Source organism: Geotrypetes seraphini, chromosome 3 (assembly GCF_902459505.1).
Source record: "Geotrypetes seraphini chromosome 3, aGeoSer1.1, whole genome shotgun sequence".
Lineage (NCBI taxonomy): Eukaryota > Metazoa > Chordata > Amphibia > Gymnophiona > Dermophiidae > Geotrypetes > Geotrypetes seraphini.
In genome coordinates, this window is record NC_047086.1 from 85,844,802 (window position 1) to 86,133,159 (window position 288,358).

The following is a 288,358-nucleotide window of genomic DNA, read 5'->3' on the forward strand; positions in this document are numbered from 1 at the left end:
GGACTTTTTAATGTGAAATTCACTGCAGTACCCCCTAGAGTGTCCCTCTGATCTGCTGAGGTGTGGCTTTGTGACCATCTGAAGCTGTAATATAATCTGGAATGTATTGTTTCTATCACATTTTGGGGTGGTGGGAGGGGGGGGAGCAATGCCTTAATCCCCCCCAGTGGTCATCTGATCAGTTTGGGCACCTTTTTGACCCTCATTTATTTTTAAAACAGGTCTGGTCCCAAACATCTAAATGGTGCCCTGGATGTTTTGTTAAAAGTGTGATTATCCTTGCAGAATGTCCAAGTCCTAAGCCCTCCATAAGCTCACCCAAAACATGCCCCTTAAAGGTTTAGACCAGAGGTGTCAAAGTCCCTCCTCAAGGGCCGCAATGCAGTCAGGTTTTCAGGATTTCCCCAATGAATATGCATGAGATCTATTTGCATGCACTGCTTTCATTGTATGCTAATAGATCTCATGCATATTCATTGGGGAAATCCTGAAAACCCAACTGGATTGCAGCCCTCGAGGAGGGACTTTGACACCCCTGGTTTAGACACACTGGAGACGAAAGGTGTCTAAAAAGCCAGTTTAGAAATTGGCCACTTAGGCATTTTGACTAGTAAGGTATCCAAGTGCTGGTTTATGCCGTCTTTTGGTCATCTATCTTTTTTGAAAATGATCCCATAGTTTCAGACAGTTATATGATATAGTCATTTTTTTCACATTTGCATATTATGTCTACAAAACATAGAACACTAGAAAAAGAGCTATACATCCACTTATAAACAACACAATGTGACTCTTATCAACATCTGCTTCTTTTCTTTTCCTTCATAGATGGCATGCATGAATAATCAGACCACACTGCTGCTGCTGTTAATTGTAAAAATCATTAGTAAACTTCCAGGTGCTGTTTGCTGCATAACCATTGTAATTTCGTATCCTAAAATCAGCATCTCACCAACATCATTCTCTCTGCCTTTGGGGCATGGGGATTGTACAGCTTTTCCTTGTCAAAGGCAGTTGCAGCCCCATTTACTGGTAATGAAAGAACTGGATCCACACCTGCAGTGTCTGAGGCAATAATTCCTAATATTAGCCAGACCTCATGAGGAGAAGGCTTTTTTGCCAACCTTTAATGCTTCACCACTTTACAATCCATTAGAAATCATTTAAATATGCTTTTATTTAGTCACTCCCACGCCATGTTTGTTTCTTCTTCCCTATTCCCCTACCCTCCCAACCTTAAAAGAGAAAGAAAATCACAAACATATAACAGGTGCTATGCTTGACCCAGCGAACTAAACTGTAGCTATTCAATGTGTCTGGTTTCTTAGGATGGGAAAAATATGATTTTAAACATGTACAGTATATTCTCTAGCGCTGCAGAAAAACAAGCAAAAGGGTGTGGATTAGTGGATTATAGTCCATTTTGCATTCTTCATTTAAAAATAATACAAGGAAGAAAAATATTTTTTATATATAAAAAAAAATATGCTGGCTTTTATCAAACCACGGTAGAGGATTTTACCTGGGGGGTTTTATTGGTGAAGTAAATGCTCTGACGCTCATTCAATTCCTATGAGCATTGGAGCTTTTACCTCGCCAGCTCCTGGTAAAACCCTCTACTGTGGTTTGGTAAAAGGAGCCCATAATGCATGCAAGCTATTGCCATTTTAGTTTCTACACATTTTCCATCGCAGAAGGTGAAGTCATGTCAACCAGTTTTTTACTCTTTAAAATAAATGTGCAACTTTGCACAGCTCTTAGATTTGTGAATTACAACTGAGAAAGAAATGATTCTTGGTAGAAGAGAAGTTTAATATACAGGTATTGCTTAAAGAGGTATTTCTTTTTTTAGACAATTTTCAAACTTTTCTTTCTTTGGAAGAGTAATATTTTAAAGCATTTGCAAGTTTGCCAGGGGTTCTCACAGCATGCTTATTTATACCCACTGCCAAGATTATGAGACATGAAACATAATAGTTTGGTGCAGTGCAAGTCGGAGGCCAGATCCGTTACACTCTAACAGGCACTTCCCCTGAAGAAGCCTGTTAGAGGGAAACGGATCTGGCCTCCGTCGGGTTTAAAAGATAAGTGCTTGTTAGTATTGAAATACATCAGATTCAGTGCTGCTAATGGTTATATCTTAAAGGTTGCCAGCTCTCTTTTCTCCATAAAGTATGACAGAATTTGAATCCTAAATTAATTAAAAATATAAATTATTACAAAATAAATTATTACAAAAAGAATTAAAAATATCAAATTCAATAAATAGGTTTTGACCTATGATAATACCCAAAACCCTAAATTGGTGTCTTCTATTGACTGGACTCCAAGGTTTTGTTTTTTTTAGGTCTTTTCTTCTCTGTTTGGATGTCACAGTGCACCATAGAGTGTTTTAGTGTTCTACATTATTTGTTGATCTGAGGATTATTTATTTTGAACACCAATTTGAGGTCTCATAAGAACATAAGAACATAAGAAGTTGCCTCCACTGGGTCAGACCAGAGGTCCATCGCGCCCAGTGATCCGCTCCCGCGGCGGCCCATCAGGTCCATGGCCTGTGAAGTGGTTTCTGTCTAATCCTATAACCTACCTCTACTTCTATCTGTACCCCTCAATCCCCTTTTCTTTTAGGAACCTATCTAGACCCTCCTTGAACCCCTGTAGCGTGCTCTGTTTATTTAAAAATACCCTAATTTCCCTCTCTGCTTAGACACCCCTTTATAAAATTACATTCTTAAGAGTAAAATCTGCAGTATTCTTTTCAATTAATTTTAAAACATGATCTCACTCTTCGATTCAGTTGTATTTTAATAGACATATATTTTTAGGTATGTAACTCACTCAAATACAATTTCCTCCTCTCAGCACCTTGGTCAGCACCTTGGAGAGCCAAGTTTCCTATAGTTTTATTTTTCTTCTAAATTACACTGTTTCTCCCCTAGCTAACATTTTCCCACAGCTGCTTCTTGCCCCAGTGTGCTCTATCTTTAGCTGACTTACTGCTTCTCCCAACAGGTTCCTCCTCAGAAGCCTTTTCTGCTCATCTCTTGGGCTGAGCAGTTGGAAGGCTTTTACTGAAGGACCAGGTACTCAGTTCCATTTCACTGTGGTAAACATTCCCCACTAAAGCAGTCGATCAGACATAGTAATCCTTTTTCTTCCAGGATTCTAATGCCACTTGTACTGTCCTCCACAACATTTTAAGAGCAGAAAGGTATTCCCCAGGGTTCTCATTGTAATATATTGCCTCTTTTTCACCTCCTTTGTTCCATAGTCCATTTCCATTTCTAGACCATAAATACCTTATAGTTCAATGCAGTATACAGAGAATAGCAAGAGAAACTACAGAAAAAGTGACCTACATAACTCACTGAAAACAATCCAAACTTTTAAAGAGATACATGTTACCAAGACCATCCATTTCCTAGAAATCTAACGAACAAAGATGATTTCAACAATGTTCTGAAATGCAAATACAAAGATGATAACGATAACAATTTCTGAAGTTTATCTTCCCAGCTAGCTGCCTGAAAAGTGAATGATCATTGTAAAAACTTATTATAAACACAACTTCGTACTTCCATTAAGGTGAGTTTTTGCTGCACATTCCTTTGCCATGAAAGCCAGCAACTTATGGCATAACAGTCCTGCAAATTACTGACTACTGTGGTAAATAAATATTGCTGCTTGTGAACCACCTCATAAGCAGCACTATTCCAGCAATTCAAGAACATCAGGCCCCAAAGAGGCCAGAGGCTAAACGAAATAAAACCTCTAGTGGTAGTAATGCAACATAAGAACATAAAAATTACCATACGGGGACAGACTGAAGGTCCATCAAGCCCAGTATCCTGTTTCCAACAGTGATCAACCCAAGTCCTATGTAGCTAGCTAAATCCCAAGTAGTAAAACAGATTCTATGCTGTTTATCCTAGGAATAAGCAGTGGGTTTCCCCAAACCATTTCAATAATGGCCTATGGACTTCTCTTTTTAAAATCAGTTGGACTTGTTTCCCGTTTATATACATTCACAGCAATTTGGAATGAAATTCCCTCTTGTATTAGAACTCTCTTCTCCCTCCAGACTTTCCATAAGTCCTTGAAAACACAACTATTTCAATGATTCTTAATGATTTCTATTAAGGAATACTGAAATGAATTATCCATATGGTAGGGAAACTTATTTTTAAAAGACGGTAGAAAGCTCTTTTTGAACAAACTAATCTTTATCTAATCTAGCTACATTCATCTTGTTTATAACTTGTTATGTAAACCGAGTTGAGCTCCCTTTTCGGGAGATGATACGGTATATAAATTTAAGTTTTAGATTAGATTTTAAGAAATTATCCAAGCCTTTTTTAAACCCCACTAAACTAACTGTGCCAGTGCTTTAAAAGTGAGTCTCATAATGAACCAAATCTTCATTGGTATTATTTAATTTTAAAATCATTAATCTAAACCTGCCACTACTGCAAGGTCTGATATGATTGCCTAGATACAATGAAATACGTTTCTAACGGGGGGCCTCAGCGCTAAATGCCCAACACAGAATAAAAGTTGCAATCTTATCTTTTAGAATCATCAGCAAACCCTCTATGATTTAACAGTGGCTATTTTACTATCATTTTAAGACTATAGCATGAAACGAAGTGTGCATTTGATACACATCACAAGACACATTCTGGATTTATATAGTAATGAGTTGCTTTACATGCATTTGCATTTCATTATTGTGGAACCTTATTGTAACTCTCTGTATGTAGGCCATTCTGAAATGTTTATGGGCTGTCTTCAATTGTTGCAGAATGCAGCAGCCAGAACTGTTCATGGTTTGAATCATTATGATAGAATAACATCTTCATTATGTAAACTTCATTGGGTCCTGGTTAGGGCTCGCTGTGAATTTAAGATGTGTGCACTATGGGGCTCATAATCGAAAGAGAAAAACGTCCAAAAACCGGCCTAAGTCGGCATTTGGATGAACATTTCTCAAAAACATCCAAGTGCCGATAATAAAAACGGGTTTTGGACGTATTTCTAAATGACTTAGGCCTTCATAGTGCCGCTCAACATCCAAAGCTAAACGGGGCATTTCGGGAGGCGTGTCGAGGTCGGGAGTTGGGCGGGACATGGGCTGGCTTAGACTTAGTCGTACAGTATGTAAAACCGAAAGTTTTACAACAGAGCTTAGACGGAACTTGGACGTTGTGACTTAGACCATGAAAAACATGGGCTAAGTCACAAAAACCCACCTAAACTCACCACTTCAAACACATAACACAGACCCCCACACACTACCCCAGTGATCACCAACCCTCCCCCCACCCCCATAAAAATTTTATTCAAAACTTTAAATTTCAGCCTCCAGGCCATCATCACCTGGCCGCCTGGCATAGGAAAGCCTAGTCATCCAGCCCAGGGGCAGCTTAAGTCATCTTGGGGGTGGGTTAGGGACCCATAGAGAAGAGGACCCATGCCCATAAGCCCCTGTAATCACTGCATTGATACTTAAACATGTGCACTACCCTATACACCCCCAAAACCCGTTTTTACTGGCATATAAGTGGCTCCTGAAGCCATAAGGGCTATTGGGGTGGTAGATAAGTGGGTCTAGGGGATTCTGAAGGTGGTTTGGGGGGCTCACCATGACCTATAAGGGAGCAGTAGGGAGGAGAAGCCATGGCACCCTTTTTGTGAAGTTCATAGCAGTGTCCTATAAGGTACCCCACTATTTAGGTGGCATGTCTGGGTGTTCAACCCATCACTTTGCAGACCCCTCCCATGTCCAACAGGGCTTGTTCTAGAGGTGTTGGACTTGGACGGAAAGTTGGACGGAAAAGTGATATAAAGATGGACGATTTAGTGGCTTGGACGATCAGATTGACAGGACGTATAATTAGATGATTTTCGAAAGTAAAAAAAAGTTGGACGTCTCTTTCGAAAATGTGTCTTAGGCTCTTTTTAACTTTGGACGACTTGCGAGATGCACATAAAAGGACTTAGACGTCCCTTTCGATTATGCCCCTCCACGACTTTTAGAGTACTTCATGATATGACTCCAAGTTGCCTTCCTGCAATTAAGCCATTGAATGGCCAATGCCTCCAAAACAATCTTTTACTTCTCTTTCCTACTGCAAATAAGGTATGCTATAGACATTTATTTTAACAGCCGCTTTTCCTTATATAGCTATAAAACTTTCGACTTCTCTGCCTGCTACTTTGAGAATTGAATCTTGTTTTATCATGTTTAGAAGATTATTAATAATTAATTTTTAGAAAGCATTTTATGAACTATGGATAAGAAGATATTATTATTTCATAGTTAGGGCTCCTTTTACTAAGCTGCGATAGTGGTTTTAGCGCACTAGGCACACGCAGAATTGCTGTGTGCCCTAGACACTAATGCCAGCATTGAACTGGCGATAGTTCTAGCCACATAGCGCGGGTTTAGCACGTGCTAAAATTCTGCGTGCAATAAAAACACTATCACAGCTTAGTAAAAGGAGCCCTTAGACTTACTAGCCTTTCTTTTTTTATACTGAGTCTAATTGTGAATCAGGAAAATTATGATCCCTTGTATCCTTTGTAAGCTGCAGTAAACCCATTGGATAAGTGGCCAAATAGAAGTTTTTATATTAATAGTGTGACCTAAATATGACTGCAGTAGGGCAAGACGAGCTGTGTTAGAGCCCTTTAAGTCATATCGGGGGCAATTAACACAACTTAAAGCCCTAACACAGCTTAATAATTTCTCCCCCTAAATATTCACTGAGGACATGACTTCAAATTCTTCCCTCTGAAAAATCCTTTCAGCTACTCAAGGTCTGTGTTACACTTGCTTCATGCTTATGCCAATGTCAACCACCTCCATACATACATAAATCTAACAGTTCAAAACTACAGAGAATTGAGGAGCTGCTTTGGCACCCAGGGGTTGATTCTATAAAGGGTGCCTAACTTACCCCCTGCTCCTCACCCCCCCTTTACAAAGACATGCTAGCATCTGCCGCATGGCAAAAGCTCTGAAGCTCTTTAAATCTATATGAGCTTTGGGGCACTTACTGCAACAGCCACTAGCATGGCCTTGTAAAAGGGTTGGGTGTGTGTGTGTGTGTGTGTGGGGGGGGGGGGGGGTAATTGGCAAAATAGCCTCAATAATTGCTTAAAAAATTAGTTGGGAGATAGGGGCCTATCCAATTCTATAAAACTTAGGTACCTATCACAATGTAATTAGCAACGCCTAACCCCTAAGTGGGTGTTTCTAAGGGCGAAGCGCGAGTTAGACGCTGCTAAGCGCGATTCTCCAAAAACTTAGGCACCTGAAATGTAGGCAAGGGTTTTAAAGGCGCCTTATTTTTATAGGGGCCGGCCAATTTAGCCACCGTTTATAGAATCAGCTCCTGAGAGATTACTTGGGGACTTTTGAATGTTTCTGACTTGGAGATGAACATTTAATAAAGGAGGTGTAGAGCTGAAGTCTGTTTCTCTGTTTATAGAAAATATCATGGAGATCACATATTATTTATAAGAAATTAGTATAACAATATCACATTCTGGATTTTATTGACTTGACAGGTGGGGACTCGCCATGATGGTCTAATTTGATTCTTTTTTTCTGCCAATCAAATTAATCAAATCCATGAGAATTGCTCTGTTACTGTGCACAAATGTAATTGTTTTAATTAAATACATTTACCCAAGAGACAAGCTGGAGCCTAAGAATTAAAAGCATTCTTATGAGGGGGGTGCTGAAAAGTTCTCAGCCCAACCGAGAACAGAATGATGTGGATATGGTTCAATCAATGATCTGAAACAATGTCAAAACAGAGAATTTTGTTTCTGCAAAATTGGCACGTAACAAAATAAAATAACACTTTTTTCAGCTACAGTGGCAAAACCATGCTCCGAATATAGAAGTCGATTGGTTGGGCTGAGAACTTTTCAGCACAACTTCGTACATTAGATTGAAGGGATTTCAAATAGCATTTCTCTCGCTCCCAATAGTCATATAATAACAGACACCTGTCATGGAATGACTCTGTCATCTTTTCCATTCCCCTTTAGGTCAGTTCCAAAATTTTGCATGATTCTGTCTCTTCTCTGGTTCTTTCTTTTAAATGTATTAAATTACGTTTGTCATTGATGCGACGTGTATGTCATATGCAATTTGATTTTTATATGTATGCATGTAGTTCGTTATAGTGTTTTCTTGATGTGACTTGTATGATAAATATTATGTTTTATTTTGTATGTTAACATGCAATTCGCCCTGGATAAGGAAGGGTGATAAATAAACATTTTTTTAAAAAATAAAAAAACTATTAGATTCTTGCTGTGGCTTCTTACTGGCATTTTCAATATCAAGGTCCTAGATTCTTGTCTTTCGGACAAGTCCCCTTTAAGCACAACATCTGCAGTTCTCCTATATCCATCTCCTACATCTCCAAAGCTCCATCTGAACTGTCCCTAACTCTTTTTCCTCCAATCTTTCCTAGGCCTGCAAATGTAGACCCTGCTGGGATATACAAAAGAACAGTTACCCTGATAAATTCCTGCTCTGCAAACGGACAGATGTTGGCGATTTTGAGCCAATCAAGCCCTTAGGCCCCACCCAATGCATCCCAAGATGCATTGGGAGGGGGAGGGCCCATCATTCACAGCATGCATCCCTGTAGGCAGGAAGGAGTGGGCTTCCCTCCTGCATATTTTGCAGGACAAGGTACAGGGGTGTCAGGTGATGTGGGGGGTGTTGCCTGAAGTCAGGTGGTGCCTGATAATGGTGGGGGCAGGAATGTTAAAGGATGTGGGGGTGATGTTGGGGGGAGGGGGTGTAGTGCTGCAGCTGATCCTGGCCGGGGGAGTCCTCTTCAGCTGAGCCGGCAGGAATCCCCAAACCAGCTCAGCTGATGAGGATTTCTCTACCACAATCAGTTGATGGCAAGCCCTCAAAGTGCTGTTATCCCCCCATCTCTGGGTGGTGGGAGGGAGTCATGACCACTGGGGGAGTAAGGGGGGGGGTCATGCCTTAAACCCTCCAGTGGTCATCTTGTCATTTTGTTCACCTTTGGGGCACTTAGACCTGTTTTACTTTGGTCTAAGTCCTGGCGTGTAAATTCCACTTAGAATGTCTTGGAAAAGCTTTGATTATTGCTTTGGGATTCCAGGTGGAAGCTCGCCTGATTCCCACCCATAGCACACCTCCCAACATGCCCTTTTGAGTTCTGGATGCACAGCAGCTTAGAAATGCTGCTGAATGTCCAGAAAGTTTATTTTGATTATCGGCACTTGGACATCCCTGCTATTAGGACATCCAAATGCCGACTTAGGCAGGTTTTTGGACACAAAATGGTTAATATGGCGTATAGTATACAGTAGTAGGAAAAAAATGGCGAACAGTATGACAGAGTGTGGAAGAACATTTTATGAGAAAATATGGAATGGTCAGTCATAGGACGAAGCACATAGCATTTGAGACTCGAGACAGTGGAGTGTCGGGGTACTTTGTCAGAAGGTTCAGGGAATTTGAATGTATATTGATTTAATATGTTTATTAGACTTAGTCCTTATTAGGGATGTTTGTATATATTGATTTAATGTGCTTATTTGACTAAGTCCATGTTAGTGATGTTTGTTTCCCCTAATTTTGCATTTTTATCTATTGTACATTGCCTAGAATTTGGAATAGGCGATTAATCAAATTTCATAATAAACTTGAAACTTGAAACTATATGTTTGTGCACCTAAATATGCCAAGTAAGATGTGTATTTTATAAACTGCATGACCTGGCTGTGTTTCATCTACAGGTATTGGCCCCTCCCCTTTGCTGTAAGGTGTTGTGGCAATTAGGCGCTACCTTGTAGTGTAGTGCCTAGTTTGATGCCTTTGACTCTTGAAAACATTGGCATAGTTCCTCTGCAGATGGCCCTTCATCCCACACTTATAACACCTCGGGCTGGGTTTTTTGGCAGGTGCCTCTCATGGGGTCCCTACTAAGGTTCCCTTCTGAATGGCACACCCTCTCACTGTATCTGGGTCCTCATCAATTATAGGATCATGGAGATGGTGGCGGATGTGTGGAATGCTCTCCCAAGCGAGGTGGTGGAGAAGGCACCGCCACTTAAGCATTGCTTGGCATCATAGGAGTTCAGTGACAAACTCTTAAATTGTTTAATTAATGTTTTGTTTTGATTTGCTGAAAACCAGTATGGTCAATTACCATACTGATTAAGCCAATTAAAAAAAAAAAAAGTTCTACATGGACTCCATAATTAGGCATCACTAGGTGGCTGTAATTAGGGTGGTGAGAGGCACCTAATGTAGGCATCCTAGCAGCGCTTGCACTGTAGTGCTGCATGGCGCAATTGTCAATCAAGTGCTAGACGCCATTTATAGAATCCCACCTAGTGATGCTTTCGCCTGCTTAGGTGTCGCTAGCCATGCGGGAGGTAGGCACCAGTATATTAGGCCAAATTTTACCCTGGATCGCTAGCATAGAATGTTGCTACTCTTTGGATTTTTGCCAGGTACTAGCATCCTGTATTGGCCACCATGAGGATGGGCTACTGGGCTAGATGGACCATTGGTCTGACCCAGTAAGGCTATTCTTATGTTCTTATATGTTCTATCTCAGACGCCTTGCAACGCCTAAGCCAATCGCACCTAATCTTCATCCCTAACATGTCTATTTTTCAGAGAAGCATTGGGCTAGATTGTGTACCGATCGGTTTGCGACCCCTTTGCAACCCAATTTCCCTCCGACCTGATTCACTAACATGTTTACATTACATTAGTGATTTCTATTCCGCCAATACCTTGCGGTTCAAGGCGGATTACATAAAAGTTTTCAGAGATTACATAAAAGTTTACAGGAATAATAATAATAACAATAATAATAATAATAACTTTATTTTTGTGTACCGCAGTACCAGAATAGTTCAGAGCGGTTTACATGACAAGAGACTGTACATCTACAGCAAAATTTACAAATAAGTCAATCAATCAATATAACTTATCGTTTCGGAAGCAGGCAAGAAGGAGATAGAGAGGTTATAAACAAGTCAATCGGCGTGGTTTAGGAAGTCGGGTGCAGGTAGGTGGGAGGTGCAGGTAGGAAGAAGGCAGGTAGGTGGGAGGTGCAGGAAGGTGGGAGGTACAAGGCATAGTTAAAAGTAGAGTTACAAGGAGCGCGGGAGTCAGAGATATTTGTCAAAGAGATAAGTTTTGATTGCATAAGCATAAGCATAAGTTTTGATTGAATAGCATAAGAGATGTCATAAGAATTACATAAGAATTACCAAAGAGTTGTTGAGATCTTTTTTTTTTTTTTTTTTTTTTTTTTTTTTAGTTCAATGATTTTATTGAATATTATAGGAATTATAAACAGAAAGCAGTTCAAACATATAGAATCATAATAAAAATCATGTATCAAATATTTGTATCTACAATCATTTGAATAAAACTAGATTAATGAAAAGGATCCAGAGTATCTGGAACTGCTTAGAAAAGGAACAGAAGAAGACAGAGAAGCAGGAGGGATAAGAGAAAGAGAGAGAAAGATAAAGGAAGAGAGAGAGAATGAGAAATAGAGAGAGATAGAGAGAGAGAAAGAGAGAGGCAGAAGTGTCTATAGAGCAGAACGAACATATGAGTCTAAGAATGGCCAAGGTGATTTGTTTCGTGTCAAGTTTGTGGAAGATCGAGAAAACAATTTCTTCTCATATGCATAAGATTCAAATTTGTGGTACATACTTAAAGAGTTCCACCAAAAAGTGTAATCTAGTAATGAGGATGATTTCCAGTTTTTCAGAATATGCATTAGAGCTGTCACGAACATGGTGTCAATGAGTTTAGGCGGGCAATTTGATTGTGCAAAACATGGGTGTTGGGAACGAAGAATTATAATATCCATGGAGATCACTTCTGAACATTTAGTGATAGATTTTATGGTATCCCAAATACGAAGCCAAAAGGAATGAACCATATTGCAGTGGAAAAGCATGTGATCGAGAGTTCCGGGTGCTTTCAGACAGTTCCAACAGGTAGAATCTTGTTGTAGATTCGCTTTCCACTTACGATATGGAGTCCATACTGCATTCCACATAACAAAGTACATTGATTGTGAAACTCTGGATGATAAAAGAGGACGATTTGTGGAAGACCAGAAGAGTTCCCAATCTATTTCAGAAAGCGTGGTTTTCAAAATAGAGTCCCAATGGTTCATAGATTGAGTTGAAAAAGTAAAGAAGTGATCTCTTAGTATACCATAAAAAAGAGATATTGTCTTACCCTTCATTAAAGCCAGAGTAGACCAATGACGAACAGTATGAATAGAGGTCATAAAATCAGGGCGGATATGTATATTATCTAATATTCCAGTAAGCATAAGCCATTGTGATCGTATAGAAGATGGGAGTGAGTATGTGGAACGGAAAATATCAAAGGGGACAAAAGAATTAGTGGAGATCAATTGATTAACAAACCACACACCCGCCCGCTGCCACCTTTTCCATGAGAGGGATCTTCCGTTGATCTGAATTTTAGAGTTATTCCAAAGGGACATGAGTGGGCCTTCATCAGCGTGAATTTCAGCTGCTGCATCTAATAGGCGTAAAGCATGCTGCGTTGCACATAATAAAGAATACCTTCTCAAGTGTCTAGGTATTGACACTGTAAGAAAGCACGAGACGTGTAGTGGTGTACATAAAAAGCGTTCCATTTCAAACCATGCTGGTTGATCTTGAGGGTTCGAATCAACTATCCACTGAGCTCCATATTTGGCTAATGATGCAATATAATAGTAATAAAAATCTGGTAGATTTAAGCCGCCATTAATCTTAGAGGCCTTCAGCTTGGCGAGAGCAATACGAGGTTTTTTCTTGTTCCAAATAAATTCAGAAATTTTCATATTAAGCCAGTGAAAGAATTTTTTCCGGCATAAAAGGGGAAGCATAGAAAGAATGTAATTAATTTGTGGAGCCAGAGTCATTTTAATGGAGGCTATTCTACCCCACCAGGACAGATAAAGCGGAGACCAACGTGTTGTAGTATTTAAAATTAAATTTTTGATTTTGGATATGTTAAGATCCTGAGCATGATCTGGATCTTTATGAATTAGGATTCCCAGATATTTCACAGCTCCTTGTGACCATGGAAAAGAGAAGTGAGCTAGATCTGAGAAGGAAATATGGTCATTAAGAGGAAAGATCTCCGACTTCTCCCAATTGACAGAGTATCCCGAGAGGCGAGAATATTGGGAAACTATGTAAATGAGATGGGGTAGAGAGAAAAGGGGATCTCTGAGAAAGAGGAGAACGTCATCGGCATAAGCTGCTAATTTAATGTCTCGATTGGATGAGGGAATACCTTTTATTAGGGAACACTGTCGGATAGCAGATAATAAAGGTTCCAATGCTAGATCAAATAATAATGGTGAAAGGGGACAGCCTTGACGGGTACCTCTGTAAAGGGAAAATCTATTAGAGAGAGAGTTATTAATCAGGATACGGGCCGTGGGTTGACGATATAATGTTTCTATCCAATTTGTGAAAAAGGAACCAAAGTTGTACCATTTCAGTACTCGGAATAAGAAAGGCCACTCCACTCGGTCAAAGGCCTTTTCAGCATCGATGGCCAGGCCAATCACAGGCTCAGACATTGTTTTAGCGTGAGCATTTATATGATGAAATAAACGTATATTATCTCCTATATATCTTTGTTTGATGAATCCTGTTTGATCTTTATGTATGAGGGTTGGGATCACTGTGTTAAGTCTTAGTGATAAAATTTTCGCCATGATTTTGTAATCCAAATTGAGGAGAGAGATAGGACGAAAATTTTTAACCATAGTAGCATCTCTATCTGGCTTGGGAATAACTACAATGGTGGCTTCAGTGAAGTTAAATTGTTTGTCCGGAGTGGAGTGGAGGAAATCATAATATGTTAGAAGTTGAGGTGCTAAGAGAGCTCGGAAACTTTTAAAAAACTCACCAGTAAAACCATCTGGTCCAGGGGCTTTCCCAGCGGGTAAGGAGGATATAGCAGTCTCAATCTCGTTTGTAGTTATAGGAGCATCTAGTTTTGTTTTAATAGATTCCGATATAGTCAGATGATTTAAAGAAGCAAGAAAAGAATCTATGTCCGAATCAGGGGCCGAAGACTCAGAATGATATAGGGCAGTATAAAATTTTTCAAATTGAGAGGAAATCAACGATCTGGTTCTTACTAATTGTCCTGATGGGTCTTGAATAGCTGAGATGTGTAGACGTTTTGATTTGGTTTTGAGATATCTAGCTAAAGGGCGACCTATGAGATTATCTCCCATATAGTGACCAGAAGTTGAAATAAAGATATCTCGTCGGGCCGTGCAAGAGATCAAAGTATTATATTCATATTTAAGGCTTTGAATACGTTGGAATAAGGATAGATCATGTAAATGAGTAGACATATGTTGTAATTCTAGGTTTTTAATAGAAATTTCCAATTCTTTTTCTTTTTGCATAGATTGTTTCTTTTTCCAAGAAGCAAGCTTAATCAATTCACCTCTAAGAGAAGCTTTGTAGGCTTCCCAGACGATAGAAGGACAAATTTCTGGATCTTTTGTATTAAGTTCGAAGAATTCTGTAGTAAAGGATTTGATTTTGTCCACTATTATCTCATCTAAGAGTAAGGTATTGTTAAGTCACCAAGAAGGAGATTCTTTGTGCGGAGCAGAAATAGATAGATGCAAAGAAATAGCTGCATGGTCTGTAAGAGATATTGGGTGTATGATAGCGTTTGTCACATCTTGAATGAGAGGAGAGGAAAGAAGAAAGAAATCAATCCTCGAGTAGGTGTTATGTGGCGGTGAAAAGTGGGAATATTCCCTACCTTTTGGATTTAATAAGCGCCATGGATCTACTAGGGAGAAGGCTTCTTTTAAAGCATGTAGAGCTGCAAAAGATCTGGATTTGGAGGGTCTGCAAGAGGATGATCTGTCTATGTAAGTATCTTGAATTTGATTGAAATCCCCGCCCAGTATCAGAGAACGAGAGTCGTGTTCAACTAACGCTAGTTGAAGGTCTTTAAAAAAATCTGGGTGGTCCAAGACAGGAGCGTAAATATTAAGGAACACAAAATCTACAGAGTGCAACGCAGCATGTACTAGACACCATCTACCGTCAGAATCTGTTTTAACAGAGTGAACAATAGGGGATAGTTTGTCACTGAGAAGTATTGATATCCCATTTTTTTTCCTCTGAGTTGCAGGAGAATATAAATGAGTGGAATATCCCTTCAATTTAAATTTCAAGGAGGCAGTGGGCGGTAGGTGGGTCTCTTGTAAGTATATCACATCAGGATGTTTATTAGACACATAGTTGGCTATCTTTTTTCTTTTAATAGGATGGTTCAAACCATTCACATTAAAAGAAAGGATATGTAGGTCAGCCATAATCTATTATATGTGGTGTTATAGCATAGGAGATATCACCTTTATAAGAAAAAAGTAAATGACATAAACAAAATATCAGACAGACACTTCTGCCAGAAGGTAGAAATAAAGAAAGCATAAGATAAAGAGCAAATAGACTAGCAGTGACAGCATAATATAAGGTCAGAAAAAAGAAAGACCAAAATATCATGTATGGAAGAAAACAGTTTAAGAGTGCTCTTATGAGCACGGAGAGATAACTCATATGGAACAATTAACATTATTTCACACTCACTCAATTTGAGAAACATGAAAGTGGTGTGCTTTTTCACACTAAGCAATAATTTGTACAGTCTTGTATTAACAAGTTATAACAGCAGAAAATCTTAATAGCAGAGAACATTAATAGCAGGAAACAGATGCAAGCATAGACATCAGTAGCTCAACATGTTAGCGCATTTTCAGAGAGTCCAGGAATGCAGTCAGCTCATCAGGATCAGTGTAAGAAGTGGTGTGGTTATTGTAAGTAACTTTCATCCTGGCAGGATACATAAGACCGTATTTGGCTCCAATGTCTTTGAGCTCTTGCCGGTGAGAGAGAAAAGCCTTTCTTTTCAAGGCTGTGGTTTTAGCCAGATCTGGAACAATAAAAAATTTCCTGCCTTGATGTATTAGCTGAGGTTTAGATTTTGCTGTTGTGAGGATCTGTAATGTGTGTTGAAATCTGAGGAGTTTAGCCACAATAGGCCTGGGAGAAGATGCATGTGTAGAGAGGTGAGACGGCACGCGGTGAGCACGCTCTATTTCCAATGGAGGTGAGAAGACAAGACCCAGGGTAGCAGGCAGGAAAGCAGTCAGAAAGGCAACCATATCAGAGCCCTCCGATGATTCAGGTATCCCAATAATTCTTAGGTTGGATCTTCTGCTGCGATTAGAAAGATCTTCATAGTCTCTTTGTAAAGTAGTGATCAGTTTATCATGTTTGGATACCGTTTCTTGTAGTGAAGATATGACAGATGTTTTCTCCTCTAGGACGTCTAAACGATGTCGGACATCTATAAATTGGGAATTAATTGCCTCAATCTCACTTCTTAAAAGTTGTGTGTTGTTGAGATCTTAAGGTGATAAATGTTGAGTAATAAGAATTACCAGAGAGTTATCGAGATCTTAAGGTGGTAAGTGTTGGGTAAATAGAGGCATTTTAGCATTAGTTGGGTAGTTAGAAGCATATTAGAGTATATTAAGGGTATAGAGTGGATAGGTGGGGTTTGGGTAGGAATTGGTTGTGTTAGATAGGTTTTATGTATTTTTTGAAGAGTAGGGTTTTAGTATCTTTCTTGAAGGTTTTGTAGTCTGTGGTCCATGACAACAGAATGGTGATTTGTCTGTCCAGTTTATCTGCTTTGGTGGCTATTAGGTTGTCATATAGATTTTTTCGTTTGACATTTTTGGATGGTGGCTGTGTGAAAAGTGAGTGGGTTCTCCTGTGCCTGGATTAGGAGCATTGAGTTAGTCGATTATTCCAGTAGGTTGGGCTTTCTCCGTTAATAGCTTTGAATAGTAGGCAGTAGAATTTGAAGTGTACTCTTGCTTGTATTGGGAGCTAGTGTGAGTCATGGTATGCTTCTGTGATGTGGTCATATTTTTTCAATGAGTAGATGAGTCTTAGAGCTGTATTTTGTATAGTTTGTAATTGTTTTATCATGGTAATTGTTTTATCATGATCCCATCCCAATCCGTGCATGCAAATGAGGGAAATGGCATGCAAATTTGCGAGGGCAGCGATTCACTAAACTTTTTCCCTTACACACCGACTGGCTGGCCGATCAAGAACAAACGATTGGTGAGGACCAGTAGCTGTTGTAAAAAACTGCTCTGCCCCGACTCTTCTCGCTCTGCCTGCCCTATCTGCTCTCTGCCTGCCCTGCCCTATCTGCCCTATCTGGCTCCCCCGACTCTCCTGCTCTCTGCCGCTCTTCCCCACTGTGCGAGCCCGTGGTTTTAAAGTGGGGCTGCACTGCAGGGAAGGGCAGAAGAGAGCAGGAGAGTCCAAAACTGCCCACCCACCAAAATGGCCCACTGGCCCGCCACCCCCCTGTACATAAAGTTGGGAGCAGGAGGAGTGCTCAGTCCCTCCTGCCACTGGCACAGTACTGCACGGCCCACCAACTCACCTCAGACCGACCCACCACACTCCGACGGGCCCACCCCTGATTGGGCCTGGCTGGACGGCCGGACCCAACCCTCCCCCCTCTCCCTCCCTGTACCTTAAAAAATCATTGGGAGCAAGAGGGGTGCCTGGTCCCTCCTGCTCCTTAGGCCTCTGTGATATCTTTGGGAGCAGGAGGAAGTGCATAGATCTCCTGCTCCTTCTTCTCTGCTGGGCCGCTTTGCAATACCGGCCTTAGGCCACGCCCCAGTGCATCATCTGATGCACGGGGAGAGGCCTAAGGCCCTGATTGGCTGAGGCACCTCAGGCTCCTCCCTTGGGAGGGGCCTGAGGTGCCTCAGCCAATCAGGGACTTCCTTAGGGAGGAGTCTAAGGAAGTCCCTGATTGGCTGAGGTGCCCCAGGCCCCTCCCAAGGGAGGAGCCCAAGATGGCTCAACCAATCAAGGCCTTAGGTCCCTCCTTGTGCATCAGATGATACACCGGAGAGTGGCCTAAGGCCGGTATTGCGAAGCAGCCCGGCAGAGAAGAAGAAGCAGGAGGACGTTGCGCTTCCTCCTGCTCCCAAAGATATCCCAGAGGCCTAAGGAGCTGGAAGGACTGGGCACCCCTCCTGCTCCCAATGATTTTTCAAGGTACGGGGAGGGGGAGGAGGGGGGTCTAGCAGGCCAGCCAGGCTCGGCCCAACCAGGGGTGTGCCTGTTGGGGTACAGTGGGCTGGTAGGGGAAATAGTAGAGATGGCAGGAGGGAATGGGAACCCTCCTGCCATAAATTTAAAAGCGGGGTTGATTTTTTTTATTTGGGGAGGGAGAGGGGAAGGGGCACTTGTCAGGAGAGGGAGGGGGGGTTAATTTTTTTTTTAATCTGACTGATATTTTGCATTAAAAAATTTAAAAAGCCAGCAGAAGCCCTGACAGCAGTGACAGGCAGCTGCTTCTCCTGCCACTACTGTCAGGGCTCTAGCGATCCGTGCAGTCGATTGGGGGCATTCCTCTGATCGCCACCATTTGCATGCAGATGGTTGATGAATCGGTCGGCCTGCCCGGATCGCACACGAATCGGAGGGTTAGTGAATCTAGACCATTGTTAGGCATTAAAAGGCATGTCCACTTAGGTGTTGCTAGGCGCTGCATGGAATTCCGCACCTAACTTTTCAGTTTATTTTTTAAATTCATTATTCAATTAACTTCAAAGCATGGCCAATCACCATATTATTTAAGCAATTGATTTAATTTAGATTATGTGCAAATTTTAGTTAGGTGTTGCTAAGTGGATTCAATTACTACACCTAGCAGTGCCTAACTGGGTTGCCATTTATGAAATCTGACCCTAACTACATATTGTGTAATGTGGTGTGGAAAAGTTGAACATGCACAGAGAATGGGTGTGGACCTTGCATTTAGCAGAGGACAACTTATTGTATGCTATCTCCACTGCAGATAGCGAGGGGGAAAGGGGGACTGCCTCGTATGTAGGTAGGTAATAAATGCATCCATGCTTTTATTTGAAAGGAAGCTCCGGAATAAAAGGGCATAGGATGAAGGTAAGAGGTGATAGACTCAGGAGCAATCTAAGGAAATACTTTTTTTTACAGAAAGGGAAGTAGATGCAAGGAATAGTCTCCTGATAGAGGTTGTGGAGACAAAGACTGTGTCTGAGTTCAAGAAAGCATGGGACAGGCATGTGGGATCTCTTAGGGAGAGGAGGAGATAGTGGATGCTGTAGATGTGCAGACTGGATGAACTATTTGGTCTTTATCTGCCATCATGTTTCTATGCTTTCTGTCATTGTTGTTAATGCATCATAAAGGTTTGTCATCTATGGTAACTACGAGCAGATGCTGAGAATGCATCCAGCGGTTACTACAGAAGCTTTGCAGTCACTGTATGGTAATTTAGGTACTTATTACATGGTAACTGCAACGTTTAACCATACTATATCATATGAGCTGATACTTACCTCAGTCTGAGATTGTAGTGGGTAAATGCTGGAGATGATTGATCCTGGAGTCTAGGGATGCAGGTACATTCTTAGAACATGTGTATGTTGGCACAAAGATTGTCAAATGCATGATGTGCTCTGTATTATTCTCGCAAACCGTTTCTTCATTTTTACTTCCCCATTGTGTGCTTCCTGAGAAGAATTATGCTGTTGATGTAGATTAAAAGGGAACAATTTGCTGTATAATGGGGTTTTATACAGGTTATTTAAGGAAAGGCTTCCGTTTGTGGTCCCAAGATAAATCATAATCACCTTTGTTTACCTCATATTCCTTTCTTAATTAACTGACAACCTATTAGCATACATTTTTTTGTTCCCATGAGTATTAATTATACATAATTTATATCATAAGCATTTATTCCTTATTAGTAAGATGAATAAAACATTTACCTGCCTGCAAGTACATGAGGTTAACACTTTTACATAAAAAACTCACCTGAGATTTCCAATCAAATTATCTGATTTTTAATTTTCTGTTACATAATGACTCATTGTTATATTTTATTCCACTCTAGGCCAAACAATCATTTAGTGGAGTACGCTGCTGGCAGCATTAATTAACCAATGATGCATGCTCTGCTGTACCATATGCTGGAAATCATAAAAATGCAGGGTTCTACTTTGGATAATTCTTCCATGGTAATAACATTCACCCAGAAAGGAAACGATGGATGAGGAGAGCAAGCAAACTTCAAATCTAACAATGTTGGCCTAGAAAAATCTGTACCTTTGCAAATTATCTTATTTATTTAAAGCAAACTATATATTTGCCATCCTTCTAGGTAGGACTTTGACATAGATTAGGATGATTTTAAAAGAGACTTCTGTTGGTAAATAGGTATTTATCTGTAGGGAAAAAAAGTGTTTGGACCTGATATCATCAGTGCTAGCTATAAGATAAAAGGCTCATTTTATAAATGTGTGATAGCGTTTTTAGAGCGCACACTGGATTAGTGTGCGCTAGCTGAAAAACTACCGCCTGCTGAAGAGGAGGCAATAGCGGCTAGCACGCGCTATTCCGCGCGTTCAGGCCCTAACGCACCTTTGTAAAAGGAGCCCAAAGTAAAAAAACATGTACAAGCTATTCATTCATACCTACCTTCAGCAGTGGCATCCAATTCAGAGGTGCCACTGAATACAAGTGCTAAACACTGCCACAGCTTATCCTTTTCTACACTGGGCTCCGGATGGTCTCTTCTCTTCACCATACTCACGGACAAGAGGATGGAATAGGGCGCAGGCTGAAGCTGGAGGGAATTTCTGTAGGCTAGGGAGTTCCCCCACCACTACTCAGCCTTCTTACTGTCTCCAAAAAAGTTCTTATGCAGCTGTCTTTAAAAAAAAAAAAAAAAGCTCTAACTTTACTGGAAGGAAAAAAATAATAGCACCAGTCTTGGCAACCTCAAAAGGTCACAACTCCTTTTAACAGCAGAAGAACAAAGTTCATAGAAGAGAGGTGGCTTTTACTCCCCATAAATGGTATTTCTCTTCCTTTCCGTTTGGCAGAACAACTGTGGCTGTACTCCTTGTCGCTGCCAAACTCACTCACAGACTGGACCTCCCATTGAGGTGCGATTCTCCTCACCAACTTTCCTCTGCCAGTCTTTCACAGCAGATTCATGGTCCCCTGTTTCTCTGCTCCAGAGGAACAGCTCTCAGATTGCCCCTGCTACTGGGCACAAATGCTACTGCTGCATTCCTTCAACTGCCACTTTTTTTTTTTTTTGCCAGTTTGGAATACCATCTTACCATGGATCCCACTTTTATTACTCTTCCAAATGAATAACTTTTGTCAATCATATATACTGTACTCAACTATAGTTCCACCCCTCTCCATCCACAGTGTTGTTCTCCAGTGGCCTATCACAGTATTTTCCAAGTCACTCCTGGAGTACCTTCTTGCAAATCAGGATATCCACAATGAAGGGAAAGGAACTGGGACTTATATACCGTATTTTTTGTATTTTTAGAAGCATATTCAAAGTAGTTTACATAGAGGTACTTTAAGCATTTTCCCTATCTGTCCCAGTGGGCTCACATTCTATCTAATGTACCGGGGTCAGTGGAAGACTAAGTGTCTTGCCCAGGGTCACAAGGAGCAGCATGAGATTTGAACCCACAACCTCAGAGTGCTGAGACTGTAGCTCTAACCACTACACCACATTCTCCTATGAACTTGATTTGCATACACTGCTTCCATTATATGCAAATTTATTTCATGTATATTCATTTTGGATATCCTGAAAACCTGACTGGCAAGGGAGTGAATTGGAAAATACTATGATAGGCCACTGGGGAAGGACCCAGTGGATGGAGAGGGGTGGAGCTTTAGTTCAAGTTTCAAGTTTATTAGGATTTTATATACCGCCTATCAAGGTTATCTAAGCGGTTTTTACAATCAGGTACTCAAGCATTTTCCCTATCTGTCCCGGTGGGCTCACAATCTATCTAACGTACCTGGGGCTATGGAGGATTAAGTGACTTGCCCAGGGTCACAAGGAGCAGCGTGGGGTTTGAACCCACAACCCCAGGGTGCTGAGGCTGTAGATCCAACCACTGCGCCACACACAGTGACATAGTTGAGTCCAGGACCGACTTAGGAAACACTGTCTTATCACCTCAATTAACCCATCAGGTTATTTGACAGACTTGTCCTTCAGTAACTCCCAGAAAACCCACTCAACCCCATCCAAAGCACAAGGTTTTCCAGAGGGAGTTAATATTTTTGACAAAACTTGACCAGGTAAATAGTTAAGTGTTGGTGATTGCCATAGTTTGACTGTTTCATCTGGGAGGCACAAAGGGTAGGCTGTGACACATTAACAAATACACATTTCTAAAATATTCATTATGGTTATCTAAAAAAATAGATGGGAACCCAATTTATTGGACAGTGAAGATTTGTTTCACTGAAATGAGCTAGCACCAAGGGAAGTATACCTAATATAAGCAACATGATACAATACAAGAAATATCAAACATCAAACAAAATATAATGGTGTCCCTACTTATATCCATATGAACTGGCAAAGGGAGTACATATTGTCACTCTCCCCTTCACTACAGCAGTCTCATCTCTCTTCCTCCCTCTCTTGTTTTTTAGCCAGCACACCCTCTTTCCCCAATACTCTAGCATTTTCCTCATTCATTATAATATGCTAGTGTGGACCTTAGAAATACACAGGCTCTTGATATATAAATGCTGCATTTGGGGGGCAAAATGTCTGACAGTTTCTTATCTTCTAGAATAATATTTTCAGATGGATTAGTTTTGTATATTCAATAACAGTTACAGGAATAATCTTCACTCTTAAACCAGGGTACACTGTTTGGAGATTATCTCAGACTCTCAGATGTACTGTTAATGCTCATAGCCCTTTCATTGTGCCAAAAAACAGCCTCCTTCAGAAATCTGTAGGGTGTAATGTCAACCAGCAACATATACTGCCCTGAAAAGCCAGAACACAGTAACATAAATTTTGTGAAAACTCACCAAAACACAGCATGAACCGAAGTTCTCATATTTCTACAAATTCACTTAAAGTGACAAATCGATTCCAGTACATAATTAATACCAGACTCATTTTTTAAAAAAATGATGGACTTATGTTTTTCCGCTACAACACTTTCATATTTTACTGTAAGGCATAGCGTATTCCACCATGTGTTGTAATTCACCTTAGACATGTCTTTCCAGCAATGAAATATGTTTTTAAGGGTTAGTAATATCAATATGTAGATAATATTTCATGAATCTTTGCATTGTTCTTGCCTTGTTAACATTTATTGGACTTTTTGTACTAAACTCAATAAAAAATTTTGAACTAAAAAAAAAAAAAAGATGTCCAAATGATGGCATAGACTAGCACTTGGATGTCTTATTACCGTATTTTCACGCATATAACGCGCACACGGGTATAGCGCGCGGGGAACACAAATTTATGTTTAAAAAATTTAATATAGCGCGCACACGCGTAAACCGCGCATGCTAAAACCTCCTCCCGCTTACTCCGAACCGGCATCCTCCCCTCCCCCGCTCGCTTACCCGCGTTTTACAACTTTTTTTTTCAATCCGATCCGGCATCCCCCCTGCGAACCGGCATCCTCCCCCCTCGCTCGCGTCACCCCCCCTCCCCCGCGATCCTACATCCCCCCAGCACCAAACATCTCTTACCCGATTGGGCACCGGCACCAGCACCAATGCACAGGACGTGCCAGTGCCCGAAGATTCTCCCTCATTGGTTTGGGCTGGGCTGGGCTGGGCGGTGCGATGCAGGAGAGATAATCCTTCTTCCTGCGCCGGGCTGGACTAGGCTTTGAGCATTTGCGCATGCTCAAAGCCTTCTGGTCTCGCTCTCTCCGAGATTCTCGATCTCGGAGAGAGCGAGACCAGAAGGCTTTGAGCATGCGCAAATGCTCAAAGTCCAGCCCGGCGCAGGAAGAAGGATTATCTGTCCTGCATCGCACCGCCCAGCCCAGCCCAGCCCAGCCCAAACCAACGAGGGAGGATCTTCGGGCACTGGCACGTCCTGTGCATTGGTGCTGGTGCCGGTGCCCAATCGGGTAAGAGATGTTTGGTGCTGGGGGGATGTAGGATCGCGGGGGAGGGGGGTTGATGCGAGCGGGGGGGGGGGAGGATGCCGGTTCGCAGGGGGGATGCCGATCGGATTGGAAAAAAAAAGTTGTAAAACGCGCTCACGCATATAACGCGCAAGGTTATGCACGGTTTGTAAAATCGTGTATAACGCGCGCGTTATATGCGTGAAAATACGGTAGTCAAAATGTCCAAGTGGGCATTTTCAAAACAGTTGTGGATTAGGAATTGGTTATCAGATAAAAACCAGAGGGTAGGGTTAAATGGTCATTTTTCTTAATGGAGGAGAGTAAACAGTGGAGTGCCGCAGGGATCTGTATTGAGAACGGTACTATTTATCTTATTTATAAATGATCTGGAAATTGAAATGACAAGTGAGGTGATTAAATTTGCAGATGACACTAAACTGTTCAAAGTTAAAATGCATGTAGATTGTGAAAAATTGCAAGCAGACCTTAGGAAACTGGAAGACTGGGCGTCCAAGGGGCAGATGAAATTTAATGTGGACAAATGGAAAGTGATGCACATTGGGAAGAATAACCCAAATCACACTTGCTGGATGCTAGGGTTTATCTTGAGGGTTAGTGCCCCAAAAAAAGATCCAGCTGTCATTGTAGACAATACGTTGAAACCTTCCGCCCAATGTGTGGTGGAGGCCAAAAAAGCAAACAATATGCTAGAAATTATTAAAAAAGGGATGGTGAACAAGACTAAGAATATTATAATGCCTCTGTATAGCTCCATGGTGCAACCTCACCTGGAGTATTGCATTCAGTTTTGATCTCCTTATCTCAAGAAAGATATAGCGGCACTAGAAAAGGTTCAAAGAAGAGCGACCAAGATGATAAAGGGGATGGAACTCTTCTCACATGAGGAAAGACTACAAAGGTTAGGGCTCTTCAGCTTGGAAAAGAGATGGTTGAGGGGAGATATGATTGAAGTCTACAAAATCCTGAGTGGAGTAGAACAGATACAAGCGGATCGATTTTTCAATCCATCAAAAATTACAAAGACTAGGGAACACTCAATGAAGTTACAGGGAAATACTTTTAAAACCAATAGGAGGAAATATTTTTCACTCAGAGAATAGTTAAGCTATGGAACGCATTGCCAGAGGTTGTGGTAAAAGCAGATAGCTTAGCTGGTTTTAAGAAAGGTTTGGACAAATTCCTGGAGAAGTCCACAGTCTGTTATTAAGACATAGGGGAAGCCTCTGCTTGCCCTGGATCAGTAGCATGAAATGTTGCTACTCTTTGGGTTCTGATCAGGTACTAGTGACCTGGATTGGCCACCATAAAAACGTGCTACTGGACTTGATGGACCATTGGTCTGACCCAGTAAGGCTATTCATATGTTCTAACCAGTCACTCATATCAAGTCTTCTGTGACGACAACCTGTTACCTGCCTGGACTACTCCCTGAAGAGTCCCACAAGGTTCCCCACTGTCCCCTATCCTGTTCAACATATACCTATGCTCACTTGGGAACTACCTAGCCTTACCGAGGTTAAGAGCTACAGTTACACTGATGACATCATGGTCCTCTTTCCTATATCTACTTGCCTTCAAGGAATCCAAGCGAATCGAAGAGATCATCCAAACAATGGAAGACTAGATGATGAATCAAAAAGTGAAACTAAATCCTGAAACAACCAAGTTCTTCTTTGTAAGCCCCTCGAACCTCCATGAGGAAAACATCACAATCAGGGGTATAACCCTACCATTACAGTCCACTATCAAAATACTAGGAATGATTCTAACCCGAAAAATGACCATGGAAAACCAAATCTCCGCAGTGGTCTGCAAAGGCTTTACAGCACTCTGGAAACTACGATCAATCCATTCCTACTTTGACACTCTTTCCTTCCAAATCCTATGCCAAGCTCTGATCCTCATGCGAGGCAGGCAGCTGATTCCTCTCAGTTGCGGCTGCGGCGATCTTCCATGCAGTTTGTATCTGCTATAAGGCTCTTTTTGGTTTATTACCCTCTTATTTGATAGTTTATCTGAAATTGTTCATATCCAAAAAATGTACCAGAAATTCAGGTATGTTCATCTTCCCTATCCCTAGGGCCTGTCGTTATAAGACTTTTTTTGACAGGACATTGGAATATCAGGTGGGGAAGACAAACTTATGGATGAGCCGGTTGATCGCTCAAGCTTCTTCTTACCTTACATTTAGGAAACTATTGAAAACTCATTTATTTGATAAATAATAATGCTGATTCTTATTTGCATTTCATAGTAGGATTTTTATCAGGCTATGCATTTTTATTGATTCTTATTCGATGCTGTTTTTTAACTGACGTTATATTTAATGCTCTGTGTGTTTTGGAAATTGTATTTTTTAACTGAAATGTTCCAGTTTTCTGTTGTGAACCACCCAGAACTTTTGATGGGGCGATATATAAGAAAATAAATTATTATTATTATTATTTGCTGGCCACCGGGAAGAGGGGGAGTGAGGAGTCAGTGGCACATCCAGATTGTGAGCAGCCCTGCCTTTGGTCCTGTCCCGGTCTCTCTAAACCAGCAGGGGCCTTACCTCTTGCTAAATTGCTATAGGCTCTGCCCTTCAAAATCTGAAATTTTTTAAAATTGTGTTTTAATGCCTCTGTTATGTTTCAACATTTCTATTAAAGACTCAAAGGAAACACAACAACACAATGAAAATATAACATAACTAATCAGAAGTCATACATTTCAAAGAATAATATAACACTCACAGTTCACTGTAGAAAAAATAACAAGCGTTAACAAAGAAGAGAAATAACCCTCAACCCGTCTCTATCCTCCCCATCCCCGATTGAAAATTAGTGAGGTTCAATTAGATGTAGGAAAGCATGACATTGGATTCAATATCTACAGATAAGCTTAGTTAAGTTTTAAGCTACAAACTCTGGTGGGAAGGGCCATAAGGTTCCAAAAATGGACCAAAACCTCTTCTTCCTTTTATAGGTTAAACAGGCATCTCTGGCCTCCCAGATCACTAGTTGATACATTAAACTCCTCCATTGCCAGAACGATGGAGAATGGTGTTTTCAATTATCAGTGCTAATTAGCCAATTAAAAAAAAAAGTTAGGTGCCTACATTGGTAGGTGTCCCAATCTAGGTACCTACCGGTAGGTACCTTTTATAGAATCAGGCCTAAGTGCTTCTCTGTCAGTATCCTGTAACCTGGGGCCTAGTATGTTATTCAAAAACCTATCACAGACCTCTATATTAGAGAAGCTTTCAGATGAGTACAATCTACTATAATAAAATGCTAAGCGCGCATGCGCATTCTTACCTGTGTGTTTCCTGATCTGTATGTCCCTGGCAGGTAAGAGTACGCATGCGCGCTTAGGGTTCTATTCTAGGAAATACGACCACCGGCAGGTAACATGCTGCGACTCCCCTCCCCCCCCGGCGCCGACCCTACCCGGCACATCTGAAACCCCCGTTGACCCTCCCAGCTGAAATTCCACCGTGAGACGAACACAAACCTCCTAGCTCCAGCAGCATCCGAGGCACAGTAAACACGCTGCTTTGCGTCCTTCTACTGGCCTGATTTCCTCTGCCACGTCCCTGATGACATCTATGTGCATGCACTGCTTTCAATGCATATTCATTGGGGAAATCCTGAAAGCCCGACTGGATTCGGCCCTCAAGGAGGGACTTTGGGGACCCCTGCTCTAGAGGAAAAGAGGGACAGGGGAGATATGATTCAGACGTTCAAATACTTGAAGGGTATTAACGTAGAACAAAATCTTTTCCAGAGAAAGGAAAATGGTAAAACCAGAGGACATAATTTGAGGTTGAGGGGTGGTAGATTCAAGAGCAATGTTAGGAAATTGTACTTTATAGAGAGGGTGGTGGACGCCTGGAATGCGCTCCCGAGAGAGGTGGTGGAGAGGAAAACGGTGACTGAGTTCAAAGAAGCGTGGGATGAACACATAGGATCTAGAATCAGAAAATAATATTAAATATTGAACTAAGGCCATTACTGGGCAGACTTGCACGGTCTGTATCTGTATATGGCCGTTTGGGGTTGGATGGCTGGAGAGGGCTTCAATGACTGGGAGGGTGTAGATGGGCTGGAGTAGATTTTGATGGAGATTATGGCAGTTGGAACCCAAGCACAGTTCCGGGTAGATCTTTGGATTCTTGCCCAGAAATAGCTAACAAGAAAAAATAAAAAAAAAATTAAATTAAATCAGGTTGGGCAGACTGGATGGACCATTCAGGTCTTTATCTGCTGTCATCTACTATGTTACTATGTTACTATGAGTCCTCAAGAATGTACATTTTCTTTTCTATTTTCCTATCTACTCTCTACTTTTTTTTTTAAATGAAGGTATGCTACATATCTCATTATTTTTTCTACACAGAGTGGCTTTTAAAGCATCCTAGTGAAACAGGGACTAACTCCTGGAAACAGAAATATTCATTAATAGTAACTGATATCCTAAATAAAAATGCCTAATCATATAATAGTGCATTGTTAAATCTCTATGTAGACCTCTTTTGTTCTGAGTAGGGCATGGTATAAGTTAAAGAAATACCTGCATGACCTGTAATATTAATGCCTTCTATTGCTGTATGAACTATAACGGTTACCAATGTTTTGGATATAAAAAATAGTCAGTCTTTGAGAAGGAATTGTGCACTTGAGAGCTTAATGTAAATTTCTGTCCCTGTGGCTTTTGTAATCTCCAGATGTCTTCTGTTCCACTAGTTTGCATTAGATCTTGCACATACTCCTATCTATAAGCTCCAGAAATTTGTATCCTTGGTTGTCTATCAAATATAGGGTCTTTCTCCTGATTAAAATCACCCACCTCAATTGTAGGTATAGAGCCATTCGCAAGAATGTGAGTTTGCAGTTTTTGAAAAAAATCTTTATCAATTGTTGTGGGATAGTAAGCCACATGTCAATTCCAAAGCCAGGCTTATATCCAAGCCAAGCTTATAGCCAAGCAGTCATTTCTCTAGGATAAATATAAAATATGTACCTTCAAAACTTGTCCAGTTCCTCTTTTGGCCTCTTTGCTCCTCAATCAAAGCATATAAATCTTCTAATTTTTGGTGGAAAGAGGACTCCTTGTAAAATCAGGTCTACTTTTGAGTGTGAGCTTGGTGCTAGGTAGGCACAAGTTAGGTAGACGTGACTTAGGTGTCACTTAGGCGTGCCGGAGGCATCCACCTATAGGTGAACGGGGCTTCTATTTTGGGGGGTATAGAGGACTACAGTTTGATATTAAGGTCAAAAGATGTTTAATAATGGATTACTTAAGCAAAGCACATGAAAAAAATATACAGTATATTGCATACTAAACCTTCTATTTCTGGGGGGAAAGAGGATTCCTCTTTAATAATAATAGAAAAAAGATATTTAATAATGTATTACTCAAGCAAAGCACATGAAATATATATAGCATGCTAAACCTTCTATTTTGGGGGGTAAAAAGGACTCCTCTTTGATAATATTATCTTTATATATTTTTTATTATCTAATTTATATAATAATTTATTAATTTATATCTGTGCTGATTTCCTGGACTCCTGAGCTGGGTCTTTTAAAGCCGAAACACAATTTTTGTTGAATCTTGTGTGCTGAAATTTTATAATAAAGACTTTTATGAATATCGCTGATTGACCTGCTTCTTCGTTGAAACCACTGTTTTCTTTGTGTTTTGGCTTCTCTGTGGCATCTTTTCCTCTGCTTTTTTTTGTCTGTCTACTCATGGCAAATACCATAATATAGTTGTTTTTCCCATGCATATCAGTAGCTATGGCAACAGTGGTACCCAAATAGCTATTCAGTTAATTTAAGATCGCAAAGAGGCTGTCCTAAGTTAATTGAGTAACTATGCGGGTACTGCAGCTGAATAATGGCAGTATCCAGGTAACTCCTGATAGCCGTCCCACACTTGGATATTCACTGAGGGTTTATACCCACATAGGGGCAGAATTTAATTCCTGGGTCTAATTCTACTGGCTAAAGCCAGAGCTTTAAAGAATGTTGATCACAGGCTGAATATTGACCTCTGAGTAGCCTAGAGGTGGATTACAAAGATAAAAACTAGTTTAGAAATAGAAGCCTGAAGCCTTTTTTCTAGTAGCCGATCAAAGCAACAAAGCAAGCTTTATTCAGGCACTGTGCATATTTCCCTGTTCCCAGAGTGTTTAAGATCTACAGTGTTCACTGAGAAGAAAACAGTAATTAGTGGAATGCCTTAGGGATCTGTCCTGAGGTTGATTTAATTTGACTCTGTTTAATATCTTTGTGAGAAATACGTAAACATTTGTCTTTTTGTGGATGATATGAAGATCTGCAGCACGGCAGACAGCTCCAAAGAAGTAGACAGAAAGGTAAATAGGTGGGTGCCCAGCTAGGCAATAATGATCATCATACTTTGTGGGTCCTTTTATTAAGGTGTGCTAACCAATTTAGCGCATGATGGCATTTAGTATGCACTAAATCAATTAATGCACCTTAGTAAAAGGACCCTTACATGATTTGATATAAGAGCAAAAGCAGAGGTCAGATACACAAAACTCAAAGTACTGGATTTCAGACTTGCTGATTTTGGTAAAATGGGAGAATACATGATTAAGGAGATGATGGTATGGGTAGGCATAGGAAAAGTGAAGGGGCAGTGGTCCAAGCTGAAAGCTGCTATATATATACGCAACCAGGGAATCACATAAAAGATTACCGGATTAAACTCAAAGAAGCAAAGAAGGAAATATGGCTAGTAAAAACGCAGGCAGAAGAAAAATGGCTAAAGATGTAAGCAGAGGTGACAAGGCATTTTTTTCAGTTATACTGAGGAAAGGAGAAAAGCTAGAAATGAAATTGTAAGACTGAAAGATGCTGAGAACGGCATATATGAAGAGTGATGAGAATAAAGTGAATGTGCTAAACAAATACTTCTCTTTAGTTGAGAAGGACCACAGCTGGCGTGGATATTCACCTTTAACAGAAGAAAGTATTTATAAAATCTGAAAGTGGACAAACCTATGGGGCTGGATGGGATACATCTCAGGGTACTTAGGGCATGCCCCTTCATCCACACCCTGTGGCCGTCTTCCTGCGTGCCCCAGGAGTGAGCTCATATTTCACTCCCAGGCTGGTCAAAGGGTGCCCTCCACAGTGCCTGATGGTTCTGCGGCACTTCGGTGTTAGTAGGAGCCCTCCAATCTCAAAACAGTGCAGCTAATATAAAACTTCAGAGTCTCTCCGTGCACTGGTTTATGGGTTATAACATCCAAAATAAGTGTTGTTTTCTCTCTTCATAATATGGCCTGATGGTCTGATTTCACACAATTTTTGATTTTGAGTTAGAGATATATTTTTTTGGATATTTTTTGTTATTATATTAGTTATTAAGCACATATCTGCAATAGGCATTTTTTAAGCCATTACACGAAACAGGTGAGGTAGACAGGGTGGGACAAGCGTAGATGATTACAACTTGGAATCAGGATGTGAACCTGAAATAATATATAGATTACTAGCTCTTTAAGCCCGTTACATTAACGGGTGCTAGAGACGCTTCCTCCCTTTCCCCTTCCCCTTGCATTTCCCTTTGCATGGTCTCCCTCGTGATCAGGACGGGGTGGAGGGGGCTGCCAGCCAGGGCCGGCGGAGAGGAGCTAGGCGGCTGGAGGAGTAGCAGCAGTCGCTGCCGATCGCAGCCTCCGTCCTACCTGGATTTGCTCTTTTTTCTGCATCGGGAAGGTGGAGAGCAGCCTGCGAGGTTCGCTACAGCGGCTGGCGAACCTCAACAGGCCGCTTTGAAGAGCAGCGGCAGCGGGAGAGAGGAGTCTCTGGAACACGCACCTCCAGCTAGCGCAGGTGCCGTGAGGTGTGACACAGAAGCACACCTCACGCCACCAGGAATTACGATCTTTGAAAAGCGCATGCGCTCTTAGCCTTTTATTATTATGGATAGGAGGTCCTATGATCTAATCACCTTTAGTTATGATACGCCTGCCCTTTACCTAAAATAAATTCAGTGTTTAGAAAAAATAAATAAATAAATAAAATAATTTATGTATTTTAACCCTTATGGGAATAGATAACACCTAGAACTGATACATTTAATTTAACCTAATTTAGGCAGCTTATATATTTCTAAAGTTTTTTCTTGTAACATCCATGATATACTCTCTTTTGCTTTACACAAAATTCAAGGGGTAGCAATATTCTATGCTACCAATTCAGGGAAAGCAGTGGTTGCCCCCATGTCTTGAGCAGAATGTCCACATCAGTGTTGGCTCGCCCGTTGACATCACTTCCTAGGTGTGGATCCTGGAAGTAACGTCAGATAGAACGTTGGTGTGGTTGCGGGCAGCAGCCTCACGCTAAGGAAGTAAAAAAAGTACGGGGTAAGGCAAGGGGCACATGGTGCGCGGCAAGGAGAGGAGCCGTGGGGGGGGGGGTATAGCGGAGGAGGGGTGCCACACCCTTAGGAAGACTGGGCCTGGGGCGAATCACACCCCACTTACTATGCCACTGGCAAGGACCTTTTTATAAAACACTTCTTAGGAACTGAAATAGTGCATCTGTATTTTGCTAATAGGTACATAAGAAACTACCATTTTTCAATAAAAAACAAAACGCATGCAACCAAAATGCAGTTTAACTCAGAGTGCTGCATAAATAAGCAGCAGTACACGCAGGCCCTCATTTGATGAGCCTTATTCGCATTTGAGATGTGACAAAACTGGAACTTAAATGTTTGCCTTGCTTAAAAGTGTCTCAGTTTTATAAAGCCAAGCTATGCATGTCTCAAACACAAGTGTGTGTCCTGTTTTTCTCAAAAGCACTAAGGAGTTTCCGAGGGATGTTTAACAGTGCCATGATGGCCCCCATATATGTATGTACTTTTATTAGTACTTTGTAGCACTTATCGGTTGGTGATTCAGCACTTTATTAACACTTGCTGTACTTTATACATACATTTTTAATTGTCTTTCATTAATTTGTGGGCAATTATTAACTTATGGAGTATTTCTAGCATGTCCTGTTTTTTCTGTCATAATTAAATTGTAAGCTCTTTTAAGCAAGGACTGTCTCTTATGTGTTTAATGTACATTGCTGTGTGCGTCTGGTAGCGTTATAGAAATGATAAGTAGTAGTAGTAGTAGTAGTAGTTAATTAGCAAATAGCAAGGTGACATGTCCTGAGCATGTTGTGGATAGGATGAAGGTGTGGCTGGTAAGCATATGTTTATTCCCCATTTTAAAAAAGGACTAAGCATCAATTTTCTAAAAGACTAATGTTGGGAATTATACCTCTTACCACACACATTTAGGATTTGGTAAGAGACTGGAAGCCCTGAATATGTATACCCTAGAGCAGTGGTTCCCAAACCTAGCATCCTTCTAGCTTTCACTGTCACCTTTTCAACCTGTTTGGCCACCTTAAGATCATCACATACAATCACACTCAAGTCCCGCTCTTCCGTTGTGCACATAAGTTCTTTACCCCATAAACTGTACCATTCCCTCTTGTTTTTGTAACCCAAATGCATGACCTTGCATTTCTTAGCATTAAATTTTAGCTGCCAAATTTCAGACCATTCTTCAAGCTTCGCCAGGTTTTTCTTCATATTGTTCACACCATCCAGTGTGTCAACTCTATTGCAGATTTTGGTATCATCCGCAAAGAAGCAAATCTTACCCAACCCTTCAGCAATATCATTTATAAAAATGTTAAAAAGAACAGGTCCAAGAACAGAACCTTGAGGCACACCACTGGTAACATCCCTTTCCTCAGAGCAATCTCCATTGATCACTACCCTCTGTCACCTTCCACTCAACTAGTTTCTGACCCAGCTCGTTACTTTGGGACTTATCATTATGGAACCCATCAGTTTATTTATTAGAAGTCTGTGTGGAACACTGTCAAAAGCTTTGCTAAAATCTAAATACACCGCATCTAGTGTACATCCTTTATCCAATTCTCTGGTTATCCAGCCAAAGAAATTGATTAGTTTTGTCTGACAATATCTACTTTTAGTTAATCCATGTTGCCTCCAGTCCTGTAATCCATTCCTCCAGTCCTATAGGTTCCAACTACTGGAGTTCCATTGAAGTTCACTCCAGTCTATCCAAACCATCTCCTTTGCGGAATTCAGACCATGAAAGTCTGCCCATTAATATTCTAATTAGAGATATTCTGTGTTCATCCCACACTTTTTTGAATTCCATCACATTTTTCTTCTCCACCATCTCCCTCGGGAGAGCATTCCAAGCATCCACCACCCTCTCTTTGAAAAATAATTTCCTAACATTACTCTTAAGTCTACCACCCCTCAACCTCAATGTATGTCCTCTAGTTAAAGAACATAAGAATTGCCACTGCTAGGTCAGACCAGTGGTCCATCATGTCCAGCATTCTGCTCACACGGCAGCTCCCAGGTCAAAGACCAGTAACCTAACTGAGATCAGCCCTACCTGCGTACGCTCCAGTTCAGCAAGAACTTGTCTAACTTTATCTTGAATCCCTGGAGGGTGTTTTCCCCTATAACAGCCTCCGGAAGAGCGTTCCAGTTTTCCAACACTCTTTGGGTGAAGAACTTCCTTGCGTTTGTATGGAATCTATCCCCTTGTAACTTTAGAGAGTGCCCTCTCGTTCTCCCTACCTTGGAGAGGGTGAACAACCTGTCATTATCTACTAAGTCTATTCCTTTCAGTATCTTAAATGTTTCTGTCATGTCCCCTCTCAGTGTCCTCTCTAATCTCTTGCTGTACGGCAACTCCTCTAGCCCCTTTACCATTTTAATCGCTCTTCTCTGGATCCTTTCGAGTAATACTATGTCCTTCTTCATGTACGGCAACCAGTGCTGGACGCAGTATTCCAGGTGAGGGCATACCATGGCCCGGTACAGCAGCATGATAACCTTCTTCAATCATTCTGTTCACCTTTTTCATCGCCGCCACACTGTGCGTGGATGGCTTCATTGACTTGTTGACAACTACTCCCAAGTCTCTTTCCTGGGGGGTCTCTCCAAGCACTGCGCCAGACATCCTGTATTCTTGGATATGATTTTTCTTACCGACATGCATCACCTTAAACTTATCCACTTTGAACCTCATTTGCCACATTGCAGCCCATTTCTTGAGCGTGTTTTTGTCATGTTGCAGATCTTCGCAGTCCTCCTGCGTCATCACTACCTGGATAACTTTGTATCATCCACAAATTTAATCACCACACTCATCCTACCAATTTCCAGATCGTTTATAAATATGTTGAAGATCACAGGTCCAAGCACCGAACCCTGCAGCATTGGTGGTGACACTTTTCCAGTCCAAGTATTGTCCTTTTACCCTCCCCTCTCTATTTCCTATCCACCAGCCAGTTTCTCATCCACATGAGTACTTCACCCTTGATTCCATGGTTCGCAATTTTTCGAAGTAGTCGTTCATGCGGAACCTTGTCAAATACCTTCTGAAAGTCCAGATATACAATGTCGACCAGCTCACCCTTGCCTTTCCGCCTGTTTACTCCCTCGAAGAAATGCAGCAAGTTCTTCAAGCAAGATCTTCCTTTGCTTAAGCCATGCTGGCTGGTCCTCATCAGATTGTGTCCTTCAAGATGCTCAGTGATGTGGTCCTTTATCAACACCTCTACCAGCTTTCCCGGAACCGAGGTCAGACTTACCGGTCTGTAGTTTCCCGGATCACTCCTCGAACCTTTCTTGAAGATCGGCATAACATTCACCACCTTCTAGTGTTCCGGAATCCTCCCTGATTTGATCGACAGATTGGCTATTAGTTGAAGCAGTTCAACTATAGCCCCTTTCAGTTCCTTGATTACCCTCGGATGGATGCCATCCGGTCCAGGGAATTTATCATTTTTAAGCTTATCAATCTGCCTGCATACCTCTTCTAGACTGTCAACCCTGTCAGTTTCCTGTCTTTGCTTCCCATGTATAGCCTGTCGGCTTTCAGTATGTTTTGAAAATGCTTGAGTACCTGATTGTAAAACCACTTAGATAACCTTGATAGGCGGTATATAAAAACCTAATAAACTTGAACTTGAAACTTTGTATATCCTCTTCGGTAAACCCAGATGCAAAAAATGTGTTCAGTTTGTCGACGATAGCTTTGTCCTCTTTTAGCACTCCCTTTATTCCATGGTCATTCAACGGCCCCACCACTTCCTTCGTGGGTCATTTCATCTTAATATATCGAAAGAACGGCTTGAAGTTTTTTGCCTCCTTGGTTATTTTTTACTCGTAATCTCTTTTGGCCCCTCTTACCACTTTATGGCACCTGCTTTGATGCTGTTTGTGCTTTTTCCAGTTTTCATCTGTTTTTGACCTTTTCCATTCTTTAAACGAAGGCTTCTTGTCTCTGATCGCTTCCTTCACTGCTACAGTGAGCCATACCAGTTCCTTGTTCTTTTTCCTCTTGGATCCTTTGTTGATATGTGGTATATACAGATTTTGCGCCTCAGTGACTGTGTCCTTAAAAAGGGACCATGCTTGCTCTAGCATCTTTACAGTGTTTAACCTCTTCTTAATCTTCTTCCCCACCATGAGTCTCATCCCTTCGTAATTCCCTTTTCGGAAGTTCAGCACCGTGGCCGTCGTTCTGGATCACTGTTTCACCCTTGTGTCCAGATCGAAGAGGATCATATTGTGATCACTGGTTCCCAGCATCCCCTTTACTTCTACACCTTGCGCCGGTCTTCGTAGTTCATTAAGAATCAAATCCAGAATTGTTTTTCCTCTCGTATTTTCCTTGACGAGTTGTTCCAGGATGCAATCACCTACAGCATCCAGGAACTTGGTCTCCCTACCGCAGCTGCAGGTGCCTAGGTTCCAGTCTATCCCCGGATAGTTGAAGTCACCCTTGATAACTGTGTTGCCTCCCTTGCAGTTGTGTTTAATCTCATCCATCATTTCTCCATCAATTTCTTCTGGCTGCCCTGGGGGTCGGTAGTAGATGGCGATCTTTGTTTCCGTTCCATTTGTTCCTGTAATTTTGACCCATTCTTTGTGTTCTCTCTGGTAGACTCGATTCCCTCTTTGACGTATAGGGCAATGCCCCCACCTTTTTGTCCCACTCTGTCTCTGCGGTATAGCTTGTATCCCAATAGCACAGTGTCCCAGACGTTTTCCTCATTCCACCATGTTTCCGCGATGCCGATGATGTCAAGGTTATCTTTTTGTTGCCTAGCTTCTAATTCACCCATCTTATTATTTAGGCTCCTTGTGTTTGTGTACATACACTTGAGTTTGCGGCCTGTTACTTTCTTGCCTTTCCTTCCCTCTTGTGTTCCTTTCGATCCATCAGGATTTCTGTCTTGCCTATAATCCGATGAGTCTTCCACGCTATCTTTCTGCACGATATCCTCTGGGTATACTGGTTCCCGAACCATATACTCACAGTCGACTGTCGGCTTTTCCCTTCTTCCTAGTTTAAAAACTTCTCAATTTCTCTCTTGATGTTGCTTGCAAGTAGCCTCGTTCCATCTCCGCTGAGTTGGAGTCCATCCTTCCTGAATAGCATTCTCTTCCCACAGAATGTCGTCCAGTTGCGCACGAAGTGGAATCCTTCTTCCTCACACCAGCACCACATCCACGCGTTGACTGCTTGCAGCTCCGTCTGTCTCTTCTCGTCGGCCCTGGGTACCGGCAGGATCTCCGAGAATGCTACCCTCTGCGTTCTGGTCATCGGCTTCCTTCCTAGCATCTGGAACTTGTCCTTCAGTACTTCCCTGTTGTAGTTCCTGTTGCTTACGTTGCTAGTCCGCACATGGATCACCACATCACCACTGCCGTATCTTCCTCTTCCACGCTGTCGATGATCCTGTTGATGCAGCTCACTATGTCTTCTACCTTGGCTCCCAGTAGGTAGGTTACCAGCCAATCCCGTCTTCCTCCGCTATGTGGCTGTTGACTTGTCTGATGATGGAGTCCCCCATGACGATCGCTGTCCTCTCTATCTTCTCTTGCTTCTCTAGCCGCAGATCCGTGTCTCTGGTGTATGTCCATCTCTCCAGCCATATGTCCATGTCCTCTGTGCACTTCCATCTTCCCTCATCCTGGCATTGGCTTGTCTTCTTGTGTGTTCTCTCTGCTGTTTCCAGATCTCACTGTGGTATCACCCATTTCTCCCTAGTGGTTGTCCTCCAGATAGTCCTCACTCTCTGCAGGTGTATCTCGGTAGTTCCACTGTAGCTGGTGATTTTCCACAGCCTCCCTGTATGCCTCCTCAATGAACTTCTCTAACTCCAGGACTTTGTCTTTGATGGTTTCCTCTGGCTTGACGTTCTCTACATCCCTGTCCTCCTCCTCCACTGCTCGAAGTGCTTCCAGTTCCAGTATTCTGCACTCCAGGAGTCTGACTTGTTTCTTCAGGGTTTCCAGTTCCCCGCATCGAGTGCACACATAAGATTGCCTCCCCGAGGGGAGATAGTCATACATATGGCTGTCTCCATTGCTGCCCACTTGCTGATCTGGTGCGGCTGTCCTCTGCTCTCCCTGCCTGTTTGTGTGTCTTCTGTGTCTGCTACCCTTCTTAAGGCCCTTTGCAAAGGCACTCTTGCTAAGGTGAGCACCTTTAACGCTAGCCTTCGACGTGCTCTGACACATTGGCCCCTCCTCTTTTAAGGAGGAGCTTTGGTTCTGATCTTTGGTGATGTCGGAGGGGTAGGCAGAGCTATCTCTCGCCACTGCCCCTCACTGTCTCCTGCTTTCTCTGCCTTTTCCCCTCCGCTTCTCTCCGCCTGTTTCCTCTGTGCAGCTGCCTCCCGACTCTCCTTCAGCTGCACCGCTTTCCTAGACAGTTTCCCTTCTCTGGAAAAGATTTGGTCCTATATTAATATCTTTCAAATATTTAAATATCATCCTTGTCCCTTCTCTCTTCCAGAGTATATATGTTGAGGTCTAGTCTCTTGTACTTCTTTTGGCGCAAAACTCCTACCATGTCCATTTCTTTCCTCTGAATCACTTCAAGTCTTATTATATCCTTGACCAGGTACAGCCTCCAAAACTGAACACAATGCTCCAAGTGGGGCCACATCAATGACCTGTACAGGGGCATCAATACATCCTTTCTTCTGCTGGTCACGCTTCTCTCTATACAGTCTAGCATCCTCTTGGCTATAGCCACCACCTTGTCACACTGCTTTTTTACCTTCAGATTTTCAGACACTATCACCCCAAGATCCCTCTCCTCATCCATGCATATCAGCCTCTTACCTCCCAGTACATGCATCTCCCTCAGATTTCTGCTTCCCAAATGCATCATTCTGCACATCTTTGCATTGAATTCCTCCAACTTTTGCAGATCTTTATTCATGCTTTCCACTAATTCGGGGTATCCACTCTGTTACCAATCTTGGTATCATTTGCAAAAAGGCAAAATTTCCCTTCTAACCCTTCAGCTAATATCGCTCACAAACATATTGAACAGAATCAGCCCTAGCATTAATCCTTGAGGCACTCCTTACCTGTTTGTGTGTCTTCTGTGTCTGCTGCGGTTGCCCTCTGCTCTCCTTGCCTTGCAATGTGACACAGACAAGAGGACATGGACTGAAACTAATGGGGGACAAGTCCAGGACAAATATCAGGAAGTTCTGCTTCACGCAATGAGTGGTGGACACCTGGAATGTTCTCCCAGAGGAGGTTATTGCGGAATCTACTGTTCTAGGATTTAAAAGCAATCTAGATGCACATCTCCTTACAAGAGGCATAGATGGATATGGGTGACTAAAATTATGCCAGGTGTACACCTGGATGGGCCTCCGCGTGTGCGGATCACTGGACTTGATGGACCGAAGGTCTGATCCGGAGATGGCAGTTCTTATGTTCACTACTCACCTTTCCTTCCTCCGAGCAAATTCCATTAACTACCACCGTCTGACACCTGTCCATCAACCAGGTTCTAATCCGGTTCACCACTTTGGGTCCTAACTTCAGCTGGTCAAGTTTGTTCAAGAGCCACTATGAGGAACCGTGTCAAAGGCTTTGCTGAAATCTAATTAAATTATATCTAACACACTTCCTTGTATAACTCCCCATGATCAAGTTTGCTTCTGTATATTCCTCTCTCTTATTGCTCTTCACCTGGGTAAAGACTTGAAGAAGTCATTGAAACTTACCTTTGATATTACTCTTTGGGAACTCCTATTATATCTCTCCCATTCGAGCATTTTGAATATAGATTAATCCCACACAATGTTGTTTGAAATGTGCTTCACCATATGCTTCATTGGGACATCAGTTTTGGTACTGTACATTAGTGTTTGCCTTTTGAAGATCCTTGGGTAGCTTTGTCTCCCACATCTGGGGCCGAACTTGGGTTCCTACTCTACAGATACTCTTTGGTTACCATCAGCGGGCACTGACTCCAACCTGTCATATGTCAGCATTTGTTGACTGAGCGATATTTTTGGACAAAAAGGCGATTCTGTTGGCCTGGATGACATCAGATGGACCTTTAGTAGCTCAATGGAAATCTCTACTGATTACAAAAGCATCATTGGAACGCCGTGGTCAACTGGATTTATCAGAAGTTATCAGGAAAGAGACAAACTACACTATATTCAGAAAAAACCTGAAGACACCTCTTTGACAACTAACTGTCTCAATTTCTGTATAGCACCCCCTTCTTCTAGTCCCCTCTCTTGTTTCTCCATGCCCCCTTCCTCTTTCATCTGTCGCCTTGAGCCTGTATAGGTATGTGTGACTCACAAATGGAAGATTAAATTAGATTAGATTTTGGAATCTGCTAAAGGATGCAGATTTTGTGCTATTTGGGAACTGTTTTGGTCTGATCTTACACCTCATGCTCACAGTAGAATTCTGAACTCTTGAGTCATGAGTTCTGGAGATATTTTTGTGTTTAACAGGATTGCTGATTATATATTGGGGAGCGTGACTGTATTGGTTGGTTGTCTGCTCTGTATTGAACTGTTGAAGTGACAGTGGTTCTTTTGTTACTGAAACCTTTAATAAAAAAAACCCAGTTAAACATAAAAATTACAAGGATAATCCCATGCCCACTCCCCTACAAGATCTATTGATTATCCCTTGGAGTATAGTGGAGGCATGAGCAATCACTAGAGGCTTCCTAGGAAATTAGGCTATACCATGTTGGTACATGGAGTCACTGGGAATTGTTCCTGCCCCTAATAGACACTAGGGAGAAACAATAGGTGCAGAGGAGTGTGGGTAATGGAAGGCCTCTAATTTTTTGAAGGAAAGGAGGCTGGGTAGGACAAGAATAAGGCATAGAAAGTCTGTCCATTCATATTCTAATTAGAGATCTTCTGTGTTCATCCCACGTTTTTATGAATTCCATCACAGTTTTCCTCTCCACCACCTCCCTCGGGAGAGCATTCCAAGCATCCACCACTCTCTCCATAAAAAATAATTTCCTAACATTATTCTTAAGTCTACCATCCCTCAACCTCAATGTATGTCCTCTAGTTTTACCAATTTCCCTTCTCTGGAAAAGATTTGGTCCTATATAGGATCCACATGCTTAGGGCAGGTCTATTCAGGATCCAAGGCAGGTTTTTGCCTGGCAGAAAGGAGTGTATGGGGAGTGAGGAGTCAGAGTTTTGGGTATTTGTCTCCTCCGCTGCATGTTATCTTCCAGTCAGCATAAGAGTTGGTGTGGCACATTCTTTAATTGCTGCTTTCTCCTTTTTCAAGCTTTCCTCTTTCATCAGAACCATAAATGACCCCACATTAGGAGTCACTGCCCAGGTCAAAGGAACTATGCATCATTGTTGAGGATACATTGAAACCATCAGCTCAATGTGCAGCGGTGGCTAATAAAGCAAATAGAATGTTAGGAATTATCAGAAAAGGAATGGAAAACAAAGATGAAAATGTTACAATGTCCTTGCATCGCTCTATAATATGACCATACCTTGAATACTGTGTGCAATTCTAGTCACCGTATCTAAAAAAATTATATATATATATATAAATGAATTAGAAAAAGTACAGAGAAAGGCAATACAAATGATAAAAGGGATGGGATGACTTCCCTATAAGGAAAGGCTAAAGCAGCTAGGGTTCTTCTATTTGGAGAAGAGACAGTTCAGGGGTGATATGGGAGAGGTCTATAAAAAACTGAGTGTAATTAAACTCTGGAATTGTTGCCAAAGAATGTGGTGAAATCAGTTAGCTTAGCGAGATTTAAAAAAGGTTTGGATAAATTCCTAAAAGGGACATCCATAGGCCATTATTGAGATTGCTTAGGGAAATCCACAGCTTATTCATAGGATAATAAGCAGCATAAAATCTGTTTTTACTAGGGATCTAGCTAGGTAGTTGGCACCTGAGTTGGCCACTGGCCTTGATAGATCTTTGGTCTGTCCTAGTCTGGCATTTCTTATGTTCTTAACGCAGTCTCCATTGAATGCTATATAATTAGTCCAGAGAGTTTCCAGTTTTTTTCATAAGCTATGTTTCCTACGATACGAAAAATACTGGAAACTTGCTGGACTATTTGTATGGCCCTCGATGGAACCTACATTGTTTAACTTGCTTTTTTACCAAACTTTTCAAACCACTTTCGTATGTGCAGCTAAGTAAGCTGCATTGTTTGTTTTCCATAATAATGAGCTGCTTTACATGCTTTTTATGTGAAGTAGCTCATTATTTTATAAAGTGCAAGGATTATTTTTATTAAGCTGCTCTGTTGGAATATAATGCACATTATTGCCAATAAACATGTGCTAATTGTCTAATCATATGCTATTGTTTTAGCATATCTTAGTAAATAGGGCCCTTATTTTGAAATACCAAAACATAGTATACCCCTGTTTACATCATATACCTTGAACCATATAGGAAAAATCATTCTCTCTATTGGAGGATCCACATCAATGTGTGCAAGTGGTAATTCTAGTATCAAGTGGTAGCTCCAGCCTTTGAGATGTAATTGGAGTGGGGTAGGAGGTAGGATGAGGGCTATACATATAACCAGGCAACTTGGGAAGGGTACTCACACGTTTAAAATAGGTAAACATTTCAAACAAAAAGGCACATTTCAAGGCAAAACTACGGAGATGTAATAGAACTCTAGAAAATAAAATCTTTAATTAAAGCTCAGCTTAAAAGATATTCATTATGCCCAATAACTACACTCATGTATATAATAAACATTAAATATGAAAGGCTGGCAGACTTGCTAACTAATTTTAGAGCATGCCTCATAGGACATGTTCTGACTTGCTTTAGATATAGATTGAGACAGATATATGCTGTTTTTCCTCCTACTGGCTACCTGACAATATAAAACACCTGCATTCCAAGTATGCCCAAATGAACAAGATGTGTGCAACTGTTCATCCATCTGCAACATATATCTCTCATAGTTGCCGCTCTTCACAGTAATGGATGGCAAAAGGAAAAACAGGGCATATTCAAACCATTAACATCTCCTATTTAAGTATTTTTTTTCCCAGACTATGACAGTTTGCATTGAATGCTGATGATAAACTCTGTGCTGAATGCTGTAGGGGTATTGCATGAATATGTTCATAACAGAATGTATCAAGTAAAAGATTTGGAATTAATTAAAAAAGAAACCATATCCACAATTGAATTTCTAGTCCATCTCCTTTACTTGCAAATAATAAACAACAAAGATGTGCAGGGAGTATGTTCGTTCTATTTGGGAATATTTTATGGCTATATATATATATCGATTGGATTTCTAGATTTGTTCCTTTTTTTAAAAAAAAATTGACAATGCCAGGAAAGAATGTAAAATGTATTGAAGGTAAGTGAACCAGAAACAATGACCGCACAGACATATCCAGGGGAAAACAACATGGTGCTTGAGATCCATTCTGTGTGGAAAATTGATCTTCAGTGGAATTGAATAACAAATGGACAGCGAGGTTAATGTTAATGTGCTATTACAGACGGTAGCCAAAAATTCTCTTTAATGTAGTCTCATTACAAAACCCTAGTGCAAGCATCTTTCCGGAACACTATGAGAATCTTTGCACCAGAGCTGGCAGGAGGGATTTTTGTACCAGCTGCCAAACATGACATTTCTGGCCAGGCTACTGATATCCCCAGCAGGTGATGTCTGTAGAGCAGCCTTTCATCTTCCTGTCTCTCAATGGTTGGATACCTGCATGGGGCATAGATTCCCAGAGAGGCACTATGAATGCAGCCTGTCTCTGTCTCCCAACAGGGTTTCCATATCCGCAGGCTGAGGATCCCAGGATTCTAGCTTCCATTTCAACATCATTTATCCATCCCTCTCGTTATGTGCTGACAGCTCCAGCTCCGACTAGCAAACGTAAACTATAATCAATGGAGCACAATCTAGTCATTGTTTACAACATTTAAGCAGTGCATAGTGCTTTCATTCTGATATATTTTTAGTATCTGCATACGTAGTTTGTTACTTAATACCCATGAGCTATAAACAGGTAAGGTGTGTTTTCCATCTGGGCATACTTTGGTTCTCAGAAGTATTGTCACTTTATATAGGACTCCTTTTACAAAGGTGCATTAGGGCCTTAACACGCGGGATAGCGCGCGCTAAAATGCCGCGCACGCTAGCCGCTACCGCCTCCTCTTGAGCAAATTTCTGTGGTGCATTGTAGGCTGTTTTGATGCTATTCTTCTTTAGCAGTTTTCCTATGTGATCTGTCACTCCTTGGACATAATGGAACACTACCGGCTTTAGTTCTGCCACAGTGTTGTCCTCTAATGGCTGTTGGCATTTGTTGATTTCATGGGTTAGGTAATCCAGAAGTTTAAGGGCTTGAGAAGTAACCCCTCTCCTGTAGCTATTAGCAAGAAATGTGTCCTAGAGGGTGATCTTTTTCTTCCTGAAAAGTGTCTGGGTTGTAAACTCTTAGTACTCTGTTCACAAGTGTACCTAGAACTCCTCTTTGTGTGGCTAGACGGTGATGGGGGTTCTGCTTGCAGATAACAGTTGGTGTGGGTGAGTTTTCTGTGTACTGTACTGACCCAAGCTCCATTCTGTCTGCTTTTTGATCATTATATTGAAATAGAAGGCATCTGTTGGTCTCAGTCTCCATGATGAATTTTATTTTGGGGTGGACAGACAGTTTAGAAATTCATAGAGGTTTTCCCATTTGTGGGACCAGATGATGGAAGTATCATCTACATAGTGGATCCACATTTTAGGTTTGAGCTTGATACCCTCCAGTAGGGTGGATTTGAAAAACTCTGTGAATATGTTGGCTACCACTGGGAGCAAAAGAACATAGCACAGATTGAACATGGGACAGATTGAAGTCCATCAAGCCCAGTATCCTGTTTCCAGCAGTAGCCATCCCAGGTCCCAAGTACCTAGCTATATCCCAAGTGTAAAACAGATTTCATGCTGCTTATCCTAGGAATAAGTAGTAGATTTCCCCAAGCCATCTCAATAATGGCCTATAAACTTCTCGTCTAGGAAATTATCCAGCCTGATTTCACCACATTCTCCAGAAACAAATTCCAGAGTTTAATTACATGTTGTGTGAAGAAATATTTTCTCTGGTTTGTTTTAAATCTACAATTCTACTTAGTAGCTTCAACGCATGCCCCCTAGTCCTAGTATTTTTGGAAAGAGTAAACAAGTGATTCACATCTACCTTTTCCACTCCACTCAGTATTTCATAGACCTCTATAATATCACTCCTGAGCCGTCTTTTCTCCAAGCTGAAGAACCTACCCCTAGCCACTAGCCTTTCTTCATAGGGAAGTCATCCCATCCTTTTTATAATTTTCATTGCACTTCTCTACACCTTCTCTAATTCCGCTATTTCTTTTTTGAGATACAGCAATCAGAATTGCACACAGTATTCGAGGTATGGCTGTACCACAGAGCAAAACAAGAACGTTATAACGTTTTCATCTTTGTTTTCCATTCCTTTCCAGTTAATTCCTAACATTCTATTTGCTTTCTTAGCCACTGCTGAGGGTTAACATATCCTCAATGATGACACCTAGATCCTTTTTCTGGGCAGTGACTCCTAACATGGAACGCTGCGTCATGTAGCTGTGTCTTCTGTCTGGGCATAATTCTGTTCCCGGCACTGAAAGAAAGTTGTCTTTAAACACTTTGACATCACTTGCACAGAAGGTAAGCTTAGAGCAGTTTGTTGAGCTGGTCTTGTCTGAGCACTTGTTGGTGTAGCAGATTACCATCATAAATTTATTTTGGCAAAAGCTCTTTTGAGCTTTGGGAGCCGATTAAGCAATCCTGGCATCTGTGTGATTTCCTGCAAAGAGAATGCAGCAGCAACTTACCAGGAAGTTAGTGATTTCCTAGAGGGCTGCTATGGGAGCCTCTGCAGACAGATCTTCTGTCTTTTATGATTCAGAGTGCTTTTAAAGCACTGGGCATGTGGTGTATGTTTGACTTGAGTAATATATGCCCTTATACTGAGTTTCTTCTGAACTTTAAATTGCATGGCTGTAACATTCATTCTGCATTGCATAAAGATCTGTGTAGAGGCAGTTTGAGGGCCAGATTTGAATGATTCTAGATCTCCACCTATAGTGCGGAAAGATTAAGGATAAGTCATTGACCAACCCTCCTATTCTTCTATTATGGCCTAATTTAAAAGAGAGAGTTTGCAGAGATGGTGCCTAGTGGATGATTGACAATTGCACTCAATGGCTACATGTTACTCATAGGTGCCTATTATAGAATCAGGATCTAAGCATTCCTGAGTTAATGTAGTCAGGTAGCATGTGTAAATCATAATGTGCTAGTTGGTTAATGCTTCCATACCCATATTCTGCCTTTCCCATGCTCCTCTTACAAAAATACTTTTGCAAATTTACTAACACACGGGTTAGTATGCAGAAACATGTTAAAGCACTTTGAAGCAGTTTGCTTATTTGCACATGCTAAACATGCATTAAGGGACAGATCCTACAAAATCTCCACCGATTGCGTGTCAATCTCACAGTGGTACCATTTGCAGAATTGCGACTTGCGTAAAAGGTAGGTGCCGGAAATATAGGCCAGTGTTTTGAAGGCCTACATTTCTGGCGCCTACCTTTCACGTGAATCGCATTTACAGAGGTGCCCAGAGCACTGCGGATGCTGCCAGAGCCGGGCGACTAGCAATGGGAGGGTCAGTGGGGTCGGCTGCATGGCGGCAGTAGTAGCGGGGGCAGGGAGAAAGATGGAAACATGCTTCTCAAGGGTTATACTGCAAAGGGGGATGGGAGGGAGGCAGGCAGGCTGGCTTCAGAGGATGGGGGTGAGACAAAGTTTGGAAGGCAGTGAGGGGGACATAGGAAGGAGGCACTGGGGGGCACTAAGGACATAGGAGGCACTGAGGGCACTAAGGACACAGGACAGAGGCACTGGGGGCACTAAGGACCCGGGAAGGAGACACTGGAGGCACTAAGGACATGGGAAGGAGACACGGGGAGCACAAAAGACACAGGACAAAGACAATGGGGCACTAAGGACACAGGACAGAGGCACTGGGGGCAATAAGGACATGGGAAGGAGGCACTGGGGGCACTATGGACACAGGACGGAGGCACTGGGGGCACTAAGGACATGGGAAGGAGGCACTGGGGGCAATAAGAACATGGGAAGGAGGCACTGGGGGCACTATGGACACAGGATGGAGAGGCACTGGGGGCACTAAGGACATGGGAAGGAGGCACTGGGGCCACTAAGGACATAAGAAGGGGTACTAAGGACATGGGAAGGAGGCACTGAGGGTACTAAGGACATAGGATGGGACACTATGGACATAGGAAGGGGGCCACGGAGAGACAGGCAGGCATGGCGCAACAGAGAAATACAGGCAGGCAGGGGGCCAGGGAGACAGAGACAGAAAGAAAGACAGATAGACAGGGGGCCAGAGAGAGACACAGACAGAAAGAATGACAGACAGACAGCGTCCAAGAAGAGAGAGAGACAAAGGAAAAAACCCCAGACAGACATCTACTCTAGCATCCGTTAATGTAACGGACTTAAACAGTAGTGTAATATATTATAGCAGAAACTTTCAATATCAATATATTTCATATTTTTAAATTAATTCTTACACAATGAAATGTGATTTTTTGTTTTTTTGCTGCTAAAGCACATTGACCCACTACCACTTCTAATAAAAAACTGATTAATCCAAAGTCTCTGATGACACCTTGCTGTGACTATGAGGGCAGTTACCAAATGGTAAACAGAAACAAGGCCTGAAAGATATAATTTTTGCAAGGCATTAAACAAAAATCCTTCATTAAAGTGCAATCAGATTAGCAATGGTAATTGGTAGCAATAGCTGTATCCATTGTATGAATAGAAGCAGAAATGTTGAACTAGGAGCAACTGCATTGTAAATAATAGAATTATGTATTCCACAGCAATCTCTCTAGTGGAATCAACATGACCATTTACAGTTGGTGACCTGAAATTATAGTGCACTGATTACTAAATTGCAATGTAACTTTTATGGAAGTATACATCACATTTATAGTACATTATTCCTCAATGAATTCATCATGATTAACAATGGCTGCCTAATGAATTATTAATAACTCTAGGCTGCTTATTAGAAAATGTTACGGTACCTGTGTTGATAAGTAGGGTTGTGAGAGTTTACAGTGAACGTAAAACCATACACAACAAATGAACAAATGGCTTAATATTTTAGCATTCTTGCAACTATATCTTCTATGGCAATAGTTCCCAACCAGCCAGTCAGGTTTTGGGGATAGCCCTAATGAATATGCATGAGAAATATTTGCATATAATGGAGGTGACAGGCATGCAAATCTTCCCTATGGATATTCATTAGGACTATCCTGAAAACCTGGCTGGTGGTCCTCCTGGACAGGTTTAAGAACCACTGTGCTATGGGAGAGCCAAAGTCTTTAAAAGTCACGGGAGCTTTCAGGTAGCCATACCTCTAACTCTTCACTGGCATGAGAAGCAACTCCAACCTGCTGCTCACACCAGCGTTGGTACTCCCTCACACGTCACTTCTGGATCCTGTATCTAGGAAGTGACATCAGAGGGAGAGCTGACGCGGACCCCGACGCCGACGCAGGTAGCAAGTTGGAGATGTTGCTTACTCCAGGGAAGTTAAAGAGGTATGAGGAAGGGAAGTGGTGCGTGCGTGCAGTGGAGGACAGGGAATGAGGGGGGCAGGGGAGGGGTGCCACCTTTCACCCAAGTTACACCACTGATTACTGCATAATAGCTTTTGCACATAACATGGAATAAGTACAAAAATGTTGTTCCCTTAATTCTCTGACTTGTATGGGTTTTGTAAACCCTCAGATCCAAAAGTCTCTATAAGATTTTCAGCTTCAGCAAAGACTTTGTTAGATAATTTTATTATGATGAGTGTGTCTCTAACAAATTTGTAAAAGTAACTCATGGATCTACCCTCTAGTAATGAATCAATGAGTAAAACATACTAATTTTGAGACTGGAACATATTATCAAGTCTTCTTTTGGTGGAAGGCCATGTGCATCCTCATCAACAATGCCGGTGGTTGTGACTTTAAGCTCTGCCCTCAGTGATATCACCAAACACTCTTCCCTCTCCAAGGTTCAACAGAACTGGAACAGATTCTTTCAACAACAGGTTGAAAAGGTAACGGCAAAAGCTAGAAGGATGCTATGGTGCATAGGGAGAGGTATGACCAGTAGGAAAAAGGAGGTATTGATGCCCCTGTATAAGACTCTGGCGAGACCTCATTTAGAATAGAAACATAGAAACATGATGGCAAATAAAGGCCAAATGGCTCATCTAGTTTGCCCATCTGGAGTAACCATTATTTCTTTCTCTGTCCGAGAGATCCCACATGCCTATCCCAGGCCTTCTTGAATTCAGACACAGTTTATGTCTCCACCACCTCTTCCAGGAGACTGTTCCATGCATCTACCACCCTTTCTGTAAAAAGTATTTCTGATTACTCTGGAGCCTATCACTTCTTAACTTCATCCTTTTCCCTCTCATTGCAGTTTCCCTTCAAATGACAGAGACTCGACTCATACACATATACATCATGTAGGTATTTAAACATCTCTATCATGTCTCCCCTCTCCCGCATTTACTCCAAAGTATACAGATTGAGATCTTGAAGTCTGTTCCCATATGCCTTATGATGAAGACCACACACCATTTTAATAGCCTTCCTCTGAACTAACTCCATCGCTTTTAATGGCTTTATGCTGTTGTTAGATGGAACTCCACTAACATTTGTGTCATGTCATAGTCCCTTGATATTTGCTTTCACCATTTTATAACGTTTGTTTCATGCGTTTTTATTTCACTTTCAGGATTTATTTTCAGGATACATTTCTCTAGCATTGTACCAGATTTTTCTGTGACAAGGTATTCCCTTCAAAATTCCTTTTTAGTGGCACATTTTTCTGGCTTGATAAAATGTTTGTTTCACAATTTGACACTATTATATAAATCCTTTAAAAATAATATTGGGGTTCTTTTACTACGGCACGGGCTAACCGAGTTAGCACATGCTAAAGATTAGTGCGTGCTAAATCTATTAGCATGTACTAAATTGGTTAGGACATCTTAGTAAAATGACTGCATTGACTAGTATATTTTTTTAATATTGACTGGTCTCTCATATATATTGCACATATATAAACATAGCATAGCAAACAGCATGGTGAACATAGATATTGTATATACAAATGTAGCAAAAACAGTGTGGCAAAGCAGTACACAGAAGGTGACCAACGTACAGTATGGCACTTAACATGTTGGAATCTAGCGTGCTAAACATGGGATAGTATGTATTGTATAATGGATATAGTACATGAATTTGTAGCATGGTAGACATATTGTATAATGGATATAGTACATGAATTTGTAGCATGGTAGACATGGTATGGCATGTACGGTATAGTAAGAAAGATGCAATGTTTAGGTTATAGTTGTATCCTTTACTGCTCATATGTATGTGTTTTTCCTGCATCAAGCTTTTGGTCAGTTTAATCAGAACCTTTTCAAGTTTCTTCAGTTCTCTTAGGGTCATGCTTTTCTGAATTTAGTGATTACACAGTTTCCAGTGGATAACCTATGCTATCTTATTGTGCATTTTTTTTTAATTCTTTATTAATTTTAAAATCAAGTAAAAAGTGGAAAGAATATACAATCAATTAATACATCAAACAGCACTTGTATCCCAACAGATAATAATACAAAGTCCATTCCCCCCCCCCCCCAAAGGGGTGTGGAAAAATTCAATTAGGAATTAAGGCTTATTGGATTACTCAGTTTTAACAAATTCCGCTAATGGACCCCATGTTTCCTTAAATTTTTTTATTATGTCCCATTTGTTCAGAATTAATTCTTTCAAATTTATAATATTGACATAAAGTTTCCCACCAAAAGTTAAAGTTCAGTCTGTCCCAGTTCTTCCAGTTTCTTGTTATTAAATGCATAGCTACCCCCGTCATAATTAAAAGAAGTCTGTTTTTGGCTTTTTTTTTAATCCATTGGACTGTTAGATTGCAATAGAGTCCCAAATAATACAATGTCATATGACATTGGGATTGAAGCTTCCAATATCTTATTAATTTTACCCCAAATAGGCTTCCAAAAATTGAGTATCAAGGACAATAAAACAACAAATGGTCCAGTATCCCTACTTCAAGATGACAGTGCCAGCATCTATTAGATTTTGAACTGTCCAACTTTTGCAAATGAACTGGGGGTCCAAAAAATTCTATATAACAGGAAAAACCAAGTTTGTCTCATAGATGCTGATGCTGGGCCTCTTCTCCCTCGAACAGAGGAGATTGAGAGGGGACATGATCAAAACATTCAAGGTACTGAAAGGGATAGACTTAGTAGATAAGAACAGGTTGTTCACCCTCTCCAAGGTAGGGAGAACGAGAGTTGAAAGGGAATATATTCCACACAAACTTAAGGAAGTTCTTCTTCACCCAGAGAGTGGTAGAAAACTGGAACACTCTTCCAGAGTCTGTCATAGGGGAAAACACCCTCCAGGGATTCAAGACAAAGTTAGACAAGTTCCTGCTGAACAAGAACGTGTGCTGGTATGCCTAGTCTCAGTTAGGGTGCTGGTCTTTCACCAGAGGGCCGCCGCATGTGTGGACTGCAGGGCATGATGGCCCTGGGTCTGACCCAGCAACGGCAATTCTTATGTTCTTATGTTCTGTACATCTCATTCTCCATGTCCAAATCTGCTGCTTTATCTCAATGCTCCAAATATCTTTTAAGCTTGTTTTTGGTTTTTTATTTAAATATTCAGATATTAATTTGTATCACTTGGCGGCCTGATGTCCTTGCAAATCTGTCTGGAAACATAGACCCGGCAAGCTATACATTTTTTTTTTTACATCTGTCTGTGTCTGCCTCAGTTAGTTAAGAGAACTTGGAGCCATGGCCAGTATTCTAACAGTTCAAACAGATTTTAACAATTTTCATTAGAAATATGTGGCATGTTTTTTTTTTTTCCACAGCTCAGTTCTAGTCTTGTGTTTCTAGATTTCCAGCTTGCACAAGATATCCCCATTTTCATCCTTCATGCCAAATGAAGTGAATTTCTGTACATTTTTTGTAGAATTATTTTGTCAATTGACAGACAGATGGTCAGACAAATGGGCATTGGTCCCTTTTATACAGTTCTTTCCATTTTGTAGGTTGGAAAGCATGAAAAAGCTCTGTAGATTACTCTCTATAGTACAAATGTGCCTGATATCCTTTTACATTAGATTATGCAAAACAGCATACAATTATAAAAATGGAAAAGAAAAACATTATAAAGATTTTTTTTTTAAAAAAAGAACAAACTCGTATGTTAGGATTACAGTTTATGGTTTTAGATTCAGAAAACATTCAAAAAGCTTGTTATGCCTGAGATAAGTATCCGCTACTTCTATTCTATACCAAGAACAAAAAAAGTACAGAACTGCCTGGCAGTTCACTAGGTCGTCACTGGTATCTAATGTGTTCAGTTAAAGTACTGCTGAGACTAATAGGACAGCTGAAGTAGAAGCTAATTAAAAACTACCAATGAAAAGGTCATAAATGAACATGAAGAAGCAGAAGGCTGACCTGACGTACCAGTGTGCCAATGTGTCGATCCAACTGTTCTCACAGATTGAGAATGTATAGCTCTACTTCCAGGGCTGGCAACTTGGCTAGGCTTTTCCATCAAAGAACAAATACTGCATTCCTGGCATTTGTTTGGATCCACCCAAGATAAAATATCAGGATATTCATGTTTATGCCCAGAAAAAAAAAAATTACTCAAACACCTGCAACAAATTTTTATGAGTAGAATAATACATTTCTATTTTATTTTAACTGTATAATCCTATTTACCCTTCTTGGGAACTTAAGGTGTTTAAACAACTGCTGCTTGAGACTGATATAAATCAGAAGATAAGTGAATGTCATTATTTTTTTAAACATCAACAATATCCTCAGCTGAAAGAATACATGGAAAATAATTTTATAACTGGTTGCTTAAGTTTCCAAGTTTTATTAAAAATTTGATAAAAAGCTTATAAAATTTCTAAGCGATTTACATTAAAAATGATATTTACAAAGAAGACATATAAACAATATTAATGTCAATACTGACTTACAAGAAACACCAGGAGAAAAGGGAGAGAATTACAATTTTTTTAAAAATCAAAGAAACATTCAAGGTAAACACATTACGAGAGAGAAGGGTTTTTAGCCTTATAAGGCTAGTTTCTGGTATTTTTAGAGTCTTTCTATGTATCCCTATTTTGGTCTTTTCCATGCCATTTTAAGTGGAGGGTAATTTTTAAAAAAGGACTTTTACACACTTAATAGGTATTTCAAGTTTATTATTTGAAATCCATCTAAGCAGCAATAGGTATCTTTCTAAACTAAACTAAAACTAAACTAAACCTTAGGTTTGTATACCGCGCCATCTCCGCAAGCGTAGAGCTCGGCACGGTTTACAGAATTAGGATAGAAAGGAACTTCAGAAAAAGAAGGGTAATAGGAAAGGAACTAAGAAGGTAGAGAGGGGTCAAGGTACCAGAGATCGGGAGGTGTTAGATTTTTGAAAAGAGCCAAGTTTTCAGGTGTTTTCTGTTTCTGGAGGTCTTACAATTTAAGGAAAAAAGAGCTAAAGTAGGATTTGAACTTTAGGGCTCCTTTTACAAAGGTGCGCTAGCATTTTTAGCGCACGCACCGGATTAGTGCATGCTATAGCGCGCGCTACCTGAAAAACTACCGCCTGCTCGAGAGGAGGCGGCAGCGGCTAGCCTGCGCAGCATTTTAGTGCATGCTAAGTGTGCGCTAAAACCGCAAGCGCACCTAGGTAAAAAGAGCCCTTAGTCCCTTGGATTATATTCCATTGCATCAGCCACTAGGCTACTCTTCTGAACCACGTCTCACTCTTTTTATCATTTCATTACTTCTTATTTACATGTATGCTTATTTAAAACTTGCTGTATTGTGTTTATGTACAGATTGTAAGCTCTTTCAAGCAGGGACTGTCTTCTTCTTTGTGACTCTTGTACAGCGCTGCCTACGTCTGGTGGCATTATATAAATAATAGTAGTAGTCGTATATTTAAAAACTTGATTTAATCATTTTTACCTGGTTTGGGGTCCTTTTCTGAAGGCGCACTAACCGATTTAGCGTGTGCTAACTGCTTAGGTATCCATTATATTCTATGGGCGCCTTAGCATTTAGCCCATGCTAATCTTTATCGCATACTAAATCGATTAATAAAAGGACCCCTTTATGATTTATTATGTCCTCCTTTTTATGTGCTATTTTATGAATGGTTGTTGTTGTTTTTTTTTAAATATCATACCCTGCCTTAAGCTTTTGTTAAGACAGTTTAAATACTGAAAAATAATATCCCATCTATTAGTAACACATGGATGCTTTGAGCCTTAAACCACAGCACAGCTCTCTGGAAACCAAGCAGTTCTGAGCCTATCACATTAACTGAGTCTTACTAATTCATTTCCTATAAATAATAAATAGAAGAATGAATAGTCAATGCCTGCTTTTCATTCTAATAATGGTATATATGATTATAAATGATATATGAAACTATATCAGACTCTATATTTCATCTTTTATGAATACTCTTCATTTTCGTAAATGCCATGCTACAGAAACATGAATTATTGTGTACATCTACTTCCTTGATAGCATTCAAAATGTAAAACAGAACATGTTTAATAGAATGATAAAGTTTCCACACTGTAAGCTTGTATAGATAATATAAAAGCAGGTATTCAAATAACTCCAACCATCCACTTGAAATGTAGCAAGAAAGGGATTTAGAGGGTCTGCTGGATAGAACACTTAAACCTTCCATGAAAAGTCTGGCATCACCTAGGAAGGCAAACATTGTCATGAACTGTATAAACAAATGCATAAAATACAAGCCAGAGAAAACCATTCGGGTACTATATAAGGAATTGGAGAGGCCACACATGGAGTTATGTGCTCAGTTCTTGGCACCATATCATTCGAAGACCAATGGAAATCTGAAAAACAATGTATTAAGCAGAGAAAATATTAAAAAGCTGAGAGCTTTATTCAATTAGCCTATGGGACCAGTTAAAATCACTGTTTTACCAGCAAAAAGAATCCAAATATTAGCTTCATCACCAAGCTAAACGAAGGGCTCTATCAATTTAAGGTTTCTCCCGTTTTCTGATTATAGGAAACATGCTTAGTACATAGGCCCTAAGACCCGGATTCTGCATAGGACACCCGGGAGGGGCGTCCTATACAGAATTGGGCCTACACTAACCCCGATTCTGTAACCGGCGTCCATTTTACAGACGCCAGTTACAGAATCGGGTTAGAGTAGACATGGTCGCTACACTGTCTGATCGCCGGCAGGAGGGTGCCCAACCCCTCCTGCCGGAAGGCCGCCCCCCCTACGGACCCCCTAATGCCAACATCTCCCCCTGCACTAACACCCCCCGATGACCTCCCCCTAACCTCCCCCCCAACTAACCACTAATTGTTGGCCAGCCGGCCGGGTCTTGCTGCCATCCAGCCGGCAGGCCAGCCTTATCGAAAGGTCACTGGCAGAGTCCAAGGCGGGGGGGGGGGGGGTCAGGTGGCTGCTCAGTGATGGTACCAGCTGGGCTGGTGGTGACCAGCGGAGAGACCAGTGATAGTACTAAGAACCATCAGTGAGGACCCCCGGGTGAAGCAGCCTGACCCTGTGAGCATTGACCAAGATCTAAGGAGCGTCCAATGGAGAGACCACCTGGGATGGTGGCAACTGGTGATGTGACCGGTGAATAGCACCAGAAGCTACAAAAGACTTGGATGGTCAATACAAGGTCAGAAGAAGGACTCAGGAGAGACTTGGAGGGACGGAGTCCAGGGAGGACTCAAGAGAACTAGAAGTCTAGGGAGGCCCTCGGGAATACCAGGTTATATGTGTGTGTAACCCTGATATGTTGTGTGTTACAGAGAACCAAAGTGCCTGGGGGTGGACATGTGATGTGTATAACCCAGATATGGGCAAACTACGGCTCGTGGGCCATATCCAGCCCGTTTAGTTGTTTAATCCGACCCGTGGCTGCAGGAAGGGACTGGCCAGTGTTAGGCCCACAGAGAGACTTTGGGAAAGAGAGTGAGGCCCCGCAGGAGCGAGACAGTGTGATCAAGCGAAGTGGGCCTTCCGTGGCTCTGCCTGTCGGACCCTCTGCCATCATGGGCTGCACACTGAGCGCCGAGGACAAGGCAGCCGAGGTAAGGAGCAAGATGATCGACCGGAGCCTGCATGAGGATGGCGAAAAGGCAGCCTGCGAGGTCAAGCTCCTGCTGCTGGGTAATAGACGGCTGCCTCGGCGCTCTTGAAGACTTCTCCTTCCCATTCTTTTGTGAGTGCGACGCTGCTCTCCTTGCGCCTCTGCCGCCAACAGTGAGACAGGAAAAGCGGCTGTTTGTGCAGCCAAGCCTTCTTCCACACGCCCTTTCGCTCGTTGTCCGCAGCTCTAGAAAGTTTGCCAGAGGCTCCGACTCGCCCCTTCCTTCTTCCAGCCCTGGCTAGCAAACGGGCCCTTGGCTGCTTCCTCTTTTACGCTTTCCTGCTCCATCTTGTTTGATCCTTATTGAGTTCAAGAAGATGAGTGTCCCAGTTCTCTAAATTAGTGAAACATTGCTGAATTACTGCAAAAGCATCTTTCATTGGACCAAAATTTTTTACTTTAACTGTAGATGGGTTTTAAAAAATTTGGACAAATGTCGAGGTAGACTGTAGTAACTGACTGCCTATTTATTGGAGAGTAAGTAGCATGGAATCTTGCTAGTTTTGGGAATCCTACCAACAAATAGAATGCTGCTAGATCAGACATGGGCAAACTATGGCCCACGGGCAAGGGTTCTGCTGTACAAGGAATGGGAGAGAGGGAGGAGGGTTTCTTTCTTTCTACCTTAGTCCTTTCTCTTACCATCATCATTCTGTGGCACATCAGATCCCCTCACCCCCCCCCCCCGGTTGCCACACACACCCCAGGTGCTCTCCCCCCCCCAAGGGTGTCCTCCCCTTCTCTGGTCGACCGGCCCCTCTGACAAATTTAAGAACCCATTGTGGCCCTTGAGTCAAAAAGTTTGCCCACTCAGTCCAGTCACATGATCACATAAACACTAAATTGAAAACCGGTTATTTTGGGGGTATTCTAGGGGTACAGTCAGCACTTAACCACACAAATAGGACCATTGAAAAGTATTTATGTTTATGCGGTGACCCATACCCAGTTAAGTGCTGAATATGCAGTTATCTAGCTATACGTCAGCTGGAGCCGCAAACCTGGAAATTCAGTGCCGGTATTCGGACGTGGCCTGGCACTGAATTTTCTGATTTAGCACCAACAGCAGTCAGCAAATCACTGATCATTACTAACATAAAGGGAAAAAGATTGCATTTTCTCTATCTGGCCTGATGAGTTCACAATCTATCTAATGTACCTGGAGCAGTAGAAAATTAAGTGATTTGCCCAAGGTCACAAAGAGCAGCACAGGGTTTGAACCCACAACCTCAGGGTGCTGAGACTACAGCACTGCACTGCACCACACTAGATTCCATAAGGACATCAAAATAGCCATACTGAGCGATCCAAAGGTCCATCTAGCCCAGAAAATCGCTGATGGTTTGGATTCCCAAAGAGGTTCCAATTCTCAAACTGTGGTTCCTATGGAGCAAGAGGTATCTTCCTCATTGTTTTTTCTCTGTAAAAATGGGCTTTTGTGTCAAAATGGGAGCTGTAATTAATAGTTTATTATGATATAAAGCAACATGCTCCTTCTCCTTATAGAAATTAGTAACTGTTGTGAGCAACTGATGGCAGTTAAATGTGCAAATGCAGGTATTCTATGACATGATGCTTAATTTTTTCTGGAAATGCCTCTACTTGCCCATAACCCTTCCATGGTCATGCCCCCTTTTGAGATGCATGCTATGAAATATAGGTGTGCATGTTATAGAATATTGTATACAGCAGCTCAGCATGCAAGTCCTAATTACTGCCACTTAAGTGCTTGTAAACACCAATTATTGTTAATGCTTAATTGGCAAATTAGTTTACGGGCAGTTTCAATTTCAGTTACAGCCCTCCCACCTAGACATTTTTTAAAGTCATATGTAAATGTCTTGCTTGCTATTTTACAATCTTTGACAGAAGCTTTATGGCACAGGTGTCAAAGTCGGTCCTCGAGGGCCAGAATCCAGTCGGGTTTTCAGGATTTCCCCAATGAATCTGCATGAGATCTATTTGCATGCACTGCTTTCAATGCATATTCATTGGGGAAATCCAGAAAACCCGACTGGATTCTGGCCCTCGAGGAGGGACTGGGTCACCCCTGCTTTATGGGAAGGTTTGCACTGGCAAGGGAAACCTCACCTCAGATGGTACAAGGGGCAGAATGATTAAAATGTGAGAGCCACAAAAGGGACCCAGTGTACCCCAGAGGAGGAAGAGTAGAAAGATACATGTCAGGGGCAAAATATATTTGGCATGGTATTGGAAGTTGGCAGAGGTAGCAGGTATGGAGACAGAGGGGGTTGAGTTGAGAGACCTGGATGGACAGAAATGGCAGTCAGGTTCATATACTCTCTCTTATCTCTCTCTCCAGAAAATATCAATGCAAGCAGTCACAGTGACATACTGTGGAATTTAAAAGTGGTCTAAATCTCAGCCTTGATCTGGCATTGGATATAGGTTGGCGTGCTGTCCAGAATTAGGGATAGACATTGCTGACACAGCGCTGCCCTTGACACTTCCCCATAGTGACCCAATATACCTCCATCATTCCTATATGTTTTAGTGGCTTAAACGTGTTGTCCAGCCTTTTTGTAAAATAGTGCCAAATATGTTTTAGCCACCAAATCTTATGCTGGAATTGAGACATTTAAAGCAAGAATAGTGCTTGTAAGATGACCATATCTTTAACTAACATAAAATTATTTTATTGTGTTTTCTTTATAATTTTCCTAAATGAGACCGTATCTGGCAAACGACATAAGAAGACTTGAAGCAGTACAGAGAAAGGTGACAAAAATGGTAGGAGTTATGAGGAAAGACTAGAAGCCCTGAATATGTATACCCTAAAGCAGGGGTAGGCAATTCCGGTCCTCGAGAGCTAGAGCCAGGTCAGGTTTTCAGGATATCCACAATAAATATGCATAAGATAGATTTGCATCTCAAGGAGGCAATGCATGCATATTCATTGTGGTTATCCTGAAAACCTGACCTGGCTCCGGCTCTCGAGGACCGGAATTGCCTACCCCTGCCCTAGAGGAAAGGAGGGACAGAAGAGATATGACTGAGACGTTCAAATTCTTAAAAGGTATTAACGTAGAACAAAATATTTTCCAGAGAAAGGAAAATGGAAAACCAGAAGGCATAATTTGAGGTTGAGGTACTTGAGAGAGTCCAAAGGAGAGCAACGAAATTGGTAAGAGGGCTGGAACACTGCTCATACGCCGAGAGGCTGGATAGGCTGGGGCTCTTCTCTCTGGAGAAAAGGAGGCTCAGGGGAGATATGATAGAGACCTTCAAGATCATGAGGGGCATAGAGAGGGTGGATAGGGACAGATTCTTCAGACTGAAGGGGACAGCAAATACGAGGGGACATTCTGAGAAACTGAAGGGAGACAGGTTTAAAACAAATGCAAGGAAGTTTTTTTTCACCCAAAGGGTCGTGGACACTTGGAATGCGCTACCGGAGGAAGTGATCAGGCAGAATACGGTACAAGGATTCAAACAGGGATTGGATGGATTCCTGAGGGATAAAGGGATCGTGGGATACTGAGGGAGGAGCTGGGATGTAACACAAGTATAGGAAGTAAATCAGGTAATGAGTATAAACTAACCTGGTCGTGCATGTGCAAGACCGGAGGGCTAGGACTTCGATAGGAAGGCAGGACTTAAATGGGAAACCAAGGTGGCAAGGGAGCCCCTTCTGATGATTCAGACAGGTCTTGACCTGTTTTGGGCCGCCGTGGGAGCGGACTGCTGGGCGGGATGGACCTGTGGTCTGACCCGGCGGAGGCACTGCTTATGTTCTTATGTTCTTGAGGGGCGGTAGACTCAAGAGTAATGTTAGGAAATTCTTCTTTACGGAGAGGGTGGTTAATGCCTAGAATGCGCTCCTGAAGGAGGTGGTGGAGAGTTCAAAAAAGCATGGGATGAACACAGAGGGGTATAATAATGGCCAGTACTGGGAAGTACTAAGGCCAGTACTGGGGCCAGGGAAGTACTAAGGCCAGTACTGGGAAGACTTGCATGGTCTGTGTCCCATATATGGCCATTCAGTTGAGGACAGGCTGGGGAACGCTTTGATGGCTGGGATGGTTTAGATCAGTGTTTCTCAACTTTTTCAAGCTAAGTACCTCCTAAGTCTAACAAATATCAACCGAGTACCCCCACCCAAGCTCTGCCCCAGACTCACCCAGGCTCCACCCAAGACCCATCCATGTTCAGTCCCTGACCCCACCCCATAATAATAATACTAATTGTAATGTTATAATAGTAATAAATGTAATTGTAATGCAATTTCTTCAATCCATTTTTCATATACACACAATATAATCTTATTAATACATAACGGTAACCACAAAATTAAAAAAAGCACAATGCACGCCATACACAGCGAAAATCTTAATTATCATTTATATTCATTTTTTTTCCAGTGGTTAAGGCAGATGACTTTAAAATATGCAATGTTACCTCAGTAAAAACTATAGAAAAATAGACAAATAAAGTGCAAAATATAGACAGCAGATATAAATTCTAAAAACTAACACATTTTAATCACTAAATTAAAAATAAAATCATTTTAATTTCATGAATCTCTGTTTGCACTTCCTTCTGACTGTGCATCCAATATTTATTTCTGCCTCCTGTGTGCTTCCTGTCCTCCAGACCTCATTCCCTTCCCCAAACAATATCTCTCTCTGTTACTCCATGAATCCAACTTTTCTTCCTCTCTCCTCTATACCCATTAGCAAAATGTCTCTCTCTCTCTCTCTCTCTCGCACTGTCCATCTGTTTTGAGAGATCCAGGCATCTCTCCCACCCCCTCTGACACATCCAACATTCACCACTGCCCACCAGCCCCTTGCCCAATTCTCCTTCTATCACCCCTCTAAAGCACAATGCCACATCTATCCCTCCATCACTATGTCCAACATTCCTCCCCCTTGCATCCCCTTCAATCTGTCCCTCTGTTCCCCCTCTATGCAACATTTCTCCCTCTCATCCTTTTCTCCCCCATACATCCCTACCTCTCTCTTCTCTTTCTCTAATTTTCCTCTTTCTTCCTTTCCCCATGTGCACATCTCTTTCTCTCTCACTCACATACTCATGCCAACAATTCTCCCTTTCTATTCTATCCCTCCTATGTCCCAAGTTAATGCCCAGCTCTGACATTAGTCAACTTTGACGTCAGAGAGAAGGTTTCCGCGTGTTGAGAACACTGGTTTAGATGGGCTAGAGTGAGCTGTGACAGAGACTTTAGTAGATAGAACCTAAGCACAGTATCGAGCAGAGCGCTGGGTTTCTGGCCCAGAAATATCTATGAAAAATGATAAATTAAATCATTAATTTATAAAGAGTGTATGGTAGAACATACTGGATGAACCATTCGGGTCTTTATCTGCCGTCATTTACTACACGTTACTACGTTATTATGAAATAACTCTTTTAATTTTAACACATTTTTCAGGTACATTTCAAATTTTTCAGTAAAATCCCCAAACTTTCCAAACAAGGATTTTTTTTTCTTAGAATTCTCTGTTAACACAAGTACGAGGGTGGTTTGAAAAAAAAAAAGCAAGTTAGTTCAGCAAGTTTCCAGATTTTTCATATGGTAGAAAGAATAGCTTATGAAAAAACTGGAAACTCGCATTTTGGAGACTACGTTGTTTAACATGCTTTTTTACCAAACTTTTCAAATCACCCTCGTATTTATTTTTCTTTTACAGTTTTCTAACAACAACATATACTCAGGTAAGTTTTCTATCTCGCTGCAGCATATCAGGTTTTAGGCAATTTCTATTGCTTGCTAATTTTCTTTTCCTTTTCAGGAAGGGAACCATTTCAAATTTCATTTGAGGCTGCCTCTGGCAAAACACTGTTTTATTACCCTGACTTAATAGGCAGTACAAAGCTGCTTTTTATTCATTAACAGGTCTTTTTTCCAAAGGTGTGCTGCCAATTCTAAATGCCAAGCCACCTATTCTGTACCTATAGGTGGCATGGCACTGCTTGACTGTACATCTTTATAAAAGCTTGCCTAAGGTATGGAAAATCTTAATCATTAACTGGGCAATGCTATAACTGGTCACCTACTTTTAAATGCTACTTACACGGGCTAATGAACAGAATTAATGTATTTTTGCATGAGAAATTTGGAGCAAAGCAGTTAAACACTATTCTGTAAGAGATTACAAAAGTGGCCAATCATGGAAATGCAAGGGGTATTCAGATGGGTAAAGCATGGGAGTAAGCAAACAAAAATGGGAAAAAAGAATTTTGCCTTAAACATAGCATAGAAGTACAATGGAAAGAGGCAAATCAGATATCAGATATTCAATCAATCAGTTACTTTATTGTACAAATAATAATTCTTTAAACATTTATATACCGCATAAAAACTATGCGGTTTACAAAATTACATGCATACAAATTAAAAATGCTAAACATGTTTATACAAGACAAACACAATAAAACATTAACTAACAATTTTATTATTAAAACCTTATTTTTTAAATTTCTTTATTTATTTTAAAGCCATAAGTAAGTGCAAAATATAATACAATAATATAACTCTATAAAAGCACTTAAATACAATTACAATTATAATATTTGACAAAAAGATATATCACTCTCCCCCCCTATAATTATATCCAAAAACTACACTCAAATTGAGAAATTGAAAAATACATTCCAACCCGTCCTTCCACCCACCCACTCTGGACGTGCATGACTAAAGGGCATAATCACCAATCACTCTTTGCAAAATTTTGTCAATGGCTCCCAAATCTTCAGAAACTTCTTATAATGTCCCTGATAATGTTCCCCTCCCTTGCCCTTTCTCCCCATTGTTCCCCACATTCCCTAAGTTAATTCAACTTGTACGTCAACTCAACTTGTACTCCAATAATCTTTTGTAAACCGCATAGAACTTAACGGTATTGCGGTATATAAACTGTTACTGTTATTATTATTATTATATATGGCCATATTACTTTCCATCTTAAAAACATGACAGAGAGACTCCCACCAAAAGGAATAGTTCAGTCTATCTCAGTTTTTCCAATTCCTTAGAATAAGCTGTATGGCAACCACTGTCATAATAAAGAGAAGTTTATTATTGTGAGATGATATTTGGCTTTTAGCTCTCATCATAGTGCCAAATAGCACAGTGTCATATGTTAGTGCCACTGGATTTCCATTACTTTATTTACCTGATCCCAAATGGATCTCCAAAATTGAAGTATCAAGGGACAATAAAATAATAAATGATCTAATGTCCCAGGTTTGAGATGACAGTGCCAACACCTATTAGACTTTATTAAAACCTTCTTTTAAATTCATCCTACAAGATGGAAAGACAAAACCTCACAAAAACATTTACAGGACGGGAAAGCATTAACAAAAAATAGCATTAGCACATGAAGGCACTGAAAAATAATTGCGTTTTCAACATTTTCTTAAAGTTCAGAAACACAGAATACCAGGCAGCGCATTCCAGAGCTTGGCACCGGCTACAGACAGCATTTTTTGCCCCAATCTTAACACGAGAGACTAACATCTTACCCTCCAGACTCAACTTCATCCTATTTTCAGATCTCAAACAGATATCCTAATATCCATCTTGGATATAAAGTCACATAAAGAGATCCAAAACCTGTGATGTCTTTATGTGACTTTATATCCAAGATGGACATTAGGATATAGACTTTGTTTTTAGTTTTTATTATTTGTACAATAAAGTAACTGATTGGTTAAATATCCGACATCTCATTTGCCTCTTTCCATTGTACATCTGAAGCATGGGAGTAGCATGGGTGATGCACAAATTACAGAATGTCCCCCCTCTTTTACTAAAGCCGACAGCGCTATGGGCATCAGAGCATTTGCCATGCAGGACTCAGCTGCACAGCTTTGTAAAAGGGGGCCATCGTAAGTTACGCACACCCTTGTCACATGTAGGAACTTGCAGTTATGTCAGATCTATGGCTGATGTAACTATGGGCTCCTAGATTTTAGGTGTGCTAGTATTCTATAATGAAATCTGGGGATCCCAGAAGCTATTATAGAATAGGCTCTCACTGTGTGGCATTGAGGTACCTATAAGGAGGTGTTCACTTATAGAACTGCCCTCTAAGTGTTACGATTTGGTTGCTGTATTTATCCCTCCCCCCCCCTTTTACAAAACCATGCAAGCGATTTTTAGCACCGGCTCTGCACTGTTCCAATGCTCATGGCATTCCTAGGAGTGTCAGAGCAGTGCAGAGCATCAGCCAGCGCTAAAAAAACGCTTGCATGGTTTTGCATAAGGACCCCCCCCCCCCTCCTTTTAGAAAACCATGCAAGCGTTTTTTAGTGCCGGCTGATGCGGGGAGGTTAGTGAAAAATGTGAACAAATACTAAATGAATGTTTAAGGTGTGTGCTGAATTACTTTTCTCTGTATTTTTATTTTTATAGGAACAGTCACGTCTTTCAAATGAATTAATACTCTCTGTCTTGCAAAGGGCACCTTTCATCCACAGGATCTTTACTTCTGGTTCTTGATAGAATATCTGACATTTTTACCTACTACTTATCTTTAATATTTTTTTAAATGTATACACATGTGCTTACTTGATGCACCTCATTCACAGGTTATTTAAGATTTTATGAGTGTTTCTGGCTATTTTTCAAAAATAAAATAAAAATAACTATTTTTGTCTAAGATCTGAATAATCCTGAATATGAACTAGCTGTTTATTTTTATTTTTTTACCCTGCACCTCTGTCTAGTTCCAACTCCCTGGGCAAGTCACTCAGGGCTAGATTCACTAAGGGCATGGATCCAATCCGTGAGGGATCCGATCTGATTCACGAATCGCCCTCATGCAAGCCCGTGGTTTAAATCCGTGGGTTAAAAACACAGGCTTGCACTGCGGGGGGAGATTTGGGGTTTGCAGAGAAGCAGAAGAGATTTCAGGGCTTGCAGAGAAGCAGGATCAGGGTAGAGAGCAGGGTGGCAGAGGGCAGGGCAGTCGGAAAGGACCTGAGCGACTGGTCCTCACCAGTCACTTATTTTTGATCAGTCATCCCAGTCGGTGTCCCTCTTTTTTTTTTTTTTTTAGTGAATCATGTCCTTGCCTACTTTGCCGTTTTCCCTCATTTGTATGCATGGGTCAGAATCGGATCAGAGGAGAAGTTAGTGAATCGGGTCGGATGGAAATCGGGTCGCAAAGAGGTTGCAAACCGATCGGTACATGATCAGTTTGCTTAGTGAATCTAGCCCATAATCCTCCATTGCCCCAGGTACAAAATAAGTACTTGTATATTTGTAAACCACAAAAAAGTGGTATACAAGTCCCATTCCCTTTTCATGAAACCTAAGCTCTGCTGAAGTACTTTCATAAAGAGCTTCGGTGACGCCTGATTTTAATTCCACCTCTTTCTCTCTCAATCTCTCTGGAGACTCACTCATTCAAACTTACAGCTACACTTTAACAACCACCTTCACTCATGTGGCACACTTATTCTGCAAATTAGTTTCTATTTAAACACACATGCTCACTGAAAGAGAAGTTTATGTCTGCCTTTGCCGATCTCCAGGCTTATAAATTCATTAAACAGAGCAGTGTTCAGTTACCAAGCAGTGTTTTATTTTTACTCTGACTAAATAGGCAGTACAAATCTAGTATGATAAATTAATTTAACTTCCAGAGTTTAATCTTGGACATTTAAAAATTCTAGCATGTTTCCCTTGGGGGGAAAAAAACGCAGGTGCTACAAATTCAGTTTTCAGTATTGTTTTTTTTTTAATTCATACTAGAGACTTTACTGCAAACTGTACCCCACAACAGACACAACCCTGGGGAGGGAGTAGGGGTAATCTTTTATGCATGCATCATGTTTATAGAACATTCCCTCTTCAGTTACCAGTTTCCAACCATTTCATAGGCAGCAAAAAAATCCTCATAGATCTCTCTCTCAACAGAAGTCTCTCCTACCTTGGCTTGTAGCCAATCAGAAAACCTCTTACTGGCTTGTGCTGTCCTGCACGAACTCCTGCTTGTACAACATTCATGTTCCCATTTCTGCAGTCATTCCAAGTATAGCCACACAGTACTGCTCAAGCAGGCCACACTTTTCCCTAGCATTTCACTGCAACCTCGTCACTGAGCTTAGTCAGCTTTCCCAATGATGCTAAGAAATTTGCAGAACACTGACTCCCTATTCAATATCGGATTCTTTTCAAGATTATTGTCATAACATTCCAAATTCTTCATACTGGCATTCCATCCTTCTTGTTTAAATTTCTCATTCCCTATTTTCCACTCTGTATTCTATATTTTTCTCAGCAACGGCTCCTTGTAGTGCCTTCATTCCTACAGGTTTGCTCATGTCTTGCAAGAACAACCCCTTTGTCTATAATTTCACCTTCCTTACGGAATGACATTCCTAAATATTAACATGTTGAGCTTTCTGTTCTCTTAGGCCTCCACAGCTGGCGTCATGATTGTTGCTACCCTGAAGAAAGCCAAAGCATGATAGCTGAAACATCAGTTCTTCCTACTCAGATGTGGTGAATAGATTATTTTGTTGCCATCTTTTGGCGGACATCTGCCTGCATGAGGAGTCACAAATTATTATATCATGTAAAAACTAAACCCCAGATTCTCTAACTGGCCTTAAAAGTGACCGCTAATTACGTATCAACCATGTGATGGTGCCTGTTAGAGAATCTTGCCAGGACCTGCCATCAGCTGATCAAACAGGGGAATTCCCAATCAGCTGAGCCAGCAGGATTCCCCAAAATTGCAGCTTTGGGGAGTACTGCCAGCTCAGCTGATCAGAAATTTTTCTGCTGTGGTCAGCTGAACCAGCAAGGAGATCCCCATCTCCTCTCTCAAACCCACTGACCCCCAGATCCACTCGAAAGAGAGCCCCTTCCTGCTGCACCCGACACTTCACAAACCCCCAATACCCTTCCATGCCCCCAACAACCTGACACCCTTCATACCCCCCCACATCTACCCATCCCCATCCTGACATTCCTCCACACCCCTCCTCCCTCCTGCCAATAGGGCCACCTCTTCAAACTGGTGGTCCTTCACCTCCCAGTGCATCTTGGGATGCACTGGGAGAGGTCTACATCCCTAAACCAATCAGGGTTGCCTTAAACCCTTCCCACTGCATCTCAAGATGGCTTAGGGCCTTAGCTCCCCCTCCCCCTCAGTGCATCCTAAGATGAACTGTGAGAAGGAAGGGTCACCATTTTGAAGACACAGCCCTATCAGCAGGAGAGAGAGGGCATCCCTCCCTCCAATGTTTTGTACAAAGATAAGGGGTGTAAGGGGATGTCATGGGGTATGGAGGGATATCAGAGTGTGTGAACGGGTATTGGGGGGTATGAAAGGGTGTTTGGTGCAGTGGGAAGAGGCACTCTTTTGAGGGGGACTGGGGGGATCGGTGGAAGGAAGAGGAATCCCTGATCAGCTGAGCCATCAGGATTCTACAAAGCCAAGGTTTTGGGAAGTCTTACTAGCTCATCTTATCAAGGATTCCACTACGCTATCAGCTGATGGCAAGCTGTGCACTATTTTCTGGATCCCCTGTCAAAGATAGATGCCAGATATGTAAACCAGGTTTTTCCGAGCCTACATTTCCAGCGCCTGTCTTTGTGTTTTGTTAAAAGGTATCTAATTCTATTTCTTCAGGGTCTCTGTTCCTTTAAGTCTATCAGCGTCAGGGACTCTGGTCTGTCTTTTCATCTTTGATAGTTAACCAATTTATATTCTAAAGGTTTTAATAAATGCATTAATGTGTGTAAATAATATATATCCACACAAATAATGGTTCTTTACAGTCTCAAAAGCTCATGTAATGGAACATCTATTTGTTGGTGCTTTGAAAAGTATCACAATCTATTAAAACCCTAGTTTTGTCTAAGAAATGATATGGAAGTCTGAACTACAGTCAAATCTACAGTCTGAACTACAGTCTGAACTACAGTAAAATCTGTAGTTCAAATCTACAGTCAAGATTTGAACTACAGTCAAATCTTGGTTTACGAGCATAATTTGTTCCAGAAGCATGCTTGTAATCCAAAGCGAATTTCCCCATAAGAATTTCCCTCAGACGATTCATTCCACAACCCAAAAACTTTAATACAAAATACTATACGTACTCGTATTGCAAGATCTTGCTCATTTAGAACAGTCACTGCACTCCCGCAGTGTCAGAGAGAAAAACCATCGGCTAAGTTGTGATGTGTGTATACTATATATGCTTGTATTGCAAGACATTGCTTATATTTCAAGTTAAAATTTAATAAAATGTTTTGCTTGTCTTGCAAAACACTTGCAAACCAAGTTACTTGCAATCCAAGATTTTACTGTACATTCAATATAGAAAAAAAAGATTGTGTAATCCATCTGACAGTTTGGAGCAGAGACTGTATTCTTACATGATGTCAAATTCTTGCCACATCATTGGCATTCTATATGCTTAAGAAGTTAAGAACATAAGAATAGCCTTACTGGGTTAGACCAATGGTCCATCAAGCCTAGTAGCCCGTTCTCACAGTGGCCAATCCAAGTCACTAGTACCTAGTCAAAACCGAAGGAGTAGCAATATTCCATGCTACTGATCCAGGGCAAGCAGATGCTTCTCCCATGTCTTGCTGTACTTAGAGTGAATCTAATATATTTTTAATATCAAATTTTGCCTCTAATTATATACATCATTGGTATAATATGCTTCATTTGTTGTTCCATATATATCTAATCTAATCTAATCTAATCCTTAGGTTTGTATACCGCATCTTCTCCACGTTCGTAGAGCTCGGCACGGTTTATACGAGATGAAATAGGAAGGAACTAGAATAACGGGTTAGGGGTCGAAGTATGAAGAATAATAAGAGGATTTGGAATGCCAGATAAGAAGAGTTTATGAGGACTTGGGATACCAAAGTTGGAGAGAGACTTACATTTTTGAGAAAAGCCAGGTTTTCATATGTTTGCGGAAAACTTGGAGAGAGCTCAAGTTACGAAGAGGGGAGGTAAGGTTGTTCCAGAGCTCAGTGATTTTGAAGGGGAGGGAGGTCCCTAGCTTTCCTATATGGGAAATGCCTTTTAGCGAGAGGAAGGATAGTTTTAATTTGTGGGAGGGTCTGGTGGTATTAGGGTTTGAAGAATTCCAAGAAAGAGGGATAAAGAGAGGGATGATACCGTGTAGGATCTTGAAAGCTAGACAGGCGCATTTAAAGTGGACCCTGGCGATTATCAAAAGCCAGTAAAGTTTGGACAGGAGCGGAGAGACATGATCAAATTTACTTTTAGAGAAGATGAGCTTGGCTGCAGCATTCTGAATCCGCTGAAGTCTATGAAGGTTTTTCTTAGTTAGGCTTAAGTAAATAGAGTTGCAGTAGTCTAATCTGGAAAGGATGATGGATTGGACAAGGAGGGTAAAATGGTTTTGATGGAAGCAGGATCTAACTTTCCTCAGCATATGAAGGCTGAAAAAGCATTTTTTTACCAAGGATTGGAGGTGGTCGTTGAAGGACAATGTGGAATCAATGATGACGCCCATTGCTCGAGAACTCAAGCTGCAGAGTGGAGCCAGAGGGTAGTGGGATGGAGGTGGGTAGTTGGTCTAGTTTTGGGCCGAGCCAAAGAAGTCTTGTTTTAGACTCGTTTAGTTTCATTTACACAATGTGGACCCAGGATTGTAGGTTCATTATACAAGAGGGTATGTTTTTAGACAGGTTGGTGAGGTTCGAATCGGTCTCGAGAAGGACGAGGATGTCATCAGCATAAGTGTAAATTGTTTCAAGGGGGGATAGATGGAGGAGTTTGAGGGAGGTTATGTAGATGTTGAAAAGGATAGGAGATAGGGGAGAGAATTGCGGGACTCCACAATTCGGTTTCCAGGGGGAGGATGAGGTGCAATTCATGTTGACAGTATAAGAACAAGAGCGGAGGAATTTTGAGAACCAGTCTAGGACTGTGGAGTTAATGCCTATCTCAGAGAGTTGGTAAACAAGAATATCATGGTGGACAACGTCGAAGATAGCGGAAAGGTCAAATTGTAGGAGGACGGCAAACTTGTTTCGAGAGTGAAGCTAATGAACCTTTGAGATCAGGGAGGACAGTAGGGATTCGGTGCTGAAGTTGAGATGAAAGCCATATTGATAGGGTTGGACAATAGAGAATCTCTCTAAGTATGAAGAGAGTTGGGTAGAAATGATGGACTCTAGCATCTTGGTTAGGATAGGGATATTTGCAATTGGGCGATAGCTGGATGGTATGAAGGGGTCAAGGTCAGATTTTTTCAGTAGTGGGGTCAAGGCAATATGACCCATTTCTGGGGAGAAAAGGCCCGAATGAAGGGCAGAATTTATGAGCTTGGTGATAGAAGAGATGGCCTTTGCGGGAATATTCTCGTATAGATAGGAGGGGAATGGGTCCAAGGAACAGTTACAGGATTTCAGTTTGACGTCGAGTTTGAGGACCAGGGATTCTGATACGTGCTCAAATGTAGTCCAGGATCTATCATGTGGGATGATGGGATGATGGTCCTGAAGGAAAAAATAAAGTTAAGAAGGAATCATATGTATTATTAAATTATGGTTAACAACACTGTACTTTTGAACAATGCCATATTTTTTTTTTTTAAACAAAAAACAATATTTACAAGGAGTGACATGGATAGATGAAGCACATATTCCACAACAGATAAAGAAGCAACTGCAAACACACTGAGCAAAATGTAAAAGTCTTAGACTTATAAATTTAACATTAATTAAGTAAATACCCTTGGAGCTAAAAGTATGGCACAGATTTTAGATTGGAAAAAAAATAATCGAAAATCTTCTGCAAAAGAAATAGTGCTACTTTTTCCCCCAGTGCTTACATGTAAAACTTTTAGAGAAACTTGTGGTTTTTGTGGGTTTTTTTTCTTACAATGAAAGAATCACTATTATAAAATTGTACAGGAGAGGGACTGTTTATAGAAAATACAAAAAGGAACTTGTGTCTGAGAATAGGCATGTGTTTGTAGTCAGATCTAGAGATGAAATGAAGTGTCTATGTTATAAAACATTCTGTATTCTCTGATCATCTTTATTCCTTCTTTATCATGCTGTATAGTTTATAGTGATTTACTTTCATTTCAGATCGCAAATGCAAGGAATGAGGGTTTGTTTGGGTTTTTTTCAATCTGTGCTCCTTTAAAAATACCAAATGGCCACAAGATCACAGTGAGCCATAAATAAGTTATGTCTATTTTATTATTTAAACAATTGGAACTTGTTTTTTTAATTGTTTTTGTTTTTTTCAGAATAGTGGTAAGAAGCTGAAATCACTTGACCATGAAGAAAATATTTGATAAGCAGCCAAATAAACCTATCCCATTGTAATCCCACAGCTTTGTGCACTGCAGCACTCAGGGAGCTGGTCCGAAGATGCTGTGTTGATCACACCATGGACCGGCCCAAAGATAACACTGGGGGACAGGCCAGAAGGCAAGGCCCATGGAGGGAGAGAGACAACTACGGTAGGGGAAATGCTTTTATTTTTTTTATTTAGTGATTGATTTGTCTGTTCAGGAAGAAATGCATTTGTTTCTATTCCTCTGGGGTTGTACTGCTTGCAGAGTCTTGCATCTTAGGGTTTGTGTGTAAATATTAGTACTTTTAGTTTTTGGTCCTGCAAGTGCATGGGGTTATTTGTTTTCTGGTAGGAATGAATGTTGAAAAGCATACAGTGTGCTTTGTGTATTTTAATTTTGTGGTTAATCATTATGTGTTGTTAATACAATTATATTGTGTGTATATATGAAAAATGAATGGAAAAAATGGTATTACAATTAATATTATTATGGGGCAGGGTCTGAGGTGGAGATTTAGTGGAGATAGGCATGACTTAACCCAGTGTTCTTCAAATGCAGGTCCACAAAATAATTATTTTATTTCCGCCGGTCCATAGGTGTTAAAAGGTTGAAGAACACTGATTTATACCATAAGAATGGTGCCGGCTTATAAAAAAAAAAGACACTGACGATCAGTCTGATTTGGACTTAGTGGCTCATGGAGAACCATGACTAGGATAAAGTTATATAAACTAAATAAACTGTAGTGCCCACAAGTTTTTAATATTTAAATAAAAATCCATAAAATGGGGGGTATCATAAATAAGTGAAATGTGTGTGTGCTCTGCTCCGGTTGACAAGTCAAGCATGAGATAGACCAGCTCAACTGAGGAACCATCATAGCATCACCAAGGGCTAGATTCATTAAGGACACTGATCGTGTACCAACCACTTTGCGACCCTATTTTCCTCCGTCCTGATCCACTAACCTCCTGACCGATCAACCTCCAACCAGATCCATTCCGTGTATGCAAATGAGGGGAAATGGCATGCAAAGTAGGAAGGACACAATTCACTAAACTCAAGAAGGAACACCGATTGGGCTGGCTGATCTGAAGTGAAGCGACTGCTGAGGACCAGTCGCTTCCTTCCTTACCTCTTCTGCCCTTTAAAACCATGGGCTGGCAATGCGCTTTTGCAGAATATATAACCTTTTTTATATATTCAGAATATATAACCTTTTTAATATATTCTTCCTTTTTTATATATTCTGCAAAAACCACATAGCTAGCATGTGGTTTTAACCCGTGTGCCGATGCCTCCCCTGCGTGCTGATGCCTGCTTCTGTTGCCGCCTATGGCAGGAGGGAGGCCAACTCTTTCCTGCCACCCAAGGGATGCCCCCCTCCCCATCCCCAGTCCCCTCTGCCCCTGTATCTTTAATGGAGCAGGAAGGGTGCTCAATCCTTCCTGTTCCAATGCCTCCCGACCAGTGGCATACCAAGGGGGGGTGGGGGGGCAGTCCACTCCGGGTGCACTCTGCAAGGTGCTGCACAGCCGGCCACCCTCCCTATTCTGCCACTGCTGCTTTCCTTAACCAGCAGCAGAGGGAGTAAACAGGGGTATCCGCTGGAACTAACTCTGGCGGCTCTTCAGCTGGCTGGCTCCCCTGCTCAAAGCCGCTGGTGTCGGCTCCTCGCGCGATCTGCGGTTGCATCGGAAGCGTTCCCTCTGATGTCACAATGTCAGAGAGAAGGCTTCCAACGCAGCCATGGATCGTGTGAGGTGTAGACGCCCACGGCTTTGAGCAGGGGAACTGGTCAGAAATACTGGGCAAGGAAATAGTGTTGCTGCACAGGGAAGGGGGAAGGTAGAAATGCTGCACAGACAAGGGGGGGAGACATGCTGCTGCTGCACAGGGAAGGAGGGTTGGAGAAATGCTGAACAGGCAAGGGGGGGCGGAGAAATGCTGTACAGGCAAGGGGGAGACATGCTGTTACTGCACAGGGAAGGGGGGTGGAGAAATGCTGCACAGGCAAGGGGAGGGAGACCTACTGCTGCACAGGGAAGGGGGGTGGAGAAATGCTGCACAGGCAAGGGATGTGAAGAAATGCTGCACAGGCAAGGGGGAGAGAAATGCTGCACAGGCAAGGGGGAGACATGCTGCTGCTGCACAGGCAAGGGGGGAGAAATGCTGCACAGGCAAGAGGGAGAGAAATGCTGCTGCACAGGGAAGGGGGGATAGAAATGCTGCTGCTGCAGCACCCAATTGGGAAGAGAGAGGGAAGGAGGAAGAAGGAAGATAAGGGAGAGGAATCAGACATGCCAAGTCCATGGGAGGGAGGGAAAGGAAAAAAGGAAAGGAGATACCAGACCATGGAGGGGGAGGAAGAGAAGTGAAGTGGGAAGGAAAGGAGAAGAGAAATAGAGAAATGCCAAAGCATGGGGGAGGGGGTGGAAACAGAAAAATGGAGAGGGGGTGAAGCTGAAATGAATCATGTGCAAAGGAGAGAAGGGACAAAGGATATTCAGTTTATTGAAGGGACATAGAAAGAAGGAAGATGCCATATGGAAGAGAGAGAGGGTGTACAGTAGATGGAAGGGGCAGAGAGAGTGTGGGCAGTAAATGGAAGGGGTAGAGAGAGAGGGCAGAAGCTGGGTGAAAGGGGCAAAGAGAGGGCAGATCTTGCAAGGAAGGGAGAGAGGACAAATGCTGTATAGAAAGAAGAGAGCAAAGAGAAGATGATTAAAGCAGAAACGACAAAAGGTAGAAAGATTTTTTGTTGCTTTACTTAGAATCAAGTAGTATTGTAACTGTATTGATAAAAGTTTATAAATAGGAAATGGAAATAAGGCAATTTTTTGGACTAAACCCCTTTCCTCAGGTCAGGACAGGATACCATAACAGCAATATACTGTACTGTTCTGAAGAAAGATTTGGCCTCTGAAAGCTAATTGAAAAATGGATTAGTCCAATAAAATGGTATTTTCTTATTTCTCATTATTTGTTTTATTTTTATTTGTTAATTTGTAAAGTGGTGATTGTTATGTATCAGTTTTTTTCAAATTTACATCTACTGTCTTTATATTTGCACAATATTAGGGGACATGTGTCACTGTTTTTGTAGTGTTGTGGTGTTGCATTGTATGCAGAGTCTGGTTTCTTGGAGGTTCAGTTGAACTTTTGTTTTCATATTTCTATTTTTAGTTTGTGATCATTCCATATTGGGCGAGAGTGTATCTCTATTCTGAGTGAATGTAAAGGACATAGTTTTCAGTTGGCATTGACTGCAGGATCAATTGACTGTGCGGGATCTGGCTTGTTTAGTTTTACAATGTATGTGTTGGTGTTCTAGTGCTCACTGCAGTGTTTAAGATGCTGCCTTTTCCTAGGTACAATCTTGTGGATTGTTACTAAAAATCATATTTTTCATATAGATGGGGGGTGTCAAAAAATGATGGGCCCCAGGTATCACATATGCTAGGTATGCCACTGCTCCCGACTCCCCCACCCAAAATCAAACAGCAGGAGGGATGCTGACTCCCTCCTTCACACCCACTGGACACCCCCTCCCTGTTCCTCTCTCCCCGGTACCTTTAATGGAGCAGGAAGGGTGCTCAATCCCTCCTCCAATTCCTCCCGCGATGATTCTGAGGCCTTAGCCTCAAAATCATCGCAAAAGGTATTGGATTAGGAGGGATTAAGCACCTCTCCTCCCCTGTTAAAAGTATAAAGAGTTGACCGGGAATGGGTAGGGGGCGTCTGGTGGGTGGCAGAAGGGAATCAGCATCCCTCCTGCCATTTGGTTTTTTTGGGGGGGATAAGTCAGGAGTGGGACTGATGGCAGGAGGGAGTGGGAACCCCCCTACCATAAATTTAATAATAATAATAACTTTATTTTTCTATACTGCCATAGTCAAGTGACTTCTAGGCGGTTCACATTGAAAGAAGGCTGGACAGTCAGTGAACAACAATAAGTCTAAATAGAAAGCTTACATACTAATTGAAGTTCCATGGGTAAAGAATACATGAAAGGAGCTTCTTGAGAGAAAGAAAAGGCATTTACAGAGGGGGATATCCTAGTGAGAGGGAGAGGACTGGGGTATATTTTTGGGGGGTTCGGGGAGGGAGAGGTGATGGGGTACTTGTCGGGAGAGTTAGGGGGGTTAATTTTTTAAAAATCGGGCTGATATTTTGCATGTGTAAAACACGTAAAATATCTGCCTGATTAAAATTAAAAAAAAAAAGCTGCTTCTCCTGTCACTACTGTCAGGTCTCTGCCCCGACTCAATCGGTTTTGAGTTGGAGTTTGCATGCAAATGATTTACACGGAGGTGCAAATCATTTGCATGCAAACAAGATAGTGAATCGCCTGCCCAGCCACGGATCGGATCCATGGGCTTAGTGAATCTAGCCCTAAGTTCCTCCAAAATCTGCCACCATGAGGCATATCTTATCACAATCAGTGAATGAATAATACAATGGATAGGAATGAATTATCACTTATCTTTTGTTACAGGGTAAGATGTGCTCTATAATCTGGATCATTTAGGCTGGTTAAATCAATCCATTATCCAAATTAGCTTGTTATATCCCCATGAAATGACTGCCATAATCCCCAGTGATAAAGTGAAAATTCCAGAACAAATACTAAAAAAAAATGTAATCAAACAATCCATATTAAATCTTCAATCTTCAAACAACCCCTGATCTCCCTAACTCTGGCTGAGTTTCATGGTCACTTCAGCAGCAGCATTATTAGTATTTCTGATGAGGTGATTGCTTTGACCCAGCTGCATCTTGTTCTATTAATAGAATAGAGGAAGTGCCTAAGTCCTAGAACAGAGAACAAGTCATAAGATGTGCAATGCACTGAAATAGGTTACAAGATGTGAAATACGCCCCCCATCTGCAGACAGGATCAAAACCAATAGCATGTGATAACTAAGTCATTATATTGTTCTTAGGGAAAATTACTAATGAAATAAGATTGACAAGAAATCATGTGATGGAAACCAACAAAGGTACATTGCTGGAGTATGCAATTTATCATTGGATCTTAATGAAGTAATTGTGTTGCAATTGAAAGATGTACTAACTACGTATGTTTAATAATGAATTAAATGATGTCATAAACCTAATAAAATGACCAGTCATTTGTAATTTGGGGAGATTCTTGGTTGGTATTCTGCCAGTTAGTAACATAGAAACATAGAAGCATGATGGCAGATAAAGGTCAAATGGCCCATTTACACTTCCCCCTCCCCATTCGCGGTTTTGGCACTCGCGATTTCACATAATCGTGATTTTTGGGGAGAGGAGGGGGGAAAAACCTATAATTTTGCCTTCCCCCCGGCATCCGGGCTTTACCTAGTGGTCTTGAGGGCTTTCGGGGCAGGAGCGATCTTCCTACACTCCTGCCCCATGTAGATTGCCAATAGGAAATGGCTTCTGTGAGCTCCCGTCATAGTCTCGAGAGACTATAGGAACTCACAGCAGTCATTTCCTATTGGCGATCTACACAAGGCAGGAGCGTAGGAAGTTCGTGCCTGCCCCAAAAGCCCGCTAAACCACTAGGTAAGGCTGGGATGCCGTGGGGAAGGTGGGAGGGAGGCGGGGGTGGATCAGAGCCGGACCAGAAGATATTCGCAGTTTTTCTCCATTCGCGGTCCAGCTCTGCCCCTATACCCCACAAATAACGAGGGAGAAGTGTAGTCTATCCATCCACAGTAACCATTATCTCTTTCTCTCTCTGAGAGATCTCACATGCCTATCCCAGGCTCTCTTGAATTCAGACAGTCTCTTTTTCCACCACTTCTTCTGGGAGAATGCCAAGAACTCCCAAGGTCTTGATGTGTCTGGTAGGTTTTTTCCCCCTTGGTCTCCTTCAGAGATGGAAGAAAAGGGCTGAGAGGTAGGAAACCTGTCCATGTAGATATTCAGAGCAAACATTGGTCCAAATGGTACTGGTGAAATGCACATTATTACTCTCTACATAGGCATCTGGGCAACACTTATTATACAATCTAAAGATCAGTTGTCTATAAAAGGTTATCCTGGAGGGTATTTGATAATTGGGGCCTAAGAGATGCAGAGATGCAGTAATCCCACTTCTCAACTAACTGCATAGGCTTGTTATTTAAGACAATTATTTATTTATTAGATTTTTTAGCCCATCCTCCCAAAGGAGCTCAGAACAGGTTACAAATCAGGTAATCAAGCATTTTCCCTATCTTTCCTGGTGGGCTCACAATCTATCTAATGTACCTGGGACAATGGAAGATTAAGTGACTTGCCCAGAGTCACAAGGAGAAGCATGGGTTTTAAACCCACAACCTGAGGAGGCTGTAGTTCTTACCACTTCACCACGCTCTCCTCCACAATGCATATTCCCTCTTTGTTTTTTCCACTTATTGTTGTCTTTCCTTTACAATATTGTAGTTCCTCCCCTCTCCTCTTGCTTCCAACCCTCCCTATGTCTAATATGTTAAGGTCTGCTGTCTTGTCTTGTTAGTAACCTGGAGTTTGTCTCCCTTTTAAAATGTTTTATTTAACTGTACAATGCTTCAAATTTTATGATTTGTGTTTAATCAAATTTTAATAATAATAATAATATATAGCACTGAATGTATATAGCACTGAATGATGATGTAGATACAATAGGCATCTCAGAAACCTGGTAGAAGGAGGACAATGAATGGAACACTGTGTTACCTGGGTACAAATTATATGACAAGGATAAAGTAGATCAAATTGAAGGGGAGAGGGGGGGAATTGAATCAGCCAAAATAAACATTCTGCATAGATAGCAGTGTGGAATCCATATGGAGAGACATTCCATGTGTGAAGGGAATGAATATACAAGTAGGGCTATATTACCATCCCGCAGGACAGAATGAGCAGACAGATGAAGAAATGTTTTCAGAGATTAGGAAAGATGCAAAATTGGGCAATAATATAATAATAGGTGATTTCAATTACCCTCAGAAAACCTATTCAGGGAAGAGCAAGCACAATATCAAAATATATAACACACACTACTCTCTTCCAGTGATGTTGGGAATCAAACAGCATAATTGATGAGGAAATGATATGAGGAGGGAGAGAGGAAGAGACTAGTAGAGAGGAACTAATGGTGAAGGATTAGAGAGAGAGGGGAAAGATACTAGAAGGGAGAGGCAGGAGGAGAGGAGGAGATTGGTGGGTTTCAAGTTGAAGGTCCTAATACATTTAGCTATTGAAAAGGAGTCTCTGCTTCCTAAAAGACTGGGACCCTGTGATCTAGTTCACTTAGAAAAAAAAAAAATGGACGTCTATCCACCTGCATGTGCCACACTTCTCAACAAATATAAGAAGGAACTCTGAAAGTTCCAAACTGAAAACTAAAACAGATTATAACATGTGATTACTAGCACCCATGAATGCCATAAGAGAACCCTGTAATAATTAATGGAAATCCTCCAAACTTTGAAATATGGGTTAGATCAATATCCCTCAAACTGTGTGCCATGGCACAATGGTGTTCCTCAAAGAGATTTTGGTTATGCCATGAGAGATTTCAGAATTTTACTTTATTTTTAAAAATTTCCTTCATAAGTATACACTAACATGACTTGTGTGTTTTGTACACATGAGTCTGTCAATGTTATGAGTGTCTGTGTGTGTAAGGATACAACTGCCCAGACAAGCAGCATTCTTTGACATGACTGGTCCATGAAAACTAACGGTAAGTAATTTTATTTTTATTTTTTATGCAGTAGTTATCTTAACTTGAGCAACACAATCAACAGAAATTATTATTTTTTTAAAAAAAGAGAACAACTGTAGATGGTTGATGATGAAATGTGTGTTTGCTTGTTGATTATCAAACCACGTTTTGAGTTAATTTGCACTCAAAAACAAGTACATCCATCACATTGATTAGCAATTCTATTATCTTTACTTTAGTTTCACTGTTGTTACAATTACTCATACATAGCTTAAAGAACTCTAAATTTTATTTTTTGTTAGTTTTGCAATTTTATAATTTCAATTATAATGTACCACAAAAAAAACATTTGCTCTATTTAGTGTGTTGGATCTAAAAAAGTTTGAACATAAGAACATAAGAACTGCCATCTCCGGATCAGACCCATAGTCCATCGAGTCCGGCGATCCGCACACGCGGAGGCCCAGTCAGGTATACACCTGATGTAGTTTTAGTCACCCATATCTCTCTATGCCTCTCGTAAGGAGATGTGCATCTAATTTGTCTTTGAATCCTAGCACAGTGGATTCCTTAATAACCTCCTTTGGGAGAGCATTCCAGGTGTCTACCACTCGCTGCGTGAAGCAGAACTTCCTGACATTTGTCCTGGACTTGTCCCCCCTTAGCTTCAAACCATGTCCTCTTGTCCGTGTCGCGTTGGACAATGTAAATAATTTATTTTCCTGCTCTATTTTATCGATGCCTTTCAGCATTTTGAACGTCTCGATCATGTCCCCTCGCAGCCTCCTCTTCTCAAGGGAGAACAGTCCCAGTTTCTTGAGTCGTTCCTCATATTCCAAGTTCTCCATACCTCTTATTAGCTTCGTTGCTCGTCTCTGCACCCTCTCCAGCAGTTTTATATCCTTCTTTAGGTTGGGAGACCAATGCTAGACACAGTATTCCAAGTGTGGTCTGACCATTGCTCTATAAAGCGGCATTATGACTTTCTCCGATCTACTCGTGATTCCTTTCTTTATCATGCCTAACATTCTGTTTGCTTTCTTTGCCGCTGCCGCGCATTGTGCCGACGGCTTCAGGGTCCTATCTATCAGTACACCCAGGTCCTTTTCTTGTTCGCTCTTACCCAGAGTTGCGCCTGACATTCTATACTCGTGTTCCTTATTCTTACTACCTAAATGCATTACTTTGCATTTCTCCACGTTGAACTTCATCTGCCATTGCTCTGCCCATGTCTCTAACTGATACAAGTCGCTCTGGAGTTCCTCGCTATCCTCCTGCGATCTGATTGCCCGGCATAGCTTTGTGTCGTCTGCAAATTTAATGATCTCACTGGATACTCCTTCTTCCAGGTCATTGATGTAAATATTAAATAGGATCGGCCCAAGAACCGAGCCCTGGGGCACACCACTAGTCACTTTCTCCCAGTCTGAGAACTTCCCATTTATGCCCACTCTCTGCTTTCTGTTTTCCAGCCATTTGCCTATCCACCTGTGTATATCTCCCTCTATTCCATGGCTTTGTAGTTTCCTGAGAAGTCTTTCATGTGGAACTTTGTCGAACGCCTTCTGGAAGTCCAAATATATTATGTCCACCGGCATTCCACTATCAATTTGCTTGTTCACGGTCTCAAAAAATTGAAGTAAATTCGTTAAACATGATTTCCCTTTCCTGAACCCATGTTGACTGGGTTTCATCAAGTCGTGTGTATCTAGGTGCCGGACTATGCTATCCTTGATCAGTGCTTCAACCATCTTTCCAGGGACAGACGTAAGGCTCACAGGTCTGTAGTTGCCCGGTTCCCCTCTCGATCCTTTTTTGAAAATTGGCGTGACGTTCGCTATCTTCCAGTCTTCTGGTATCTGTCCAGAGAGACAATAGGTTAGATAGTAAGTTACATATATAGGAAGTTTTAAAAATCATATCTCAAGTAATGACCATCTTGAGGGGAGAAGTGAGGAGGAAGCCTCTCTGTTAAAGAAAATTGAAAGAATACACATAATTGCTTTGAGTCTGTCACTCTCTCCACTCCCCTACCGAGTAGTAAATAGAAGCCTTGATACATAAAAGCAGTTATCAAACAGCAACAAATTAGTTCTTTGCCATCTGTGATCCACAATAGGGGGTGACATGTTTTGTCAAGATTTTTTTTTTAATATGAAATCAACTATTTATGTACCAGTTTCAGAGTTTCAGTGTTGGCTTTGTTTCTTACAATGTGGCCACAAGAAGGAATGGAGGATTTCGTAGCTAACAAAAACCATCAGCTGTGGTTCCATTCTTTTAAAGATGATAATTACTTGCTGACATTTGTAAACAAGATGTTTCTCTCCACACCACAACTTACCAGATTTCTGCATCATTCCCTGTTAACAACAACAAAAAGTCTAAAAATCTCAGTTTATTGCATTACCGGTATATAAACTATCTAACTGAAGACATGGCAGTTCGTAGTGTTAGAGTTACTGCAAAGTATAACTGCTAACTGGCTCTTTTTGTTCCAAATGTTCTTTCCTATAGCATCTGCTGAGATTTAGCCAAGCTCCGCACAGCCTCAAACGGTGCCTCTAACACACAGTCAGGAACAAAAAAAAAAGTGATGGGTCCTCTGGCTGGGTTTTAATTGCTGCGAGCAATTCTCTGGCCAGTTGCTAGCGACTGGCAGCAATTTCAAAGCGGCAGCCAAGGGAGAACTTGAACAGACAGCCTTCCCACTACATTAGTCCATAATTTCAGTTGACTAAATTCTCCAAAGATTATGGACTTTTTAGGATTTAGCAAGGGTTATGGAAATTAAACCAGCCGAGGTGTTGCTGACTTGAAGAAGTTATTCGCACCCTCGCAACTTGAATCGTGCAATCTCATGCCTGGTTCAATTAAATGCATGTTAGCACTCCACCCTTGCCCCAAAACTGTTCAGTTTTGAATCAAAGAGAAAATGAGTTGATTCTATTACAGTGTAAGATAATTCTTTAAAACATAATTTCTTTCTTTTTTTTTTTTTTGCAGTCCACTGACATTACAGAATAGAAAGATGTCATTAATGTCTACATTTTGCTTCCTTTCAAGTGATTTCTTTTCATGCTTTTGCTCTGTTGTAATTTCTACTTGCAGTGAGCATCTTTGGTGCCTTTTAAGGTAACTAAGCTAAGTAATGTAAACATTTTATTGTAAAACTTGAAATATCCATTAGTCCCACAATTCTGCACTGTAAGATGTTTCATTAGATTAAGGGTCCTTTTACTAAGCTGCGCTAGCGGGTTTTAGCACGTGCTTAGTACGCACTGCAATGCCACATGCGCTAGACGCTAATGCCTCCATTGAGCTGGTGTTAGTTTTTGGCGCGAAGCGCGGGGTAAGCGCACATGGCAATGTAGGGCGTGCTAAAAATGCTAGTGCACCTTAATAAAAGGAGCCCTAAGTAGATCAAGCTGCCGGCAATGAATTTTTTTTAGACAATATTAAAAGGATCTTCAGAAAGATTGAGTGATAAGCACATGTAGAACTGGCTTTTAGCAAGGACATTCAACAGCAGTGGCGTACCAAGGGGGGGGGGGTCAGTCCGTCCGCTTCAAGAGGTGCCCGCTTCAAGAGGGTACACAGCCGGCCGGCGCTGCTCATAATGGCACCTCAGCGTGGCTGCCGTACTTATTCCAGAGCAGAGTCGGCAGCCGCGTTGAAGTGCAAGAAGGTCCCGCGATGACTACTTCTGCTGCCTCTGCTCCGGAAGAGGTAAATGATGTTGGGGGGAAGGGTGAACCAGCAGCCACAGTCATCGCGGGACCTTGCCACAACTCCCTGCGTCTGCCGGCCAGCCCCCCTCCAACGTCACTTACCTCTTCCGGAGTAGAAGCAGCAGAAATAGTCATCGTGGAACCTTGCTGATTTGGATGGAGAGAGAAAGGAGCATAGCAGAGTGGTGAAGGGAGAGAAAGGTGATCAGGGTGGAAAGGAAGGGTGTGAAGGGTGAGAAAAGGGGTCAGGGTGGTATGGAAGGGTGTGGAGGTTGAGAAAGGGGGTCAGGGTGGTATGGAAGCGTGGTGAAGAGTGAGAAAGGGGGTCAGGTTGGTATGGAAGCGTGGTGGAAGGAGAGAAAGGGGAAAGATGCTGATAGAATTGCAGGGAAAGGGGAAAGAGAAATAGGGGGAAGGATACTGCATGGAATTGGGTTGGAGGGAAAGAAAGGGGGCAGATGCTGATGGAAGTGGGGGGAAGGGAGAGGAGAAAGTGAAATGCCAGACCATGGGGGTGTGGGAGATGGAAGGAGAGGAGAGAGATGCCAGACCATTGGAGGAGAGAAGGGAAGAAAATGGATGCCAGACCAATGGATGTGAAGGGAGAGATGGAAGGGGGATGTACAAAGTTTCTGGAATTCGCTTAGTAAACTATGGATAAGCGATTCATCAAATTAATAAATAAATTTGAAACTTGAAACTTGAGAGAAGATGCCATATAGAATGGGCAGAGGGTAGACAGTGGATGAAAGGAAGAGAGTGACAAGAAGATGAGGAAAGCAAAAACAAGAGAAGACAAGGTAGAAAAAAATTATATTTATTTATTTTGCTTTGGGGAGATGCATCGCTGTTTCTGTGGTGTTGCATGGTGCTTCTGTTTAACCTTTGTCTACGTATTTTATTCTATCTCCCCATTTACAAAACTGTAGTGCGTTTATTAGTGTTGGCATCTGAGCTGTTACCACCATGGTTAAACACCACACTACAGTTTTATAAAAGGGGGAAGAGTTAGTGTGTGATTACATACTAGGCGAAGGTGTTTTCTGTGTTCTGTGTGTTCAAAAAGACTTGGTTTTCTGTTAGGATTGACTGTGTAGGATTGATCTGTACTAGTCTGGCTTGTTTAATTTTACAATGGGTGTATTGATGTACTGCTCACTGCAGTATGTAAGATGCTGCCTTTTCCTAGGTACACTCTTGTGTGATGTGTGGATTGTTACTAAAAATCATGTTTTTCATACAGATGGGGGGGTCAAAAAATGATGGGCCCCGGGTGTCACATATGCTAGGTACACCACTGTTCAAAAGCCAAAATAAATGTAAAATAAGAAACTACAGCCTGGCAGGGACATTGCCAAAAATCTAGAGATAAGCATTCAAGGAAGTTTGAAATCTCCTCTGAAAAAAAGATGGCTAAACAAACATGGTGGATGCATGGCAGCACCCAGTGAAAATAAGCATGCCTAAATGTACAGTATATATGATGGACAGTCAGAAATGGTTAGCCAAAGATGTCCATCATTGTCCATCAACTGTGCATGATTCATGGGGCCTCAAGATTCCAGTTCTGGTTTGCATGATACAGTTCCCCCTGTAGCCAACATGACACAGTGCCTCCTATAACAACTCCACACACATTGCCTGTTCAGGAAAAGAAGGTTCAATAAATGTTAAAAAAGATATATGCTCAGAGACCCGAAGACCAATTGGGGATAAAACCCAAAGTATAGGTCTCACCATCTAATCATAGCATACTGCTTTCAAAATCTGATGTCTTTTCACAATAAATGTGTGCACTTAAATCTGTGGCATTAACTTAAGCTGGCACTTATCTTTCAACAGTTTCCTGGGTCCTCACAAGGACCATGCTTTGTGGGCTGCTTCAGGGAACCCAATTCTGAAACTTAAGATAACTTATAACTCCTCCGGTCTTACAAAATCTCTCTTCTCTTTAAATCTTCAAAAAGGTTTGAGGAGTCATTTCTCAAAATGGCCTGCATCGACATGATGCACTTCACAGCCACCAAGTTTCAAGTTTATTAGATTTTTATATACCTCCTATCAAAGTTATCTAAGCGGTTTTACAATCAGGTACTCAAGCATTTTCCCTATCTATCCCGGTGGGCTCACAATCTATCTAACCACATAGAATGCACCCCAGACCCCTTCCATATAGGTAATCTTTATTTATTTATTTGATTTCTATCCCGTTGTAGTAAGATTTATGGATGTACTAATTAGCGTAACATAAATAAGTTACGTGCCTGTCTTCGTTTTCTAGGGGAAAACTATAATCTCCTTACCCAAGGTTCGTTATTTTGCCAGTTTATACTAAGAATAGAGACAAGGCTATGGGAAGAATTTTATTAGAAATATAAAAATATACTTCATATGCCAGCAGCAAATAATTATTGTTCACAAAATATCTGAATACATATATGAAACTCAGTACATAATTATCACACAACACTTGTTAGATAAATGTGTAAAACTAATTCTTACACTCTAAATAATTCCTTATAATGATAATTCCTAATTAGCAGCAACTAAAATATAGCTTATCACCACAGGTACTTAACTTCCTTATCCTAAAGACAATAGAATTCTCTCTCTAACCCAGCTGAAAAGACAATAGAATTCCTTATTCTCACCATCCGATTAGGCCTTAGCACAGAATCAGGTGAAAGGGAAGACGTCTTCTACTCAGCACTGAAGATAAGAATTCTCTGACTAGGAACAGTCCTTCAGCCCCTGGAAAAGCTGTAAATTAGGTTGGCAGCAAAGGTTTCCTTTATGTGATGGAATCCAGATCTGTATAAAAAGTCCAGTTTCTCTCTCTCATTCAGAGAGTCACAAGAGGTAACTTTTCAGGTTTTAATTATTATAGAAGATGTGCAGAGAATCCAAAGTTAAGATGTAAGCTTCCTCACATCCCAACACAGAATAATTAATAATTAGGCACATTCTATTTGGTTCTCGTCAGATGACTTCCCCGGACCAATCCAGAAACATGACTTAGATGAATAGCCTTTCTGTATAGTCTCGCACAGGCTGTGTATCAGAGGCACCTTCATTAGATAAGAACAGCATAAGAGCCATGCCTCCCCCAAGATTCACACAGGCTGAGCATGTAGGTATAGCTGGATGTCCTTGACTAGAATACTGTTCTGGTACATACCCAGAATGCATAAACAACAAAGATGCTTTATTCTTTCTCTTCATGCATGGTTCAGGCTGGAATGATGTCAGAGAGGCCTAACCTTCAGGTGTGAATAAAGAAATACCCCTACACCATCCTCCCGGGAGTTCAGAACAGGTTACAAGCCAACATTCACAGAAGTTACATCGGACAATACATTTAGCAATACAATACAATACTATACAATAAAGTCATAAAAGGGCAAGGCTGGGCAGTACAGTAACTGTTAGAGTCCATCATTTCTACCCAACTCTCATCATACTTAGAGAGATTCTCTATTCTTCTACCCTATCAATATGGTTTTTGTCCTAACTTCAGCACCAAATCCCTACTGTCTTCCCTGATTTCAAGGGTTCAACAACTTCACTCTCGAAACAAGTTCGCCATCCTCCTACAATTTGACCTTTCCGCTGCTTTCGACGTTGTCCACCATGATATTCTTGTTTACCAACTCTCTGAGATCGGCATCAACTCCACAGTCCTAGCTTGGTTCTCTAAATTCCTCCGCTTTCGTTCTTACACTGTTAACATGAATGGCACCTCATCCTCCCCCTGGAAACCGGATTGTGGAGTCCCGCAAGGCTCTCCACTATCTCCTATCCTTTTCAACATCTATATATCCTCCCTAAAACTCCTCCACCTATCCCCCCTTGAAACAATTTACACTTATGCAGATGACGTCCTCGTCCTCCTCGAGACTGATTCGAACCTCATCAACCTGTCTAAGAACATATCCTCTTGTATAATGAACCTACAATCCTGGGCCCACATTGTGCAAATGAAATTGAATGAGTCCAAAACAAGAATTCTTTGGCTCGCCCAAAACTAGGCCACCTACCAACCTCCATCCCACTACCCTCTGGCTCCTCTCTGCAGCTTGAGTTCTCAAGCAAGGTCTTGGACGTCACCATCAATTCCACATTGTCCTTCAATGACCACCTCCAATCCTTGATAAAAAAATGCTTTTTCAGCCTTCATATGCTGAGGAAAGTTAGATCCTGCTTCCATCAAAAACATTTTACCCTCCTTGTCCAATCCAACATCCTTTCCAGATTGGACTATTGCAACTCTATCTACTTAAGCCTAACTAAGAAAAACCTCCACAGACTCCAACGGATTCAGAATGCCTCAGCCAAGCTCATATTCGCTAAAAGTAAATTTGACCATGTCTTCCCGCTCCTGGCCAAGCTCCACTGGCTTCCAATTATCGCCAGGGTACACTATAAATGCTCCTGTTTAGCTTTCAAAATCCTACACGGTATCCTCCCCCCCTTTATCCCTCTTTCTTGGAATTCCTCAAACCCTAATACCACCAGATCCTCCCACAAATTAAAACTATCCTTCCCCTCGCTAAAAGGCATTTCCCACACAGGAAAGCTAGGGACCTCCCTTTTCTTCAAAATCACTGAGCTTTGGAACAACCTTACCTCCCCTCTTCGGAACTTGAGCTCTCTCCAAGTTTTCCGCAAACATCTGAAAACCTGGCTTTTCTCAAATATGTAAGTCTCCCTCCAACTTAGGAATCAAGGATACTCTTATATCTTGGCATCCCAAGTCCTCTAAATTTTCTTCACACTTCTATCTCTAACCCTCTGTTGTAGTTCTTATTTCTTCTAATGTAAACCGCGCCGAGCTCTACGAACATGGAGATTAGATTAGATTAGATGAACTTGAGGACATTCTTAGGGAATTTATGGAGGGGCATTACAGAAGATTGTACCAGGAGGTTGCCAGCTAGTAGTTGGTGGAGAGAGATCAGAGGGATTGTTTCTGGTTGGACCTTTAATTGAAGAGAAAGGCCTTCACTGCTCTTCGGAAGGTCATCAATGAGTTCTGTGATATGATTTGAAGTGGGAGTTGGTTGTATAGGATGAAATGGCTGTAGGAGCATTGGTGGGCAGTTTACAACAGGAGAGATCTTCCTGGGGGATGCACAGTTGTCTCTCTGCTTTAGAACAGAGGGGGTGAAAAGGAGCATATAGATGTAGCTTGGAGCTTATATAGGCTGGGATGGTGGCATGAAACCATTTAAGTGCTAGTACAAGTGCCTTGAATGTGCAGCATTTGTTTATTTGTAGCCAATGTTTTGTGCAGAGTGCTGGGGAGATGGGATAGTTGAGGAGATAGTTGAGGATGTATGGGAGCTGAATCGCTGCATTTTGGACTCGCTGGAGGTGTTTGTGTTCCTTTTTGGTTACTCCATTAAGTATAGAGTTGCAGTAATCCATCCTGGAGAGAACATAAGCATAAAGGAGTTGAGTCAGGTCCATTTTGGAGATATAGGGTTTGGTCCTTCTCAGTTAGTGGAGGTAGTAGAAGGAAGTGAAAACCACCGAGGAGATGTGGGTGGATAAGGACAGGTGCTGTCCAATGTTACTCCAAGGCTACGTACCTGGTCTGCTGCTATTAAGGAGTTGGGTAGGTGTATTTGGTGTTTTTCATTCTGATTCATAAGAGTTCAGTCTTAGTGGCATTCGGCTGTAGATTGTTATTTGTCATCCAGTTTTTCATATCGGAAAGGCAACGTTGGAGGTTAGAAATTTGGGCTGATCGGTTTGCACCTAGTGGGATGAGTAGTTGAATGTCTTCGGCATAGGAGTGGATTTTAATGTTGTATTTTTGGGCTATATAAATGACTGTCCTGATGTAGAGATTAAATAGGAAGGGGGGGGACACCTTAGTCCCTGGTCATATTAACATAGAACAAGGGCATAATATGCTCTGCAACACCCAAAGGGAATGAAACCCATTTCATATCTATCCAGAATCAGAATGAAGGGTACTTGTTATAAGTAGAACATACCTCTGTCCCATGATACCGGACTGCTGGTTTGTCTCTTCACTTTCACATACACACAGGCCTTGAAGTATGACACACGACCACCACTGAAAGGAGGGGGTAATACTGTGCTCCATGTCAAATGTGTTCCATGCATTCACAAGCTGCTATCCAATGACCAAGTGCCAATGTGTAACCACTGTACAGAAAGCATCATCTGCCTTGCAGCTGTGACATGATAGTTGTGGACTAAGGTAAGCAACAATAACTGTGGGAGGTTTTGTAGTGAAACAAGCAACTTTCACACCAGAGAAAACTGTATCCTAGATAAGGCAGGTATAAACACAGGGAAGGGATTGTATAATGAGCATATAAACTGAAAGGAGGCATGTTCTTCTTATACAGATGTGAGAGGGAGATAAAACAAGAGGAATCAGAAACTATGGTATGTTTTTGGCTATATGAGTTACTGACCAGTTAGGTTGAGAAACAGTGGGTATCCAAGGAGTTGTGCTCAGTCTGTGTCCTGAAAAGTTGTTCAGGATATGCTGAGAGGAAGAAAAAAGTATTGCAGTTTCACAATACAGCAGTGTATCGCAAACTGTGTACCATGGCACACTAGTGTGCTGTGGTGAGATTTCAGGTGTACTACAAGATGCCAGCAAGGAGGTGAGGTGCCGGCACTGGTTGAATGCCTACAGGATGTGCCTCTCGTGGCGAGAGGCATGTCCTGTAGGCAGTCAGCCAGTTCTGACACCTCTCCTCACTGGCGCCTCTCCTCTCCACACTTTTCCTCCTCTCGCCCTCCCCCACTGTCACAGTAATAGCAAGCTCAGAGCTCTGTCTGGAGGGCCTCTGCACATGCACGGATATTGGCATGATGTCACGGCCCCAAGTTTAGTGTGCCGTGGCTTCAAAAAGTTTGCAAGACACTGCAATAGAGTGATCATCCTGAAAAATGCTTAGGATGATACTTGTGTAGTAGTGTCCACCCAGGGGTATTGGAATGTGGATGTTCCAGATGAATAAAGTATTTGTGCTATCTTCACTGTTCATTGTTCACTGTTCACTTTATTTTGACATAGTACAAACTCATTAAAACTTGTCTAATTGGTTTCAGGGATAGACAGTGCACCCCAAAATATTTGTATATGTGTTCATATTTTTATTATTTTTGGCATTGTCAAATGCATGTTATTATGAGTGTGTGCTTTGTTATGTAGGAGGTATTCTATATAGAGTATCTAAAATTTGATGCTAGGAATAGACTCGCTAAGCACAAATTTTATAATTAAGGTTCTGTGCAACTGCCATTTTAGAATACTAGCTTTAGTCCATATTTACACACCTAATTTTTGGGACAAACACATAAGTTAGCTAAATGGCTGGCAGAAATACTTTCTTCTAAGTACAGTGGTACATTGGAATCTGAACTTAATCTGTTCCAGAACCCCGTTCGAGTTCCAAAACGTTTGAGTTCCAAGACAATTTTTCCCATTGAAAAGAATAGAAACTGGATTAATCCGTTCCTTGGTCCCACAAACTCTGCAAGATCGGGCCTACCTGGCAAAAAACAGCAAGATCAGGACCCCCAACAGCAGAGGCAGCAAGATCGGGATCCCCAGCGGCAGCAAGATCGGCAGCTGCAAATGGTGTTCAGCTGCAAGTTATTTTCAATGTGCGGGCTGTAGAGATAATAAAATCTCTTTGAGTACTTTTCTCTTACGTTTCATTTGGAATAGATTGATCCACTTTGGATTGTAAAATGTTTTTTGAAAGATTTTGATCAGAGGAAGTTCGGCTCCTGAAGAAGACAGCGAAACAGAGCTCTGTCGGATACATTACGGACTTACCTTAGCCAGTGATGGATAATTCCAGCTTCTTTGAATTCAGTAAGTTGGATTTTTTCTGAACTTTCATGATATTTATGGTCTTATATTATTGGCACTCTTTCTTCATTACACTTTTTTTGAATTTTGAGGATTTTTTTGAAAGAGGGAAATGAACGTTATAAACTGTCACTTATTTCTTTATTTATCACATGTTTTAGTATTTAACTTTATTTGAAGCACATTTTGATCACTTAAGAGACAACATGATGTATTGGGTGAAACCATTTGAGCTTCAATAGCTATCACGAATTGCTCTGCCCGGGGGATACTGTCATAAAGCATTCTATCACAGTTCCCTGATACTGAAGTCTCTAAAGTTTTCTCCTTTATAGGCTTTATTTTCACAGTTTTTTCAGTGTTTTTTGTTTTTCATTTTCACACTTTTAATTTTTATTCTTCATTATTATTTTTTATTAACATTTCTTTCTCTTTCTATAATATATGAGCAGAGGTGTCCTCCTCCTCTCATATTTTTGCTGATTTTTTGAGTTTTATTTATATGCGGCAAGTTTTTTGGTTTTTCTTTATACTTTTGTCGTCAATGCTGCCAGAGGTGGTTATTTTGGATATTAGTAGGTGGTTATAATAATGTATCTGAATTCCACATCAGCCAGTCTGTAGTATTCTCATGTTTTTCCCCAAACCACACTCACGGATGTGGAAATCACTTTCTTTATTCCCTAGACTGTAGATGTTCCTTTCGATACATATGTTCCACAAAGGAATTTTACAAAACATTACAGCTCTTTGTATTCTTTAACCACACCAGACAAGGCACACCTGTATCTAAGCATGCACTCTCATGCTGGATTATGAATGCATTGAGTTCAGCTACACATAGGCCGACCTTCCCCTTCAGGGAAGGATGCTCTCCAATCACTGCCTAGAGGTCAAGTCTAACTCCTCCATTACCAACACCTGTAATGTTTCTGTATTAGAGGTCTGCACGGGAAAGGGATTTGCAGGAATCCTGCGGGTCCCACAGGACTCCTGCAGGGATCCCCCCTGGTCTATGGGACTCCCACAGGGATCCCCTCCAGGTCAATGGGACTCCCATAGGGATCCCCCCAGGTCTACAGGACCCCTGTGGGGATTCCCCCCCCAGGCTCATGAGACTCCCACGGGAATGGAACCGGGGTTCCCAAGGCCTGGAAAGAGAATAAGTGGAAGATAGACAAAAGCAGAAACTGGTTCCGAAATGATGGAAAAACAAAATGTCCCACCAGTTATAGCAAGGGAGATGTTAATTTTGTGGGGCTAAGCTCAAAGTGGGAAGCCCAGTGTATTTAGTACAAAATTAAGTACTTGCTGAGTTTGTTGTGGGGTTTCCAGTTCAGTTTTGGCACATTTTTCTTATGCAACCATTGTCCTGAAAAAAGCCTCTCTCAATTCTGCGTTAAATGATTTTGATGCTGTATTGTTTGATTCTTTACTCATTGCTGCATTAAAAAACATTTGAGGATCTTGGAAGGACCTCTCACAAGTTACCTATGCCATATGGTGGAACCATATTTGTTTCTCTACAGATATGAGCTTTATATTGCCAAAAAATCCAAATGGTCAACCCTACAGTCACATGACCTAATGTCTATTCTAATTCTTTCCAGGGATGTATGCATCTCTTATTTCTGTTCACTGTTATTTATTTATATTGTATTTTATTGGTTTAAATAAATTAAGACTTTTTAAAAAAAAATCAAAACTCTCAGAAGTAATTGCTGCTTTTTATGGGGACAGGTAACTTTTGTGAGGGGACAGGTGGGGATGGAGGAGATTCCTCGCGGGGATAGGCAGGGACGGAGGAGATTCTGGCAGGGACGGGTAGGGACAGATGGGATTTCTATCCTCACGCAATTCTCTATTCTGTATAGGACAGGTATAAGATGACAACCTGGTCTTCAGTTCATAGATTGTGAGTCCACTAGAGGCAAACAGCGTGCCTATGTGTAACATGTAAACCCCTTTGGTTGTATTACAGAAAGGCATTACTGTATATCTAGTAATAAGCATTACTACTTCAATGTTTCAATTTGACTTGACTGCTTTCATCCAAGCTGTCATAAGGAACTTTTCTTGCATAAGTCTTTCAGCTACACCTCATCTGCCACCCAGCAATCTCCTTCCAGCACACAACCATATAGAATTACCAAGTGGTTCTACGCTTTTTAATCACACATTTGTGGCTGCATTCCCCATGCTGTTGATGAAGAAAGCATAGTTGCTTGTAACAGGGATTTTCTGTAGATGTAGCAGATGAATGAAGATACACTTCTCCACCCACCTTCCCTATGAGTGGCAACTGTAACACAGACTGCGTTCAGAGTAGGAAGGGGTGTTCTCTGCCGACTATCAGGGGATATGAAGGCACAGTAGTTGATGATATTAGAACCAATGGCTGTATATGTTTGGTCTGTGTTCCAGGCATGCATTGGAGTTCCCATACCTTTATTCTGGCTTCCTTTGGATTCTCTTCAAAGCTTTACAGCTCCTTCCATACAGATGTGCATAGACTAATGCAATTTTAGTCTTGTGCTGCTACCAAAGAAGTCATCTCTCACCCTGACCACCAGCTCCTGAAAGACCTACAACTCGTCACTGGCAATTGCTGTTTTTGGAAGCTGCAACTTTTGACACCTGCAGATTCAAGTATAAGCCTCTGGGTCATATCTTCACACAGTTACCACATCAACCTTTGGTCACAGAAGCAGTCATTAAAGCTAAATATTTCAAGTCTCAACTCAATTACCCTTCAGGAAGGGACCATAGATTTTCTGTAGATGTAGCAGATGAATGAAGATACACTTCTCCACCCACCTTCCCTATGAGTGGCAACTGTAACACAGACTGCGTTCAGAGTAGGAAGGGGTGTTCTCTGCCGACTAGCAGGGGATATGAAGGCACAGTAGTTGATGATATTAGAACCAATGGCTGTATATGTTTGGTCTGTGTTCCAGGCATGCATTGGAGTTCCCATACCTTTATTCTGGCTTCCTTTGGATTCTCTTCAAAGCTTTACAGCTCCTTCCATACATATGTGCATAGACTAATGCAATTTTAGTCTTGTGCTGCTACCAAAGAAGTCATCTTTCACCCTGACCACCAGCTCCTGAAAGACCTACAACTCGTCACTGGCAATTGCTGTTTTTGGAAGCTGCAACTTTTGACACCTGCAGATTCAAGTATAAGCCTCTGGGTCATATCTTCACACAGTTACCACATCAACCTTTGGTCACAGAAGCAGTCATTAAAGCTAAATATTTCAAGTCTCAACTCAATTACCCTTCAGGAAGGGACCATAGGCTACCTGTCTTAGTGGGCAGGAGAGTCTACCAAGACTTACATTCAAAATCATTGCGCATCAGCTGCAGATCTTCACTATTGACGTTCTCTTCCCCAGCAGCTAGATCTCTATGAATCGCATTCAAGATAACTCAGTCAACCTTTTCTTGGAACACCAGTTCATTTACCAGGATTGTGGAAAATTGCAAGAGGAGCTTGGGAGACTGGGCATCAAAATGGCAGATGAAGTTTAATGGGTGCAAGTGCAAAGTAATGCATGTGGGAAAGAGGAACCCAAACTATAGCTGTGTGATGAAGGATTCCAGATTAGGAGTAACAACCCAGGAAAAAGATCTAGGTGTCATCGTAGAGGATACATTGAAACCCTCAGCTCAGTGTATGGTGGCAGATAGGAAAGCAAATAGAATGTTAGTAATTATCAGGAAAGGAACGTAAAACAAAGATGAAAATGTAATGTGCAATTCTGGTTACCATATCTCAAAAAAAGATATAGCAGAATTAGAAAAAGGTACAGAGAGAGGCAACAAAAATGATAAAAGGGATGGGGCAACTTCCCTATGAAGAAAGGCTAAAATAGCTAGGGCTCTTCAGCTTAAAGAAGAGACAGCTTGGGGAGATATGATGGAGGTCTATAAAATACTGAGTGGGGTGGAAAGGGTAGTTGTGAATCACTTGTTTACTCTTTCTAGAAATACTAGGACTAATGGGCAAATGATGACACTACTAAGTGGCAGATTTAACACAAAGTGGATAAAATAGTTCTTTACTCAACCTGTAATTAAACTCTGGAATTCGTTGATGGAAAATGTGGTGAAAGCAGTTAGCTTATAGGGTTTAAAAAAGATTTGGATAATCTCCTAAAGCAAAAGTCCATAAGCCATTATTTAAATAGCTTGGAGAAATCCACTGCTTATTTTTAGGGTAAACAGCCTAAAATCTGTTTTACTCTTTGGGATGTTGCCAGGTACTTCTGACCTGGATTGGCCTCTATTGGAAACAGGATACTGGGCTTAATGGACCTTCGGTCTGTCCCAGTATGGAAATTATGTTCTTCTATATTTGCATGAGCAACTTTCTAGAATTAGGGAGTAAAAAGGCAATTCTATAACAGGGTGCCCTCATTTACATGCCACATGAGTGCATAATAATAATACTAATAATAACTTTATTCTTCTATACCGTCACAATCTTGCGACTTCTAGGCGGTTTACAATCAAGAATGCTGGACATTCAGTGAAATACAATAAGTAGATATTCAGAGGAAATACAGAGATCAGAGACCTCAGGAGGCAATAGTATAGAAATACAATTTGCTGAACGAAAATGTAATATGTACATTTTAGTAGGTAATGTCCGACAGGACCTGTTGGGGATAAATAGCAAAGTTACGATAAGATGAAGATAACAGATTATATTTATAACAGTGCTGTAAGTTCAGGTGGAATAGGGAGGGGGGAGGGAGAGGGAGAGCGGGTCAATTGTTTAGGTATTTCTGGAACAGGTATGTTTTTAGGCGTTTCCTGAATTCCCCGTATGTAGTGGGTGAAAGCAGTTGGTCTAGGTCTTTGCTCCATAGGACTGCTTGGTGAGAGAGAAGGTGTTCATGGTGTTTTTTCATTTTGCAGCCTCTAACTGGAGGGGAAATGAGTTTTGGGTGTGTGTTTCTCTTGAGTTTGTTATTAGAAAATGCAAAAAGGTCCGTTATGTACTTGGGAGTCAGGCCGTATAGTACTTTGAAGCAGAGGCAGGCAAATTTAAACCTTACTCGGGCTTCCGTTGGTAGCCAGTGCAGCTGCTGATAGTAGGGTGTCACGTGGTCAAATTTCTTCAGCCCGAAGATAAGTCTGACCGCAAGATTTTGCATTATTTGGAGACGTCTCATATTCTTTTGTGAGATTGCTAGATAGAAACATAGAAACATAGAAAAATGACGGCAGAAAAGGGCCAAAGCCCATCAAGTCTGCCCACTCCAGTGACCCTTCCCCCATGAGTTTGCTCACCAACCTCCTGCCCTTACCTCATTAGAGATCCCACATGAATATCCCATTTATTTTTGAAATCTGCCACGCTGTTGGCCTCAATCACCTGCCGTGGGAGTTCATTCCAATGATCGACCACCCTCTCAGTGAAGAAATACTTTCTGGAGTCACCATGAAATTTCCCTCCCCTGATTTTCAGCGGATGCCCTCTGGTGGACGAAGGTCCCATAAGACGAAAGATATCCTCTTCCACCTCGATACGACCCGTGATATATTTAAATGTCTCAATCATGTCCCCTCTCTCTCTTCGTTCTTCAAGTGAGTACAGCTGCAATTTATTCAGCCTTACTTCATACGGAAGATCCTTGAGCCCCGAGACCATCCTGGTGGCCATCCGCTGAACTGACTCAACTCTCAGCACATCTTTCCGGTAATGTGGTCTCCAGAATTGAACACAATATTCCAAATGAGGTCTCACCATGGACCAGTACAGTGGCATTATGACCTCTGGCATCCTGCTGATAAAACCTCTACTTTTGCCTTGCCTTGGAGGAAGCCTTTTCCACTTGATTGGCAGTTTTCATGTCATCACTAATGATTACTCCTAAATCCCGTTCTTCCGTGGTCCTAACTAAGGTCTCACCATTTAACGTGTAAGTCCTGCACAGATTTCTTTTACCCAGGTGCATCACTTTGTATTTTTTAGCATTGAAGTTGAGCTGCCAAGTCGATGACCATTGTTCTAATAGTAGTAGGTCCTGCGTCATACTGTCAGGCATAGTGCTTTTACCTACTATGTTGCACAGTTTGGCGTCATCGGCGAACAATGATATTTTTCCTCTGAGCCCTTGGGTCATATCACTTATGAATATGTTGAATAGGATTGGACCTAAGACCGAGCCCTGTGGCACTCCACTGGTCACATCTGATGTTTTGGATGGGGTACCATTTACCATCACCCTCTGAATTCTACCGCTCAGCCAATCCTTAACCCATGCAGCTAGTGTTTCCCCTAATCCCAGCGATTTCAACTTGTTCAATAACCTGCGGTGTGGGACGCTATCAAAAGCTTTGCTGAAGTCCAAATACACTACGTCCAGGGACTCCCCGGCATCCAGTTGTCTTGTTACCCAGTCGAAGAAGCTAATCAGATTTGATTGGCAGGACCTGCCCTTGGTAAATCCATGTTGATGGGGATCACGTAGATTTTCTTCATCCAGGATTGTATCAAGTTTCTGTTTGATCAGTGTTTCCATGAGTCTATGGAAGTTTCTGTTTGATCAGTGTTTCCATGAGTCTATGGATGTGAGACTTACCGGTCTGTAATTTGCCGTCTCTGTCCTGCAGCCCTTTTTGTGGAGTGGAATAACGTTAGCTGTTTTCCAGTCCAAGGGGACTCTTCCCATGCTTAGGGAGAGATTGAAGAGCACAGACAATGGTTCCGCCAGGACTTCCTCAACTCTCTGAGCACCCTGTGGTGTAGGTTGTCTGGTCCCATGGCTTTGTTCACTTTGAGTCTTGAAAGTTCGCAGTAGACGCTACTGGGCGTAAACTTGAAGTCTTGAAACGGGTCTTTCTGTCTTTCCCTTGTCTGTAAAAGTGGACCGGATCCCGGCGCCTCACAGGTGAAAACCGAGCAGAAGTATTCATTTAGTAGCTCGACCTTAGTGGAATCCGATTCTGCATAATTCCCGTCCGATTTCCTGAGTCGTTCTATCCCATCTTTGTTTCTTTTCCTGTCACTAATATACCTAAAGAAGGATTTATCCCCTTTCTTAATGCTAGATTCTCCTCTATTCGGAGCTTGGCCTCTCTGACTGCCTTCTTGACAGCTTTAGTCTTCTTTTGCCTCCTGCTTTCCTAAATGTTTGTAGGCGATAAATGCTTTTTTCTTCTCCTTAACGAGGTCCGAAATTTCAGTACTGAACCACTGGGGTCTCTTGTTTCTCCGACTTTTGCTGACCGTTTTTACATAGCGATTTGTTGCTTCATGCAGGGTGGATTTCAGAGTCGACCACATATTCTCCACGTTGTAGGTTTGTGCTTGGTTTTGCAGCTCCCGGTGGACAAAATCTCCCATGCGTTCGAAGTCTGTGCCTTTAAAGTTCAGGACTCTCGTCACTATATTTGATCTAGAGAAACCCCATCTGAGGTTAAGCCATACCATGTTATGGTCGCTGGAGGCCAGCGTATCTCCTACCAATACTTCTGTGATGCTGTCTCCGTTGGTGAGTACCAGGTCCAGTATCGCCTGGTTTCTAGTGGGCTCCAGTACCATTTGTTTGAGTCGTGCTCCCTTTATGGAGGTTAATATTCTTCTGCTGCTAGAGGTAGTCGCAGAGAGTGTGTTCCAATCTGCATCGGGCATGTTGAAGTCTCCTAGCAGAACTGTGTCCCCGCACAAAGTGATGTTCTCTATATCCTCGATCAGTTCTATGTCCTTGTCTTCCTGTTGTCTAGGAGGTCTATATACCACACCAAGGTATAAGCATTTTTCATTCCCTCTGGCCAGGTTCACCCAGAGGGATTCCCCGGAGTATCTAACATCTGTGATTCTGGTAGTCTTGATGTTTTCTTTAATGTATAGTGCTACCCCTCCTCCTAACTTTCCCTCTCTGTCTCGACGAAACAAGTTGTAGCCCGGTATAACCATATCCCACCCGTGCGAGTCTGTGAACCAAGTCTCAGATATTGCCACCACATCTAGGTATGCGTTCATTATTTCAGTCTCCAATTCCAGAATTTTGTTGCCCAAACTGTGTGCATTAACATACATTGCCCTCCATACCTTATTGTTGTTAAGTCCCTGTGAAGTGATTCCCTTCTGATTTAGTGTGACTCCCATTTTATCTTGTATAGTATGGGTACTTACCTTGGACTCAGAAGTGTGGTTGTGGCTCGCCACCTCAGGATAGTTTCTTACTGCTCTGGAATGTGAGTGGATACCCTCCCCCAACTTACCTAGTTTAAAGCCTTACGAAGTAGGCGGGCTAGTCGATGTCCAAATACGTTTTTACCTCTCCTGGTCAGGTGGAGTCCGTCTGGTCCCTGCAGTCCCTGTAGCGCCTCTCCGTGGTCTAGGAATCCAAAGTTCATCTCTATGCAACATCTGCGAAGCCACTCATTAGTCCATTTGATATGCTCTTCTCTGGCTTTGCCTTTGTCTCTTACTTGGAGGATCGATGAGAAGACCACCTGTGCTCCTAACTGCTTTAACTTCTTACCCAGGGTTCCGAAGTCTTCGGGTATGTTCTCCGAGGTGCTCCTGGCAGTGTCGTTCGTACCTACACGGATGAGAAGCATAGGGAAATGATCATGAGGTTTTAGAAGTTTATCTAGACAGGTGGTGACATCTTTGATCCTGGCTCCAGGGAGACAGCAGACCTCCCTGGAATGCATATCCGGTCTGCAGATAGGCGATGTTGCAGCAGTCAAGCAGACTCAGTATGAGGGATTGCACTAGGATTCTGAATGTTGACGTATCGAAGTATGATTTAATGGTTCTGAGTTTCCAGAGAGTAAGGAAACCTTTTCTGAATAGGGAATCCACTTGTTCCTTCATAAGTCTGCACATAAGTCTATATAATACATATATACTGTATGCATAAGTGGCAGCAAAATAACTAATCACTATTCTGTAACAACATTGCAAGCAAATGCAAAGGGACATTCATATGGGTAGATATTAGAAGGAATGTAGTATACTTACATGGGGAGGCATTCTCTTAGTGGTTAGAGCTGCTGCCTCAGCACCCTGAGGACCATGATGCCAGGCAAGCCACCTAACCCTCCATTGCCCCAGGTATCACAGTTAAGAGTGTAAGCCTGCCAGGACTGAGCCAATCAGGGCCTTTGGCTCCTCTCTCTGTATCCCAGGATGCAGAGGGAGGAGCCCAAGGCCCTGATTGGCTCAGATATCTAAGGACCCTCCCCTGTGGCTTGGCCACTATGAAAACAGATATTGGATTAGAGGGGCCATTGATTTGACCCAGTATGGCTATTCTTATGTTCTTATGATTGTTATGAAAAAAACAGGCAGAAGACATGTTGGGATTAAAGTGAATGGAAAAATAAAATGTCCAGACCACAAAGGAATAAAAATTATTATTTTTTTCTGAATTTATTAAAATATGTCAGATGTGAAATATACACAATACTTATATATAAGTCTTTATAATTGTTGTTCATGCAGTTGAGGCAATTATTACCTATGAACAGCCCAAAGGCCCTCTTTCTGTTATCTCCTGCCTCTGACATTTTCATTTAATTTTTTGCCTTTATATTTTAATATTGCTATGTGCTATCTTGTTTCATATTTGTTGAGGGTCTGTCTGTAGCCAAGGTGCAATATTCTGTTAGCTGCTAGTAATTTCTACTAATTTGTAGGTATTACTTAGCAATAAATATAGCCAGCAGATCTTTTTTCAGATTTCAGATCTTCTACTACCATGCTAAATGTACAAATATACACCAAATACCATCTCTACCCTTTACGCAAGAATAAAACCTCACTGATTGTCCTTCAGTCTTACTCATTGAGGTGGTAATCTCACTTTTCAGGATGGGTCAGAGTTAGTGTATCTGGGATCTAGTGAAGGTAATGCATTAGGATTAGATATTGAATTTTATGGTTATGTTGACCTGCCTTGTGCTTTGTGTTTTTCCCCTTGTATATTGTTGCTGGCCTATAACTAATAATCTTGTCTGTTTTGTCTCCAATTTTACCATATTGGCTATCCTTTCTTCCATTTGTATCTTTGCTTTCCTGACAGCTTTTCCAAATTTTTTTTTAGCTTTTTTAATTTATTTTTTCCTCCTTTCCTCTTTTGTGCAATGTCTTGTAATTTATGAAGGTTAATCTTTTTTTCGCCTTACCTTTTCAGCTACTATATTTGAGAACCATAATGACCTTCTTTTCGTCTTGCTTTTATATACTTTGCTAACATAAAGGTATATTGCCTTTAAAAATAACTTCTTTCAGTTTTTCTTATTGCTGCCAAAGTTAGGCTTTTGAAGTCTAGAACCTTTGAGCTTAAATAAACCCTCTCCACCTATATCTTAATATTGAACCACACTAGACCACTGTACTATCAGAACACTTTTCCCATTTGTAAGCATTGGCTCCAGAATAGATCCATCCATTAAAAACTGCTGGAACAGTTCTTTCTGTAGTGAACCCAAGATCCCTTTACTTCTAGATGACCTTGCAGCAGGGATGCCCTAATCAATATATGGCATATTAAAATCACCTATCAGCTTGGAAAAGATGGCTGAGGAATAATATGACTGAAGTCTACAAAATCCTGAGTGGTATAGAACGGGTACAAGTGAATCAATTTTTTACTCCATCAAAAAATTACAAAGTCCAAGGGACACTTTATGAAGTTACAGGAAAATACTTTCAAAACCAATAGGAGGAAATTTTTTTTTCCACTCAGAGAAGAAGGGAGATATACTGAATGGGAGAGGAAAAGGGGACACATGGATGGAGGGGAAGGAAAGATAGGAGGGAAAGGAAATGGTGCACATGGATGGTGGGGAAGTGGAGGGAAGAAATGGTGCACATGGATGGAGGGGAGGGAAAGAAGAGAGAAGATATTGTGCACATGGACAGAAGGATGGGGAAGAGGAGGGAAGTGAGAAAAGAGATGGTGCACATTGATGGAAGGGTGGGGGAAGAGAAGAGAGAGAAGAGATTGTATGCATGAATGAAGAGGAATGAGGAGAGGGAGAAGGAAGAGATGGGGCACATGGATGGAGGGAAGGGGAAGAGATGGAAAGGTATATAGATTTGAGATAGAGGCAGAAAAATAGAAGAAAACTGAATATGAATTTCACTGCCAAAGATGGATGTAGTGCAAAAGGTGAAGAAGGAGAGGAAAGAAACTGCAAATGCATAAGGAGACCTTATAAACAAAGTTAAGAGTACAGAGGGAACAAGATCATCAATAAAATAAAATTACCAGATAAAGCTGGGGAAAATGTTTTTATTTTCAATTTAGTGATTGAAATATGTCAATTTTGAAAATTTGCAACTGTTATTTTTATATTTTGGACTGTTCAGGAAGAAATGCATTTCTTTTATTTTGTAATATGTAGAGTCTAACATATTAGCATTTTGTTTGTGTAGAATAGTACTTTTATCCCCTCCTTTACAAACTCATTGCATGGGTTTTAGTGTCCACAGTGGCGGTAACTGCTGCGGTCGGCGCTATAACCCATGATATGCGTTGGTAAATGAGGGGAGTTAGTTTGTTGTTTTGTATTTGAAAAGAGTTTTTTTTTTCCCCTCTCTTTCTGCATTTGTGACTGAGGCCAGGTGTTCTGGTGAGTGTGGAAGTCCAGAAACTTTGATTGGTGGCATGGCCTCAATCAAAGTTGATGTTCTTTCAGCTTTTTTTGCACTCAAAACAGCCCAACTTAAAAATTATTGAAGATCACTCTCCTACCGCCTGCTATATTTTTGTGGTGATTTGTATTGAAGAACTCACAACACTTTTCAGGTTATGCAATGTATGTTTATTCAAATTAAATAGTTAGAAAATAAAAATAAAAAAGGAAACAGGATACAGGATACACTGCTAGATGGAGCATTGGTCTGACCTAGTATTGCTATTCTTAAGCTCTTTGTAGGGTTTTGTATTACTTCTTGATGTACTTTGGCACTGAAGGGGAGTTTCTGTAGCAGTTACTGAGGTAACATTGCATATTTAAAAGTCATCCACCCTGACCACTTGAAAACAGCAGAATGCAAATGATAGTTAACTAAAATTTTCTCTGCATAATGTGCTTTGTGCAGTTTAATTATATGGTTACCATTATGCATTGTTAATAAGATTATATTGTGTGTATATAAAGAATGAATGGAAAAAAAATGGCATTAAATTAGTATTATTATTATGGGGGCAGGATCCAGGTTGGAGTTTGGGTGTCATCTGTGGTGGAGCATGGGTGGCGTTTTAGGGCTCCCCAAACAAAAAAGTGTTCCGCTCCTTATGTAAATAACAACAAAAAAAAACAAAAACCTTAAATGTCAGCAAAGTCTATCTGAAATTGTTGATATTACACCATTATGGTGAAGATTTATAAGCAAGATGAAAACTTCTATTTGCTTGAAATTTCTCTGGAAGATAAGTAAATATATATATATATGTATATATGTATATATATATATATATATATATAGCTTAATTTGTTGGATTAACAGTGGTGATGTTGGATGTTTCTTCTTTGATGCTAGAAGAAATACATCCTGATATAATTCAACATAAAATCAAAATTTATAAATTACTCTTTTGTAACTTATTGGGAAATTTAGAAAAAATATTTCAAAAATTTAATAAAATGGTTATACTTTTGAATGATTGTAATAGTTTTTTTTGGGGGGTGGGGTGTTAACTGTATTTTTTGGACAGTGATAGACATTAAGCTTCAACCTTTTCTTTTCAGTTTAGTATCATTTTCATAGAGGTATTTTTATCTACTGTATAATCATTATCTTCATTTAAACAATTGTTATGGAGTTGGAGGCATTACTTTTCATTTAACCCTCATACTATTGCTTTACCATCACTCATACTTCAGAGCTGGTATAAATGTCATCTAACTGAAGATTTCATGAAGCAGAGAGCTACTTTCATTGTGAAATAGGTAAATGCACACATGCATTACCCAAGCAAATCAAATGGGAAAAAAGAAAAAAAAGAAAAATTCATACTACTATACACCTCATTCCCAACTGTTAGGAAAAGAACAATGAGAAACAATACTCACGGTGGACTTTTCCTCCAGGAAATTGTGCAAACCTTTCTTAAAACCAGCTATATTAAGCACTCTTACCACAATCTCTGGCAATGCGTTTCAGAGGTTAACTATTCTCTGAGTTAAAATAAAACACCTTCCTCCTTTTGGTTTTAAAAGTATTTCCCTGTAACTTCATCAAGTGTTCCCTGGTCTTTGTTATTTTTGATGGAGTAAAAATTGATTCACTTGTATTCATTGTATACCACTAGGATTTTATAGACTTCAGTCATATCATCCCTCAGACATCTCTTTTCTAAACTAATCTAATCAGAATTTCTTAATCACACTTCTCCAGGTGATTTCCAAGATAAGAGATCCATGCAACGTCATGGGGAAAAGTTGCATCACATAGAAGGAGAAGGTACTGTAATAAAAGGGAGAGAGTTAAAAAAAACAACAAAAAACACCAAACCCATTGTGGATGAAGGTTAGTTACATTGTTGCCAGAGGGGGAGTAGTTGCAATACATTAAAGAGGAGGTTTAGGTAACAATATAGGGAAAAGTTACATCAAAAGGAAGTAGGAGAGGAAGAACTCCTTCAATAGGGAGAAGTCTCAGAGTACTGTTGAGGGAGGTTACATTGTTGCAAGTACTTGTTGCATTTTTAAACATCTATATATTTGCCTAAATTGTAGGCGTTGTAAAAGCAAGTCTACTTTTCTGCATCCCCAGATAGGCGTTTTTAAGGCGTCTTTAGATAGGTATGTTTTTAGGTGTAAAGGGTACAGGACTGTGAATCTGTTTATCAATGTATTACCCAAGTAGATCAAATGAAAATAATATTTCATACTACACCTCATTCCCAACTGTTAGGAAAAGAACAAGAGAAACAATACTCATTGTGGCTGTTGCTCAGAAGTGGACATTTTTGACACACAAGCTTTACATCATCATGACATCCTGACCATCTATGAGTTTCCTGTGGATTGCATCACTCCCCATGCCTTCAGGCCATCCCAAACCAGAGCCTTCTCCTCTGTCTGTATACTGTAAGCCAGTGGTCTCAAACTTGCGGCCTGGGGGCCACATGCGGCCAACCAGGTACTGTTTTGAGGCCCTCGGAATGTTTATCATAATCACAAAAGTAAAATAAAAGTTTCTTGATCATATGTCTCTTTAGCTATAAATGACAATATTATTATTAAGACTTAGCCAAAAGGAAAGATTTATAAACTATAATGAGTTTTACTTCATGCAAAATTGTCATTTCTTTAATAAGATATTAACTATTTTTTTTCTCCAAGTACCTACAAATCCAAAATGTGGCCCTGCAAAGGGTTTGAGTTTTAGACCACTGGATTAACTGTAACCATGACATCCTGTTTGTCTTTGGGAAGCAGAGCTGAGATTGTGATGTCATAATGCCTCATTCCACCAATAAGAGCCAACCTCATCAGTGAAGTCACAATGGCTTGATTGTCCTGTTCTCCCCTCTGCCCTCCAACCCAGCCAGCAGATTAACCATTCCCCTTAACTCAGTGGTCTCAAACTCGCAGCCCGCCAAGTACTATTTTGAGGCCCTCGGTATGTTTATCATAATCACAAAAGTAAAATAAAACAGTTTCTTGATCATATGTCTCTTTAGCTATAAATTATAATATTAGTATTAAGACTTAGCCAAAAGGAAAAATTTAAAAACTATAAAGAGTTTTACCTCATGCAAAATTGTCATTTCTTTAATAAGACATTAACTATTTTTTCTGAGGCCCTCTAAGTACCTACAAATCCAAAATGTGGCCCTGCAAAGGGTTTGAGTTTGAGACCACAGCTGTAAGCCACCTTTTCCAATCATCCTCCAATATACACAAATGGGTAGGTCCTCCTACTGAGTAGCTGATGTTATTTTTGGTAGCATCTTCCATCTTCCTCAGGTGGTGGGTTCAAATCCACAGGAAACCCAGAGATATATGCAATGTGGTTGTGTTTTCCCTGCTATAAACCTCCTGGTACTTCCACAACCTCTTTTTGGTTTCATAAGAGAGTATGGGTTGTCGACAGGTGTCTAACAGTTATCAAGAGGACTTTGACGTTTGTGTCTACGCTCTGCAGTTTCCTGTGTCCAGAGGAAAACATTTTTTTTCACATATGGCTATGGTCTCCTAAAGTATCATCTCACTTGTCAGGAACACTTGACTAAAAGGTTAGCTGATTTGGCTCTATTCTTAAGGCTTCATCTTCCATCTTCCCCAGGTGGTGGGTTCAAGTCCAAAGGAACCCCAGCTCGTATTCCTATATTTTCAGTAGCAATCTTCCATCCAGGTGCCTACTGATGATGTTATGAAGATGTCAAACTTGTGCATCAAAAATGTCCACTTCCTCTGAGCAACAGCCCCCATGAGTATTGTTTCTCTTGTTCTTTTCCTAACAGTTGAGAATGAGGTGTAGTATGAAATATATTATTTTCATCTGATTTTCTTGGGTAATGAATTGTTAAACAGATTCATATATCTGTACTCTCTACTTCCCTGCCTTTGTCTCTTTCTCAGTTTCCATATACCTCCTGTTACTGAGGACCACTTGCTATAATCCCTGTATGTGGGTGACCCCATGTTTGTGTGTGTGTGTGTGTGTGTGGGGGGGGGGGTGGAGTCTGTAGGGATGCAACAAAAGCCAGTACTGTAGGCTAGTTTTTCATTTAGGGTTACCATACAGCTCCAGAAAAAGGAGGACGGATTGCAACATCTGGGTTTTACTTCCATTGCTTTCAATGGAAGTAAGGAGGACAGATGAGACATCTGGGTTTTCATTCCATTGTTTTCAATGGAAGTAAAACCCAGATGTCTCAATCCATCCTTTTTTTTCTGGAGCCATATGGTAAGCTTAATCTTTCTGCTGCATGCCGCAGTCCACAGTAGTCACAAGAGAGGTACAGGCTGATTTGCAGTGTAGTAGATAAATTGCCTGACTATTTCGCTGTTTTTATGTTTGTTTGTTTTTTTCCTTTGCTTCTTGGTTTTGCTTTGTTTGATGAAACTTCAACAGCCTACCACTGTAGCTAACCTCTGACAACAAAAACGTGCTTATGTCACAGAACACCATAATAACGCCTATAGCGCATAGTTAAATCAGCAATTCTACAAATGGCACCTAAATAAGGGTGGTTAGATGCACAAAAAGTGACCAATTCTGTATTTGATGTGTAAAAATGGTTCATAGACAAAAGCGCGCGCCGACAACCCAGCACAGACAACTGAGCGCAAGGCGGAAGCGCGTCAAAGAAAAACAGTATTTTAAGGGGTTCCGACGGGGGGTGTTGGTGGGGAACCCCCCACTTTACTTAACAGAGATCGCGCCGGCGTTTTGGGGGGGTTTGGGGGGTTGCAATCCCCCTCATTTACTGGAAACTTAACTTTTTCCCTCTTTTTTAGGAAAAAGTGAAGTTTTCAGTATAATGTGGGGGGTTACAACCCCCAAACCCCCCACAATGCCGGCGCAATCTTTGTTAAGTAAAGTGGGGGGGGGGTTCCCCCCCACGCCCCCTGTCGGAGCCCTTTAAAATACTGTTTTTCTTCGGCATGCTTCCGCCTTGCGCTCAGTTTTCTGCGCTGGGTCGGCGCATGTTTGTCATCGCGCGCTTTTGACCTGTCACCGTAAAAATATACTGTAGACCCAGTTTAATTCTTAGGGCACCAGTCGGCAAAATTCTATAACATGCCTCCACATTTTACAGAGCTGGGCGCCGTTACTGTGGATGCCTAATCGATGCCTATATTTTAGGTGTCATTTATAGAATCAGGCTCTTAAAGTTTAGGAAGAGACTTAAGGTGAGAAAGGCAGATTTTGAACTCTTGGCCTGGTGTGTCTTTCTATCAAAATGCTTGAAAACCACTGCCTTGGACCACTTAGAAATATTTTCCCATGAACCATATATACTGTATATATTCATACATGTGTATTCCTGATTTTTGTCTGACATGAATAGTCTTCCCAAATGGATTCAACAGCCACATGTAACGAAGCTTTGATCTACTGATAAAAATATAGTTTATCGGTTTGCATTTTTCTTGTAATTATGTGTGTGAGTATGCCAGGAGTCCTGTGTTTCCATTCTGCCTCTCAGCAGTGGGATAAAGGCAGCCAGTGAGAAATTAAAAGGGGACGCTGCCTTGGTATTTCTCTAGCATGAAGGGATCAGGGCTGGCGGGGTAGGAGAGGGGGCTCAATGTGTCTGACAGCTGAAACAGATGATGCCGCACACCACCTATGTAAACAGAAATAGGCGCTGGGCTGATGTAGCACAGAGATATGACCCTGCCCATAGAGCCACTGAGTCTAGACTCCAGATGTGTTCTCTCTATTACCAGGCCAGTTCAGATCCAACTGGTAAATATTTTTACCAGATGACAGTGGGCTCTATGTCAGATGTGAGGACAAAGGACATAAATGGGAAGAACATGATCACTGAGTACTATTTTATATATATATATATATATACACACACACACACACACAGTGTTTTGAGAGGGATGCTATGTTATGGGTAATTATTTACATAGATTATAAGCATTTTTTAGCCCCTTACAATGTTTGGCTTAAAAGAATCCAAGTCAAATTGAAAGTTCTTCAAGTAGTGAACAGTAATGAGCAAAACCACAAATCTGGAGACAATATAATAAATTTATGTTGTGATTTTTTTTAAAGACCATATCCAGAAATATGAAGAACCAAAGATACAGAAAAAGACAGAAATAAATGAAACAATTCCAGATAGCACTGACAAGCAAGCATCAGTTCATTAGACAACCAGAATGATATAATTTATTTAGAGTCAAAGAAAAACAGAGCTGCAAAAGTAAAAGTCCTTATGTGCCAGCATTTTGCACCCAAAATGTATGACAATCTTTCCCGCTTCTTGTGGTGTCAAAAGAAAGTTATATGTCACAGGAGTTCAGAAGCTGAAAAGAATCAGTGATATCTCTAATTTCACAGAATGGCTTCTGACTTCAGTCTCTGCCAGTGATTTGCACAAAATAATTCAATTGAATTAATGGTAAACTGATCCCTTTCTGAAGGAAGAATGTTAATAAACATACTAATGCATTCTTCATCTTTAGTATAGGAAAAAGGCTTTTGGTAAAATATGCTTTAATGCCTCATGTTTGCAAATTTACCAAAATATGTATTCCATAAAGCAAAGGAATAATGCTTAGAGTATATATTATGAAATGCTTTTTTCTAGATAGGGAGTCCATGCTATGAATTTCTGATCAGGCAAGGATATTTGAATCAGAAGGAATGATTTCCCATCATGCTAAATCTTCAAAATAAGCCAAAATGGGGAAGGGGGGGGGGGAGAGAGGGAGATTTGTATGTCAGAAATGCCATTCTTCTGATAACAATAGCATCATTCAATATAAAAGTATATAGCACCATAGTAACATGATGATTGCTGACATCTACAGACAAATGTGCACGTTTTCTCACATAGTATATAGACTGGGAATCTCAATCCAGTTCTCAGGATACACAAAGAGGGGCATTTTCAATATGACGTCTAAATCCAAATTTGGATATTTTGTGGTAGACACACAAAAATCCAGTAGCGAAGATGATCATTTTCAAAACTACAAAACGCTTATGTTGTTGTTGTTGTTTTTTCAAAATGACCATTTCTCAGATGTGCTTGTCTTCAGTGCATCTATCTTATTGAAACATTAAACAAAAAGAAAAACCACTTTCAAAAGAAAAATGCACAAAACAAGCCATTGGGATATAAGAGGGGTCAGTAGTTCTAATAGACTGGCCACACAGGCATCCCAGCAGAACAGTGGACTTCACATAAAAAGTTCCAGGTACACATCTCACCATAACCCCATTAAATTGGTTCATAGACAGTAAAGCGGAAGACAAAGGCGCGCGCCGACAACTGAGCGCAAGACGGAGGCGCACGCCGAAGAAAAAGACTGTTTTTAGGGGCTGCGATGGGGGTTTTTGTTGGGGAGCTCCCCCCCCACTTTACTTAATACATATCTCGGCGGCGTTGTGGGGGGTTTGGGGGGTTGTAACCCCCCACATTTTAGTGAAAACGTAACTTTTTCCCTAAAAACAGGGAAAAAGTTAAGTTTTCAGTAAAATGTGGGGGGTTACAACCCCCCAAACCCCCCACAATGCCCCCACAATGCGGCGCGATTTGTATTAAGTAAAGTGGGGGGGTTCCCCCCCACACCCCCCATCATAGCCCCTAAAAACAGTCTTTTTCTTCGGCGCACGCCTCCACGCTGCGCTCAGTTGTCTGCTCGTGCCTTTGTCCCGGCGCGCTTTTGACCTGACACCCATTAAATTGTATGGTGAGTTCTCCAAAATTCACCAAAAACTTACTGTACCCAACTGTATATCACCTCAAGAGCTCTTATGCCTGCAGGTATTACCTAAATCATGGTACAGTAAATTTTTATAGGTTTTAGTGGGCTCACACTTTCTTTCACAAGTGTAGTGGGATAGGGGCCTGGGTCCCCTTCTCTGCAGTCCACTGCACTGACTACCAGGCTACTTCAGAGACCTTCTTGTTACTCTAAGAGGACTGCCCAGAACATTTGAAACTGTCATACAGGCAGGTTTGTATTGTTTCATTTACATCTTTGGGGGGGGTGGGGGGTAGCATGGGATCAGTGACCACTGGGGAAATGCATGTGGGGCAGTCATGCTTGGGTCAGCTTGGGCACCTCTTTACACATATTCTTTGTTAAATAGGTCTAGTCACAAATGTCCAAATTGTCCCTTGGCAGAAAAACATCCAAGTCATAAGCCAACACCATGCCTCTAACACGCCCCCTTGAGATTTAGACAAACTTCAGATAAACAGCACATAAACCCATCTAGAAAATAGGTTTTGAAGATAACACATTGGAAGGGTTTGGCGAGAAAAATGTCCAACTGTCCCTTTATACCACTTTTTGAATGTTTTTTTATTTTTAATAAATAAGCCCCATAGCCAGTTGGATTCTCTGGATAGTTACAATAATATGTAGGAAATCAACCTGTATGAACTGCCTATGTGGTGGGTAAATTTATCTCATATATATTCATTGTGCCTTCTAAAATGGTTTACAGTTTTCATCATAAAGCTTATTGAGACACAGTTAAAGATATAAACATGCAAGAAGGTGGAAGAGGGGTTATATACAAGATATTTAAGAACTTTCAATGTATGAACACCTAGGAACAGCTTCTATAATTGGCGTTCAGACAGATGGGTGTGTACCCAAATTTGATCACCGATATGTATGCACATAACCCAAGAAGGGCAAGGAATGGTATGAACCCTTTAGAGAATACATGCCTAGATATCAGCATCAAATATATGACATCTCCTCTATTTTTCACGCTCATACTTTTGCATCCACAATTCTGTGCTTGCTGATATTTGTGCGTTGTTCTTTATGATATCATGGGCATGAGGACAGAGAAGAAAATGTCATCTGGAAGTAGGCAGCTAAATTTCAGCTGTTTGCCTGGCTCATGCTGCTCAAACTAAAGAAACTATTTGAAATCCCAGCGTACAGGAGGACATACCTCTACTACAGGAGAGCTTGGCAGAGGCTACGCAGGCAGTATAATGAGCAAACATTCTTCTCTAGAGGGGGGAGGGGTACAATATAGAGGAAAGTTCCTGATTATCTACACTGTAGTTGTGTTCAGTTTTGGAGCTCATATCTGATAAAGGACATAAGAAGACTTGAAGCAGTCCAGAGGAAGGCGACAAAAATGGTAGGAGGTTTGCGCCAGAAGACATGTGAGGAGAGACTGGAAGCCCTGAATGTGTATACCATAGAGGAAAGGGGAGATATGATTCAGACGTTCAAATACTTGAAAGGTATTAATGTAGAACAAAATCTTTTACAGAGAAAGGAAAATGGTAAAACCAGAGGCCATAATTTGAGGTTGAGGGGTGGTAGACTCAAGAGTAATGTTAGGAAATTCTTCTTTATGGAGAAGGTGGTTGATGCAAGGAATGCGCTCCCAAGGGAGGTGGTGGAGAGGAAAACAGTGACAGAGTTTAAACAAGCTTGGAATAAACACGGAAGATCTCTAATCAGAAAATAATGGGTATATATTGAAGGAACTAAGGCCAGTCCTGGGCAGACTTCTATGGTCTGTGTCCTGTATATGGACATTCAGTTGAGGACGGGCTGGGGAGGGCTTTGATGGCTGGGATGGTTAAAATGGGCTGGAGTGAGATTTGACAGAGGCTCCAGTAGATAGAACCTAAGCACATTACCGGACAGGGCTCTGGGTTTCTGGCCCAGAAATATCTAAGAAAAAGGACCATTTAAATTAAATGATTAATTTATAGAGGATGTATGGTTGGGCAGACTGGATGGACCATTTGGGTCTTTATCTGCCATCATTTACTATGTTTTTACTATGTAGCAGCAAACAGATAGAAAGGGAGATATCTCAGGACCTCTGCAAAAGGCACATGTGGCCTCAGTACAAAATAGGACAGCTTACATAAAATAACATAACATCGTGCTTCTTAACCGCGTAACCATAAGTTCTACGCGGTTTACAAAATATTATAAACTAAGAACAATTTAAAGGTGACAAGAGAGAAATTATTTGACCAAATATTTTGAAAAGAGATGAGTTTTCAGTTGAGTTCTGAAATGTTTGTAAGAACAGGCTCCAAGCAATATCAATCGAAATTCTCTATCATGGAAAGCTGCTTGGAATGCTAAAGTACGGTCGTGAAATTTCTTGCTTTTACAGCCATGTACTGACTGAAAAGTAAACAGGGCGTGAGATTTTCTACTATAATTATATGATGCTAAAGAAAATCTGTTAACCATGTAAAATGGAGCAGTACCATACATAACCTTATAGCAGAAGCAACCCAGTTTAAACAAAACATGAGCCTCCATTGGCAGCCAATGCAATTCACAATACAATGGAGTTACATGATCATACTTTTAAGGCCATATATCATTCGAACCGCTGTATTTTGAATCAGTTTGAGTCTAACCATGTCTTTTTTGGGAATTGTTAAATATACAATATTGCAATAATCCAAAAGACTTAAGATTGTACAAAAAGTTTGAAAGTGGAAAACTCAAAAAAGGGTCTAATGGTACGCAATTTCCATAACGTGTAATAACTCTTACGTACCACAGCATCTATTTGTTTTTTCATCATCAGATGCTGATCCAAAATGACTCCCAATATTTTAATTATTGGTTGGATTATATATGAGGTAGAATTTATACTAATCGATGCCTCGTGAATGATCTTATGTGGCGACATGTCAGTCAGCTCACTTCTACATATTTTATTTATTTCTGTATCTGCATAAAATACAGATATTTATCAGTAGTAGCCCAAGGTGAGTTATAATCTGCCACACCAGGCATTTTGCAGTACATAGAGGTCTCACAAGCTATTTCTTTTTCCCTGTGACAATAGAATATGAAGTGAATTGTTCAAAATTACAGGATTTGGACTAGTCAACCCCTGAATGCCATGTCTTCTGTTCTAACCACTAGGCTACCATTTCACTGTACAGCAAGATATTAGGTATTATTTTTAATCAGCGTTTGTCATTTCAAACACACATCTCTCAAATGGGTAGATAATGTTTCCACAAACTCAGATAAATTCATGCAGTACATCTTCTTTGTAATAAGCTTAGATTACTGCAATTCTCTTCTCTATGGTATTCACAGTAAGGATGTAAATAGATTAAAACTTGCTCATTTACATACTGAACTTTATCCAGACTGCCTCTTTAAATTGTTACTCTAGAGAGAAGTGTGTTGTCTGTTTTAGGCACATTTTAGTTGATATTTAATTATTTTACCTCATATTTTGTCTGGTCTACTGTTTGTTCTGCCATCCTCTCAGGTTATACCGTTCTTATTTCACTTTACTGAATCCTTCTAGACCTGGAAAGTTTATTTATTTATTTAATTTTCTATACCGTTCTCCCAAGGGAGCTCAGAACGGTTTACATGAATTTATTCAGGTACTCAAGCATTTTCCCTGTCTGTCCCGGTGGGCTCACAATCTATCTAATGTGCCTGGGGCAGTGGAAGATTGCATGACTTGCCCAGGGTTACAAAGAGCAAGATTTAAACCCACAACCTCAGGATGTTGAGAATGTAGTTCTAACCACTATGCTACCTCCAAGGTTTCCCCAGACCTAGATATTCATTGTTGCTACTCTGATAGGTTCAAGTTCAGTGCACAGTGGCAAGCATTGTTTTAAATGCTGACTGCCACTGTCTGAATATTGCTCCCACAGTTGTTTTTTATTGGCTTTTGAGTGATTGTTCTAGTTTAGAGCTGTCATGTTTTAATTTTCATTTGTGTTTTGTGCATACTGGTGTCATACAAAATAAAAGTTATTATTATTATTATTTTATTAAGGTGTGCTAACTTATTTAGTGCATGCTAAAGATTAGTGTGCGCTAAATGCTAAGGCATCCATTATATTCTATGGGCATCTTAGCATGTAGCACGCGCTAAATCGGTTAGCATACTTTAATAAAAAGACCCCACTATGAGGAAGTTTAAAGAATGCATTTCTGAAGTTTAGCAGAAAGATGTACACAGAGGAAAAAGGGTTAATCTTAATGGATAAAAAATACAGCTTATTTAGTGTAGAGAAATATATTAATGTACCAATTAAATATAGTCATGTTTATTCCTGTTCTTTGTCCTTTCATTAAACAAGGCAAGTGCATTTCATGCAAAGTCAGTATGAAAAAAAAAAATGTTAACGTTATATATTGTGCGTACCCTACAAGAGAAACTCATTTTCCTGATTAAACTCTTCTCCATGATTAACTAAGTGCCACTTCTGTCCCTAGAATGTTTTTATCTTAACAAGGAAAAACAATAATCACACAACTCGCTTTCAAATGCAAGCAAAAGTGGAGAAATGTAAAAGAGCCTCTGCTAATGAGCCTCTTGTTTTGCTAAGCAGCAGAACACCTGCCTGAGATGGAAACGACCATGTCGCTATGATCCCAGATTAAACCTCTAAATATTTTTGTTTAACTATATCTTCATGACATCAATGAGGTTGGGGGCACTGTTCCCTCTAAATTGGGCAGGAATCCTCCACCTATAGTCCTGCCAGTGGGGGGTGCTGTTTCACTATCACATTTTCTTTTTTTAAGTGCAATATCTTTATTAAGTATATTAAATATACAAGGAAAGAACAAAGTGAATACAAGCTGGGTCCAGTATGAAGAAAAATCAGTAACAAGAACAGACTGCATCAAACAGGAGTAGTCCACATTAGTAGTACAGCAAGTAAAGAAAAAATATCCGTATACATAGTAAATCATCTAAGACAAACCGCAAAAGGAAGTTAAGGGTGCCCAACGTCTGTCATGAGTATGTAAGGACCCATGTTTTTCTGCAAAGCATCTCTCATAACGCATTATTAAACAAACATTATACCACCATAAATTGTAGGATAAGTTATCAGCATTTTTCCAGTTAGTTAAGATTAATTTTATAGCTATTAACAATAGGCAACGTAACAATTTAGCCTGTTCATCAGCAACGAAAGTCTTTAAGCCTTTATTCCCATAAATCAGCACCGCCAAGGTAATGGGTTCGTCAATGTCAAGGATCTTGGCAATAGTTATCCATATTGAATCCCAAAATGTTCGGATTGGAAAACAATAAAAAATCATATGATCTAATGTGCCTATCGTGGTGTTACACGACCAACACATATTGTTACCATTATTGGGTAGTTTTGAAAGTTTATAAGGAGTCCAGAATGCTCGATGGAAGAGGAAAAATATAGTTTGTGAAATAGAGGCTGAATGAAGTACAGAAAGTGACTCTTTCCAAATGAGATTCCAGGTGTCACGATCATGGGAAATACCCGTGTCTATGGACCATACAGCAGTGATACCTAAAGGTGGTTCAGAGAGAGGTTCCATCAGTAATTTGTACCACATAGCCGATTGACCCTTTTTCTTAGATTGAATAAATTTATTCATAGTCAATATTGAGGGAACCTCTGCAGTAAGAGAGGGGACGTCATATCCAGCAGAAATAGCGTGTCGGAGTTGCATCCAATGAAACTGATGTGATTGGGGAATGCTGTATCGAGAACATAAACCCTCAAAAGTAATCCAAACCCCCGATTCATAGAGATGACCAATATTATAAATCCCTGCGGTGATCCAGCTGTTCCAATGGACAGATTTATTTTGTATGAGTATTTTCGGATTGTTCCAAATATAGGCGTATAATGTGGTGTTCCAACCAATGGGAAGAATACTGTCCAGATCCTGTATAGCTTTTTTGGTCGTTGAAATGTGATCCTGAGTGTCCAAATTAGAGATTTTACCAGAGAAGGTAAATAGTTGTAAGTCAGATGTCTTCACACGCTGTTCTTCAATCAAAGCCCACAGAGGGTTAGAAGTAGATGATTGGAAAGAAAGCCAAAAAGACCCTTGTCGAAGAATGAAAGCGGTATGATATTCAAAAAAACTGGGAAAGCGGACTCCCCCCTCAGATCTTTCTCTTTTCAATTTCTGAAGACTAATATGTGGTGTAGACTTGTTCCATAAGAATTGCGTGAGCAAAGTTTCAAATTTTTTGTAAGAGGATCTCTTTAAGTATATCGGTATCATACTAAGCACATAATTAACAGTCGGGGTTATCATCATCTTTATGGTTTCCAATCTGCCCCACCAAGATAAACGTAATGGAGACCATTTGGAGACTAAAGCATTGATGGTATGCAAAAGATGATCCGTGTTGAATTCTATAATGTCATTCAGGGTGGAGCCAAAGTAAATACCCAAATATTTCATTTTTCCACTCATCCACTGTAAACCTAGATTCTTAATGGAATCATATACTTCCGGTGAATTCAAAGCTATGATTTCCGTTTTGGAAAGGTTAAGCTTATAACCTGATACTGCAGAGTAGCTGGAAATGGTGTTAAGTATGAATGGTATGGAGTCTGGAGATATATAGAGCAGCACATCATCTGCATAAGCAGTCACTTTAATCTCTTGAGAGCCAAATTGTACCCCATGGATGTCAACACGTTGTTTAAAAGCTAACAACAGTGGTTCTAAAGCAATGTTAAATAGCAAGGGGGATAGTGGACACCCTTGTCTAGTGCCTCGGGTGGGATTGAAGCAATCAGAAGTATTAATGTATACTTTAGTAGTTGGAGAGGAGTACAATACCTGAATCATGTTGATAAATGAGTCATGAAAACCAAACCACTGTAGCACTAGAAATAAGAAAGGCCATTCGATCCTATCGAAGGCTTTCTCTGCGTCGAGACTCATTGCAACGATGAGGGATTCTGATGAACCAGCCTGGGCTATGACATTAGTGAAGATGCGAGTATTATCGCTGGACAACCTACCCGACATGAAACCAGATTGTTCTGGCGAGATGATTGTATGTAAAATAGGTTGCAATCGGAGAGCCAACAGTTTTGCAAACAATTTGGCGTCTGTATTGATGAGGGATAGAGGGCGATAGTTCTGTATTAAAGAGGGATCTTTGTTAGGTTTGGGCAAAACAATAATATTAGCCTCGGTGAAAGAGCCGAAGACATCTCCAGAGGATAAGAGGTAATCAAAAAAGGAGAGTAGATGTGGAGACAATTGAGATTTGAAGCACTGGTAAAATTCAATAGACAGGCCATCAGGCCCTGGTGCTTTAGATTTGGCCATATGGTCCATAGCGGACTCAATCTCAGTTAGAGTGAGAGTGGCACTTAATACAGAGTTGGTATGGTCATCAACCGTAGTATGATGTAGAGGAGCAAGAAATTTTTCCATTTCAGGTTGAGAGGCTGCAGCAGAGGTGTAGAGTTGGTCATAATATGAACGAAAATGAGCCAGAATCTCTTTAGGATCTGTAAGCAGTGTTTGGTTATCAGCCGTGATAGAGGAGATGGTAGTGCGATCCACCTTTCCCTTCAGGTAACTGCAAAGCGCTTGTCCACACTTATTGGCATCAGTATAATAGTGAGCATGTTGAGAGAATAGTTGCTTAGCAGCAGTATTGCTGAGGGCCAAATTATAAGAGTATCTTTGCGTCCAAAGCTGGGTTAAGATATACATATTAGAAGGTGAAGCACAGTGTAAGGATTCCAGCGATTTAATATCAGCCTCCATCCGCTCCAGCTTCTCCAGGGATGATTTTTTCTTATAGGCTGTATACGAGATGATTGACCCCTGTATAAATGCCTTAAAGGCATCCCATACCACAGGCCATTTGGATGTAGCTGGTGAGTTAAAGGCAAAATATTTGTCTATATGTTTTGAAAGATATGTTTTAAACTCCTCATCTTGCGTCAGAGTGTTATTGAAACGCCATTGGGATTTCTTAGCGGTTTCAAGAAGAGAGGTAAAATCCAGAAGTACCAGAGCGTGGTCAGATACACTAATCTCCATTATATCAGAGGCATGAATGTATTGCACAAGGGTTGACTGATCAGAATGTAGTCTATGCGGGAGTATGAATTGTGTGGATTGGAATAAAAAGTAAATTCTGAATTATCTGTGTGAGTAATTCTCCAGGGATCCACCAATTGAAATTGAGCAATAACATCTTGTAGCATATACCAATTTTTTTATTTTTTTATATGAAGTTGTAGATTTTCTGTCAAGAACATGGTGTTGAATTACATTAAAATCACCACCCAGTATATGGTGATAGTCTCTGTATTTATTCAAAAGGTCGGCCAGATCCATGAAAAACTGCGGGTCATCTAAGTTAGGCCCATACACATTTAGTAGCATAAATTTGTGACCATTAACATCTAACAAAACCTGGGACCATCTCCCTTGTGTGTCAGAGGTGTGTGAAATGAGCTTGAGATCAGGACTTTTACGGAGAAATAATAAAACACCATTTTTCCTGAGTACAGCAGGGGAGAATATAGCAGGGTGAGCCCAAGATAAGGTTAATTGATTGTTTTCGTTGGTATCTAAATGCGTTTCTTGTAGAAAAAGTATGTCCGCATTGAATTTGGATATATAGTTGATAATTTTCTTTTTTTTTACCGGGTTATTTAAACCTTTGACATTCAATGTCAAACATCTAAGAGGCATATAAGGTTAGTATATGGAACAGTGTCAAATATGCAATTTGAAAACAGTAAGCAGTAAAACATCAGTATGATTCTGTAAAAGAAAGCGGTTAATATGAATATAGTATGCATTATAAGGAATAACAATAATACTTGCAAAGCAGAGATGGAGTTCAGCAGTACAAGGACTAAAAAACAGTAGATGCAGAATAGTAAGAACAAGGAATCAAAACAGGAACATAGAAGTTGACCAAGGGTCAGAGAGCCCATGGAGAGCACAGAATCAACAGCTCACAGCGCATGGCAGAGTATACATCAACAAACTGAATAGAACAATTAAACAATTGACTGGTAAGTTGGGTATATATGTCAACTAAAGTAGCACAGAAACACAGCTAAGGCATACTCAGGTTTTATCAATTTCACTGGGTGAAATAGTCTCGATGTAATCTGCAAGATCAAGAGGTGATGTGAAGTCCTTGGTGCTGTTATTATAGGTAACCTGGAGCTTCGCGGGGTACAGCATTCCAAACCGTGCACCCAACTGCTTAAGTTTAGGTCGGTATTCAAGTAGTTGCTTGCGGGCTTTAGCAGTTTGCTTGCAGAGATCCGGCACGAATAGCAGAGTATGGCTGTCTAGTTTGATCGGAGCTTTGAGAACGAGCCTGCTGCATAATGGACAGCACCTGCAGTTAGCGAAGTAGCTTCACGATGATCGGCCTTGGATATTTAGTAGGATTGGTAGGTTGCCGAGAGGGAATTCGATGCGCACGCTCTATTTCAAAAGCGTGGCTAAATTCAAGATCCAACAGCTTCGGGATCGTGGACTCAAGAAATTTTATGAGGTCGCGGCCCTCCCGCGATTCTGGTAGGCCGAGTATACGGAAATTATTCCGTCATGCGTGGTTATTACCATCAGCCAGTTCGGCCTCCAGCAGCGTAATGCGCTTGGTCTGTCGCTGCAGCGATTTAATATTTTCAAGATGCATGGCCGATTGAGATTCCACCGTTTCCATGCGGCGGTTTAGGTCAGTGAGCTCCGCTTTAAATGCATGGAACTCAGATTTTATTTCGTCCAAGTCATTTTTCATATCCCCCAGCAGCGTGCGAAGAGCGCGAAACTCCATTAGGAGCGAGGACGCTGTTTCCTCATCAAGTTTAGCTGCAGCTTTTGACGGGGAAGCCGGCTCGATACTTCTCTTTTTTCCGGCTTTTGAGGTAGCCATGCTACTTAGCAAGGAATTTCAGCCGATTGAGAAGGTAGAACACCTAAACATAAAAGGTTGATTTTGAGGCTTAGTTCGATTTTGCGCTGGAGCAGTGATTCAAGCGGCCATCTCCAGCGGAGCTCACTAGCGCCCCCCTCACTATCACATTTTCAATAGCGAGGGATAGGCAAGCTCTGCAGGACTCCAGGGAACCTGCTTGTCCCTAGAGATTGAAAACACAATATTAGAGCACCACCCTTCACTGGCAGAAATGCAGTTGGAGAACTCCTGTTCAGCTTAGACGGAACAGTGGTTGGGGGTTATAGAAAGTTTAATCCACCCAGTTTGGATGAAACAATGTCATAAACCATTGGGTTTATATGTGAATGAATTAAGCCACCCCCACCCCCATATAAGAAGAGGGGAAGAGTGTGGGTTTGTGATTGCCCTTTAAGATTTCCATTTCAGTCAGAATCAATAGTAGTATTGTGAGTTTTTATTCTCAGTTTTATTCTCAGGGATTTTTTTTCTTCTGTTTTATCTTCCCTCACAGCTTACGTCATTCCAACCACTATGGCAATCATCTTGGCAGGATATCATGCAGGAAGGATCATTTCTAAACCCTGCAACCAGGGACCCCAAAACAATTCACATAGATGCCAATGCAATAAAGGTGGTAGAAAATGGTACCTATTCTATAAAGGGGGGGGAGGGATTGGGGCTTCTAAACCATATTTTTGTAGTTTTACAACCACACTCAAAGTGATTTATATACAGGTACTTCAAGCATTTTCCCTATCTGGCCTGATGAGCTCAAAATCTATCTAATGTACCTGGGGCAGTGGAAGATTACATGACTTGCCCAGAGTTACAAAGTGCAGGATTTAAACTCACAACCTCAGGGTGTTGAGACTGTAGCTCTAACCACTATGCTACCCCCAGACCTAGATATTCATTGTTACTCAGATAGGTTCAAATTCAGGTAATAAAGCATTTTTCCCTGTCTGTCCTGGCAGGCTCATAATCTATCTAATGTACCTGGGGCAACAGGGGGATTAAGTGACTTGCCCAATGTCACAAGGAGCAGTGTGGGTTTGAACCCACAACCTCAGGGTGCTGAGGCTGTAGCTTTAACCACTGCACCACATACTATTATATATATGTTTTTTTATTCAAACATATTTTTAGTGGTTTGGATTTTATTTTGCTATTTTTATGTTTGAAATGTTTAATTTTATTGTTGAAGCATGTAAAGTGCATTTTATGAACCTAGTGTGAAAAATCTTTTCAATGGCTGAATAAATACACTTTAAAAGAAACCATCCACAACAAAGTATACCACACATTCGAGTATATTGAATTGAGACAAGTTTGTCTGTGGGGTGTCATTTTTAGAGACCCTTCTTGGGACACAGAGGTTTTTTTCTCCACTTTTTAGAGGTTTCAAATGAGGGTGATATAAACAGCCTTATCTGAGTGGGTTCCTGTGTGTGATATACTTTGTTGTGGATGATTTCTATTAAATGATAATTTTTTTTCCAACCCGGGTTGTATTTAGTGACTTTTTGAATAAATACACTTCCATTTATGGGATAATGCATATGTATATGTGACACCCCCCCCCCCCCCCATAAAAAGAATGCCTCTGCTGCAGAGCAGAAGACACTGGATTTTTCAGGGAGTCACTGAGTACGTGTGCTCGTGGATAGCAGAGATGAATGGGAGGAGTTGGAGACCTCTTAGCCCAAGTGGGAGGGGTACAGTATAAAAGGGGAGTTAGGAGTAAGTTCTAGGCTTTTGGTTATCCTGATCTCTCAACAGAGACCTAGTACTGAGGGGGACTCCTGAGGTACTGATTTCTTATGGGGAGAAAGTCTGAGAGGGTTTGCAGGAGAGTAAATGACAGAGAGGAGAAAAAGGGAACCCGGAGAGGTTCACATCTGACAAACAAAGACTTTTCCAAGGGATCACCAGGAGAGGACACAGGCAAAAAGTATGTGGAGCCCCATTAAAAAAAAAAAAAAAAAATTAAAAAGGTGAGTGAACAGACCTGTCCAGTGCAGGGCCTGTGTGGAGTGAATCAGTTTAGCAAGAAAGATACAGTGGTCCCAGGTTGAGGAAAGAGGGTTGGACCCAGGAGTGGCTTATCATGAATGTGAAGGAATTGAAAGAAGAGATTGGGGAACATGATAGAAGTGTTTCTGAAGTGACTTTGTTTAAACAGTTTGTGAAACCAGTTTTGAAATTCCACACTTGAACTGAGTTGTAAATAGTATATACATAACATGACCATACGTTTTTTTTGAAACGGGACCATCCCGTTTTTAGGTAGCCTATCCTGTTGTCCCCAAGTACAGCTTCAGGACGCTGAAATGTCCCATTTTCAAGAAAAGAGCAACCCACTGTAACAATTTCAAAAAAAGGTGCTGTGCTTCGGGACAACGGGATGTGACTTTACAAGTGGCGGGCTCAGGAATCGACTCCATGAACTTATGGGCTGGGAGGCCCGTTTGGCCTGTTCTTTTCGTCGCCGGAGCAGAGACTTTGTTAACACTTGGACTCCATACTTGAACATTTTGTCCCCTGAGAGTCGTAGCCGTATCCTGAACAGACTCCACCTTTGATTCAGTGCATCTGTTTGCCATTGATTTTCCATGTTTGAGAGTTGTATGTTTCTCTGGGTGGGTGGGGGAGGGCGAGGTGGGGGGGGGTGGGGGTTTCTCTCTGTGGGGTGGGGGTATTGCTTTGATCGTGGAGGACATCAGAGTCCAGTCCTCCACGGTTGTTGGTTGAAATTGTATACCATGTTTTCTACTACTGTTGTACTTGCTATTGTCCTTGCTTAATAAAATAGATTTGAATATACAAGTGGCGGGCCCACAAGCCTCCCCCAATCCCCCAAATGTCAATTCTGACATCGGAGAGGAAGTTCCGGGCCAGCCAATCGCTTGGAGAAATCTGCGGCGGTGCTGTGTGGGGCAGTGAGAGAGAAAGAAAGAAAGAGGGCAGGGATAGAGAGAGAGAGAAAAGGAGAAGGGGAGGGGCAGGGAGAGAGAAAGAAAGAAAGAAAGACAGAATCTACAATGTTATTACCTAAAAATTAGTAGATGTCCCGTTTTGAGGAAAAAAAATAAATGGTCACGTTATGTATCCATTGATAGTACAATCAAATTAATTAAAAGTTCCAGTTATCAGTTGCACCTCGGCTTCAGCTGTTTCTTTGGATTAGAAAAATAGTGTGATGACTGAGTGTGACTGAACCCTGGGACTGGGACCCTTCAACCTTCTAGAGCAAGTCTGGCCCTGGCCTACACCCACCTCAAGAGACTTTAGAGGACAGCTCCACAGAAATAAAATCTCTCTTTGTGAGCTCTGGTGGTGGGAGCTCGGCCCACAGAGATGGCCGGAACCTGTGGACTGAGCGCGAGTGGGATCAGAACTACATACAATGTATATATATATACTAGCTGATGCCCCGGCATTGCACGGGTATTTAATTATAGCAATAACACTGTAAATGGATTCAAATAAAGATACTTTATAGTGGTGAATGAAATTATTTTTTTACAGCTTAATAAAAAGTACAATATTCAAATTATAATGTGAAATATTTGACAAAATGAATACAATACAACTAACGCAAAACGTGATTATAAACAACATTTTTAGTTTCACCTCCTGGAGCAAGAACATATAAATTCTTGGGTGAACCCACCCTTGAGCAAGCAACATAGAGTTGTGGGCCGCGAGACCCCCAGAACATATCACCCCAGGTAGTGAGGGAGCTGTATACCAAGTTTCGTTCAAATTGGTCAAGCCGTTTTTGAATTACTGTGAGAATGGCAGCTTTTTACATTTTTTCCATTGACATGAATGGGTGAAATCTGATTTTATGTTTGTAGCTCCGCCCACATGTGCAGATGGGCCGCGAGACCCCCAGAACATATCATCCCAGGTAGTGAGGGATCTGCATACCAAGTTTCGTTCAAATCGGTCAAACTCTACCTCTGTACTGTTATCTTTTCTAAATCCAGATAGGAGTTGAGGTAGGTTATAGGAATAGTCAGGGAACACTGCACAGGTGTTAGACCTGAGGGGCCGCCGCGGGAGCGGACTGCTGGGCGGGATGGACCTCTGGTCTGACCCAGCGGAGGCAACTTCTTATGTTCTTATATTGACTTGGGTGCAATATATGAACAGAGCTAGCTATGATAATTACTGGAAAACCACTTTTTCTTCCAATTTGAAATAGTTGTGATTTAATTATTAAATCATCAGAAGCAATTAAAAAGCAAGCTGACCTTGGTCAATTATTTGAAACTTTCAGATCTTAAAATAACACCTGTTTTTTTACCTGCTACCTTGCAACATCTGTGATTCTAGACAACACAATTTCTCTGTCAATTTCTCCTTTACCTGCCACCATTTAATCACCAGTTTCTCCAGATAATATAATTTCTCTACTAATCTCTCCTTCTAGTCTTCCATCTCCCAACCAGCACCATCTGTATTGAGAAGCTTGTCTCCATCTTGTGATTCTCCTCATCTCTCTTGCTTCTATGGGCTGTTTGTTTTTTTTACTCTATACTTGCTTTCTCCCCTTTTACCCAGACCGTTATGGAGAAAGTCATTCTTAGTCAACTCGGACTCTTTCTAGTCAATTCTTTGACTTTGCATCTTTGCCAATAGCACAGAATCCATTTTCACAGCAATGATCAATGAAATCCAAACTGCATTAGACCAATGTAATTTAGCAAAACTAGATTATTTCACCTCTCAGCAGCCAAGGATCTTGTGAATCATAATCTTTTCCTTCTCCACCTGCATAAACTTGGTGTGTGATCCATAGAAACATAGAAACATAGAAATAGACGGCAGATAAGGGCCACGGCCCATCTAGTCTGCCCACCCCAATGACCCTCCCCTACCTTTCTCTGTGAATAGATCCCACGTGTCTATCCCATTTGGCCTTAAAATCAGGCACGCTGCTGGCCTCAATAACCTGAAGTGGAAGACTATTCCAGCGATCAACCACCCTTTCAGTGAAAAAGAATTTCCTGGTGTCCCCGTGCAGTTTCCCATGGTGTTCCAGTTTTGGCTTCATACTTAAGTGGGTGATCACTACAGATCTCTTCTCTTCCAGCATCCTTTGCACTGTGGGTGTTCCATAGGGCTCTATCCTAGCCCCTGCTTTTTTCAATATATTGCTTGCTCTTTTGCTTCTTCTCATATAATCCCTTGGTTTCAGTTCCACACCCATCTCTGCTGATTTACATTATTTTCTAAACCTGTCTTGTTGACTGCTGCATAGTTTAATGACAACCGCCTCTTCCTTAATGTCAAATATGAAGCAATTCACTTCCATTAGCCTTATGTTCATTAAAAACATTATATACCGCAAAACAGCCTAAAAAGGATCCAAGCGGTTTACACTATACAGTTCACATTAATTAAGAAAAGAACTCCATTTAAAAATTGGAAAGAAAGAATAAGAGCAAAAGTTTTTTGGGATTTTTTTCATAAAATACTATAACAATCAACATCTCAATAGTAACAATTCTAATAATAAAACTCTAAAACAATCAAATCTCAGTAAACCATAACTCAAGAAGCCGTGCTGTTTTGATGACTTCTCTCCATTCTTCATTTTCCTGATCCTCTTTATTTTTCCTCTCCTTTTTCCTGTTTCCTTTCCCCCAACCCTCTCACCTTCTGTTTCTTTTTATTTGCATGATTGGAAACCACTTTTCTATCTTTTGCCTTGAAATTACAGTATACCAAGTATTTATAAATGAAAAAAAAAAAAATACAAACCAAGTCAGTGGAACAAATTTCAGGCTTCAGTTTAAACAGGGCTAGTGCTAATTCAGAAAGGCCAACTCAGCCATCCCTACCTACTCTTGGATGGCAGAACCCCTACAGGAAATAAAAGCATTTTTCCTTTGTATGTTCATGACCAGTTTCATGAAAAGTATCTTGGAAACATCTGTTTTCATTATAATTATATTTCTATTTCAGCTGCACCAAGCTATTTACAGAGGAGTTTGTTCATAAAGAGCTTTATAATTAAGCAAACAGAAATATCTTTTTATAGGATGCAGATCTAGGGGTGATAATCACACACAAAACACACAGCAACAGTTGCAAATAGAGTGTTTAATGCTAGTTATATAGTTAGTGATGTGCTCTGTAAAGCCTGACATGTCTTTGTTCATTAACAGAAGAAAATATGGTCGTTCTTACAAAAGAGTATAAACTGTCTTTTCACTTAAAAATGATCATGTTTTCTTCTGTTGTTTTTTTTTATATAACTATATGATAAAAACAAACCCACTCTACTCAGAGGCTCATAATTGATGTGAAAGAGCTAAAAGTGACATTAAAGGAAATGTCTCATGACTTGCAGTATAATAAACCGACTGCTATCTGATCCCTACCAGGAAGATGAATCAGCTTGAATTTGCAGTGCTAATCCCAAACTCATGCTTCCCACTCAACTCTGCAATCCTACTTGGCTCCAGCTCCTTGCCTAGATACATACATTTTTTTTACATAAAGGGTGGTAGATGCATGGAACAGTCTTCCAGAAGAGGTGGTGGGAAACAGAGACTATCCCCTTCTTTTACGAAACTGCGATAGACAGTTTCTAGCGCGGAGAGCCGTGCTGAATTGGCCGCGCTGCTTCTGACGCTCATAGGAACTCAATGAGTGTGGGGAGCAGCGCGGGCCATTCAGTGCGGCTCCCCACGCTAGAAAATGTTATCGCAGTTTCATAAAAGGTGGCCTATGTCTGAATTCAAGAAGGCCTGGGATAGGCACGTGGGATCTCTCGGAGAGAGAAAGAGATAATGGTTACTGAGGATGGGCTGACTGGATGGGCCATTCGGCCTTTATCTGCCATCATGTTTCTATGTTTCTATAACCATAAAGTTCTATGACCTCACAATGCAGGTGTAAAGAGCCTTAGCCAATAGGGAAAGGAGGAGATAGTGGATGCTGTGGAAGGGCCATTTGGCCTTTATCTGCCATCACATTTCTAGTCCACTACTACCACTACCTATCATTTCTATAGAGCTACTAGACATACACAGTGCTATAAACTAAGGGCTCCTTTTACTAAACTGCGGCAGCATTTTTAGAGTGCACTGCCCCCCTCGCTACGCAGAAAAACTAACACCAGCTATGACTTTACTATGATCCTTTGCTAATTGTACTTCTATGTTACTTAGAGTATACTTGCATTCTCAACTTTTATGTATGATTTTTCAGTTAACTCCTGTTAACTGCATCAAACTTCATGGTATACAAATAAAATCTGATGTTATGTTATGTTATAAGAATAGCCTTTCTGGGTCAGACTCATGGTCCATCAAGCTCAGTAGCCCATTCTCATAGTAGCCAATCCAGGTCATTAGTACCTGGCAAAAACCCAAAGAGTAGCAACATTCCACGCTACCGATCCAGGGCAAGCAGTGGCTTCTATAACAGACTATGGACTTTTCCTCCAGGCAATTGTCCAAACCTTTCTTAAAACCAGCAACACTATCCGCTCTTACCACAACATCTGGCAATGCATTCCAGAGCTTAACTAGTCTCTGAGTGAAAAAAATATTTCCTCCTGTTTGTTTTAAAAGTATTTCCCTGTAACTTCATTGAGTGTCATAGAAACATAGAGTATGACGGCAGAAAAGGGCCGTCGGCCTAACAAGTCTGCCCACTCATAGAACCCTCCCTCAACAAGAACCCTCCTTCTAAGCATTTCCCTGGAGCAAACCCTCATGTTTATCCCATCGTTCCTTGAAGTCGAGCGTGTTACTGGCCTCAACTACCTGACATGGAAGGCCATTCCATCAATCAACCACCCTTTCGGTGAAGAAGTATTTTCTGATGTTACCATGAAATCTCTCACCCTTGAGTTTGAGCGGATGCCCTCTTGTTGTGGTGGGACCCGTAAGTAAAAAGATATCTTCCTCCACCTCAATATGGCCCGTGAGATATTTCAATGTTTCTATCTTGTCTCCCCTCTCTGCGTTCTTCAAGAGAATATATTGCAGCCTGCTTAGACGTTCTTCATATGGGAGATCCTTAAGTCCTGAGATCATCTTGGTGGCCATTCGCTGAACTGATTCCATTCTCTTCACATCCTTTTGATAATGTGGCCTCCAAAACTGAACACAGTACTCCAGATGAGGTCTCACCATGGACCTGTACAATGGCATTATAACTTCAGGCTTTCAGCTGATAAAACTTCTTCGGATGCAACTCAGCATTTGTCTAGTCTTGGCTGAAGCTTTCTCCACCTGATAGGCAGTTTTCATATCTTCACTAATAATTACACCCAGGTCCCATTCTGTGACGGTTCTTGTTAAGTTTTCACCATTCAGGGTGTATGTTCTGCAGGGGTTACCTCTACCAAGGTGCATAACCTTACACTTTTTGGCATTAAAACTCAGTTGCCAAGTATTAGACCATTGTTCCAGTAAACGTAGGCCCTGCCTCATAGTGTCGGGCATGGTTGCGCTGTCAGGCTCAGTTGCGCTGCCCACAACGTTCCATAGCTTAACGTCATCGGCAAATAGTGTAATTTTACCTTGAAGTCCCTGAGGCAGATCCCTTACAAAGATATTAAATAGTATCAGACCCAAGACCAAGCCCTGCGGCACTCCACTGGTCACTTCTGACGTTTCTGAGGGAATATCATTTACCACCACCCTTTGAAGTCTACCACTAAGCCAGTTTAACCCATGCAGTCAATGTTTCGCCTAGTCCCATCGTATTAATCTTGTTTAATAACCTACGGTGCGGGACACTATCAAAAGCCTTACTGATGTCTAAATACATGATATCCAGGGACTCCCTCCCATCCAGTTGTTTCGTTACCCAGTCAAAGAAGCTTATCAGATTGGATTGACAAGACCTTCCCTTCGTAAATCCATGCTGATGGGGATCCCTCAGTCTTTCTTCATCCAGAATCGTATCCAATCTGTTTTTAATCAACGTTTCCATAAGTTTACACACTATTGATATGAAACTCACCAGTCTGTAATTTTTAGCCTCTGACCTACATCCCTTTTTGTGGAGCGGAATGACATTAGCAGTTTTCCAGTCCAAGGGGACTTTTCCCTTGCTTAGGGAAAGATTGAAAAGTGCGGCTAACAGCTCTGCCAAGACATCTCTCAATTCCTGAAGCACTCTGGGGTGTAGATTATCCGGTTCCATGGCTTTGTTCACTTTTAGCTTCGATAGCTCGTGGCAGACATTGCTCGCGGTAAATTCAAAATCCTGGAACGGGTCCTCCGAGCAACCCCTTGTCTGTAGCTGCGGTCAAGATCCCGGTACCTCACAGGTAAAGACTGAGCAGAAATAGCTATTGAGTACTTCGGCTTTATCTGAGTCAGAGTCTACAAAGTTATTGTCGGGTTTCCTTAGGTGCACAATCCCATCTGTGTTCTTTCTTCTGTTGCTAACATACTTGAAAAAGGATTTATCCCCTTTTTTAACATGCCTAGCTATATTTTCTTCCATCCGGAGTTTGGCATCCCTAGTCTTTGTAATTTTGGATGGAGTGAAAAATCAATCCACTTGTACTTGTTCTACTCCACTCAGGATTTTGTAGACTTCTATCATATCTCCCCTCAGTCATTTTTTTTCCAAGCTGAAGAGCCTAACCTTTTTTAGTCTTTCCTCAGATGAGAGGAGTTCCATCCTTTATCATCTTGGTCATTCTTCTTTGAACCTTTTCTAGTGCCGCTATATCTTTCTTGAGTAAGGAGACCAGACTTAAACATAATACTCCAGGTGAGGCCGCACTATGGAGCGATACAGAGGCATTATAGCATTCTTAGTCTTGTTAACCATCCTTTTTTTAATAATTCTTAGCATTTTGTTTGCTTTTTTGGCCACTGCCACACATTGGGCGGAAGGTTTTATTGTATTGTTTAAATTGACAACCAGATCCTTTTCATGGGTTCTATCCCCCAAGGTGGAATCTAGCATCTGGTAACTGTGATTCTATGAGTGTCGGAGAATTTACCTCACTGGCCTGTGGTAGAAACCTCTACTGCCATTTAGTAAAACCCAGCATTAATTCTTTTCTGTGGAACATCTGCATTCTTACTTGTCACCCAAAGAATATTTGTTTTACTAGAATTGATTTTTAAGCCATTCGAAAGCATCCACTGAGAATTTTTTTTTTTATATTAAAAACATGCCTCATTACTTCAGCCGTCTTCTGAAAGGTATTAGTCATAGGGAACAATAGTGAAATATCATCCACATATGAAAAGTAAATAATGGCTAAAGATCTAAGGACAATTTGCAATTCACTCTGAAACATCTTAAACAATATAGGGGAAATCAGGAAACCCTGTGGTACACCACAAACCATTTTCCAAGTTTTGACAGTGACTTACTCCGCTTAACTTGAAGGTTTCTATGTTTTAATAATCCAGAGAACCACTATAATACCATATCAGAAATATCAATCTTTACTAATCGATCCAGTAATACTTCATGATTTGCCAGGTCAAATGCAAATGATAAATTCAACTGCATGTTTATGGTTAGAACACCCCTATTCAAATTCATTCTCAAAGACGTTATCAAGGCCAGCAGAACTCTTTCCATACTATGATTAGTTCAGAAACCTGACTGTCTTGCTGAGTAATTATAACCCCACCACAGCCTCTAGCATCTTGGCCAGAAGTAGACTGTTGGCCACCGGTCTATAATTAGAACAAAGGCCAGGGTCCACATCCGAACCCTTCAATAAAGGTGTTAGTAGAATGTGTCCCAATTGCTCTGGCATATTCCCTTCCCATAACAATTGATTGATCAAGTTGATAAATATAAGCTAAAAACTGGAGGGCATTGTTAGTTTAGCAGGACAAGGGTCTAGTTGCCATAACCCTTTTGCAAACTTCCTAAGTAATCTGCCCACCAGATCCACATCTAGCATTGAGAAGGATGTCCAAACATATTATGTTTTAATATTGGATTTTGTAGTTCACGCTTCTTGTATTTGCAATACTTCTCTTTCTCTTCTCTCTTCCATATTTACTATAATTTAGATTGTGAGCCCACTAGGACAAAGAGGATTACCTCTTTTTAATGTATTAGTTTTATAAACAACTTGATACTTATGTACAAATGGTATCTCAAATTTAATAAATCAAATCAAATCTACAAAAATTTACTTCTTGAGGTAGAATGCATCAAAAAGGATCCTCCAGTCAATAAGGGCCAGATTCTTCAAACAGCGCCATGACACCTTTAGTGTATCAATCACACAACAACTCTGTTTGCAGAATCATAGCTACATGATACATAAGCACCAGAAATGTAGGCCAGGGTTTTAAAGGCCTACATTTCTGACACCTACCTTTCAAGAGAATTATGTGTAAGGAGGCACCTAAGACCACTTCCAGTGTTAGCCGCAGCCATAGTGGCCTTAGGCAGTGGCATACCTAGGGTATGTGACACTCGGGGCCCATCATTTTTTGCACACACACCCTGGCCCATCATTTTTTTGACACCCTCCCCCGGCCCATCATTTTTTTGACACACCCCTCCACCAATTGGTACGCCATTGCTACGGTTCGAAAAAGGCTAAGAAGCCAGTGGGAGCGGTGAAAGCGTCCTTTAAGGAACACCCTCCCAATCTGGCTCTATCCCATCCCCTTCGTGATGCCACCGGACAGCGTTCTCAGCCATTGGTCAACTTTGCCGTCTTGTGCAAAATAGGGGAATACAGGCCAAACATTTTCATTTTGTTAGTTTCCTTTGTTGTTTATGGCAGTTTTCATGAAGAGCATATACTATTTCCAATACAATAGTATGCATATGTGTGTACTATTTTCCAATAGAGTACATTCTTTCCAAAAAATGTGCACTGTTTCCAACATAGGAAAAAAAAAAAACCCAAAACATAGGGCTCCTTTTATCAAACTGCAGTAGAGCTTTGTACTGCAGACCGGCGAAGTAAATGCTCTGATGATCATAGGAATTGAATGAGTTTCGGAGCATTTGCCTCATCAGCCTGCGGTAAAAAGCTCTACTGCAAAAAGACAATACAATGAAACCTCCCGCCCAATGTGTGGCAGTGGCCAAAAAAGAAAGGCACTTTTACACCAACTAGAAGAACGCGACAGGGATGTCCGCTTTCGCCACTACTGTTCAATCTGGCACTAGAGCCCCTGCTGACTGCTATTCGTGCAGATGACTTCATTAAAGGATTTGTTCATGACACTATGGAGGTCAAGTTATCTGCATATGTGGATGATGTCATTCTTTATGTGACTCTGGACTCATTTCCATCAGTATTGAAAGTAATAGACAGCTACGTCTCGGTTTCTGGATACAGACTTAATACAACTAAATCTGAGCTAATGCCACTGAATTGTATTGAAGACAAGCTTGAAATAGATGCCCATGGTTTTATTTGGAATCCGACAAAAATTAAATATCTTGGCGTATATGTGGGTCCCACGTTGGAGGATGTGGAGCAGTATAATATAGATTATATTCTAAATATTATTAAAGTCTCTACTCAGGAAATGGTCCCCTCTTAAGTTAACATGGTGGGGCTGGCTGGACACCATCAAAATGATGCTATTACCCAAAATAAATTATATTCTGAGCATGGTGCCATTTTTTTTCAAACAACGCACATATCATGATATTGAAAACTGCCTTAGTGCATTTTTATGGCAAAATAAACAACCCTGTATAGCGTTACATAAGTTGAAACAAGCCAAAGCTATGGAAGGGGTAAACTTCCCTGATTATTTTGCATTATCATCATGCTTTCATTATGAGACATGTCTCGATGTGGCCAGATGCTGAGTCCACTACTAACTCTCCAATCTGGAAAAAAGTCTATATGGGAGTACTCGCCTCGCCTACATGCTCTCCACACTTCTACATACCAAAGATAAAAAGCAACCAATTTTCTATTCTGCTCATGTAGTACTCAAGGCTTACGATAACTTGATGGAAATTAAATGGCATGAATCTCGTCTAATCCTGTTGTGGCATAATGATCATATCAGATATAGGATAGGTCCTTTAATTATATACAGTGGCAGAACTGTGGTATTTGGATTCTTCAAGATTTAATAAGGGACTCTCGATGGATGTCCTTTTCTGAATTGCAAACTTATTACAAACTGCCTCTGCATCAACAGTATCATTGGATACAACTAAGACACTGCCTGAAAGCTCTTTTTCCGGATATAGGGTACTTAAAACATACCCCTGATTTGCCTTCACAGACATCATTAATCAATAAGAATCAAAAAGGAGTTGCCTCAAGATGGTATGTCTTTATGAGAAAATCTTCAACTTCCTCATTAACAAGTATGATGAGTGCTTGACATGGTGATTTGTGAGTTTCAATTGGTGAAGAGATCTGGCAAGAAGTCTGGAAAAACATGTTTAGATCTGCCCGTTCTGCTGGTGTTCTCCAATCACTATTCTTCCTTCTACATAGAACACACTGGACCCCAATTAAGGTTGCAAAATTTTCGAATGGACTCTCTTCTATGTGTTGGTCTTGTAACTCACAGGAAGGCACACTAACGCATATGATCTTTGACTGTACAAATTTATCAGTTTATTGGACTAAAGTATGGGTTATCATGGTCTACTGAATGCACTGCCTGATCATAATGCAAGATTGCTTAATGTATTGTTGTTCATGGCTCTTAAAAACATTTTACATTGTTGGAAAGACTTATCTAAAGTGAACTACCGTATTTTCGCGGATATAACGCGCACCATTGTAAAACGCGCACAGGGGTATAGCGCGCAGAAATCACGATGATATGTACAAAAACTTTTCTATACCGCGCTCAGGCATATAACGCGCATGCTGCCCGACTCTCCTCTGGCCACCCCGACTCTCCTTTCGCTCTCCCCGACTCTCCTCTGGCCACCCCGACTCTCCTTTCGCCCTCCCCGACTCTCATCTGGTTGCCCCGACTCACCCTGACTTTCGGTGCACTGCCCCGACTCTCCTCTGGTTGCCCCGACTCACCCTGACTTTTGGTGCACTGCCCCGACTCTCCTCTGGTTGCCCCGACTCACCGTTCACCCGCCTGACTTTCGGTGCACTGCCCCGCCTCTCCGTGCCTGTCCCCCTTGAAGTCCTGTCCCCCCTTGAAGGTCTGCCTGTCCCCCCTTGAAGGTCTGCCTGTCCCCCCTTGAAGTCCTGTCCCCCTTGAAGGTCTGCCTGTCCCCCTTGAAGATCTGCCTGTCCCCCCTTGAAGTCCTGTCCCCATCCTGAAAGCCTGATGCCCCCCCTCGACGTCCGATTCTTCTCCCCCCTCGGCAGGACCACTCGCACCCCCACCCCGAAGGACCGCCGACTCCCCGACAATATTGGGCCAGGAGGGAGCCCAAATCCTCCTGGCCACGGCGACCCCCTAACCCCACCCCGCACTACATTACGGGCAGGAGGGATCCCAGGCCCTCCTGCCCTCGACGCAAACCCCCCTCCCCCCCAGCCGACCCGCGACCCCCCTGGCCGACCCCCACGACCCCCCCACCCCCCTTCCCCGTACCTTTGGAAGTTGGCCGGACAGACGGGAGCCAAACCCGCCTGTCCGGCAGGCAGCCAACGAAGGAATGAGGCCGGATTGGCCCATCCGTCCTAAAGCTCCGCCTACTGGTGGGGCCTAAGGCGCGTGGGCCAATCAGAATAGGCCCTGGAGCCTTAGGTCCCACCTGGGGGCGCGGCCTGAGACACATGGTCGGGTTTGGCCCATGTGCCTTATTTTGTGCAGCTTATTTGTATCAAGCCTTGTTAACATTTCCTGTTCTTGCTGTATATTAAAATCAATAAAATCTTTGAACTGAAAAAAAAGCTCTACTGCAGTTTGATAAAAGGGGGTCATAATTTTGCTTTTTCTCCCTTGTTCTTTTGGTATAAAAATGACATGAAAGAACATGGGAAATGTCTCCCATGTCATTGCAAATGAATGAAGAAAACAAAAATAATTTCTGTGTACTAAGAAGAAACTACCATAGCTGTATTATAAAATATTTGAAACTTGCTGAGGGAGATATAAAAGAATCAATCAAAAAAGAATAAATCAAATATTGTAAAATGTGAGCGAGAGCCCTCAGTTTGCAAAATAGTTCAACAACCTGCTCCTTCAACTGAGGGTTGCTTTATTGTCCTCAACCCAAACAGGTACAGTCGCTGAGGACATCCCTGGACCTCTCGCCATGTGTGAAAATAACAATAATCAAAGTCTCCCCTCTGTGCAAGTTAATTCAAATAAATAGAAGTCTCTGGACCATTAATTCATACAGTCCAATAATTTGCCTTCCAACACACTTTCATCCATATGTACAGTAAAATTCACAACAATTAGACAGTTCTCTTAGCACTTATCTGATATAATTCCAGCAGTGCGTAATAGTTGGATTCGATGTGCTCTCAGCAGTGTGTAGTAGCTGGGTTTGACAGAGCTCAGTTTCGGATGCTTCACTTACTTCTTCAGAAACCCATCACTGCAAACAGGAAGTTTCCTGGCATTCTTTTGTAGTGGGCTTTTCGCATATAAAAATGTCAAATGAATGGGCATCCCTAGAGAAAAATCTGTTTACTTAGGGGTCCTTTTACTATTTAACATGCACTCAATGCCATGTAGCCCTTAGGTAGAAAAGAGGACATGCAGCATTTAGCACATGCTAATGTACATTAGTATACATTAAGCTTTAGTAAAAAAAAAAAAAAAAGGCCTCTAAGTAAGCAATTATTTGTGAAATGTATGCCTGGCTATCATTGTTTAAGTTGTTTAATTCATAAATGAGTACTAACTTATCCCTGGATTCTATAAATTCTAGAATTTGTGTTACACAAGCAACAACAGCAGAAGTAATTCAGGAAAGGAGGAGCAGTTGGAATAGTTGCACACCCAAGTTTATTAAAAAAAGACATAATTTGGCCAAAATGAGGGTTTCTGGATTTCATTCCAATGCATTATTAAATATCTTCTTTTTTTTTTCTTAAATTAGAAAAGACATGCGCCATGTGTGAGCACTTTACCTTTTTTTTTTTTTGTTACAAAAGGTCAAGGAACTGCAGACCTCCACAACTGATGTGGATTGAATGGCGCTTCGCCTGTTGTGTTAAATTCCTAAGGGTTGCCTTGTCTTTGTATCAGGTTACGGTTTTATTAGGGTTACCTTGCTTCTTTGTAATTAATGATGCTAAATGGATTTTGGAGCTCAAAATCCTTTGCACAAACCTAATGAGTAAAATCTTCGGTAAACTGATCCTAATCTCTTGGCAAACTTTCCTCGAAAGGCAAATATTAGCTCCAGAATCCAGATTGTGTTTAGTACCGTTAATAAAATAATCAGTGCCATAGCATTTTCAAAGTAATTGTATAAAGGCATTCCAATGTGTATATGGCTACATCTTATAAAAAGACTGATATAAAAGTACATGCCATGACATAGTGTTGAGTGCGTTACTGGTAGGCATACACAGGGACAGAATTTGGGTGGAGCATAGGTGGATTTAGCATATCTGCACCTCGAGCCCATTTACAGAAAAGATCCACACTATTTCCCCTGTATGAATGTACAGAGTAATTCTACCATCCCTCTTGTGCACCCAAAGGAATGATGTGCCAGTGTATGACATGGAGCCACATTTTCTCCATCATATCATTGCAAAGGAAGTAATTCACAGAAAGGATCTAATATAAACAAACAAATCCCCTGTAGAGTTCAAAGCAGGTACAGAAGCAGTAACAAAGCCAGAAAGTAACTGGCAAATTCAACAACAAATCACACACACACAAAAAATCAGACAAAACACTCACTTATCAAATAAATGTTTCCAAACAGCAGCAAAATGAAAAATAAGAATCCCACATCCTACTGAATTGGTAAGGCCCGACTTTAGTGCAGGAAGAGGCGGTCGGAGCACACAGCGGGTGATTTCCTTCACTCGCCAGCGCTCCAGCTGCTCTCTCTTGCCTCTCCCGCTGCCCTCTCTAGTCTCCCCCACGAGAATGACCATGCTTAGCATTCCTTAATTCCCAAATCACCAAGAAAGGTATCCGTTTCTCCGTTTACACCCCTCTGCCTTGCTCTCAACAATTAGGGGCAGCCGTGATTTGATATAACCCGTGGACGTTCTTCCATTGGAGAACTCAGTATTGCTGGTTTTTGAACATGCTCTGGATTGCGTTGTAAAAGCAGTTAAACCGTATTCGTGTTTTTTCAGGATTCGCGGGGGTTCCTGGAACGGAACCCCCATGAAAATCAGGGGAGTACTGTATATTCTTTGGTGGTAGTTCTCTAATGAGCTGTCTAAGGTGGCAGGTATGTACTTAAATGTCAGTATTTTAGTCATTCAAAAACATAGAGCAGCACAACCAATTAGTGGCCATGGATATAAATAATTTTATTGAGGCAGCAACCTCAGAGAGCAGCGTGAATCTATCTTGCCTAAACACGTAAATGTCACAATAAACACCTACATCCAAGAGGAGGAAAGAATAATTTTACCTCAACAATATCGTAGAAAACCAGAAACAAAAGGCAAAATAGATGTCAGAATATCAACCAAGGGAATTCTTTGTTAAGTCAACAAAACAAAAGTCATAAAAATAGATGCAGTCTTTAGTATAATGTCCATCTTGATATGAGTACAACTGAGTCAGTTCTAGGTGTCATCGTAGACAATATGCTTAAACCTTCCGCCCAATATGTGGCAGTGGCCCAAAAAACAAGATGCTAAAAGTCATTAGAAAAACGATGGTAAGCAAGACTAAGAATATTATAATGCCTCTGTATTTCTCTGTGGTGCAACCTCATCTTGAATACTGCGTTCAATTCTGGTTGCTGTATCTCAAAAAATGTCATTTCACATGGCTTGCAAGGAAATCATTTAGGAGAAAGTTCTTAGACAAAAAATGTTAGATGTTACAAGGCAAATTATGGTACATCTTTTTCCCTTATTATAATCACAGTTCCTCATCTATAGCACAAACAATTATACTATGTGCTAATCAGTCACAATTCCTGGGGTTACCTTCCTACCCCTACGCGGTCCAGAGGAGGGCGATGAAAATGATAGGAGGCTTGCGCCAGAAGACGTATGAGGAGAGACTGGAAGCCCTGAATATGTATACCCTAGAGGAAAGGAGAGACAGGGGAGATATGATTCAGACGTTCATATTGAAGGGTATTAACGTATAACAAAATCTTTTCCAGAGAAAGGAAAATGGTAAAACCAGAGGACATAATTTGAGGTTGAGGGGTGGTAGATTCAGGGGCAATGTTAGGAAATTCTACTTTACGGCGAGGGTAGTGGATGCCTGGAATGCGCTCCCGAGAGAGGTGGTGGAGAGTAAAACTGTGACTGAGTTCAAAGAAGCATGGGATGAACACAGAAGATTTAGAATCAGAAAATAATATTAAAGATTGAACTAGGCCAGTTACTGGGCAGACTTGCACGGTCTGTGTCTGTATATGGCCGTTTGTTGGAGGATGGGCAGGGGAGGGCTTCAATGGCTGGGAGGGTATAGATGGGCTGGAGTAAGTCTTAATAGAGATTTTGGCAGTTGGAACCCAAGCACAGTACTGGGTAAAGTTTTGGATTCTTGCCCAGAAATAGCTAAGAAAAAATTAAAATTAAAAAAAAAAAAAAAAAAAATTTAAATTGAATCAGGTTGGGCAGACTGGATGGACCATTCGGGTCTTTATCTGCCGTCATCTACTATGTTACTATGTTACTACCATACCGCTTAGGACCAGGTCAGATATAGGGTGCAAAGGTATCCAAGGAAGTAAATGATAGATTGGAACTTCTTATTTGGCCCCTGTAGCAAATGAATGGTAATTCTATAACAGAGTAACCACATTCATGTGCCTTTTGACTATACAAATATACAGAATAATGTCACTGCCCCAGATAAGTGTACACTTATATATGTAAGTAGTAGCAAAAACACCTAAGAGTGTGCATTTGTGGTGTATATACTTGAATAATAGTTGTAATGATTGGCATTCTACATAGACAATTAGAAATTAAATGTTCACTGACTTCATTGTATTGATTTACGGTTTTTATAAAACCTTCTTTTTAATTTTAAATGCAACATCTTTTTTTTTTGTCTTTCATTTCCAACATATGAGTATACCATGCACTCATCAGGTGACAATCCATTTCAGTTCAATGACATCCAAGAGATTACGATGTGCGTGTTCCATTCTGTTCTTAACCACTTACAGCTTTCCTTTATTCATGATTCACACACACCATGTTCCAAGAAGTAAGATATCTTTGCAATTTCTAGGTCTTATTTCATGCACATCTATATCAGTAGTCAGACATCCTTAGGGCTTTGTTCCAACTTCTCTAATTCCAGTGCTAATTTGCTATTTGTTTCTCTGTAACTATCTTTTCAATTTTCATGGCAAGATACAGAATTAGATTGGCAGACCTGTCTTCCATGCAGGTAATGCCAGTGTTATTGCCACAAAAATGTTATTCTCTACCTCCATCACTGTCCCAAACTGCTGCTACCCAGATGGGTGCTTTGTCATAGTTTGGCATCTTGGCTGAGAATGTTCTACCTTGAGAGACCCTGTCAGAAGTCAACCTACCAATGGCATAGCTCTCAGCATCACAGTGCATATAAGCCCTTGTGAGCAGATGTAAATGCCTGTGCTTGCAAGGTAGGCAGGATCTCTGCCACTTATGCTAGTATTTTATAAAATAGTGCCTATGTAGGTTGTGAAGCTTGTTACCAATTGAAATTAAGCAGTCTTCTAATGTGATGCGATTTAGAAAAAAAGCATAAAAACTCTGTTGTTTGAGAGGGAATATAAGTAAATCTTTTACTCGTGGTAGGCAGATGCTTTTCTTCTTTTGGTTTTAAGATTTGTATAATGTGTAAATTTTAAGAAAAGCTAAGGGGCTCATAATAATATTAATAATAAAATATCTAAAAAGTGGCCTAAATGGGTACTTGGACGATCAAAAAGCCTGATCATCCAAGTACCCATAACCAAAGCTGGTTTTAGACATATCTAAAACCAGCTTAGGCCTTTCCCCTGCCTCTAAATGCATAGAGCAAAAAGAGGCATTTTTAGAGGAGGGGAAAGGGCAGGAGGTGGGGCAACCTAGACATAGGCATACAGCAGGTATAATCAAAAGTTTAGGCAGGTTGCCTAGTCAGCACTTATAAGTTTTGACTTAGACCAAGTCAAAACAGGTATAAGTGCCAAAAAAGGGCCCGATGGTGGCTGGTGTGATCAGCTCAGCAGCACTTGGGATCGCTAAAGTGGCGGGAGAGATGAGGCATCTCTCCTGCAGCGATCCACCCCTCCCCCCGACATGATCCATCTAATGGCGGGCCCTAGGGCCTGATTGGCCCAGGCGCCTCAAATCCCACCCACAGGTGGGGCCTGAGGTGCCTGGGTCAACCGGAATTGGAGTGTGTGTGTGTGTGTGTGGGTGGGAGTTGCTTGGGCAGGAGGGGTTGGGCTCCATCCTGCCCGGATCGTTTCGGCAGGGTGGGCAGTCACCGGGGTAGGAGGGCTTGGGCTCCCTCCTGGCCCGATTGTTGCTGGGGTGGGGGGGGATTCTGTAACTGGTGTTCTTTTTGACAGACACCGGTTACAGAATCCAGCTTTTAGGTGAAGAACTGGCCCCTCCTTCACCTAAAAGCCCTTGTTTTGGACATTTGGGACTTAGGCTTTTTATAGGTTGATTATATGGTATAAGTTTAGATGTAGTGGTGGTCTGGGCGTTTAAACAGCTGAACTTAGAGGCAGGCCATTATAAAAAAATACCTCCTTTTGGATGTTTTTTTTGATAATGGACATTTTCCCTGCTTCTACTTTCAACGTTTAGGGCCTTAAGCCAAAAGAGGACTTAGACAGTTTTTTTGATTATGCCCCTCCACATATATATTTTTATTATGTGCCAATTGTTTGTTATTATTTTGTTATCATTTTGTTATGAATGTTCTTATGTTAGTTGCACAGAACTGTGGATGCAGCGGGATAGAATTAAAAAAAAAAAAAAAAATACTTGCCTTCTTAAATTGGCACGCTGTTATAAAATTACCTTCCAAATTTCCAATGAATAAAGCCTTAATATTTGTGTCATTGGCATCTTCTTAACAAATGCAGTATGTCCCAAATATCAGGGTAATATGTCCACCCAGATGCGTTTTAGATGGAATAAAGCTTCATTTTGATTTTCATTTTGAAAATCATCTAACTATATGTCCTGCTGATATGATCGACCAAGACGCTAAATCGTCCATCTTAACATTAGCATTCGCATTCCCGTCACCTGCAACTGAAAGCTAATCACCATCAATCAATAATCACACAACTCAGTTTTATTGGAATAAATATTTGGCCGCAGCTTTATTATCTATCTGAATATTATCTTCACTTACAATACAATCTGTGTCCAAAAACCAACAAACCCCCAATGCATATTTCACACATCCCCAGGGAGCTATTCGGTGTCGAAGCTAGCTCCCGTTAAGTCTTTAAATTTATAACATTCCCCCAAATATGGCCCACGGTGACGCAAGGCCATGCTTCCCTTCCCCTCCCCCCAAACATGACCCACTGTGACGCCAGGTCATGCTTCCCCTCCCCCCAAACATGACCCACGGTGACGCAAGGTCATGCTTCCCCTCCCCCCAAACATGATCCACGGTGACGCAAGGCCATGCTTCCCCTCGCAGCGGTATCGCATACGAATGTTACATTTATTTATTTATTAACTGCTCATCTCCCAGATCCAACTGGGCCAAACCCCATTTTCTGCCACAAGCGGTGACAGCCTCGAGCTTGTCACCGCTCCCCCACCTCATAAGCTGCGGCCAACATCTTTAAAACAAGTCTCCAACAAATCCTAAAGAGTACCCCAATAAAATTGGCCAAACCTATGCCTGAAAAGTAGACAGCATCAGGACAATAATGTTTAGGGAAAACAGCTGCAACAAACTCATGAGAAACCACTCTAAACCCCCAAAAGCTATCCGTAATTCCAAAAGCTTAGTATTAAACCCATTTATGCAACCACTCAATAGCAACCATGTCCCAGTCCTCCTTACACACTCAATAGAGGACCAAACAAAACAAAAGGGGTGGGGGCATTAGGGAAAACACAGACAGCAGACAACAGATCCCACCTCAGGGGCAGTATGAAATCCTCTCCTTTTGCTGAACAAATGTCACAACCCATCAAAAGAATCAGAAGTGAAACAGAATAGGAGATTAGGAAATTGTATTTGCTGGAAAAGGATTAGCAAGAGTCATTCCCAACAAATGCTCCATACACCTAACCATAAAATCTATAGTCCATGCCCCACTGGACTCAGAAACAGCTAAGACAATCCTCCCCAGCCCACTAGAATGGTACACAAGGTACTGCACATTCCCGTTACTCCACACACACGTACAAAAGAATCCAAATTCCTGATCCTTCCAAGCAGGTGACTAGGGAATAGGCAATTGCATTTAACCTGCAGTCAACCCAACATCTTCAAACAGCTACCCCTTGAACACAATAGCAAGTTGAGAAGGTGCCAGCTCACCCACTCGATAAGCTGATAAGTGCCACAAAAAGGCTAATCGCCAGAGCACCACTACAAATCATGAAGTGCACACATCAGGCAATACTGCAAACAAATGTCACCAAACCCTCATACAAAAAACAAACAAACAAGTAAACCCTGCACATGGACACTGGATCACACACACTCACAACCAATTTCAGTACCAATTTCATAACTTCCATAAAATTCCCACACCAGCAAATGTCCAGTGAACCATCTTCCAAAATCATTCTACAGACAAACCATACAGAACTAATAGAACATTCGGCTGCTCCATATGAGAAAAGAGCAACGCACCTCTGGCACCCAAAAATTGCAGAAAATGAGTCAAACAAAGCAGTTTGGCTCCCAGCACCTAGCCAGCGCCTTGCAGTTCCTCGTAACCCAGTCTGAGGACATAAGCAAAGCCACCTAGAAAAAACATAAGGACAGATAAAGACCAAAATGTCCAGCCAGTATACCCCTCCACAGCAACAATTACTAACTTCTCCTCTCTCCCAGAGAGTCCATGTGCCTATCCAATGCCTTCCCCAATTCAGAAACTATTTCATGCATCTACCTCACCTTCTGTAACAACATAGTGCCATACAGTACTGCAGAGCCCAGCACTGCTGCACTGCATCCCTTGCCCTCTTACTCTGGATTTGCTGTCTAATAAAAGGGGAGTCATCTCATGTATAGTTAGGCCACATAGGTATTTAAACATCACTATTATCTCCCTTCTCATGCCCTTACTCAAAGTATACAGATGGAGATCATGAACTCAGTTCCCATATGCCTATAGGACATAGACCATCAACCCTTGTAGTAGCTTTCCTTTGAACTGAACTTAAATGTACACAAAATTCACAAGGAGGTCTTACCAAAATTTTTAGAGGGGCAGCAAACTTCCATTGTCCTGCTGGCCATACTGATCCCCATGCACCCAAACATCTGTCTAGCTTTTGCTAGCACTATTATAACCTGGTTGCATCCTGAAGCTCATCACATATAATCACACTAAACCCCACTTCTCATTCGTACACCAAGGTCTTCACCCCATAATCACACCATGCGAGCATGAAATCTGAGCTGCACAATAGGAATCCATTCTACAAACTTAAGCCCATCCTTGTTAGGCACACCATCAGGACTGTCTGGTCCATTACTGTTTTGGCCTCCTCCACAAAAAGGCAAATCTTACTTACAACCCTACAACAATCCCACTTACAAAATTGTGAAAAGAACAAGCCCAATAACAAATCTTCAAACACTACTGATAAGATCCCCTCTTGGCATAGCCATCTCCTGGGATCACAACCCAATGACACCTTACTGACCAACTAGTTCCTGCCCCAGACCATCAGTGGAGCCCCCATACCGAGAACACTGAGTACGATATGCCTATGAAAATGGTAAAATTACTAAAATCAAATACACCATATTCACCACACTCCCCTTATCCAAACCCATCTCTAGTGAATCCCCAAGCTCTGTTGTAAAAGTGTTTCTATTGAGTTACTTACCAAAAAGTCAAACTTACCTGCCTGTATATCCCTAGTGCTGCCTTTTTTCCATTTGTTGTGGAGAGAAACCACATCCTCCCTGCTCTATTCCTGCATTACCCACTCCCGACTCTAAAGAAGCAGTGAGAAGGTAGTCAGCAGAGTCACCAGAACTACCCCCAAATTCCTGCATTACCCTTGGATGTACCTTGCAGTATCCACCCATAGTTCTAACAAACCCTCACAAACCCAAGCCACTGAAAATCAATCAGGGTTTATTACACCTCCTGCCCCAGTCACATGAGGTGTTTGTACACCCTCCTCCCCAAACACTTCAGCTGTGAACCCAGAACAGAAAATATTAGTGAAGTCAGCTATCTTTTTATCAGCTGCTACTTATTGCCCCCTTGGGTTCCACAATATCACTTTTGCATGTCTTCCTATCCCTAATAAATCTAAAAATGTCTTGTACCCCATCATTACCGTGGCAGCTATTTATCCTTCCATCTCCATCTTCACTTTCCAGACTACTCGACTAACCCCCCCTTAACTCTATCCAATAGTGCCTCTGATGCCTTGCACCTCATAAGAACATAAGAATTGTGATACTGGGACATACCAAAAAGTCCAGCAAGAACAGTATCCTGTTTCCAACAGTAGCTAACCCAGGACCCAAGAACCTAGTGAGATCCTATAATCCAAATTCCATGCCCTAGTAATAAAAAAGAAATTATGCTGCCTATCATAGGAATAAGTAGAGGATTTCCCCAAGCCATCTCAATAATGGCCTATGGACTTCTCTTTTAGGAAAGAATCCAAACCTTTTTTAAACCCCGCTAAGCTAACTGATTTTACCTCATTCTCCAGCAATGAATTCCATAGATTAATCACATGTTGTGTGAAGACATATTTCTCTGGTTTGTTGTAAATCTAGTACTTAATATCTTCATTGCACACCCCCTAGTCCTACTATTTTTGGAAGGAGTGAACAAGCAATTCACATCCACCCTTTTCTCTGCACTCCACTCAGTAGTTCCTATACATGCACAATAACTTTGTTCAAGTTTGCTCACTACTTACCTAGATGATTCCCCACTAAAACCATAAAAACTTTTCCCTTTAATTTCTCCAACACAAATAAACCAAACCCTCATTTTTATTACAATGCCCCCTTTTCCACAGAGACAGACACCAAGAAATATATTTCCCCTTAACAAATCCAGAAAAAAAAAAAAAACAACCCACAAGTACATAATATGAATGTACCTGAAACACCAAGAACAGGTCATCTCCAGCTAAGCTAACAAATCAGGACAGCTGACACCAAGCTGAATCGACACAGAAAGAATGCCAGGCACAGGAAGATACAAGAGATCCAGAAAGGCCACAGCACAAAAGGAAAATTAGGAAAATGGCCCCTATTGACACTCCAAACAAAATTTTAAATCACAATGCTGCAAAAACAGTGATGCCGTACAGTCATGCAGCCGCTGAGCACATAATTATTGCAATGGCAGCTGCCAGTGCTCCGTAGTTCCCAGACACGGGACACCAAATCTGCGAAGGCCGCAAATCCACAACTCTGCCTAGCTGTAAAAAACAAACACCTGAATGCAGCATCAGCACCTCCCAACTCCCTCCTTACCTCTAACACCAGAATTTCACGTCAAATCATCAAACCTTTCCATAAGTGCCCAACCGTGTGGCACACAGAACAGCCAGTCACTACCCTCGTGAACTAAAGACCTGCCAGCTCCCCTAAACTAGCCTACTAAGAAACAACCTGGCAAAATTACACCTCAACAGAAAGACCTCTCTGTGTCACACAACATAACCCCAACAGGTAAGTCCCTCTCTGACACACTGTACATTAGCGAGCAAACACCTTATACATCCCATCTCCCTCACAGCCAACCCACTCTGCCCACGGTCGTGCAGACAACTCACCAAATGGCAGCCCAACGCTAACTGCAACTCCACACAGGGGACTGTTGTGCTGCCAGGCTGTGAAACCTCCACAGAAGAGCCCAAACTTCCCCTCTCCATTGCAGTCTCTGCTTAATCAGGCAACAAATCCAGCACCTGGCAGACAAAATAGCCTCCCTGACTAAAACACAGACACAGAGAAAGTTAACAAGGTAAAAAATTCCCTCACTCAAAACAAACCAAACTTCCTAACATTAAAATCACAATGAAGAAGAATATTTTTAGTAAGAATTACCGTATTTTCACGTAGATAACGCGCACCCGTGTAAAACGCGCACACGGGTATAGTGCGCGAAAAACACAAATCTATGTACAGAAATTTTTATATACCGTGCACACCCGTATACCGCGCATGCTGCCCGACTCTCCTTTCGCCCGCCCCGACTCTCCTCTCCCCCTTGAAGTCTTGTCCCCACCCTGAAAGCCTGATGCCCCCCCGACGTCCGATTCACCCCACCCCCGCAGGACCGCTCGCACCCCCACCACGAAGGACCGCTCGCACGCACCCGCACCCGGAAGGACCACTCGCACGCACTCCCACCCGCACCCCCACCCTGAAGGACCGCTCGCACCCCCACAGGCTCCCGACCCCCCCCCCCATCATGTAGAAGCTCCTACCGGTGTCCTGCTGCTTTCTCTTGGCGGTCCCGACTCCCCGACACGTTCGGGGCAAGAGGGAGCTCAAGCCCTCTTGCCCCAGCCAACCGCGGCACCCCCGACACGATCGGGGTAAGAGGGAGCTCAAGCCCTCTTGCCCCAGCCAACAGCGGCACCCCCGACACGATCGGGGCAAGAGGGAGCTCAAGCCCTCTTGCCCCAGCCAACCGCGGCACACCCGACACGATCGGGGCAAGAGGGAGCTCAAGCCCTCTTGCCCCAGCCAACCGCGGCACCCCCGACACGATCGGGGTAAGAGGGAGCTCAAGCCCTCTTGCCCCAGCCATCAGCGGCACCCCCGACACGATCGGGGCAAGAGGGAGCTCAAGCCCTCTTGCCCCAGCCAACCGCGGCACCCCCGACACGATCGGGGTAAGAGGGAGCTCAAGCCCTCTTGCCCCAGCCAACAGCGGCACCCCCGACACGATCGGGGCAAGAGGGAGCTCAAGCCCTCTTGCCCCAGCCAACCGCGGCACCCCCAACACGATCGGGGTAAGAGGGAGCTCAAGCCCTCTTGCCCCAGCCAACAGCGGCACCCCCGACACGATCGGGGCAAGAGGGAGCTCAAGCCCTCTTGCCCCAGCCAACCGCGGCACTCCCCGACATGATCGGGGCAAAAGGGAGCCCAAGCCCTCTTGCCCCGCCGATTCCCCATCTCCCCGACAATATTGGGCCAGGAGGGAGCCCAAGTCCCCCTGGCCCTGGCGACCCCCCCCCTTGCTAGTTGTTCGGGCCAGGAGAGAGCCCAAATCCTCCTGGCCACGCGACCCCCTACCCCCACCCCGCACTACATTACGGGCAGGAGGGATCCCAGGCCCTCCTGCCCTCGACGCAAACCCCCCTCCCAACGACCGCCCCCCCCAAGAACCTCCGACCGTCCCCCCAGCCGACCCGCGACCCCCCTGGCTGACCCCCACGACACCCCCACCCCCTCCCTGTACCTTTGTGTAGTTGGCCAGACAGACGGGAGCCAAACCTGCCTGTCCGGCAGGCAGCCAACGACGGAATAAGGCCGGATTGGCCCATCCGTCCCAAAGCTCCGCCTACTGGTGGGGCCTAAGGCGCCGGGGCCAATCAGAATAGGCCCGGGAGCCTTAGGTCCCTCCTGGGGGTGGGGCCTTGGGCACATGGTCGGATTAGGCCCTTGTGCCTCAGGCCCCGCCTCCAGGTGGGACCTAAGGCTCCCGGGCCTATTCTGATTGGCCCAGGCACCTTAGGCCCCACCAGTAGGTGGAGCTTTGGGACGGATGGGCCAATCCGGCCTCATTTCGTCGTTGGCTGCCTGCCGGACAGGCGAGTTTGACTCCCGTCTGTCCGGCCAACTACACAAAGGTACGGGGAAGGGGGGTGGGGGTGTCGTGGGGGTCGGCCAGGGGGGTCGCGGGTCGGCTGGAGGGGGGCGGTCGGAGGTTCTTGGGGGGGCGGTCGTTGGGGGGAGGGGGATTTGCGTCGAGGGCAGGAGGGCCTGGGCTCCCTCCTGCCCGTAATGTAGTGCGGGGTGGGGGTAGGGGGTCGCCATGGCCAGGAGGGTTTGAGCTCCCTCCTGGCCTGAACAACTAGGGGGGGGGGGTTCGCCAGGGCCAGGAGGACTTGGGCTCCCTCCTGGCCCGATATTGTCGGTGAGTTGGGGATTCGGCGGGGCGAGGGCTTGGGCTCCCTTTTGCCCCGATCGTGTCGGGGAGTCGGGGGGGCAAGAGGGCTTGAGTTCCCTCTTGCCCCGATCGTGTCGGGGGTGCCGCGGTTGGCTGGGGCAAGAGGGCTTGAGCTCCCTCTTGCCCCGATCGTGTCGGGTGTGCCGCGGTTGGCTGGGGCAAGAGGGCTTGAGCTCCCTCTTGCCCCGATCGTATCGGGTGTCGGGACCGCCAAGAGGAAGCAGCAGGACACCGGTAGGAGCTTGTACATGATGGGGGGGGGGTCGGGAGGCTGTGGGGGTGCGGGTGCGGGTGGGAGTGCGTGCGAGCGGTCCTTCGGGGTGGGGGTGCGTGCGAGCGGTCCTTCGGGGTTGGGGTGCAAGCGGTCCTGCGGGGGGTGAATCGGACGTCGGGGGGGGAACTATGTAAAAAAAATTTTGTACAACGCGCTCACGCGTATAACGTGCGAGAGTATGCGCGGTACGTAAAAACCACGTATAACGCGCGCGTTATATGCGAGAAAATACGGTAATATACTCTGGAGAGAATAATCTTTTCCTGAAGAGACTACTCTACTGTTCCCCTTTCCTCACAGAGTTCACTCCAGCCTTCCACAACATCCAACCAATCACGTGACTGCTCCACCCCATCACCTTAGAAACCTCCATAATCATTTTTCTTTCTTACAAGCTCTGTCTATTAACCCTTTCTTACTTCCTCTTATAAAATTGTCAATCCTTATTCTACAGACCCTTGATAACACCTCATATATTCCCCTTACCCTCTGTCCCCCCTCCCCCCATCATTCAATAAATATTACCAGCCGGTGACATCAGCTCAGCTAATGTTATATCACACCAGATGAATCTGGTGTTCTTCTTTATACCACATTTTCGTCCACATTTTCGTCCAAGTCAGAAACGCCTAGAACAAGCCCTGTTGGATGTGGGAGAGGTCTGCAAAGTGATGGACTGAAAACCCAGACATGGCACCTAAATAGTGGGGTACCTTACAGGGCACTGCTGTGAACTTCACAAAAAGGGTGCCATGTCTTTATCTCACTACAGCTCTCTCATAGGGCATGGTGAGCCCCCCAAACCACCTCCAGAATCCCCTAGACCCACTTATCTACCACCACAATAACCCTTATGGCTGCAGGAGTCACTTATATGCTAGTAAAAATGAGTTTTGGGGGTGTATAGAGGAGTGCACATGTTTCAATATCAATGCAGTGATTACAGGGGCTTATGGGCATAGGTCCACCTCTCTATGGGTCCCTAACCCACCCCCAAGACAGTTTAAGAAGCCTCTGTGCAGCACGACTAGGCTTTCCAATGCCAGGCTGCCAGGTGATGATGTTCTGGAGACACAATTTTCAAGTTGTGATTAGTATTTTTATGGGGATCGGGGGGTCGGTGATCACTGGGGTAGTGTGTGGGGGTCTGTATTATGTGGTTGCAGTGCTTATTTGGTCACTTAGGTGGGTTTTTGTGACTTAGACCATGTTTTAAATGGGTCCCTTGGTTGGCTATAAGGTTGTATATGTTACTGCATTTACTAATAAGCAACGCCTGCATCTTGTACATTATCTGCAGTCTGTTTGTTGTTTTCTAAGTCACAACGCCCAAGTCCCGTCGATCCTGTGCTGTATAAGTTTTGGTTATACATGCAGTACAACTAAGTCTAAGCCTGTCCATGTCCCGCCCAAATCCCACCCCCGACACTCCTCCTGAAACGCCCCATTTAGCCATGGTCATTCAGCGGCACTATGAAGGCCTAGGTCGTTTAGAAATACGTCCAAAACCCGGTTTGATTATCGGCACTTTGATGTCTTTCATTTAGGATCGTCCAAGTGCCAACTTAAGCAGGTTTTTGGACATTTTTCTCTTTCGATTATGAGCCCCATAATATATATGAGGGTTCTTCAAAAAGTTTCTGCACTTTCATACTTTCATGGGCTCAATCCAAAACATTCTTTTCTGATGGCATTGAAAAGTTAGTAGGATGCTGGGAAACATTTTATCATAAAATAGGGTGTTTATGTGGAAAACTGATGTAATTTGCTTTGAGATATTTAGGGCTCCTTTTACGAAGCCGCGTTAGCGGCTTTATCGCACGCACCTTTTTAGTGCGTGCTAACCGAAAACTACTGCCTGCTCAAGAGGAGATGGTAGTGGCTAGCAAGGCTGGCAAATTAGAGCGCGCTATTATGCGCGTTAAACCGCTAACGTGGTTTCGTAAAAGGAGCCCTTAATAAATTGGGTTTAAAAAATAAAAGTATAAAACTTTATGAAGATCCCTCGTTTCTATAGGTTTCATTTTCAAAACAAAACATCCTAGATAAAAAATGCACAAAAAACAAGTCATAGTGATAGCTCTGTGGCAGCATTCCTAGTAAACTGGCCATACAGACATCCCAGCAGAGCAGATGAGCACCCTAATGGTCAGTGCAGTGGACTTCAATTAGTTTAGTTTATTTGATATACTGCAGATATGAACAAAAGTAAAATCTAAGTGGTTTACAATAAAATAATAGAGGAAGGGAATAACAAAGAAACATAACAGGCCAACTGAAACAAATCACATGAGTACAAGAGGAAAGCGGATAAGAGAAGAATTGCAAATTATATAGAGTTTTAGGAAAGCTTAACAACAGTTGGTAAATGTGGGGGGAAAATTTTCTGCATCAGTGAAAGAAGAACTAGAATCAGTTGCAGATAATCTGACTAGGGAAGTCAGTGTCAAGTATTGTCAGAAAGTGAATCAAATGCCAAAGTGGAGTAGTAAGCTTTTAGATGGGACTTGAAAGTATTAAAGGACCGTTCTGACCTAAGGTAGAATGGAAAAGAGTTCTATAGAGTTGGAGCTATGACAGATAAGATGAGTTCTATGGATATCCAAGAATACCTGACTGAGGGAAAGAATGACCAGAAGGTTTTGTTGATATGATCAGAGTGTCCTCCTAGGGACATAAGACAGCAAAAGAGTAGTCAGAAATGAAGGAAGCCCTGAACATTAAATAAGAAGAGAAAACATATTAAGTTTAAATGGGATCCTGAGAGTAATTGGAAGGATGTGCTCAGACTTTAGGAGTGGAGTGACATGATTGTACTAAGAATGGTCATATAGTAAATGGATAGCAGTGTTCTGAACAAGTTGTAATCTATGCAGCTGGTAATGTGGAAGGCCCATTAGTATAGAATTGCATCAACTGAGTTTTGAGAAAACCAGAGTGTAGAAGAATGTGTAAACTCTTACAAGATAGAAAAGAACAAACTGATCACAACTGGCATAAAGTGATAAAGGAAGAGGATCCTACCCTAGAGATATGAGAATGAAATGAAAATGAATTATCAACAGTTACATCTAGAATTTGTGTTGATGTAGAGCAGGGGTGTCAAAGTCCCTCCTCAAGGGCCACAATCCAGTCGGGTTTTCAGGATTTCCCCAATGAATATGCATGAGATCTATTAGCATACAATGAAAGCAGTGCATGCAAATAGATCTCATGCATATTCATTGGGGAAATCCTGAAAACCTGACTGGATTGCGGCCCTCGAGGAGGGACTTTGTCACCCCTGATGTAGAGTATAAAAGAGTGAAACACGGTATGTATGACGGCGGATCTTTGGAAATTGAAGAGTAGTTAGAAAAATTCTGTGAACTAAAGGGATGGAGGAACTGAATACCATCGACAAAGATAAAGAAAGTAAAACCGAGAGACTGAAGTAGAAAAGTGAGAGTTTTACAATTAGTAGCATATCTCAGTTTGGACTTCTGTCCATCCACAGGATTATAAAACTCAGTGGTACATTCCATAATTTTGCACATTTGACAAGAACCACATAAAGTGTGACCATTCTCTTATAATGATGTTATAACATTTATATTAGGTAACATGGAAAGATACAATATCACTTGAAGGTTCTCATGTCTCTGATATGCAATCTTTAAACTCTTCTCTTTAAAGATACCACTCACCTACAAAATTCACCAATGTCTCTTAATTTGTGCAAAAGTAAAAACACAGATGACATGCTCATCATTTTCAGCCATCAAATATCTAGATTGCAAGAGCAATTTATGATTGTTATAAGTCCTTTTATAGCCTCTAAGAATCATTCTTTCCTGATAGCCTCTTTGGATAAATTTCTCACATAATTCTTTAGACTGTATTTTATAGGCCTCATTAGATGAACAAATCTTTCATAGGTGAATAAACTGTGAATAAGGCAGGCTTTGTTTAAATGGACATGGATGAAATCTGGAAAAATTAAATAAAGAGTTCTGATCCATTGATTTCCTAAACTGTAAATACTGGTAGAAAAAAAATCCCTTCTTTCAAATCAATAACCACATCTAAAAAAAAAAAAAAGATCTTTCAAGCATTATAAGACAAGGTAAAATCTGCATTCTCTTGACAAATGTTTAAATAAGTCACAAAATCATCAAGCTTTCCTCAGTATTCTTCCTGATAAAAAATAGATGACATCGATATATCATACCCACATAACAATATCTTCATTATATATTGATGGATAAACCCAGAATTGTTAAAAAATAGCCATAAACAAATTGGCTGTTGAGGGGGGTCACAGTTATACCCATGCCACTCCCGAAAGTTGACAACAGAATTTATCTTCAATTAGAAAAAACCCTCTTATGTCAATAGTAGCTATTTATGGTTCCCTTTTATCAAACTATGCTAGGGTTTATTTTTAGCGGTGGCCGCTGCGGGTAAAGCTCTGATGCTCATATGAATTCTATGAGCATCGGAGGTTTTACTGCAGTGGTAGGTGATTAATAAAAAAAAAAATAACCTAACCCGGCTTGATAAAAAGGGGACCTGTATTAGAATGGGTTCAAGTGGATTGGTTTTCTACTCCATCAAAAATTACAAAAACTAGAGATACTCAATGGAGTTAAGGGAGATACTTTTAAAACTAATAGGAGGAAATATTTGTGGGGTTATATGACAGTTATGGGTAGTTTTATGGAATGGGGCAGTATGGCAGTTGCAGTATGGTGTAATCTGGTGTGGAAACAATATGATGTCTGGAGGGGCATTTGCAAGTGGATAGCTTTTGGGCTGCGGAGGCTCTTGAGGGTGGGGCAGTTGTGAGGCAAATAGTTTGGGGGAATTGGAAGAGCAGGAAAATCTACCTTTTAAACTGCCTTACACTGATCTCTAACTGCTATATTTCACTGTGAAGTCCTTTTTTTTACAAAACCACAGTAGCGATGCTACCGCGGAAAATGCACCAAAGCCCATTCAATTCCTATGGGCTTCGGTGTTTTTACCACTTCAATATCACTACTGTGGTTTTGTAAAACGGGACCTATGTTTCTATGCTACAGAAGCTGGGTCTTCTTTTTCTTATGCATTGGGACATTTATTGAGGGACTTATTTCTCTGGAACCCCTGGTCCAATTTGTTCCGTTTTCAAATTCAAATGACCTTTAAAAAATCAGTTTTTTTCCATATACCAAATTTCACCCCATTCCAGTAATGTTTGTATACTACAGAAGTTGAAACTTGGCCCAGAAGTTGCATCAGAGATGACCTTTCCGGCAGCCATATGTAACTTCAACGCTCTGGCTGCTGTAAGAAAGCAGTTTAGAAATCGCTGGCCATGAAGGTAAAGGGCAGGGAGGTTTGTCGGCACAGTTGTTGGACCGGGCCTGTTGTCTGGGAAGGGGGGGGCTCAAGTGCATGGCGGAAGCGGTTAAGAGGTGTTCTCGTTTTCTCGCTGAAGGGGGGGTTGAAAGCGCCACGAAGCTAAGGGGCAGGGAGAGAGAAAGGGAGGAAAGGTAGGGTGGAGAGGAACAGACGCTGAAGGGAAATGGGGAAGACAGTGGGGTGAAGACGCTGAAGGGAAATGGGGAAAAGAGAGTGGGGGAAAAGACGCTGAAGGGAAATGGGGAAGAGAGATTAGGAGAAGACGCTGAAGGGAAATGGGGAAGAGAGAGTGGGGAGAAGATACTGGCAGGGAAGAAGACAGAGATGCCAGACTATGGGGAGAGCAGAGAGAAGAACATGGGTGCCAGACCAATTGAGAGGGGGGTAGAAAGGGAGAGGCACAGTAATAGAGCAAATGGAAGATACAGAGAGAAGAAAGACAGTGGATGGAGGGATTGAATGAGAAGTTGAAGAAAGCAGAAACCAGACAACAAAGGTAGAAATTTTTTTTTTTTTTTTTTTTTTGCTTTAGGATAAAGTAGTATATTAGTTGTGTTGATAAAAAATTATAAACAAAGCCCTGCCAGCTGAACATCTCTTTCTCCAGTTCAGCAGCCAGAACTTTGATTTATAAGGAAGGAATAAGCTAAATATTGCAGTACTGAGGCTTGTATGGATGCTGCGGGGATGGTGATGGGGCGGTGAAGGGGATGGCGTTGACGGTGATGGGGTTGTGAAGGGAATGGCGGTGACGGGGATGGTAAAGGGGATGGTGGGCCGGGGACAGGGCAGTGACGGGGACAGATTTTTTTCCCGTGTTATTCTCTAATTCAAACTGTCCTAGAACTTTTTAAACAGAATTTGTGTATACTATGGGGCTCATAATCGAAAGAGAAAAACGTCCAAAAACCGGCCTAAATCGGCACATGGATGAACATTTCTCAAAAACGTCCAAGCACCGATAATAAAACCGGGTTTTGGACGTATTTAAAAACGACCTAGGCCTTCATAGTGCCGCTCAACGTCCAAAGCTAAACGGGGCGTTTCAGGAGGCGTGTCGAGGGTGGGAGTTGGGCGGGACGTGGGCCAGCTTAGACTTAGTCATACAGCATGTATAACCGAAAGTTATATAGCCCACGATCGACGGAACTTGGACGTTGTGACTTAGACCATGTAAAACATGGTCTAAGTCACAAAAACCCACCTAAACTCACCAGATAAGCACTGAAAACACATAACACAGACCCCCACACACTACCCCAGTGATCACCAACCCCCTCCCACCCCCATAAAAATTTTATTCACAACTTTAAATTTCAACCTCCAGACCATCATCACCTAGCCATCTGGCATAGGAAAGCCTAGTCGTCCAGCCCAGAGGTAGCTTAAGTCATCTGGGGGGTGGGTTAGGGACCCATAGAGAGGAGGACCCATGCCTATAAGCCCCTGTAATCACTGCATTGATACTTAAACATGTGCACTGTCCTATATACCCCCAAAACCCTTTTTTACTGGCATATAAGTGGCTCCTGCAGCCATAAGGGCTATTAGGGTGGTAGATAGGTGGGTCTAGGGGATTCTGGAGGTGGTTTGGGGGGATCACCATGGTTTGGGGGGGCTCACCTATAAGGGAGCTGTAATGAGGAGAACCCATGGCACCCTTTTTGTGAAGTTCACAGCAGTGCCCTGTAAGGTACCCCACTATTTAAGTGGCATATCTGGGTGTGCAGTCCATCACTTTGCAGACCCCTCCCATGTCCAACAGGGTAGGCATTTTGGACTTCGACGGAAAGTTGGATGGAAATGTGGTATAAAAATAGACAATTTAATAGCTTGGACGATCAGATCGGCAGGACGTATAATTAGACGATTTTCGAAAGTAGAAAAAAATTGGACGTATCTTTCGAAAATGAGTCTTAGGCTCTTTTAACTTTGGACAACTTGCGAGATGGACATAAACAGACTTAGATGTCCCTTTCGATTATGCCCCTCCATATATATATAAACTGCTATGAATGTGTAACCACAAAAAGGCAGTATACATCTCATCCCCTTTCCTTTTTACAATTTTTTCCCCTTCATGCCAAATTTTTTTCCCCATTCTATTAAACTGTTGGAGAGTTACGATATTTTGCCCCCAGGCTTATAGACAGACATTCTCAACCCTTTTTGTATAATTCTTTGCAACTTCATTGAGGTTATAAAGAAAAAAAGGAAACCTGCTGCATTAAGAAAGGAAATATATTTTATGACGTGAACTATAATTTTAAAAAATCTATTCTCATGAATACATATTTTCTGCCTAAATTTTACAGAACCATCACCACAAGGCTTCTCTAAATCACTTGCTTTTTGCATAAATTCACTGATATACTAAGTACAGGAACTTTTATTTGGATAGCCATCTTGTGATCTGCAATAAATTAGTGCAATGATGATAAATCCTCATGCCCAAATAATTGCCAAAAGTATGCTTATGAAAGACCACTTTTCACTGGATAGTTTGATTGAATATAAACCATTGTTTACTGTTATTAATTACAGTGATATGAAGAAAAATCCTGGAATTTACTGCTGTATGGTATGATGTGCCAGAAAAGTATTCCAACTTCATGTCAGAAAATCTGAAACTGAAGAGCTTCTTGGATCTTAGACACCTCCCACTAGTCTTCAGCTTTTTGCTTAATCCTATACAGTACTCCCCAGATATTTTTTTTTTTTTTGGGGGGGGGAGTTCCGTTCCAGGAACCCCTGCAAATCTTTTATTTTTTTTTCTTAAATTCTTTATTGATTTTTAAAACTTCAATAATGCAATACAACAAACGTACATTCAACTTTCACATGTTTTTAATCAACCATTTTCTTCCCTCCCACTCACCCCATGCGAATCTTGAAAAACCGCGAATACGTTTTTTAGCGGGGGGAGACAGGAAAGGGCCGGAGCACCGGCAAGTGAAGGAAATCACTCGCGGTATGCTCCGACCGCCTCTTCCTGCACTAAAGTCTGGCCTCACCAATCAGGAGCTGCTTTGACACGCAGCTCCTGACTGGTGAGGCCCGACTTTAGTTCAGGAAGAGGCGGTCGGAGCATACCATGAATGATTTCCTTTACTCGCCAGCGCTCCGGCTGCTCTTTCCTGCCCGGTCATTCCTGGTCGGAAAATACCACGAATGACTGGGACCACGAATCGCCAACCGCGAATGACCGGGGGAGCACTGTACTCTTCTGCTTTACAACTACAACACCCTCCACCCCACCCTGCAAATTCTATTATAGAGCCAAGCATGTCACAAATGATACAAAAACTTATTTTTTTTTTTCAGCTTTCTTTCAAGACAAAGAAAGTAAAGCAGGTAAAAACTAGAATGAAACATGAAAGACTACCTAGATTAAAAGTTAACAGTGCTAAACACAACTTAAAATCAATTTGAGTGAGGGAAATTAAAAGCAGGCGAAAGTGACGGTTAGAATATGGTATGTAAAGAACATAAGAATAGCCTTACTGGGTCAGACCAATGGTCCATCTAGCCCAGTATCTCATCTTCACGGAGGCCAATCCAGGTCACCAGTACCTGACATAAACCCAAATAGTAGCAACATTCCATGTACCAATCCAGGGCAAACAGTGATCTCAATAGCAGATTATGGACTTTTCCTCCAGGAACTTGTCCAAACCTTTTTTAAAACCAGCTACATTAACCACTCTTACCACATCCTCTGGCAGTAAAGGGAAGTTGGGAATGCAGAGAAAGAGGGAGACAAAGACCATCCATACCAGATGCTCTATTGACTCAGTTTCAATAAAAATAATCTTGATATTCATGGTGGTGTTAACATTAAAATCTTTGCCAGCAAAAGAAAGGGGGAAAGAGTGACTTCCTTTAAATAGGGGTGTCACTCTCCAGATGATTGCAGGGTAAAAGATGTATGTTGCTCTCTGAAAATGGAAAACCTATCCCAGTCCCTGGTTCAGATTGCTGGTTTGAAGTATGTTGACCTGGATTGAACTTTTTGCCTGTTCTTCCAAGCCAGCCAGACTTATATTGAAAACTGAATTCTCTGTGCTGTCTCATGTTTTCCAAACTCAGCTCAGTTTGTTCTTCAGTGTGAACTATCTTTGAATCTTAAAACAAGCCACTTCTCGTTTTAGCGCCAGCTTATCTTACATTATTGTTGCGAGCTGCCTTAAATTTGCAAAGTAATGTGATTGGCACTTTTCTCTAAACAGTTCTCCCACATCTGATAAGATCTATAGTCATTTTATAGCAGTTACAAGTATATATTAAGAGAATTTTAAACCAGCAAAACTCCATTGTACAGAATTATAACAGGAGTAAAAAAAAACAAAAACAAAACAGAGTCAAAATAAGTTCTAAATCATACCTGAACAGAGGTAGCTATGACAATTGTCAGTTCAAACTGTGATAGCATGAAGTAGCTCTAGTTGAAATGACTCATATGTGTGCTGCATACAGTTCTGCAGCAAAACCATCACAGAGTAGTACAGGTAGAATTTTGCATAATCCCCCCTTCCCTTCCATTTCTTTTCATTTCATAGAAACATAGAAACATGACGGCAGATAAAGACCAAATGGCCCATCTAGTCTGCCCATCCGCAGTAACCATTATCTCTTTTTCTCTCTGAGAGATTCCACGTGCCTATCCTAGGCCCTTTTTTTTTTTTTTTTTGTTCAAAGTGTTTTATTGATTTTATAAGTAGAGTAAAAATACAAAGCCAACAATGTGAGTGCTCCAACAAGGAGCACATTATAACAATATCATTAACAAGTGTGAAGTGCATCCACAAAGGAATAATGATCACAGATTATGAAATGCATAACAAAATAAAGATGTGATGACATTAGTTCAAGAAAGGGGTATTAAAGAAAAGAAAAACAAAAACAGTAGGTGAAATGCTCAAATAATGTACCAGAAAAATCAGAAGGACATGTCCAATCTAAAATAAAAGAATATGATATATATAAAATGTATTGGAACATGGTTAATTCTGATAAGTGCCTGAATTCAGAAGACTAAGGGTGAGGCAAAAACATATAATAGAGAAATGAATATTAAAGTCAAGAATCTGAGTAACAATATTCAGTATTCATGAGACTGATTTGCAATATTCAAGCAGAGGGGACCAAGTTTTTGTATAAGAGATCATGGAGTTATTGCGTTCAGCAAAATGACATTCATATTTCACAAGGAGACATATCGAGTTCCACCATATATTGACATGTAGTTTAGTGGTATCCTTCCAATTGTGCAGGATGGTGGAGAGAGCAGTGAATAAAAGTATAATTAACAGGCGTTCATGAGTGATGGATAAAGGGGAGGATAGGATCGAAGAGCCATTAAACAATAAGTCAAAGGAAAAAGTATCGGTGATATGAAAGATGCGGGCAATTGTAGACCACACATTAGACCAAAAAGATGAGACATGTGTACATGTGTAAAGCATATGGAGTAAAGAGCCATCAGGGGATTTACAGGTCCAGCAACAACCATCATAAGACCGATTTATTTTGGCTGACTTATCCGGGGTCCAAAAGGCCCTGTGGTATAAGAATATCGCTGTTTGTATGTGTGAGGCTGAACGAAGTGACTTCAGAAGTTTGGGCCACATGAGTAGCCACGAATGTTCAGTGAATGGAGTGTGTAATGAAACATTCCATTTCGCTATGGTATCATGGGGAGGTGTGGTGGTGTGAGATTGGATATATTTATACCATTTAGATGTCTGACCTTTCATGGTAGGATAGGAAAGAAATAAGTTAGGTAAGTCAGGAGGAACAGCAAGGGAGATAGGAGATGGAAAGGCAGATTTGAGACTATGATGAAGTTGTATCCAGAGAAAGTATTGAGATTGAGGAATGTGGAATTTGACCATAAGATCGGAAAAGGAAAGCCAGTGGTCATTCTGGAGGAGATGATGAACATACCAAATCCCCTGTTGTTGCCACCTCTTCCACGCCACCATCTCCTTATTGATTGTGATACGAGGATTATTCCAGACGGGAGCTAACGAAGATTCTGCCCATTTATTAGAAGAGATGGAGTCCACATAACAAATCGCTGACCATGTACTCTTGATAATGGGGTTAGCTTTAATAGAAGCAGTGAGAGACATACAAGGGGCATGCTTAAGAGAAGATGGATCCGTCAAAGTCATTTCGAGTTGTAACCAATTAGGATTGACTGAGATCGGATTAGAATCTTGCCAAAGAGAGCCCTGAGTCATCAAGAAGGCCATGTGATAACCTCTAAAGCAGGGAAAATTAACACCTCCCCATTCACGGGGAGATTTCAATTTTTTAAGCGCAATTCTAGGTTGTTTTCCCTGCCAGAGAAAGTCCACAAGGAGTTTCTCAATGCGGGCGTAAACAGCATGAGGAAGGAGTATGGGGAGCATGCTGAGAACATAATTGATTTTAGGAACGATCATCATCTTAATAGTAGAAAGACGACCAAACCATGTCAGATTGAGCAGAGACCACTTGCGAGTACAGGTGAGGGTGGTTGAAATAAGATGTTCGGTATTAAAATGTATAGTGGAGTCTAGGGAAGGACCAAAGAAGATTCCGAGATATTTTATTTTTTGGGGAGACCAAAGAAATCCCTGTCCTGTGACCACTGTCTGCACGTCAATACAGTTTAGTGGCATAATTTCAGACTTAGAAATATTTAGCTTGTAACCGGAGATAGCGGAGTAGCGGTGGATTTGGGATAGGACCGAGGGCAAAGATTCCGGCGTGACATAGAGTAGGATATCATCTGCATAAGCAGAAAGTTTAACAGAGAAAGAGTCATGATGGAATCCCTTAATAGAAGAATCATTCCGGATGGCAATAAGAAGAGGTTCAAGTACGAGATTAAAAAGGAGAGGTGAAAGTGGGCATCCCTGTCTGGTACCCCTCGAAGGCGAAAAGGAAGAAGTTAAATGTCCATTAATCAAAATTTTGGTTTGAGGGTGGGAGTATAGGGTTTTGATCATGCGAATGAATGATTCGGGAAAGCCGAACCATGAAAGCGTGTGAAAAAGGAAGGGCCATTCAACACGGTCGAAGGCTTTTTCAGCATCTAATGCCATAATCAGAAGTCTATCTGGATTGGAGTCTGTATGGTGAAGAATATGAGAAAATAAACGAGTGTTATTAGATGAGTAGCGATTGTGTAAGAATCCGGATTGGTCCGGACTAATTAAATAGGAAAGAACAGATTGCATACGAGAGGCCAGGATTTTGGCAAAAATCTTGGCATCGACATTGATGAGGGAGATAGGACGGTAATCCTAGGCCCTTTTGAATTCAGACACAGTCTCTGTCTCCACCACCTCTTCTGGGAGACTGTTCCATGCATCTACCACCCTTTCTGTAAAAGAGTACAGTAAAACCTTGGATTGCAAGTAACTTGGTTTGCAAGTGTTTTGCAAGACAAGAAATACATTTTATTAAATTTTAACTTGATATACAAGCAATGTCTTGCAAAACAAGTACATACAGTATACACACATCACAACTGAGCCGATAGTTCTCTCTCTGATGCTGCAAAATTGTAGTGACTGTTCTAAACAAGCGAAGTCTTGCAATACGAGTACATACAGTATACACGCGTCACATCATTACAACTGAGCCGATGGTTCTTTTCTCTCTGATGCTGCAGGAGTGCAGTGACTGTTCTAAATGAGCGAGGTCTTGCAATACAAGTGCGTATAGTATTTTGTATTAAAGATTTTGGGCTGTGGAACGAGTTTCCATTATTTCCTATGGGGAAATTCGCTTTGATATACGAGTGCTTTGGATTACAAGCATGCTTCTCGAACGAATTATGCTCACAAACCAAGGTTTGACTGTATTTCCTTAGATTACTCCAGAGTCTATCACCTCTTAACTTTATCCTATGCCCTCTCATTGCAGAGTTTCCTTTCAAATGAAAGAGACTCAACTCATGCACATTTATATTACGTAGGTAATTAAATGTCTCTATCATATCTCCCCTCTCCCGCCTTTCCTCCAAAGTATACAGATTGAGATCATTAAGTCTGTCCCCATACACCTTATCATGAAGACCACACACCATTTTAGTAGCCTTCCTCTGAACCAACTCCATCCTTTTTATATCTTTCTGAAGGTGCAGTCTCCAGAATTGTACATAATATTCTAAATGAGGTCTCACCAGAGTCTTATACAGGGGCACCAATACCTCCTTTTTCCTATTGGCCGTACCTCTCCCTATGCATCCTAGCATCCTTTTCAACCTGTTTGGCCACCTTAAGATCATCACATATAATCACACCCAAGTTCTGCTCTTCTGTTGTGCACATAAGTTCTTCACCCCCTAAACTGTACTGTTTCCTCAGGTTTTTGCAGCCCAAATGCATGGCCTTGCATTTCTTAGCATTAAATTTTAGCTGCCAAATTACAGACCATTCTTCAAGCTTTGTCAGGTCTTTCTTCATATTATTCACACCATCTGACATATCTATTCTATTGCAGATTTTGGTATTATCGACAAAGAAGCAAATCTTACCCAACAACCATTCAGCAATATCATTTATAAAAATGTTAAAAAGAATAGGCCCAAGAACACACCTTTGGTAACATCCCTTTCCTCAGAGCGATCTCTATTGATCACTACCCTCTGTCGCCAGTTCCTGACCCAGCCTGTCACTTTGGGACTCATCCCAAGGGTACTCAGTTTATTTATTAGCAGTCGTGTTTTCCTTCACTGCTTGCTCTGGATCAGTAGCATGGAATGTTGCTACTCTCTGGGTTTTGGCCAGATACTAGTGACCTGGATTGGCCACCAAGAGAATGGGCTACTGGGCTTAATGAACTCTTGCTCTGACCTAGTAAGGCTATTCTTATGGTCTTATATTCCTCTTTTCTCTCATAACATTAGTTTTTGCATTCTCATCATAGTAACATAGTAACATAGTAGATGACAGCAGATAAAGACCCGAATGGTCCATCCAGTTTGCCCAACCTGATTCAATTTAAATTTTTTAATTTTTTTTTCTTAGCTATTTCTGGGCAAGAATCCAAAGCTCTACCCAGTACTGTGCTTGGGTTCCTACTGCCGAAATCTCCGTTAAAACCTACTCCAGCCCATCTACACCCTCCCAGCCATTGAAGCCGTCCCCAGCCCATCCTCCACCAAATGGCCATATACAGACACAGACCGTGCAAGTCTGCCCAGTACTGGCCTTAGTTCAATTTTTAATATTATTTTCTGATTCTAGATCCCCTGTGTTCATCCCACGCTTCTTTGAACTCAGTCACAGTTTTACTCTCCACCACCTCTCTCGGGAGCGCATTCCAGGCATCCACCACCCTCTCCGTAAAGTAGAATTTCCTAACATTGCCTTTGAATCTATCACCCCCTCAACCTCAAATTATGTCCTCTAGTTTTACCATTTTCCTTTCTCTGGAAAAGATTATGTTCTATGTTAATACCCTTCAAGTATTTGAACGTCTGAATCATATCTCCCATGTCTCTCCTTTCCTCTAGGGTATACATATTCAGGGCTTCCAGTCTCTCCTCATACGTCTTCTGGCGCAAGCCTCCTATCATTTTCGTTGCTCTCCTCTGGACCGCTTCAAGTCTTCTTATGTCCTTCGCCAGATACGGTCTCCAAAACTGAACACAATACTCCAATTGGGGCCTTACCAATGACCTGTACAGGGGCATCAACACCTTCTTCCTTCTACTGACTATGCCTCTCTTTATACAGCCCAGCATCCTTCTGGCAGCAGCCACTGCCTTGTCACAGTGTTTTTTCGCCCAAGGTCCCTCTCCCCGTCCGTGCATATCAGATTCTCTCCTCCTAGCATATACGGTTCCTTCCGATTATTAATCCCCAAATGCATTACTCTGCATTTCTTTGCATTGAATTTTAGTTGTCAGGCATTAGACCATTCCTCTAACTTTTGCAGTTCCTTTTTCATATTTTCCTTTTTCATATTTTCCACTCCCTCTTTGGTGTCTACTCTGTTACAAATCTTGGTATTATCTTGGTATCATGATTTTCGAAAGTAAAAAAAAGTTGGACGTATCTTTTGAAAATGTGTCTTAGGCTCTTTTTAACTTTGGACGACTTGCGAGATGGACGTAAACGGACTTAGACGTCCCTTTCAATTATGCCCCTCCTATATTCCCTCAGATCTGGATAAAGGATTAAATTGATGTTTGAATTTCAGCAAAGAATATTTGTAAAAAATATGCCACCTGCAACTGAAAGCTAATCACCATCAATCAATAATCACACCACTCAATTTTATTGGAATAAATATTTGGCTGCAGCTTTATCATCTACCTTAATATTATCTCCACTTACAATACAATCCATGTCCAAAACCAACAAACCCCCAATGCATATTTCACAGACACCCAGGGAACTATTCGGTGTTGAATCTAGCTCCCGTTAAGTCTTTAAACTTATAACATTCCCCCAAAACTGATCCACAGTGACGCCAGGGCATGCTTCCCCTTGCAGCGGTGTCGCCTACGAGTGTTACATTTATTTATTTATTAACTGCTCATCTCCCAGATCCAACTGGGCCAAACCCCATTCTCTGTCCCGCCCAAATCTGTGACCACCTTTCCCAACCCCATAAGCTCAACCAAACCCACCCAAGACCACATAAAACCTGTAACACCCCCCCCCCCCAACACTGACATAAAACATACCACCTGCACACATGAGAGGAAGGGAGGGATAATTTTTTTCCTGAAGAGACTACTCTACTCTTCCCCTTTCCTCACAGAACTCCCTCCAACCTGCCACAACATCCAACCAATCCAATGACTGCTCCACCCCATCACCATAGAAATCTCCCCAATCCTATTTCTTTCTTACAAGCTCTGTCAATTAACCTTTCTTACCTCCTCTTATAAACTTATCAATCCTTATTCTACAGACCTTTGACATCACCTCATATATTCCCCTCTCTCTCTGCCCCCCTCCCATTTAACCCACACCACTATCCAATAAATATTACCACTAGGTGATATCAGCTCAGCTAATGTTATATCACACCAGATGAATCTAGTGTTCTTCTTTCTGCTCCTCTCTCATCCCTATGTGTGTTGCTATGTGAGCAGAGTTTTGGCTCTACCCTGCTCATAGGTAATGAAACTAACTACAAGTGGCACGGACTTCAGATTTTTAAGGACGTGCAGGTTTAGATCCACGAGGTCCGTCAGGTCCATGAGGTCTGCGTTTTACCCCTTCCCGTTTTCAGGTTAAGTGCCTGATTTTGACTTAGGTGTTACTGTGCGCACAACTTAGGTACACACATTTAGACCATAAAGCCCTGGCATAAATAGGGTACGCCTAAGAGTTAGGATGCAAAGCACTACCTAATGCTGCTTAGGCATTGGTAAACATGATTCTATACAGTGCACCTAAGTTTAATTGAATCACAGCGCCACACTAGTCAACACCGTTTTTTTAGTTGACATGTATAGAATTGGGCCCTTAAAACAGTAACATTATTTAAATTACAATACAAAGATGCAGAGGAACTGAAAGAAATCTCACTGAATCTGAAAGACATATTGAGCCAAATCAACATGTTAGTGATAAAAATCATTTGGAGCAGATGGTATACACCACAGGGTACTGAAAGAACTCAAATATGAAATTGCTGATCTTCTATTAGTGTTCTCTAACCTGTTATTAAAATCATCTGTAGGGTTCCAGGGGTCATCTGGGAAATTACAAACAGATAAGACTGAATTTAGTGCTGGGTAAGATAATGGAAATTATTATATAAATAATAAAATTATGGAACATGGTTAGATGGGATAGACAACACCAAAACTCAAAAATACTGCCAAAAATGTATAAAGTAACAACAATGTATATAATGGCAGAACCCTATATTAAACGTTCAAAGGATAATCACCTGCATCCAAGAATTAACAAAAATTTTTTTTAAAATTTGTTTATATATATATATATATATATATATATACATACATAACATTAAATAAATATGAGACACGTCAGTATGGGCCCAATCTCAGTATTGATAACCTTTCCAAACCCAGGTTTGAAAAAACCTAAATAAGCTTTGCCACATACATCATTTGTCTCTTGTATGATTTAAACTTAAAGTGCATAGTGAAAAAACCTTGGACTTTAGAAATTTTTTTTATTTTGCTAATTCTTGGTTGCTGGTGATCACCCTTTGAGTGTTTAATATAGGGTTCTGCCATTATATACATAGATGGGATAGAGTCAGCATGGATTCAACTAAGTGAAGTCTTGTTTCACCAATTTGCTCCATTTCTTTGAAGGTGTGAATAAACGTATGAATAAAGGTGAGCAGGTGTGCCCAATTTTCTAAAAGAGAAGTCCATAGGCCATTATTGAGATGACTTGGGGAAATCCATTGCTTATTCCTAGGATAAGCAGCATAAAATCTGTTTTAGTACTTGGGATCTAGCTAGGTACTTGGACCTGGGTTGGCCACTGTTGGAAAAAGGATGCTTGGCTTGATGGACATTCAGTCTGTCCCAGTATGGCAAGTCTTATGTTCTTTTGATCCCAAGTGGCGGCCACATGTTCTTGTCCTTATGCGTGCATGTGGCACCTATATGATGGTATAGTAGGTTTTGGGTGGGTTTTGGTATGCTCACATACCTCGGGAGAAGCGTTTTGGTGACCCATTTGAAGCTTGATTGGATACGTTACACCATGAGGCAGCAGACTTGTGAAACCGTTGGTGTACCAATCAACCAGAAGATAAGTTTAAAGTCATTTCTTTTATCTTTTAGCACAAAATAGCACTGCACAAGGCTTTTTATTCTTTGCAGTGATATGGAGGTTTTTTGCCAATGAGTTTAACGTCTAACCAACCCTCAACCACCTCTTGGCGGTGGGAGGGCCCTAGTCTGAGGCTTTTTCCTCCTGTTTTTCAATTGCATTTTGTAATTAAGCCTGAGCTGTTCTGTTTCTATCCATCAGACTTTGTGCATTAGAAATGTTTATATACTACATACACTTAATGAACTTGCCATTTATTTATTGTGTTTCCCGTGACATCCAGGAACTATTGTTCCACTTTGGTTTGCTTTGAGGTATCAATGGATACAATGAGTTAGAAATCAATGGCACATATAAAACATCTAACCCCAAAAGCTCTGAGATAGTGGAGGGTAAAGTGACTTGTTCAAACTCTTAACAAACATCGTTGAGAGAAACAGCTGACTTCTGTGGGTTGTTGCCTGCTGCGTTAACTGCTAGGCTATTCTTCCATTCATATGTTTCTTAGTGTAGGATACAATGTTTTTCAAAAGGCAAGCACCACTATCCTTAATGAGAAAAGAAGCACTGGCCCTTTTAAGTAACTTCTACATTGAGAGGGTAATTTATCAGTGTGAGCTACCATTAAGAAGTACTGTGTTACTGTTAAGCCCAGTTATCAGTAACTAGGCCTCATTGCATAAAATGGGGCCTGTGACAAAATAAAATATCATAATGGTACCCCTGAACTTTTAGCCAGTCATTAGCAAGTTGAAAATGCATTATTTTAGCATTGCAAAGGCATGTTTCACGAAGTGGGTGAATGCGTTGGTAGGGAGCATGTGTGAGTGAATGTGGGGCTGCATGGATATTGTCTGAGTAAGATGTGTTTGGGTGGCTGTAAGTGCAGTGGTGAGTGGTATTGGGAAGTTTGACTTGTGTTGTGGAAGGATTGGAGATGTATGTGGTCTCATAGGCATCGGAACGGGGCGGCCACAGGGACCATAGCCTCCCCCCAAATTCTCAGTTGATGTTTTAGCCCTCCTGCCCGCCCTGCTCTCTGTGTTTGTTTAAAATCTTTGGGCAGCCACTTCTCAGCGTCAAATACCGAGCCTGCCCTGGAACCCTTTATTCTACTTCCGGGGGCAGGCCTGCTCATGGATGCTGTAGAGCAGATGCTGAAGATTTAAAAGTAAAGTGCGAGAAGTGAATGGCTTACTAGCGAGTAAACTCACCCAGACTTCACGCTGATGAGGAGCAAGTCGGCGTGTCACCCCCATTGAACACTAGCTGTACTAGAGTGCAGGAGAGTTGCCTCTGTGGTGTCCTTGTCATGGCTGCATGAGCTGTGAGGGGGAGAGCATGGACTGTGGAGGAGGGCGCCCTGTATCTGGCAGACTGCAGTGGATTTTGCCGGGGACAGAGAGGAATGGTTGCCTTGCGGCATTCCTGCCGCATGTGCAAGCTGAGGAGGAGAGTGCATTCCCTCTAGCGGACCTTGCCAGGTTCCGTTGGGGGCAGAGAGGTGCACAGGAGTGGAGGTGTGGTCTGACCCCCCCCCAAAAAAAAAAAAAAAAAGCCTGAGAGCCTGTTTTGAGGCAGTGAGCAGTTGTGTCGGTAGCGGATTGTGGCTGTGGATCTCTGGATGCGTTCTCCAGTGGCCCTTTGGCGGAGGTGATGAGGAGAAGCCCTATATGTGCTGGTTGAGGCTGGGAAAATCTTGGAGGCCTCGAGGCCCGGAGATTTGAGTCTCTGCTTTTTACAGTAAATGGTGTAGTTTGAGACAAGGAGAGCTTCTTTAAGCCAAGACTTGGGGAAGGTACTATGATAATGTTCAGTGAATGTAGTTTGATAATAATCAATTAATAGAACTCCTGATTGAATTTGCTATGAGGAAATCAGGTGATTAATAATTTAAAAGCTCTGTTCCCATACTGAAGTGAAACATTTTAGAGGTGAAGATTTAAATATTTGTATTAAACCAAGCAAAAGAACAGTAAGACACAAAAGTGAGTTCAGATTAAGCTGAACTGGTGAGGAAAAATAACTAATAAATTTCTGAACTGTGTAGTTATTTTGAAGTAAAATAAATTTTGGAAATATAGCTAATAAAAAAACTAGGCCTGATCTTAAAGCATTTGCTTATCGTGCAGATGAACAAGGGGAAATGTTAATTCCTAAGCTGACTTCAATACAGGAAGAAGTTGAGCCAAATATATGTGGTAAAGAAACAACAGAGACATTAGAACCCCCTCTGGTTGATCCAGTATTAGCCAGTAAAGGAGATTTACAACACTGGATATCTGATATCAAACTCTCACTAGCAGTATTCACTACAGATATTAAAGTAAGTATTGATGGTTTAAATTAAAAAATGGATGATATGAGTCAGAATCTCCAGGAATTTGAAAAACGGATTATTTCACATGATCAGGAGATAGCTGAAATTCAAGAACACTGTAAACAAATAGATTAATCAATGGAGGAATTACTCCTCAAGATTGAAGATGGTAAAAATAGAGCAAGGCGAAATAATTTGAGATTTCGTGGAATCCCTGAATCAGAAGAACTTAAAGACCTGTTGACTTTCATACAATCTTTATGTCATAAGTTCTTGCAAATGGAAAATCCAGAAGTGGACTTGCCAACTATAGAATTTGAATGGATACATCGGGCCTTGGGACTACGTAAAGCAGAGAGACAAAGAGATATAATAACATGCTTTCTAAGACATCCACAGAAAGAAAGAGTGTTACAGGTAGCACGGAAAATTGGTCATCTACTGAGGAATAATGCAAAAGAGGAACTATTCGCAGGCATTTCCTCAGCAACGTTTAAACATCGATGAGAATGCTTTGAAGTCACCAGATGGAGACATCAACACCCAACAGAGATTGATTATACTTACTATTCAGATGTTCACTCTTTTTATTCTAGAATTGATCTCTGGTTGGTGGGGAAAGATCTACATAAGAACATAAACAATGCCTCTCCTGGGTCAGACCTGAGGTCCATCATGCCCAGAAGTCCGCTCACGCGGCGGCACAACAGGTCCAGGACCTGTGCAGTAATCCTCTATTTATACCCTTCTATCCCCTTTTCCAGCAGGAAATTGTCCAATCCTTTCTTAAACCCCAGTACTGTACTCTGCCCTATTACGCCCTCTGGAAGCGCATTCCAGTAGTCCACCACTCGTTGGGTAAAGAAGAACTTCCTAGCATTCATTTTGAATCTGTCCCCTTTCAACTTTTCCGAGTGCCCTCTTGTTCTTTTATTTTTAGAAAGTTTGAAGAATCTGTCCCTCTCTACTCTCTCTATGCCCTTCATGATCTTATAAGTCTCTATCATATCCCCTCTAAGTCTCCTCTTCTCCAGGGAAAAGAGACCCAGTTTCTCCAATCTCTCAGCGTATGAAAGGTTTTCCATCCCTTTTATCAGACGTGTCACTCTCCTCTGAACCCTCTCAAGTAACGCCATATCCTTCTTAAGATACGGCGACCAATATTGGACGCAGTATTCCAGATGCGATGGAGATTGTTAGCTCCTCCACCATAGAAACTAGGATATGGTCTGATCAAGCTCCAATTTGCTTTAATCTAGTGATACAATGCGCCCAACCTGACAGTAAATATTGGCGCCTGGATGATAGTCTCCTATTAGATCCTGTACATGTGCTACAACTGGGTAAGGATCTAGGGGAATACTTACAATTTAATGATACTGGAGATACCTCTTTGAAGACCCTTTGGGAATGTCTTAAAGTGGTTATATGAGGCAAAATTATTGGCCTGGGGACCCATGTTTGAAGGGCACATATGTTTAAAATTGGGGCCCTGCGAGATCAGATTTACACATTAGAATGGGATCATAAAGGTGGGAGCTTACCCCCTGAGAAGGAAGTAAAATTACAACAACTTAGGTTAGATCTTCAGGCGTTAGATTTAGAGATAATTAGTACTAAGCTCCAATGGTTACGCCAGGAATACTTTGAAACAAATAACAGGGCAGGTAGAATATTGGCCCATAAGTTAAAAAAAGGACAGCTTCACAATGTTATCACGCATGTACAGGGCCCAGCTGGGGACTGTACCATTCCAGGCTATATTCAGCAAGCTTTTATTAATTATTACCATCAACTATTTCAACCTGAGTATTTACCGAAGGAAGCGGATATCTGTAGCGGATATCTGTTCCTATCTAGATCCCATACATTTACCTAGCCTTACATTGGGGAAGCTACTGAACTTTCCTTGCTCATTACAGTAGAAGAATTAACGCGGGCTGTTGAAGATATGCCAGTGGGAAAATTGCCTGAATTAGATGGCTTTACTGCCAAATTTTATAAGACATTTTGAACAATTTTGATTCCCCCTCTGTTGCGTTTTCTTAACACCTTGGTAGATGTACAGGAATTGCCTTATTCTTGGCACTTAGCTGGTATAACTTTGATATTAAAACCAGGCAAAGATCCGACATCTTGTTCCTCCTATATGCCTATTTCACTGTTAAATGTGGACTATAAATTGTTTACTAAGATTTTAGCTAAAAACATATAGACATATATGCCTCATTTAGTAGTTGATGATCAATCCAGGTTTGTACAGGGCCACCAGACGTTTGATAATATCCGCCGAGTTTATCATATATTGTGGCAAGCTGCTAAATTGAACACAGTTTCGCTGCCAGCTAGAGACAATCGGACAGTAAGGGGATTATGATCCAACAGTCTACTTTTCAGAACTTCAGTTGGAAGAAAGATGGCTGAGGGGAGCAGCGATTTCCTCTTTGCAACACCGGTAGCAGTGACGTAAATTTTGGGGCAGAGCCAGGGAACAAAAAACCTAGGGAAGCATCCATTGCTAGCAGAAGTGTGGGGATACCAATGCCACCACCTTCTGGACCAAAACAGCATCGAGCATCAACAATGTCATGAAGTTCATGCTGCAGCTTTTTCTTCCTGGATCAAAGCAGTCTCCAGCAGCACTGGTGGAAACAGCATATTCTTTGCACCTTTTGACATAAATTTACTAGCTGTGTCTATCTCCCTTCTCTCCTTTCTTTGTACTTTGGGTATTGCACCCCTTGTTCCCCACTGCTGCTGCCACTTTTCTATCCATTACCCCCCCCCCACCCACACACACACCTCTTGCCACAATGGCTACATCCCCCCCGATTGGTTTTGTAACTTTCATCATGGATAATGTCTCCTCATGGCTGCAGCACTCATCCATTTAGAAACTAAGTTTACTTCAGAAATGCTTCTACTACTAATCATGCATGCATATAGATGGACAGCCAGGCACATGGACCCAGAAGAGGCACTGTTGCATGAGCAAAAAACGCCTAAAAATAAAAGGTAAAGAGTGAAATACCTAATAATAGAAGCATTGAAACAGATATTAACATTTTGAATTGCAAATTATTATCACTAACTGGCAGTCTGGGAACCACTCCAACCTGGTGTTGGGCTCTCCTGTGATAACATGGTGTTTCTAAGCAACGTTTCTAGACAGCCCCGTGTATAGCAGTGGTCAGTCAAGATTTCATGACTCCCAAAATGAAATGAATTTCTTTTGTTAGGTAAAGCCTCAATTTGTCTTTCATAAAATTTCACAGCGTGCTTTTCGAGATAAAGGATAATTTGAGTATCATGCAGTATGCTTCATGCTTATAGTGACCTATATCTTTTTCCTGGAATGTTTAACTCTTTCACATGCAGACTGCAGTAGGGGCCTTTGTTTCAGCTGCAATTCGCATGCCAGCAACCAGGGATGGGCTTACATCTCTGTTATATTTTATACAGTGCTTTTATTTTTCAGATCAAGGCAGTTATTTCCATTCTGCACTTATATTTGTACTGATGCATTGTCATATATGTATTTCTTTATTTGAGACTTACCATACTGCCTTTAACTAAAGTAGTAGAGCAAGGTGGTGTGGAATTTACGTTTAAAAAAATAATAGAAAGAAAATACCAATTCTGAAAGGAAAGGAACAGCCATACTTAGATAAACGTACATTCAGACATGTTTTTAGCGAGCATAATGTCTGTTGAATCTTTGCTTATAGGCTTCAAACCATCTAAAAGGCAATTTTATAACCTAGGTGCCCATTTCTTGCATGTCTAAATGCATAGGATCACAAAAACATATAACAACAAGAAAGGATGTCCAAAAAATCAATATCAAAAAACACACCCAAAGCACAGATCTACGTATCCAGTTTTATCTCAAAAGGAGAAAAGACCTCGGTGTCCAATAGGGGCTCATACACAGCTACCCACATAGACAAACTGGTTTCAAATAGAATTTGAGACCAGCAGACACATCCTTGGTCAAAAAAACTCCCAGATAAGTGAGATGCAAGTCTCTTTCAAAAAATCACAGTCAATCACAAGTTCAAACTTTTCAAAAAAATCACTTATCTGAAAAAAGCTGTCTAAACGTAGTCCTGGGGCTGGAAAGCAGGAAAAACCTGCTCCGTGGAGAATAAGCTCAGAGCATAGCAGCTATTCAAACTTGACCACTAGCACGCTTCCACACAATCCAACAGGGCTCCCTGTTTCGCTGTCACGCTTCTTCAGGGATTTGAGCGTTGAAGCGGGTGAATCAACACTCAAATCCCTGAAGAAGCATGACCAAGGATGTGTCTGCTGGTCTCAAATTCTATTTGAAACCAGTTTGTCTATGTGGGTAGCTGTGTATGAGCCCCTATTGGACACTGAGGTCTTTTCTCCTTTTGAGATAAAACTGGATACGTAGATCTGTGCTTTGGGTGTGTTTTTTGATATTGATTAAATGCATAGGATACCAGCACTTTTACATACAGTACAATGTGCACTTCAAGGGCTAGATTTACTAACTTGCCCAATCGTGCCCAATCCGTGGCCGATCCGCGGTAGGCCAACAAATTCACTAAAGGCCAGCATGCAAATGGGGACGATCGGAGGAACGCCCCCCACCGACCACACGGATCGCTAGTGAGTGATCCTGAAGTATGCGCAGACCATCTTCTTTGTCTGTATATGGTCTGCGCATGCTTACAGAGCTGCAAACTGCTTTTTTTCCCCTGTTTTTAAAACTTTTTTTATATACTTCGCAAGCCCGTGGTTTTAACCCGTTTTAAACCTGCAGGAAAGGGCAGGCCAATCAGGGCTGAATGGAGCTGGAGAGTTGGGGGCAGAAAGAATTGCAGCAGAGAGCAGGGCAGTCGGAAAGGACCTGAGCGACTGGTCCCCACCAGTTGCTTCTTTTTGGATCGGCCAGCCCAGTCAGTGTTGCTGGAAAAGTTTTGTGAATTGCGTCCTTCCTACTTTGCATGCCATTTACCCTCATTTGCATGCAAGGGATCAGAATCGGATCGGCCACGAGGTTTGTGAATCAGATCGAGGTCGCAAACCGATCGGTACACAATTGGTTTCCTTAGTGAATCTAGCCCTAAGTACCGTTGTACAAGGGTGTGCATAAGTGACATGGCAGGTGTAATGCAAGGCGGTGTATACATGGATAGGGTTCCCACTTACATATGTAAAGTATGCATATTCCTGCCACCAGCTCTATGATTGGTGTAACTATGGGTATAAGTGTTAGGTGTGTTGATACCAGGGTTAAGTAAAGGTAACCAGAAGAGGTTAAAACTGATATAAAATACTGCTGCACAATTGATTTTTGGGAAGTCAAAATTTGATCATGTGACTCCATTGTCGAAGAATTTACATTGGCTCCCATTCCATTTTAGAATTCAGTATAAATGCACTTGCATTGTTTTTAAAATCCTTCATGGACTGTCTGATTCTTTGATGCCTTTGACTTTGAACTCACTAGTGTTTCGGATATTCCCTGGATCAGAGCCTGCAGACCCAGTGAAAAGGCATCAGTAATATGGCAGCCTGGCCTGATTTGAAGGAACATTTTATCAGACTGAACACTCTACTTCTTGCTAGTACACTTGTTGAATCTTTTTAGCTGTGCTAGATTGATGGCTCACAAGCACACTCACGTGAGTGACAGTCATTTTAAAATATTTTGTTTTAGTAAAAGCAAAGTGGATGGAATTTTAGAGCAATAGAGTTGATGGGATAAAAAATATTAACAATATCTGCATTCATTGTAGTTACACTACTTTTCACTCAAAAAATATTATGGACTCCTTTTACAAAGCCGTGTTATAGGTTTCTACTGTGGGCAAGCGAGATAAATGATCCAATGCTCATATGAATTCTATGAGCATCAACACATTTACCACACCAACCCATAGTAGAAACCTCTACCACAGCTTTTAAATGCCAGCATATATTAGTGTGACAGGGTGAAATTCCCTGTAACTAACCAGCCCTGTACAGGGAGTCTGAGCAGCAGAAAGAAACTAATTTGCAAAACATCCTGCAAAACCTGCTGGAAGCTGTCCATTCACCCTGAGGGAACAGTGGTGCTGAAAAGAACAAGTTCAGAGCAGAGAGCTGGGAAAATCACGAAGCTCCTTCGGGAGACATGTTATGGAATGCTGGTCTCTGGCCTAACCCTGGGTAAGCCTATTAGACTAGGCTGCCCGGTAGACCTTGAGGGTTACCAGGAGGGTACCCCAGTTTTGACAACCAGCAAAGAGCTGAGAAGAGCTGGAAGGAGCCCTCAGAGAGAGACTGGCTGGGAAGGAGTCCTCAGTGTGTATGTCTGAAATAAGATGACTGAGGGGCTGGGAGAATCCTCATTGTGTGTATGCAGAAGAAGATAACTGAGAGACTAGAAGGGTCTGGAAGAAGGAGTAGCCAGAGTACCCAGTAGAACCTGGAGCCCAGGGAAGAGCTCAGGTTTGAAGATCAGCAGAGGGACCAGTGAAGTTTCCAGGGAGTGGGAAACCCAAGAGGCCAGGGAGTATAGGGACCAGTGGTGGTCCCACAGGAAGAGCCAGAAGAGTGAAGGTCCAAGGCTGAGGGAGTTCATTAAGCAACCAGAAGAGGGACTGGTGAGACCAGTAGTGACTGGTGGAGAGACCGGTGGTGGCACTGGAAGCTTACAGAGGAGCTGAAGAGTAGGAAGCTTAATAGATCCAGGAGAACATTGGCCAAAGGTCTGGTGAACAACCAGCGGAGGAACCAGCAGGACTGGTGGTGACCGGCAGAGAGAAAGGTGATGGCACTGGGAGCTGGCAGAAAACCCAAAGGGCCAATGAAGGGTCAAAGATCATGGAGTCAAGGGAGGACCAGGAGATGACCTGAAGGATCTTGATCAGGAATTTTAAGATTGTTTGGAAGTGTGTTTAACTGTTGATGTTTATGTCTTGTTCCAACAGAAGCACCTTGGGAGCAGAGATGTGAGACTGGTGTTAACCGCTTGGCCTAATCACATGATCACAATTAGCCAATAACTTTTTTTACTTTTATTTTCACTTAAGTAAATTTTTTTAATATGTTCTTCACTGTACTTTTACTTAACTATTAAAATATACATTTATTTGTAGCTGAGGTGCTAAGTGAGGATCTGCTAAGGGGAAGAAAAACTCTACTGGAATGTGTTACCCTTTCGCATTTAGACTTTCAAAAAGCTAAACTTGTGCTTCACTAGGTTATATCATTGTCATTCTCTTTAACTTTTTAGGGTTCATTTTATCAAGCAGTGGTAGAGCCTTTTCTGCAGGCTGGTAAATGCTCCAAAGCTCATTCAATTCCTATGAACGTCGGAGCATGTACCTCGTTGGCCCATGGTAAAAGGCTCTACCGCTGCTTGATAAAAGGAGCCTTTAGTTCAGTACTCTGCTTTTTTCAGCAAAGTCAATTTAGACAATAGTATAGTCTTTAGAGTCTCTGTTAGGGTTTTATATAAAAAGTGTTTTAGTCTAGATTAGTATTTTTAAGTTGCATTTCAGAGCATAAGATAGCATCTGTTTAGAGAAGAGATAGGGAAAAGGATTGGGACTTGTATGCTGCCTTTTTTTTTTAAATAATTTTACAAGCACACTCAAAGTGGTTTATGTTCAGGTACTTCAAGCATTTTCTCTATCTGTCCTGCTGGGCTCACAATCTGTCTAACATAGCTGGAGCAATGGAGGAGTAAGTGACTTGCCCAGGGTGATATGGGGTAGTGTGGGGTTTGAACCCAAAACCGCAGAGTGCTGAAGTTGTAGCTCTAACCACTATACCACACTCTCCTCCAGTTAAGGAATGTCTCTGTTTAGGTCCCAATGTTCTAAACTGATAACGACCGATGCTAAACCAATTCTAACCGGTTTAACATCAAAGTATTTTAGCTTCTGATGCACATAACGGCTCTGAGCAGTCTTTTCCTTGCTTTGTAGTATCTTCTAATAATACTATGTAAATGTAGTACAATGAGGTCATTAATATTAAAATGAACACTCTGGGTAATTGCCTGGTGATGCACAAAATGAAGTGCTGAACTTTAATAGTCCAAAATTACTGGCTTGTCTGGAGCTGCTGATAGCGTTGAACTGTGTGTGTTATAAGCACATCTCAGGCGCATGTGTTAAAGGTGCGTCTCATGAATGTGTCAAAAGTGTACACCGGCAGGTCTGGGCTGCCAATTGTTTTATAGAGAGAAGATACATTTATCATACTTGATGGGGGTAAAGTGTTCCCTCTAAGCTGAGCAGGTGTCCTCCAGCTGCATTGCTACCACTAGGGGGTGGAATATTTTCAGTCGCTAAGGACAGGTATGTTCCCTGGAGTCCTGCAGAACTTGCCTGTCCCTCACAATTGAAAAATGTGACAGTAAAACAGCACCCTCTATTGGTGAGACTGTGGGTGGAGGACTCCTGCTCAGCTTAGAGGGAACAGATACGTGTGTGATAAAAGCATGTCCCACGAGCGTGTCTTAAAGGCGCATCTCCTACGCATTCATTAAAAGCATATGCCATCAGGTCTGGGGCTTGCACAGTTTGCTGGTAGTTCTCTGCCCCTCCCCTCCTCATATGGCACTGATGGATGCTTATCATGTGCCTCAATAGGGCACACCTATGATTGACGCTCATGCGTACCTACAATGAATCATTTCCTGGTGCATGCACCTATTTATGCCACTTTCTGTGAACTGTTCTGTGGATGTGTCAGTCACTTTCTCTAAAGACTGATCTGAGAGAATTTCCATGGACCTCTGAGGAGCTCATTTGCATGCAATGTTTTTGCAGCATTGCTTGTCTTTTCAAAATTGAAAATTTTACTGGCATTATAATGACCCACGGGATTTTAATGGTAAGTTTAGAATTTTGGGGCCTTAGGGTCAGAAGCAAAATGCTATGACACCACGGTGGAAAATACAGTGGTGAGAGTGATTTTTCTTTTACTGGTGATGCTCAGCACAATGGAATGCAAATTATATGCATGCTATTTGAGTAGAGAATCCCAGGTAAAATGGGGAGGAATTGTGCCTGGTGCTTGGTCAGAAAAGCAATTGCTAGGCACAGCTCCTCCCTACTATCAAGCTGCTCTCCCTGCCCTAATCTAAGTTACAGGTCTTCCTGAAGCTGCTGGTGACTTTTATTTATTTTATTTTTTTAGCCTGTCCTCTCAAAGGAGCTCAAAACAAGTTATAGATCAGGTACTCAAGCATTTTTCCTTATCTGTCCTGGCAGGCTCACAGTCTATCTAATGTACCTGGGGCAGTGGAGGATTAAGTGACTTGCCCAGGGTCACAAGGAGCAGCACAGGGTTTGAACCCACAACCTCAAGGTGTTGAAGCTGTAGCTTTAACTACTACACCCCACTCTTCCCCTGCCTCTTAGCTGTTCAGGGTTTTCCCTGACAGCTCAGCCGCTATCAGCTGAGCCGGCAGGATTAACCCTGAAGCTACTGATCTGGGACTTTGGCGGAGCCTTGCCGATTCATCTGTGATCAGCTGGCAGGGAGAGGAAAAAAAAGTGACCCCCCCCCCCTCGATGCCGCGAGCCCCCTCACACCCCTTTCCCTTTTTAAAAAAATTGGCAGGAGGGATGTCCACTCCATCCTGCCTTAGGTCTGCCCCTCCATACTGGGATCCATCCCCCAACAACCCCTGATCTCCCAATGACACCCACCCCTAACATCCGCTGACATCCCTTAACACCCTCCAAACTGCTGAGCCCCCTCCCACTAAGCCCCTCCAATGTACAGTAAATTGCAGCACTGAAAAAAAAAAAAAAGAGAAAAAAAGGGGGAAAGGGACACAGCAGAATATGAATATCAGCTAACAATTCCACGCTCTTGGGCGCCGCAGCAAGCCTGAATCATTTGAGACACAGTAGCAGTTGTTTTCTTCCTACTACTGCAGCATCTCAATCACTTGGTAGGTTGCATCAGTGGCGTACCAAGGGGAGGCGGTCCGCCCCGGGTGCAGCCTTAGGGGGGTGCATAGCCGGACATGTCCGGAAAATTCCTGGGCTGCGACGGCACTCAGTGGCATCTGCGTCCCCCCCCACTCCACGACATCACTCAGCGACATCGGCGCCCCCCCTGCCCCGGGACAGCACTCAAGTTCGGCCTCCTTCTCCCGGCATCAGCAGAACTTCAGATCGGCAACAGGTGCTCAGTCAAAAGCTTCCCCTGACTGAACTGCCTGGGTGGAAACAGTGAGAGATTAGAGAAACTGGACCTCTTCTTCCTTGAAAAGAGGAGACTGAGAGGGGACATGATCGAAACATTCAAGATAATGAAGGGAATAGACTTAGTAGATAGAGACAGGTTGTTCACTCTCTCCAAGGTAGAGAAAACGAGAGGGCACTCTCTGAAGTTAAAAGAGGATAGATTCCGTACAAACGTAAAGAAGTTCTTCACCCGGAGAATGGTGGAAAACTGGAATGTTCTTCCGGAAGCTGTTATAGGGGAAAACACCCTCCAGGGATTCAAGACAAGTTCCTGCTGAACCGGAACATACGCAGGTAGGGCTGGTCTCAGTTAGGGTACTGGTCTTTGACCTATGGGCCGCCGTGGGAGCAGACTGCTGGGCACGATGGACCACTGGTCTGACCCAGCAGCGGCAATTCTTATGTTCTTATCCTTCAGAAAGTGGAAGAAGGATCGGACTGAAAATAATTGTAAACAGCACAAGGAATGACAGCTTAAAATGCAAGGCATTAATAAGGAAGGCAAAAAGAGACCTGGGATAAATAGGGAAAATACAGTACCCAATTTCAAACTCGCTGTACACCACTTTGGGTGAATCACTTCATATACCTCCCCCCTCCCCCCTTTTACTAGTCCAGCAGCACAGGAAGACGTGGTACATGCTCTGATGCCCATAGGAATTAATAGGCCTCGGAGCATTTGCCTTTTTGCCCTTGGCTGCACAGCTTAGTAAAAGGGGATCAAAAGCCGTTAATAAATCACATGCCTATAAGTTGAATCAAAATAATGATATCCTAGCTTTTTGAAGAATGTTCTTATCTTTAATTTATTGTATAGAATAATCTCACCGTTGATAACCTATGTTTTATTTGTACCAGTTAAAGAATTCAGATCAGTTTCCATTAACAATGGCTGTCTTTCATTCAGCTTGGCCTAGTTATATCCTAAGTCACTATTAGATTTACTAGAGCCACATCCTCTCATGAGCACACAAATCTTAGAAGCAATTTCCAAATCCTCATTACACCAGCAATTTCTCCTTAATTGAACTCCCCCTTAGGAATGTTTCCAATCAAATATCTGAGATGATGACTATCAGCTCTTAATAGAGCCCTGCGTGCACTATCCTTGCTGAACAGAGTAACCCCCCTCTAATTCCATCCTTATGGGCAATTAACACCATATTAAAAAAAAAACATGAAATATAAAAGACACGTATTGTATCTCCCCCCAAAAAATAAAAAGCATCAGCTGGTAAGAGAGAAAAAAAGCCTTTTTTGACATTTTTTTTGTTGCAGCAGCCAGTACGATCCCTGACACAGCAGCTTCAATTGCTGGCCATATCGATAGGCCGTTTCAGATATTTAAGATAAGTTAGCTGACAGCTGCGATGCAATTTATTGTTACTTCAGCACTTTAAAAATATCACATTTTCTGGGATGTTGCCATTTCAAGAAGATTATATGGGGAGGTTTTCTGAAGCCGATGATTGAATAGTTTGACATGCCTTGAAAACAAAAATATGGCAGTCACATTATGAGACTTTTTCCTACCCAACTTTATTTATTTACCCCAACTTTTATGAAGCCACGTTAGGCTTTTTTTTTATCACTAGTCGCGGTGGTATTAGCTCCAACGCTCAGTGGCCAGTGATAAAAAAGCCTAATGTGGCTTTATAAAATGGGGGTTAATTCTGTAAGGTGCAAAGTTATAAATTATTGATGCTAAAAACAGTTAAGTTTGATTTCTTAATAGTGGAAATGTTATGTTTTGGTATTTTATGTATTTTAACTTGCCTACAGTTTATACTTCACGAGCAGGGGTGGACTGACAATGATGTGAACCCTCAGGCAATAAGGGTTATGGGCCTTATTAGATGGAAACTAGAGAATATTGGACCCCCCTACTGCTGCTGTGAGGCTTTGGGCACTACTTTGTTCTTCCAATGATCCATGAGTGATGCAAAGTTGTCATCCCATACGAAGCATTCACAAAATAATATCAGGTATGTGAGTAATATTTCACACTATTCCCATAACACAACAAGTCAACATATTTCCTGGGTACTGAAACAATGATAATATATTAAGGTATAGTTCTGTGTGTGTGTGTGGGGGGGGGGGGTAGGGAGTGTCACTGACCTACATTATTTACCACAGGGCTCATTTTATGCAATGGGTCTTGTAAATAATACAAACATGAATACCTGTATGTTGGAGTAACTGAATATATTTCTTGAGCAGTTTTTAGGAAATGACACTGCCGTCTTCATTCACTGGCAGAATGAACACTGATTTTCCTCATTCTTTTTGGAACTTGAGGAAATACGAGTCAGCTTTCTGAGAAAATATTCTTCTGCTATATGTTTTGTTTCTTATCCTTTATTCTTAGGTAAATGTGAGATAGAATAACTTCCAGTGAGTAGTGTTGTGCCCAAGTGTGGAGCAAAGATTGTGGAGCTGATATTTGGTGGAAGATATTTGGTGGAGGATCCTACTTGGTTCCCGCTGACTGGAGCTTCAGTGGATGGAAATCTGAAAAGACCTTCATGGCACTATCTAACTGGTGCCAGGGCAGTTCAAGGATGAAGCCAGGGCAGAGCCATGCATGGCTGATTTTCAGAAGCAGTGCCTTGATAACTTTCTGGTTAAATTAGAAGAGCAAAGAGACTTTCTTAAGTTAATCAGATAGCCAGGAATACCACTAAATATTAGCTGGACCTTGGTAACTCCTATCAGGCCATTGACTGCCTGGATATTCAAGTTTCAAGTTTATTTAATCTTGATATCCCGCTATAATTAACAAAGCAGTTTACATTTGTACAAAAAATTTTAAATGATTTAAAATATAAAAATGTGAAAGACTGACTACATGAACATTATAGACAAAACATGCTACATAAGGAAAGTGGGTAGGATACATTGCTTAAAACTACAAAGAAAGGGGAAAGGGAAAGGCAATCTTTAATGCAGGGGTGTCCAACTTGAGGTCCGAGGGCCGCATGCGGCCCCGTGAAGTATTTTGTGTGGCCCCAGTTGAGGGCACTGCAGTGTTTTCCTCTGCTGCCTCTGGGTGTTTACTGTCTTGCTGGCTCCCTCCTCTGTCTTGCTGCAGCGTTTGCGCGGCCCCAGAAAATTTTTTTTGGCCAATGCGGCCCAGGGAAGCCAAAAGGTTGGACACCCCTGCTTTAATGTGTGGCTATTGTCGGAGTCTCATGAGCAATTTAGTCCTAGGAATAGATCTCATAAGCATCTTTAAAGAGAAAGGTTGTAAGACTAGATTTAAAGTTGTTGAGGTTAGTTTCCTATCTCAGGGCTAAATGGAGGGAATTCCATAACGTGGGGGCAACTACCGAGTAAACAGTCTTGTGTGTTGTATCATATTCAGTGCCAGTACCAACCACTGGCTGAATATTACCACCAGTGTTTTAATTAACTTTGGTGCCATTTTACTAAAGGGTATCCTGCCCTAAATGTACTTAGTGCATGAAAAACCAGCTACTGCAAAACACGTTAAAGCATTTTGAGGCATTTTGCCTGTTATAATGCACTAAACGTGCGTTAATTTTTATTTATTTTATTTTTTACATTTTTTTAAGGGAGTATGCCATTGACAAAGAATACATTGTAACAAAAAGGGCTGTTGTAGTTCAAACCTCCCTTGAATGCCTCCTATTCCAATGTGATTTATCAAGTTGTTTCCCAGACCCTCAGAGGTGCCACCAACAGTTCAATATACTTTCATAACTATTGGATTTATGCCCCCAATCGTCATCGGGTACCTGGTATTTTAAAGATATGATTTTTTGTATGTTTTCAATAAATAAGTTGAATAAGTTAAATAAATTAAATAGTGAAAATACTTAAATAGTAATGTGCACTTAGCTTGGGTGGTTAGCCAAGAGGGACAGAGTCGCCAACATGTTTCACCCTGTTAAGGTTTCCTCAGGGCACAATCCCTGTTACAAAAACCAACTTTAGTAACCAATAAAATCGCAAAACATGTCTAAAGATGTTGGCTAATAACGTTCTCTTACCTCACAACTATACATTCATCACGACGTGGCCACCCATAATGTGATCAAAGATGGCCGCGGCGTGTACTGTAGCTTTTTAAATATTCTACCTCCCAGCTGAGACTGACATCATCGGGATAACCCGGAAGCGCGGAACTAACCGCGATCCCGGAGAAACCCCGCGGGGAAAATTTCAAATTGTTCTACCCACTCCTTAACTTAGATATAGATACAATGCTATAAAAGTTAAACATAAAGACAGGGAGCTGCAGTGAAACCTCACCAGAGGGACTGCCACTCAAGTTCTAGATTAAGCCCATTAGGAGTGACTGAATTAAGTTGATATATCCACCTCTGTTCGAGAAAATTAAGCTTAGCCTCCAAATTGCCTTCTACTCCCTGAAAATCAATGGCATCAATGACATGCCATTTGATGTGATCGATGGTATGTTTTTTGGACAACCAATGAGTCATAAGAGGGGCTGTTTGAGTTTCAGTAGAGATCCTAGACTTGTGTTCATTAAATCTAACCTGGATGGCCCGTTTCGTGCGTCCCACATAAACTAGAGGGCACGGGCATATGATAATGTATAAAACCCAACTGGATCTACATGTAGTATGTGTCCTAGCCCGAATGATGCGTCCAGTGAGGGGGTCCTGCCAGGTACTGCCCTCCACAGTTTTATCACACCATTGGCATTGAGTGCATTTGGTATGGGCTGCCTGATTCATAATGGGATGGACCTGGCGATTAAGCATCTGGCCTATCGTAGTACCCTTAGTGTAAGCTATCAAAGGAAAATCTTGCAGGCCTCTCAGGGTCCTCAGGATGGGCCAATGTTGTCTGATAGAACCCACCACCCTTTTGACTGCGTCCAAAAAAGGAAGGACACAAACCAATCTAGTGTTTTCTAACTCCTGGGAGTTGCTTTCACCCGTGTCTTGGAGCAACAAGTCTCGATGGGCATAGCAGGCTCGCAAGTATGCCTTATGAATGGCTTTCTCAGGATAACCCTGGGTCCGAAATCTATAGGTGATATCAGTGGCAGCCCTTTGAAACTGAAGCAAATCTGAACATACCCTCCTGGCCCTCAAAAATTGGCTAATCGGAAAGCTATATTTGAGCTTATAAGGATGAAAACTTGAGAAATGCAACAATGCATTCCTTGCTACTGGTTTCCTATACAGGGTGGTAAGTAGTGTGTTTCCCTCCCTATAAATGAGAATATCCAAAAATTCAATTTTGGACGGGCTGTGGGTGGCAGTAAATTGAAGATTCATGTCAATGGTGTTAATCCAGTGGATGAATTGTTGTAGTTCATACTCCGTGCCCGTCCATAAGAGAACTATGTAATCCAAAAAGCGTTTCCACAACATGATATTTTGGAGGAAGTACGCCGAGGGGTAAATAGCTTGCTCTTTAAATTTACCAACATATAAAGTGGCTACCGAGGTAGCGAATGTCGCCCCCATATCAACCCCCTGTATCTATTTGTAGAAGCCATCCTCATACTTAAAATAATTGTCTTGAATGACCCATTTAACAAGGGCCATAAGAAAGTCCGTTGAAATTCTTTGTGGACCTTGTCTGGCCTCTAAGGTATCCCTGATGATTTCCAAAGCCCCTTGTTGCAGAATCTTGGTATACAAAGATACAATGTCCAGTGTAACCATCCAACATTGGGTAGGGATATTCTGTATTAGGCCCAATTCCCAAAGGAAATGAGATGAATCTTTTAAGTATGATTTCACTCCTGGAACAGCTGGCTTCAAAAAAATGTCCAGAAATTTTGACAAGGGTTCCAACAAACTGGCCCTCGTGTTCACAATAGGTCTTCCTGGTGGACATTGGAGATTTTTATGTATTTTAGGGACAAACTGTATTATAGGAGTGATGGGAAACTTTTCTAATAAGAATTTATACTCGTTCTTTGTGAGATGTCCCCCTTCATAAGTGGCCGTGATATAATTGAAGATTTCTAAAGCTAATACTTCCCCTGGATCTTGAGAGACAGGTTCATATGCTGTGGCATCTTCCATCTGTCTGGTAGCTTCCTCCCTGTATTTAGTGTATTCCTGGATGACAATTGCTCCCACCTTGTCTACTTGTTTTATGATAATATCTTGCCTAGCTGCTAATTCTTTGATGGCTTGATATTGTACTCGGGACAAATTGTATCTTTGATGTCTATGATCATAGGTTTTCTCAAATTGAGTGATGTCCCTGATAACTAGGTCACGAAAGGTTGCAATGGCAGAATCCATAGGGGGGAGGGGTCCACGTCGATTTAACTCTGCAGATGGAGACATCGCCTCCCTACGAATCTCTCCCTCATCTCCATTCCTCTGGAAAAAAACCTTGACTTGAATATTTCTAATAAATTTATGGAATGCTATTTTCAATCTAAAGAAATCTGGCTTCTCTTGCACAACATACCCCAGCCCTAATTGTAAAACTTGCTGTTCTATAGTAGTAAGAGTGGAGGAAGATATATTGACTACTAGAGACGTCATTTGGGTTTCTGCGAGGTTGCCATCTTGCCATCTGTGAGGTAAGAGAACGTTATTAGCTAACATCTTTAGACATGTTTTGCGATTTTATTGGTTACTAAAGTTGGTTTTTGTAACAGGGATTGTGCCCTGAGGAAACCTTAACAGGGTGAAACATGTTGGCGACTCTGTCCCTCTTGGCTAACCACCCAAGCTAAGTGCACATTACTATTTAAGTATTTTCACTATTTAATTTATTTAACTTATTCAACTTATTTATTGAAAACATACAAAAAATCATATCTTTAAAATACCAGGTACCCGATGACGATTGGGAACATAAATCCAATAGTTATGAAAGTATATTGAACTGTTGGTGGCACCTCTGAGGGCCTGGGAAACAACTTGATAAATCACATTGGAATAGGAGGCATTCAAGGGAGGTTTGAACTACAACAGCCCTTTTTGTTACAACGTAATATTTACCCTTCTATAGAGACTTTATATATTTAAGGCTTTAACACAAGAATTTATTATTGACAAAGAATAGACATTCACATAAGTGCAAACTAAGGCCTATATTCTATACAGTATATGATACAAAAAAAATCAGCACCAATAAAATGTTGCATTAAGTGCTATTCTTTAAATAGCATCAGAGTTGGATGCCTTTTATAGAATAGCATTTGATCTCAAGATCCACGCCTAATTTCTGGCATGTTTTACCTCATCTAAAACCTAGTGCAAATTTATGCACCTATGTTATGCACTGATCTCCCTTATTCTATAAAGCTCAACATAACTTCCAGCAATGTCCCTGCTCTGCCCATGCCTCTTCCATGGCTGAGCCCCTTTTTCAGATCCATGTAAAAAATTTATGGGTGGATCCTGGCACCAAAAATGTACACATAAATTTTAAGTAATACCAATAAGAGAGAAATTCATCAAGGGGCGCTAACCTATTTAGTACACACTAACCATATTAGAGCATTAATGATTAGCTTGTGCTAAATGCTATGACACCTATAGGAATATAATGCTCAGCGTGTGCTAAATCAGTTGGTGCCCCTTGATGAATTCCTCCCTTATGCCCCGATTCACTAAAGTTAGCGTGGGGGGGGGGGAGCGTCTGGTGGCAGGAGGGAGTAGGCATCCCACGTGCCATTTTTGATGGTTCGGGAAGGGAGCTAGCGCTTTGTCGGGTGAGGGGCTTTTTTCTTCTTTTTATTTTTTTTTTATTGGGCAAATATTTTGCATGTGTATTACACGCAAAATATCTGTGTCATTTAAAAAAAAAGATTTTTAAAACCCGGCAGAAGCCAGGATGCTTATCCAGTCACTACTGTCAGGGCTCTGCACATGTTTCAATTTGAGCGACTGAGTCAGTGAGTTTGCATGCAAATGATTTGCACCTCCGTGCAAACCATTTGCATGCAAACTTGATAGTGAATCAATCGCTGTTTGAAAATCGGCCAGAGAATTGGCCAACAGCGATTGAGTCGCTATCTTTAGTGAATCTGGGCCTTAGAGCCAATAATTAATTAGCACCCAATTAACAGCACTAATTTGCTTATTATTCAATAAGTTAAACTGTGCATAGAAATTGAGTCAGCGCCCAAATTTTTGCTTGCAGTATTGAACACCATATACTGAATTAGGCTGTAAATGGCTAACACTGAGTTAACAGAGGAACACTAAACACTTCCACTTTGATATATTGCAAGTCCTGCATGCTAAATGAAAAATTAATGCTGCATTGAAATTGGGCTTAGCACATGGGAAAGTCACAAGTTAGATGTGCTAACCCAGACTTTAATGCCCTATTGTAAAAAGGGCCTCTTTATTTCTATTGCTTACTTTTAATTACAAAACATCAAAGCAAAGAACAATAAAACATTGGTATATTACCTAGATCTTTGGCATATATAAAATTTGTAGTATTTCTATCCACTTTACCTTTCTCATCCATGAAAAGGCAGGAAGGCAGGAGGAAAGACCCCAGTTCTGCTTGAGCATGGGGCCGGGTTGCAATGACATTTGCACATATGGTTGATGTTATCACTAAACTAAACTAAACTAAACCTTGGGTTTATATACCGCACCATCTCCACGAATGCGGAGCTCGGCACGGTTTACAGGAAGAAGGATGAGAGAGGAACTACAGTGGAGAGATTAAAGAGTTAGGTGTAAAGGGGGAAGGTGAGAGGCCTAAGAGGGGGGAAGTGTTACAGTTTTGAGAATAGCCAGGTTTTTAGGTGTTTGCGGAAGAGTTGGAGGGAGCTTGAGGTTCGGAGAGGGGAGGTGAGGTTATTCCAGATCTCAGTGATTCTAAAGGGGAGGGATGACCCAAATTTGCCTACATGGGAAATACCTTTTATGGAAGGGAAGGATAGTTTAAAAATTTGGGAGGATCTGGAGGAAGTAGGGGTTGGGGAGTTCCAGGATAGAGGGATAACGGCAGGAAGGATGCCATGTAGGATCTTGTAGGCCAGACACGCACATTTGAAGTGGATCCTGGGGATTACTGGGAGCCAATGGAGCTTAGACAGGAGTGGTGAGACGTGATCAAATTTGCTTTTCGCGAAAACAAGCTTAGCTGCGGCGTTCTGAATCCGCTGAAGTCTGTGGAGGCTTTTCTTGGTTAGGCTGAGGAAGATAGAATTGCAATAATCCAATCTGGAGAGGATGATGGATTGTACTAGGACTGCGAAGTGTTTTTGGTGAAAATAGGGTCTGACTTTCCTTAGCATGTGAAGGCTGAAGAAGCATTTCTTCACCAGGGATTGGAGATGTTCGTTGAAGGATAGAGAAGAGTCTAAGGTGACACCCAGAACTTCGCTTGAGAACTCGAGCTGTAATGGGGGGCCGGAGGACAATGGGATGGAGGAAGGTAGATGGTCTAATTTTGGGCCGAGCCAAAGGAGTTTTGTTTTGGACTCGTTTAGTTTCATATGCATTGTGAATGCCCAGGATTGGAGGTTCTTTATGCATGAGGATATGTTCGTGGAGAGGTTAGTGAGGTTCAAGTCGGTCTCAAGGAGGACGAGGATGTCATCAGCGTAAGTGTAAAGAGTTTCAAGGGGGGATAGTTGGAGTAGTTTCAGGGAGGACATGTAAATGTTAAAGAGGATTGGGGAGAGGGGTGAGCCTTGTGGGACACCACAAGTCGGGGTCCAGGGGGAGGATGAGGTGCCGCTCATGTTAACCATGTAAGAGCGGGAGCGCAAGAATTTGGAGAACCAATCAAGAACTATGGAGCTAATGCCTATCTCGGAGAGTTGGAAAATTAGAATGTCATGGTGGACAATGTCAAAAGCTGCGGAGAGGTCGAATTGTAGAAGGACAGCAAACTTGTTACGAGAATGCAGTTGCTGAACCTTAGAGATTAGAGAGGCCAATAGGGATTCAGTGCAGAAGTTGGGTCTGAAGCCATATTGGTAAGGTAAGAGGATGGAGAATCTTTCTAAGTAGGAAGAGAGCTGGGTAGATATGATAGACTCGAGCAGTAACATAGAAACATAGAAACATAGAATATGATGGCAGAAAAGGGCCATCGGCCCAACAAGTCTGCCCACTCGAAGAACCCTCCCCTCTAAGCACTTCCTCGAAGTGAACCCACATATTTATCCCATTTTTTCTTAAAATCGAGCACGTTGCTGGCCTCAATTACCTGAAGTGGAAGATCATTCCAACGATCAAGCCACCCTTTCAGTGAAGAAATACTTCCTAATGTCTCCATGGAATCTCCCACCCTTGATTTTGAATGGATGCCCTCTTGTTGCCGTAGGTCCTGTAAGGAAAAAGATGTCTTCTTCCACCTCAATACGGCCAGTAACATATTTGAACGTCTCTATCATGTATGCATGCAAGATTATATCACTGTGCGCACACATGAGCAAAGGCCCCAAATCAGTCAAAGCAAAGGTGGGGAAGAGGAGCAGAGGTTAGTATAAAATATTTTTTCTCCACACAACAGAACAGAAAGCCAGAATTACTCCACACAAACAGAGCCTCATACAGGGACATACATTTTTTTATATATACTGGCCATTCGTCTCCCTATATAAACTAAGCATTCTTCTAGCTTTTGCCATTGCCTTTTCAACCTGTTTGGCCACCTTAAGATTATCAGATTTTGTGCGGCCTCCAGAATTTCTGGTGGCCGCACCTTCAAAAAGATATAAAAAGGATGGAGTCGGTCCAGAGGAAGGCTACTAAAATGGCAAGTGGTCTTCATCATAAGGCGTATGGGGCAGACTTAAAGATCTCAATCTGTATACTTTGGAGGAAAGGCAGGAGAGGGAACATATGATAGAGACGTTTAATTACCTACGTAATGTAAAAGCGCATGAGTCGAGTCTCTTTCATTTGAAAGGAAACTCTGCAATGAGAGGTCATAGGATGAAGTTAAGAGGTGATAGGCTCTGGAGTAATGTGAGGAAATACTTTTTTATAGAAATGGTGGTAGATGCATGGAACAGTCTCCCAAAAGAGGTGATGGAGACTGTGTCTGAATTCAAAAAGATCTGGGATATGCACATGGGATCTCTTGGAGAAAGAGATAATGGTTACTGCGGATGGGCAGACTAGATGGGTCATTTGGCCTTTATCTGCCATCATGTTTCTATGTTTCTATTTAAAATTATAAAGAGACATATAGAATGTGTATTTCTTTGATATGAAATTTACAAATATTTCAGTTTACAGTCATTTTCAAAGATTATTTCTGGGAATAGGGCCTAATATATTTTGTCCTTAATTTTGTCTATGTTACAGTAAAAGAGTATTTCTTTTGAAAAATTACAATTTAAAAGCATAAAATCTTATTGCAGATTTCATCTGGCAACATTAAAGATTGCTATATGATTTACAATATTTGACAATAAATGAAAAACTGTCAAAATATTTGTAGTTCTATTTTAACATACAAATTGCCTCTCTGGAGGATTGCGTTGGTGCACTGCTGGCCACTGGAAATGGGCTACGACCACTAAGAGAACACTAAGTTACTCTCTTGTAAATTGAAGTAATAAACTTCCTTCCAGTCACGACATTTTCCAACTCATGTTCCATGGATTCTTGGAGCTGGATTAGTCGAGGGAACTTTACTTCTCTACAGAACAGCTGTAGAAGCTGGATTTATTTAGGGCTGAGTACATATTTTCATTTGAAAAAGCAAACATGTTGTGTTCACCCAATTTTGCAGAGTCACAAATATTCTCTAATGTCACCTTGCTTCACTTAGAAAATATGTTTATTTGTAAAGTCACTGCAATAATTGTTCATAGAAACAGCTTGTTGTTGTTAGGTATCATTTGGGTTTCGAGTGACATAGCCAGTTTGATCTCTTCTAGAATCGATTTGTTAGTTCTTCTAGCGGTCCACGGTATGCCTAAAGTTGTTTTCGTATGCTCCTCCTCCTTTTTTTCTGAGTGGTGGACCCATGTATTACGTTGCCTGCTGTCTGCTCTTTAGCACGTTTGCGCTTCACTCCATTAGCTCCGCCCTCCCTCCAGTTGGCTCGGTCTTATGTTAGTGATCTTTTGTGACTATGGGTTCCTGAGGAAGGGACTGTGTTCCCGAAACCAGGCTGGTTGGACCTGGTATCCTGTGGCGTTTCATCTATCTTTTTTCCACCCTCTGGATGAATTTTACTACCTACAGCTAAGTCCATCGCCTTTTTCATTGTTTTGCTACTGGTAGTTGGCTGGGGGGGTTCACAGAGTGGTCGCTTATTGACTACACCTGTTATTCACTTTTTGGTTTGTGATTTTTTTTCACTTTTGATTTATTGTTCACATTATACACACATTAGGTGCCCGATGATGGTGTGTGGGTGGAGGTATATTACCTTTACCCGAAATTGAGAAGCGCTGGATTATTGGCTCCTTTCACTGCCCCCTCACACTGAGGGCACCTTAATACTTTATTATTTGAACTTCACGCCTTGTTTGCGTGGTGTTTACTCAGGTATTTTGTCTTGAGAGACCACTCTCTGAACCATTTGACTACTCTGCCTTTTTGTGGGTTTCTTATAAAGTTCTTCTCCAGCACCAAAGCTCAAATGAGTCAATCTTCTTTATGTCTTGTTTCTGAAGTGTCCAGCTTTCACATCTGTAACTTATCACTGAGAAAATGAGTAAATGGTCATGGATTTGATATACAGTGATACCTTGGAATCCAAACTTAATTCGTTCCAGAACCCCGTTCGAGTTCCAAAGCGTTCGAGTTCCAAGACAATTTTTCCCATTGAAAATAATAGAAACTGGATTAATCCGTTCCTAGGTCCCACAAACTCAAATTTTAACAGCAAATACACTGGATTTTAAGGTAAAATATTGACAAATATTCCAAAACAGCATTCAGATTCTGGGGCACAAACATACATATACAATGTGCAGGACGTTTGAATTCCAAAGTAGAGTTCGGATTCCAAGACAAAATTTACTACAAAAAAAGATTTGGATTCCAAGTCGTTCGAGTTCTGGGGCGTTCGGATTCAGAGGTACCACTGTACAGCCTTTCTATGAGCACAACCAAAGCAGTTTACAGGTATTTTCTGTTTCTACTGGGCTCACAATCTAAAGGCTCCTTTTACAAAGCCACAACAGCGATTCTCCCATAGCAAATGCACCAAAGCCCTTTCAAGTCCTATGGGCTTTGGTACATTTGCTGCAGGATAATCGCTACCACAACTTTGTAAAAGGGGCCCTAAGTTTTGTACCTGGGGCAATGGAGGATTCTCCAAGTTCTCAGCCCACTGCACTTACCATTAGGCCAGTGTCTCGCAAACTTTGCGAACTGCAGCACAGTAAACGCGGTGGCTGCGGCTTAAGGTCAACTGGAAGTGTGAGGATGTTGATTGATGACATCACAAGCATGCGTGTCCCTGTCCCCCCAACATTATGAAAGCAGCTCCTTTAGACTTTAAACTAACACTATGGAGCTGTATGACCAATAAGTTCAAAAACGGGAAATTCCTAACGAATAACAGTCACATTATAATCACCCCAATTCCAAAAAATCGCAAACACTCCCTAACATCAGTAACCAATTACAGACCGGTAGCGTCCATTCCATTCTTCGTAAAAATAATGGAAGGTTTAGTACATACCCAATTGATGGACTACCTTGACCAGTTTTCTCTACTACACGAAACCCAGTCCGGCTTCAGACCTCTGTTTAGCACTGAGACGGTGATAGCAGCGATCCTAGAACACTTACGCAACCTATTCACCAAGGGCCATAACGCCTTAATCATGCAATTTGACATGAGCTCGGCCTTCGACTTAGTGGACCACAAAAAATTACTACAATGTTTAGGCGCGATCGGCATTGGAGGTGAGGTACTTGACTGGTTCCGAGGATTCCTTACGGCCCGCACCTATCAGGTACGCTTCAACTGCAACCTCTCTAAAACATGGAGAAACCCATCAGGCGTTCCACAGGGGTCCCCATTATCCCCTCTACTCTTCAACGTCTATATATCATCACTAGGCATGCAGCTGGCCCAGTGAGGTATAAAAGTATTCAGTTACGCGGATGACTTTACAATCATTATCCCGTTTACTACGTCTCCCTCCGAAATCACCCCCACAGCAACAGAAGCACTAAACCTGATGGAACAATGGACCACAGAATTCAAACTCAAGCTCAATTCAGATAAAACTAAATTCTTTATAGCCTCGCCACACCCACATAACACGACAGAATCACTACGCATTAACAAACTCAATTACCCTATTCAACCAACAACGAAGGTTCTAGGGGTAATACTGGACCAAGGTCTAACTATGAAAGACCATGTAGACTCCCTAGTCAGAAAAGGATTTTTTACCCTCTGGAAACTTAGGTCCATTAGAGCATACTTCGACACCTCAGCATTCAGAATTCTGATACAATCCCTAATACTAAGTCACCTTGATTATTGCAACATTACCCATCTGGCAATCTCTCGGAAGCAAATGCAGAGACTACAACTTATACAAAATGCAGCAGTCAGGTTGATCTTCGGGTTGAAGAAGTCCGATCACATAACCCCTTCCTACCGACTCCTGCACTAGCTGCCAATGGAGGCTCGCACGAAGTTCAAGCTAGGATGTCTCTGCTTTAAGGTATTATCAGGTCTAGCCCCTAAATATATAATAGACCTCTTCTCATTCCCAACTAACAGACATGAGAGAAGCACACACCTGAAATTTGTTTCCCCACCGGCTAGAGGATGCAGATATAAGAGACATCATCAACAACTTTTATCGTACCAAGCAGCCTTATGGGGCAAAGACCTAGGAAAACTAATCACACACTCAAACAACTATAGCGAATTTAGGAGACACCTAAAAACATACCTGTTCTTGAATTACATAGGTAACGAACAAGGACAATAGCCCCCTTCGTAATTCCACCCATATCTGATCTTGCAAACTGTTAACCTCTAACCTCTAATCTCTAAACTATGAATGTCCCAATCAATTAATGAAATTTTCTAACTCATTGTAAATAGCACGGAACTTCCCGGTCCGGCAGTATATAAACTGTTGTTATTATTAATATTGTTAATATCAGATGGTCACTGTTATACTCTGTAATTCACCGACTGTACAGTTTCACCTCACTGTAAACCGCCTAGAAGTCGCAAGATTGTTGGCGGTATATAAGAATAAAGTTATTATTATTATTATTATCATCATCTCGTCAATGTCCGCACATGTGCGAAGGTCCTCCAGAGGGGGACCTGAGCCACCAGTGGGGGTGCTTGAAGGTAAGAGATATGGAGAGAAGGAGAGGAGTTGGTGCTAGCTGACTGCCTACAGCAGGGGTGTCCAATGTCGGTCCTCGAGGGCCGCAGTCCAGTCGGGTTTTCAGGATTTCCCCAATGAATATGCATTGAAAGCAGTGCATGCACATAGATCTCATGCATATTCATTGGGGAAATCCTGAAAACCCGACTGGATTGCGGCCCTCGAGGACTGACATTGGACACCCCTGGCCTACAGGATGCGCCTCTCACTGCAAGCCAGCCAGTTAGCCGGCGCCGATGGATCTCCTCCTCCCCGGTCTCTTGCGACACACCTGGAATCCTGGGCAGAACACTAGTGTGCCACGGCACACAGTTTGAGATACACTACATTAGGCTATTAAACTACTGCTTGAAAAGGTCTTAACCCAATGGGATAGGACTCCCATTGGATCCAGGAAGCATTGTGTTCTAGTAGAGATGGTTCATGGATGTTTAGAAGCAATTATTGGAATATGCACAGATAGGGGGCAGTTCCATAGTACTAATGACACTTCCCTTCAAGCAGCTTGAATTGCCTTAATATCATCTGCTGCTGTGCAACCAGTCTTACAATAAGAGTTGTAAGATTTTGAAGCTCTCAAAAGGGCAGGTCTATACTTTTTCATTCACATCTTTGAGGGTGGGTGGATATAATTGACCACTGGGGGAGTGTGTGTGATAATATTCAAAACCCACAAAACCAAGGAACCAGTCTTTATTGATAGATTTCTCATTCCGTATGATCCGCTCAGAACCTTAAGATCTGCCAGTCTATTCTTCATGCCCTGATTAAAAATTATTAGCTACAACAGTTCCAATAACTGCCCCCATGATTTGGAATTCTTTGCCAATTTACATTAGAGAAGAGCAAAATCTGGATAAATTTAAAGGTGCACTAAAATGCTTTCTTTTTAAAGACGCCTTTGAACACTGACTTTCCTTTCTCAGCTTCCAAGATATCCAGTGATAAAGAAACTGTTTCCCTTCATTCCTATTGTTTTTCCTTCATTGTTCTCTTTTCTATACTTTATTGCAGTTCACCCCCTCACCTCTCATTTAATTGTTCGTCGATGCTATGTGTCTTGATTGTATATGTACATTGTTTTAGATTTTGTCCTCCCCTTTTTATCATTGTAAAATGCCTAGAATTTTGGATAAGTGTTTAATCAAATTTTAAATAAAACTTGAAACTTGTGTTTGTGTATGTGGGGGGAGGGGGGGCATGCCTTCATCCCTCCAGTGGTCATCTTGTCAGTTTGGGCACTTTTTGGCACTTGTTATTAAATTTGGTCTAGTCTCCAAATGTTTAAATTATGCGCTGGACATTTTCTAAACTTTCAAATCATAAGCCAGCCTTAGTCCTGCCCAAACCACGGCTCCAAACCGCCCCCCCCCCCCTTCAGATTTAGAAGCACTACAGACAACCACCATAAAAATCTATCTTAAAAATAAGTTTCAAAAATAGCAAATTGGAAGGGTTTGCTGAAAAAAAAAAGTTATATGCCGCTTTTTGGATGTTTTTCTTTTTCAAAAAATGGGCCCCATAATTAAATGGGGAAGATTTTGAAAAATAACACAATGAATTGAAAAAGAAATTTTGAACATTTCAAGATGAGCTGCAAAAGTATAAGCTTAAATGAGATGAAGATGAGTATTCCTTGGATTGTTAAACAGAAGAAGTCAGACAAAGAATAGACACACAGAAAGCGGTATTTGCAGATTAATCTGATTCTTCAGGAGATATGTTATCCAGTTCGGAGGAAGATGTGCAGAATCTGTTTGTGTTTTTTAGGAAGAGGAAGACCTAACAGAGGGGGGCTGATGATCATATCAAAATCATATGGAGGGGACCTGATGCTGCGCCGTATGCTGAAACAAACTGCCCAAATCCAATGGCAGGCTCCTTCTCAGGCAGTGTTCAAGGCCCAATTAAAAGTTCACCTGTTCGAGACTGCTTTCAACTCCTAACTCCTCTCACCTTGAGTTCTGCATCCCCAGCCCTATATGTCATGTCTGTCTGTCCAAATTAGATTGTAAGCTCTTCTGAGCAGGGACCGTCTATTAAATGTCAAAATCTACTGCGCTCCGTACGCCTTTCAGCGCTATATAAGTGATAAATAGTAGTAGTAGTAAAGAAGAAGTAATACATTTATCTCAAACTGAATTGATATAGGAAGAAATACAATCCTAGGAAATTGAAATACATCTAGGAAATTGAAAATAAGAATGAATGAACATTGGAGTGCTCATCAACAAAGATAAACAAGTACCAATGACTAAACACTGTGCTTTGCTCAATCATTTTTTCAATGATCTTCATTGTTTTCTTTTGGATCATGTTCCATTGAGCCAGAGATGGGGAGACTATAAATATCAACTTCAACAAAAATGCTGTCTAAATTAAATAATGTACAACTGAATGGTTTGAATCTTTCTATAGATTGGAACTATTTCTTTTGAATAAGTATACCTTTTAAACATTAAACTTTTTTTTTTTTTTCAATATTTACATTTAGAGGAAATAGCCTAATATAACTAGTTCCATTCACTAGTAGGTCAGTGAGAATTGAGAGTTGATGACAATGTGGTCCCTATTTAAAGCTCAATATAGACGACTGGGTAAATTCAAAAAGCAAAAGAGTTCCTTAATTAACCGTATCAAAAAACAAACTAGTAAAGGAACCCACTAGCTACTTCAAAAATCTTTTAGCATTAGGTGGTGCTCAGATTCCAAGATGGAAGTGAAGAGTTTAATATGGGGACCAAACCCCTGTGAAAACTCTTATGGTATCTATCATTGCACCGTATGGAAAAGATGTTTTAAAGTGCTCACAGTGTGAACTCATAATATGCTCAAAGTCTTTGGAAATACTGAATGAATGTCCAATCTTTGTATAAACTTCAATGTGAATTAACTTCAAAATATGCAAGTATTCAAAAAAAGGACTTAGCTGAAGAATACTGAAAGCGTAGGTGATTGCTGGGTCCTGACGCGTTTCGCCGCCCTGGCTTCCTCAGAGAACCCGCAGCTTTCAGGCTTGTATTCAAAACTTGTCCTAAAAGCACAATGCAGATGAATATGAAGAAATACCTCGACCTGGACCCCGCCTGGGCCCTTAGATCCACATTTGCAGGTTTTTTATAACCTAGTTGAGCGTGACCTTGCCACCTTAGAATGTCAACCTTCACACATTAAACGTAATTTGACCACGGAGATGAGTCTATCGTTAAGGACTTTGTCCCATGATGCGGACATTGTGATTCGATCAGCTGACAAGGGCGGTGGCATCGTTATACAGGACACTGCTGCTTATGTTAATGAAGCACACAGACAACTGAGTGATGGACAGTACTACGCAGCTTTACCTGGCGACCCCACCACAGACATTTCTGACCTTATTCAGCACATCCTTTTACAGGCATTAGAAAAGGGCACTATCACAGACAGGGAGTACCGTTTTCTCCATCAAAACTACCCTACTATCCCTGTGATATACTTTGTCCCTAAAATTCACAAACATGCAACTACTCCCCCAGGGCGTCCTATTGTGTCTGGCATTGGTTCCACTTTGTGGATTTCTATTTAAAACCTCTAGTATCTGAAGCCAAATCATACATAAAGGACACTACTTCTATGTTAGTGTGGCTCCAGGAGTCAGTAAGCATCCCTTGTGGGGCAATTATGGTCACTCTTGACATACAGGCTTTATACACTAACATCCCTCAAATGAGTGCCATTGAGGTTGTACGTAAATATCTTGGCACACTTCAGTTGTCTCAAGCCAGAATTGATTTTTTAGTCACTATAGCTACTATTGCTTTGCAGTACAACTATTTCATGTTTGACACCGATTTTTTCATGCAAATACAGGGTACCGCTATGGGGGCCACCATGGCCCCGTCTCTTGCATGCCTGTATGTCACTGACTTTGAAAACACACATATTTATCCATCCGCATACGCTTCAGAGATACATGTGTGGAAGCGATACATTGATGATATTTTTTTGATTTGGACCAACACTATGGAATCGTTTCAGCAGTTTTTACAGTGGCTCAACACTTGTGACTCGCATCTACAATTCACTGCGAGCACTTCTTACACACACATAGCCTTCCTGGACATTCACATTTCCATTCAAGACGGGGTTTTTGTTACAACTATACATCGCAAACCCACAGATAGAAATACTCTACTTCATTATGAGAGTTACCATCCCCGCCACTTGAGAAATAATTTACCTGTGGGTCAATTTCTAAGATTGCGGCGTCTGTGCAGCACCAAGGTAGAATTCAAACTCCGTTCACGTGACATGTGGCAACGATTCAGTGACCGTGGATATCCCAATGGCATTATTAAAAAGGCATATAAAAGAGCCCTTTATGCCCACCGTACTTACCTGCTTCAACCCTCCACTGATCAATCTGAATCTAGGATGGTGTGCACCCTTCCATACTCTTATAAAGCATTTCACATTAAAAAAATCATCACTTCCCATTGGCACCTGCTGCAGGTTCACCCGAGTCTTGCCCAACCTCCCCTTTTTGCCTACTCCAGGGGAAGAAATGTACGGGACAGTGTGTCCTCGTCCCATTTTGTTAGTACACCAGCAGGCGTTATGATTCAGGAACCCATGGGACATTTCAAATGTGGACATTGCACTATATGTGCACACGCTCTGGTAACTACTTGTATACACCATCCCAGGTTAATTATCAAAGAAACATGTATTGCAGCAGTATTCAGATTGTGACACGCAGGGGGTCGTTTATCTTATTTCATGCCCTTGTAAACTGTTGTATATTGGTCACACCACTAGAAGCATCAAGACACGTATCACTGAACATCTGAGCAAAATTAGAAGGGGGGATGTTAATGCCCCCCTAGTACAACACTGGCTAGCTTCCTCACATCAGCTACAGGATTTACAGTTCACAGTACTTGAGGTGGCCCACTGTAATAGAGGGGGAAACTATCAGGCTTGGCTTTGGAAGCATGAACAACGATGGATTTATCATTGGCAAACAGTGACTCCCTTGGGTTTGAACAAGGAAGTGGAGTGGTGGGCGTTCCTCCACTAGGTGACTGACATTTCTTCCTGTATAAATATCGGGCGCTAAGCTGAGCGCTGACGTCACAGGAAACGGAGAATTCATTGATTTACTACAGGTACCCAGCTGTTAGCGTTGAGAGCTTGGTAAACGGTTCTTGATAGTGAATAACGGCTCTGCATTAAATATTTCTTCATATTCATCTGCATTGTGCTTTTAGGACAAGTTTTGAATACAAGCCTGAAAGCTGCGGGTTCTCTGAGGAAGCCAGGGCGGCGAAACGCGTCATGACCCAGCAATCACCTACGCTTTCAGTATTCTTCAGCTAAGTCCTTTTTTTGAATACTTGCATATTTTGAAGTTAATTCACATTGAAGTTTATACAAAGATTGGACATTCATTCAGTATTTCCAAAGACTTTGAGCATATTATGAGTTCACACTGTGAGCACTTTAAAACATCTTTTCCATACGGTGCAATGATAGATACCATAAGAGTTTTCACAGGGGTTTGGTCCCCATATTAAACTCTTCACTTCCATCTTGGAATCTGAGCACCACCTAATGCTAAAAGATTTTTGAAGTAGCTAGTGGGTTCCTTTACTAGTTTGTTTTTCCCTATTTAAAGCTGCCATTTGGAATTTTCACAGGAATAGAATTCACATAAGAAAGCATAAAGTAAGAATTGATTTGCAAGTTTTATATAACATTTTTGGAATTCATCATGTTTAAACATTATTTTATGTTGACAGAGTGTTTCTGTGGTCCAAAATATATATTCCTGAGGCAGCAGTATTTGTTACTGCAAAATGCTGGCCATATCTTAGAGAGCCTAGTCGAACAGTTTTGAACACCAAAAGTTAAGTTTTTTAAGAAAAATGTTTCAGTCCATTAAAAAAGAGTCTCAACCTGTTAAAAATGAGAAAGGCTTTTAAATAGAGCTGGTTTAAAAAATGTTTGGACAAGTTCCTGGAGGAAAAGTCCATATACTGCTGTTGAGACAGACATGGGAGAAGCCACTGCTTGCCCTGAAATGGTGGCATGGAATGCTGCTACTATTTGGGGTTTTGCCAGGTACTTGTGACTTGAATTGGCCTCCATGAAGATGGGATACTGGGTTAGATGGACTTGGAGGCTGGATGGTGGCTGGCTGACAGTTGAGCTCCCTCCTTTTAAACAACAATTCTTAATCTATTTAATTATAAAATCCTCAAAAGGACATCAATCAAGGTATATGCGTTATGAGAAAAGACCAGCTGTAAATTCTAAACATCAGCAGATACTATGAGCCGTTCGCCTGCTCCTGCCTTTTGCCTGCTTTCACCGTAATTGATATCTCCAGGGCTCCCAGGCCACCTCTCTTCCTCCGGGGCTCAGCGTGTGATCGAGTGCCGCCCCCCCCAAAAGCAGCCGGAAACCCTCCTAAACTGCGGCAGTTAAGCCATTCACCTGCTCCTGCCTGTTCCCTGCTCGCACCGCAACTGACACCTCCGGGACTCCCAGGCCACCTCTCTTCCTCCGGGGCTTGGCGTGTGAGCAAGCTCCGCCCCCCAGAAGCAGCCGGGAACCCTCCTGAACTGCGGCAGTTGAGCCGTTCGCCTGCTCCTGCCTTTTGCCTGTTCGCACCGTGGCTGTCACCTCCAGGGCTCCCAGGCCACTTCTCTTCTTCCGGGGCTTGGCGTGTGAGCAAGCTCCGCCCTCCACTAGCGGCCGGGAACACTCCTGATCTGCAGCAGCGTTAACCCGGCGAAGGCACTGCAACCGCTGGCTTCGGCCATGGAGAGGAGCGTCCCCCACAGCCACCGCCCCACCGCGAAGGGGAGGCCATGGTTAGCCCGGATGGCATGGTCGCCGAGGAGCCGCGCACGATCAAAATGGCACAATACATGTCCAAAAAGAGACAAGTTCATCAGGTTTGGCATGCAGGAGGAGGATGTGAACATCTCGGTCGAGTTCGAAAAGCAGAGATGATACCTGGTGAAATTTGGCGGCCTAGCAGTGAAGTCATCTCAATCTGGACTTTAATCCGACTGTTCTGATTTATATTTTCACTTTTTTTTCCAGTTTATGTTTTATTGTTAATTTCATTCATTGATTAGCCCCTTGTTTTGTTTTATTTTTAACATTTAAATTTCTCCAAAATTCTAATGCTCAACGGTTCCTCCTTTCTGCAGCTATTCCTATCTCTCTTCTTTTCTACCTTTCAAAGTCCTTAGATCAATGTAGTTTTGTTAGAATGTTTATTTTCTTATTTTTTCTTCTATTTCTTACTTTTATTTCTCAACTAATTGTTATTTTTCCAGGTACTTCAGTTAGATTGTGAGCCTTCGGGACAGTAAGGGAATTTCTAAGTACCTATTCTTTATTTATTTATCTTATTTTTATTCTATCCTTTAATGTATATTTCTCTGTAAACCTATATTATTTATAATTTTAATGCACACTATTGTCTATTCTCTGTAAACCGCTTAGAATCCTAACGGAGTTTAGCGGTATATAAGAAATAAATTACATTACATTACAATTACATTACATTACATTGGAATAATCCAGTAAGGCTATCCTTATGTTCTTAAATGGAATTTTAAATAGGCAACAATCAGAAGGATTTTTTAGCCGATGATAATAAATTGCCATAGGTAATAAGCATAGTTGCCAGAAGGTTCCAAAGCTTTTTCCTTCTGACAATATAAGTTGATGCAAATAAGAAGATTGCACATTAAGACTATGATGTTGCTATACCTTCTCTATTATTCCCATTCCACAGATCATCTCCATCCAAAGTTAAATGCCAACATGTGAATTTTACCTTTGTGCTGGCACTTAATGCCACATCTTTGAACAATGTTAAATATACTACTACAATTATAATGCAGCCATGTCCAATTTAATGCAATTTAACACATAGGAAAAGAGGAACTATTAGGTCATATCCCCTATTTACAAAATTGGTATGCATGGTCTTACACTATCAATAAGATGCTTATTTCTCTCTGTGCTAACCATTGCTACGAGGGGGTGCTGAAAAGTTCTCAGCTCAACCAACTTCCTAAATTCTGAGCATTATTTTGCCACTGTAACTGAAAAGAGTGTTATTTTATTTTGCAAAGTGCAATTTGTAGAATTGTAATTATAGGTTTTGACATTGTTTAAGAACATTGATTGAACCATGTCAATGAAAAGTGTGGAATTTTCAAGTGTGGAACTTCAAGCCATCATGAAGTTCTTATTCCTGCAGAAGAAAAGTCCAAAGGAAATCCATGAATGAATGGCAAACCCCTGAGTGACAAATGCCCATCATACTCCACAGTGAAGAAGTAGTGTGCAAACTTTCAGCATGGAAATTTCGAGACCGAAGATGCAGCAAGGTCTGGGAAACCTCAAACGGTGTCAACTCCTGAATTGTTGGCCATGTCCATGACCTGATTTTGGCGGATTGGTAAATATCAGCTAAACAATTACTGAGACTCTACAGATATCCAAGGAGTGTTTTGGGTGTATAATCCATGAGCATCTGGGTATTCAGAAGCTGTCAGCCAAGTGGGTGCCCAAATGTTTGAATGCTGATGAGAAACGACATTGAGTGGATACTTCCAAGATGATTTTGCAGCATTTTCAGCAAACTGGAATGACTAGTTACGGTTGATGAAACATGGTTACACCTCTATGATTCTGAGTCCAAATAATAGCCCATGCAATGGCAGCACTCAGGTTCTCCAAGGCCAAGGAAATTCAAAACCCAAACATCAGCAGGAAAGGTCATGGCCACAGTGTTTTGGGATCAGGAGGGTGTTGTAATAAATAGCTATCTTCCAAGGGACGAAACAGTTAATGCAGAATACTACTGTAACTTGCTGTGCCGATAAAAGGAGGCATTGAAAGGAAAAAAGGAATAGGAAGCATCAGAAAGGAGTTCTCTTTTTGCAAGACAATGCACCTGCTCTCAAGGTTGACAAAACAATGGATGTTTTGACACAGTTGGGGTTTCAGTGCATAGACCATCGAGCCTACTTGCCAGACCTTGCTCCCTCTTTTTTCTGGTTGTTCGAGTAGATGAGGACAGGTTGTTCACCCTCTCCAAGGTAGGGAGAACGAGAGAGCAATCTCTAAAATTGAAAGGGGATAGATTCCGAACGAACATAAAGAAGTTCTTTTTCACCCAGAGAGTGGTAGAAAACTGGAACGCTCTTCCAGAGTCTGTCATAGGGGAAAACACCCTCCAGGGATTCAAGACAAAGTTAGACAAGTTCCTGCTGAACCGGAACGTACGCAGGTAGGGCTAGTTTCAGTTAGGGCGCTGGTTTTTGACCAGAGGGCCGCTGCATGAGCGGACTGCTGGGCACAATGGACCAAAGGTCTGACCCAGCAGTGGCAATTCTTATGTGCTTATGTTTTTATGTTCAAAAGAGTTTAAAAACAGGGGTAGGGAACTTCGGTCCTCGAGAGCCGTATTCCAGTTGGGTTTTCAGGATTTCCCCAATGACTATGCATTGAAAGCAGTGCATACAAATAGATCTCATGCATAGTCATTGGGGAAATCCTGAAAACCCAACTGGAATACGGCTCTTGAGGACCGGAGTTCCCTACCCCTGGTTTAAAAAGGTGACACTTTGAGTGATTCAGAAGTGATTGCAACATTGGAGCAGTATTTCATTGACCAGACATCTGAGTAATTTTTGAGAAGGGTTACAGAAACTTCAGACATGATGTGCTAAGCGTGTTGAACTTAGAGGTGAATATGTGGAATAACTTGTAAGTTTCGTAGCTCCAAATCATTCTCTTCTTGGCTGGGTTGAGAACTTTTCACACCCCTATGTATGTAGCATGAATATTAAGCATACTTTATTGCATGGGCCCATTATTGTTTCTTACTGTTCCCTTAAATGAAAAAATGTAGAAAATAGTGCTGGTCATCAGCTATAATATTTTATATTTTTCATTTGTAATTTTGTATTGGTATGCTAGAGGTTAGCTAGTTAGCCGCTCATTGTACTACCAGTTCCAAAAATCCAGAGCTGGAACATATATACCATTGATGTGGTGTGTTCTCATTCTGAAACTACTGTATATTGAAGCCTATTCCTGTCAAAGGTGACTAACAGTGGGATGGATTTGGTGCCTAAAATAGCCCAAGATAATATGCAGAAAACCAATCCATCAAGTATGTTTGACTCAGAGCTACCAATGAGATCATTAACCCCTACCCTCTTCTTTCCAACCTCTTTTTTCTTGCTTGCTTCACTTACCCTTACTCTCCAATTTGTCCATGTCTATTCATTCTAAACATGGATGTACTTCTAAAGTCCAGCGATAGACATATGTAAAATAAAATTAAAGCTCTGCAGGAAAGTAATTATACCTCGGGGTCCTTATGGATAGAAATTCCATGTGTAAAAGGGAGAAGAAAAGTGACAGGAATATATTACTGTCTGGTCAGAATGAACAGACAGATGTTGAAATGTTAGCAGAAGTTAAGGAAGCTTAAAAAAAAACTAGGGGACCCTTTTACAAAGTAGCGTTATTTTTTAGTTTGTGGGTTACCTATGCACTGTGATCACTTTTTAGTGCAGCTCTAAAAGGGTCTTTCACTAATATCAAAATTAGCGTGGCCGTTAGTGCAGGAGCACTTACTGCCGGATTCTTTAAACAGCACCGATGTTGGCGGCTGCCTTAAAAGCTGCCGCTGTTTGTGTGTCCCGAGACATCCTGAACAGAACTTAGATGTCTGGAGCTAGACCTGTTTTAAAAGCGTCTAAGTGCCAGAAAGGTACCCAAACTGACCAGATGACCACTGGATGAATGAAGGTATGACCCTCTCCCCACACATACTCCGCCAGTGGTCACTGACCCCCCTCTCAAAGATATGAATGAAACAGTACATATCTGTCTCTAGACCAGCAGAATTTGGTATGGGAAAGCCTAGTAGAGCATCATACAGGTGTCTTACGTGGCCTGATGGGTGGGCTAGTGAACCATAGAGAAGAGGACCCAGGCCCATATGTTACTCTAACCACTACATTTACAAGGGGCCGCTGAAAAGTGCTCAGCCCAGCCAAGAAGAGAATGATGTAGAGCCATGAAATTTACAAGTTATTCCACACTTTTCTTGACACTTTTCGTCTAATTTCATATCATTTTTCCTCGCTTAGACTTGTGGATGAGCGAGTTATAAATAATTTTAAATAAATTTAAAACAAACAGTTTCGAGAATCGTGCCTCTGGGAAACATAGGTGCCAGAAATATAGGCCAGGTTTTTCAAGGCCTACATTTCCAGCGCCTATCTTTGATATGAATTGGCCTAAGTTGGTGCTTTATGGTGCTTAATGCCACTTCCTGTGTTAGCCACATCTATAATGGCATTAGGTGCCAGTAGGTGCCCCCGGAGGTGTGATTCCAGCGCTTTTTTATGTGCCGGTAGGCACTTTGAATTTACAGTTAATTGGCATTGCAAATACCATTTCTTGCTTAACTTAGGCACCTAAGTTAAGGCAACATTTCTAGAATTTTCCCTTTATTGCCACCTTTTTTGGTAGGCAGTAAGGGCTCCTGTGCTAATTGGTCAGTGTACACCAAAGCCCACATGCTAACCGATTAGCTCAGGGGACGCCTACTCTCTGCCCACTAACATACCACCGCGTTATAACATAAAATGTATTTTTTAATGTGTGGATTGTGAGCGTTGAGCTTGCTGTTAGTGTGTGGCTCCTGAGCACCACCTGCTAGCACTGATTTTCATCCAATCATATAACCATCATTCCCACAGTTTCTGCATGAGAGCAATACATCAAAAGGAATTTTTTAATGTCTCTAGGGATCTTCAGACCTCCGTGCAAGTATTATAACTCGCAATGGTCTCAATCCTCATTAGTCCCAATGGCATTAATGTTTAATATCTTATTAGTTCTATTTTTTCTAATTTATTAATTTCATATTAAATATATGCTACTTAGTTTTTTTCTTAGTTGTCTCAGTTTTCTTAATTTGATAACTCCCCTTGCCGATGCGTTTCGAGATTCTTTATCAAGGACAGGAGTGCAAATTCAAATGATTTCCTGAATCTAACAGCTGCCCGTCCTATGAGCATCCGAGCTGTTACCGCCGTGGCAGGCGCTGAAAATGCTAGCGCGGCTTTGTAAAGGAGGGGATTAGATAAGTAAAAACCCACTTCAAGGAACAGTGGGTTCAGAAAGCTACTATGCAAAAGGGAAAGCAATTCTAGATCTATTCCTTAGTAGAAGAAAAGATTTGGTGCAAGAGGTAATGGTTCTGGGGCCATTTGGCAATAGATAGCATAACATGATCAAATTTGATTTAACAAATTAAGTGAGTACAATACATACAAGAAATCTACTACATCAGAATTTAACTCCCAGCCCCCCCTCCAAAAAAAAAAAAAAGATAAACATAATGAGAAAAATAGTACAAAAAATCCCTAAAAGGAGCAGCTGCAAAGGTTAAAAGTTTACATCAGACATGGCAGTTGTTCAAAAATACCATCCTGGAAGCCCAAAGCAGATGTGGTCTATATATTATGAAAGGTGGAAGTAAGGTGAAACAACAGCCAGTGTGGTTAAGAAAAATGAGATGAAGGAGGCTATTATAACCAAAAGAATATCCTTGAGAAAATGTAAAAAAAGGATCCACATAAAGATAATAGGAAACAGCATAAAGAATGGCAAGTCAATGTAAAGCACTGATAAGGAATGCAAAGACAGAATTTGAAAAGAGGCTTGCCTTAGAAGCAAAAACATGCATATGAACAAAAGAATTGCCGCTGCTGGGTCAGACCAGTGGTCCATCATGCCCAGCAGTCCACTCACACGACGACCCTTAGTTCAAAGACCAGTGCCCTGAGTCTAGCCTTTCCTGCTGGAACTTGTCTAACTTTGTCTTGAATCCCCGGAGGGTGTTTTCCCCTATAACAGCCTCCGGAAGAGTGTTCCAGTTTTCTACCAGGAAGAAAATCAGCTGGACCATTCGATGTTCAAGGGATACTCAAGGAGGAGAAAGCCACAAAGGAGAGAATACATTAGTTCTTTGCTTTGGTCTCCACAGAAGAAAATGCAGAGAAGATACCCAAGTCAGACATTTTTTTTAAATGATGATGAGTCATAAGAACTGAAACAAAATCTCTGTGAACCTGGAGATGTGAGAGGGCAAATTGACAAACTAAAGAATAGCAAATCACCTGAACATAAGAACATTGCTGAGTCAGACCAGTGGTCCATCACGCCAGCAGTCCGCTCACACGGCGGCCCCCAGGTCAAAGACCAGTGCCCTAACCGAGACCAGCCCTACCTGCGTTTGTTCTGGTTCAGCAGGATTTTGTCAAACCTTGTCTTGAATCCCTGGAGGGTGTTTTCCCTTATAACAGACTCCAGAAGAGCGTTCCAGTTTCCCACCACTCTCTGGGTGAAGAAGAACTTCCTTACATTTGTACGGAATCGATCCCCTTTTAACTTTAGAGAGTACCCTCTCGTTCTCTCTACCTTGGAGAGGGTGAACAACCTGTCTTTATCTACTAAGTCTATTCCCTTCATTATCTTGAACGTTTAGATCATGTCCCCTCTCAGTCTCCTCTTTTCAAGGGAGAATAGACCCAGCTTCTCTAATCTCTCACTGTACGGCAACTCCTCCAACCCCTTAACCATTTTAGTCGCTCTTCTCTGGAACCTTTCGACTAGTATCGTGTCCTTCTTCATGTACGGCAACCAGTGCTGGATATACACCTCAGAGTACTGATAGAACTAAAAAATGAAATAGCAGGTCTATTACTAGTATTTTTTAGAATATCTTCAAAATCCCGCCCAAATCCCATTGTACCTACATAAAGGTGACACCTGCAAGCATAAGAACTATTAGTGTGGAGTACATTTGGGTAGAGTAGGTTTTGGATAGATTTTGGAGCACTCACCATGGTGCCTGAAACTTGACGGGTAGCCAGTATAATGCCAATTTTTAAAAAGGGTTCCAGAGGTGATCCATGAAATTAAATACTGGTGAGCCTGACGTCAGTGCTGGGCAAAATGGTAGACACTATTATAAAGAACAAAGGAGTCCTTTTACTAATATGTGCTAAGTGCCATATGGCCTATAGCAGTGGTTCCCAAACCCTGTCCTTGGGGGCCCCCAGCCAGTTGGGTTTGCAAGATATCCCTAATGAATATGCATGAGAGAGATTTGCATACCTGTCACTTCCATTATATGCAAATCTCTCTCATGCATATTCATTAGGGATATCTTGAAAACCCGACTGGCTGGGGGTACTCCAGGACAGGGTTTGGGAACCACTGGCCTATAGGATGCACAGCATTTAGCAAGTGCTAAGCTTTAGTAAAAGGGCCCTCCAATTGCTAAACATCCCTTTGTCCCTTCCCGATAATTACTGACAAAGGGAAAAATCAGAAAAAGAAAAAAAAGATAAGTTGAAAGATTAATTATTTATTTACTGAAGTATTGAAGCACTAAATTACTTTATATAAAACACAACGGTCTGATGAGGAGGCTAGTGCCACATAGTATTTGGCCATTCAAATCAATTGGCTGATACTGGCACTTCTGAAGCCCAATGAATAAGTAAAAAGCTATAAGTAAACAAGCTGTGAAGTACTGTTTTTGGAGAACACCAGTGATAGTATAACAGTACAAAGGATTGCTGCACACATTACTTAAACGTAAACATAGGCATGGTTTAATGGAATGACCCTTAACATAGATTTTAGCCAAGGAAAGGTTTGCTTCACTGCTAAGTGTTATAAATAAAGCATGAGTAAACATCAGATAAAGGTAAGCCGGTTGATGTAAAGGGGCATTTTCAATATGACGTCTAAATCCAAATTTAGACATTTCGGGGGAAACATCCAAAAATCCAGTAGAGAAAATGACCATTTTCAAACCAGAAAAATGTCTATCATTTTTCTTTGAAAATAACTATTCCCTAGATGTGTTGGCTCTCAGTAAGTCTATGTCTTTGAACTATTTTTGGAAAAATAAAAAGTCCCAAGGAAAAGTACACAAAAACCAACTAGTGGGACATAGGAGGGGTCAGCATTCTTAACAGACTGGCCACAAAGACAACCCAGCAGAGCAGTGGGGCACCCTAGGGCGCACTGTAATGAACTTTACATAAAAGTTCCTAAGTACACATCTCATCATAACCCTCTTATGTTTATTTAAGATTTGATATACTGCTCCTGCAGTTTACTGACCTAAGCGGTTTACAAAGTATCAAGCTAAAATTAAATTACCTTATTTTTCACTCCATAAGACGCAATTTTTTTCCACCTAAAAGTGGGTGGAAATCTCGGTACATCTTATGAAGTGAAAATACAAAATATGTACCCCCCTCCTACACAGTTGCACCCCCCATCCCCTTCCCCGTGCAGAACCTTTCAGAACACCGCCCGGCGCCGCCGCAGGACCACCTTTTTAAAACAAACACCCCACCCACCACAGCCGTCCCTTTTTCAATCGGCCTGGTGGTCCTCTACCTTTTTAATCATACCACTCCTGTACCTTTTTTTAAAAAACCCTGTACCTTTTAAAATTCTACCTTCTCTCCCTCAATGGCTCCGTATTATTTCAGGGCAGCAGGCACACGAGCCAGGAGCGCGGAAGTCAGGACTAAGCTTTCCGCGCTCCCGCTTGGGCCCGTGCCGCTTTTTGAATGGCTGGCAGCAGTTCTCACGGGACTCACGAGAACTGCCGGCAGCCATTCAGAAAACAGCACGGGGCCAGGAGGGAATGCGGAAAGCTTGCGCCTGACCTCCGCGCCCCTGACTTGTGTGACTGAAATAGTATGGAGCCGTACGAGGTTAAAAAAAAAGGTACAGGAGGGGACTGGCTTTGAGGACTGGCACGGACATGTCTGCCATGTCTTTAGCCATAAGGGCAGGTACCTGATAGACATATTAAACCAAGGCCTCCATCCATTTAGGCCCTGTAAGAGTCCTCCACCCCCACTCCCATTCAAAATCAGGGAATTAGAAGGCCCTGTCACCCCTACTATACCACAAAAGAAGTGCCCTGCAAAATAGGAGAATGGTGGCAACATGCCTGAGGGTCTCATCAAACTACCGCCCATCCATGGGACTCAAGGCAGGCTCAGGAAGTAGATCAGGAACTCCATGATCCCCCTTCTGTGGTTTCCCCAGACACAGTTCCAAGTAATACCAAGACTGGGTCATTTTATTCCAGGTACAGTGAGCCAGTAGTCGTGCTAAGAACAGTATCTGCCAACAGGTCTGCTTGCACGCTTCACCCCACACACCCCTTCCACCCCACAATTCAATTCTAGTTACCACTCACTAGGATTTCCATCTAGGACTCTTCTCTGGTGTGTGCTTTATTTTTTCTTTCAATGTTTTTCATCTTAAAAAAAAAAACAGCGGGATAAAGGCAGGTCAAATTAAAACTGTCTTCCCTCACCTTTTCTTTTTTCTGTGTTGTACTATAGGGGAATCTGGGGGTAGGGGCATGAGAACCTGACCACTAGGCCTGCCTGCCACTAGGCTTGCCTGCCCTATGCCCTGTCCCGGCCTACCACTAGACCATCAGAGGGGGGGGGAAGGGGGACAGGGTACAGAGCTTGGCAGGGAGTGTAGGGTTGGGTGCAGAGCCTGGCAGGGAGAATTTGGTTCAGAATGTTTTATTTCTTGTTGTCCTCCTCTAAATCTAGGGTGCATCTTATGGTCAGGTGCATCTTATGGAGCGAAAAATACAGTAGGTACTTGAAAAAAACTATCCTATCTGTCCCAAAGGCTTACAATCTAGCTAAAGTACCTGAAAAACTAAAAATATATAATAACAACATATAATACATTTCCAAGATCAAAAATAAAATAAATATAGAAATAATGAAAGAAGATAAAAAATTAAAAATAAAATAAAACAAATTTAAGAGATAGAAAAGTCTCTGAAGCAGCCTTATAGCAAACAGTCATATTTTAGTGCAGGTCTTAATATAACTCCCAGCACAGCACACTTCACAGATCCGCCACTGGCAGAGCTTGAGAGCATCAAAGACATGAACATTTCTAAAACATATCCACTAAAACTGTTTTATGAAATAAATACATCCAAATCAACATGAATCATTACAAATTAATACAAATTAAGGCAGGTTGCGGTCCCTATTCCATTATTCCAAACTTCACCCACAACCTACTGTAGGTTATCTATATGTCAGTACAGTAGGTTTTATGGGTTCACACTTTCTACCACATATGTAATAGTTAGAGTAGGATATGGGTCTGGGTCCCTTTCTCTAAAGTCCACTGAACTGACCACCAGGTTACTTCAGAGATCTGCTTGTTTCTCTAAAAGTCTTGCCCATAATATCTGAAGCTGTCATACAGGCTGGTATGTACTATTTCATTTATATCTTTGGGGGTGGGAGAGGGTCAGTAACCATGGGGGAAGTAAGGGGGGCATGCCTTCATGTATCTAGTAGTTATTTGGACAGTTTGACTACCTTTTTTGGTACTTATTCATTATTGGAACAGGTCTAACCCCAAACATTCAAATTTTGCTCTCAACATATTCTGCAATGTTGCATTATTACTGAAAATTGTCCGGATCAAAGTCCACCCCAATCTCACCCAAAACACACACCCTTGAGATTTAGATGCAGTTCAGATAAACAGCATAGAAAAACATCTGAAAAATGTGTTTCAAAAAAGGGCAATTTGAAAGTTTTAGCAAATAAAATATGAGCCACTTTATGCCATTTTGAGGGATAATTTCTCTTTTGAAAATCAACCCCACAGTGTATCTAGATTGTCAGAAGCATTTGACAAAATACCTCATCAGAGATTATTGAGGAAATTAAAAAGGCAAAAAAAAAACAGACAGTAGGGTGAAATACAACATATGTACTCCTATATTGTCTGTTGGATATTTTATCCACACACAGTGCATTGCTTGGCCTTCAGCCATGTGGCAGCCACAAGGTCAGAAACATAGATGCTCCATTGCAAGATTGTGCCATTGAAGAACATTCAGTAGTGCACTTTCTTTGGGCAGAGGGAGTGAAACCTGTGAAAATTCACCACCGGATATTGACTCAGTATGGACATAGCACCCTAAATTAATAAAAGGTTTATGAGTGGGTAAAAAGGTTTAAAGTGGGAAGAACAGGTAGAACCAATGAAAGTCATTCTGGTCATCCTCATTATCGCACACATGAGCACATTGACAGGTCAGATGTCTTGATTAGAGAAAACTGACAGATAACGGTGTCTCAATTGGCTGTAAATTTGGATATCAACTATGGATCTGCGTTTACCATAATGCATGATGACTTGGGATACAGGAAAGTCTGCCCATGATGGGTTCCCAAATAGCTTACTGATCTGCACAAGAAACAGTGTTTGGAGGTTGCAACCCATTTCCTGAGACAGCATGAAGAAGATCCAAGTATTCTGGAGAGAATGTAATGTAATGTAATGTAATTTATTTCTTATATACCGCTACATCCGTTAGGTTCTAAGCGGTTTACAGAAAATATACATTAAGATTAGAAATAAGAAAGGTACTTGAAAAATTCCCTTACTGTCCCGAAGGCTCACAATCTAACTAAAGTACCTGGAGGGTAATAGAGAAGTGAAAAGTAGAGTTAGAGGAAAAATAAAAATAAAATAAACATTTTAACAAGACAGCATTGATCTAAATACTTTGGAAGGTAGAAGAGAGGAGAGAAAGGAATAGAAGCAGAAGGGGGAGCCGTTGAACAGTAGAATTCTTGAGAAATTTAAATGATAGAAATAGAACAAAACAAAGACAAAAGGCAAAACAATAGATAAGATTAAAGATAAATCATAAGCTGGAAAGAAAAATAATATAAAACTTTGTCTTCAATCCACGATTTCAGCGTCAGTGATGAAGTGGAGCAAGTAAGTTTAGGAGGAGCGATTGACGTTCCCAGAAAGGGCTTCTTCAGGGAAGAGACTTGGCTGACAGTCCCAGGATGCTTATGTCTCCTCCCCTGCGATGGTCTCCTATCCATGTATTCATTCCCAGACACACTGCCCATGCCCCAGCCGCTCCAAGGAGGCTGCCCCAGATGAGGCTCACGGTGAATGCAGGATTTTCTCCTCTGCGGGAAAGCCACCCGGAGCTGATAGTCGATGTGTGCAGGCGCCGCTGTAGCTGAGGCTGACAGGGGACCCCTGCCCTGCTTTTCGGGCAAGCGATGATCAAACCGTCGTCGCCGAAGCCAGGTACGCAGGAGATAGGCGGAGGTGGCGAAAAACACTGCACCGACCACGGGGTGTTGAATCCGGATATTGGGGGTGAGGCGGAGCTTCCCCTGACCAAGGGATGGGCCATTTCCTGTCTCAGGTAGTTCGCTGAAGTCAGCGCTTCCTAGGCCCCCGCAGCCGCAGCTTGGCAGGTGACTCCCGGTGAGCTTCAGAGAGATCTTGGTTGTGGCTTACAGATAGGCAACGGCGGCGGACGATGACGGCGGCAACACAACTATTCAGCCCCAGCCTACCGCTGTGTTCGGGTCTCAGCCCCAGCTCGCCTCGGTTCAGGCGACCAAAGTCACTCGGTCCCTGCTGTTGCTGCGGAGAACGACCCTCCATCAAAACCCCAGTCGCCACCAACCTCCAACCTCGACCACAGGAGAGGGCCATCCCGACTGTTGAATGCGTGTCAAACCGTTAAGAAAAGACAGCGGGTTCCAAATTTAAAATAAGATCAACAAAAATTAGAAAAGAATGTTACAGGAGTATAAATGTATAAATGCAGATAAGAAAACCAAATTAAATAAAAGAAACCATCAAAAACTTAACACAAACAAAGAAAAACGGCGGGAGGCACCACAATAGCAACCTAACCCGGCGCCATCTTAAAAAAAAAAAAAAATGGTCACCAGCGATGAGACATAGGTGCATCGCTGCGACCCGGAGAGCAAAAGACAAAGCATGATGAAATAAAGGAAGCGGTGCTCACCTGGCTTCAAGAGCAGTCAAAAAAAACTTTTCTGCAGGAATGCAGAAGCTAGTTGAATGATACAACAAATGTGTCGTCTTGCATGAAGACTATGGGCTCCTTTTATAAAGCCGCGCTAGCGGGGTTAACGCGTGCGACTTTCCATCACGCGCTAACCCCCGCACTGGCCAAAAACTACCACCTGCTCAAGAGAAGGCGGTAGCGGCTAGCGCGTCCGGTGGTTTAGAGTGCGCTATTATGTGCGTTTAACCACTAGAGCGCCTTTCTAAAAGGAGCCCTATGTGGAAGAGATATGTTAAATTGCTCCTATTAAATAGTGCAGAAGGAAAGCCTATTCACATGGTGAAGACTCTGAGTTGGCCAATTTGGGCCATGAACTATAGACAAAGGGTTTGACAGAAGCACTGAGAATTGAGTCGGTCCAGCGAATGGCCACAAGGATGGTCTTGGGGCTCAAGGATTTCACGTATGAGGAACAGCTAAATAAATTGCAGCTGTACTCACTTGAGGAATGAAGAGAGAGGGGAGACATGATTGAGACATTTAAGTATATCACGGGCCGTATCGAGGCAGAAGATGATGTCTTCTGTCTTATAGGACCCTCGAACACCAGAGGGCATCCGCTGAAAATCAGAGGAGGGAAGTTTCATGGTGATTCCAGAAAGTACTTCTTCACCGAAAGAGTGGTCGATCATTGGAACGAACTCCCACTGCAGGTGATTGGGGCCAACAGCGTGTCAGATTTTAAAATAAAATGGGATATTCACGTGGGATCTCTTGGGGAGTAAAGTCAGGGGAGTGGGTCATTAGAGTGGGCAGACTTGATGGGCTATGGCCCTTTTCTGTCGTCATTTTCTATGTTTCTAACATGCCTGGAGAAGAACTTGTCCTAAAGGCAATATTCAGTGTATAGCATATATTTTTTTTCATTATTGGTGTATTAAGGAACTGTGTTAATGCCATGCTATGTTGAAAGAAGAGGCAGTTTCCAGAGAATAAACCTCTGTTTGAATTTTGAACTCAAAGAATTATGGCGCATCTTGAAATTTATTTTTGTTGTTTCTTTTCCACATCCTTTACCAACTCCATATCTGCTCGGTTTGGCACTTGAGGCCGGCTCTAGAGTATCAGTCCCACTGGCTGGTAACTCCTCCCAGCTATTTGCATAAATTGCCTTTACTTATTATGTTTTGGGATGCAAATTTGCTGTGTTTTTACTGTTCTTACTTCTTATTGTAAACTGCACTGAACCGTGAATTGCGGTATATAAATAAATTTATTATTATTATTACTCTCGCATTTATAAATGTCCTGGAAATAGGACTAACCAGAGAAGTGATAACAGCAAATCTGATCACTTCACTGGATATTCCTATTTCCAGGTCATTTATAAATGTATAAATAAGTTATTCAAAGAGAATTGTGAGAAATTGCCATGTTCTTTTGGGATCCTTCCACTGACCTGGATTGGCCACTGCTTGAAACAGGATACTGAGATTGATGGACTTTTGGTCTGTCACAATAAGGCAATAGTTCTGTAATTATGTATATACAGTAGAAACTGTTGTGACTCCTATAGGCTCAGACACAGGTCCATGCCTGTATTTGTCTACTGACATCAATTATGTTGTTGCCAAGGTACTGAAATCAGAGATGCACAAGCCCTCTTGTTGTCTATCCCACTGCAGGAAATAGTAGAAGGAATGTAGAGTTATACAAAGCATGCTGTCTGCTCTGTGGCTGTTTATTATGCCATGTTTTTGTGCAAAACAAAGAGAAAGGTCAACTGCAAGGATGGGAAGCATGCATCAGCTCTTCTCTTTCCTCACCAACATGGACTTTCTTTTTGCATCCACCTTATTGATACAGGGCCTTTTCCTGCAATGGGTGTGGGGTCTCTTAATACTTTTACCATTCTGGCAATGGTATAGAGTTTATTCTTGGTGTTCAGAGAAAGCTGAAAGGAAAATGGTTTTGGAACAAAGCAGAGATGAATGGAATGAAACAGGTCAAGTCCAGCATGAAAGGAACAAAGGGAGTGAGGGAGAAAGGAGGCATGAGAGAGAATGAGAGGGATGAGAGAGAATGAGTTGCATATTGTGATACTTTTTTGGCCTGTAACATGAACCTTGCAAAGAGGGGTACAAGACCCTCTGGGGAAGACAGAAAAAAGAGAGTATGATATAAATAATGCTAAATCAGATAGACTTCAGTATAGAAGTGGAAGCTGAAACTTCAATTCAAAGCCAAGAAATTGTGATATGAAATGATGCAGTCTGGGCATGCCTGGGCATGCTGGTACATGGGCTTTATGGATGCTGTCTGAAAAGGCTATATAAAAGCAGTTCACATACAGGGATAATCCTCATTACGTGTCTGTGTTTTTTGGTAACAGCTCCGATGCTTATAGAATTCCTATGAGCTGTTATCACTAGAGCCAGAGCTAAAAACGCTAGCGCAGTTTTGTTAAGGAGGGGGCTAATTAATAAGCCAGTTAATTATTAATTACTAAATGATTTGTGACAGCAGAAATGTTTCGCTGATGTTGCAACAGCTGTGATACACTCTGCTACATTTATGGTGAGTACAAGCTTAAGCCTCAAAGACGCATCATGACTCGACATATTAAGAAAGCATATGAGCTTTACTTCGGTTGCAAGATTGGTGGTGATCAAACATAGAAACATGATGGCAGATAAAAGCCAAATGGCCCATCCAGTCTGCCCATCCACATTAACCATTATCTCTTCCTCTCTCTAAGAGATTCCACATGCCTATCCCAGGCTTTCTTGAAATCAGACAGAGTCTCTGTCTCTACCACTTCTACCGGGAGACTGTTCCATGCATCTACCACCCTTTCTGTAAAAAAGTATTTCCTTAGATTACTCCTGAGCCTATCAACTCACAAACCAGGGGCTCCTCACATTTGTTGTGCAAGATGTGAAGTCGATCTTAGAGCTTGGCTCCAAGGTACTTGGAAGTCAATGCCATTTGCTATCCTAATGATAAAGTGAGAACAGAAGAATCACTTGACAGACTGTTACTTCTGTCTGACAAATATATCTGGTTTCTTTGGCAAAAATAAGAATACCCCAATCTTCCTTCAGTCATGAGACCAGTGTCTCATGATGACAGTCTTCTGGTACCAAAGCTACCAGAGAAATGGAGCTTAAACAAAACCGATGAAGAATCTGCAATGCACCAGCAAAGCACTGACAGTGACATTGATCCTGATTTTGAACCATGTACATCTGGTGAACCTCATCTTATAACAAAGTCAGAATTAAATGACCTGGTCAGGGACTTAGGTTTGTCAAAAGCAAAAGCAAAATTATTGCGATCAATACTGCAAGGATGGTGTTTGCTCTTGCTAGATACAAAAATGTATGTCTTTCGAATCTGCCAAGATGATTTAATAAATTTATTTGCACAGGTTGAACACTTCTTTATCTGCACTGACTTTGAAGGGTTGTTCACAGCTTTGAGTTGTACGCATGACCCACAGGAATGGCATCTTTTTGTTGATTTGTTGGTGTTAAGCCTCAAGGCTGTTTTGTTACACAATGGCAATGTCTACCCGTCGATACCTATTGGCTATGCTGCACACATGAAAAAAACATATGCTGTTAAAGCATATTCAGTACACAAAGTACAACTGAAACATCTGTGGTGATCTTAAAGTAGTAGCTCTGCCACTTGGAATGCAGCTTGGATATACCACGTATTGTTGTTTTATTTATGAATGGGACAGCCATGCTAAGGAGTTGCATTACATTCAAAAGAACTGGCCATTCCATAACAATTTGGTTCCAGGACAGAAAAATGTGGTACATGAACCACTTGATGACCCAACAAAGATATTTTTGCCTCCACATAAAACTTGGATTGGTAAAAAAATTTCATAAAAGTGATGAACAAGGAAGCCAAAGTTTTTCTTTATCTAAGACAAATGTTTCCAAGAATGACTGATGCCAAGATTAAGGAAGGCATTTTTGTTGGTCCACAGATCAGACACGTCATCAATGAGAAGAGATTTGAAGATCTATTAGTCGGACCAGAGAAAATCACCTGGAAAGCATTCAAGGATGTCTTTGAGAATTTTCTTGGTAGTTAGAGCACCAAAATATATTCAACTGGTTGACAAACTTCTTAGAGCATACAAAATCATGAAGTGCAACATGTCACTGAAGATGAGCTTTCTACATTCACACTTGGACTTCTTCCCTGCAAATCTTGGTGCAGTCAGCGACAAACATAGCAAAAGATTTCACCAGGACATTGCAACTATGGATAAAAGATATCAGGGCAACTGGAATCCATTGTTTGACACTGCAATGAGATACACCGGACACTGAATACAAATGAAAATCAGCGGGAAAACACTTTTAGCCACGATGAACTATCACAGTGTATCAGAAACTTTGTGCATTAAAACATGTTATACCATCGTGTTTCTCAAAATTCCTATGTGATACAGTCAGTGGGAAATTATATTTGTGTTTATTTTGAAGGGGTATATCATCCATCACCAATTTGTTTTAAGGAAGCAAAACTTTTGGAAAAATGTGTCCAGTGTTACAGTATATGTCAAACTCTGAAATCAAAATGTAGCCTCCTGCTCCTCTGACCATAACTTTAGCAAAAACATCTTATCCTCTTTAAGGCTGTTATCATGAAAGCTTTGCAAAAGAGGTGAGAAGCTGCAAGACCAAAGAGAAGAAGAGAAACTGCATGCATAGAGAGGAAGGGAAGAGAGACATGGGCAAACAATGCTCTGCTAGTTCTGCATACAAATTTTGAACAAAATCTGAGACATAATGGAGAAAAGAGGAAAAAATGAATAAAGAAGAAGAAAAAGTAAAGATACAGATAGGTTTGAAATTGCAGACACAAAATGACTAGGAAAAGGAGGGAGAAAAAGGCAACAAGAAAATTTTACAAAGGCTAGGGGACACTCAATGAAGTTACAGGGAAATACTTTTAAAACCAATAGGAGAAAAAAAAATGTCACTCAGAGAATAGTTAAGCTCTGGAACGCATTTCCAGAGGATGTGGATAGAGCAGACAGCATAGCTGGTTTTAAGAAAGGTTTGGACAAGTTCCTGGAGGAAAAGTCCATAGTCTGTTATTGAGAAAGACACGGGGGAAGCCACTGCTTTAGCATGGAATGTTGCCATTCCTTGGGGTTTGGCCAGGTACTAATGACCCGGATTGGCCACCGTGAGAATGGGCTACTGGGTCAGACCAACAGTCCACCGTGAGATGGACTGTTGGTCTGACCCTGTAAGGCTATTCTTATATTCTTATAAGGGAAAAAGTGGAAGACTGCAGAAAGAAGGAAAGAAGAAACAGAGTACAAAGTATGAGGAACAAAAGGAAAAAGTGGAGAAAAACCAGGCTAATAACAAAAAAGGCAGCAAAAGAAAACTGTAAAAAAAATATTAAGAAACAGGTGACACTATGAAAGAAGCAGGCAGAAAGAGACAATGACAGAACACATATGCAGAGCTTAAAAAAAAAACAACAGTTCTTTTAAATGTTTTTGAACTAATAATGCAAAATCCAAATAAGGAGTTTTTTCCAGAGAGAAATTGGGAAACTTCAGTTCAGAGAAATGTCCTTATATGGAGTTTTTCAGATTTGGCAGGTATGCTTAAATTGTTACACGATATTCTGATTTACAAAGTAAGCACATGAACTAATTAGACCCTGTCTATGGTCTCCATCCTTTAAAATAAGGATTAGGACCTTTTCTGACCTACTTATCTCTATTAATTCAGAGCAAAATATTTCCCAGCAAGTTAGAGCATATATATATATAGATGCCTTTCTGGGAGCAGGGGTATATATTAGATGAGTAAAAAGGTAATTTAGCTGTAAATCTATGGCTATGCTAAATAGCTTTTGAAGGGCTGACCCAGTGATCCAATGGCAGTGATATGGCTGTCCTGTGGAAAGTCACAGCTTTGATCTGATTGTCAGCTTCCTAGGTTGGCTAGGGATGGAGATATTGCAGAAGGAGAGTTTACAGCATGCAAGGGAAAAGGAGGCGCAACCATTGCTTAAGGGTGATGCCTGATGAACACATGCAAAGTGATGCAGATGGGAAAGAGAAACCCGAACTATAGGTATGTGATGCAGGTGTCATAATTGAGGATACGTTGAAACCCTCAGCTCAGTGTGTAGCGGCAGCTAAGAAAGCAAATAGAATGTTTGGGATTATCAGTAAAGGAATGGAAAACAAAGATGAAAACCTCATCATTTTATGGTGTGGCCACACCATGAATACTGTGTGTAATTCTGGTTGCTGCACCTCAAAAAAGATATAGAGGGCCATTTTCAATATGATATCTAAGCACAAGTTTAGATGTTTTGTAGAAAATACACAAAAAAATCCAGTACCAAACATGCTCATTTTCAAAACTGCAAAACCTTTATCCTGGTTTTTTTTTTAATTGATATACAGTATTTGTACTCTGTGGGCCGGAATCTGTATAGGATGCCCAGTCTCAGCAGCCGCCTGAGTGGGCATCCCTCCTGCCATATCTTCAGTGGTCTTCAGGGGATAGCAGCAAGAGGAATTTGGCACTCCTCTTGCTGTGGACCTTCAGGGGTGGGGTTCTGGCAGGAGGGACTGTGCATCTCTCCTGCTGGCTGACTTTTTTTTGAGGGGGGGCGGGTTCCCTGCTGCTGTGATCAGTTCAGCGGCCATGTTTATTTGAAATGTAGGGCTGCCTAACCTCCATGCTGCCACTTCCATGCCTAACCTTGGGTGAGCTTAGGCAGCCCTATGAGACTCCCCAAAAATGCCTACAATGTAGGCTGCCTGCCTTGGGGTGGTTTAAAAAAAAATAAGCCTGTGTCCCAATTGGCTGGTTAGACAGCAGTATGACGCCTACCACTGCCTACAATCGGAACTCAATTTAGAGAATTTGCCCCTGAGTGTCTATCTTTTTGAACCATTAAAAAAACAATTGTCCAAATGAAAATCACACAAAACAAGCCATTGGAACGTAGGTGGGGGGCCAGCATTTGTAGCAGACTGGCCATATAAACATCTCAGCAGAGCAGTGGGGCACCTTAGGGGGCATTGCTGTGAACTTCATATAAAAGATCCCAGGTGCAAATCTCACCATAACCCCCTTATAGTATATGGTATAGAATGGTCCAGGGTCAAAGATTCAACTCCGTCCCCTCATCCCCATCCCCTCACTGTTCCCGCAGAAAAGTACTTTTTTCATCACTGTCCCAGCATTTTTCAATCCCGTCCCCTCACTATCCCAGCAATCTTAATTTTTAGCCCCACATCTCCCCACTCAAAGCAGCATGGCCAGATCGGCATGGCTATTACAGCCACTGATGCTTCTTTTCTTTCCTTCCACCCACCCACCCACAAGTTTCATCATAATTTGCTCCCCCTTCCCTCCCCCCCTCTCCCCCCTACTGGTGCTTCTTTCCTTTCCCTTCACCCACCTGGAGTCTTCTTCTGCCTCTGCATCATCTAGTGCAGTGGTCTCAAACTCAAACCCTTTGCAGGGCCACATTTTGGATTTGTAGGTACTTGGAGGGCCGCAGAAAAAATAGTTAATGTCTTAATAAAGAAATGACAATTTTGCATGAGGTAAAACTCTTTATAGTTTATAAAACTTTCCTTTAACAGTTAAAAGGAAAGATATATAAACTATAAAGAGTTTAACCTCATGCAAAATTGTCATTTCTTTAATAAGACATTAACTATTTTTTCTGCAGCCCTCACATTTAAAGTTTAATATCTTTTCTTTCTCAAAACTGGCACATTTCAATCACTATATTGAAAATAAAATCATTTTCCTTACCTTTGTTGTCTGGTGACTTTATTTTTCTGTGCTTTCTATAAACCATCAAGTTTATTAGGATTTTATATACCGTCTATCAAGGTTATCTAAGCGGTTTTTACAATCAGGTACTCAAGCATTTTCCCTATCTGTCCCGGTGGGCTCACAATCTATCTAATGCACCTGGGGCTATGGAGGACTGAGTGACTTGCCCAGGGTCACAAGGAGCAGTGCAGGGTTTGAACCCATAACCCCAGGGTGCTAAGGCTGTAGCTTCAACCACTGTGCCACACACTCCTCTTTCAACTATGTTTCCAGGGCCTTCTTGTCCTTTGACTGTTTTTCTCTCCGTCTTCACGTTCTGCCTTGCATCCATCTTTGGCATTAACTTAATATTCAATTTTTCTGCTTTCTTTCAAAATCTATGTTTCCATGTCTTCCCTTCCCTTCCTATCTCTCTCTTCTTCCGTCCTATTTCCATGTTCTGGCATCTCTTTCCTTCCTTTCTCTTCCTCCCTCCTTCCTTCCTTTCCCCTGGTCTGGCATTTGTCTCCTTCCCTTCCCCCATGCCCTGGCATCTCTCCCTCCCCCTCCATGGTCTGATATCTCCTTTCCTTCCCTCCCATCCCTCCCATGAACTTGGCTTCTTCTCTTGTTCCTCTCCTCTCCCTTCTCCTTCCTTCCCTCTCTTTCCCCAATTGGGTGCAGCAGCAACAGAAGCAGCATTTCCCTTCCCCCCTTTCCTGTGCAGGAGAGGCATTTCTCTTCCCCTTTCCCTCCCTCTCCCTGTACAGCAGCAGCAGCATTTCCCTAGGGTCCCCCTTTCCTATGTAGCAGAAGTATTTCTCTTTCCCCTCCCCTTCCGTTCTCTTCCTTGTGGAGCAGCAGCGTGTCTGGCCGGCTCGTTCCGTTCAAAGCCGCGGGTGGCGGCTCTTTCCGAGATCCGTGTCTGTATCTGAAGCCTCTCTGATGTTGTGACGTCAGAGAGGCTTCTGATGCAGGAGTGGATAGCGCAAGGAGCCGCCAACCCACGGCTTTGAACGGAACGAGCCGGCCAGATACGCTGCTGCTCCAAAAGGAAGGGAAAGGGGAAGAGAAATGCTGTTGATCGTGTCCAGACCGCGGGCCGCAAATAACACCTGGAGAGCCACATGCGGCCCACGGGCCGCGTGTTTGAGACCGCTGATCTAGTGACTTCAAGGGTTGGAAAAGGGAGAGAGGCATCATCACAGATCAATCAGGCACATCGTAAGATTTCCCTTTATATTGGAACAGAAAGTTGTCCAGAGGGAAGACTTCCAGGGTAAAAGGCTGACTTTGAGAGGACATCTTAATATTAAAAGATGATACAGCCTGCACTGAAAGGGTCATGATAAAATGGCTGCAATGAACTGTCCCGTGCTGAAAGGACTGCTCTGAAAGGGCCATGCTGAACTGGCCACTCTGAAACCGCAGCTTAGTAAAAGGACTTCTAAGTGATTTATCTAGCGTCAGCAGGAGCTGCAGTGCAGAGGAACTCAAACCCAGTTCCCATGATTCTCAGGCTGTTGCTCCTCCTCCACTCCTGTACAATAGAACAGGGAATGCTTGTGGACTGTGTCTTCAGTTAACACATGGTCATTTACCCTGAACTGTATACATGTATATGCCCAAATGTTTGCCTAGCATGCAAATCTGCATGTGCAGTTTATAGAGTGGGGGTCAGTGGCACGTGCAACTTAATTCAATTATTGACTGTTAATTGTAGTTAACGGCCAGCTATTGGCTCAGATTGGTATTAACTGGCAGTAATCGGCACCAGTTAGCAGTTGTGCACCAAACTGCCCTTAGTCACTATTCTAGATGTTGTGCACACAAATTCTATTGTGACCAGTTTCTAGGGACCAAGGATGTGGGAGGGGCATGGGCAGGGTGGGTTAAGAGCAGAGAATGACATAGGTTCAGATTTGTCCTTATCCCCGCAGAAATGCAATTTCCCCGTCCCGTCCCCACAAGTTTTGTCTCTGTCCCTTCTCCATTCCTGTAACCTCTGCCTTAATCACAAAAGCCTCAAACACTCATGATTTTAAAGTGTTTGAGGTTTGTGCAGATGAGGACGGAGCTTAGGCACTGGTGGAATGAGGCATTATGACATCACAATCTGAGCTCTAGAATGCTGCTACTTATGATTTTAAAGTGTTTGAGGCTTGTGCAGATGAGGACGGAGCTTGCAGGAATGGAGCAGGACATGAAAAGAACTTGCTGGGGCGGGAAAAGGAGTTCCCGCGGGGACGGGGAAAAATTTGTCCCCATGTCATTTGCTAGTTAAGAGTTAAGGGCATAGGTTATATAATAGTAGGAGGTATGCATCTAACTGCCAACAGTTCCACCAGTCTGTGACAGGGCATAAGTACAGATGCCCAAAGTTATGTGAGAAACTGCAGACCCATGCTAGTATTCTGTAACAGTGGAACTGCCATTATAGAATTCATCCTCAGTACACATCAAGCATGTTATTGCTTCAATCTACCCCTTACTGTGTGTTAACTATTAACATAACAAGTAACACAGGTTACTTAACATGACCTCAATAAGTAGGAGTGGCCTAGTGGTTAGAGCTACAGTTTCAGCACCCTGAAGTTATGAGTTCAAATCCCACGCTGCTCCTTGTGACCCTGGGCAAGTCACTCAATCCTCTATTGCCCCAGGTACATTAGATAGATTGTGAGCCCACCAGGACAGATAGGGAAAAAGCTTGCGTACCCGATTGTAAACCGCTTAGCTAACATTGATAGGTATTATATAAGTACCTAAAATAAAATAACACCCTAATCCTATAAAAAGCACACAAAAATTGTACGCTTAAATTTGGTCATGCTCCTAATTTGCGCATTGAATAATGAGCCAATTAGTGTCAATAAATGGAATTTTTGCACGCAATTAGTGCTAATTGGAATTAAAATTTATGCATATATTTTTAGGCACAGGATCCACATGTAAATTTTACATGTAGTTCCAAAAAAGGGGGGGGGGGGTGACCATTGGAGGGTCAGGGGCAGATCGGGAGGGGGGGTGGGATTCACACCACATTTCAGTTGGTATAAAAAGCCACAATTCCCAGGACCAAGCGCTATTCTATAAATGGCACCAAATGTCGATCACCTAAAAAACGGGCTGATTCTATTCAAAATATTTGCGAGCAATATTGCTGAAGGGTTAGAAGGAAAAGTTTACCTTTTGCAGAGGCCACCAAGATTTGCAACAGAGTGAACTCCCTGGAGACCTTGGATAATATGAAAAGGGATCGACGTAAACTAGAAAAATGATCAAATATTTGGCAGTTCAAATCTAATGCAAAATGATGCTCTTGGGGTGTAGAAATCCAAGAAAGCAGTATGTGCTAGGGGATGAGAGATTAACATGCATGGATCAGGAGAGAGACCTTGGGGTGATGGTGTCTGAAGATCTCAAGGTGGTGAAACAATGTGACAAGGCAGTGGCTGTTGCCCAAGGAATGCTAGGTTGCATAAAGCAGTGTAGTCAGATGTCCAGGAAAACCCAGACATGTCCTATTTTTAGAGGACTGTCTGGGTGCCCAGATGGACTTTCCATAACTCAGTAGTTTGTCTGGGTTTTGGAAAGCCCCCAACCTCCTGGCCATGTCTGGAGAGTCTCTGAGCATGTGCAGATGATGTCACATGCATCCGCACATGTGACATCATCCAGATGAGGCCTGGAGCTTGGAAAACAAAGCAAGGCTTTGTGAGAACAAGGCTAGAAGCAGAATAGGGTGGGGCTAAAGGTAGAATGGGGTGGGCTAGAGGCAGAACAGGGCGTGGCTAGGGCTGGACAAGGCGGGGCCAAGTGCCCAGGTTTCTCCTGACAAAAATCTGGTGACCATAATAGAGAGAGGCTTAGCCAGTAGAAGAAAGGAGGTGTTGACACCTCTGTATAAGTTGTTGATGAAGCCCCATTTGGAGTACTGTGTCCAGTTTTAAAGGCTGTATCTCTGCAAGGATGGTAAAAGACTTGAGTTGGCTCAGAGGAAGGTGACAAAAATGGTGCCATAAGATGTATGAGAAAAGACTGGAGGACCTGAATATGTATATGCCGGAGAAAAGGAGAAAGAGAGATGGAACAAAGGAGAGAGAAGAGTAGAAAAAGCCCAAAAATGTGCTTGCTTGCAAGACCGTATTTATGGCTCAGCTTTTCACTTTCTGCAACTTCTGAAAGTGAAGTATTACATAGGAAAAATCATGCAAGTAAAATTTTATGTAAAAAAGCTCTGTTGGACTTTGGCCTTCTCTGAGCCTGCAGGAAATTAAATCCTTGGATAGAAGATGTAGCTACTTCAAAACTGTGCATGCAAACTGACAGTCTCCACTCTTTTTTTTTTATCTACTTTTATCCAAGATATACTGTAAATCTGGTCCTAATAGTGGTAAAAAGCACCTCACTGTTGTAATGAACAGTGCTATAATTTGTTTACCCACCCCAGACAGTAACTAACAGATAAATGTAGTTGGCGCCTGCCAGAGTTAAGACCTACTTCTGTGCTTAGCAATGTTTAATCAGTGAGTTAAAATATTACTGTGTAAAAATCTTTTACAAGCGAGCACAAACAAAGAACTACCATTAGAGGCTTGGCAGGGACGCTTGGTGTCAAATATTACCATCAGACACTCTCAAAACACAAAGGATAAAATCAAGAGGCACCACCAATGCTGAGAAAAGCATAGGTCTTTTTTTTATTATTTTTCCTTTAGAGTTATTTCTTTTGAAGTGACAGGGTGATGGGCAAGGACAAGTGAACCTGTCTGCTGGATCTTTCAGGTTATGAGGAGGTAGCGGGGGATACGAAGTTTGGTCAGAAAGGTGGTGAACGCCTTGCTACAGAGTTCAGTGTGTTTGGATAAGAAAGGCATGTGGGGGAATCAGCATGAAGCATCACACCTGGAAGAAAAGACAACTCGCTCCAGCCCCAGTGCCATAAGACTGGCTCCACAAAGTCTAGCCAACATCTGGAATGGATATCAAGAGACACAGTACAGCCCTGACCGGGGCTCCATTCCACCTTTGTACTTTTTCACTGCAAATTGAAAAGCAAAACAGACATCAAACATATATTTATATAACTGTCTCTAAGCTGCATTTGCAACTCCCATCTGCTGTGCATGATAAGTTTCAAGTGTTTTCAAATAAAAATAAAATAAGATTTTTGTTTCTCCAGTTTGGACTTAACAACAGGGTTGTTGGGTTTTGGGGTTTTTTCCTCCAACATGTTTTGATCATTTAAGGGTGTTGGTTGAGCACATTTTCATCTTCAGAATTATCTTTGATTTATTCATTTATACTGATTGCTTAAGTTGTGAGAAGGCACAATTCTTGCCCTGCAACTTGATTCAGAAGCATGGATAGTCTTTGCTGTTCTTTTTCTTGTATAGAATTAGCGGAGAGGGATTAATCAGTGAAAATTAGCTCTGTTATGGACACATTTTTGTTTCTCAGCAACATTTCTGGGAAAGCAGCAAACCAATTTCCTCCTCCCACATCTATTGACAAGTCCTTCATCCTCTTAAAATCTTTCTCACCACTATGGCTCACGCTCTCAGTTCAGCTCCGACCCCGCTTTTCCCTATCTTCCCAGTGTTTGTGATGATCAGACTTCAGTAAGTTCTGCTCACGCTAGCACTAGCAGGACAGGCCAGCAAGATATTCAGTTTCATTATATACACATTGCAAGTCAGTTTTTAAAAGTTGGATTTATAATGAAGTCCACATTTTGGAAGGAAAACATTTGGGGAAATTCAATACATTCAGCTATACTTCTGGAGCTATTTTTAAAAAATAAAATTCTTGGTTCACTATAGCACTGTATGCTTGACTTTCCAATGAGCTAAACATTTCCCCCATCATTCTATAACAAGAATACAGTTAAATTTACATGCTGAGTGTGCAACATAAATTTATAGAATAGTGCTAACCATGTGGGTAAGTGCACTGTTATATAAATAACCCCCTCCCCCCTCTCCGAGGTGAAGAGAATGAGAGGGCACTCGCTAAAGTTAAAAGGGGATAGATTCCGTACAAACGTAAGGAAGTTCTTCTTCACCCAGAGAGAGTGGTAGAAATCTGGAACACTCTTCTGGAGACTGTTATAGGGGAAAACACCCTTCAGGGATTCAAGAAAAGGTTAGATAAGTTCCTGCTGGACCAGAACATACGCAGGTAAGGCAAGACTCTGATGAGGCACTGGTCTTTGACCTAAGGGCCGCCACATGAGCGGACTGCTGGGCACAATGGACCACTGGTCTGACCCAGCAGCAACAATTCTTATGTTCTTACGTTTTACTAAACCACGTTAACGGTTATTAGCGCAGGGAGCCACGTTGAATGCTCCATGCTGCTTCCGACGCTCATGGGAACTCTATGAGCATAGGGAGCAGTGTGGGGCATTCAGCGTGGCTCCATTTGCTAATAACCACTATCACGGTTTAGTAAAAGGGGAGGGGTGAATGATAGCATCAGTGATTCAGCCAGATTCTCTCTGGCCAACCCCAGGGGTCTTTCCTCTGAGTATCCCTCCCATGCAGCAACAGGAAACTGTTGCTGAGGAAAGGCCTTTGGTTTTGGCTAGAGAGAGACTGGATGAATTACTGCCAGAAAAACAATTATCTTTAAGAGCATCAGGTGGGCAAGCAGGGAGGGATTACATTACATTAGTGATTTCTATTCCACCACCCATTACCTTGCGGTTCAAGGCGGATTACATCCAAACTAAAATCAAGAATTACATTCAAAATTTGAAGGAATAGAATAAGCGATGACATAAAATTTTTAAGGTAATAAAAATGTCGGGTAAAATAGTTATCAACGGGAAGTAGAAGTTTTTAGGAGATAGGAATAGGGTGAATTATGGGATTTTAGATAACGTTTGGTAAATAGAAGAGTATTAGAGAGTATTAAGGGTATAGAGAGTGTTGGATGTTGGATTGGGATTGGTCGTGCTGGATAGGTTTTATGTATTTTCTGAAGAGTATGGTTTTAGTATCTTTCTTGAAGGTTTTGTAGTTTGTAGTTGAAGATAACAGAGTGGTGATTTGTCTGTCCAGTTTAGCTGCTTTGGAGGCTATAAGGTTGTCATAAAGTTTTTTCGTTTGACATTTTTGGATGATGGGTGAGAGAATAGTGAGTGGGATCTTCTGTGTCTGGTTGAGGAGGAATGATTTAGTCAGTTATTCCAGTAGTTTGGGCTTTCTCCGTTGATAGCCTTGTAAAGTAAGCAGTAGAATTTGAAGTGCACTCTCGCTTCTATTGGAAGCCAATAGGGATGCCAAACTCACAGAAAGGAGTATTATAAAGAGAAAGAAAAATCAGTCTGCGCCTATCCCACAGATCAGATCCCTTAAAGGACAACTCAACTTTGGATAAGCAATAAAAACACACCTTTAACACATCTTTAACACACCTTTAACACACAACCTTTAACTTCAAAAAAGGAAATTATGACAGCATGAGAACCATGGTTAAAAACGGCTCAAGAAGGGTAAAGCAGAAATCCATTCAGTTGAACAAGCATGGTCTCTACTGAAAAACACCATCATTGAAGCTCAGAATCTTTACATACCGAAGATATCCAAAGGAGGGCAAAAAAAGAACAAAGGAGAACCAGCTTGGTTATCCAAAGAGGTGAAGGTTGCAGTAAGGGAGAAGAGGAACTCATTTAAAAAATGGAAACGGGAAAAAACGATGGAGGCCTGGAACTGTCACAAAATCGACCAGAAAAAGTGTCATAAAACGGTAATACAAGCCAAAAAGGACTAAGAAGAAAAGATAGCGCAAGAAAATAAAAACTTTAAGCCCTTTTTTAGATATATAAATGGGAAGAAACCAGCAAGAGAAACTGTGGGCCCTCTCAACGACCAAGGAATGATAGGGCCAATCAAAGAAGACAAACAGGTTGCTGATAGGTTAAATTCATTCTTTGCCTCTGTCTTCACAAACGAGGACACTACAACAATGCCAGAAACTGGGAGGGTATTCACCGGAGGCATAGAGGAGAGCCTAACATCAATAAATGTGGAGTTAGACCAGATTTACTTTCAGATTGATAAACTAAAAAGTGATAAATCCCCTGGACCGGACGGGATTCACCCGAGAGTTTTAAAGGAACTTAAGATAGAAATTGGGGAACTACTACTATCCTTAGCTAACATCTCACTTAGAACCGGGCAAGTACCAGACGACTGGAGGATAGCAAATGTCATCCCAATTTTCAAAAAAGGATCAAGAGGTGAACCAGGAAACTACAGACCGGTGAGTCTCACATCGGTTCCTGGGAAGATAATCGAAACACTAATTAAAGACCACATTGTACAACACTTGGATAAGCACAACCTAATGAGAGATAGTCAACACGGCTTCAGGAAAGGGAGGTCATGTTTGACAAATCTACTTCAATTTTTTGAGAAGGTTAACAAGCAAATAGATAGTGGAGATCCAGTGGACATAATTTACTTGGACTTCCAAAAAGCGTTTGACAAGGTTCCGCACGCAAGGCTTATGAGTAAACTATTAAGTCATGGAATAGGAGGAGAAGTGCACGGATGGATCGGAAATTGGTTAGAGAACAGAACGCAGAGGGTAACCATAAATGGGAAATTCTCGGAATGGGAAAAGGTGACCAGCGGCGTGCCCCAGGGCTCGGTTCTTGGTCCCATTTTGTTCAATATTTTTATAAATGACCTGGAAGAGGAAACAACTTGTAATATAATCAAGTTTGCGGATGATACAAAACTATGTCGGGCGGTTGGCTCTCAAAGGGACTGTGAGGATCTTCAGAAAGATCTAAATCAGCTGGAAACGTGGGCGATAAAGTGGCAGATGAGTTTTAACATAGAAAAATGCAAGGTGATGCATCTGGGAAAGAAAAACAAAGAACATGAATACAAGATGTCGGGGGTTACATTAGCCAAATGCAAACAAGAAAGGGATTTGGGGGTGCTGATAGACAGAACCCTAAAACCATCGGCTCAATGTGCGGTGGCGGCGAAGAAAGCAAATAGGATGTTAGGCATGATTAAGAAGGGGATCACGAGTAGGTCGGAAGATGTTATAATACCACTTTACAGAACAATGGTCAGACCACACTTAGAATACTGTGTCCAACACTGGTCTCCATACCTTAAGAAGGATAAAATTCTGTTGGAGAGGGTACAGAGGCGAGCCACAAAACTAGTCAAAGGCACGGAGAATTTAAGCTACATGGAACGCCTCAGAAAACTGGGACTGTTCACCCTCGAAAAGAGAAGACTGCGTGGGGATCTAATAGAGACTTTTAAAATATTACAGGGATTTGATCAAATTGACCAGGAAGCAGCATTACTGACATTTTCAGATGTGACGCGGACAAGAGGTCATAGCCTAAAACTGAATGGCAGCAGGTTCAGGACAAATGTCAGGAAGTTCTGTTTCACACAAAGAGTGGTGGGCGCTTGGAATGCTCTCCCGGAGGAGGTGGTGGCAGAAAATACTGTGCTGGGTTTCAAACGCATGTTGGATGTACACCTTCTTGCAGATCATATTGAGGGATACGGGAAAACCGGATCTCCAAAAAGGAGCACCTAAATGGGCCTCCGCGTGTGCGGATCGCCGGACTAGATGGACCTTGGTCTGATCCGGTGAAGGCGTTTCTTATGTTCTTATGTTCTTCAGCCTAAGGCTGATAGATTACAAAGACATATTAATGTATATTTATTATGTGTTACATTAGGATAAAAACTTATATTAATAAATATTGCACTATGTTAAATTTATCCTGTAAATTGTATATTCTGCATATTGGTACAAGATCCCTAGTATGTGTCAAGTAGGATAAAACTTGCATTGAAAAACCTTGCACTGGAACCATGGCAAAATATAATCTGTTAACTGTATATTATGTATGTCAACCTGGAATAGAACAATGTTAGCTTTCTTTTTTTTTTAAGTCTAGAACCTTTGTTTTTGAATGAACCCTCTCTATACCCATCTTAATATTAAACCGTACCATGGAGATGATCACCCACTGTAACATCAGAAACACTTTCCCTGTATGTAAGCACTAAGTCCAACATGACCCCCATCTCGCTAGGTTCCATTACCAAATGATGGAGCAGTTCTCCTTGTAGAGAATCCAGGATATCCCTACTTCTAGAAGACCCTGCAATAAGGATACCCCAATCAACATCCGGCATGTTAAAATCACCTATTATCAAGACTTCCCCTTTTTTAAAAATATAATAGTAATAATAATAATAGCTTTATTTATATCCCATCATACCTTTTCAGTTCAAGACAGTATACAATAAGAGATGCTGTATGGACAGCGAGGTTACATCAGTTAGATTTGGGAAGGTGTGGAAGACAGTTAAGTAAATGGGGTGGTAGGGTAGGAAGAAGGAGCGTATAAGAAGAGGTAAGAGATGAGCGGAATTGAAGAATCAGATAAATTTGTCGAATAAGTGGGTTTTTAGTTATATTCTGAATGTCTACTATTAAATCTCTGTCCACTTCTTCCATCTGTGAAGGAGGCCGGTATATCATACCAATGTAAATATATTTACAAGTCCCTCTTCCAAATTGATCCACAGTGCCTGTTCCTTGCCCTTCAGATCCTGCAATTGTGTGGCTTTAATATGATTTTTAACATATAACGCTACTCCCCCTCCTTTTCTTCCTAACCTGTCTATTTTAAAAAAAAATTTTCCTTCATAAGTATACACTAGAATAAATGACATGTAATTGTGTATGCAAGAGTCTGTCAATGTTATGAGCATCTGTGTGAATAAGGATACAACCGCCCAGACAAGCATCATTAGTTGACTTGATTGGCTCTTGAAAACTAATGGTAAGTAATTTTATTTTTATTTTTTTTATACAGTAGTTATTCTAATTTGAGCAACAAAGCAATCAAGGCTCTGTTACTGTTTGGATCTTCTTATCTTTGTGAACTTGGATTTTCAGCGTTGACAGAAATTAAATTGAGAAAAAAAAAGAACTATTCTTTCTACTTTAGTTTCACCATTGTTACAATTATCAATACATAGCTTAGAGAACTCATGGAGCCAGTCAAGAAGCTGCTCAGTGCTGAGCAGGTGCGCCAAAGCGCGCTCCTGTTCAGTGCCACTCAATGGCTGAAGAAGCCAGAACCCAGGGCAGCCATAGCAGCGATCGACCAACCGAGTTAGCAGTGGGGCAGGAGCATGGATAGCTCGTTACTGCCTGCTGCACCTCTGGACCACTAGGGATTCCAGTGGCATGGATACAGGGTACAGAGCTCATAATTTATGTAGATTATTGGCATATAAGATGCCTTATTTTAAGTTTATCTTGAGGGGAAATAGTGCATCCTATACGCCGGCAAATATGGTACTTTGTAAATTATTATTATTTTCTTGTATTTTACTTTCCTTTTGATTATGGAGTTCTTTTCTTTTTTGTTTAGTACTATATAAACCAATATGATGATGTATCAAATAATGGTCTTTACATACCAATAAACAGGCATTGGTTATAGAATCTGGGCCCAAAATCTCACTTTTTCAAGGTTGCTTTTATTTCCTAACCCACACTCGCTTGGAAAGCATTCATGCCTGAAAAACTCCATAACCCCCATCTTAGATTGTAAGCTCTACTGAGAAGGGACTATCTCTTGAATGTTTTAATGTACTGTGCTACTTATGACTAGCAATGTTATAGAAAGTATAAGTAGTAGTAGTAGTACTGTAAAAGGTGGGATTTAAAATTGTGTTTATGCTTTTAATGTTACTATGTTTATTTATTATTTTAGGTATGTATGGTTGCAATCCACTTAGGGCTTCGGGGCTGTTGCTGCATGGCAGCCACTAGCGTGGCTTTGTAAAACAGGCAGTTAGTTTTTATGTGGACTAAATAAATAAAATACAAACACTTACATGCGAAATATGCATTTAAATGACTAGAACACCAGCATATCTATCTATTTATCTATCTATCTAGGCAAATATGAATGTAATTGCAAAAATCCACTTATAAATATATTTACAGAATAGCACTTATCATTACTTATAAAATGTTATAAACTATACACATATCTTTAGCATTTTGATGCAAGTATTTACTCTAGCTCCATTGGCATAAACACTCATGCCTGAATTACAGGCATTTATTTATTTAAAAACTTAGGGCTCTTTTTACTAAGGTGCACTAGCGTTTTTAGCGCGCGCTGCATTGCCCCGTGCGCTAACCCCGCACTATGCCCCAAGAACTAATGCCAGCTCAATGCTGGCATTAGCGTCTAGCGCACGTGCTAAAAACGCTAGCGCAGCTTAGTAAAAGGAGCTCTTAATATACCGCCTAGTGTCACAGTGATTTCCAAATAAACATGCATAGATCAAAAGCATAAAAAGCAAAACAATACAAACCATTCTTCAAAATAATATCAACACATGTGAAAACAAAGCCTATAAATACTTCAGTAACATATTAAAAAATGTTAGAAAATGCCCAAACGTTAGGAAAGACAGATTAAAAGTATGTGTCTACGAGCAGCTGTAATGGTCTGCACATAATCTTAGTTGCCCGGTAAGCTTATTCCAATATGATATTCCAGCAATGGAAAACATTTGAAGTTGAGTTGCCACATATCTTACAGTACCCACTGCCAGTGCTACCAATTTCATTTTCCCCTCAGAGCGCAATGCCCTTGGAGGTTTATAAATCTCCCAAAGGGACTGAAAACAAAGTGGTACAGTATGATATACTATTTGATGTACCAATGGCAACACTTTAAATTGGATTCTTTGCTCAATCGGTAGCCAGTGCAAATTTTTCAATGTTTAAGTTTCAAGTTTTATTAAAATTTTGATGTATCACAATATCGTGAATTCAAAGCGATTTACAATTAAAAACAGGGTCTTTGTTATTAACTACAATAGATACACGAACATTGTAGACTGATACATAAGGAAAGTGGGGAGAACAACAATAGACATAGTAAAGAGAACATGAAAGGTAAATACAAAAGGAGGGTAAAACTTTTAAAAGTATAATCAAGATTAAAAAAGAAAATTAAAAGAGATTTTTTTTTTTTTATTTCTCGGACAAACAGAGGAAACATGAGTTTCTGTGGTGAACAGGGTCAAAAGAGAATCCAACGATTAAGTCTCAAAGGTTATATGGGCTGTCCTCTTCACCCCACTAATGACCCTAGTTACAGAATTCATAAGCAACTGCAGAACCTTCAATTTCATTTTTGGCAGACCCAAGAACAAGGAATTACAGTAGTCCAATCTTGTCAAAAAAGCAAAGATTGGGCCACAGTTTGAAAATCATACTTATTTAACTTTTTCCTTTCTAGAACAAGCACCTCAGGGTGCCCTTTAGCCCCCAAATTCTGTATATGCTTACATGACATCATTAAGTGCTCTCTCTTTAGGTCCAGATGAATTTCTTTTTACATATGCAGATTATATTTTTATACTATATGAAGTTAGTTCAGATTTAAATAACTTTGTTTCTAATATTTGTTCTTATATTACCAGATTGCTAAAGTGGTCAACTTTGACCATGATGAAATTAAACCCTGTGAAGACTAAATTGTTGTGGTTAGGGCCTGATTGTCTGAAACTTCCTAGTAATATTTTCTTAGACTCTGGAGAAACCTTGTCTAATGAAAAATCATCAAAAATATTGGGTATTATACTAGTTTCTAAATTATCTTTTCATCAACAGATAAATATTCTAGTTAGAAAATGTTTTCTAACTTTATATCAACTGAAGTCGATATAAACCTTATTTTATCAACATCATTTTGCCACGATTGTTCAGTCTACTGTATTAGCACAGTTGGACTATTGTAATTCACGGCTCTAACGGCCCCGAAGCCCATAGAGATTTAAAGGGCTTCGGGGCTGTTGCCGCACGACTTTGTAAAAGAGGCCATCAGTTTATTATAGTGTTAGTAAAGCTAATTTAAAACATCTAATATTGATACAGAATAATTCAGCTCAGCTGATTTTTAATAAAAATTAATCTGAACATGTCATACCCCTCTTGAGATCACTGCATTGGCTTCCTATTCAGTCAAGAGTCAAGTTCAAATGTGCCTGTCTAGTTTTTAAAATATTTTATGGAGAACTAGGTGACTCAGTTGTGCCATTGACTTTAGGTCTGTCATGACAAAGTGATTGTAGATCTTCTACTACTTATAGGGTGTTCAGTCAAGGAGTCAAGTTTTCCATTTTTGCTCTTTTCTATTTACCACTTTATGGAATGAATTACCCATCAGTCTGAAGTCATGCACTACCTATCAAATCTTTCGAAAAAGACTAAAGACTTTCTGGTTTCCTGCTATGTTGGATTTGTTTTATATATACAATGGAGGGGCATTTTTGATAGGACATCTAAGTCTGACTTTGGACATTTTAAGACATCAAGAAATCCAGTAGAGAAAATGTCCATTCTCAAAACAGCAAGACAACTATCTTTTTTTTTTTTTTTTTAGAATGACCTATGTAGACATTTTGGTCCTTAGTACGTCTATCTTTTTTGGGCCATTCTCAAATATAAAGATGTCCACATGAAAAATGCAGAAAACAAGTTTTTCAGTGGTTCAAACAGCTAGCATTCTTAGCAAACTGTTCACAGACAGCTGAGCATCCCTCAGCACAGCTGGAGGATTACTTTAAGAAAATGTCATATTAAAAGTTCCAGGTACAGATGTCACTTTAACTTGCTTCTGTTGTATGGTGAACCCTCCAAAACCCACCCAAAACTTACTGTACCCGCCTGTACACCACAACAAAAGCCCTTATGCTTGCAGGTGTCATCTTAATGTAGGTACAGTAAGTTTTGGAGGGCTCATCATACAACAGAAGCAAGTTAAAGTGATATCTGTTCTTGGAACTTGCAATGTGAAATTCACTGCAGTATTTCTTAGAGTGCCTCTCTGCTTTCTGGGCTGAAATGTCTATGTTAACATCTGAAGCTGCTTGGGATGAAAACTTTTCATCACCCCCTCATAATCTATATACATAAAATCGGAGGTATGTATGTGTGTATGTGTGTGTGTATGTGCCGCGATCACGCAAAAACGGCTTGACCGATTTGAACGAAACTTGGTATGCAGATCCCTCACTACCTGGGATGATATGTTATGGGGGTCTCGCGGCCCACCTGCACACGTGGGCGGAGCTACAAACAGAAAATCAGATTTCACCCATTCATGTCAATGGCAAAAATGTAAAAATCTGCCTACGCAAAAACGGCTTGCCCGATTTGAACGAAACTTGGTATGCTGATCCCTCACTACCTGGGATGATATGTTATGGGGGTCTCGCGGCCCACCTGCACACGTGGGCGGAGCTACAAACAGAAAATCAGATTTCACCCATTCATGTCAATGGCAAAAATGTAAAAATCTGCCTACGCAAAAACGGCTTGCCCGATTTGAACGAAACTTGGTATGCTGATCCCTCACTACCTGGGGTGATATGTTCTGGGGGTCTCGCGGCCCACCTGCACACGTGGGCGGAGCTACAAACAGAAAATCAGATTTCACCCATTAATGTCAATGGCAAAAATGTTAAAAGCTGCCAACGCAAAAACGTCTTGCCCAATTTGAACGAAACTTGGTATGCTGATCCCTCACTACCTGGGGTGATATGTTCTGGGGGTCTCGTGGCCCACCTGCACACGTGGGCGGAGCTACAAACAGAAAATCAGATTTCACCCATTCATGTCAATGGAAAAAATGTAAAAAGCTGCCAACGCAAAAACGGCTTGCCCGATTTGAATGAAACTTGGTATGCTGATCCCTCACTACCTGGGGTGATATGTTCTGGGGGGTCTCGTGGCCCACCTGCACACGTGGGCGGAGCTACAAACAGAAAATCAGATTTCACCCATTCATGTCAATGGAAAAAATGTAAAAAGCTGCCAACGCAAAAACGGCTTGCCCGATTTGAACGAAACTTGGTATGCAGATCCCTCACTACCTGGGGTGATATGTTCTGGGGGTCTCGCGGCCCACCTGCACATGTGGGCGGAGCTACAACCTGAAAATCTGATTTCACCCATTCATGTCAATGGCAAAAATGTAAATAGCTGCCAACGAAAAAACGGCTTGCCCGATTTGAACTAAACTTGCAACACATCTTCCTTTTCAGTTTAAGAGCTTGCAAATTCCAGTGAGACTTGCATTCTTTATCGCAATCAACAAATCACAGGGACAGACTATTACATACTGTGGAGTGGATTTAAGATCCCCCTGTTTTTCCCATGGTCAACTCTATGTTGCTTGCTCAAGGGTGGGTTCACCCAAGAATTTATATGTTCTTGCTCCTGGAGTTGAAACTAAAAATGTTGTTTATAATCAAGTTTTGTGTTAGTTGTATTGTATTCATTTTGTCAAATATTTCAAATTATAATTTGAATATTGTACTTTTTATAAAGCTGTAAAAAAATAATTTCATTCACCACTATAAAGTATCTTTATTTGAATCCATTTACAGTGTTATTGCTATAATTAAATACCCGTGCAACGCCGGGGCATCAGCTAGTACAGGCTAAAATGTACTGTTTTTTTTTTAAACATCTTTAGGTGGCAGGAGGAGGTCAGTGACCACTGGGGGAGTAAAGGGGGGTGTCATGCCCTAATCCCTCCACTGGTCATCTGGTCAGTTTGGGCACTTTTTTAGCATTTAGACACTTTTAAAACAGGTCTAGCTCCAAACATCTAAAAAAAACCTAGGACCTTTTGTTAAAGGTTTGATTATGCCTGATGAGCAAAGCAAGTCCTAAGCCCACCCAAAACATGCCTCTAACCCCCCCCCCACCCCCCGCTCCTTAAGATTTGGATGCACTGGAAACAAAACAACTAGAAATACATCTAGAATATCTGTTTTGAGAATGCCCACTTGGACGTTTTGACTAGTAAGACATTCAAGTGCTGGTTTATGCTGTCTTTTGGATGTCTATCTATTTTGAAAATGAGCCTGATCTTATAATTCATATAAACATTTTAAAGTAATATATTGTACAAAGTCTTATTGTAAACCACATTGAGACTTCTTTTGTAGAAGAGGAGACTGCGAGGGGATCTGATCGAGACTTTCAAAATACTGAAAGGATTCGACAAAATGGAGCAGGGACAATGTGACACGGACAAGAGGACATAGACTGAAGCTGAGGGGGGACAGGTCCAGGATGAATATCAGGAAGTTCTGTTTCACGCAGCGAGTGGTGGACACCTGGAATGCTCTCCCAGAGGAAGTAATTGCAGAATCCACCGTTCTAGGATTTAAGGGTAAACTAGATACACATCTCCTTAAGAGTGGCATAGAGTGAGACGGGTAAGGGTAAATTAGATGCACATCTCCCTTGAGAAGCATATAGTGATATGGGGACTAAAACTATGCCAGGGTACACTTGATGGGGCCTCCGCGTGTTCGGATCACCGAACTTGATGGACCCGTATCTCTGATATGGAGATGGCAATTCTTATGTTTTTATGTAGGAATGATACAATATATAAAACGAAGGATTAGATTAGATTAACTCTTTAAAATGAATAATCAGTGCTGATAATTGACAATTAACACCTCATAATTGAAGCTAATGGGTACTAATTAGAAGTTACATACAGAACTTGGGGCTTGATTCACAAAGCAAACCGATCATGTGCCGATCAGTTTGCGACCCCTTAATGAGCAAATTTTCCTTTGGCCTGATTCACTTACCTCTCCTGTGATCCGCTTCAAATCCATTCATGCAAATGAGGAGAAACGCATGAAAAGTAGACAGGGATGTGAGTCACAACATAATCAATCCAATCCGACTGGGCTGGCTGATTAACTGAAGAAACGACTGCTGGGGCCAGTCGAAAACGTCTTTCCGACTGGAAGCCCTGATCTCTGCTCTGCTCTGCAATCTCTACTGCCTGCTTGCCCTGAATGCCACCCTGCTCTGCCCCGCTTCTTCTCTTCTGCTGCTCGCCCCGCATGCTGCCCTGCTCTGTCCCGATCTTCCCATTGAATGCCGCTCTGCTCTGCCCCGATCTTCCCCACAAATGCCACCCTGCTCTGCCCCGCTTCTTCTCTCCTGCTGCTCGCCCCACATGCTGCCCTGCCCTGTCCCGATCTTCCCCCTGAATGCCGCCCTGCTCTGCCCAGCTTCTTCTCTCCTGCTGCTCACCCCGCATGCCGCCCTGCTCTGTCCCAATCTTCCCCCTGAATGCCGCCCTGCTCTGCCCTGCTTCTCCTCTCCTGCTGCTCGCCTCACATGCTGCCCTGCTCTGTCCCGATCTGCCCCCTGAATGCCACCCTGGTCTGCCCCGCTTCTTCTCTCCTGCTGTTCATCCCACATTCTGCCCTGCTTTGTCCTGATCTTCCCCCTGAATGCTGCCCTGCTCTGCCTCGCTTCTTCTCTCCTGCTGCTCACCCCGCATGCCGCCCTGCTCTGTCCCAATCTTCCCCGAATCTCTTCTGCCACATCGCCATTCTCCGGCCCTTCCCCAAATCTCTCCTGCTCTTCCCTGCCCTGTGAGCCCGTGATTTTAACCAGTGGGTTTAAAGCAGGTTAAAACCATGGGCTTGCAGGGCTAACAAGTAAAAAGTTTAAAGAAAAAAAAAAGGTTCATGTCTCAGACGGGCATGTGCACACCATCTACAGATGGTCTGCACATGTGCGCGGATTGCACAACAGCGATCCGTGCCTGCAGATGGGGCGTTCCTCCGATCGCCCCCATTTGCATATTATGTTGTACAGAATTTGTCGGACCTGCCCAGATCCGGCCTGGATCGGGCCTGATCGGGCAGGTTAGTGAATCTGGCCCTTGGTAGGCACATTCTATAAAGTGGTGCATATCAGTTCTAATGCACAAATTTCAAAAGGGGGTGTGGCCAGTGGAGGACCATAGGTGGATCATGAACATTCCTAAAAGTTAAGAGAATTGATACAGAATATGCTTGATCTCTTCACAACTTAGGTGCAGATATTAAGCCTGGTTTTCCTTGACCTAAAAGGATGCACCTAAATGTCAGTGACATATTTATTTGGGTTAACAACCTTAATGAAACGATTCACCCAAAGTAGTGAGTGATGCATAAGGCCACTAAACATGATTCTATATATGGTGCATGCCTTTTACAGAATTGCGCTAGTCAACGCCAATTGTTTGGGCAGTACATATAGAATCAGGCCCCAGGTGTCTAACTAAAGACACACTTAATTTTCCGAAAAGTGTTATTCCTTTGGCCAACTCTACCATCCAGAAAAGATTGTAGCCAGGTATGGCTATTTCTCATTCAAGGGACTCGTTGAACCATGTCTGTTTATTAGCAAAAATAATCTAAGTCCTCCTCTAAGATTAAGGCATGCAGATATGAAATTATGCTGCTTAGCCTGCATTGAGCTTCTTATACGCAATGACAAATGCTTGTCGGTTACTAAAAACAAACTAAATATTGTATTTCCAGAGATGTGATTAATACTGAAAATGAGCACAAAGGGATTTTCTTCAGTGCTCGTTTTCAATCTCTTGTGCCAGCATAGATTAGTGCTTTCAGTGGTCTTATATTTTTCTGTAAAATTAAGCCATTCTTTGGTTACCAAAATGTATTCTCTCATGTCTAATGATGCATTTATATCTCTATTGGTAACACATACATGTCCTTAACTAGCCAAGTATGTAGATATCATAAGCAGGCTGAAAGCAATTAAGGTTATTATAGGTGTTGTGTTCTAACGTTCTTGTATTAAACGGATTAAAAGATTTCTGAATGAAAGACTTTGGCACTGTAGGCTGAATGTGAAATTGTTTGAGAATCAAGGGCACAAAGGAAGGTACATTTTTTATTAAAATTAGACTGAAGTAATTTGGATATGGAAGCTAATGGAATGCTCTTAGTAAATATATTACTTGTACAGAAGCCCAACATTATGGCACAGAGTTTGTACAGTATGGCTTCAGCTGTAATTTGCATGTACACCAATGTAAGTTAAATGGTCCATCCTTTAAAAAAAAAAATGCAGATTGGAGCCAGCACAGGCAGAAGCAACTACCGTATTTTCACTCATATAACGCGTGCGTTATACGTGTTTTTACAAACCGTGCATAACCTTGTGCGGTATACGCGTGAGCGCGTTGTACAAAAATTTTTTTACATAGTTCCCACCCCCCGACGTCCGATTCACCCTCCCCGCAGGACCGCTCGCACCCCCACCCCGAAGGACCGCTCACACGCACCCGCACCCCCACCAGGAAGGACCGCTCGCACGCACTTCCACCCGCACCCGCACCCCCACCCTGAAGGACTGCTCGCACCCCTACAGCCTCCCGACCTCCCCCCCATCATGTAAAAGCTCCTACCGGTGTCCTGCTGCTTCCTCTTGGTGGTCCCGACACCCGACACGATCGGGGTTAGAGGGAGCTCAAGCCCTCTTGCCCCCCCGACTCGATCGGGGCAAAAGGGAGCCCAAGCCCTCTTGCCCCGCAGACTCCCCAACTCCCCGACAATATCGGGCCAGGAGGGAGCCCAAGTCCTCCTGGCCCTGGCGACTTCCCCCCCCATTAGTTGTTCGGGCCAGGAGGGAGCCCAAATCCTCCTGGCCACGGCGACCCCCTACCCCCACCCCGCACTACATTACGGGGCTTGAGCTCCCTCTTGCACCGATCGTGTCGGGGGTGCCGCGGTTGGCTGGGGAAAGAGGGCTTCAGCTCCCTCTTGCCCCGATATTGTCGGGGGTGCCGCGGTTGGCTGGGGCAAGAGGACTTGAGCTCCATCTTACCCCGATCGTGTCAGGGAGTCGGGACCGCCAAGAGGAAGCAGCAGGACACCAGTAGGAGCTTCTACTTGATGGGGGTGGTCGGGAGGCTGTGGGGGTGCGAGCGGTCCTTCAGGGTGGGGGTGCGGGTGCGGGTGGGAGTACGTGCGAGCGGTCCTTCAGGGTGGGGGTGCGTGCGAGTGGTCCTTCGGGGTGGGGGTCCGATCAGTCCTGTGGGGGGGGTGAATCGGACGTCGTGGGGGCATCAAGCTTTCAGGGTGGGGACAGGACTTCAAGGGGGAGAGGAGAGTCGGGGCGGCGAAAGGAGAGTCGGGGTGGCCAGAGGAGAGTCGGGGCGGGCGAAAGGAGAGTCGGGCAGCATGCGCGGTATACGGGTGTGCGCGGTATGTAAAAATTTCTGTACATAAATTTGTGTTTTTCGCGCGCTATACCCGTGTGCGCGTTTTACACAGGTGCGCGTTTTCTACGTGAAAATACGGTATATCAAAATGGCTGTTCCTGGAGGTCCTGGAAGCTATTTTGATAAAGAAGTCAGCTTGAGCAGGAGCAAGCAGAGATTGTCGTTGCCCCCAATAACCACTGACAACATGGAAGGCTTGGGAGGGGGACTTCAACCTATTACTGGCTCTGGCATGGGGCTCTTTCTGGTCAGTGGAGAGGGAGTGAGCTAGGGTGGGTTTCGTTTTATTTTTGGCTTTGGTTTTGACTGAAACCAAGCAGCCAATTTCAGCCAAAAATCCTGGTTTTGTTCAAGATCTAATTAAGGGGTCCTATTACTAAGTTGCAGGAAAAAATAGGTCTTAGCAGGTCTTATGCCCACATGCTAAGTCCATTTTCACTCAATAAGGGCTCCTGTATTATTTATTTAAGCATTTATATACCACTTATTGCCTATGGGGCTCATAATTGAAATGAAAATACGTCTAAAAACTGGCCCAAATTGGCACTTATAAATTTGCTGTGAGATTCAGGGACAATGATTACAGACCTGAGGTCAGAAATAGGCTATGATATCAAAATCATTCAACTGACCCGCATTGGTAACAAAATTCATGGAGAGTGATCAAAATAAAGTTTATAAAAATACTCAGAGATATGGAACTCTGTAGGGAAGGCTTGAATACCTCCCTTGGGTGAAGAGTTCACCTTCCAGTCATTGTGATTTTATAAAAACTTTGATCACTAACTCCACAGAATATTGCTTAATTCAGTCTCAAAAAAACTTTCATAATAAAGATTTTTAACGTATTTGAGAGTCATTGTGTGTTATAATATGTTTTGAAATAACACTTAGCTTAAACAGGACTTAGGGGTCCCAACGTGGCCCCGTTTCGTTCCCTGCGTCAGGGGACCCGAGTGGTGTAATTCAGACATGTTCCTGATGAAATGCAGTTGAAAAATGGCTCTTGTGACTATCAAAATGATTCTCTGCTGGAAAACAGTTGTTTAATTCAAAAACCGCCAGCACTTGACACTTGGCAATCAGTAAGACAAGTCGTCCAAATGCCGATAATCAAACCGGGTTTTAGACATATCTAAAAATGACTTAGGCCTTTTCAGTGCTGCTATACGACCAGAGATAAAAGGGGCATTTTTGGAGGAATGGTGAGGGCAGGATTTGGGCGGGATCTAAACTTAGTCGTACTGCAAGTATAACCGAAAGTGTAACGAGGCTGCCTGGACGGAACTTGTACGTTGTGACTTAGGCCATGTAAAATCAGGTCTAAGTGCCAAAAAGGTACCCAAAGTGACCAGATAAGCACTGCAGACACAAAGTACAGACCCCCACACACTGCCCCACTGACTCCCCAACAACACCATAAAAATTGGAATAAAAACATACATACCTGCCTCCAGAACATCAGCACCTGGCATAGCAAAGCCTAGTAGAGCAGCACAGAGGTGACTTAAGTAGTGTGAAGGTGGGGTAGGGAACCATAGAGAGGATGACCCAGGCCCATAAACCACTCTATCCACTGCATTTACAGTGGAACATGTGCACCCCTCCAACCCCCCAGACCCTACTATACTGCCATATAGGTGCCACTTGCAGCCATGAGGACTATTGGGGTGGTAGACTTGTGGATCTAGTAGGTTTTGGGGGTGTTCTGGGGGGGCTCACAATGACCTATAAGGGAGTTATGGTGAGATGTTTATGTGGCACCCTTTTTATGAAGTTTGCAGCAGTGCCCTGTAAGGTGACCCACTACTCTGTTGCCATGTCTAGGTGTCCAGTCCATTACTTTGCTGGCCCCTCCCATGTCCAAAAGGTCCTTTACTAGGCGTTTTTGACTTGGACAAATTTATGGACGAGAATGGGGTATAAAGATAGACAACTTAGGGTTCCTTTTACTAAACTTTTTGCTTGTAAAGGGGTATGGTTACCTGACGTCCAGATTTACCCAGACATGTCCTGATGCAACATGGTAACCCTATAAAGGCGGAGTGTGCACTTATCCCCTTTTAGGTAGGTTCTATTTTCTGACTTTTTCATTCAGACACATATTGAACACCAACTGCTTTAACGTGCAGAATAGCGCGTGCTACATTGCCGCTGGAGTTAATTCTAGCTGCGTAGTGCACAGTGTAGCACATGGTCATTTCCTGCGTGGACTAAAAACGCTAACGCACCTTAGTAAAAGGAGCCCTACATGGTCTGGGCGATCAAACAGCTGGACGTACAGTTAGACGGCTCTCGAAAAACAAAATATTCCGGATGTATTTTTTGAGAATGGACTTTAGACACTGCCGACTTTGGGCTACTAGCGACTTAGGCCCAACATGGACTTAGACCTTTCTTTCAATTATGCCCCTCCACGTGGTTTACAATCAGGTACTCAAGCATTTTTCCCTGACTGTCCCAGTGGGCTCACAATCTATTTAATGTACCTGGGGCAATGGGGGATTAAGTGACTTGCGGGCGGGAGCGAACCGACAAGAACAGCAAGAAAGTCATGAGCAACTGAACAATCATCCCTGCCAGAGCTAAGATTTTTTGGATTACAGATTTATAGATTCAACAGAACGCCAGGCAGGAGGGGAGAAGGGCCGATGATGTAGTTTCCCTATCTAGTGCAGCTGTATAGTTAACAAACTGACAGCGCACAGGGATCAGAGGCCACTCCCCTTACAAAACATAAAATATTAAATAAGTTTAGATAAAGAACACTAACTACTGGTCTCTACTTTGGAGTACAGAAATTAACACAGAAGGGTATTAGAAATACGTCCAAAACCCGATTTTATTTTCAGCGCTTGGACGTTTTTGAGAAATGTCAGTCCAAGTGCCAGTTTTTGGATGTTTTTCTCTTTCGATTATGAGCCTCACATTGTTTAAACTGCTGTTATTGTAAATATTTTGTGGTTTTGAACTAATCAAAATATTTAAAGTTTAAAAATTGTGTTAAAATTTATGGCAAGGAGTTCTAGTCTTTGTCGACTTTCACCAGGATCATCAAGATTTCTAATCTTGGTTTTAATGTGAGCCAATATTTTTTCCTCCTTTTTGGGGGGAAAAGGGTCACCTTAGTTTATATTTAATCAGTTTATATTCAAGTATATACAGTACTTACAGAATCAAACAGCATTCAAATAACTGGGTAACTCCTGTCTTCTCTCTGTATTGAAAAGTGTATAGTGGTGACAGGATGTTTTAAAACTAGTTCTAGGGTGAAAGGTCACCTCTTCCGCAGATGTTAAAAGTGAAACTAAAATGCTATAAAAAATAAACTAACAAAATAAAAATTGATATATTGTAGCCACATCATGTTTTATGTGTTCAATACATCACAGTATTCCTGGGACAACTGGTCTGCTCTGTGTCTTCTGCCACTGTGGTTTACAGATCATCACCTCTATGTGTTATCTAGAAAATGAGTGATTACATAATTGTCATCTGTATAGTGGTTTCTCAAATTTAGTCTTGACTGAAAATTGTATCATTGCTCCTCTTGCTTGCTTTTGTGTTGTTTTGCTGTATCTTATTTAATAATAAATAAAAAGATTTGAACTGAAAAACAGCTACTTAGTTGCTCAAAAAAGCTCTAAGCTAGAGCAGGATTCAAAAACATATAATACAAATCCTGAAACATAACTATACATTTTGCTTAGTATCTTCATGCTGACTTAGAGCCCTTTCTAAAATATATGCCGGAGTGTACATATATGTGCCAGAACATGCAGTGAAATCAGTCATTTTACAAAGACACACTTTGAAAATTGAATGGCTAGGCTTACCAACTGCCACATGGAAAATGAAAAACTTGTAGTGGGGGGAGCACTAGTGAACACTGCAGAGAATGGCTGCATAGAGGATACGCTCCATTAGAAACCAGAAAAAGTCTCAATAATCACTGAAATATTACTTGTTACATTGAAAAGTTTGATAAATATCAGCTCACTGTCATGGTACAGGCAAGCCGGATAAAAGTTTAGAACTGTAATTGCTGCAAAATTTGTTAAGTGGCATATCTGAAGAAGAGGCCTCTGAAGCCATACTTGAGGAATTGCGTATCATATGGGACTTAATGGCAAGTACAAAACAAGACACAGAAGAAATCAAATCAGAAATGTTGAACTTTAAAACTGAAATATCATCGTTTAGAAATTGCATGGATATAGCAAAACAGAAAATAGATGTGGCAGATAAATCTCAGTTTATATATATATATATATATATATACACACACACACTAGTTTTATAGCCCGTTACATTAATGGGTGCTAGAATAGATGTGTAGACTTAGGCATTTCTTTCTTTCTTTCTTCTTTTCTGTATGTCTGTCTTTCTTTCTCTCTCCCTGCCCCCTTTCTTTCTTTCTGTCTGTCTTTCTGTCTCTCTCTCTCTGGCCCCCTGTCTGTCTTTCTTTCTTTCTGTCTCTCCCTGCCCCCTGTCTGTCTGTCTTTCTTTCTCTCTCCCTGCCCATGCCTGTCTGTCTTTCTGTCTTTTTCCCTGACCCCCTGTCTGTCTTTCTTTCTGTCTCTCTCCCTGCCCGCTGTCTGTCTGTCTTTCTTTCTTTCTGTCTCTCTCCCCTGTCCAGCAGCACCCTTCCCTGCTCCCCCTGTCCAGCAGTAGCCCTTCTCCCTTCCTTTTACCTCCCCCCTGTCAAGCAGAACCCCTCCAGAACTGAGGAGAGGCCATCCCCCATGCAGGGCTGGGCGTGGCACTGTAGGATTTAGATGCTTGGGAGACTCAGTCATGGGAGCAGCATGGTGAAGTCCCATGCAGGAGGAGCTGCAGCCCCAACTGCCAGAAGACATTGATATGGTACGTCCTGAGGAGGACAGTCAGCTGCCAGGGCAGAATGGATCTGAGGCCATGGAAGTGGGAAGCATGCCTGAACAACTTATGGTGGAAGCCATGGAAGTAAGTTAAGCTTGCTTGTGGTTTGGGGGAAAAAAGAAGTTTTTTTTGCTTTGCAACTTCTGACTGAAGCCAGGGCTCTGGACTGAGTTAATTTACTTAGAGCTGATGGTGGGCTCTGTAAAGGGGGAAGTTTTATTTTCAATCTTTCTCAAGTACTGGATATTTTGCGGTTTATTGCTTTGTTGTCTTGCTGGAAGTGTTTTTATTAATATTTTTCCAAGATGGCTTCTGCTGCAGGCAGGAATATGTTTTGGGGACTCTGCTAAAGCCAAGCAGGTTCCAGCACTGCAGAAGATAGGGAGAAGTTTGTATTTTTTCTGCAACGTAAAAGCCTGAACTGTATGCAAGACCTGTAGAGATTGGGAGCTTGAGTTTGCCCGATATCTGTGGAGTGGGTCTTGTGGGATGCATTTTGGAAGTGCTTTATAAAATGCCAATTTTGGCAGACTCACCAATCTCTCTCTCCTAACCCAGTCAGAAGAGAGGGGCTTTAACATAACTGGAAGCCAACCTGTTAATTTTTGCTGTGGTTGGATTATAAACTGGACTAAGAATCTCTTGGTTTCTTTTCTGTTTGGGATTGTTGGGTTTTTTTTAAAAGCAATTTAAACTTACCAGGACTTTGGGGTAAGGACTCTATGATTGGCCTGCTCAGCGAGGGCAAGAAAACCTTGTTTTTGTTTTCTTTGGTCAAGAGATGACCTGCTTGATTTTCTGAACATTCCCATGTGGAAAATAAATGAACTTAATGAAAGCTTACCTGTTTACATCTTGTTGTCATTATGACTTTTATTTCTTGTGGTAAGCCCACCTGTACAGGGACTTCTTCCTATTTGGGGAAGCACACCAGGCCTATATTGTAGCTGTAGGCCAGTCCCTGCTGTACCCAAGAGACGGAGAGAACGGGAACACGAAGTTCTTGAGCATGCGCAGATGCTCAAGGCCCAGCGTGAAGGAGGCAAATCTTTGGGCACCGGCACCGGCATGTACCCCCAGGATACAATATGCAGACGGAACAACCCCACCCCGCAGGGGAGTCCAGCATGTGAAACAAACTAGATGTATCGAGAAGTTATGTAAAGCACCGCCCTCACCTAAGTATGGGCTATAGAAAACAGATGAATAGTAACAAGGATGCTGGCACTAACGGGAACAGACTCAAGTCCCAGAGAAAATGAGAAAGCAGTAAGGAGACTCACCCAGATTCACAGACCAGAGATCCATAAAAGGAAGAGAGAAAGACAAGCCCATCAGGAAGGTGTGGAAAGAATAAACACAGCCTGCTACCAAAAGAAATAGACAGCATCAACACCAACTCTGTGACCAGAGGCTCTAGTTCAGATCCTGCCCATTAACCTTGCGACAGCCCCACTTATGATGTCCAAAGTGACTGTGTTGGTGGTGGCTCCTTCTGTATAGAAAAAGAGAATTCAGTTATCTGTCAATGAAGACGCCAGGCCACCTTAGTGTCCTTATCAAAGAGCCATCAGGTAACCCAAAGAATAGTTTCTCCTGGCCACACCGAGGTTGGGTCAACAAGTTCAAGTTTCAAGCTGAATAAAACTTGAGTAGAACAAATGAAGCTATGTTGAATGCAATGTAAAAGCACATCATGACAGGAACAAGAGCTCCAATAGAGTTTGAAACCAAATATCCACAGCCTCCAGCCTGTGCACCATTCAGAGCAGCTGCCTTCTCGTTTGACTGCTCCTAGGGAGTGCGAACCCATATAATGACAGGTATCTAACATAAAAACGTCAACTTACATGCAGCCCCTGCAAATGTACACATGATACATCAAGAGAATCTTCTTCTAACCCGAAAATGGGAAAGGTGCCGGTGCCAAATGGGGGGGGTAAGAAATGTAATCGGGTGGGTGTCTTTTTGATGCTGGATCGTGGGGGGGGGCGCCATGAGCGGGGGGGGGGGGGGTGAAACGAGCAGGGTGATGGCGGATCACACAGGGGGGGGGCCTTCATGAGCAGGGAGAGCAATGCCGGTTCTTGGGGGGGGGTAGAGCAACACCGCTGGCCTCGGGGGATGGGGGTGGGTGGGAACGAATCAAGCAAGTTTCCCTTAGTTCTATAATGAAACTCGCTTTGATATACGAGTATTTTGGTTTACGAGCATGCTTCTGGAATGAATTATGCTCGTAAACCACGGTACCGCTAATATATATCTAATATAATAAAGCCCTAAGCGCGCATGCGCACTCCCACCTGCGTGCTCCCGTTTTCCGTTTGCTGTAGGGACCCGCAGATAGGAGTGTGCATGTGCAAGGCGGCGTGGAGCCTATTGGCCGTGGCAGCTCTTGCCGTCTGAAGGATAAAGCCAAGTAAGTTGCCGCCACCTCCGCCCGGAGAAGACGCAGTCAACCCATCCAGCTGATATCCGTGACGAATCGACACCTGCGCTCTGGTACTTATCTCGAGAGAAAGAGAGAGACTGCGATATCAGCGACAGAGCATAGCAGTATTGGCAAGTGGGCAGTTTTCCCGCCAAATTAGGATCCCTTCTAAAAGTTATGGGCTGGATATATTTTTCACCAAGCTTGCGCTGCTGTTCTGAAAGCGCCACCGTTCCCCCTACTTGCTCCCGTTGCAATTCAAGCAGCGTCTGCAGCACTCTACGCACGCTGCTTCGGGGCCTTCTACTGTCCTGATTTGCTGGCCAGTAAAAGGCCCCAAAGCAGCAGTGTGTAGAGTGCTGCAGACGCTGCTGGAATCGGAAGATTAGTCGGGACCGCGGGAAGGGAAGGGGGGGCGGTAAGGGACTAAGGGAGCCGGCCAGACCGCGGGAAGGGAAAGGGGGGGTAGGGTAAATGCTGCTGCTGCACAGGGAAGTGGTGTGGGGGGAGGGAAATGGAGGGGGAGGGAATGCTGCTATGGCTGCTGCACAGGGAAGTGATGGGAGAGAAATGCTGCTGCATAGGAGGCAGGGAGAGAGACAGATAGATAGAAAGAAAAGAAGAAAGACACAGGGGCAGGGAGAGACACAGAAAGACAGACAGACAAAAGGGGCCAGGGAGAGAGACAGACAGCGAGAGGGAGAGAGAGACAGAAATAACGACACACAGACATATATTCTAGCACCCGTTAATGTAACGTGCTAAAATACTAGTATATGCAATCCAAGGTTTTACTGTATATATATATATATATATATATATATATATATATATATATATATATATATATATATATATATATATATATATATATATATATATATATATATATATATATACAGTAAAACCTTGGATATATATATATCCAAGAGGGAGAGAGAGACAGAAATAACGACACACAGACATATATTCTAGCACCCGTTAATGTAACGTGCTAAAATACTAGTATATGCAATCCAAGGTTTTACTGTATATATATATATATATATATATATATATATATATATACAGTAAAACCTTGGATTGCATTACTATGCGTACTTGTATTGGAAGACCTCACTCATTTAGAACAGTCACTACATTTCTGCAGCGTCAGAGCGAGAAGAACCATCAGCTCAGATATGATGATGTGACGCGTGTACACAGTATGTACTCGTATTACAAGACTTTGCTTGTTTAGAATAGTCATAGTAAATGACGGCAGATAAAGACCTGAACGGTCCATCCAGTCTGCTCATAAGTTATACTCATTAAAAAATACATGATTAGATTAACTTGTCTCTTCTTTGATATTTCTGGGCTGTAGACTGTAAAGTCACTACACTCTTGTAATGTCAGAGAGAGAAAAACCATCGGCTCAGTTGTGATGTGTGTATATTGTATGTAATTATATTGCAAAACATTGCTTGTATATCAAGTTAAAATTTAATCAAATGTTTTGCTTGTCTTGCAAAACACTTGCAAACCAAGTTACTTGCAATCCAAGGTTTTACTGTATATATATATCCAAACCAAGTTACTTGCAATCCAAGGTTTTACTGTATATATATATCCAAGGTTTTACTGTATATATATATATATATATATATATATATATATATACAGTAAAACCTTGGATTGCAAGTAACTTGGTTTGCAAGTGTTTTGCAAGACAAGCAAAACATTTGATTAAATTTTAACTTGATATACAAGCAATGTTTTGCAATATAATTACATACAATATACACACATCACAACTGAGCCGATGGTTTTTCTCTCTCTGACATTACAAGAGTGTAGTGACTTTACAGTCTACAGCCCAGAAATATCAAAGAAGAGACAAGTTAATCTAATCATGTATTTTTTAATGAGTATAACTTATGAGCAGACTGGATGGACCGTTCAGGTCTTTATCTGCCGTCATTTACTATGACTATTCTAAACAAGCAAAGTCTTGTAATACGAGTACATACTGTATACACGCGTCACATCATCATATCTGAGCTGATGGTTCTTCTCGCTCTGACGCTGCAGAAATGTAGTGACTGTTCTAAATGAGTGAGGTCTTCCAATACAAGTACGCATAGTAATTTGGATTAAAGTTTTGGATTGTGGAACGAATCGTCTGAGTTTCCATTACTTCCTATGAGGAAATTTGTTTTGATATATGAGTGCTTTAGATTACAAGCATGCTTCTGGAACGAATTATGCTCACAAACCAAGGTTTGACTATATATATATATGTATATAGTCACAGTGTCACCCCTGTGTCTGTAAAGGAAACGTTGCAGTGTCCAAGAAGTAGGGATAGAGATATGTACCAGACTTTGAGGAATGAAATACTAGTCCCTAAAGGTCCAGAGCACTGGAGTATCAAAGACTTCCTTTAAATACCATTATCAGGGAAACATAGAAACATAGAAACATAGAAAGATGACGGCAGAAAAGGGCTACAGCCCATCAAGTCTGCCCACTCTTCTGACCCACCCCATCAAGTCTGAGTGCTAATGACCCAGATCCTTAGCTCGACCCCCATAGGGATCCCACGTGGATGTCCCATTTATTCTTAAAGTCTAGCACGCTGGTGGCCTTGACCACCTGCACTGGAAGCTTGTTCCAGTGATCTACAACCCTTTCTGTGAAGAAATACTTCCTGGTGTCACCATTAAATTTCCCTCCTCTGAGTTTGAGCGGGTGCCCCCTTGTGACCGAGGGTCCCCTGGGGAAGAATATATCGCTTTCCGCCTTGACATGACCTGTGATGTACTTAAATGTCTCAATCATGTCTCCCCTTTCTCTACGCTCCTCAAGAGTGTATAGCTGTAGTTTGCCCAGTCTTTCTTCATATGAGAGACTCCCGAGTCCGGAGACCATTCTAGTGGCCATTCGCTGGACAGATTCAGCTCGAAGCACATCCTTTTGGTAGTGTGGTCTCCAAAATTGCACACAGTATTCCAGGTGAGGTCTCACCATGGTTCTGTAAAGCGGCATTATGACTTCAGGTTTGCGGCTGACGAAGCCTCTATTGATATATCCCAACATTTGCCTTGCCTTGGATGAGGCCCGCTCCACTTGTTTGGCAGCCTTCATATCTGCACTGACGATTACTCCCAAGTCCCGTTCTTCTGAAGTCCTAGCTAGTGTTTCCCCATTTAAGGTGTAAGTTTTGCATGGATTTCCGCAGCCGAGATGCATGACCTTACATTTCTTAGCGTTGAAGCCCAGCTGCCATGTCGAGGACCAGTTTTCCAACGTGATCAAATCCTGCGTCATATTATCCTTGAGATTGCTTTCACTTACTATATTACACAGTTTGGCGTCGTCGGCGAACGGTGTTACTTTACCCTGAAGCCCTCGGGTCAAGTCCCCTATGAATATGTTGAAAAGGGATGGTCCCAGGACCGAGCCCTGCGGCACTCCGCTAGTCACTTCCGATGTCTCAGAGAGGGTGCCGTTGACCACCACCCTCTGAAGTCTTCCACTCAGCCAATCGTTGACCCATGCAGTTAGTTTCTCACCTAACCCCATCGACTTCATCTTGTGCAATAGTCTGCGGTGTGGGACACTGTCAAAAGCTTTACTGAAATCCAAGTACACTATGTCCAGAGACTCTCCCGAGTCTAACTTTCCCGTCACCCAATCAAAGAAGCTGATCAGATTGGATTGGCATGACCTACCCCTAGTGAATCCATGTTGACAGGGATCCCTTAGGTTCCCCTCGTCCAAAATCGTGTCTAGTTTTCACCCAGAGACCCAGTGTTGTAATATTACAACATCACATTTAAGGCTACAAAATAAACCCTCCCCCATTTTTTTTCTTTTTAAAACTTCATGTACATTACTAATAGAACCTATTGTTCAGTTCTGCAACACCATTGGATGGTTGAATGTGTAAATAGGTCTGTTTATCTGGCCATGAAGTCATACAACCCTGTTGCCTGCTTTGGAGTATATCATCTTGTTGTTTTGGACGGGATACATCAGGACTAAAGTAAGTAAAAAGCTTGAAATATTTTTTTATGTGATCATTAATATGTGTAGATCATGCAGATTTTATGACATCATTGAATATACTGATTTTAAGAGATTTAGAGCTGGTTATTTCTATGTTGTAATTTTACAACAGTGGGTCAAAGTGATAGCAAGGTTTTGTCTGCACTCCCCTGAGACCCAGTGTTGTAATATTACAACATCACATTTAAGGCTACAAAATAAACCCTCTCCCATTTTTTTTCTTTTTAAAACTTCATGTACATTACTAATAGAACCTATTGTTCAGTTCTGCAACACCATTGGATGGTTGAATGTGTAAATAGGTCTGTTTATCTGGCCATGAAGTCATACAACCCTGTTGCCTGCTTTGGAGTAATGATGTCCATTCCCTCTGCACACCACTGGAGTACTTTCAGAAGTTTGTGACAGAAGATATGATCAACGCTCTGGCAGATAACACAAATCAGTACAGTTTTCAGAAGAAAGGATCATCTATAAACACAAACACAAAGGAAATAGAGCAGATGATTGGCATGTATCTGAAGATGGGTCTTGTTCAAATGCCTGGAGTCCGTATGTACTGGGAAGCAGACACAAGATACAGTCCTGTCGCTGATGTAATGTCACGAAACAGATTCCAGTCTCTGTTGACATCATTACATTTTGTGAACAATCTAACCGTGTCTGAGATGGAACAAAAAAGTGACAAACTCTGGAAACTCAGACCATGGCTTGATGCTTTCAGAGAGAAATGCCTAAAAGTGGTCCCTGAAGAACATAACTCTGTTGATGAAATGATGATCCCTTTCAGGGGGAAATTCAGCAGCATCAAACAGTACATGCGTGGCAAGCCAAACCCATGGGGGTTCAAGCTGTGGGCAAGGACTGGAATCTCTGGTATACTTTGTGATTTTGATGTGTACCAAGGCAGTGTGAATGGAATACGGGCAAGATCTGAACTTGGACTATCAGGGGATGTTGTGATGAAACTTGCTTCCACACTTCCACATAGTCACAACTACAAGATCTATGCAGACAACTTTTTCACCAGCATCCCATTGATAGTTAGGCTGCTGGATTGTGGAATTCATTACACAGGAACAGCCAGACAAGTGCGCCTTCCAAACTGTAATCTTGAGGATGAGAAAAGCTTGAAGAAAAAGGGAAGAGGAAGCTTTGATGTCAGAGTGGAGTCAAATCACAACATTTGTGCTGTGAAATGGTTTGACAACAGACAGGTTACACTTGTGTCTTCCTTTGCTGGCCCACAACCAGTGGAGAAGATTCAACGCTGGGACAAAACTGCCAAAAGATTTGTTGAAGTTGAGAGGCCTTATATCGTGGCTGCCTATAACAAATTCATGGGTGGAGTGGATTTGTTAGACTCATTTGCAGCAAAATACAAGTTTCCACTGAAGTCCTACCGCTGGTACCTTTACATCTTCTGGCACACCATTAACCTAGCTGTGATCAATGCTTGGCTCCTGTACAAAAGGGACTGCAAAGCTTTGGATATCCCAAAGAAACAGATGCTAAACAGGAGAATGTTTCAGGCCCAGTTGGCATCTTCTCTTATCCTGATCGGAACGGCTGGGTCAGTGTCAAAGCGAGGGCGACCATCTGCAAGCCCAGTTTCATCAAGAGGGGGCACCTTGACTTTGCAAAAGAGGCAGTTTACAGATGATGGAGGTTCTTCAGCTGCCATGACAGCCAAAAAGTCAAATGCACACCCTCCAAAGGAAGTTTGCAAGGACATGATTGGACATTTTCCCATCAAAGCCGATAGAGGACGGTGCCGACACTGTGCAAAAGGCTATACCAACACACTTTGCAGGAAGTGCAATGTTCGCCTGTGCTTTTCAGAGCAAAATAACTGTTTTTGGAACTACCATAACTGAATAAATGAACAAATAAAACATGCACATATAGGGCTCGATTCACAAAACCGTGCTATGAAGATAGCACAAGTGCTATTTCATAGCATGGCCGTTTTTACCCGTATTTGCGCTAACATGAAATTTTTTGTGCAAAAACACGAAATTTCTTGATTACCACTGATAGAAGTCAATGGGCGCTTCACAGGGAAAAATTTGCGTTTTTATATGATACTCATTTTTTGTATTAAATTGATAATAAAAATTACTTTTTTCTTTATTATACTATTGTTGTTGTGTATATACATAAACTTAGGTGGGTCTTTATAAGCTGTAAAGTACAAATAAACTTTTAATTATTCCTTACATGTGTTCAGAGAGAGAGTGACACTATTGAAATTCTGCTACCTTACAGGCCCAGCGTTGCAATTTTACAACATCCTCCCCAAAAGTTACTAAAATGTCGAAATAAAAAAAAAAACACTGATTTAGGGATCACAAGCCTCCTATAACAACATGTGAACGTTCAAAAACATTTTTTTATGTTTTTTTCTATATTTGGGTCTCTGGGGGTAAAGTTTCCATGAGTTTACATACTACTGATGTGAGACTTACTGGTCTGTAATTTGCAGCCTCTGCTCTGCAGAGGTCAGGAACTACCAGTCCTAGGATGCCCCAAGGTGGTATGAATACAAACCAGGGCTGGAGTTGTTAGAACAACCAGCCCAGGTGTAAAGAGCTGTAATCAGCTGAGAACAACCCAGAAGATAGTTAGCATGAGACAGGGGAGCTCAGCTGGGTTGAGTGCTAATCAGCACAGTGTGGGAGAAAAAGGAGTGGCTGCTAGGACAAGACTGATTGACATAGAATGGAGTTTACTCCAGCACAGGGCTGGAAAGCAGTAAGCAGCCCACTCTCCAATTGCCCAGGTAAAATACCTCTAATGCTGAATTAGCTACTGATTATGAGGACATTGAAATGGAGCAAGAGACCTTGGAGGAAGCAAACGCTTGGGGCATGGAGTCTGTAGAGAGTGGGGGAGGGGCTGTTGTGGAAGTTATGGAGCTGAGTTAAAAGCTGCCATACAGTAAGGATGCTTGCTGATAAAAAAGAAAAGGTTGTGATTTGAAGCCACTGTGCTCTTCACCTTGATCTTTCAGGGGTGTGTTACAGGAAGAAGGTTTGAGGGCAAGGCAGCAGTACTGCCTAAGGCCTTACCAGAACCTAGACCTAGACTGCTAAGATCCAGATATTTTTGAATTGTGTTTTTTTTATTTTGCCTCTATGAGAATTTGTGAGGCAGCCAGTTTATTTTTGGAGATTTCTGTGGGTGGGGAACTTTAAGATTTGGGTTCCTTTATGGGAGAAAAAACCCAAACTTGGGGAATTGTTAAACCTTCCCCCCCCCCCAAGCACTGGCAATTAAATACTGGGTAAAAGAATTTGGGCTACAATCAACTTGTGTTTTGTTTTGAAACATTTGTATGACTTACCTAGCTTTTGCATTGTGTGACTAAACCAGAAGCAGTAGAAGAAAGGTGAAGTTGAACTGAGTTTTGATTTTTTTATCTTTGTTTTGCACCATCAATGAAACTATTGTGAAGCCATACCAAGTGTTGAACTGACATAAGAATTGCCGCTGCTGGGTCAGACCAATGATCCATCCTGCCCAGCAGTCCACTCACACGGTGGCCCCATGCTCCAAATGAGTCCAGTCTCACCAGTTTAGCATGAACTTGTCCAACTTTGTCTTGAAACCCTGGAAGGTGTTTTCCCCTATAACAGCCTCCTGAAGAGTGTTCCAGTTTTCTACCACTCTCAAGGTAAAGAAGAATTTCCTTACGTTTGTACGGAATCTATCCCCTTTCAACTTTAGAGAATGTCCTCTCGTTCTCCCTATCTTGGAGAGGGTGAATAGTCTGTCTTTCTCTACTAAGTCTATTCCCTTCAGTATTTTGAATGTTTCGATCATGTCCCCTCACAGTCTCCTCTTTTCAAGGGAGAAGAGGCCCAGTTTCTCTAATTTCTTGCTGTACGGCAACTCCTCCAGCCCCTTAACCATTTTAGTCGCCCTTCTCTAGACCCTTTTGAGTAGTACCGTGTCCTTCTTCATGTACGGTAACCAGTGCTGGATGCAGTACTCCAGATGAAGGCGCAGCATGGCCTGGTACAGCGGCATGATAACCTATTCGGATCTGTTCGTGATCCCCTTCTTGATCATTCCTAGCATTCTGTTCGCCCTTTTCACCGCCATAGCACATTGTGCAGATGGCTTCATGGACTTGTCACTTAGAACTCCCAAGTCCCTTTCTTGAAAGGCCTCTCCGAGTACCGCCCCGGACATCCTGTATTCGTGCATGAGATTTTTGTTCCTGACATGCATTACTTTGCACTTATCCACATTGAATCTCATTTGCCATGTCGATGCCCATTATGTCAGCTTGATTATGTCATGTTGCAGATCTTCGCAATCACTCTGTCTTCACTACTCTGTATAACTTTGTATCGTCTGCAAATTTAATCACCTCGCTCGTCGTACCAATGTCCAGATCATTTATAAAGATGTTGAAGAGCACAGGTCCAAGCACTAAGCCCTGCGGCACCCCCCTGGTGACGCTCTTCCAGTCTGAGAATTATCCATTTACCCCCACTCTCTGTTTCCTATGCTCCAGCCAGTTTTTAATCCATGTGAGTATTTCACCCTCGATTCCATGGCATGCAATTTTCCGAAGAAGTCGTTCATGTGGAACTATGTTGAACGCCTTCTGAAAATCCAGATATACAATGTCAAACGGGTTGCCCTTGTCTATCCGCCTGTTTATTCCCTCGAAGAAGTGCAGCAAGTTCATCAGGTAAGATCTGTCTTTACTGAAACCGTGCTGGCTGGTCCTCATCAGATCATGTCCATCAAGGTGATCAATGATGCGGTCCTTTATCAGCGCCTCTACCATCTTTCCCAGTACCGAAGTCAGTCTCACTGGTCTGTAGTTTCCCAGATCTCCCCTCAAATCTTTTTTGAAGATCGGCGTAACCTTTGCCACCTTCCAGTCTTCTGGAATCTTTCCCGATTTGATCGATAGATTGGCTATTAGCTGAAGCAGTTCATCCACAGTCCCTTTTAGTTCCTTGATGACCCTTGGGTGGATGCCATCCGGTCCTGGAGATTTGTTGCTCTTAAGCCTATCAATCTGCTTGCATACCTCTTCTAGATTGACCGTCAATCTTGTCAGTTTCCCGTCTTCATTTCCAGCATATAGCCTGATGGGTTCCGGTATGCTGTTTATATCCTCTTCGGTAAATACAGATGCAAAAAAATGTGTTCAGTTTGTTGGCGATTTCTTTGTCCTCCTTTAGCACTCCCTTTATTCCACAGCCATCCAAAGGCCCCACAGCTTCCCTTGCGGGTCATTTCCCCTTAATATATCAAAAGAAAAGCTTGAAGTTTTTCGCCTTCTTGTCTCTTTTGGCCCCTTTTACCGCCTTATGGCACCTGTTTTGATGTTGTTTCTGCTTATTCCAGTTTTCATCTGTTTTTGACCTTTTCCATTCCTTAAACAAAGTTTTCTTGTCTATGATCGCTTCCTTCACCTCTACAGTGAGCGATGCCGGTTCTTTGTTCTTTTTCCTCTTGGATCCTTTGTTGATACGTGGTATATATAGATTTTGTGCCTCAGTGACTGTGCCCTTAAAAAGGGACCAAGCTTGCTCTAGTGTTTTTACAGTGCTTATCCTTTTCTTAATCTTCTTCCCCACCATGAGTCTCATCCCTTCTTAATTCCCTTTACGGAAGTTCAGTGCCGTGGCTGTCGTTTTGGACCGATGTTTCTCACCTGCATCCAGGTCGAAGCAGATTATATTGTGATCGCTGCTTCCCAGCATCCCTTCTACTTCTACATGTTGTGCTGGTCTCATAGTCCATTTAGAATTAAGTCCAGAATTGCATTTCCTCTCTTATTTTCCTTGATGAGTTGTTCCAGGAAGCAATCGCCTACAGTATCCAGAAACTTGGTATCCCTAGCGCAGCCAGAAGTGCCTAGGTTCCAGTCTATCCCCGGATAGTTGAAATCACCCATGATAACTTCTTTGCCTCCCTTACAGTTGTGCTTAATCTCGTCTGTTATTTCCCCATCAATTTCTTCAGACTGCCCTGGTAGTAGATGCCAATCTTCTTTTCCAGTCCATTTCTTCCTGGAATTTTGATCCATAGAGACTCTAACTTATCCTTCAGTTGTGGTGTGTTCTCTCCAGTAGATTCAGTTCCCTCTTTGACATATATGGCAATGCCCCTACCTTTTTGAGCCACTCTGTCTCTGCGGTATAGTTTGTATCCTGGTAGTACAGTTTCCCAGATGTTTTCCTCAGTCCACCATGTTTCTATGATGCCAACGTTATCTTTTTGTGCCATAGCTTCTAATTCGCCCATCTTATTCCTTAGGCTCCTTGCGTTCGTGTACATACACTTGAGTTTACGACCTGGAGCACACAGACCTCGGCCAAGAGGTGAGGTTAGGCGAGGCTTGGAGTGTGGAGTAGGAAATGCAGAAAACACAGACAGGTTTATATATATCCGGGCATGCTAGCCCAGAGCACAAAGACTTCTGGCCGAGGGGGTCTTGTTTTATATTTGAGTCCAATCTAGCCATCTTTCCTCCTGGAACCACCGAGGGCCTCCAGTATAGCCCTGGTAATCCAGTGGTATGGTGAGTCACAGCTACTGATCCTTCTTTCCCTCCCTCATGCTGACTTTCCTGCCCCCTCCCCTGCAGGCCTATATTAGGTGAGTGGTGAGGCGAGAAGGAGCAATGCTTCTATGCTTCTGCCTGGCAGTTTCCATAGTAAAATAAAACAGCTGTTACAAGTTCCCGTGGCAACCTTCATGAAGACTGCTGAGTTTTGAGGGGACATGCTGAACCATAGGGAGAGAAGATACTAGAACTGTAAAATGGCATTAAGAAAAAGGAATTATGCTGGACCATGTCGGGAATGTATAGGAAAGAGAAGGAAGACACTGGACTATAGGTGGGAAAAGGAAGAATAAAGGAGTTGCTAGACTCAGTTAGAGAGGAATGAAGAGACAAAGGAGATGCTTTGTATGGGGAAGGGAGGATAAGTAGGTAGAGGGGAGATACTGGGATACAGAGGGGGGATCATAACTGTGAAGGAAAGGGAACATGGGAATAGAAGTGAGAAGTTGAATGATGGGAGGGGGAAAGGAGAGATGAGAGATTCGATAGTGGAGAAAGAGGTCTGTAAGATGCTGGATAGGGGAGGAAGAAAGAAAGAGAGAAGGGGAATAGCCTGGTAGAAGCTGTGGTGGAAGTAAAAGAAGAAAGTGTCTTGTTGGCTGGCAGTGTTTACAGGAATAGCTGGATAGATAGAAGTGCCACTTAGTCTTTTTTTAGTCATCATATATCAAGTAACTGTTGCTCTGATAGCTGGAATATATTGTTAGCTAGAGCAAAGTAAGTTGAAGCAACCTGGCAGACTGGGTGGGCCAAATGGTTCTTATCTACAATATTTCTATATGATTATGTTAACTGGGATTATATTTCAGTTTATTTTTCAAAAATGAAAAGGAATAGAATGAGCATAATGCATATTTAATGGTGATTAGTCTCTTGAGTACAGCAAATCATGAATGGGACTTTAAAGCACATGATATGACTGTTATATGACCAATTTCTGGATTGATTTACAGTCAGTTTATCATCAAAGCACTTGATTTATGGCCAAAGCAGACAAAATGATGTTTTCCTACTGATCACTCAGTCCTGTTGTCAAAATGTAACGTTGACATCCATTTTGAACTGGTGAGCAGAAAACATCATTTTATGTAGCAACCAGAAGCAATCAATACTTTAAGGAAGCAATTTGTGTTAGGTAGGATACTTTTGCAGATCATAAATGTTCACTGACTTTGCTCTTGCTATTTGTTTGAGGGAGACAGAAAGTAAAACAACATGCTTCATGCATCAATCAGAATACACTCTGGGCTTCTTTAATGTTGTTTCCAGTCGCTACTGGGACCTCACACACGCTCTGAACATTTCAACCTGGTTCTCAGGGCACACCCAGCCAACTGGGTTTTCAGGTTATCTACAATGAATATACATGAGATAAATTTACATGCACTGCCTCGCTGAAATGCAAATTTATCTTGTGCATAGTCATTTGAAAACCTAACTTGCTGGGTATAATCCAAATGTAAATAGCAATTTTAGAAAGGGTTCAAGTTTACACCTGAATGTCCTTAATATGTAGAAATTGCAAGGGGCAAGATGGGGGTACGCTGTGTCAAAAATATACTCCAAAACACCACTGTAGTTCTATAGCAAATATACTGTATTTTTTTTCTTTCTTTATTAATTTCCTGACAGTTCACTGATGAATATATATCCCTCATATCACAACCAATATTACTTAGGGTAGGAAAAAGCCTCAGAAAATTAGGGTAGCTTTACTATCCCCCCCTCTTTTACAAAGCCACGTCTTTTTACGTTATTTTGGCTTGTCTGCATTGATCTTCACCATATGTTTAAAGACAATTAGACTGTTATCAGTCCCTCTCTTTATTTGTATAACTGAGATCGATTGGATCCCTGAAGAAGGTGTGTTCGACGAAACACGGACCGTGTAAGGTCCGTTGGACTACTATATTTGTACTTTCATGGTTTTACAATATAAGAGAGTATAATAAATTTGTCTCAGAACATCAGTATCCACAGTTTTTTTGCTTTCATCGTTGGATTCATTTCACTGTGGAATATTGGGTCTTCATCCCTCCTTTTGTGTGTTCCCTTTTATCAAGCTGCATTAGGGTTTTATTAATTGTGGGTCATTGCGGAAGTGTTAATAATCATTAGCAATTTTAAATGTTAATCTACTGTTTAATTTGTTTTTGGTTGGTTTTATCTTTTGTTCATACATATGATCTATATTTTATTGAGATTTACATACATGTATGTATGATTTTTTTTTCTTCAAATACCAATAAAAATTATTAAAATAAAAAGCAGCTGGTGATAAAATAAACCAAACCTAATGCAGCTTGATAAAAGGAGGCCTTTTTTTAATTAAAAGAAATGTGTGAGACAAATTTTAAAAGATTGAAAATAGGGAAAATGTCCAAAAATTCTGCTTGCACCATCTTGTTTATCCACTCATCATAGTAAAAACCATATGCCTTGAAAATAGAACTATTTAGAAGAAGCTGTGTTAGGAAAATAAGAGGTATGACTTTTTTTATTGTATAAAAGGAAAAATATATTCATCGCCCAGCAAGTGAAAGGTTTGCCTGATTACAGTAAATGTTAAAATGAGGGTATATCTGTACCCCATGTTGTTGTGTCTGCTTCTGTTAATCCAAGTTTGATATCCACATTACTTTTGTTGTTCAAACATCCTCTATTGAACTTTTTTGCAATACAATATATAAAATGAAAATAACCAAATCAAAAACACAAATAAGGAAGGGTTATGAATATACAAATTCAGTTCAATCTCATGTATTCAAATATGCTTTCTCTGGAGACCAGATACATAGCACAGACGGATATCTAATAGAATGCCAGGCGCTAATAAGTTCAAATTTTTCAAAGAGACAAACTGTGTTTCACCATAGACTATAATTATTGCTGTATTTCCAGTGGATAGTGATATTTTTTAAGACCAAGTGAGTGAGTATATCCAAGAATTCAGAACAATTCTTAGATAATGGCGTCAAAATGGCATTGCTTTTCCATGTTTTAACTGCGGATGTTGAGGTCTGCTCAAAATTAAGGATATCCCAAAATAGTAGTCCAGGTCAACATCTAAAATAGTTGTAAATTGTTACAAGAAAATAGAAAAAAAGTGTCTGATTCTGCATTGCAATGCCATCAAAACTCCACTGGTAAGTGTCCATTGTGAAAAAGTTTCTTTGGGGTCTATAGTGCATGATTAATAAAGAGATAGACTGTTCCAAAGCAGTAGACATGGAAAATTTAGAAGCAGCAGACCAAAATGATTCCCATTTGTCCTCTGGTAAGGAGGTACCAAAATCTTTCTCTTATACAGACTGTATGGCTGTGAGGGGATTGAGATCATAAAGTTTAATGTCTTTGTATATGAGGGAAGCAACATGCTGTTTATCCATGAGTGAAGTCAAATATTGGAATAAACTAGGCAAGCCAAGAACCATTATGACAGTTTTCTAATTTTTCAGGAGACACAGCTGAGATTGAAGCCAACAAAAGTGTTTTGAATGTGGAAGACCATATCTCAATCAACTATCAAAATGTAAACATGTTATCATATGATCTAAAGGATATATGCATTTTTTATCCATAGAGGCCAATGTAACTGGATATTAGCAATCAAAATATTTGGATTCTGCCACACAGTTTGGTAAATAGTATTGGATACTTTGGTTTGAAAGGAAGAATCCAGATATTTAATGTAGAAGACAATATGAGTGCATGTTTCTTGATGATCAAAGATATCTGGCAATGCAATAAGGATCGGCAAGATAACAGTAAAATTAAATCAGATTCAAAAGTGACCGAGCCAGGCATCTCAGGAAGTGATTTGTCTTAGAACCACCACCAGCCCGGAAGTATTATAAAAGCAAAACGATATTTATTGAGATCAGGGAAATTGACTCCACCTAAAGTTCTGGAACATTTCAAGATCTTAAAGTGCAATTCTAGAATTAATTTTTGTTCAGTGGAACTGGGTTAATTTTGTCAATATACAGTATATATATTTTATTTTTTTTTGTAAAACTGGAGGTAAGCTTAACATAGTAACATCATCAAAGAGTAGTTAATAATAGGAGTAATCATCATGTGTATTGTTTTCATGCACTCTCAGCAGGTTAAGTAAATGGGGGGGGGGGGCATCATTGAACTAGAATGTCTACCTGGTCAATCTAGGTATTGCGTTAAGGGTTCTAATATAGATGTCTTCCCTGATACTATTGGATACCTGGGAGGATTGTGTAATGTCTTATAGATTTTAGGTATGAAATAAATATGTGGTATTTTTGGATGTTCATTATATAAAAATTTATACTCTTTAATGATAATCGTGCCCATAGTGTTGGCTGTAGTCAATACCCGTTTTAAATCATGAGCAATCTCATTTGTAGGATCTTCACAAACTTCTTCATAAAAACTGGTCAACGTCCATTATAACTATGGCACCACCCTTAGCAGCCTGTTTAATAACGATGGAAGAATCCTTTCTCAAATCATCCAAAGCCTTTCTTTCTTGTAAACTTAAGTTGTGATAATTTGATTTATTTTGGGATTCTATTCTATTTAGTTCAATACCAGCTGTTCAAACGTAACTATAACTGGATCAGGAATTCCAGGGGGATTTCAGGTGGATGTAAGTTTACCCTGTGTTGGAAAAGTCATTTCATCTCTCTCTCTGAAAGAATCACCAAAGAATGCCTTCAACCTTATCTTCCTAAAATATCTTCTCAGAAAGCAGTTAACCTCAAAGGAATCACAATGTGTGGAGGGGACAAAGGACATAGCATATTGGAGTACATGTTCTTCAGTAGTTTTAAGTTATGTTTTGATAAATTATATACATTAGACTGGAGTCTTTCTACAGTCTCTACTTTTTGTTTCTTCTTGTTGTTTTTTTAGTCATGTTGTCTTTTCCTACTGGGCAAGATATTTGTAAAAAAGATTCTGACATATCTACGTTGGGGGAAGGCTCTATCATGGTATTGCTTTGTTGAACTTTAGCTTTAACCAATTTATTATCTTCCCCTGAAGATTCACTAGAAGATATTTTAAACTGAATCTTCTTTTTACTGCCCTGCTTACATTTAAGGTTTTTACTACGTGTTTTATCCTGCCATGGATAAACGTATCCCTTGGTGTAGTCAAATAAATCCCGTTTAAATGTTTGTATTTTAAATTTTTTTTTGTTCCTGTTGGTATGTTTCTATGGGCTCCTTTTACTAAGGTGCAATAGCGTTTTTAGCACGCGCTCAAGATCAGCGCATGCTAACCACGCATTAAATGAAAAATACTAACACAAGCTCTATGGAGGCATTAGCGTCTAGTCCGCACGGCATTGTAGCGCGCACTAAAACTACTAGCGCACCTTAATAAAAGGAGCCCTATGTATTTTTGATGTTCTATAAATTGCTGCTGAAACTGATTTCCTTCAATGTCCTTTTGCTTATCTAATTAGCACCTTGATTTAGGCAAAAATTCTAAAACAGCACTTAGGCACCATTTTGATTGTAGTGCATGACTCCTGGAATGATTAATGGTTGGTTCCAGAAGAAGAACTTTAAAATCTGATTGGGGCTTTGTTGGATCTGTCTGTTCACTTCAAACAATTTTTTCATGCTAAGTAAAATGTGTTGACATGTAACAGTGGGACTCAGTGGGCCCTGGGTGGGAGGATCGAGACAGCCCCCACCTGAGCCCAGTGCTCCCTCAGATCTGGCACCCCCTAGATCCAGAACCTTCCCCTGTGCTCAGCTACTTACCTGTTCACCAGGTCCTCCACAGCTACAACATCAGAGACAGTGCTAAAGGATGCCTCTCTAGCCAGCAAGATCTTTCCTCTGCCATGTCCCATCCACAGGGAATTGCATCCACTTAGTGGCAGAGGGATTGGTTCTGCTGGCTAGAGAGGCAGCCTTTAGTGTTGTCTGATGCTGTAGCTGTGGAGGACCTGGCAGACGAGTAAGTAGTTGAGCTTTGGAAGTGGGGAAGTGCCAGACCTCAGCACGTGGAAGAGAGGATTCAGCTGCAGGAGGCCCCTACTATTGAGCAGCCTTGGGCATTTTGCTGGGCTCACTCAAAGGTGGCCATGCATCTGACTTGGAACTTTGCAATTTGTATAGAGAACATTGTATTCTACTAATCAATTTTGATTTTTACATCTACGGTATTCTGAAGTGATTTATTAAATTTCTTTATATTACTTTTTCCATTTATGCTTAGTGGAGCCTGTAATGTTATAATTTATGGGAATATATATGATAGCACACTCCAAAATACAGGCTTGGTGCAAGAAACAAACAAATCAGTAGCAAAAATACTCACTGCACAAAAATATTTTTTATTTATGCCATACTGTAGCTTAAGCATAGATACAACAGTGCAATTGCTGTATTGGAAGGAAAACCTCAAGTCCATGTTTGCCGCTAGCTATTTCGACTTTGTCCCACTATGGTTTGCAAGCTAAGTCGAAATAGCTAGCAGCAAACAGGGACCTGAGATTTTCCTTCCAATACAGCAATTGCACTGCTGTAACTATGCTTAAGCTACAATATAAAATATATATCGTAGCCCCTGAAGAGGGTGTTGGTCATTAAATTGTTCCATCATCTGTAGATTAGATACCACAGAGTAAACTGACAGCTCTACGCTTGATCCCAAAATATATGCTAAAATAAGTTAATTGTAATATAGAGAGCTTCAAGATTTTGGGATAATCTCTCAGATTACACATAAAGACTCACTGGAATGCTGAAAACTCTGTATGCCGATTTATGGCAAAAATGACTAGTGTAAGTTGGCGCAATTAAATGAGACATTCAATATGCACACCTGATAGTATTCTACAAGTTGCGTGCATCATGTGGTGACATGTCCATGGACCACCCAATGTTTGTCCATCTTTGCAGAGTTATGCACCGAGTGATTTTGGCACATAAATGCTCACTGATACCAATGATTACATAAGTTCTAGTATTCTATAATGAGCTTATTTGGTACCTAACATTAGAAAGCAGCTTATTGAATTGCCCTTTATATGTACGTGCCAATTTTCTGTGTTCTTTTATATGTATTTATATCACATATACAGTATAAATGCACTTTCCTATGTTGCCTCTCTTTGGCTGTGTTTTCATAATCTTACATATGGCATTTTATAACCATGGTAGAAGATACACTAGCTGAAAACAAAGACTACACACAGCAAAAATCAGTCTCTCTTGCCTCCCAGCCAATGGTACGGTCTGTCTCCTGCCACAAGTGCCAAATATTTTATTTTATTTCAAGAAGTGACTCTCTCTCTTGATGGCAATTCCATTTCGGCCATTTCAAAGCACAGATATGATTAAAACAATGTCCAGTACACTAAATAGAATAAATGTCAGTCCATCAAGGCATCAAAGTCATTCAAAGCATAATTTATTTATTTATTTTTCCTTAACTCCTCAAGTTCCTGAAGTCAATTCTCTGACTTAGGTCACTTCAAACTGTAACATTCTCACTTACAGCTGTTCCTTGGACAGACCACTTCCTCACAGCTGTTTCCAGCTTCCTGTTGAAAAATGGTCCCAGGAGGCCTTTGGCAGTACATACGCATAGGTTGATCTTCCTTTTATAATATTTTATATTTTTGGCTGTGTCTGAATTGATAGATCATAGACCTGAAACATTGCTCCATTACTTAAAAAGCTCCTTAGTGTGATTTCCCCTGCTTAGTTTTAGATAAACTCAAATTATCTAATTCTGGATGTGTAGGCAAGATAAAGTTCTGGTAATGCCAGCTGTAGAATATATCTGCTTTGGATTGCTTCCCATCAGCAGAAGGCTCTTGCTCATATGAGATTCAATGCTGGACTGTTGTATCTCCTGTTTGGGTTTTTTTTTTTCTTTTTCCTCTTTTTCTCTCTCTGAGGCAGGAATGCTCCAGATGGGTTCTTTATTCTTTTCTTCTTTCTGGCTATTTTACCTTGATTGAATGAAAGCTTACAAATCCTCTTTTGAATCACTTCTACTACTTACCCCTTTCCTATTTCTGCTCTTTTCTGAGTATGTGTTATCTATGGGGGACACCTTTGACTATTTCAAAACACTGCACTGTATTACAACAGATTGTGCCAAATACTTGCAGCTGATATAATGACTGGGATGTTCATCAATTTTATGCTCCGTTATGACATACTGCATACATTTCATGCTTTGCCAGCCTGGCTGTAGCAATGGGAAATAATCAAGACAAGTAATAAAGAGCTACTTGCATTCTGTTATTAAACCTAGATTACACAGGATCAATGAAGGATACATGTCGAAGAAACAAGAGCATGAGTTAGTACAGATGGCATTAAAATGTTTTATTTGTAACAAGCATTTTTGTACTAAGGGCTCCTTTTACTATGGTGTGTCTTAAGGCGCGGAATAGCATGCGCTAAATTGCCACGTGCGCTAGACTTTAACGCCAGCACTGAGCTGGTGTTATTCTAGAAGTGTACCATGCGATTTAGCGCGTGGTAATTTAGTACATGCGCTAAAAACGCTAGCGCACCTTAGTAAAAGGAGCCCTAAGTGGTTGTGAAGTGTGACCATCCTTGTTGAGAGAATATGGATAGTCAAGTTCAAGTTTCAAGTTTATTAAATATTTGATATCCCTCCTTATCAATATTCAATATTAAAAAAATTTTAAATAACAGAAAACAGCGTCAAAATGGGGAAAACTAAACCAAGGACAAAAAATGAGAAAAAGACAAACGAATAGACAATGACTAACTGGAACAAGAGGAAAATGGGAAAAACTAGGATATTTATATAGTAAAGAACAAAAATCGGAAACAACGAAAGGAGGGGAGGAACAGCAGAACGGCCAAAGTGGCTGGTCAAACGTAAACTTAAAACGATCATGCTTCAAAGGCGTCTTTAAAAAGAAATGTTTTTAGATTGGATTTGAAATTATCTAATGATGTAATCTCAAGTGGTTTGAAGCCAAGCTCCAAAGTGAAGGAGCAGTAATGCAGAAGATATTAGTTCTCATGGTTTTTTAAAACAGGACTTGACACATTTGCATGCCACCTTTTCACAAATATTGTACATTCCTCCAAATGGTCATTTTGCAACACGAAGTCATACATTTTCACAAGTAAAAGACTTGGGACGGATTCTCTAAATGGCACCGTTATCAGTGGCCACCTAAAAAGTGGCTGCCGATCGTGTGTCAGTCATACGATGGTGCTGTTTAGAGAATCGCACCTCTAGCAAAGGTAAGTGTCGGGAATGTAGGTCAGGGTTGTCAAGGCCTACATTTCCGGCACCTACCTATGATGTGAACTGGGCCTAACGCCACTTCTGGTGCTAGCTATATCTACAGTGGCATTTAGGCACAGATAGGTGCCTTGAAATTTATTTTAAGTACTGCTTTAAAAGGTATTTGGGGTTTAACTTAGGTGTCTACCGGTGCCTAAGTTCAGATACCGTTCAGTGAATATAGGTCTTTGTGATCAACATATAAAATTCTATAATATTTTATAATCAGTTAACAATGGGCAAACCTGTAGTAATAGAACAAAAAACTTTGACTTTTATGTCATGACTAGATAACCAAAAATTTTTAAAAAGTACAGTAACAAGGACCTATCATTCTTTCAAATAAACCAAGGCAGTACTATTAACTCAACTAAAAGAAATAAGTGACTTAGAGGGGTGTAATCAAAATTTTTAACACTGGCATTCACATTGCTTTCAACACTCATACTCAAAATGAGCTTAAATTAACACTCAACTTTTATCGTGGATAAATAATTCTGGCCGCAGCTTTATTTAGCAACAATGCAATAACATTAACCATGAATGTAAATAAATGCAACTTTCCCCAAGTGGTCTTCCCCCAAACCCATGTCAGCTAGTCGGTAAAGACCTAGCTCACAGCCCCCCCTCCCCCAATGCATTCTGTGTTTTCTTAACATTGATTCAACCCTCACCAATACCTGTGGCGGTATCACACACAAGTTTCTGCCCTTCCATCAATCCCTGTAACAATTCCCTAACCAATCATTTACCGCCTGTAAATAAACCCATTCTGCCTTAGCTGCGACAACCTCCCTCCCCACTCCATCCCATAAACATGTAATACCTAATGCTACCACCAACATCCTAGGCCCTAACCCCAGACTTTCCCCCCAAACGCCTAAACCTCCTATGCGACAGGGTGGGAGGGCAAATTAATAACTTTCATCACTCCCTTCCCTCTCCCTTTACCACCCTCTCACCAATACCCTAACCACCCTCTCCTCCCCTGAATTCCCTGACTGAACTCAGATTTTCTCACAGCCAAACTCCCACCGTACACTCAACCAATCCCAAGCCACCACATTCCACCAATCTAAAACTGACTTTTCCCTAACATCTACCTGAATCCCTACCAACCAACCACAACACAGAACCCCTCAGAAACACCACCCACCGCCCCACACATACTATTCTTGGCAGGATGATTTAGGTGTTGATTCCTCATAGGTCTAGGTTTGTTTTCTTTCAAAAGTAGTTTCTAATTTAAATAAATATAATAAATAATTTACATTATTTTATATATATAGATATATTTTTTAACTTATCTCAATCAATGTCGATTTTAGCTTAAGAATTCAAGCAGTTCTAAGCGGCTAGACCCGACATGTTTCGCAAACAGCTTCATCAGGGATCTGCTCACTGCCGCTGTCATCCGACCTGCACACAAAATTTTTTTGAAGCAAGATCGGTGGAGTGGTGTTTCTGAGGTCTTTGGTGAATATATGTTAGAGAAATGAATTAAACGGAAGCTGCTTTAACTTAGAGTGAAGATGACATTCCAAAAATGGCATAAACTGGCATTTGGACGTTTTAATTGCCAAAATGTCCAAGTGCTGATTTTTGAAATTAAGTTTTCAGACGTCTTGCAGGGCAGTCACCCTCCAGGACATCTAAATGTTAAGGGTGTGTGTAAGAGGCATGTTTTGGGTGGGATTTGCATGGGCTTGACACTTGGACATCTTGCAGAAATAATCAAACCTTTTTTCAAGACATCCAAGGCGTCATTTGGAAGTTCAGAGTTTTCAAAATGTCTAAGTGCCAGAAAGGTACCCAAACTGACCAGATGACTACTGGTTGGATATGAAATATGAAAGAGTGTAGAGAGAAAGTAAACGCTGCAAGATAATAGAAAATTGAGTTTTAACAAAATGCTTAAAAAAATCAAAAAAATGGAAAACTAGAATAAGCTAATTAAAACCTTTATAAATAAAACAGGTTGAATTTAATGGTTTAGAATCAATAAAAGATACTGGAGGAAGGCCAATGATTGGAGAAAAAGGAGCTAACATAACTACGCTGAAGATTTCAGTCATTGAATACGACTACGCGTAGGCTCCATTACTGAGGCTGTCTCCTGTATATAGAATAGATTTTGCACTCGATTATAAGTGGGAATTGTCTGATTTATAATATTTTGGATAAGATCATAGCCACACCCCACACTTCCCTAGTTGACCCCCTCCCATCCACCAAAGATGTAAATGAAACTCTACAGTATATACCAGCCTCTATGACAGTTGCAGGTATTATGGGACATCCTAGTAGAGCAGTAAGCAGGTGTCTGGAGTATCCTGGTGGGGGGGGGGGGTGTAGTGAACCATAGAGAGGGGGGTCCAGGTCCATATCCCATGCTACATTTATGGTGGAATGTGTGAACCCACCAAAATCTACCCAGAACCTACTGTATAGCCATAAAGGTGACACCTGCAGTCATAAGGGCTACTGGGGTGGTAGCTAGGTGGATATAGTAGCTTTTGGAGGAGTTTTGGAGGTCTCACCATACACTAAAAAGGGATTCTGGTGAAATATGTACCTGGCATCCTTTATGTAAAGTTCACAGCAGTGCCTTCTAAGGTGCCTCACTGCCCTGTTGGCATATCTGCGTGGCCAGTCCATTAAGATACTGGTCCCTTCCATATCCAAATGGGCTTGAATTGGGCATTGTGCATTCAAAAATGGCCAAAAGGTTAGACATCCTAAGGGCCCAAGATCTCCAAATAGATCATTTAAAAAAAAAAAATTGGATATCTAATGGTTTCAAAAAAGGACATTTCGCTGTCCTGAGTTTTGGATGTTTGGGGGAAATGCCCAAAGTTGGATTTAGATGCACTATCAAAAATGCCCCCATATATTTTTGATCCAATTCATTTAGAAAATTTTTTGTAACCAGGATATTTGGATACTGGAGTAATTAGGTCTGTAACCATTTAGGACTCTTTTATAGTTAGATCTTATAATATTGATTTAGATTGAGGAACCTTTGATGTTGTCTAATGTTCCACTATTTACTTATATTTAGTATTGTCCTACAGACTAATACACTAATTTTATATTGTATTGAGAATTAATTTCTTTGTCTTTTTGAGATGTAAAATTTAAAAATTGGAAATTTAGGAAAAAAAGATGAGGAAATCTATTTCTTAATCCTAGGATAAACAGCGTAAATTTGTTTTACTCCTTGGAATCTTGCCAGGTACTTGTGATCTGGATTGGCCACTTTTGGATAAATAACTGGGTTTACCTTACAGTTCCTAGTGATGAAGTCAGTATCGGAGTGATCCCTAGTCACTCTTACATATGCTAGCTCCACATTCAAAATGGCTGCCATGACTTTGGCTCATTCTTAGGGAACCAATAGATTAAATGTAAAATGAAATATTAAAAGAGAATTATTTAAACAGTTGAATGCATATTTAGCCCACTATGGTCAGCGATCTTAAAGGTGTTGACCACTGAGGATAGGATATGAACGAGATATTCAATGCTGGTCCAAATCCAGGCACAGGCATTGAATATCTGGGCCTTATCCAGCTGCTAGAAGTTATTCAGATACTGGCTGATTTTTAGGCAAGTATCCAAATAAGTGGCTAGATAATATTGATACAAGACAGCCATTTTGCTGTCCTAACTTTTTCTAGACACTTTGTTAGTGGTCTGAAAATCACTGCTAACTGGTTAAATCCTAGTTCTACCCAAACTGCACTCCCAGATACCCTAGCACTAACTGGATAGTGCTTCATCTATCTCCCTGGATTTTCAGCAGCACTGTTTGGTTTGGTTTAAATATTGTCTTGATATTTTTTTTTGTCATGCTCTTAACTGGGTACAAACAAATTTGCTTCCTGCACAAATAGATATCAAGAATTACTTTTCCTGATCAAGTGTGGTTGATTAAGGCTATACTCTTACTGAAAACTGGAATTACTCATGCTGTTCTGCAATGATAGAGCTGAAGTTTCATTGTTTTAGCAAAATTAAAATAATTAATCTTTCATTTAGTAGATGGACACTTTCACCATACAAATACTATTGGAGCATTTCTTGTCTATTTATCATAAGAAAAAAAATCTAACATAGCAGATTCATTTGGGAATGGGAACTAAAAGCATTTAAAATCCAGCAATATAGCAGCATTCATTATAAGACTAATTAATTGAAATATTCAGGCAAATGTATTAGCAATCCAATAAGAAATAACATTAATTAGAGAAGAAAGAGTAATTATGAGACCAACCACTAGAAACACTAAGGCAAAATTTAAGTAGCAACAATAAATAGTTCTAAAATATTTTGATTAATAGGATTTAACATCTCTCTAATGGTATTTAGTAAATTATAATGCTCTGATTAAATTATAGTGCTAGTGTGAATAGTAGTGAATTCAATTATGCTACTTGGCTTCTGGCTATACTACATATTTCAATGAAGGCTTCAAAAACCAGCAAGTGCCCTGGTTACAAATAGAAAAAAATATATGAGACTTGAATAATCTAAAAAAGCACAAATGCTTACTTTTTTTCCAAATATTAAAATGTAGCTAAAATATTAAAAATATTCATTTTTTTCCCTAAATTGCCCCCTCCCCTTTTACAAAGCCGTGTTAGGCTTTTTTATTGCCAACCGCAACTGTATGCGTGCCGACGCTCATATAATTCCTAATACCACTGTGTCCGGCAATAAAAAAAGCCTACATTATTAGGAAAGCAGACCCTCTTTGCCTGAAAATATTTGTGCACTCTTTGATATGCTAATTTGAATTTTTCCTGCATTCCACCATGTTAATATTCATATTTACTAGAGCAAATGTTCTCAACTAAGTCCTGGAGACACAGCCAGCCAGTCAGTCTTTAAGGATATCCATAATGTATATGCATGAGGATATCCATAATGTATATACATAAATCTGTTTCATGCATGTTATTCATATGGATTTCTTTAAAAAAAGTTTCTGGCTGAGTTTGTCAAATGGTCCGAGTTCAAAACCCCTTCTAAGGGAGTCATAAGAACATAAGAACATAAGAAGCGCCATCTCCGGATCAGACCTTCGGTCCATCAAGTCCGGCGATCCGCACACGCGGAGGCCCTGCTAGGTATACACCTGGCTTATTTTATAGCCAACCATATCTTTATATGCCTCTCTCAAGGAGATATGCATCTAGTTTGCTTTTGAAGCCTAGGACTGTCGATTCCGCAATAATCTCCCCTGGGAGAGTATTCCAGATGTCAACCACTCTCTGTGTGAAGCAGAACTTCCTGATATTAGTCCTGAACTTGCCCCCCCCTTAGCTTCATTTCATGTCCTCTTGTCCGTGTCAAATTGGACAATGTAAATAGTTTTTTCTGCTCTATTTTGTCGATTCCTTTCAGTATTTTGAAGGTTTCGATCATATCCCCACGCAGTCTCCTTTTCTCAAGGGAGAACAATCCCAGTGTTTTAAGTCGATCCTCATATTCCAGTTTCTCCATACCCTTCACTAGTTTAGTTGCTCGTCTCTGCACCCTCTCCAGCAGTTTTATATCCTTCTTTAAGTAGGGAGACCAATGTTGGACGCAGTATTCCAAGTGGGGTCTGACCATTGCCCTATAAAGCGGCATTATAACTTTCTCCGATCTACTCGAGATTCCTTTCTTTATCATGCCCAACATTCTATTTGCCTTATTTGCCGCTTCCGCGCATTGTGCCGACGGCTTCAGGGTCCTATCTATCAGTACACCCAGATCCCTTTCTTGTTCACTTTTTCCCAGAGTTGCACCTGACATTCTGTACTCGTATTCCTTATTTTTACTGCCTAAATGCATTACCTTGCATTTCTCCACGTTGAACTTCATCTGCCATTTCTCCGCCCATTTTTCTAACCAACACAAATCGCTCTGGAGTTCCTCACTGTCCTCCTGCGATCTGATTGCCCGGCAGAGTTTTGTGTCGTCTGCAAACTTAATGATCTCACTGGATGTTCCGTTTTCCAGGTCATTGATATAAATATTAAAAAGGATCGGCCCAAGTACCGAGCCCTGGGGTACACCACTAGTCACTTTCTCCCAGTCGGAGAACTTCCCATTTATGCCCACTCTCTGCTTCCTGTTTTCCAGCCATTTGCCTATCCATCTTTGTATATCTCCCTCTATGCCATGGCTTTGTAGTTTCCTAAGAAGTCTTTTGTGTGGAACTTTGTCAAATGCTTTCTGGAAGTCCAAGTATATTATGTCCACCGGCTTTCCACTATCAATTTGCTTGTTCACGGTCTCAAAGAATTGGAGTAAATTCGTCAAACACGATTTCCCTTTCCTGAATCCATGTTGACTGGGTTTCATCAAGTCGTGTGTGTCCAAGTGCTGAACTATGCTATCCTTGATCAGTGATTCAATCATCTTGCCGGGGACAGATGTAAGACTCACAGGTCTATAGTTGCCCGGTTCTCCTCTCGATCCTTTTTTGAAAATTGGCGTGACGTTCGCTTTCCTCCAGTCGTCTGGTATCTGACCAGTTCTGATTGACAGGTTTGCAAGTTTTTGCAGTAACTCTCCGATTTCGACCTTCAATTCCTTCAAGACTCTCGGGTGAATTTCATCCGGTCCAGGGGAATTGTCACTTTTAAGTTTGTCGATCTGGTAGTATATCTGATCTAAGTTCACTTCAACTGTGGTGAGGCTGTCCTTTATTTCTCCTGTAAACAGTTTCTCCACTTCAGGTATTGTTGAGGTGTCCTCCTTCGTAAAGACAGACGCAAAGAAGGAATTTAGTTTGTCTGCGATTTGTTTATCTTCCTTGATGTACCCTTTTCTTCCCATGTCGTCCAGGGGTCCCACTGCCTCTTTTGCAGGTTTTTTCCCTTTCACGTATCTAAAGAAGGGCTTGAAGTTTTTGGCCTCCCGGGCTATTTTTTCCTCATAGTCCTGTTTTGCATCCCTCACCGCCTTGTGACATTTCTTCTGTTCATCTTTATGTTTGTTCCAGGCTTCGGTTGTCTTCGTGCATTTCCATTTTTTGAAAGAGTCCTTCTTTTCTTTTATGGCTTCCTTCACCTGTATGGTAAGCCATGCTGGTTCTCCTTTGCCTTTAGTTCTCCGATCTTTGGAAATCCTCGGAATGTAGAGATCTTGTGCTTCTGCAATAGTATTTTTCAATAGGCACCATGCCTGGTCTACTGTTTCAAGTTTGTCCACCATCTTCTCGAGTCGTTTTGTTACCATGGCTCTCATGCAATCGTATTTACCCTTTTTAAAGTTTAAGGTGGTGGTTAAGGTTTTGGCATGTTTCCCTTTCCCAATGTCAAGTTTAAAGTTGATTACATTGTGATCACTCGTTCTATAGAATACTGCCAGTTCCCCTTAATGACATCCACTCACAATGTCAAAACAACCTTAAAACTCAGAGTCCCGCTCAAGAAGGAAGTGACACAGGAGGGAGGGAGCCAGGAAGGCATGAGTTAGGAAGTGTAAAAGCTCAGGACACAACTTGATTGAAGAGGCCTAGAGGGAAACAGTGACGCCCAACTGCATTTGCCTCCACCACATATCTGAACTGTAACCATGACTGCCAGGTAGGCCAAGTTCAACTTGAGACCTTCCAGACTGTATCTTTGGCCTGACTGGATGCAGGGCAGCCTATTTTATTTGCTAAAGATTGTACTGGTAACTGGGGATCCAGACCAGAGTCAAGTGGAATGTGCAGCCTTGCTGAGAGACATTAGTGCATACCTTGGCCCTGAAGCATCAGGCCACAAGACTAGTTTTACTTTTTTTCCTCCCCTTCTCCCCATGAACTTAACAGGATACTTTTAATAAATGTTATTTCTGTTCACCTTAACCCATTGTATTGCTCTGTTTTATCCAGGCTCCAGGCCTACCCTCGTCCATGTTAACACACCCTGGTACTGGATTAACCATGATGTCATTTTCAGGATTAGCAAACCAAAGAAGAAGAAATCCTCTGCAAACAACTCCAAGAATAACATGCACAGCATCAAAAGGGGAAGAGACTGCAGGTTACCAAATAAAGCAATAGTCCTTCACACCTGCAGTCTCTTCCCCTTTTGTAGTCATTTTCAAGATGTCGGTTTCTTGAAATCTGCCTGCCTTCTTTAAATTTGGGGTACAGTTCTAAGCTAAACCATGAGAAAAAAGAAATGTTTGGAGCATGGTATAAAACTGAGACAGGAGAGTGGAATAAGGGAGTCACATCCATCATTTGCTTCTCTTGCTTCTTCCTCCTTAAGGTGCTCATGCTGATTGTTTCAGTTATTTTTAGGAGCATTGTAGCCATTTGTCTGTCTGTAAACACACCAAAAAATTTTTTTTTTTCTGGAAAACAAATTACTCAACACAAAAATATGTTCTATAGTGTATTATTCAAAATAAGTTATATTATATATGAGGGCTGAATGAAAAGTAATAATATGATAGAGACATTTAAGGCTCCTTTCACAAAGCAGCGCTAGGGCCTTAACATGCGGAATAGCGTGTGCTAAATTGTCGCACACGCTAGCCGCTACTGCCTCCTTTTGAGCAGGCAGTAGATTTCCGGCTAGCGTGTGCTATAGCGTGAGCTAATCTGATGCATGCGTTAAAAACGGTAACGCGGCTTTGTGAAAAGGATCCCTTAAATACCTATGTAATGTAAATGCGCATGAGTTGAGTCTCTTTCATTTGAAAGGAAGCTCTGGAATGAGAGGGCATAGGATGAAGTTAGGAGGTGATAGGCTCCAGAGTAATCTAAGGAAATACTTTTTTACAGAAAGGGTGGTAGATGCATGGAACAGTCTCCCAGAAGAGGTGGTGGAGACGGAGACCGTATCTGAATTCAAAAGGGCCTGGGATAAGCAAGTGGGATCTCTCGGAGAGAGAAAGAGATGATGGTTACTGCGGATGGGCAGACTAGATGGGCTATTTGGTCTTCATCTGCCATCGTGTTTCTATGTTTTGTTTTGTCATCCAGAATCAGATGACTTCACATTCAATACAATTTTTGCAGTGTTTCAAAAACAATTCAAAGACATGCAGTAGACCAGGGATCTCAAAGTCCCTCCTTGAGGGCCGCAATCCAGTCGGGTTTTCAGGATTTCCCCAATGACTATGCATTGAAAGCAGTACATGCACATAGATCTCATGCATAGTCATTGGGGAAATCCTGAAAACCCGACTGGATTGCGGCCCTCAAGGAGGGACTTTGAGACCCCTGCAGTAGACTGTTTTGTGATATCACTTTTAGCGCTGCAGCTGTGGCGTTTTTCACTTCAATATCTGAACAGAGCTTTCGCGCAGTTCCATATGCTTGCCATAACATTTCAAGAGTTTCATTACCGCTCTTTCTAAGTTTATCACAAAATTCAATCACATACCTCTGATGTACTCTCACAGACATGTCCTCCTTATCTGCCATGACGAATTGTACAAAGTTCTTCCTCTCCTTGTGACCCAATAATGAAGAATATGGCAGTCCAATTGCAGGTTCAGAACCATCGATGTATGAGCTTCCCAAGAACCAGCACAACATTGCTATGTCTACTTTCTGGAAAGAAAATCAGAGGCAGTCTCATTACTTTTCAATCAGACCTCATGTACTGTATATATACACACACACATACAATTTTGTTTTAATTTTCTTTTAGTTTTTAACTTTTCAAAAAGAAATGCTATATATATGTACGCTCATAGGTGTTGAGAATGTGCCACAATCATGCAGATAAAAGGTTCTGGGTGCACCAATTCTCAACTAAATGTAATCATAGCACATTTAAAGAAATGCTTTGTGAGGGGGCCAGGGGTAAGCCTAGCGCTGGCAACCCGGCTCCCACCCCAGGCGCAAGTATTAGTGCTCTTTGGAGAACCACTCTGGAATAAGCACAGCAGAGAAAAAGAAAAGAAAAAAAGTTTTCCACCAATAATTTCCAGTTCCAAGTTTTATTATCCAGTTCAGTTTGCACTGGTTATAATATAGCCACACCAGCTGATGATGGGGGTATGGTGGGTCCGGGGAGGACATAAGAGTCCAGTCCTCCGCGGGTGTTTGATGAAAATGTATCCCATGGTTGTTATTGCCGTTGTATTTACTGTTGCTTAATAAAATAGATTTGAACAAAGTTCTCCTTTACAGCCACTTTTTGCAACCATCAAAAAAAAATAGAAAAAAAAAAGCCCAAAACATTTCCCTTTAAACAGGGTTTCTTTCTCACAGTTCGACTGCCATGCTTTGCACAGTTCTGGACAGCATTCTGGTTTCAAGAACTTATATACAAGAGCTCCTGTGGACCCCTGGCCTTGGGCTTTAGCTCCATGCCTTCTAGGCTTGGCACAGTTACTGTATTGAGCCCACTGTGTTTCTTCAGGAAGTTCTCCCTACCTGACTACCTGAAGTATGAATATCCCACTGACCCCTTTTATTTCTGGGCAGTGGGCTAGGAACTATGCACCCTTGTTTTAATGGTCTAAGATTCCCCTCCCAAAAGTTCCCACTATCAGGGATGTGCAATGTCAGGACACTGAATCCACTCTGGGCTTTAATTCTCCTTCTAACATTAGTTAGCATTAGCCCATCCCCCACTCATTATGCATTGCTTGCATACAGGGATTCTGGTTTAATTTCTGTTGCTAACCAATCCTCACATTCACACATCAAACTCTCATTCATTAAATAGTCCCTCATAAGGACATAAATGTTTCTTTTAAGTATTTTAGAACATTGTTATTGAACAAACTTTCATTCCCTGCCCCCCACACAATACCTTACTGACTCATGCTGCATTCAGATATGTAGTCTAGGGCAGTGGTTCCCAACCCTGTCCTGGAGGACCACCAGGCCAATCGGGTTTTCAGGCTAGCCCTAATGAATATGCATGGAGCAGATTTGCATGCCTGCCACTTCCAGTATATGCAAATTTCTCTCATGCATATTCATTAGGGCTAGCCTGAAAACCCGATTGGCCTGGTGGTCCTCCAGGACAGGGTTGGGAACCACTGGTCTAGGGCTTCTGGACTGCACTCCATTTCATTTCCCTCAGAGACATATCCCTCTACTTCCATAAGAGACTCCTCACTCTCTGAAGCTGGGTACAAGCTATCCTCTGGTGCAGTGTTTAGCCAGCCCTGCTCATGGAGCTTTTCCCTTCCAATAAGCCTCTGCTTAGAAAGCAAAGTTCTGTCAGCATGGTGGTGCTGTGGGACAGGAGGTTTCCTAGCAGAAGGCAGCAAGACAGAGCTTCTAGCCTTCAGTTCCCTGTTCTGTGAGGAATGTCCTTCCCTCCAGGTTCATGATTGCCTTTGTGTATTCTCAGCTGGCTTTGATTTATCCTGCTATGGAACTTTCAGTGGTGCTCTAACCATAGTTCTGCCTGTCAGCTCCATCCCTTTCCTTAACCTTTGCTGTGTCAGATTGCCTGACCAGAGGTTTAACCGGAGAATTAACATATGGTTTATAAAAGGGATTGTAGTAGCTTGGAACAGGTATTCTGTTCTTCGCTGCCATCCCTTTTCTGTTCTGCTCTGCCTGTCTGATCTTAGCACTGGGAACAGAGTTAATGGGCAGCTTCCTTGGCTTAGGAATAGGCACATTTGTTTTAGTGGCAGGGTTGAAAGGAGGTTTTGAACCAGTAACAGGAGCTTCCCTGTCACAATACATATAGGGGCATTTTCAAAACTCCAAAACATCCAAAAAATGAATAAATTAGCACTTGGATGTTTGTCTCACTAAAACGTTAAAGTGTTGATAATTGAAACAAAAATGTTAGATGTTTTGTGGGACGTTCTCCCTCCAGAACATCTAAGTGGTATTGGGGTGTGTTAAAGGATGATTATGGGTGGGTTCTGGGTAGATTTTGGGTGGGCTTAGAACCATTCTGAGGATATCCCGGACGGAACTTAGATGTTTCAGGCTAGACTTATTTTAGAAGGATCTAAGTGCCCAAAAGGTGCCCAAACTGAGCAGATGACCACTGGATGTAAGTAAGCAGTCCCCCCCCCCACCACCACATACACACACATACTCCCCCCACTGGTCACTAAACCACTCCCAACCACTACAAAATCAGAATGAAATGGTGCATATCTTTCTCTTGAACAGCTGTATCTGGTATGGGAAAGCCTACCAGAGTATCTCACAGGTATGATGGGGTAAAATCTGATAAGGTAAGAGAGAGTTGTTTTTTTTTAATATATATATACCATACATTTTTTTAAATATATATATTAAAAAGGTTTTTTTTTATATATATATACCATAGATTTTCTTAATACCGCTAGTATGGTGAATGATTAAAATGATAGATTATGGTGTATTAAATAATTTAAAACAATTTAAAATTAAATAGAAACGGTTTGTTTATTTTTTAATAGGGATGATAAGCCTTGGAAAAACCTTTCTTGGGTGAAACATGTTGGCTCCTATGTCCCTCAAAGGAAGACCACAATAAAAAGCTAAGTACTCTTAAAAATTAAGTATACCAAAAGGGGTGTTAGAGAAAATAATAAAGTGAAAATTAAAGTTTGCTAGATGAATTAAATATTGGCTCCAGTGAGGAGGTAGCACATAAAGCCTAGGGCAGTGAAAACATTTTGAGCCCAGGTGGTACTTCTGAGGACCTGGGGAATTTGTATTAGATGTGAGGAGCTTGCAATGTGTGCATAATTTGGTACATATCTTGGTGATCCTCATAAAAAACATTAAAATATGAAATTAAGTGCCATATGGTCAACTGACTTCCAAAAAAACAGCATAAGTTGCCACTTGGACGTCCTAATCAAAACCATCTTTCTGGACATCTTATAAGGCATCCTAATCACTGTGTGTGTCTAAAATTCAAAGGGGCATGTTGAAGGCTTGTTATGGGTAGGCTTTGGGCATGCTTAGCACATGGATGTCTTGTAGTGATAATCATACTTTTCTCAAAAGAAGAGTCCAGGATGGAATTTAGATGTCCGGAGCTGGACCAGTTTTAAAAGCATCTATGTACCAAAAAGTACCCATTCTGAGTAGATGATCACTGGAGGGATTAATAACCTCCCCCCCCCCCACACACACACACACACACACACACACACTCTCTCTCCCCATCCCACAAAAATTAAACAGCATATACCTGTCTCTAGAACAGCACACCTTATATGGGATATCCTAGTAGAACATCACACAGGTGTCTTAAGTAGCCTGGTGAGTGGGCTATTGAGCCACAGATTGGAGGAACCAGGCCCATAAACCACTCTAACCATTACATTTATGGTGGAAAGTGTGAGCCCACCAAAATCCTACTACATATATTGCCATATAGGTGTCATCTGCAGCTATAAGGGCTACTGAGCTAGTAGACAGATGGGTATAGGTTTTGGGGGAGTTTTGGAGGGCTAACCATGCATTATAAAAGAATTGTTGTGAGATGTACTTCTGGAACCCTTTATGTGAAGTTCACAACAGTGCCCTCTAAGGTGCCCTACTGCTCTGTTGGCATGTCTGTGTGGCGAGTCCATTACAATACTAGACCCTCCCACATCCAAATTGTCTGTATTTGGACATTTTGAACTTGGATGTTTTTTGGTCAAAATTGAACAAAAATGTTAGGCATCTTAAGGTTAGACATCCTGATGGCTAAAACCTCCAAATGGATGTTTATGATTATGGTTATTAAGTGGGAGTATTAGATACTTAAACCCAATTCTTTACTATTTAAAGACTTCTACAAAAAAGAATGATCGATCTTAAATACTATATCAAAAAATCATTTAATAAATACATAATATCATTCAATGTGACAGTGCAAAGTACAAAATATATAAGCACAGGACATTTCCAATTCATTGAACTAACAATGCTCTCCCCTACCAATAAATATAACAATAAAAACAATAGTCCGTAAATGTAGAGGAGTACTTATCTCCATTAGAATGATCACGTTGTCCTGGGCTCAGCTGCAAATCCAAAAAGTGCTTCGGGCTCCCAACAAAAAACAACAAAAGAAAAATACAAAAAAAAAATCAAAAAATCATCAAAAATTAAGTTTATCCAAAGTTCAATTCATCAAAGGTTCAGTTCGTCAATCCATATTCAACTCAACCATTTTAAAGTCGGACTCCACAGTGGTTGTATTATAGAGCAGTATTTCTCAACTCAGTCAACTCATTACCCCTTACCAGTTTTCAGGATATCCACAATGACTATGCATAAATTTGATTTGCATTATATGCCTCCATTATATGCAAATTTATTTCATACATATTCATTATGTATATCCTGAACACCTGGCTAGCAAGGAGGTACTCAAGGACTGAGTCGAGAAACAATGTTATAGGGAACGGGGTCAGAAAAAAGATCATTAAACCTTAAACAGAAATATGAGGAAGGGATGGAGTGATAGAGATGAACATACTTACAGTGCTGATGAGAAAATGAATGCTGGGGCATAATAAGATATTCAAATTGGTTTGGGGTCCATTGACGTCTTTTGTAGATTTACTATAAACAAGTTTACAAGTTTACAAGTTTATTAGTGCATTTGATTGATCGCCTATTAAAATTACTAAGCGATGTACATAATCTAATACAATTAATAAAAGAAAGCTAATATTTAACAAAGTCGGTACATATTTACAAACATGACTCGGGAGGAAAAAGAATAAAGTTACATTTTAAGTTGTTGGTAGAAAAACAAAGGTAAAAACAAAAGGAAAAGGGTTATATAAACCATAACATTAGTAAAAGCATCTCCAAAAAATAGAAAATTTCAAGTAAAAATAAATAAATTTCTCAAAGATCTAAAAGTTTCAAACATTAAACGCATCGTTAAATAAGTATGACTTCAATAGTTTTTTAAATATTATAATGTCTTTTTCTGTTCTAATAAATTGTGGTAAAGCATTCCACCATTGAGGCCCCATGACTGTGAACATATCTGATCTTCGTGTTCCAATAACTTTTAGGGAGGGTACAGAAAGGAGATTTTGTCCGGAAGAACGGAGTGGACGTTGGGTATTATGTGGGGTTAAGTATCTGAGTATAAAAGAAGGTTCGCTTGATGCTAATGTTTTAAAAATGAGTAGTATTATTTTGAAAGAGATTCTATGACTGATAGGTAGCCAGTGTGCATCTATTAATAAGGGTGTAACGTGATCATATTTTTTTGCGTTATATATCAGTTTGATGGCCATATTTTGTATTAATTGTAATCTTCTTTTTTCTTTTTGGGTGATATTGAGAAGAAGAGCGTTACAGTAATCGAGTTTAGAAATTACTAAAGAATGTATGAGAATCTTAATTGAAGTTTGGCTAAGAAATTTTGCAATCGAACGGATTAGTCGTAATTTGTAGAAACAGTTTTTTACTATAAGGGAAATATGTTCGTGGTAATTCATTTTATCATCGATTGTTACTCCAAGAATTTTAACTGAGGAAACTAAGTTGAGAGGGGTATTACTAAGAGTAAAAGGACTTGACAGAGTCAGACCGTTTTTCCAAACAAATAACATTGTTTTTGTTTTATTTATGTTTAACGCTAGTTTGTTTGTGTTAAGCCAGGTTTGTACTATTTCCGATTTGTGATTAATGGATGCAATTTCTGAGTTATTTCCTGGGTCCAAGGGATGAATGAGTTGTATATCATCTGCATACGAAAAAGGAATAAAGCCTATAAGTCGTGGATTCATCATTATTGAACCTTACCGAAGAATTACGGTTTGCGAGATATGAAGTAAACCAAGACAGTACATTCTCTTTTATGCCAATTTCTTCTAACCTGTTTAAAAGCAGATTGTGATCTATTGTGTCAAAGGCAGCGGAAATATCTAAGGAGAAAAGAATGATGGATTTTTGATGGTCTAGGAAATATTGAATATTAGATGTTAGGCCTATTAAAGAATACTCAGTGCTGTGAAATTTTCGAAACCCTGTTTGGTTAGGGTGTAGAGCGTTCGTGTTTTCTGTAAAATATTTGTCCTTTATCTTTATTTTCCGTTGTTTTTTTCACCCACATATCCAGGGGGGCGGTGGATGCGGGAGGGGGGTGTATATCTTTAATTTTGGTATTATTCCTGATGGTAATGATGGATGGGGGAGGGAATTTTTATCTTTTGTATAGATACTGATTGATTATAAGTGCTTGGTTGATTATCATTACTTGTATATAAATTGTATTGTACTTTTTGTTGGCATTATAAACTAAATTAAGTAAAAACAAAATATTATGGATTTTATAAGTTGTTTTTATTGAAAATGACTCAGATATTTCATTGCAAAACTGAAAAAAGTATAAAATTTAACAAAAAAATGTTTAGTACATTGAAATGTTTCTAATTTTATGTAAAATTTGGATGTCGGTCAGTGTAATGTCAATATTTTGTACATCCACCGTGTGCCTCTATCACTGCTTTTATATGATCTGGAATGCATTCAGTCATATTCCTTGTGCACTTTTTGATGTTCTTAATGTGGAACCATTCTTGTATTAGTCTCTCCATTAGTTGCCGTTTGTATGTGACAGTGCGTTCACGCATCTTGTCCTTCAAGATCTTCCAGATTTGTAATTGTAAACAGCACACGAAATGTCAAATCAAATGCAAGGCACTAATAAGGAAGGTGATGAGAGATCTTGAAAAGAAGATTGCACCGGAAGCAA